This window comes from Lontra canadensis, unplaced genomic scaffold (genome assembly GCF_010015895.1).
Source record: "Lontra canadensis isolate GAN:19392208 unplaced genomic scaffold, GSC_riverotter_1.0 scaffold5, whole genome shotgun sequence".
Classification (NCBI taxonomy): Eukaryota; Metazoa; Chordata; class Mammalia; order Carnivora; family Mustelidae; genus Lontra; species Lontra canadensis.
This window is the reverse complement of record NW_022630999.1, coordinates 31,998,247-32,248,052: the sequence shown is the minus strand read 5'-3', so window position 1 is coordinate 32,248,052 and position 249,806 is coordinate 31,998,247. Positions and strand designations below refer to the sequence as shown.

Below are 249,806 nucleotides of genomic sequence, written 5' to 3'. Positions count from 1 at the left end.
AAAAAAAAAAAAAAAAAAAAAAAAAAAAAAAAATTAAAAAAAAAAGAGAGAAGAAAATCAACTGACAATAGATTATGGGTTTATTTTTGAACTCTAACTTCTATTCCATTAATCCAGGTCTTTCTTTAATGCCAGTTCCGTACTGTTTTGATTACTATCACTTTGAATTGTTTTGGAATTGGGAATTTTTAATCTTCCCATTTTGTTCTTCCTTTTCAAGATTTTTTTCTAATTGGGGTCTCCTGCAATTCCATATAAATTTTAGAATCAGTTTGTCAAGTTCTCCAGTCACCTGGGATTCTACTGAAAAGTACAGGTAGAATCTGTAGTTTAATGTGGGGAGTATTTCCATTTAACAACGTTAAGTCTTCCATTCTATGAACACGGAATGTCATTCCATCATTTAGGTTTTCTTTAATTTCTTTCAACTGGTTTTGTAGTTTTTAGTGCACACATCTTACACTTCCTTGGCTAAATGTATTTCTAAGTATTTTATTCCTTTTGATGCCATTATAAATGGAACTATTTTCTTAATTTCATTTTGTATTGTTCGTTCCAAGTATGTAGAAATGCAAGTAGTATTTTTTAAATTACACCTGAAGTTGTGGCAGCCATCTTGCTATCCGCTTGAGACTGAAGTCAGTGCTAAGAGATGGCAGAGAAGAGATATGGAAACAACCAGGGCTCCAGATGATACCACAGAGTTAATGAGTCAACTCAGTTTGCAACTGGACTTTGTTTCCTCATCACTTAAGCCAGTTTGTTTCCTCAAGTAAAAAAACTTGATGTGGAAAACACTGCTGACCAGCTGCCCAGTATTTCCCCCTTTATTTATTACTATGAGCTATTATGAGAGAATCTCATATGAGAGGTTCAATCCTCTCCTCCTCTGAGAGAGGGAAGGGCAATATGCCCAGCTAAAAACTGCTTCCTCTTCAGATCTTTTCAGCTAGGAATGGCCATATGACCCATGTAATAATTCCAGCAATTGAGAGACAAACATTTCAGAGTGGGGACACATGAAAAATCTTTTTAATGTGAATAAGTTTTTCCCCCCACCTTCTAAACTCTGTCATATTTGGGGTTATAGGTAATACTTGCTTAATTACGGAGTACTTCATCTAGGTATAAATTGTATATAACTTCCAGAATTTGAAGTATGGCTTTGTTGCCAACATTTAGTTTCAGAATGTATACAGTTTACATAATTTGAAGTTGTCTTTCTTGAGTTTTGTTTTTGGTCACAAATTACTAGATAATAGTAAACCAGTTGCTGGTGTTGTTAAGTAATGCACCATATTTATTTTCTATTTACCTTTGACTCCCTTCACCCATTTCTCCCACCCTCCACCATGTCTCTGGCAACCACCAATCTGTAACATGTGAGAGTTTTTTCATTTTTTAAAAATTCCACATGTAAAGGAGATCATATGGTATTTTTGTCTTTCTCTGACTTAACTTAGCATAATGCCCCTGAGATGCCTCCTGGTTGTTGCAAATGGCAAGATTTCATTTCTTATGATTGAATTAATGTAACAATTTAGTATCAATAGCATACAAAATCTTTGCTATGTCTGCTCTTCTTTGTTTTTGTCACAAATTACATCTTTATGCCCATAAACACAGATTTACAGTTACTATTTTATGCAGCTATCTTTTAAACAAGGAAAAAATTACCAAAAAATACATTAATTCTGCCTTTTTGCTTATCTATATAGTTACCTTTACTGGCATTGTGTGGATTTGCAATACTACCTAGTGTCCTTATATTTTAGTGTTTAGCATTTCTTGTAGGGAAGGTCTCCTTTTGACAAACTTTCAATTTCTGTTCATTAAGAATGTCTGTTTTGTCTTTATGGGGGGGCTATTTATTCATAGAAAATTTTAATTCCATTATAGTTAACATAGTATAGTATTAGTTTCAGGTGTACAGTAGTAATTCAACAATTCCATACATTACCCAGTGCTCATCATAACAAGAGCACTCCTTAACCCTATCACCTATTTCACCCATTCCCCACCCCCTCTGGTAACCATCAGTTTGTTCTCTATAGTTGAGTTGTTTCTTGGTTTGTGTTTTCCTTCTTCCTTGTATGTTTTGTTTCTTAAATTCCATGTAAGTGGAATCATATGGTATTTGTCTTTCTCTGACTTATTCTGCTTAACATTATATTCTCTAGGTCCATCCATGTTGTTGCAAATGGCAAGATTTCATTTTTTATGGCTAAATAATATTCCACTGTGTATCTTCATTTTTGAAGTAGTTTTTCCAGACACTGAAGTCATAGTTAACCGTTTTTTTTCTTTCACCTCTTTGAATATGCCATTCCATTGTCTTCTGGTCCCCATGGTTTCTATGGAGAAATTAGCTCTTATCCTGAGAATCAATTGCACATGATGAGGTTTCTCTTGTTTTCAAGATTCTCTGTCTTTCAACAGTTTGATCATGTGTCTAAGAATGGATCTGAATTTATCGAGCTTCTTAGAGTTCATCAAGTTTCTTGTATGTGTAGATTTGTGTTTTTCATCAAATCTAGGAAGCTTTTGGGAATGGCTGGGTGGCTTAGTTGGTTAAGCATCTGCCTTTGGCTCCGGTAGTGATCCTGGGATTGAGTCTCATGGTGGGCTCTTTGCCTCGCAGGCAACCTGCTCCCTCTGTCTGCCACTCCCCCTGCTTGTGTGCTCTCTCACAAATAAAATCTTTTTTTTTTTAAATTTAGGAAGTTTTCAGCTATTATTTCTTGAAATACTTTCTGCCTCTTTCTCTCATCTGGGACTCCTATTATACACATGCTGATGTTTTTGATGATGTCCTATACATCTCTTAGGCTCTGTTCCCTCTTAAAAAAAAAAAAAAAAAGTTACTTTGACTGGATAATTTCAGTTGGTTTATCTTCACTTGATCTTAGCCAAAAGGCCGAGAAGCAATCAGTTGGTTTATCTTCAAGTTCACCAGTTCTTCCTTCTATCTATTCAACTTTCCATTGGGCCCCTCTAGTGAATCTTTCATTCCAGTTATGCTTTTCAGCTCCCTAATTCTACTTGACTTCTTATTCCTATCTCTTCATTCCTAGTCTCTTTTTTGGAGAGATATTCTTATGGTTTCCTTTAACCCCTTAAATATATTTCAGGGGTGCCTGGGTGGCTCAGTGGGCTAAGCCTCTGCCTTTGGCTCAGGTCATGATCTCAGGGTCCTGGGATCAAGCCCCACATTGGGCTCTCTGCTCAGCGGGGAGCCTGCTTCCCCCGCCCACCCACTCTGCCTGCCTTTCTACTTGTGATCTCTGTCAAATAAATATTTAAAAAAATTAAAAAAAATATATATATATATATAATTTCAAATAGCTAATTAAGTCATTGTCCTGCACATCCAATGTCAGGGTTTCCTGGGGAACAATTTCTATTACTTCCTTAGCTATGGGCCGTATTTTGTTTTTTTACATGCCCCTGTAACATTTTGGTTGTTGACTACCGGACATTTTAAATATTTGAATGTAGTAACTCTGTAAATAAATCAGGTACTATCCTCCCCACCCCAGGGTTTGTTAGTGATGTTTGTTGTCATTGTTAAGTTTTCTCCACTAATTGCTCTGTGCATGCTGACACAACTTTCAACACTCAACCAGGAAGGTCACAATTCTGCCTCAGTATTTACTTCTTGCTTGCAGAGCCTTAAAAAACAGCTGGAGGTGGACCTTTTAAAGTTTTTGTTGAGTAGGTGCACAACCCTGGATATGAACATGGCTTTCTAGATACCCAGTAGTATGTCAGAGCTTTTCTAAGTCCTTATTCATCAAAGCAATCTCATTCCCCAGCCTCTTCCCAAGATCTTTGGTTATTCTATGCCCCACCCCCCAAACTGTTATTCATTCCCCAGTCAGCAACTAATACATTTGCCTATAAGTGTTTTTGATAAATGCCCCCTAGATAACTATTTCAGTACTGGAGAATTATGAGTTAGGTAAGACAAAGGCAAATCCTTTGAAATTGTACTCCAAGAAGCCACCAGACGGTTCAAAAGAAACAAGCACATTTTTTTTTTGCAAGTCAGTTCCATTATACTCACTGTGGTACTGGTATACTCACAGGGAATGTGGCTGTTATCTTCAAGGCCACTGCTAAGCTAGGGAGAGGGGGAATGAGACCACGCTAAGTTAAAATGCCACAAAGCTGTCTGCTCTTACCAAGATTCAGCTGTTTCTTCTTGATTACGTTGCCCTGGTCTGTAAACTTTTAGTTAGTTTCCACTTCTGAAAAAGTTGACTATGACAATTTTTGTCAGCTTTTCATTCCTTTTATGGAATGCACACTTATGAAGTTCCTTAATCCATTTTTGCAAACGTCTGGATATAAAAGATTTAAAGAACTATACAGGATAGTGTATCCAATAAACTGCAGACATCATATTCAGGTATATGCAGCGCACTTGTAAAAACTGAACAACTCCTGGGTTATAAAGCAAGCCTCAACAAATTTCAAATAATTGAAACAATGCGTTTTAGAATAGAAATGTGTTTTCCAACAATGATGGGATTAAAATAGAACTCAATGACAAAAAGACAGTTAGAACCTAGCAGCCAGTCAGTTGCTAAAGGATGGTTATAGAGACCATGACAACATGGTTTTCTGGGGCTCTGGTCATATGCATGTCAGATCAGCAGATGTCAGGGTTGAAATGCAGGAACATTAGACAGGTTCTAGTTTGATACCTCCCCTCCCCCTTCACTTTCCTAGGAGACAGAAAACCAAAGGTCACACAGAGAACTGTTGGCTAAGAAATAGTTCTGTATCCCAGGACTTTCAACACAATGCTCTGACACAGAGCTGCCTCAAACCTTCCTTCATCCAGAGGTCTGGACTACCAGTATTCACTTTCTCCCTCCACAATCTCATACCCTCACTGGGAATTGTTTCCTGACAGTCTTCCCATTTTCTCCCAAAGACTAGCACCTTAAAAATAGGCTAATTAGAGCTCTATTATTTCCTAAGGAAAACTATCTGTTATTACCTATTACCTGATGATATTTATAATTTCTGGTAAGACAATGTTTTAAAGATGAAGTAAGTACAAAGTTACCTTATCAGGAAGCAGAAGACTGACTTGTCAGTATACGAACTGATTATGACCTTTGGTTAATTTAACATGCACCTCAGTCTTCCATTAGTTCCTCCTATATCTCACTGAATCCCGTTTTTCCACCCATAAAACTCCTGGATCTCCTGACCAGTGGACTCAGTAGTAGATTCTCTCTTTGCAGTTATCAGCTAAAAGGATAATTGTTTAGCTTCAGTGTTTGCTAGAGAGTAATGATCTTGTGTGAACATTTCAACCTTTTATATACCCATTTGTTCGTCAATTGTAGCTACTGTTATAATTCATTAAGATCATCTCTTAGGTTCCTTTGGGCTTGGAGATGCTTAAAAACAGCATGGTACAACACAGTTCATGTTCATTTAAGCACTTGTTTTCCCAAGTATTGTTCTTTACATGAACTCTAATCTTATTTTTGTATTGGCAAATTACATTAACTACTAACCCAACAATCACCCCCTTCCCGGACCACCTTCACTGTCACCAGAAATCTCTACCTAGTCTTTCTGTAACTCCAATTTCTTGGAGTGAAAAAAATTCAACATGCCCATGAGATGAATCTTGACTGACCTAAGCTAATAATGGCAATTCTGTGTTTGTTTATTCAAGTTTTTCTAGCTTCCCTTGCAACTAAACTGGCACATGACCAATGACATGTAAAGAGTTAATCTATAGCTTCAGACAGCTTCTGTAGCTTTCTGAAAAAGTTCCAGTTTGTTAATTTTCTTGACCTTCCCCTGAATCCAGGTTTGTTATATTCCCAATGTCACCTTTTGCTAAAAAAGAAAGAGGTTAAATTGAGGAGTCAGACACACATACATATGAATCTTGGTCTTCTTTAAGAGCACTCTAGGGCAAGATACTTACCTCTGTGAAGCCTCAGTTTTGTCACTTGCCAAATAGGGGTAAGTGTTACAAAAGAACAATGGAATGAGGACTATATGGGACAATGAAGACATGTGAAGTTCCCTGGGTCTATAGTAGAGCTCCATAAATGGGACTCCTTATCAAGTTAAAATGAGCAAGAAAACATCCCAGCCAACCCAATAAAAACTCTCACTGAAGTATACAACAAACCTTCTTACTCCATGACCCCACTACGTAATTTTGGCTTAAATGGTCAGCAGAAATTAGCGTATTAGTGAAAGTAATGTTTTTCTTTCCAGAGGCCCGGTTGTTAGAAGAATAAACAAAACAAAACAAAAAACACATTACACAGATCGCTGACAAATGTCCTTTACTTATTTTTGTATCCGCATGATTGTAAAAAAGCAAATAGTGTTAAATGGCTATTTTTGGTAAAAACACACAGTGTTCAAAGAAGGATTACATTCTTTGGACAGGTTTTATTCCCAGGATATCAAACGCCTTGGCCATAACAGCAGCTACCGCTTCACAAAGCAGCATACGCCACATGTTTACCTTCAACACTTGTCCTGAGAACATAAAAAAAGAACGGGATTAATGTGTCTTTTAAAAAATTATTACTGAAGAGTCTTTGTTACTTCTATATTTTACTGAAAGATGAACAGCCTACTCCATCATGTTTTAGAGCTTTAACTAGAATTACCTCCATATTAAAAAATACAGATAGATAGGGGTGCCTGGGTGGCTCAGTGGGTTAAGCCTCTGCCTTTGGCTCAGGTCATAATCTCAAAGTCCTGGGATTAAGCCCCACATTGGGCTCTCTGCTCAGCAGGGAACCTGCTTCTCCTCCTCTCTCTGCCTGCCTCTTTGCCTACTCGTGATCTGTCAAATAAATAAATAAAATCTTAAAAAAAAATACAGAAAGACAATCCAAAAAAGAAAGTTGTTCCTGTTCAAGACATCTGTTTCTAACTGATAAGGGGAAACAAGATCTGCAATGATTTATCTTTCTTTTTAAACTCTTCAAGAGTTTTATCTTGGGCATCATGGTCTGATGTAACTATAAACCTTAATTCCAGGATTATAGATTATTTTTTAGTAATACAGTTTCAGTTCACAGGCATGACCCTCAAAAACACCTACTTACTCTATAACAAATTATTCAGTCTACTTCAGTAACTATGTAACCTTAAAGCCTAGATAAGAAAAGATGCCAATTTTCTCCCAAGGGCAGTTTCCATTACCAAGAACTCCCAAAGACTCATTCTGGGACCCTCAGTAATTCTGCTTCTGTTGGCAATGTCCTATTCCTAGTCCTCTTTCAACTGTTTTCTTTGGAGTCCTATGGTTCTATGCCATGTGCCTGAGGGTGGGAGAAACTACTCTGGGAATGAGAATTCCGTTTATGCTCTTATGAGATCTAGTTGAATTTTGTCTGTTATGTATGCTATGGACCAGTATATAACTGTTTGGGGGGGGGAGCAGTGGGGGGTAGGGTGGGATCCAGTAATAAAACAAGTTGAAAACCATCTACACCCAATTCAAAGAAATGCCTTGCTGATGCCCCACCCTCCAATATGACCACTGAATGAGACACTGACCAGTTTGCCGATCTTTTTCCACACAGTAACAGTTATCATAGAATTCTGTGAAAGTAGTTGCCAGCTCATAGATATAATCACAGAGCGTGTGGAGAAATAAGTCATCTAAAATCTTCTGGAGAATCTCAGGGAACCGCAAAATGCACCGGCCTAGTTTCCATTCCTTCTCATGGTCCAAAATGATCTTAGTCTCTTGAGCAGCCTTCTGGAGCATATCTTCATCAATATTGGCCAGACGGGCTATAGACCTAAGAAATCAGACAAGAGCCATCAATTTCTATGGTTAGGCACATTCTTCTCCACTTAAGAAACAACACAGTAAGAAATGACCGATATAACTGGAAATCCTATCAACTAATTCAAAATAAAACAACACTACAATTACCTGATTCTAGTGAAGGCATACAACAAGTAAGCAGCTGTGTTTCCTCTGTCATCCAGCATTTTGTCAAAGGAGAAGATGTAGTCATTCAACCGGTTGTGAGAAAGATCTGCATATTTGATACAACCATAAGCAACAGATGTCTGAGCAGCCTTTAATTCCTCTACGGTTAAGACCTTTAGGGAAAAAACAAATACTTTATAGTTTACTGACCACTGCCTTTGTCCTGGTGTCCTGGTGTCTCAGGCTCAAGACAGGGATTGGGAGCATCTAATGGTTTTCCTTTATCAGTAAACTAATAAATATTGACACTGAGGGAACATGGGCCAATGTACAAAGGAAAGAATAATTAAAATACAACTCATCAGCTCTGGATAACAAAGAATGTTTCTTTGAGAAACCTGATCTGTAAAATATGAAGTGCCGGCTTGAATACTTCCCCCAAAATGTATTCAGTAGAGATGAAACAGAAAACACCAATTATTAGAGAAAGACAAATACCGTATGATTTTGCTCATGTGGGACTTAAGAAACAAAACAAATGAACAGATTAAAAAAAAACCAAAAAACAGACCCACAAATACAGAGAACAAACTGGTGGTTACCAGAAGGGAGATGGGTTGGGGGATGTGTGAAATAGGTGAAGGGGATTAAGAGTACACTTATCTTGATGAGCACCGAGTATGTACAGAATTGCTCAATCACTATACTCTACCTGCAACTAATAACACTGTATGTTAATTACACTGGAACTTAAAAAACAAAACATGGTGTCAGAAGTAGAAGAACGAACTCATGCATTGTTTTGTCAATTTTGGCCATGTATTCTGAAGCACTGTCAGGCCACAAGTGAGTAAGGTGCTGTTCTGGACACGAGGGAGTAGCCTGTAGGATACTGACCCTTCCACCAAAGGCAGCTATTTGAAAGTTGGATAAATCATATGAAACAACCATATGAAGTCACCAGAGAACATCAACACAAGCTAAGTTTGAGGGGCCATGTATAGGGGAAACACAGAAGTTGACTGAGTTCCACATTTATGTGACCTTCCCCCCTAGGACACTGTCCAAATCACTATGTGGTGGGCAAACATGGAACAAAAGCCAGGCAGAAAGAAGTGGTCTTACTGGGGTTAAGAGGACAGAGTTGAGTTTGGAGCTGCCAAAGCAGTGAGGACAAAATCACCAAGTGGGAGCCACAGAGGAGTGAAAAACCACCCAATGGCTGGCATTAACAAGGCAGGACTCCCCACAAATCCAGCAGGAAAGAGCAAGTGGGTGGCTGAGGAACTGACCAGATTTCAGCAGGTGTGTGAGGCTAGGACATCCAGCAGGAGCAAGGGGAAGGGCACTAGTGAATACACTAGAAGGGCCCTATTTCACCAATAAGTACCTCACCCCAAGAGTAAAATTGAAATGCTTCATTCAGCCCTAAAAAGCTCAAGAACAAGACCGACAGAATTAAGATAGTAGCTGGTACGCTATCTGCCAGAGGAAGATTGAAATGATTGTTGGAAGATGACATTATAGAGAACGTTTATAATTTTTCATTCACAACACCTAGCATCTAGCTTAAAAAAAAAAAAGCAGCTTAATAAAGCTAATAGATGTGACTGAAAATCAAGAGGAAGGGGTTAGATCGGGGGAAGGTGGACATGAAAAGGAAACAAAAACAACAAAAGCAACTTTAAATCTGGAATTGCTTAGAATAAAGATATTGAGGGGCACCTGGATGGCTCAGTGGGTTAAAGCCTCTGCCTTTGGCTCCAGTCATGATCCCAGGGTCCTGGGATTGAGCCCCACATCAGGCTTTCTGCTTAGCAGGGAGCCTGCTTCTCCCTCCTCCCAGCTCCTTCCCTCTCTTGCTATCTCTCAAATAAATAAAATCTTTAAAAAAAAAGTGTGAGAGACATGGAGGATGCATCGTCAAAAATTCTAATACAGTACTCAGCATTTTAGAAAGAAGAGAATATGGCAAAGATGCAATAATTTAACAGCTATGGCTAAGAATTTTCCTAAACCGATGAAAGGTTACAACCTACAGATCAAGGAAGCCCAGCTACTTCCCAAGCAGGATGCGTTCACCCCCACCCCCCACCCACAAAAACCTCAAACCACACTTTGGTCTTTCTTAGTCAAAGTACTAAAACAAAGTCTAAGAAAAATAGTGAACGTAGTATCAGAAAAAGTCACAGTATCTTCAAAGGAGAAACAATGAGACAAGTGATATTCAAAAAAAGTACAGAAGCTAGAAGACAATGGAACGCCACCTTTAAAATGCTGAAAGAACAACTACTGGGCTAGAATCCTATGCCTGATAAAAATACTGTTCAAAACTAAAGGTGACAAACCATGAGAGACTATCGACTCTGAAAAACAATCTGAGGGTTTTGGAATGGCGGGGGGTTGGGGGTTGGGTGAGCCTGGTGATGGGTGTTAAGGAGGGCACGTAATGCATGGAGCACTGGGTGTGGTACATAAACAATGAATTCTGGAACACTGAAAAGAAATTTAAAAAATAAATAAAAATTAAAAAAAAAAACAAAACTAAAGGCAATACAAAGATGTTTTCAGAAAAACAAATGCCAACAGAATTTATCACCAGCAGACACCTGCACAACAACCAAAAAAAGTACTAAACGGAGATCTTCAGACTGAAGGACAATAATCTCTAATGGAAGCAAAACCACTTCAGGAAGGAAGTACACAGGAAAGGGTAAATACATAAATATAAATGAATATTGATGGTCTGCAACAAATAATGGTTAAAAGACTTGAAAAGATCCTTCATAAAAGACAAATAAACAGCCAATTAAGTATTAAAAAGTACAATCAACATCATGACCCATCAGGGAAATGCAATTTTTTGAGAGAGGGAGCAAACGAGCAAGCACGGATGTGTGCATATGGAGGGGAGGGGCAGAGGGAGAGAGAGAATCTTAATTAAGCAGGCTCCATGTGCTGCTCAGAGCCTGATCTCACGTTCCTGAGATCATGACCTGAGCTGAAATCAAGAGTCAGAGGCTTAACCAACTGAGGCACCTATGCACCCTGAAAAACGCAAATTTTAACCACAGTAAGATGCCACTGCCTTCACCAGAAGACTGACAAATCCAGTATTGGCAGACAGGGGCAACTGAAGTGGTCATATATTAGTGACAGGATTGCATACTGATTATAGTACTCTTCTTGGGGGCATGTATTGCATGGAGCACTGGGTGTGGTGCATAAACAATGAATCTTGGAACACTGAAAAAAAAATTAAATTAAAATAAAAATTAAAGAACACCCCCCCCCCCAAAACCCACAATACTCTCCTTGGCAATTTATAATGAAATTAAGCATAAGCCAACTCTAAACTTAAGTCCACCAATGATATTCCTAGATATATATCCCAAAGTAAAAGTGCATGTATCCATAAAAGGGCTATAACAATGTTGAAATTAACATTTTATTAATATCAACCAAGAAACGGAAACAACTCTAATGCCCATTGATAGAATGGATGAACAAAATCTGCTATATTCATACAACAGAACACCATTCATTAGCAATAAAAGGAAATGAACCTGATACACCTAGAAAACAGTACCGTATTTTATGAAGTCCTAGAACAAATAAAAGTGACCCATGCTGACATGAAATTTTCTGGGGTGATGGCTGGAGTTACCAGGCATATATATGTGTAAGAGATCATCATGTTTCACATTTTACTGTATGCAAATTGGTCAAATAAATAAAAGAGTCAAAGCAGTTTTTACCATCACTCAGAAAAAACAAATTGGTGAGATGACCAAAATTCCCACCTTTCATCTGATTGTGCTAGATATGCCAAAGCCAGGACTAAAAGGAAAAATTACTCAGGAGATACCAGCTGTGGAGGCTTGGCAACCACCTAGTAGAAGTAGAGAGAAAAGCTATTTTACATTTCATTTTGTTGGCAATGGAAAGGGAGCAGGTGGGGACAATGTAGTCTCGTGGTCTGCCTTCATCCTCTCTAGACTGTCCGTGATCTATCTGAACCAAACAAAAGGGCTTTCCCTCAAAGGACCTTCTTTTGTGTTTGGCTCTTTCATGTCTGTGTTTCACCCTTCTCTATTTCTCTTTCTGTAACTGTACTGCTTATAGTAGTTATGTTCATTCCAAAATATCACTTGACTTACTGAAGGGTAAGAGACACAAGACCCTTTTGAATCTCACTTTGACTTTCCTATCTTAAAAAATGTTTTCCTTGTCCAATTTTCTTCACTTTGCTTTAATCACTCAAATTACACACAAATCTAACCACAGTCCTTTTTAAGGGTGCTACGAAAGCCCACTACATTGTTGCTACTCTGATGGCTGACCAATGGCCTTGGGTGGTAGGTGTTGACTGCCAGGACTACTACTCTCCCAAGTGCTCCCAGAAAAAGGATCTCAGCAGATGTAGATCCTAGGGTAAGCTGGAGACTCTAACCTCTTAAATAGAAATAGTTTTGAATCATTACTTGAAAGTGGTGATAGGAAAACACCAACAAGAAGCAGAGATACTATGCCACATTAACACAGGAGGAAACAGAGTCTTTTTTTTTTTTAATATTTTATTTATTCATTTGAGAGGGAGAGCTAGAGAGAGTAGGAGCAAGAGGAGCAGCAGAGGCAGAGGCAGAGGCAGAGGCAGGGGCAGAGGGAGAGGGAGAGGCAGATTCCCTGCTGGGCGGGAAGCCTGACATGGGGCTCGATCTCAGGACCCTGAGATGGTGACCTGAGCCAAAGGTATACGTTTAACCATCTGAGCCACCCAGGTGCCCCAGGAAACATAGTCTTTTTAATAGCCATAAACTGAATTTTCAAACTAAATGCTCAGTAAGGGAACAAACTTACTGTGGAATAATTTCTGAGCAATATAAGCTTGTCCTAAGTGGATTTGGTCCTCATAATATTCCCCAGTTCTCTTGATAAAAACAAAAATGGAAAAATCACAACATAACACACAGTACAAACTATGCAAATAAGGCATTGGATTACCTTATCTCTTTCTTTCTCCTTCAATTTGTCCATGGATCGTTTTAGTCCTTCTTCTAGAAGGTCTATGAGGCGCACTGTTTCACCTGAACGCGTTTTAAACTTCTTCCTAAAAAAATTTCAGAGTCTCAATTATGTAGATTTTGAAACAGAACTTCTCACTTAGAAATCTTTGAAGATGAAGGTTTGACACTGCCTTGTTCCAGCTGGCAACCAGGTAAGATGCCAAAATAAAGAGTGGTACTTTGGGGAAGAAAGGGAAAAATGAAACAAGACGAAACCAGAGAGGGAGACAAACCATAAGAGACTCTTTAATCTCAGGAAACAAACTGAGTGTTGCCCGAGTGGAGCGGGATGGGAGGAATGGGGTGGGTGGCTGGGTGATGGACATTGGGGAGGGTCTGTGCTATGGTGAGCACTGTGAATTATGTAAAACTGATGAACACAGACCTGTACCCTTAAAACAAATAATACATTATATGTTAATTTAAAAAATAATAATAATTTAAAAAAAGAGTGGTACTTTTAAATTATCTTTCATCTATAGCCCTCAACTCAAAGCTTTCTATGTGTTAGGCTCCTAACAGCATTCTTTTTATGCTGACCTATAATACATTGCCCAAAAGGAAAACAAAGACATTTGTTAATTTGCTTGTTTTCATGAACAAAAAGCCTGGCTTATTTTGCCTTCTTTGAAAAGTTAATAAAATACATGTTTGCTCCTAGAATGGTTTAAGGACTATACAAATTCCTAACTGGAATCTCCTTTGCATTTCTCTAGATAATAGTCCCACCTGCTGACTGGCAGTCAACTCTGGATGCACAACAGAAATCAACTTAAAAGCTTAAGAAAAACAGGATGGGGGCACCTGGGTGGCTCAGTGGGTTGAGCCTCTGCCTTCAGCTCGGGTCATGATCCCAGGGTCCTGGGATTGAGCCCCACATGGGCTCTCTGCTCAGTGGACAGTCTGCTTCCCCCTTTCTCTCTGCCTGCCTCTCTGCCTACTTGTGATCTCTCTCTCTCTGTCAAATACATAAATAAAGTCTTAAAAAAAAAAAAGAAAAGAAAAAGAAAAAAGAAAAGCAGGATGCCAGGACTCCATTCATACCCACTGAAATCAATCTGAGGATGCGGCAAAAGCACTGATAAGCACTGTCCTGGGCAACATTATCATTAAAACTATTTCATGGGGGCGCCAGGATTAAGCCTCTGCCTTCAGCTTAGGTCATGATCCCGGGTTCCGGGATCAAGCCACACACTGGGCTCCCTGCTCGGTAGGGAGCCTGCTTCTCCCTTCCTCCCTGCTCATGCTCTTTCTCTCTCTCTCAAATAAACAAAATCTTAAAGTATTTCATAAACACTGGATTTTACTGCCCTGGCTGGCTCAATTGGTAGAGCATATGATTCTTTTTTTTTTAAAAGTTAATTTATTTATTATTTTTTAAGATTTTATTTATTTATTTAACAGGGGGAAAGAGAGCGAGCATGCACAAGCAGATGGAGTAGCAGGCAGAGGGAGAGAGAGCAGCAGGATCCCCATAGAACAAGGAGCCTGATGCAGGGTTGGATCCCAGGACTCTGGGATCATGATCTGAGCTGAAGGCTTAACCCACTGAGCCACTCAGGTGCCCTGAGCATATGATTCTTGATTTTGGGGTCAGGTGAGCATAGAGATTACTTTTTAAAATTGGATTTTACCTAGGGGCGCCTGGGTGGCTCAGTGGGTTAAAGCCTCTGCCTTCGGCTCAGGTCATGATCCCAGGGTCCTGGGATCGAGCCCCGCATCGGGCTCTCTGCTCAGCGGGGAGCCTGCTTCCTCCTCTCTCTCTGCCTGCCTCTCTGCCTATTATGATCTCCGTCTGTCAAATAGATAGATAAAAATCTTTAAAAAAAAAATTGGATTTTACCTATTAAACAGAAGTTTGCACAACACTGAGTTTATAACATTTTTTTTTAAGTTAAAAATTCTTTGGGGTGTCTGGCTAGCTCAGTCAGTAGTAGTGTGTGACTCTTCATCTAAGGGTTGTGAGTTCAAACCCTACACTGGGTACAGAGATTACTTAAAAATTTTTTAAAATTTTCAATGCAATAATGGTACAAATAAGCATGTTTTTCTATCCAACACAAAGCCTACGAAAATAATCAAGATACTTCCTATTAAAATAGTATTTTCAGAGTTACCTCAGGAAGGATCTTCTTGCCGTTTATCACAGAATTAAAATCCCTTTATTACCCATCCTCTGAATACATTAAATATTTCTGTGGCTTTCCTTATGACATCCCCTAAATAGTAGTGTTTAGCAACCTTCAAATCTTCTGCCTGATAAAATGTTATCCATCAAAAAACTAGCCAAAATGCTAAGGGAGGCCTTCCCTTAATGTCTCTATAATAATTGGTCTCTTCTGTTAGTCCTTATCTGCACCTGTCTTGAATTTTTCTGCATTTTTGGGGGTTTATTCCTCGGCTCTGGTTCTAATACGAGGGATCCATATCTGAATCCTGAAAGTTTTTTAAAAAAATACCTAACACCTATTTCAGAACCTAATATGTCAATAACTGCCCTGGTGGGGCCTGGCATGTATAGTTTAACAGTCTCCCCAGGAAATTGTTCCCCTTCATAAAATAGGTTCCTTCAAGGAAAAGGTCATGTTCTATTATCTCTCTGTATACACTGGAGCACCCAGCCAATGCCATGAACAGGTACTCAATAAATAGGGGTCAAAGGAATAAGAGGAAGATGATTAAAGGATTAAATACTGTAAAAAAAAAAACAAAAAAACAAAAAACACTTTAAAACAAAATTTCAGGACACCTGGGCAGCTCAGTCAGTTAAGTGTCTGACTCTTGATTTCAGCTCAGGTTATGATCTCAAGGTTATGGGACTAAGCTCTGTGTCAGGTTCCACACTCAGTGGAGAGTTCAAGATACTCTCCCTTTCCCCATGCCCCTCCCCGCACTCTCTCTCCCTAAATAGATAAATCTTTAAAAATAAATAAAACAAAATTTCACTAAGAAACAGCAGAATCTGACCATTTTAATGTACATATTTAAAATATGGTAAGCTGCCACTGGTTAGCTATCATTAAAATTCTTTTTCTTGGGCACCTGGGTGGCTCAGGGGGTTAAGTCTCTGCCTTCAGCTCAGGTCATGATCTTAGGGTTCTGGGATCGAGCCCCACATAGGGCTCTCTGCTCGGCAGGGAGCCTGCTTCCTCCTCTCTCTCTGCCTGCCTCTCTGCCTACTTGTGATCTCTGTCAAATAAATAAATAAATTCTTAAAAAAAAAAAAATTCTTTTTCTTCTTTATGGCCTAGGATGCCACAACATGATGCTGAGTGCATAAATATGAAACAGCAAATAAAGGGAAAAAATACCTTAGCATTATGTGACCAACAAGTTAAATGCCAAGATATGAATATTGGTGATTAATGTAGATATAAAAGTAAATTTGATAATTTCACCTAATTGTAAAAATAATCATCTAAACATTAGCCTAAAAAATGAACAGTTAAGAAACTAAGAAAATATAGGCCATACTCAACTCATTGGTTAGTTTTCAAGTACATTCTTTGGAGACCTTGGATACCAAAATAAAGACTTTGTGTCTTTTGATTCTAAAAAAGTGCAGCTCTATAGAGGAGTCCTACATTATAATATAGAAGTGTTTGATGTTGATTCCAACAAAGTCTGTGATCTCCACATAATCTGTATCTAAAATAATAATCTGACACACCTAGCCTGACTTTTACAATGCTTAATTAAGGCTTTTGTAACATTGGCTAACCAAGCATCTTGAGCAATTTCATACAGTTGTTGTTTTTTTTTTAGATTTTTTTTTTTTTAATTTGACAGACAGAGATCATAAGTAGGCAGAGAGGCAGGCAGAGAGAGAGGAGGAAGCAGGCTCCCTGATCAGCAGAGAGCCCTATGTGGGGCTCGATCCCAGAACCCGACACAGGGCTCAATCCCAAGACCCTGAGATCATGACCTGGGCCAAAGCAGAGGCTTTAACCCACTGAGCCACCCAGGAACCCCCTTTATGTGGTTTTTAAAACCATTACCACCTTTGTGTGATATTTGGGCTGTATCACTAACTCTAAAATACCACAGATTTTAAGAGACAAGATAAGTAGCTAAGTGACCCTACACTATCAAATGCAAGATGCTAAAAATTTTGTGCCTTTGAATTGATGAATACTATCTATATATTTCTGCTTGTATTAACCTTTTAGTTCATGAACACGGAACAGAATGCGGGGAGATGACTGGAAAATAGAAAAACTGGAAATATATTAACACGTAGGTCTCAGGGCACCTGGGTGGCTCAGTCAGTTAAATGACTGACCTTCGGCTCAGGTCATGATCTCGGGGTCCTGGGACTGAGCCCTACACCAGGCTTCCTGTAAATCTGTTAAATCTATTTTATTCAACTTTGTCCAAATCTCCCTAAAAGGCTACATTCTCTAGCAGTGATAAGATATAGGTACCAAAGCCTCAGCTGGATTCACCACTACCACACATACAGACTATAGAAAATTGTACACATTTTAATTCTGATATGGTATCAAATGAAATGTAGTCTCTTCCAAAGAAACCTGGGGGTCAGGTACATTACTAACACTCAAGACTCTCCAGACTTACTTGTCTTCTCCCAGCACCACACCAAATCCAGCATGAGACACTCGAGTTACTTTCGGGTCATACCAACCAGCCATCTGGGCAGCACCAAATACTGTCTGAAAGTGCACAGACTGCAAAGAAACAAACAGAAAGTGACGCACTCAGCTTTCTAATAACAAAAAAGTGACTTAAAACTTTGTGCTGAGGGATAAAGATTTATAAAGTTCACTCACAAATCTTAGAAGGCAAGTATAATTGTAAAAACTCTTCTTTATACCCAAGAAGTCAGAGTGTAAATATGAGAGAGTTAAGAGCAGAACTATTGTACTTTCTAAGTCCAGAGGTTTTTAAAGTGGCTGAATTAAGAATAGCTTCCTGTGCAATAATCTCAATTAAATTTTAGGTCCACAACCACCTTTTCAGATAGGAAGGGTCACTGATGTTTATGGAAATAAGCTGAAAAGCTGGGAAGTACTGGAGTATGACCAAATCCAAACCCTGTTTTTCATCTTATGTTCCACTGCAGTTCTGAATTTTAGTCTTTGGGAAGACTTATAGTCTTCCAGTGCTAAATGCCATAAACCCCACCACACTGTCTCAGCTCCAAACGGATGATGTAAGAACATAAATCTACAAACTCACTTGTCCACTGTCCACCACATAGATAACCATATCTGCTTTTTCCTCAAATAGTCTTTGTTTAAGAGCAGCCAGGTCAGATGTATCATAGGTGTAACCTCCATCTGATTTTACTATGGTTAATGGTATAGAACATCCTGGGACAAAAACAATCTTTCTGCCGTCATCCACTTGCACAAATCCTAGGAAAGAAATCTTTATTAATAATGTTAAAAGAACCCTGAAGGAATGTAAAAGATGGCCATTATAAGATATTTACTAGCGAGCTCAAGAAATCACATTTTCCCCCCACATTATAACCTATTAAGAGTTTTGGAAAATGGCTATTGTCAGGGTTGTATTGGCACCCGCAATGTTCCCAGGACACAGCTGAAATATGCTGGTAGTTTTCTGGAGTCACACTATACTTGGCTCCAAACACTTATAAAACACCTTACAGGGTGCCAGGTGGCTCAGTCAGTTGAGATTCTGACTCTTGGTTTCAGCTCATGTTATGATCTTGGGGTCTTAGGACTGAGCCGTGCATTGGGTTCTGCACTCAGTGCAGAGTCTGCTTGTCCCTCTCCCTCTGCTCCCCCCTCTGCACTCTCCCTCTCTCTCATAAATAAAAATAAATCTTAAAAACACCTACTGGAGCCCACCTACTCAAAGACACAGAAACAGGAATCCATGCTCTGTTTTCAAGTTAGAGCCATATACTTTCTCTGGGGAAAAGATGCAATTTCTACGACTGCCTCCTGAAATGTACTGAAAGGAAGTGAAAACTGTACCAGGGTCCAGGAAACAAACATGGCAGGGCTTAGCATTTGGAATCATTAGTGGAAAGAAAAAATAAAGTCATGTTCATATAATCATGTTGAAAAAGACAAAATTCTGGGGCGCCAGGGTGGCTCAGTGGTTTAAGCCTCTGCCTTCGGCTCAGGTCATGATCTCAGGGTCCTGGGATCGAGCCCCACATCGGGCTCTCTGCTCAGCAGGGAGCCTGCTTCCCTCCCTCCCCCGCCTGCCTCTCTGCCTGCTTGTGATCTCTGTCAAATAAATAAATAAAAATCTAAAAAAAAAAAAAAAAGGAAAGAAAAAGGCAAAATTCTTTGATGCAGTAAGGGACAAGAAAGAACATGATGACAATAACAAAGCTGTACTTGACTACTACTATGTAGTAATTTCATTAAGTCTGAAATTCAACCTTCACAATAACTCTATGTAGCACATATAGTATTAGTATTGATTTCTTACAGTTTAGGAATCTGAGGCTTGGTAAGGTAAAGGCAGTATAAAATTGTAGTTAAAAACAAGTTCTGAATGTGAAGAAAGGGGACCCTCTTGCACTGCTGGCGGGAATGTAACCTAGGGCAACCACGCTGGATAGTAGTACAGAGGTGCCTCAAAATGTTAAAAATACAGCGATTCTACAACCCAGCAACTGCATTACTAGGTATTTACCTAAAGAATAAAAAAACACAGATTCCAAGGAAAACATGCACCCAGATGCTTATAGCAGCATTATCAACAGCCCAACTATGGAGAGCCTAAATGTCCACTGAATGATAAATGGATAACAATGTGGCAAATAAACAGAATGGAATATTACTCAGCCATCGAAAAGAATCAAATCTTGCCATGTGCAAAAACGCAGATGGAACTAGAGGATATTATGCTAATGCTAAGTGAAATAAATCAGAGAAAGACAAATATCATATGATCTCGCTCATATGTAGACTTTTAATAAACAAAACAAATGAACATATGGGAAGGGGGGCAAGAAAAAAAGGAGAGTGGAAAATAAGCCATAAGAGACTCTTAGCAACAGAAAACAAACTGAGGGTTGAGGGAGGGAGGTAGGTGGTGAATGGGCTAGATGGGTGATAGGTATTAAGGAGGGCACTTATGATAAGCACTGGGTGTTGTATGTAAGTGATGAATCACTCAACTATACTCCAGAAACCAATACTGCACTGTGTTAACTACCAGAAATTAAAGAGAAAAAAAAAAAAAAAAGGCACTGAGGCTAGACTGCCGAGGTTTAATTCTCAGACTTATTAGCTACATGACCTTGGTAAGTTACTCAATTCTCTGTGCTTCCTTCTCGTCATTAAAAAAGTCCCTAAAATTTTACTGTCTTAAAAGTATAATCCCTCGGGGACGCCTGGGTGGCTCAGTTGGTTAAGCGGCTGCCTTCGGCTCGGGTCATGATCCCAGCGTCCTGGGATCGAGTCCCGCATCGGGCTCCTTGCTCAGCGGGGAGCCTGCTTCTCCCTCTGCCTCTGCCTACCACTCTGTCTGCCTGTGCTCATGCTCTCTCTCTCTAACTAATGAATAAATAAAATCTTTAAAAAAAAAAAAAAAAGTATAATCCCTCGGCCATAGATTGTGATTAATAAATATAAATTCCCATTCAAGGAACTAGGCTTTCTTGGAGATAACAGGTTAGCTGATTCTAGCTCTGAGGCAGGACATAAACAAAATAATCTTAGAATGTTGGGTACCTGAAAACAAAACAAGCAAACTAACAAAGACTAGAGACTATAGGGGTCAAGAAAAAGACAAAAAACAAGAAACCCAATTTGAGGAGGCTACCTTTAGCCAAAAATGGGACAGTCAGAATTAAAAAGGCAAATGATTAAAAAATATGAAATATATTAAATGCTGTTTATAATAATGCTAAAAACAACTCAGTTGAATCTAGAAGATGCTAAGAAACTAACTTATTATTCTGAAATGGATGAATCATGCATTTATACTGTTTGTCTTTTGTGAACTGTACTTCAGGATAACCCAAAATAATTATGTGGCAATGTTTGGCACAGGAGAATTCAAAGTAATAAAGGAGGAACAACAGAACACTACCATTTTCCAGCCTCCAATGAAATAATGGATCAAAGTCATGATCATCAATAGCTGCTAAAAACAACAGAGGAGGGTCTAACAGGAAAACCTGTGGACAGGAGATGCCTAGGTGGCTTAGGCACCTAGCTTAGCAGGTTAAGCTGCTACCTTCGGGGTCCTGGACCCTTCAGGTCCTGGGATCGAGTCCTGCATCAGACTCCTTGCTCGGTGGGGAGGCTGCTTCTCTCTCTGCCTGCTTGTGCTTGCTTTCTCTCTCTCTCTCTGACAAATAAATAAATAAAATCTTTAAAAAAAAAATCTGTGGACAGATCAGGCTGACACCCGAACCCACTAATCCATCTTAACATAAAGAAAGCCAACCAAACACTGTTGACTGTTTGTAAATAAACAAAAGACAAAAATAGAAAACACAAACCATAATTTAAATCAAGCCTCTTCAGAAGACAGAGATAGAGGAAATGTTAAATAATACCATGTGGGAAATTCGCTAAGACAAATGGCCCAGTTTCTTCAATAACAAAAGGGAAAAGCAGGGAGTAGGGAGGGACCCTAAGGATTTATCTAATTTTTAAGATGTATATTAAATGTAATGTATGTCTAGACTAAAAAAAAAAACCTAACGATTAAAGATCATAATATTCTCTCCACTTTTACCTGTTTGAAAATTTCCATAATGAAAAGCTTAAAAAAGAAAAAAACAAAAAGCAGAATGCCTACCTTTATCTTCGAATTCCTTTACAATATCATTCATCCTGTCTTGATAGAAGGACTCCCCCCTCTCTACTAAAGAGATGTCCAATGCGTCATAGATTTTATTAAACTCTAGGGAAAAAAGTCACCAAATTAAAAAAAAATGAGTAAGAATTTAAATAAATAGGAGACATGCATCTTACATTAAAAGAAATTTATTCTGGGGCACCTGGGTGGCTCAGTTGGTTGAGACTGCCTTTGGCTCAGGTCATGATCCTGGAGTTCTGGTTCAAGCCCTGCATCGGGCTCCCTGCTTAGTGCGGAGTCTGCTTCTCCCTCTGCCCTTCCCCCTCTTGTACTCTCTCTTTCTCAAATAAATAAATAAAATCTTAAAAAAGGATATATGTACAGAGACTTGTTTTTAAAAAAAGATTTTTTTTTTTTAAAGATTTTATTTATTTATTTGGCAGACAGAGACACAGCGAGAGAAGGCACACAAGCAGGGGGAGTGGCAGAGGGAGAAAGAGGTTTCCTGTTAAGCATGGAGCCCTATGTGGGGCTCGATCCCAGGACCCCGGGATCTTGACCTGAGCCGAAGGCAGATGCTTAATGAATGAGCCATCCAGGCGCCCCCAAGACATTTATTATTTAACTGCAACATTTCAGGGGCACCTGGGTGGCTCAGTCAGTTAAGTGTCTGCCTTCAGCTCAGGTCATAATCCCAGGGTCCTGTGATCAAGCCCCATACTGGGCTCCTTGCTCAGAGGGGAGCCTGCTTCTCCCACTCCCTCTGTACCTCCCTCTGCTTGTGCTACCAAATAAAATCTTAAAAAAACAAAACAAAACCCAATGCTGTAACATTTTAATTCATTTATTAAGTAAGCTTAAAATATGATGCACACTATATACATACTGCCATTTTGAAAATATGAAAATACAGGAAGACACCCATCAAAATATTAACAGTCAGTAAGACTATATTTTTTTCCCTGTCCATTATGTTTTTTCTACAAGCAACAGGTGCTTCTTGCGTAACTTTAGAAATGTTACCCTTAAAAAAATGTAAGTGAAAAGAAAAAATGAACAAGCTTCTCCCTCTCCCACTCCCCCTGCTTGTATTCCTTCTTTTGTGTCTCTCTCTGTCAAATAAATTAAAAACAAAACAAAACAAAACAAAAATCCCTTAAAAAATAAAAGATCATGTTTGAAAATCTGAAATTGTCTTATATCCTGCTGTCTATTTCTCTTCACTCTGGTCTGACACATTTCTAAACAAATTTATTCCAATGAGTATTATAGCTTTGGTCACTACTATGAATAGGATTTTCCCTCTTTCCTTTCCTAATTAAAAAAAAAAAATGTTTTTGGAATTGAATTTTTCCTAATTAACTTTTCCTGGTTTCTAAGAAAGTTAAAATTTGCACTTGATTATCTTAATAAACTTTCTTAATAGTTGTTTCAGTGTCAGAAAGTATTTTTTTTATATATATTTTAAAAAAATCTATTTGCCCATCTTTCAAAGTTTAACATGTCACTAAAGTACAACTGAGTAAAGACCCAAGGAAACTACACACAATGATATTTCTGGGATGAATAAATGAATTAAGCCTAGAAACTCACCTTGGCGGGAAACATCACAGATAAGCTTCCAACCTTTTGTAATATCTGGATTTTTACTTTGGAGCAGAACTACACACTGGTATGCCCGCTTCTTAAATTCCTCCTCAGTATCAAATCTCTTCTTGGATTCCTATGTTTGAGAAGAAAAAAATAAGTAATGTTTATTAAGAAAGAGCCAGCCTTTTATTTCTAGATCAAGAATTTATTCATTTCTAAAGCAAAAAGCAAACATACACATACAAAAACAAAAGTGAGGAAAGTGACAATTTACAACACCAGTACAAAAAAGAGAACAGATGCTTTATCACAATAGTCAACAATAGTTACGAATCAATGTGCCAAAGAATCCTATGACTTCTTCTGAAATCATTTTCTTGAAAATACAAATTCTCACCACAGTGCTACCTCCACTTTTCCAATTCACAAAAACCTTCTCCACCCCAATGGCTTAAGAGTATAGAAAGAATAACTAACAGGAAGGGTTGAATTTTCTGTGCTTCATCTTCCATTCTAGATATGGTCCTGGATGAATAATTAATTTTTTGTAATTAAAAATAAAACTGCTTTCATTGGTTCTATCTATTCTGAAAATAACACATGTTACTGCAAAACAGGAAAAAATATATAGTTAACCCTACCCCAACCTAACCATGCATAACATTTTGCTGCATTAATTCTAGACATTTCTTTGTGTTTTAACAAAAACTGGAATATATGGCTTTTCTTTTACTGCTTTTTAAATTTAGTAACGTATCATAAACCCTTTCTAGCAAACAGATCTACCTTATTATATTCAGAACACAGAACTCCAATAGATTATAACATTAGTTATATAACTGATAGTCCCACATTAGTCAACACATTGTTTTCAATTTTTTCATTAGAAAATACTTATAAGACAAACCCCAAAAAACAATAACAAGAAAAAAACCCACACAAATGTTTACTTTTTAATGCTGTAATCCTATTCTTGGGAAGCTGTCCATCAAAAGGAAATAATTTTAAGAATATAAAAAACTTGTATGTACAAAGTTGTTTACTGAATGGATAAATGCACTCCAAAAATTTGGGGGGGCGGGATAGGGATTAGTATGAACTTCAGTACACCAATCCAACAAAACAATGTGCAGTCAAACCATACAGGAACATGAAAGTTGATAATGAAATGTAACACAATACAAAAACTCTATTATAATCACAAACCATGTAATAAAGATTTGTATATGGATGTCACAAAGGGAAAGCTGACAGTGCTTAATTTAAAATATAGTACCTTTGTCTTTTAAAAACTATTCTTACATATAACATTTTCAACTCATATAAAAAAGAACATCAAAAAACTTTTTAAATACTAAAATCTTTTGATCAACAAACTCCTAAAAATTCACTTAATAATGGGTAACATGGTAAAGTTCAATTTTTAACATGCACTAATTAAAAATTCAAAGATGCTGTGTGAAAGGGCAGAGAGTTTAGTTTTAACCCCACCGTAGCTTCAAATACCATTCTGAACTCCCTAAAGAAAACTAATAATTATTATGAACGGTAAACACACAAATACTGTAACAATAAATGGTTTCTAACCTTATAAAAGGCCTGAAGATCCCCAATTGGAGGTGAAACTGTTAGGTAATCTGGAAATTTATCTTGCAGGTGCGCGATGAGCATGCCGAACTGGGTCCCCCAGTCTCCTACATGGTTTAATCTAATGCCAATCAAAAGAAAAAACCATTTAAATGACAAACATGCTTAAATTAGACAAACTATATTCCATTAGGAACCACTAACATTTAAGTGCCAGTACATCATGTTCAGTAACATCTTGTTTATTCAGCCGTCTCCTCAACCAGTCTGCAAGCTCCAGGAGAGGCAAGGACAGCATCTGTACATTTAGAAATATTTACCCACTGCGGTGCCTGGGTGGCTCAGTTAAGTATCTGCTCAGGTCATGATCCCAGAGTCCTGTGATTGAGCCTGACGTTGGCCAGCAGTCTGGTTCTCCCTCTGGTCCTCCCCCTACTTGTGTTTGCTCTCACTCACTCTCCACTCCCTCTCAAATAAATAAAATCTTAAAAGAAATTTTTTTTATGGGATGCCTGGGTGGCTCAGTCGGTTAAGCATCTGCCTTTGGCTTGGATCATGATCCTGGGCTCCCAGGATTGAGTCCCACATCAGGCTCCCTCATCAGCAGGGAGTCTGCTTCTCCCTCTGCCCCTCCCCCTGCTTGTGCTCACTGTTTCTTTCTCTCTCACACAAATAAATAAATTAAATCTTAAAAAAAAATTTTTTTGTTTAAATGTATACCCGCTGACAGAGTCTGCACATAATAGGCCTCCAGGATTTGTGGTCAATGAAGTTCCTATCAATGGACTGTGATTTGTTTATTGTATAGATAACTGAGACATAGGCAGGTGAACCAATGTTGATCTGATCATCACAACTTTATGAAAATTTTAACTTTTCAACCAATTATCTTAGTGTGATTTAAAAACTAACGTCAGTGGACAAAATTCTTCAAAATGTGTCAATCCAACCACTTTACACCCTTTACTGTTTTTAACTAATTTCAAACCACCAGATCATCTCTTAACTGGATTATTACAAGAGCTGTCTAACTTACGGTTCTGCCTTCTTTGCCTAGTTTCTTCACAGAAGCCAGACTAATCCTTAATCAGATTACACTGCTCCTCCTAATTAGGACTCTCCAATAGCTTCCCCTCACACTTAAGAATAAAATCCCAATTTCCTACCATGGCCTACAGGCCCAGCATAATCTCTTTCTTGCCTACCTTCCCCCTAATAGAATATAACCCCATGGATACAGGAAGCACTCAAAAAGTACTTGTGGAATGAATGGGGTAACTTTTCCCTGGTTGACCCACAGACAGTCTAAAAGGTATCAGTTCAGAGAAGCCCAGGACATAATTTATTTAAAAAGCCCACTGGGTGATCAGAAGCAGAACCATACTTACAAATCACTGATTAGTCAAAGATTCTTTCTCAAACAACTTTTTCCATTTTCTAAAGAAATTTCTAAAGGCAAGAGCACATACCTTAGCACATCATATCCTGCAAATTCAAAGAGGCGGCACATGCTCTCTCCTATGATAGTTGACCTGAGATGGCCTACATGCATCTCCTTAGCTATGTTGGGAGAGGAGAAGTCAACTACAACCTGAGACAGGAAGAGGAAAAAAGTTTTTTAGACAATATTGTACTTTAATTATTTAATGTGATAAATATAGGTACAAAGGCCAATTATGTTACAATATATAAATATATCAAAGTAACATCGTGTAAATCTTAAATTTGCACGTTATGTCAATACCTTCAATTAAAAAAAGTTTTTAAAGGGGTATAGACGTTTTATTCTGCTAACATTCATTAATAACATTTAAAAATAAACTCAGACTTAGATAACAGGTTAGGTTGTAATTCAACTGTTAGATTTCTGGTGAATCTACTTGCCCATTAATAATTGAAAAAGAATCAAACTTGTTTATACAAATTATCTATCCTGTTTCAGCCAAACCTCATAAATACCAGCAAACTGCTTCAAATGGCTTGTGGAATAAAGTGGAAAGAAAAGCCACATACAAGCAAGACCCAGGCAAAAGGCTATTTCAGTTATATTCATAATCTCGAATATTAATTAAATTTCAATATAAAAAGTGACCAATGGTTCCCTCCCAGCCCTTGTCATACAGTTCTAAGGTGTTAATATATCATTGCAAACTGTGCATATACCTTTTTATTCTCACCAAGGGCAGGGAGTTTAACACCATTCACCAGGAGATTGGTCAACTGTTGCGATACAAAGTCCTTTCTTAAGTGAACATTTATAAAACCTAATGAACAGTAAAGGAGAGAAAAGAAGTCAGATAGTTTCCTATCTTAGAAGACTGCTCACTTCCAAAGACTAAATTTCAATTATGCTGGTTCCAGAGCACTGATATGGCTCTGGCAAAACAAAGACTCCAACACCACCTGAGGCCCTCTCGTTAACTCCTTCTTTCAGTATCTATTTCAAATATTACCACTCTCTTGAAGCTTCCTACTTAATCGTGGGCCCCTTCACTCTCAGTATATGATTTGTTGGTGGCCCTTTTATCACAGACTTATCTGCAATTATCACCTTTTTGCTAATGAAAAACTGAGTCACAGGGAGGTGAAATAACTCATCCACGATTAGGCAGCTCAGACTAGACTAAAACATCAGTACTGTTAACTCTCAATCCAAGGTATTTCACCACCTTGTTTAGTATACTAGTTTAAACCTACATTTATATATTATATGGTTCTTTTTTATTTCAAAAAGGACCCAACATCAATACGACTACTTAAGAAGGGTAACGCTGTCATACCAGGGCCGGCAATTTCAACTTTTTCAATACACTCATTGTCTGGGAGGTGTTTGGTAATGTTTTCGGCAATTTCTCTTGGATTAACTTTCTGTTCCTTGGTTTTGAGGATCTATAACACAACGTAAAATGATTCATTACACAAGAGTCCAGGAAGTTACTCGAAAATACACAACTGATAAAGCATGAACTGCATCTGCCATTAAGACCCACCAAGAGGCAGAAGCAGAGAAGTCCAATGACCTTGTAGATGGACAGATCAGAGCAGCAAGCATCAACAGTGCCAAGAGGAATACAAAATACAAAAAATCTACACATTATCTATAACTCTTTCATGAAGATTTAAAATCTTTAGTTATGGGGCGCCTGGGTGGCTCAGATGGTTAAGCATCTGCCTTCAGCTTCGGTCATGATCTCCAGGTCCTTAGATTGAGCCCCAAGTCAGGCTCCCAGTTCAGCAGGGAGTCTGCTTCTTCCTCCCCCTCTCCATATGCTTGTGTTCTCTCTGCTACTCTCTCTCTCAAATGAATAAATCTTAAAAAAAATAAACAAAATAAAATCTTTAGTTATGATGCTGGTGAACAGGATATTCACATTTGGAATTTTCAAATCATCAAAGTGTGCAATATTCAGGCTTGGGTAACAAAAATAGTACCCTTATACCTTAACCACAAACATATTATACAATGCAGCTATTAAAACTGGGGAATTCTGGGGCACCTGGGTGGCTCAGTTGGTTGAGTGTTAGGCTTCAGGCTCAGTGAGCACGGAGTCTGCTTGTCCCTCTCCCTCCCCTGGCTCCCTCTCTCTTGAATAATTAAATAAAAATCTAAAAATGTGGGAATGGGGGAGCCTGGGTGGCTCAGTGTGTTAAAGCCTCTGTCTTCGGCTCAGGTCATGATTCCAGGGTCCTGGGATCGAGCCCCGCATTAGGCTCTCTGCTCAGCAGGGACCCTGCTTCCTCCTCTCTCTCTGCCTGCCTCTCTGCCTACTTGTGATCTTTGTCTGTCAAATAAATAAATAAAATCTTTAAAAAAAATTGTGGGAATGTTGTTGGCTTAGCCAATTAAGCATCTATCTTCTGCTCAGGTCATGATCCCAGAGTCCTGGGATCAAGTCCTGAATCAGGCTCCCTGCTCAGCAGGGGAGTCTGCTTCTCCCTCTGCTGCCTCCCAACTCATGCTCGCTCACCCACTGTCTCTCATAAAGAAAACTTTAAAATAAAAAATAAATTAAAAAATATAACTCAAGGGATGCCTGGGTGGCTCAGGTGTTAGGTGACTGCCTTCGGCTCAGGTCATGATCCCAGGGTCCTGGGACTGAGCCTCACAACAGGCTCCCTGCTCAGCAGGAAGCCTGTTTCTCCTTCTTCCACTCCCCCTGCTTGTGTTTCCTCTCTCGCTGTGTCTCTGTCTGTCAAATAAATAAAATCTTAAAAAAAAAAAATGTAACTCAAAATGGTTCTTATTTAAAAAAAGGAGCAGGGATTCCTCTAACTAAAAATGAAATACATAAGCCCACCTCAGATACCACAGTTGTATCACATACGTAATGGCAACACTGGTTGGTCAATGGCTAACCTGTAATCTCTCACCTTCTAATACTCATCAGTAACACCGAGCAATCCTGGACACAACAGGAGAGAAGGACCGAGAGTATCAACTACCACCCTTCAATACTGAAAATACATATAAAATATACACATAAAATTTGAATATTCAAACTTGTGTTTTAAAATTAAGAACATACTTCCCCTTTCCTTGAGTTTTTCAGAACTGTGGAAAATAGTTTGCTACTATTTACGATGTAAAAAAAGTAATGATGATGATTAATGTTTAAGAAAATCAAAACACCAAGAATACTTTATAATAATACAATCACCTGAGAGATACCCATAGCACTATTACACTGATAGTCCCCAAACTTGGGCTGTTGACTGGGTGTCACTATCAGAGGAGGATTTTCCAAATCCGGATATGCAGCCTTAATGGCACAACCAAAGACTTCTTGCAGTTGGCTATTGATGTTAATCATATTTTTAGTTGGTCTGGTTCTTTCTGCTTGAAGACTCTAAGGAAAGAAAGAAAATGTCAACAAAATATTAAATTATCATACAAAATATTCCCCAAAATTTTGAGAAACCTTTAAATGTCTTGAGAAAAATTAACATATGTTGTGCAATGCTCATATCTGGGACAAACGTAATAGGACAGCCACCCAGTAAGTGGTTATAAGTCAGAGCGTGTGACGAAAGTGACGCAGCGAAAGAAGTAGAGTGAATGAATGGGTGTCCCACACAGTATTTTATTCATCTATGACTTGTTTTCTGTTGTTTGTGTACCTTGTGTTTAGCTACTGTTTTTCAATAGAGCAAAGTATCTGTGAAAGAACCAATGAGCCGGCCCCCCATGACACTGACAGTATTCTATGTATAATGTGTAAGTGTACACATTAAAGCTGTTATGCATTATGGAAACGTGTATCAGAATACACTGTACTTGGGGCGCCTGGCTGGCCCAGTCAGTAGCACATGGGACTCTTGATCTTGGGGTTGTAAGTTTGAGACCCATGCTGGTGTAGAGACTACTTAAAATCTTAAAATAATAATAATAATAAACTGTACTTATTTTCTGTGTTTTTCCTCATACCTTCTACCACACCAGAGACATCTAATAATACTTCTGAATTAAAATAATTATAATACTTCTGAATTAAAATAAATACAGAAATGAATACAAATGAGTGCAGAATAAATGAGGTAATCAGAAAAGTGAGGTATCGGGGGAAGACTTCATGGAAAAGAAATGTTATTTTAAAAGACTCAAAGACAAAGTTATTTCAAACAGAAGAGATCCCAACTAGGTGATAAAAAGACTTCATGGGAGTGGGGTGGGCAGAGTCTGGATAAATGGAGTCAGCTTTGGAAAGAATTTAATGCCAGTGCAGCCTGGCTGAAAGTAGTCTACACACACTGCAGGACAATTATGGGGGTGAGGTCATCCTCCAGGATGTGTCATCAGCAGACTTGAAAGGCAGACCAAGACATTAAAACCTCCACTAAAACAAGATCAGTTTTTTGAAAAAACTGATTAACACTGTTAGATTATAAGGTTATTAAATAACAAATACAGCCCAAGATTCGTGGGGAAAAAAGTTCTGAAATACTAAGTGGAAAAAACCAAATACGACACCATAAAATATAAAATTATAGAATAACCAACTTAGGGCAGAGGACTCTGAGTATATTCTATATTATCTTCTTTTGAAAGAGGCAATTTATTTAAAATTCAAAAAATGGTCTTTTTAAAAAAGGGACTGGCATAAACTATTAAAAGAAATGTCTCAACCTTATTTGAAGCCTGCTTCAAGCTGCTCAGATTATTTGCATGATCAAACATTTCAAAGGGCCCTGGAAGGACAAGGCTATACCAACTTCTCCGTTACTTGAACCAACAACTCAATCCTAAGTAGCCTAAGACAGGGGAAGAGACAGGGTTTCTTTCTTCATGTCTCCATGTTCCTGAGTATACTTTCTGAATCGTGGGTAACAAAAGTTTTGTAAAAGATGCAATAATTCAAATCACAGAAGGAAGAACAACCTGGCGTACTTACCTTTCGAAGGATATTCAGTCGATACTTTAATTTTAAATTTTCTTCTCGCAACTGCTCCAAATTTGGAGAAACTTCTAAACAACCGCAATTTTTTAACTGATCAATTTCAGCGGTCAGAGACTTAATCTCTTTTTCCTAAGAAGGAAAAGGCACTTTGTTCAGTCCACAGTCCACGTACGATTGGTGACTTCTGTAATGGGAACGGTGCCATAAACTTATTCTTTTCCTCTCTCCCACAGGGCGTGGCAGAGGTGACGGGAATGAAGGACCTTCCCTTTGATAAGCCGTGATTTTTCCTCCTGGAGGCTTTTGATTACATCAGCATATTATCCTTTTGTATGAAAGAATTGAGTGTGTATGTTGGAGGAGAGGTATCAAGCACATAATGGGATAAGCTTTATGTCCTGTTTCTCTGGTCTTAGTAAACCAGTCTGCTTCAGGGAGAGTACCAGCCACGTTCAAAAACGACCAGCCTGACGGAACTACCAAATCTTAGAATCTGGGGCTGTTTTAAAAAGGAAATGCCTTTTGTCACATTTAATATACTTCAGGTGCCTTTTGCCCTTCCTTAGACAAAATGACTTCCCAATTTTCCCCTTAGTTTCCACTGTCTCAGGTCCTAGACCAAGTATTTCACTCTAATATCGAAAACTAAAGACATGCCAATTCATAAGAAAATAGTCTCCAACATAACAGAAGTGCTAAGGAGGAGATTCCTCGCTTGAAATCTGAGAATCTTTACAGGAGATAGTTACCGCAAGAACAGGCTGCCATAAATCAGCATACATGTGTGTGTGTGTATATATATATATTCCACGTACAGAGCTAAACCTTTTCCAGAAACTATCTCTATTATGATTCTTTATCACAACCCGATGAAGGCACTTATTCCCCGACCCTGACAAAGAACATATGGCTCCAAACCAGGAAGAACTTGCCATTTTACTTGACCCACTTGTTTGTCGTGATTGCTGATTTCATATAAACCAGTTCCCTTGATATATATGAGGTATATTAAACCACCTTCCTATTATTCCTCCCTACCTGAGCATAAAAGATAATGGAAATGTCCCATTGTATAAGCTGTGACTGTTCTTCCCCCAGGAACACGGACGGTGGAGGGCAAATGAACCGCTGTATGGGCTTGTTCCATTCCTCTTGCTCAGTATCAATGGAGAGGACCGCTGAGCTGCGAACCAGGACCCAGGGCTCCTGCTCTTATGCCACCTCCCTCTCTGCCTGACCCCCGCATCCCGAGAGGGCACGTGTGTGTGCGGGGAAGGAGGACCACAGTGGAGAAAGCCTGTACTGAACACGCCAAGCTCCAGCGCACCGAAGACCCTGATCTGGGGGGCTCTAGGAGGGCGAAGGCCTCTACACCGGGCATGCTGGTGTGGAAGGCTAAAGATCACTGTCACATGGGCCTTGTGAGGATGGGTTCTTCCTCTCCAACCCCGGAGGGGCATCCCTGGGAGGGTGTTCGCTTCCGAGGTAGCACAGGCCCGGATCTCTGGACAACGCTGCCCGCGCCTGGGGGCGGGGGGATCAGGACGGTCCCCGGCTCCCTGAAGCTGTCCCGATGCTGCTCGGGCGGGAGGCAGTTCCTAGTCCTTCCTCTCCCAGCCTTTTCACTGGTCCCATATGGCCCTACCTGCTGCAACAGCCTCGCGGAGCACTGAGACACTAAACCTTCCATCCTCCCGTCAGCGACTCACACTTCAAGTGTCCGGAAGCGGAAACGATCGGCCCCCTTCCGGAAGCGGAAACTTTCCTTCCCGCGCCGCCCGCTCCTGTCGACTCTGTGCCGCCACCTCTGCTGCCACCTGGCGGGATCCCGACGACACTGCGGAGAGAACCTCACCCCGGGAAATGTTGCGCGCTCCCTTTGGACTCTAATGGTGGGGGAGGGGCAGAGAAAGTGAGGGGAATCGGCCAAGAGATGCCCTGTGCTTGGTCTAACCTGGACAAAGACACTTACCTAGCGCTTGTCTCTCAAGGGCTTCAGTCGGCCCCTCTGTGAAATGATCACACAATTAACAAAATTCATTCATTTACCCAACTGGCATTTACTGTGTATGTATTCGTGGCGGACGCTCTTCTAGGCACTAGAACACGACCTCGAAACAAGACAGACAAGGTCCTCACGAGATATGCTAGACAAAAGAAGTAAATACTCTCAGGTAGTTTTAATTGCCAGGAAAGTGTTGAAAGACAAAAGTCAAGTACATCTGAAGATTTAATCGGCTTTATTAAGTTATTCGTGAATGAGGCTGCTTCCCATCTTGCAGTTGGAGGGAAGATCCAAAGGGCTACAAAAAAGATGGGATTTGTAGATAAGACAAAGAGTTAGTAAACAAAAAGGATTATTTAGAGTGCGGACGCTTTTCTTGGGAGACAAAATGGTTTTAGGTTGATTATGTTATCTGCCTCGGTGGGGGGAAGATGGAGAGGGCCCAAGTGACAGATTGATACCAATCTGGTGTCAGATAATACCAATTAGGTATTACTGGTTCTGACCAGACAGAACTTGTTTTTTTAAAGATTTTTTTTAGAGTAATCCCTACATCCAACTGAACTCACAACCCTGACATCAAGAGTCACCTGTTCCACTGGCAGAGCCAGCTAGGCATCCTTGACCAGAACATTTCTAACTGCCCAATTAAGACTACATCTCTGGGAGAGGCTGAAAGTGCAATTAGGTTAAGTGTTCAGCTGGGCTTGGTGATTTGTCCTAAGTGATGCCATTTGGGCCCTGTGGTTTTCTTCTTAAAAATAATGAGGTAGAGTGACAGGTCAGGGAAGACCTCTCATCTGACTTAAGATTTTAAACACCTTACTTGGAATTTAAGTTCTGAGAGGACAGGGATGTGAATGGTCTTTTTTCACTCTTCCCTATGGCCCCAGTGCTTAGAGCAGTGGTCTCTAAACTTTTTTGTTTCTGTGTCTTATAAAAGAATTTTAAAAATTTATACTCCAACAAAGATTTTTTTTTTAAGTTGAAACCCCAAAACTCGTCACTTTTTATTTTTTAAGATTTTTATTGTTTTTATTTTTCTAAAGAGAGAGCACAAGCAGGCAGAGTGGCAGGCAGGAGAATGAGAAGCAGGCTCCTTGCTGAGCAGGGAGCCAGATGACAGGAGGCTCCTGGGATCATGACCTGAACTGAGGGCAGACACTCAACTGACTGAGCCACCCAGGCGCCCCTAAGATTTTATATTATTTTATTTTTTAAAGATTTTATGTATTTATTTAATTTGTCAGAGGGAGAGAGAGCACACAAGCAGGCAGAGTGGCAGGCAGAGGCTGAGAGAGAAGCAGGCTCCCTGCCAGGCAAGGAGCCCGATGCGGGACTTGATCATAGGACCCTGTGATCATGACCTGAGCCGAAGGCAGCAGCTTAACCAACTGAGCCACCCAGGAGGCCCTAAGATTTTATTTTTAAAGTAATCTCTACACAACGTGGGGCTTAAACTCACAACCCTGAGATCAACAGTCGCATGCTCTACTGACTAAGCCAGCCAGGTGCTCCTGTCACAATTTTAAATAGTGGCAATGACCTATTTTCTGGCCTAATGTTTCTTTCTTTCTTTTTTTTAAGATTTTATTTATTTGTCAGAGAGAGAGAGAGAGAGAGAGTGCACAAGCAGGGGGAGCAGCAGGCAGAGAGAGAAGCAGGCTCCCCGCTGAGCAAGTAGCCCAATGCGGGACTCAATCCTGACCTGATCTGAAGGCAGATATTTTAACTGACTGAGCCACCCAGGACTCCCTGCAAGATGTTTCTTGTATAAGAATTTCTCAGTATATTTTCATCAAAACTGTAGAGCTGCGACAAATGAACGAAAACCTGTAGAGCTGCATATTCAACCCATCTGGAATGTTACCATTTTAATTAATTGGCAAAGCCAGTTCTCCTTGTCAAATCAAATCATTCAAATCATATTTACTTATTTTTTAACTTAAAAGTATATCTTTATTTTTTATATTTTAAACCAAGTAAAAGTGAGTATATGTTCCTGTGACACCTTCTTATTTCTAAATTCTTAGATAAAAATATAGATGTAGAGAAGGAGGGATGAGTTGGTGGATGGACAAAGCGATGGACAGGTAGATCTCCACCTTCAAGATAAGGCAGTAAGTAAGGGCCATCTTTTTACAAAGGATCTTTTGCTTGGTGCTCAAGGATTTGCTTTCAGGAGAAATTCATTCTTGGAGTGTACCTTATTCAGTTCCTGTTATTTTACACAGAGGGCAATGGGAGAGGTATTGTCTCTTCTTGTGGACGGAGGAGTGTAAAAAGAAAGTTGGGTAACTGCATTGCAGGCAAATCAATTTTAGAAAAAGGATACAAAAATTCAAGATCCGTGGAGGGATTTCCCTAATGTATCCAGATCCACAAACCTCTAGGAATGTCTTCTTATACCTCAAGGTATACACACACCACACACACACACACACACACACACACACACATACACATATGCCAGTTTGGAAGACACTTTACCCGGAGGGGTGCTTGTCATAAGACATTGCTCAAAAACTGCTTCCTACCTGAATGAACAGGAGGGTTCTAAGCAGAGAGGTATCCAAAGCAAATGACCTGAGGCAGGAGCTAAATTTATTTGCAAATAGAAAAGAGGTGGATTGGATATGAACCAAGTGGGGAAATTGGCAAAAGGGAAGCACAAAGGAATTTATAAATCAGAGCAGGGTTTTTAAATTTTATTCTAAGCACAATGGGAGCCATTAGAGGGTTTGGATGGGACAGTGGAGGAGTATAATCTTTTGTTTTCCAAAAGGGGTGCTTGGGGATTAATTGTATTCCTCCCAAATTCATGTCAAAGTCCTAAACTCTAGTACCTCAGAATGTGACTGCATTACTGGGATGTCTATCCCGATCAGATGGGGGCCCCCAAATGTGGGGCAACCATCTGGTGCAGACTGGTGGTGCAGGTGGAGAAAGGATTCAGCAAAGACAGAACAAAGGAGATAGAAGTTTATTGAATATACTGCAAGGGAGCTGCAGGAGGACAGCAAAGGAGAGACTGGCTGCAACACAGTAGAGTGAGCGGTTAGGGGTTTCTGAAGGTGGAAGATGAGGGGCGCCTGGGTGGCTCAGTCATGCATCTGCCTTCAGCTTGGGTCCTGATCCCAGGGGATCGAGCACCCCATCAGGCTCCCTGCTCAGTGGGAGGCCTGCTTCTCCCACTCCCCCTGCTTGTGTTCCCTCTCTGTCTCTCTCTGTCAAATAAATAAATAAAATCTTAAAAAGAAATAAAGGGGGCAGATGAGGAGGTATGGGGATGTATGGAATTTTCCCTGTTTTGGTAACGGTGCCTGGTTGTAAGTAGTCCATTGGTCCATTAGGGTCTATGGATATTTTGAGGTGGGTCTGCCTGATGGGCCTGTCTGTATTCAGCCCGGTGGGTCCTGTGGGGCCTTTCGCCTTGATCAAGGTCCATTGCTCAAGCCTGTTGTCTAAAAGTGGTCTCTACAGTTACCTATCAATCTGTCACAGCCACTAACTCAGGAAACAAAAAGGGAAGGCCCGGGAGCGCTGCCTCGGCCAATTCCTCAGTCCTAGAAACTCTCGAAGGAGGGGACAAATCAAAAGCACAGTTCAGTTCTTGGTTGGGTTTGCCCAACTTGTTGCTGAGTAAAACGCAGGTAATCTCGCTGCAAGAGAAGCCACTAACTCAAGGGATGCCGGTTTGGAAAAGAGAAAGGGAGAAATTGATTTTGGGTGCTGGCAGGCTCCAGCCTTACCAACCAACCTTTCCACCTGCAAGATGGATACCTCGAGTTGCTTTGCTATATAGCAAAGCTTATCATCACTTTGCTATAGCCTTTGTTACACAAAACAAGGCACACAAATGCTACACCTTAATTTAGCGGCATCCAGAAATGTTACTGCGTCTTGGCCGCAAGAGGATCCTGTAGGCACCGTCCCCGGTCCTCATAGAACCTGGCATGGAGGAAAAGATTGGACTTCTAAAGCTTCCTGTATCAGTTTGCTAGGGCGGCCATAACAAAGTAGTCCAGACCAGGAGCTGACACACCAGAAATTTATTTTCTTTTAGTTTTGAACACTGGAAGACTGAGATGGATGTGTCGGCAGGCAAGCTTGGTTATTTCTGAACCTTTTTTCCATGACTTGTAAATGGCATTCTTCTTCCTGTGTTTTCACATGATGTTTGGGGGAGGAGTGTCCTAATCTCCTTTTATAAGGACACAGATCAGATTAGATAAGGCCCTATCTTCTTGACTTCATTTTAGCCTAATTACCTCTTTTTAAAAAAAATTTTACTTTATTTATTTGACAGACAAAGCCAGAGAGCACACGAAAGGAAGGTAGCAGCAGAGGGAGAGGGAGAAGAAGGCTCCCCGCTGAGCAGGAAGCTGGACGTGGGGCTCCATCCCAGGACCCTGAGATCATCCCCTTAGCAGAAGGCAGACACTTAACTGACTGAGTCACCCAGGTGCCCCTAATTTAATTACCTCTTCAAGGACCTTCTCTCCACACACAGTTGTCAGCTAGCCCTCTTGCTCAACTTTAGATCCCCAACAGTTAAAACCAGAAATAGACAAGACTGCTTACCACATGCTTCAACTAAAACCCATTGTGCTTATTTCTTACCACACTTTCTTGAGGTATGGACAAAGATGTTTTACAATGACTGGAACATTCCAACCACCAGGCCAGAAAAGCTCTGATAGCAAGGGAATGCCTAAAAGACCACATTCCATCCCTTTCCTGGCCCAGGATCAGGCACTGAACACATACCAACCCCCACCCATGATCATGTGCTGCTTATCTGCTCTCCTGCATACACCCCCCGAACCTCACCCTGCCAACTCGAGGCCTCCATCTTGCAGGTGGAAAGGTTGGTTGGTAAGGCTGGAGCCTGCACCTCTTCTGGCTGCCAGCACCCAAAATCAATTTCTCCCTTTCTCTTTTCCAAACCGGCATCCCTTGAGTTAGTGGCTTCTCTTGCGGCGAGATTACCTGAGTTTTACTCAGCAACAAGTTGGGCAAACCCAACCAAGAACTGAACTGTGCTTTTGATTTGTCCCCTCCTTCGAGAGTTTCTAGGACTGAGGAATTGGCCGAGGAAGCGCTCCCGGGCCTTCCCTTTTTGTTTCCTGAGTTAGTGGCTGTGACAGATTGATAGGTAACTGTAGAGACCACTTTTAGACAGTGCCCCCACACCTTCTTTTCTAAGAACTATAGTCCCAGAAGTTGCAAATATCTAGTAAAATAGCAAAATCTTACTAAAATCAACCTAGAGTTATAATAGTCATTATGGGGAAATGGTCCAATTAGATAAGATCATCTATGCATTTGAAAGCAAGAGCTTCCCCAGGTGCCTGGGTGGCTCAGTTGGTTAAGTGGCTGACTTCCGCTCAGGTCATGACCCCGCAGTTCTGGGATCAAATCCCACATCAGGCTCCCTGTTCAGTAGGGAGTCTGCTACTCCCTCTGCCCCTCCCGGCTTGTGCCCACTTGCTCTCTCTTTAATAAATAAATAAATAAATCTTAAAAAAAAAAAAGGAAAGAAAGCAAGAGTTCCCAAGCTAAACACAATGGGAACTAACTGCATGCAGAAGCCTCTTAAAGGTTCCAAATCTGCAAAATAGTTTTACTGAGAGATTCCTTGCAAAAGAAATGAAGAATTAAGGAGAGGAAAGTTACCTACAACCGAAGACTTTGAGACAGATGTGTAACACTGACATAACTCCTCTTGCTCCCCTCTATCGTCCCATCCCCAAGTGCCCATTCTCGTAATCCTCCCTCTGAATTGCCTTTCTACTGGGAAGAGACTTATGAAAACGGTTGCCTTTTAACATAGGATGACCTGAGGCTACAGGCAATCCTTTTCAGGCTTCTTTCTTTCACTCCTTGGTCACGGCCAAGAGAATTTCTTAAATCCAGGGAAAATCCTCAAAAGTTTTGGTAAATAGATTACCTCCTGAGCCCAGCAGAGAGAGAGAGGAAAATAAAAATTCATGTTGTCCCTTCCTTTTCAAATCCAAACTAATTGGTTATTGATCCTTTCTCTCTCAGGGATAGCTGTTGCCTTCTTGCTTATCTCATGTCACATCCTAAGGATTTGCCTTAGCTTTCTGCCTGCCTGGTACATGCAAGTTGTAGGTCCTTTCTCTCACTATATTTGGGAGTGACTCTAGACCTGGCGAAGATAGTATCTTTTGCACCCTCTTTAAGGACACCTCTTGGGTCCATTAAGTCATTTAAAACTGCCAGAAATATTTACTGTTTGTCCCAGCTGAATCCTGATGAGATATTTGCAAGAATTTAATGACTCTAAGATCAGAAATCTGGCCAGATTGGAAGGGGTGTTCGGAGCCTGCTAGGAATTTCTTTAGGCATTCAGCTCTAAGCTAAATATACCCAGAGGGAAAGGAAGGTATCGTAACTGAGGTGAGTGGAGTGTCAGTCCTTGATATTATTTAGGTGGCAACCCAATTCTTTGAGGCATTAGAAACAGCTGTCCTTATTTTACAAGTCTAGTCTTTGCAGGACCAGAGGTATGGTTCCAGAAGCAATTCCAAGTTCACCAATCCTTTGTACTAATCCCCAAATTTCCCCTACTTATCTCAAATGACTTGTAGGTATTGTAAAAACTCTGGCCTTGATTGAACAAAAGTCCTAGGAGGAGCTTCCTTTTCCCCCCAACCCCCACCCATGCCTTTAGATATAATTAGTGCACCCAGAGTCTTTTCCAGAACTCTTATCTAAACCATTTCTTAGCTATGCCAACTTCAGGGGGAGTAATTCCTATCAAAAGAAAAAAAAGGGGGAGGTGAGGGAAGGAGGTCTTTTGGAACTTGACCTGTCAAGGACAAATAACATACCTTTAAGTGTCTTTTCCACAAATACTTTACAGAATTTTAGCCATCTAGACAGGTAAACTTAACCGATTCTATCTGCCAATAAACAAGCTTAACTCCAGTTTATAACTGGTAAGTTTTGTATTACCATATCTATTTTATGGCAGTAATTTAAAAACAGACTTGTGCCATCCTCATGTCTTTGTACCGCAGCAGCAGTCTGCTCCTGAATCAGAGAAATGAAGATGGGTAAACAGTGGCTGCCTATGAAACAGTTGGGGTTAAAGGGAATCCAAGACAGTCCTCCTGCTACCTGACAAACCCCATTTTTCAGTGTTTGCATTCCTTCACCTATCCCAGTACATTTAAGATGACTTGAATTATAAATAGATCTTGGCAGGGAGACTTCTGTAAAAGTATAAAAACAGAGAACCCACAATGTCTGATCTGCCAGGCCCATAATCCTGGAAAAACTATTTTTACTCCCAGAGGCCTCAGATCTCCTCCCTCTGGACCCTTTGAACATCTGTAGCCTGACTTCAGCTGTCACTTAGTATGCCTTATCAGTATGTTCTTGTATGGATGTTTTCTGGAACAGTGGGAGCCTTTAGAGTGGCAAAAAACTGTGAGAGAACATGTTTCCCACTCCCTCCATCATCTTCAGGGATCAAGGCAACCCCTTCACTGGACAAATCATATGACCTTAATGAAAATCCTGCAGACTTCCTGAAATTAACACTGTTTTATCATCCTCAGTCACCAGGCAAGGTTGAGAGAACTAGGGGTGTTACCAAAACCATCACAGCCACCAACTCAGGAAATGAACAAGAAAACCCCAGTGCTGCTACCAGCTGCCTTATCCCAGGGACCCTGAGGGGTCTGGACAAATCCAAAGCACAGCTCCTGGCTGCCTTTGCCTATGGGAGTTGCTGAGCAAACTCCCATAGACTCATTGCAAGAGAAGCCCATAACTCAAGAGATGAGGCTTTGTAAAAAGAAAGGGAGAAACTTATTTCAGGTGCTGGTAGCTGGGGAGGTAGCAAGTTCAAGCCTTAACGACTGACCTCTCTTGATAAGATGGACACCTACAGTTTCATAGGAAGAGGTTTGGGGCGGCATCGATAAATGCAAGAAAGTCAGTTGATGAGCATGTGATCATGGGTGGAGGTACGTAGGTGGTAAGCCTGTGACCATGTGGTCTTCTAGGCATTCCATTGCTATCAGGGCTTTTTTTCTGCTCTGGGGGTTGGGATGTTGTAGTCATTGTCAAAGCCTAACCAAAGTGCGATAAGGGATAATTATTGTGGTCCAGTGTTGAGCAACAGGACTCACTCACAATGGGATCCTCAAACGCAAAACTTCTGAACTTGCCAAAGCTACTGGACTTTCCTGACTCAATGTATTGCTTTTGGTCTTGCTGACAATCTGAAGTTCCCCATTCTGGTAACATAAACTCACGCTGCATGAGAGTCACTGGCAGACCAATGTCTGTTGGCATACAACCTTCTGCTGATCTCTTGTTGTCTCATGCTAGTATGACCAGCCACTGGAAGTCTCTAATGTCTTGTGCTCAAGCTCGTCATCAACAGATTTAAGAAGGTTTCTTGCATCCCAATTCAAAGGATACTGTTGGTCATGAGAAGACTTTACTTATATTTGACATCAAACTTTTTTTGTATCAAAAACTATTTTTTTACATTTAAATTCAATTAGTTAACTTGTAATGTATTATTGGTTTCAGAGGTTCAGATCTGTGACTCATCAGTCTTATATAATACCCACTGCTCATTACATCACATGCCCTTCTTAACGTCCATCACCCAGTTACTCCATCCTTCCACCCACCCTCCCATCCAGCAACCCTCACTTTGTTTCCTGAGATTAAGTCTCTTATGGTCTAGTTTCCTCTCTGGTTTCATCTTGTTTTGTTTTTTCCTCTGTTGATTCTCTGTTTTGTTTCTTAAATTCCACAGATCAGTGAGATCATATGATAATTGTCTTTTTGTAATTGACTTATTTCGTTTAGCATAATACCCTCTAGTTCCATCTACGTCATTGCAAATGGCAAGATTTCAAGTTTTGATGGCTGCAAAATATTCCCGTGTGTGTGTGTGTGTGTGTGTGTGTGTGCGCGCGCGCACGTGCTCACATCTTTATCCATTCATCAGGTTTTTTTTTTTTTTAAGATTTTATTTATTTGACAGAGAAAGACACAGTGAGACAGGGAACATAAGCAGGGGGAGTAGTGAGGGAGAAGCAGGCTTCCTGCCACCAAGCAGGGGTTTGGTCCCAGGACCCTGGGATCATGACCTGAGCCAAAGTCAGATGCTTAATGACTGAGCCACCCAGACACCCCTCCATTCATCTGTTGATGGACATCTGGGCTCTTTCCATAGCTTGGCTATTGTGGACATTGCTGCTATAAATATTGAGGTGCAGGTGCCCCTTCGGATCACTACATTTGTATCTTTGAGGTGAATACCCAGTAGTGCAATTGCTATTGACCTCAAATTTTCTAACTGAGTAAGTTCTTTCCAACCTATTTGTTAACTCAGGCGAAAGACCCTATAGGCAAAACATCCTGGGATGAGAACCAAAATTACCCCTCAAGCAATAAAGACTGCCCTGAGCCAGCAAGACTGTCTGTGATGGACTTGACCTTCGCTGCCCACCTGCACACACTCACCAACCTTTGTTCTACATTTTCTTTTATAAACCTAGGAGTATTTTCAGCACTTTGGAGACAGTCTTTAAACATTCCTAGCCCGCTGTCTTCTGGTGTTGGCTTCACTGAAATAAATTCTTTTTTATTTCACCACCACGTGTCTCTCTGCCTTTAGATTCTGTCAGCGGCAAGTGGCTGGACATGTTCTGTTTGGGACCCCTGAGCCAGGAGCTCTTGCACCACTTTGCCCCAGCTGCAGTCCTGGCCTTAAGCCTGGTGACTGGATATTCTGGAAATGTATAAGAGGAAGATGGCCCTGGAGCCGGTGGAAAGCTCCTTACCAAGTGCTCTGATCACGGACGTTGCTGGAGACCTCCACATCAACTTGATGAGAAAGAGAAGTAGCTGACATCGAGCTTGACTGCTCCCAGTTCACACTAAGTGAACATGAACACTTTCTCCTTTTCCTTTCCTTTCCTCGACATTCCCTTAGGAAAATAATGCTCTCACCTGTTATTTCCCATGACATCACTAAGGGTGGGAAGGGGGGTGGTGGTGGAGTGTGTAACCTGGGATTTAGAACAACCTTTCATTTCCAGCTAGAAGAAAATCTAACTGCCTCTAATTTTTCACAAGCAAAATAAGAGACCTCATTGGTTGACACCCGCCTGCCCCAAATTTACACTGTGGAGTTACAAAGGACCTGGCAGGAGGCTGTCGGGATTCAAGATTTTGGCAGGTCCCTATTTCCCTGGTTAGGGATAAAGACAATGAGGCTTTCTTCCAAAAAGTTAATTCTTGAAACCATTGCAGAATCTGCCACTAAAGCAATGGCTGCCCGATGAAGACTTTTAGCCTCTCTGGCCAGAGTTATTTTTGATAGGATAGCTCATGATTATCTTCTAGCTGAGCAAGGAGGCGTCTGTGCTGTGCCTAACACCACCTGCTGTATCTGGGTTAACACTTCTGGGTTAGCTGAAACTCAGTTACTTAAGATCACTGAGCAAGCCACTTGGCTTAAACAGCTGACTCCTGCAACGGGGTCTTTGATTGGTTTGGGTCTTAGGGACCATGTCTCCAAAGTACGCTCCAACTATTAGGAACTATCATTCTTATAATCTTCCTGGTGCTTTATACACTCTCAAAAGCTTTTTTTTTTTTTAAAGATTTTATTTATTTATTTGAAAGAGAGAAACACAGCGAGAGAGGGAACACAAGCAGGTGGAGTGGGAGAGGGAGAAGCAGGCTTCCCGCCAGCGAGCAGGGGCTCAGTCCCAGGACCTTGGGATCATGACCCAAGTTGACAGCAGAGAAGATCTTAAGCAGGCTCCACTCTCAGCCAGTGCAGAGCCCGAGGCGGGGCTCAATCTTCCTGAGACTGAAACATTGGAGAAGCAACGAGAACGAGTGATTTAGACTATAAGCCTGGAGTTGTGATCTGAGTGTGTCACAGGGTTAAGCCAAAAATGTCGTGAGCAGTGGATACCACACAAAGGGAGAAGAGAACCGGCAAGAGCTTCGGGGGTTGGTAACAGGCATTAGCACTTAATGCCTTAAATTTTGAGCACATCTCTCAGGCTGGGAGTCAAATCAAAGTGGGGGAAAGAAAACCACAGACCCTAGATGGTATCACTTAAGCCAAGTCACCAAGTCTAGACTGAATACCTAATCTAACTGCAGTTTCAACCTCTCCTAGAAATGTAGTCTTAACGGGTAGGTCTGGAATTTTTGGCCAGCATCAATGAGGTCATCTGCCACATGGAGCCTCTCTGCTCCAAAGGAGTAGGAGATAATGGGCACCATTGGACACCCTGCCTTCCCCAAAGGGAAGGTGATCATGCGGAAACAACCCTCTTCTTTTGTTAATAACTTCTTGCCCCACCCTCCTCCCCACAGAAACCTTGCATTTTGCACAACTCCTCGTAGCACACTGGTACTTGCTAGATAGGGTGCCACAGATTCATGAATCACTTAATAAGCTTATTAGATCCTCAAATTTATGCAGTTGCACTCTGCTTAACAAGGTCAGTTATTTAAAGTGGCAACTACTAGATTAGCTAGTATTAATTGTAAATTCCAGAGGATGAGGGTGATTTCCACATCTTATGTCCTGTGGTACCTGAGTTTTTGTTTTTTTTACCGTGTGCGCTCCTTACTTACATGATAATAGAAAACAAATTCTTTTTTTTTTTATAAACTTTTTAAAAAAAGATTTTATTTATTTATTTCACAGAGAGATAGAGAGCACAAGCAGGCAGAGTGGCAGGCAGAGGGAGAGAGAAAAGCAGGCTCCCCACCAAGCAAGGAGCCCGATGTGGGACTCCGTCCCAGGATCCTGGGATCATGACCTGAGCCAAAGGCAGCCGCCCATCCAACTGAGCCACCCAGGTCTCCCAGAAAACAAATTCTGAACTAAAAAAAAGTGGGTGCCACACTCGCATACTGAGACTCTAGAGGAGGGCAGGCCCCCCTTTCTTAGCCTGGTGGTCCTGAAAACTCCCTCACACAGAGTGACTTCTACAGAGAGGAGATGGGACTGAGGCAAGGCCCTAGCAGGAGGCACATCTTCCCCATCCCATCTGAAAGCCTCCACATCCCCTCCCTGCAACTGGAGAGGTGGTCCTGCCTTTCCTTCCCGCTGAGCTGTCCTGTGTCTGGTGCTGCCTCAGTTACAGGGGGGCAGCACTCTTGTCCCATGGAGTTGAAGAATGAATCTAGCAGACACAAAAGGGGGAAGTGACATGAAAGTTTATTAAGAGAAGGTGAGCACAGAAAGGAAAGAAAAAGCTCTCCAGAGTGAGCGGGGTCCTGAATGGGCTGCCACTGAGGCCTCTCACTGGCAGTCTTGGATTGAGAACTGCCCGGGAATCTTGTGGCCTTGAGATTTCTGGGCCATATTGGTTTATGCGTGGACTATCAGTGACATCCTTAATGGCTTACTTCTCTGAGGTCTGGCCATTTTCTGTGATTACAAAGTAGCTGTCAGCAAAATCTACTCCCTGACATCCTGGGCCAGGTGGCCTGGTTTGTTCCCTTATCTCTGGTTTTGTACACCTCAGCGCTTCTCCACATTTGGGATTTCTGTAAGCCCAGTCATACAGCCCCTGGGAGTGACTCCCGTCGTGGGAGTCAGGGGCCTCCTATCTCTCCCTGCCTGTACCTTAACTCTTTTCTTCCACAACACCAATGTTCACACTCACGTTGGAGGAAGACAGAGAAAGTTGGGGCGGATTGGACAGTGGCAGTTTCCTCATAACCTGCCCCAGCTTGGAAAATCACCCTCGGGACTCTGAGGGTTAAAGGGAAGAGGTGGGCATAGCTTGGCCCCGGACATCCATTCCTCCCTCCCTCCCCCCACTCCCGAGCCCTGTGCCCCAGAACCAAGAGTTCCAGCCAGGGAGATGCCCTGTTTCACCTGATAGGCCCTTGTGTGAGCCAGTTTGAGCTGGATCAGAGCTGAGGACCTATACAGGACTCCCGCACCCTCCCCCCTCCCTAAGTTACCTTAGCCCATTATAATACTAAGATCTCCTCCTATGGGCAGAGCGTTCTGCCATTTCTTGAACATACTATGTATGTACTAGCATGCTGACATGCTAGGTTTGTGCATATGAACCAGGGTGCTTATGCAAGTTCCCTTCCCTCAACCCCTAATACCCTGATTAAAAGCTTCCTGTACTAACTCCATGGGGAGACAGAGCTTTGAGTCTTATCTCCCTGCGTCCTTACATCACTAGGCCCCGTGGCTCAGAACTGGGCATTGGGGACACAGATGAATTATCGTCTGTACTCACAAGGCGCTGACAATGTAGTATATTGGGAGAGAATCACATAAACTACCCCCCCCCCTTTTTAAAGACTTATGTACTTACTTACTTATTTTAGAGGAAGAGAGGAGTGGGAGGAGGGGCAGAGGGAAAGAGAGAGAGAGAGAGAATGAATCTCAAGCAGATTCCCCGTTGAGCAGGGAGCCCAACATGGGGCTTGATCCCAGGGCCCTGAGATGATGACCTGAGCTGAAATGAAGAGTTGGCTGCCAAACCAACTGAGCCACCCTGGTGCCCCTCACATCTTTAAGAAAAGGAAAATGTGCGTGGGTTGTTGTGGTGGTGGTAGGGAGGCCTGGGTGATAGGTGTTAAGGAGGAATGGTTTCTAGAAGTGATATTTGGGCTGGGTATGGGATGAGCAAGGACATTCCAGTAGAAAGGAAGCTTGATGGTGGAGAGAGGCAGGTGGCACCTTACCCCCAAGGCCAAGTTGAAGGATAGGACTCGGGAGTCAACATTCTCTCTAGCCTTCTGGGTCTGCGCTTGGAGGGAAAGAGGACTGGGTTCTGGGGGATGGTGGAGGCAGGGTTACTGTCACTATTTCTGAAGCCTTGTGACAGATTCAGAGCAGTCATCTGTGTTCTCTCTCTCCTGTAGTAATGAGAGATGATCCAGACGTGGGGGCTGGCACCAACACAGAGGTTGGGACTTGAATGAGGAGGAGGGGATATCACTGCTGTGGCTGTTTTCTGCTGCCTCTTGCATTTTTAACTAGATCTTAACAGTATGGATGCGGCAAGGGTTTAGAATTTCTGGATGAGGGAGATGTATTAGAAAAAAGCATATGCCATATATTCCATATGGTGATTTTTATATTGGGAGGGGCACCATTGCTTTAATAATATAAATTAGAGCAGATATAAGCTTTTAAAAATAGGCAGAGTTGCCAAGAACTCAGTTTATTGCTGGTAAGGCATGGCTTCTGAGCCTACTTTGCTTATCTGTGAAATGGGAGATCATGCAAGGTGACCCTTTAGACCGATTCTAAATATATTAACTCAGTCTTTCCCAAATGTGTTTCCATCATCAGTGTTTTTGCCATTTCTTTGTGCCACTATATTATGTGATCTTTTCTTTAAATTGATTCATTTTTTAAAAAAAAGATTTTATTTATTTCAGAGAGAGAGAGAGAGGGAGCACAAGTGCAGGAGAGGGACAGAGGGAGAGGAAAAGCAGATTCCCTGTTGAGCAGGGAGCTTGACAATGCAGGGCTCCATCCCGGGACCCTGGGATTATGACTGGAGCAGAAGGCAGCCACCCAACCAACTGAGACACCCAGGCGCCCCTGTATTGATTCACTTTAACTTACATACTTATCCTCATCTGAAGCTGTAATATTTTCGAACTCATGGGTTTGATATGCATGTTAAAATTATAAACAACCCACGCACATTTTCCTTTTCTTAACATGCATATCAATACCTTTGATATGCATGTTAATATTATAAACAAAAATTAAGCTAGGTACCATCTAACATTTTATCTGATGCTTCCTTTTGGGAAACTGCATCAAGTCATTGTTACCAAGACAGCCTGTTGAGAGGGTCAAAAACCACTGGAAAATATTCATCCAGGTTTATGTTACTTAGTAGGGCTAGAATTAGAACTTTGGTCTTAGCCTAATTTATTCACCAAACAATTGCTTGATGGTGGGCCACCTGTCAGGGACTGCTCTGGCCTTAGGGATTTAAATAGTGAACAAGACATGAATAATACCTGCCCTTACACCTCCAACAGCCTCATGGGCAGACGGCCAAAACAAAACAAAACAAAACAAAACAAAATCAAATAGGTAAATGCAAGTGGTAAAAAATACTGTCAAGTTTATGTCTCCTTGTTACTTCCAATTGGTTTTGCTCTAAGCTAATGACTTACCATTGTCTCCTAAATAAACTTATTTAGTCCCAAGTGCCCTGGGGAGAAGAAGTCTTCCTGATGGTGTAGGACAGCTTTTAAATTTACTTTTCCCAAATAAAATCTTAACAAAAAAGAAGAAGAAAAGGGGCATCTGGGTGTCTCAGTGGGTTAAGTGTCTACCTTCAGCTCAGGTCATGATCCCAGGGTCCTGGGATCGAGCCGCACATTGGGCTCCCAGCTTAGCAGGGAGTCTGCTTGTCCCTCTCTCTCTCTGCTCATGCTTTCTCTCTCTCTGTCAAATGAATAAATAAAACTTTAAAAAAATAAATTTAATTATTCCCAGAAACATCTAGAATGTAACTAGAATATACTCCCCTGATAGAACATAACAACTTCCCTTGGGGAGCCTGGGTGGTTCAGTGGGTTAAAGCCTCTGCCTTCAGCTCAGGTCATGATCCCAGGGTCCTGAGATCAAGCCTCGCATGGGGCTCTCTGCTTGGCGGGAAGCCTGCCTCCTCCTCTCTCTCTGCCTGCCTCTCTGCCTACTTGTGATCTCTGTCTGTCAAATAAATAAATAAAATCTTCAAAAAAAAAAGCTCCAATTAAAAAAGAAAAGAAAAGAACATAACAACTTCCCTACCATTCATTAACAACTTGCATCTATCTGTTCAGGACCTAAATGGATTATTTCTACAAATCCTCAGGCCACTTAGTGAAGGTAGCAAACATGCTGAGAAGAAATGTCTGAGAGGCAGTTTACAGTTTCATGTGGTGCTCTGATCGTGCACTTCAAAACCATAGGCTGTCCTTAATCTACAGATACATTCATAGGCGTGTGAAAGGATGGAGGTCCAAAGACCAATCAGATGTTGTAAAAGCAAGAGATTGGCTACAACATGACTGTCCACCAGTTAATTTACGGTATACCGTTCAGTGGAATATTGCATCATTGCTAAAAAGAGTAAAAAGTTGTTTGGGGTGCCTGTGGGGCTCAGGACACGATCCTGGAGTCCCAGACTCGAGCCCCGCACCCAGCTCCCTGCTCAGCGGAGAGTATGCTTCTCCCTCTGTCCCTCCTGCTGCTCGTGTTCGCTCTCTCTCAAATAAATAAATAAAATCTTAAAAAAAAAAAAAAGCATGAAGTTGTTTACAAATACCTTCCTGAGAACAGTAAGGTACAGGACAGTACATTTAGTGTGCATTTTGAGGTGGAAAAAGGATACACATATAAGGGTCCCTGGTGCCCCCAGTGAGCGTCTTCAGAGCAGACACTGGGTTTAATATCGGTTCTACCACTTACTGTCTGTATGATGTTGGGTAAGTCACTCCTCTGAGCCAGTTCCCTCAATGCTAACATAGGAAGGATCCTAACAGTACGTACCTCATGGGCTTGGAATGAGGAGGAGTTAAAAATAAGTCAACGTTTAGAACAGTGCCTAGGCCCACAGTGAGTGGAAGGATGGGCTACTAAGGCTCCCGTGAACCCTTTGGATTTTGTGTGGTATCTGCGTCTTAGCTCTTAACATAACACGACTCATTGTTACAGGAGAGGAATGATTTCGAGGTAAATAACGTGACTTTTCCCTCAAACCAAGTAAACTTTGTGTGTGGGTGTTAACCATCCCAACCCCTTCTGCTTCTTTACTCCGTAGGGTGGCCTGCGCGTATCTGGGGGGGGGGCGCTGCCCCGAGCTGGATCAGAGGGGTGTCCACAACCCCACACCCCAAAGAACAGCCTTCGGCACTCTTGTTCCACCCCAACTCTTCCTCTGCTCTGGTCAGGAACGACAAAGAGGGGAGTACATACAGCTCTGGGGAAGACATTTGATCTCATTCGTTTGTTCCACAAATATTTACCGAGGACCCATTCTGCATTCGACTCAACGGAAAGCACAGCCAACAAGGTCCCTGCTCCGTGATCTCCCGTTTTTAGAGGGGAGAGACAGAGGAGGGAATGTGACCAGATGACTGCAGAGAACACTGCTCTGAACAAACTGGGTTGTTGTCTGAGAGAGGAACATGTGGGAGGGTAAGCTGGATAGAGTGGCCCAGGGTCAGAGGGAGAGGTCTCTCTGAGGGGTGAGGCTTGAACTGGGATCAAAATACTGATAACCAGAGAGCTGTGTGAAGACAGGAAGGAAGAGTGGACTGGGCAGAATGAATCGGAATTGTAAACACAGAATACAGAAAAGAAAGGTTGAGGTGGCTGGAGTCTGATTAGCAGGGGCACGGTTAACTGGATGAATCTTATTAGTCTTCTTGGATGTAGGAAGCACAAAGATCACCAATGCGTACATGGCAAAGGCTTTGCGGTCCAGGGTAACCCTTGGTTTTGTGAATGGGGCAGAGCTGGTCGGTCTTTTCTCAGGCTAGCGTGTCCTAGTCACACCACCTTTCTCAGATCCTCCCGCAGAGAAACCACAGGCTTTCACAACCTCACTCTTCAAAACCAAACGTTCAAATTCCATTTTTAAAAAACCAGATTTTATTTATTTACTTGAGAGAGAGTGAGCGAGAGAGAGAGAGAGAGAGAGAGAGAAAGAGCAAGGGGAATGGGAGAGGGAGAAGCAGACTCCCCACGGAGCAGGGAGCCCGATGTGGGACTCGACCCTGCGACTCCAGGATCATGACCCAAGCCTAAGGTAGACGCCCAACTGACGGAGCCACCCAGGTGCCCCTCAAATTCCCTTTGAGTAGGGCCCACATATGACCACAGTGCCATGAAACAGAAACCAGAGCTGAAACATAAAAGACATTTTGGAAGCGATAGACAGCGTTTGTGTCCTAGCTCTGGCCATTTGTTATCTGAGAGACCTAGAGCAGATCTTTCCACATTTCTGAAACTGTGTTTCCTGAAGATTCTGGAGAACACATGTGCAAGATTCTCAGTGAAACTTCTTTATCTATCCTTCAATTTCTCGCTGGGCAAGTGACAAGATGTATTTATTGCTGGTGTGCCAGTGAACTGCTTAGAATTCAATGGCACGGCGGACAGAAGGCTGCCGGCAAATGCTCTGCCAGCTGAAGCAACACTGAGACACACTGCTCGGGTAGGAGGATTTGCTCCACACAGCCTTTTCCACACACGAGGAGGACATTAGGAGCTCTGCTTCCCGGAAGCTGATGCTGTGGGTGTGTGAGGCGCTGAGACTTGCCGGAAGAGAGGACGGTGTAACTGAGTGAAAAAAATCCTACTGCATGACCGTCACGTTTTTATTAGCTCTCTCTGTTTAAAACATTTTATTTATTTATTTGAGACAGAGAGAGAGAGGCACAAACAGAGGGAGCAGTGGCAGGCAGAGGAAGAGGGAGAAGCAGACTCCCCACAGAGCAGGGGACCTGATATGGTGCTCAATCCCAGGACCCTGGGATCATGATCCCAGCCGCAGGGAGACGCTTAACCCACTGAGCCACCCAGGTGCCTTTTATCAGCTCTCTTGTCCTGGTTCACCAGAGAGACTACAACTAGAGAGAGGATAGAGGATTCAAACCTCTAGGTTCCCCACTTACATTTCCTTGTCTCTGAGGGACTGATCCCAGGAACACGAACTGTGGCTACAGACAGCTTTGGGAAGAACAAATCTAGGTAAAAGCTGATGGCCCATTGTCTGCCACAGCCCCTGCTGGGCAGTGGTTTTAAACTCAGTGAGCAAATGAGTGGTGGTGCCTGCAAGAGAGAAACCGTCCCCCTGGAGACCGGCGGGGAGGAAATGGTGAGAAAGGGGCAGGATAACACTGAGTGAGACACAGATGAAGTGAGGGGTGGGGGAAAAAAGAGAGTGAAAATTCGTTCAGAAAGGCCACTTTATTGATGGAGAAGAAACTGAAAGGAGCTCTCCACAGCCCTCCCTCACTCACTTCAGTGGCTTCACGGGGCATCTGAGACCGTTGTGGGCAGGCCTGTCGCCACACGGGCTGGGCCGCCGGGCCAGCTCCGTGCTGCCTGCCCACGTCAGGCGGCCACATACAAACACATCACAGCTCATGAAGACTTGCAAATGCACCTCAGAATTCCCCAAATGGTTCCAGACATTTTTTTTTTATATTGTACAAAATATGGTAAGTAGGAAAGGTCAGCTGTGCTGTTGACACCTGCGGGACGTCCTTTTAGGATTACCGTCCCTGAAACATTATTTTTTATTGCAGTGAAACCTCTAGAAGGTAGAGCTGTACAAAAAAAAAAAAAAAAAACCCAAAAAACAAAAAATCTAAACAATTTTAAGAAGAGCAGCAACTTAACACTGCTTTAGTTCATTTAAATTTTCTTTCTCAAAAATACATTCCTAAATATACAAACTATACAATCTTGTCATTTTAATGCTGGTTTTCGTGGTTTTTTTTTTGTTTTTGTTTTTGTTTTTTTAATAATAATAGAACCCAAACTAAAAAAAAAAAAAAAAAAGTCTGTTCGTCTTCCAACCAACGAGAGCGCTAGAGGGATTGTGACTCAGTACCTTCATATAACACCACATAAATAACTTTAGCCACAGTCTACGTTCACAGCGTGGTCAGTGGAACAAAGGGAATACTTTTCTGGCGACTAGACATCGTCTGCAGAGAGCGTTGGGATATTCATCCGAGGCTGAGTGAAAAACGCCATCTTCTCCCTGCAAAAGAGACCAGCCCTTCAGAGCAGAGTTTTCAACCTCATTTTATGGATATTAAAAAAAAAACAAACAAAAAAAACTTTATTTATTTGACAGACAGAGATCACAAGCAGGCAGAGAGGCAGGCAGAGAGAGAGGAAGGGAAGCAGGCTCCCTGCTGAGCAGAAAGCCCTAGGCGGGGGCTCAATCCCAGGACACTGAGACCATGACCTGAGCTGAAGGCTGAGGCTTAACCCACTGAGCCACCCGGGCGCCCCATCACTTTATGGATATCACAGGCAGGCTCTCTCTTAGCTTCGGGGGCTGTCCTGGGCATTGTAGGAGGTATAGCAGCATCCCTGGCCTCCAGCCACTTGGTGCCACTTGTGGCCTCCAGCCACAACCCCCCACCCCGCCCTGCCTTTCTCCAGTTGTGACAACAAAAAAAGGTCCCCAGACACTGCTAAATGTCCCTGTGGTGCCCAGTCACCCGTGGCTGAGAACCACTAGTTTAGGGACATTAGCAGGACCTGCCCTCTTAGTTCAAATCATGGGACTGAGTTTGAAAGGGCCCTCGGGCCACCTGCAGTTTCATTTGTTTGTTTTAGATTCCCAATTGGTTAAATATTAAGAGGTGTCCAAATACAGTTAAACAAATGACAGTATATTTTAAATGTTTCTATTCCAGAAAGGCACGTTTCCTTTTTTTTGGAGCACATACATAACCATGAGTGCCTTCTCTAGGAGGATATCATGAGTCTAAATGCAAGGGCTGCTGTGAATGGCAGACCCTGGCCAAATGGCATTTGGGGCCCTCTTGAGACGTGCCTAGATCTAGGCAGGCAGAGGCAGAGTCAGGGAGGCCCGGCCAAAGCACCTGTCACCCCCAGACTTATTTATTCTTCAGCCAATCCTCCGTAATTACCAGGGATGGGAACAATCAGAGGAAAGGCCGGAGCAGGTGGCTCTCGGGTTCAACAAGAGGGTCTAACCAATTAGCTCGAGCTGTGTGGGGACTGATAAAGACAGCTGAGGGAGAGCACCACGTGCTCCCAGATCGCCAGGGGCGGTGTGGCAGAGGGCGCACATCTGTTACAGGGAGCGCTAATGCTCTGCTGGTGGAGGGAGCATGAGCCGGGGCCAGGCAGACGGAGGCTGGGGAAGCTGCGTGTAAAAGGGCAAGGTGGGCAGGCCGGGGGCCCACCTGCTCACCTGAAAGACTGCACTTCCGGGGGCTCCTTACAGCTCTGGCCTCGAAGCCTGTGCACATCCTTGGCAGCTGCCCGCATCATCTTGTCTGTCTGGAGCTCACCCTTGTGCTCTCCTCGGTCCATCTGTAGGGCAAATCAAGTGGGGCTGTAAGGTGGTACGGAGTCCTCAGGGCCTCTAGAAAGGGGCGGGCCAATGACAACTTCCTAGCACGAATGAAGAGTCTACTGTAGTCAAAAAGAGGGTCACAGAATGGGCTCGCCCACTCCTTCCTGTTCCACGGCAGGATCTTCTGTTCAGAATGGTGAGGAGACACGATCCCACCGTCCGTCGGGGTGGACAGGTTTTTAGGGCCAGGGAACTGAATATCTGTGTGGTAAGGAGATGAGGGCTGCCTAGGGAGGTGTGTGCTACCTTTCTAATCCTCAGGGCCACCTAAAAAGGTACATTTTATAATTACTTCTATATTATAGATGGGGAAATGGAGGCTCAGGCAGGTTAAGAAATTTCTTTAATTTCAAACCACTAAGAAGTGGCAGAAATGCAATTCCAATCATTCAGCTGCACTCAAGGGCTTTAGGGACACTGCACCCCTTCCTTCTAATGCAAAACCCTATAAGCACTTTTGAGAATAAACCACAAAGAGCCCTAAAATACCCATGTACCACATACTTGAAAACACTGTAATGAAGATGGAATTTTGGTCAATGAAGCCATGATTTTTTTTTTTTAAAGATTTATTTATTTGAGAGATAGGAGAGAGAGAGAGAGAGAATCCCCAAGCAGGCTCCCCACTGAGCACGGAACCCGATGCGGGGCTCAATCCCAGGACCCCGAGATCACAACCTGAGCTGAAATCAGCTGCTCCAGTGAAGCCATCACTTAAATGGTTCTTTAATAGGAGGTCACTCTCCTCTCTCTCAAATAAATAAAATCTTAAAAAAAAAAGGAGGTCACTCTCAGACAGTCATGGATATACTATTCTTTTGCTATTTGAGAGATCAGGTTTCCTCCCTTTCCTCTCTCCCTCCCTCCCTTCCTTCCTCCCTTTCTTCCTCCCTCCCTGCTTCCCTTCCTCTTTCTTTTCTTTTTCTTTCTTTCTCTCTGACTTTACCTATTATAAGTATATGGGATATAAGTAATAAATTAGAAACAAATAAACATTTCTGGAACTCCTGAATTATCAGAGTCCATTTGAAGCCCCCAGGCTGGTCCAGACCTCAGGGGCCCACCACCACTTTCCTACACTAAGGCATTCTCACCTGCACCAAGAGCTGGGGCTTCAGCTACTGGCACTCTCAACAACCCAGGCAGGTGCTCTCTGTAAGGTACTTTGTTTGGCTGCAGAGAAAACTAGCAAGGGTCATTCCTGCCGTGGGGGACAGTCCAGGAGTGGCAAAGATCTTATACGGGAGTTGAAGATGGCCTCCGTGTATTGACCCTGTGTTGCTGCTTTTTCAGGACAGGTTGGGACCTGTCAGCTCACAAGCCCTCTGGTGCCAAAGTCAAATTTTTAAGGCTCTAAATATCCAATTGCTCTAAATATAGCTCAAAAAAGCCGATTTTTTTAAAAGCCATTTAGAAACTGCCAGCTTTGCAGACCCCATGAAGTTGTACCCATCATCCGCTAGCCATAGATAAGATAAACCTCAGGGCCATTAAGGACTGGAAGCTGCCCTCTGGAGCTCTCTGACCCAGACAGTCCTGTGCTGCTGAGGACCGGGGTCTAGACGCTAGACGCTCCCCATCCCCTGCCCTCCTCTCCTCTAGGTGGCGGCCCAGAGCCGTCGCCTTTGGGAGTTCTCGAGCGGGAGGGACCTCCTCCAGGTGCAAACGTGTTATCTTTGGAGATAGTACTCTGTGCAACCGCAGGAGCAGACGCTGGGCCAGGTCAGTGTTCGGTATCTACTCTATCCAGGTGTGTGCCCCATCGCAGATTAGGTCCCCAGGAAGTGTGACTAATAGGCCTTCCACAGACATGGAAATGCAGCAAGAGGACCTGCAGCCAGGTCGAGAGTTAAAAAAGGGATGCCTGGATCCCTCTGCTGATGGGAACGAGGGGCCCTGGGAACACTCTTTGGTGGGCCCTGGGTTTGGAGGCCCTGTTCGAAGCTCTGTCCTCCCTCCCCTGCAGCCCGGGGCTGCCCCCAGGGCAGACCGGGCTGCTCCCCCTTGCCTCTCCGAGGCTCTCACCCGCTTCTCCAGCATCCTCAGCAGCAGGCGGAAGCGCTCATCCTCACGCAACCACTGCGGCAACTCCTTCTCCCCGTGGCTCTTGGCTTGTTCGAGCTGCTCCTTGAGCTCCTTCAGCACTGAGATCTCCTGAGTCAGCTGACTGTGCCAAGTCCTGGTGGCCTGCAGGTCCAGCTCGAGGTCCAGCGACGTGCGGATCAGGCGCTCGGCGCGCAGGGATTTGACCGATGAAGGCTGTGGGGGGAGCGAGAGCTTTGACTGGTTATTAGAGGGCTGGATCCCATGAGCCCCAAAAACCTGCCCCCTTAAACCTCAAATACCTCCCCATTGTTCATCCGAAGGCTTCTATTCCCTCAGAAATGGGGTTCGCCCTCCCCCATAGCCTGCCTTGATTTCTCCCATGTCCACCGCTTATGTTTAGTGAGCATTTTTATGTCCCAAGCATGGGGTTGGTGGCAAAGCTGAGGTTGCAGCCCAGGCAGTTGGCCCCAGACTGCACCCACTCACTCCCCACACTGCCCAGTTTCCCGGCTCTCTGTGCCCTCAACGTTCACACTCAGTAAATGGGCTCTTGTCATGATCATGCTCTGAAGTTGCTTCTCAGTACAGATCTGCCCTCCCTTGAGGGGAGACGTCATGTCTTTCTGACTTTATGTTCCCCTAACGGACATCTGTTGTTTCTGCTTGTTCAGCACCCGCTCCCCTGGTCTGACAGTAACCACCACAGAGATCATCTTCCCTTGGGGATCCACTCTTCCATGCTCAACCCGCATGGTGGTTCTCAGGGAACTCCAGGGGCAGGAATGTGACCCGAACCTGGACAGTCAGAACCTCAGTGACCACTTCAGGGGTGAGTTTGTTGTCTAAACCCAGCCAATAACCTGCAATTCTGGCACCTTTGCTGAGCTCCTTGGAAAAAAAGAGTCTTTACACAGAGGTCGAGAAGCCAGCAAGATATAAACTGGAACTGATCATGGCCATCTTTCCCACCATCTGGGGTGAGCCTTTTTAAGAATTAAGCTATCTGCGGGGAGCAGTGCCATGAGATGGGGACTGAGGCTTGACGACCATCTCAACAAAGGCTCAGTTCATGCCTGAAGGTAGTCCAGCATCCTGGGGTTTCCCATTAAATGAGCCAGTGAATTCCCTCTTGCATTTTCAAGCTATATTTGAGTTCTTCAGTTATCTGGACGTAAATGATCCTGAGTAATGCAACCACTTATTCTCCTTCTCGATCAAAAAACAGTAATAACTAAATGATTGAGGGAGGCAGAATTCTAAGTTGGCCTGGAGTTTCCCAATCCCAACATTCATGCCCGTAGAATGCCCTCCTCTTCAGTGTTGGGGGGCAGGTGGTCTGTGAATATCATGGGATAGCACACCTGTGATTAAGTAACTCATCAGCTGACTCTGAGTTAATCAAAGGAGAGATGTTCCTGGGTGGGCCTGACCCAATCCAGGGAGCCCCGAAACGGTGAACTGGGCCCTTCTTGGAAACAGGTCTCCTGCTGGTCTTGAAGACACAATCTGTACTGTGGAAAGGACCACATGGCAAGAGCCTGAGAATGACCTCTGGGTCCTGTGAGCAGCCCCTGGCCTGAAGCTATCAAGAAAACACAAGTCGAGGGAGTCTACCAACCGAGGGAGGCTGGGAATGAATTCTTCCCTACTCACACTTACACAGGACGATGCAGTCAGTCAGCACCTAAATGTGAGGCCGCTGAGACCCTGAGCAGAGGCTCCAGCTAACCTGGGCCTGAACTCCTGACCTGTGGAAACTATAAGATACTGAATTTGTAGTATTTTAAGGTGCTAAGTTTGCTGTGACTTGTTATGCAGCAACAGAGAACAAACACAAGGGCTGATAGATGGATTTGGGAAATGGTACAGAAAACACTACAGTGAGAGCTCCCCTCAGTTAAGGCGGCCAGCACACTTGTGGGACCATGAAGCAACTCAGTGAGGAAGTTCTGTAATGCCCTTCCAGGGAGAGCCCTGTCTAGTCTGTGCTCGTAAGTGAGCACGGTCAGGAAACCCAGCTGAGGGATCTCTGCGACTCAAGTTCTCAGAGGAACAAATGAAGGTGCTTTGTTCTGACTGATGTCCACTCCCGGAAACTTGCCCGGACAGGTCGAAGCAGAGACCAAGCTCAGGCATGGAGTGGAAGAAGGACTTAGTGCCCAAGCACCCAGGCCCAGCCTCCGGATTCTCCTGTGTCTCAGATCACAGGGCCTGAAGGAAATGCAGGCTCAGATCCATCTGTCAAGGCTCCCTCTATCGAGTCTTCCCCTTGGCTAAGAGGAAGAAGAGGGGAAGAAGGGTGAACTGTGAGGGCCTGTCTTGACAGGGAGTTGTAGGCAATGGATGGGGAGCAAGCAGGTGCTTCCAGAGGCATTTCTCCTGGAGGGGATCATGAAACACCTGTTCTAGAATCTTCCAAGGGGCTTATTATAATGCAGTTTCCAGGACTCCACCCCTGCTGCCTGAATGAGACTGGGAGTGTGGCCTGGGAAATGCGCATTGTCAGTAACCTCCCCAGAAGACTCCCCGTGCTCTAGAGACTGCAGCACCAGTTACAGCAGACGGGGGTGGAAAAGGGGGACCCAGGCTGGCAGCGGGCCAGCCCCTACCATTGGAGGCCAGGTCCTATTCCTGGGCAGCCTGCCATGTGCACCCTCCTCTGGGTGGCTTCCTTTCTCCTGCGCTCTCTAGTTCCAGAGACTAGGGGGCACGGTGGTGACAAACAAAGGACCTACTCCTGGTTGGCAGGAGTCTGCTGTTGGCAGCCAGTCTGCGGGAGGTCTGTGGGAGGAGCCCTCCCCTGCCTGGGGCTGCTGGCACTCTCTCCCTGCGCCTTCTTTTTGTTTTGCTCTCTCTACTTTCTGACATTCCAACTCCTGTTTCTTCGAGTTCTGCAAACTCCCCAGAACTGCCGGGAAGTCTGTCTATGCTGACAGCCCAGAGTGGGAAGGGCCCATGTGCATCTCTGCAGCTCTGACTTGCAACCAAGCGTGCGTATCAGGAGTCAGTCCTTTGCCTAACACGGTCCCAGCCCGATCTCCGAGCCAAGACTCCATCAGGCAAGGGGAGATTTCTCTACAAAGGCAGCTTGTGGCCTCTTTCCAGTGCTTTTCCAGCTGGCCTGAGAAGCCCGTTTGCACCTCCCCGCTTCTGGCTTGGAGGTGTCCAGCTTCTCTGCCAGCAGGGTGGGCTGTCAGAACCTTTGCTCAGTCGGCTGCATGACACGCTGGGCAGAGTCGTGCAAGAGGCAGCTTCCACCAGACTGGGACACCCTGAGTTGGTTAGTTCTTTATGACTCTGATTTCTACTCTGGAAGACAAGGATAAGCATGCACACTCCGGACCTAACCTGTTCAGCATCACAGTAATGTGACATTTACCCTCTGACACCTCCCCAGGGCCTACACATGCCCCGGGTTCGTAAACACTGTCACGCTGGCAAAGGCAACCTTCTTCACACAGGGGCTGAGCAGAAACGGTCAGACACAGGGGCATGCGCTTGGGGAGATGACCAACGGCTCTGAGGGGACTGTCTCACCCGCTTCATCCGGACACTGCGCCGCTCCAGGGAGTTTCGAACAAAAGGTGGCTTCTTGGACAGCGTGGAGCTGTCACTGTCACTTCGGTTCAGCTGCAGGAGATAAGTTCTGGGAGGTTAATTAGAACTCGAGTACGTCTGGAAGGCACACTGCGGCCAGAAGGGTGGTGGGGTTGCCACGCAGTTAGCAGTGCTGTGGGGCTGTCACCACTTAGACTGACTCCAGGATCTCATGGCCCCTGGACCTAGCGCAGCAAGGCTGTTTGCATGGACTCTTCCCTGTCACCCACGGAGCCACTGGCAAGACACACGTGGCCGAAATGTCTAAGTCAGGATGGGCAGCCACAGGCTCTGTGAGCTCTCCCCTGCTCATGTCCTCTCCCCAGAGGGCCAACACTTGCCCTCCGTGGCCGGAGATCACGCTTTTGTACCAAGAGTGCCCCTGACCGAGGAGGACAGGAGAGGGAGGCTGCAGCGTCTGCACGTCCCAGGATACACACAGACCGGGGGTTTCTTTCTCGAATCACATCTGCAGGGCAGGGCGGTGTGATGGCCACGGCCTGAGGCAACAGAGCCCTCCGGAGAAGTTCTTTGTGCGTTACTTTTGTGGTTACTGATAATTATTAGTAATAATGTTATTTATCTGTATTATTAATAACTATATATAATTTATATATTTATGTATAATTAATATGAATTAGTAATATTAATAAATGTTACCAATCTGCAATGTTAATGGGCACAGGAACCCCAGGGATGTAACTGACAAAAGCTCCTGCAGGAGGCAGAATCTGGATCAGAATCAGGAATAGAATAATAGAAATAATCATAAGGATTGTGCCGTGTGCTTTATGGACAGTTACATCTAATCCTCACACAGTCCTAATGGAGAACATTGAGGCCCAGGGAGACTTAAGAATTTTTTTTTTTACAAACCACAAGGCTGGTGAGCATCAGAACAAGAGTTCCAAGTCTGGTCAGTCTGACTCTTGAGGCCAGGTCCTCTCCTAGCCCCCAGGATGCACGGAGGGCTCAAAGTTGAAACTACATACGGATGGAGGTGTGGACCATCTTGACTGGGATGGGTGTGTGGCTCGATACTCGTACCAGGAGGCGGCTTTATCCCACAGTACTCCCATCCCAAGGCGACCCTCGCAGACTGTGCCATACCAACTAGCCATACCCATCAAAACCATTGATCCTGAGGTTGTAGCTGCTCACGGGTCAATGGTGACGTTAGAGAAGAGTGACAAAAGCCACATTAGATCCTAAACTTCTCTCTTTCTCGTGTAAAGATGTTTTGCTGCATTCACTCTCAGCCATGATAGAGAATATTGTTGCTCTGTAATATTTCCATGTAATAACTAGGGAAACCAGCAGTGAAGATGTGAAATATTTGACAATCAGAGGCAGCTAGTTCAGGAAGGCGAGTCTTGGAAGAACTGTGTTCATCAGGTCAGGGTGAGCCGAGCATGTGACAGTACCGCTGAGAACTCTCTAAGTGTCAAATACACGAGGGCTGTGGAGAGCTGGAGGGAGTGTAATTAAATACACTGTCCCTACGCTCATGGACTTCAAGTTCAGCAGGGCGCCCGATCCAGGGAAACTAACCAAATGACACTGGCTGTGCTGAAGATCAAAGAAGGGAGAAGCCAGCAGAGGACACCTGGTATGCAAAAATGTGACACCAGGCCAGGAGAACAGACAAGGCTTAAATAGTCTGGGGGACAGCAAAGGAAGTCCTTTGGGCGGTGGCTCTGAGTGATAGGAAGACTGTGGGCTCTCCTGGCTTTGCACCTAATAAGCTGCATGACCCAGAGCAAAGTGTTCTGACTTTATGAGTCTCGATTTCCGCATCTGTGAAATGGGGTAAACACAATTTCCCTTTGCAGGCTTGTTTCTGAGATCAGAGGACACAGAAAACATGTGCTTTTTTGTGGGAAAGGTTGTTGCTTAGCATCCCAGACCCCATCCCATGCATGGGGAAAGCCCCAGCTTAGGACTCAAGGTGGGAGACAAAGCCCACCCTGCATTAAGGAGGCTGGCAGTGCCGGAGTGTGCCTTTCCCGGCCTCACTTGCAGCTACAGCAGGCACAGGACACGGCTTTGCCCATTGGACGCAACTGCCCCAGGCTCTGAATCACAACTTGGTTAGCTGGACCCAGTGCTCTGTGACTGGGCCTCTCAGACTGGATGAGCCCACCTGCTTCTGTTGCACAAGCAGGTCATATCTGTACCTCAGGGAGGTAAGGAGGGGTGACAGTAGCAGGCAGAGTGGCTCTGGCCTCCGTAGGGCAGGAGCCTCTGGGGGAGAGATCAGTGTCAAATCCAGTGGCAGCAGTGGGACCAGCTGAGCCAAGTTCGGCAGCAGCACTGGTTGTATCCTCACCTGACTGGCTCTGTGGGACATTTTGGCTGGGGTCTGGCCTGCCCTCTTCCCATTTGATTTCTGAGCCTGGTTCTGCAGTTTTCCCACCTTCCAGTGAATATGTGAGCTACTCGGTTTCTTTTCCAAAAGACTGTTTCCTGCAATAGCGTTCACAGTCTGCTTCTGTTGCTCTCATGAAGAACCTGACTGGCATAAGCCTTGATACAAGGAACTAGAGTGCCCTAAGTCCCAGACTGGGAAACATGGAGCTGGCTGTGTCCCAGAGGAGAGACTGGGGCCCAGACCCCAATCCCAATATTTCCTGTTGAGAATTTGGTAATACTCATTTTGTGGGTCCAAAATGGAGGGTTACATTGTTACCAGATTATATGCCGACAGAGTTTTAGGGGAAATGATAGGAAGAAATTCAGGCTATTGTACCACTGGCTTCTTCCTGCAGCCTTCAGTAAGATTTTACAAGAAAGAGATAACCTTGGGCAGAAGTGGGACAGTCAGAAAGCGAAAGAGGAAAAATACAGGTATGCCTGCTTTCTGGAAGTTCACGGGACGTCACTTTGCCTTTACAAAAGACCCATGTTAGGACCTGGTTTTGCTAGCTGAAAGAAATGTGAAGAGGATTTTCACTTTTATGAAAAAGACAAGAGACAGAACAAGGTTCAGTGTTGGATTTGCAGCGAGCCCTTAGGGAGGCAGCAGCACCCCGAGGATGATGGGGCATCCCCACTCTCCTTCCCCAGAACTACACTGAGCATCTCAGCAGCCAGCTCCCATAGCGCTCAACTGTGTCTGTGAGCATCTGTGCATTATCTTGATTTATGCTGTGCTATCTTTCAGTGAGATGTGTCCTAAGGTATCAGAAAAGCCTCATAGAGGTTACATTTTAGGTCTGGGGATGTTAAAAAATTTTCCGTAAATGTATGGTAACTGCTTCTCCACCTTTTGTCACTTTGGCTTCTGTGAGAAAGTCCCTTCTGCCTGTTTCATGGAACACACGCCACCTAGGGATTTCTTAATTTGCAGCCTTGCAGGGTTGGAAACTGGTCCAGATAATGAAACAGGGGAAGGGGCCCCTGTGGTGCTAGGTGTGTTACAGTTGCTTATTAAACAGCCTCAGAGCTCCTGGTTATTTGAAGATGCCAATCCTGGGAAAGGGCCACTTAACATGAATCCATCTAAACAGGGGACCAGGAATGCCAGGATGGCTCAGTCAGTTAAGTGTCTGATCCTGGGATCCGGGGATGGAGTCCTACATTGGGCTCCTTGCTCAGCAGGGAGCCTGCTTCTCACTCTGCCGGCCCTGCCTGGCGCTCCCCCTGCTTGTGTGCGCTCTTTGATAAATAAATAAATACGATCTCAAACAAACAAAACAAAACAGGGGACCAGAACCTTGTAGTAAATATTGGGGGTGAAAAACTTCGTGTCTTTAGTTGGAAAGCGGAAATACTTTAACAAAGTTATATCTTCTATGTTCCATTTGACAAAATTACAACTGCATTCTCTAATTCTGATGAAAAAGAATGAATCAAACACTAATTTCTTTCGGTGTGATTTTTCTGACAAGTGGTGTTCTTTACTTTATGTCTGAATTCCACTGCACAGTCATAAAGCCAGTAATTTTGCCCAAACCAGAGGATTTCATCCATTCATCCTAAGGGCTTTTCTAAATCCTTCAAATTATTCACATTTGCAACATGAGTTGGATTTTTCTCTTCTTCAGCTGTGAGTGGTTTAACTGCTGGATTCTCCACAAGTGATTCACGAATCCCCTGACGTCAACATTCCCTTCAGGGACTTTAGGAAATTCTGTACCTTTCCTGGGATATACAGCCAACGTGCACATGTTTACAAGCTCAATTAGCTAGAGGCGGGACACAGATGGGAGGGATTTATGTTATTTCTGGGAGGGACTAAGGGAATGTTTTTGTGGGAATAATTGATGTACCTTGTAAACTGGTGACACGACCATATTATAAAAAAATTAGCTTCTCTACTCAATCTTAGAATTTTGGCTGTGGATACTAAATGTCAGATATTGAAACGTCCCCTCAATATCCCCTGTTCCTCCCAAATTACAATGGACGGCTAAGTGTCAGGTTGACGACATAGGCTGGGTTGCATGGGCTTCTTCTTCTCTGATGACTTACTGGAACATTAGACAGGGAAGGTTCTGTCTTTGCTTCTAGTTAATGTTCACTGGTTCTCCATGGTAGAGGGTAAGGGAGGATGTTGACCCAGGACTCAGGGGAGGTGTGCCTGTGTTATATCTGTGCCATCTCTGAGGAAGGCTGGGACCCCCTCAGAGGTGGGAAGGGCTCAAACCCTCCATTTACAGTGGAATGAGAGGAGGAGGCAGGCCTGGGAAGGGGTAGCCTAATGAGATGGATACACAGGGAAAGGCACGAGGGAGCACGAGCCTACTGCAGGACTTCTTAACTCCAGTGCAGCCTGTAAGAGAAGGCTGGCAACTAAAACAGGTAAAGAGGGCCAGGGGGCCAGAGTGAACTTGCCAGCCCATCCCCTCCAACCATCTAAGGGCAGATGCCCCCACTGCGTAGCTCCAGCCCCCTGCTGCTGTGAGAAAATGTGCAGCTCACAGGGGCAGGCAGTTTCTTTTTTTTTTTTTTTTTCAAGAGAAACTTGAATTTTATGTGAAATCTCTTCATTTTTATTTTATTTTTAATCACCTTCCCTGACTTTTCAACGTTAGCGACAGGTTCAATGAAATCCAACCAACCAACCTGCAGCAACGTAGTATGGACATGTTGCCTTTTTGCAACCTCAGGCTGCATGCTAGGATCACCCTGGAAGTGGGGAAGGAATGCCCACTTGGGGACAGGGAGGGGTCAGTCTGATCTCAGCAAGTGGTCGTGTCGAAGGGAAGGGCAGGCTGTGAAGAAGGAGGGGAGAGTTGGTGGGAATGATAAAGGAAGCGTTGGCCTTGCAGGAATTACCAAGCTTTTCCCATAATTGCTCTAATTCAATTCCTGGAACAATCCTTTGAAGTCACTGTATTAACTCTGCATGCAGTAAGGTGTTAACTCGCCCAAGGACAGCTGACAAAGTAAGAGGCATCAGGATTTGCACCCAGAACTGTGTGAGGCCCCAGCCTCTCATGACTCCTTGGGAAGCAGGTGTTCTAGGAGGAGAGCAGTACCATGCATTTGCTTACCCGGCACACATACTGGCTTTGGGGTCCCGGGGAGAAGGTCTTAGAGCGGATGATGGTGCTCCCCCGAAGAAAGGGCCCTGGGGATGGTGCGCCCACCCGGCGGTCCTTGGGCCGCACCACTGTAGGAGAGGGGGCCGGGGTCTCTGTGTTGGTCTCTTTGTCCACCTGAAGAAGAAGTCAGAGCTTTGAGGCTACTCGTATCCACAGTGTCTTGGCCACCGAGCTGAGGCTCTTGGGGCAGACTCCCCAGCTGCTCCCCACTCCCATCATCTGGCCCTTGACCCACAGATACAGCTGGGGGCTTTGTGCCAGGACAGCGCCCAAGGCCCTGAGTGCTGGGCGGGCCCCTATTCCTCCATGTGTCTTGGAGCATATCCATTCCCCAAACAAGCTCACATGAGCAGTATGTGGACGGATGTCCTCGACTTCATGCCCTCAAGACGTCTATGCCAACTACATTTTGACAAAGCCACACCCAAGGCCTCCAGTGCTGCCACCAAGAACCGCAGATGCTTCCCTGGAATTACGGAGGCAACCCGCAAATCTCAGTCTTTCAACCCGGGGAGCAGGTTTTCTACTGTCCCTTTACAGGGGGCACCAGCAATAGACAAGCAAACAAGAACACCTGAATGCAGGGCCCTGTTGGCCTACAGTGCCTTTGCGTAATTTTGAGAAAGGCACCCCTTCAGACTGCAGAGGCTGTAAAAAGACTGTACTCCGAGCGTGGAGCAGCTGGAAGGCTGCCCGAGGTTCTTCTCCAGACCCTCCCGGCCAGGCACCTTTGTGCAGTGCGCAATTCGCAGCTCCACCCAGGTGCCCTGCTCGCCCACAACAGGGTGCTCTACTTCCTGCCGGAGCAGAAGACAGAGAGCTCTCTGTGGAGATTGACTCTGGTTATTGTGAGTAATCCTAGCACAGCAGGGAAGGAGGTGGTGAGGAGAACCCGACCGGACTCTTTTTTCCTACTGTACTTTGGGTAGATCCAAACAAAGAAACACATTCCTTTGAAACTTAAGAATGTGTCAGTGAGGTTGGTATTATTGTATCCATTTTAGAGATGAGGAAATGAAGGCTGGAAGGGACGAAGTCACCTGCCTAAGCCTGCACAGCGAGAGAGTAGCAGAGCCAGCACCTGAACTCAGACCCATCTGGCCACAAAGCTTGAGGTCAGCCCGGAGATATGGGAGCAGCAGAGGGCAGGAGAGAGGAGGGGAGAGCCAGCCTCTCCTCGTTTATGGTCACTGAGATGCCCTGCAGTACAGGCAGGGGCGCTGCTATACAACCTTCTGCAGGTCACCCCATTCCGAGAGCCCGTCCCCCAAGGCTGGAGGCGCCTTTTTGGAATGCCTGGACTCAGGCACCAAGGGCTGTTTCCCCAAGACAGACCTTCCGGTCTCTCTGGTCCTGCCTACCTTTAACGCTGGGCACTCGTCCCTATCAGGTGAGGCTTTCTCAGCGAAAACATCCTCTCCCTCTTCCTCATCTTCCTCCTCCTCCTCCTCCTCGGCCGCCGCTTCGTTCTCGCTGGTCTCCTCGTACCTCCTGTGATGACAAAGAGCTTTGGTTACCACTCTGATCTGCTCGCTTGCCTCTAAATGCACCTAGGGCAGGGCTTCCAAGCCTTTTCACAGTTGAGGACACATTTAAACAAACAAAAATTAGTGAGGTCTAACTGTTGTATAACACAATGCATTTTCATTGTATAGTTTCATTTGACCAGTGTATTCCCAGCCGATGTATTCCCCCGTGTAACTACTGCCACACTCGAGATACAGAACATTCCACGACTCCACATGGTTTCTTGTACCCTTTCCTACGTAACCTTTCCTACCCCCAGCCCACCACTGATCAGCTTTCTGTCCCTGCAGGTTGAGTTTTCTAGCATTTTGTAAACATGCAATCAGACAGTATGTGTTCTTTTGTCTCTGGCTTCATTCTCTCCATCTAAAGTCTCTAAGATTCAACTATGTTGGTGCCTGTATCGGCAGTCCACCCCTTTTCATTGCCGAGTGGCATTCTCAATGGCATGGATACATCACAATTCATACAGCTATTCATCTGTCTGGTGATGAACATTTGAAAGGCTTCCATTTCTTGGCAATTATAAATAAAGGTTCTTTTCTTAAAAAAAATTATTTATTTCAGACAAAGAGAGAGAGAGAGTACACATAAGCATGAGGGTGAGGAGAGGCAGAGGGAGAGGCAGACACCCTGCTAAGCAGCGAGTCTGATGTGGGGCTTGATCCCAGGATCTGGGATCTTGATCTGAGCTAAAGGTAGGCACTTTACTGACTAAGCCATCCCAGCACTCCACTCCTCTTTTTTTTTCCCTTCAGATTTTTAAATTTATTTACCTGGGAAAGAGCTAGAGCACAGAGGCAGAGGGAGAAGCAGGCTCGCCAGATGTGGGGCTTGATCCCAGGACCCTGGTATCATGACCTGAGCCAAAGGCAGCCGCTTAACTAACTGAGCCACCCAGGGGCCCCCTATTTTTTTCTATATGGATATCTGATGGTGTGCTGGCACCATGTGCCTAAGAGTTTATTTTTGGTGATACTTTTCATGATTATTCTTTCCCTTCGGACTTCAGGGTTGGGAGGAGTTGTGACAAGTAGACTGCATTTGTTAATTACTAATTTATCTTTAGTCCCATCTTCTCAAAGACATACATAATCACCAGTCTACTGATCAGCAGGAGACAGTGCTGCCGTACTGGGCTGAAGGAATTCCAGCCCAAAGCAGAGAATCGGACATCCAGTTAGCTGGCTCAGTGAGACTGTGGATAAGTACAAAATCTCCTTTGGGATTTTCCCGATGAGGAGAAAAGATCTTGGATCTCCAGCCTCATGACTAAAACCTCCCCTGCCCTTAGATGGGGACCAGTGCTAATGGACACCCCTTGCTCTCCCTCCCTTGCCCCCACAGCTTCTTGATCTACTCATAAAAGGACCATTAAATATGGGAACACACGATGAGCACCTCCCTAAGAATTTGGCAGATGCCACATCAACCAGCATTTACGGAAGGCTTAATAAGCACCAGGTGCCATGCTAAGGCCTTACAACAACACTGAAAGCAATTACTGTCTCCATTTTACAGATTTAAAAGCCAGGATCAGTGACTTTCCAGGTCCTATCCGGTGTCACACACCACGAAGGGGACAGCCAGGTTTTCCATCCAATCTGTCCAACCCCACTAAAAGCTTGACCACCAGGGAAGTCTTTTCTTTTTGACCATGAACCTGATCTAAATATTTCCAGAAAGGAGAACAAAAAAAATCTCAATTGTCACGAGAAACATGATTAAAGTCGACAACATCTTTTCACCCTGTAGAGTGGCAAAATATATAGAAGGCATGGGAAATGGAGTGTACGTCAGAGCAGCCAGTTTGCACAGTGAAGTCAGTGTAGCAGTATCCGCTGAAATAAAACATGGACGTATTCTTGATGAAGAACTGTAGTTAGATACATGGAGTATCAGAGAGGGTGTAGGGTTAAGGGTAGTCTTAATCACTGCTGGTGGGAGCATTTACTAGTACCATCTTATTTGAGAACTGTTGTGCAATGCCTATTAAAATGTAAAGCACACATGCCCTGGGACCTCACAATACCATTTCTCAACTTCTGCCCTAGACACACATACACACAAGTTCCCAAGGAGGCAAACACAGGATTTTCACCCTAGCATTGTGTGTAATTACAGTCTCTTATATTTTCTAATACTCTTAGAACTTCGTTTTGCTTGTGGATCTTAACAAAGTCCAGGCTTGTGATTGTGTGCACTAAAGAAAGCTAAACAAATACAAGGAGGGAGTAACTATGGCATCCTGGCCCTTGGGTGCTGAGAGAACAGAGTGGAAATTAGAACAGAGGGCCAGTCTTTGGGGGACCCCCGCATAGGACTCTGCAGCGGAGCGGGCACAACAGAGTTAGTTAACATTCCAGGCCAAAAGAAGCCTCCAGTCTTGGGGGGAGGGGGCCTGCAGATGGACTGACTCCAGCACAGCAGCTCTGGGATTCCCAGTCCTCTTTGTAAGTCAGTGTCTAGGGAAGTTTGAATGGCAGGAGTGGGGAGAGAGGGGGCTGAGAAGGGAGAGAGAACAGAAGGCAGTTGCTAGGGGATGGCTTGAAAAGTCTCACCATAAGCTTGGAATTTGGCAGAAACCACTGATCTTGTGCCAGGGTTTTGGAAGACAGGTCCTGGGCCTATTTCCGGCATCAGACCTTTGCACAGCCCAGCCCAGCCCAGCCCAGCCCAGCCCAGCGGTGTGCCACAGAGAGGGAGAGAGAGGGAGGAAGAAGGAAAGGGGAGGTAGGAAGCATTGGAAAGGGAGAGGAGAGACAGCGAAAGAAAGGGACATAGGGAGGGAGAAAGAGGGAAAGAGAGAAACTGAGACCATTTAGAGTGAGCCCTAAAACAAACAAATGAACATACGAAAACCCTGCCCTACCCTTTAATCGCATGGAGAAATAAGATGGTAAAAGAGAAGAGTAAAAGTGGGGTGAGGCGGTGAGCCAAATCTAGCCCATGGCCAATTTTGGAAAGCCCAAGCTGTGAGTGGTTTTTGTATTTTGAAATGGCTGAAAAAAATCAAAAAGAGAATGATATTTCATGACATGTGCAAATGTATATGAAATTCAAATTTCGGCGTTCGCAAGTGAAGCTTCAATGGCAGAGACGTGATGGTTGGTGCGTGTGCCACCGCGGGCTCCTTTCATAGCACAACCACAAAGGTGGGTAGACACACCAGAATCCGCACGGCCCACGAAGCAGACATTTACTCTCTGGCCCTTTCCAGAAAACCTCTGCTGACCCCTGGAGTGAAAGATATTACGGAAAGGCCCTTTCTGAGACCCAATGCATAACGAGGGGGAGTAACAATAATACAGAAGAGCTCCTGAGTGTTTCCCATGGGACAAAGTCTGTGCTAAGAGCTTATCATGCATAATTCTATTGAGTCGGCAGAATATCTCAGAGTTGTGGCCACTCTTTAAATCTGTTATTTCCTGGAGGCAGAAACAGAGGTTTAGAGCCACGGTTGAAAGCTGCACATTTGGGTCACTCAGGGAGCTTTTAAAATTCACTGATGCTCGGCCTCACCCAGACCTAGGACCCCCCAGCATGCGTCTGAGTCCCCAGCCCTCTGAGTTCTGAGCATGTGCACTGAAGCCTGAGCACGTGCACTGAAGCCTGACGATACTTCCTCCCAGAGGGCAAATTCACAGGCTCTGGTCATTTCTGAGATGGAATTTGCCTTCTGCCTTCCGAGCTGGTAGTTAGCAGCTCTCTTCTCATTTTCTGAGTGATCGTTTCTACCATCTACCGAGTGTCCACCATGAGCTTTGGGCTTCATCTTCATTACGGCGGCTTTCCCTTCAGCCCTACCACAGCAAGCCCCTGTAGCCGGTGTGACAGCCCAGTCCGCTTTTCCAGATGAGGCTCAGACGAGGTCAAAGTGACTTGCCTGACAACAGCTGCCCTGTGGAGGGCAGTGGCCTGGAGGAAGCCCACTATGGGCTCTGGAGAGTGGGTTATGCTCTGTTTCTAGATCTGGATGCTGGTTACATGGGTACTTTGGTTTCTGAAAATTCACAGAGCCGTACACTCAGGGGAACTTTTAGGTAAGTGTGTCATACCACACTTTGTTAAAGGTGACCAAAGCATAATGAAGCTAAGGTTTGAATTTTGGTCTATACCATTGTTTGCTATGTGTGAGGAGACCTCTCTTTTGGGATCCAAGAGACTAAGGAGCCTCGAAGCACACAGACAGAAAGCTGTCTCCAGCTCTCCTTTGGATACCGAGAAGTCTCTCTGGCAATGCATGTCTTTAATATTGCTGGAACACTGACTAATCTCCCTGTTTAGCAGTGAGAGAAGACCTCAGGCCCAGAGCCTTAGTGAGCAATATGTCTAGGCAGGTTTTAATACTCCTGCTTGATTTTCATGACATTTAACTTTCTATTACCTTCTGAGGCAGACTTGTCTCATGGCCTACCCAGGATCTACTTCCACTGTCTTCCTTGGTAAGACAACCCTGATTTTCGTACCCAGCTTCACAGACCTCATTTCCCAGCCTCCCTTGCAGTTAGGTAGGCCAGATGGCTATGCGTGCCCGATGAGAATCAAGCAGAAATTGCTGGGTGGGACTCTGAGGAATGCTCCGTGGTTAAAAGGCATACAAGCACATCTTTTCTCTTTCCTCTTTTCTGATGCCTGCCTGATGGCTGGGACTCAGCAGCCATTTTGAGCTATAAAGCAGTCTCGGTGATGGCAGTCACCCAGTAAGAAGAGCAAAGTGGAAGGAGAGGAGGAGCCTGGGTTCCCAGCAACACCATGGAGCTGACAGATGAGCCTGGGACTGCTTCCTCCCATTCTTCTTTGTAAGCAACAAAGAAATAAACGATCTTAATTTAAGCCTATTATTTCTGCTCTCTGTTTCTAGCAGTCAAATGCAATTGCTTATTGAAACATCTTCAATTTATGGCAGAATATACCTACTTCTGATATATAGTAATATATGTCTGTTTTTTACGAAAATAAATATAAGTGAGTAAACGCAGACACTAATATGTGAACTAGCACGAGTGAGTTATAGATCACAAAATGACCAATTGGGAAGAAATTCTGGGAACCACTGTATCAGGCTATATGCAATTGATCTTGGAATAACACGGGTTTGAACTGCACGGGTCCACATATATATGGATTTTTTTGATATACTACAGTGCTGTATATATATCTTCTCTTCCTTATGATTTTCTTAACATTTTTTTCCTAGGGGCACCTGGGTGGTTCGGTTGGTTAAGTATCTACCTTTGGCTCAGGTCATGATCTCCCTTTGCCTACAGCTCCCCCTACTTGTGCTCAATGACTCTCTCTCTCTCTCAAATAAATAAAACCTTTTTTAAAAAATTAAAAAATTTTTTTTCTAGCTTACGCTATTGTAACAACACAGTATCATCCATATAACATACAAAGTATGCATTAATGCACTGTTGATGTTATTGGAAAGACTTCTGGCCAATAACAGACTGTTAGTGAAGTTTTGGGGGAATCGAAAGTTCTATGTGGATTTTTCACTGTGCCGTGGCTTGGGGCCCCTAGCCCTTGCACTGTTCAAGGGTCAGCTGTACTGCCTTATTGCCTGTACAGAACCCGTGAGGAGAGAGGTTCTCCATTTTCGCAAAGGGAACACTTTTCTTGGTTGCCCTGGAGTTTGGGCATCTCATTACTGTATCCAGGTCCACACCAGATCAGTTCTGGAAGCCCAGGGGAATGCTCACTTACCAGCCGTCTTCCAGGGTCTGTGTGCTGCTCCTTCCCTCCTGCCTCTTCTCCAGCTCCACTGCTGTCTGTTCCAACAGAGCAGACACGGCATCCTGTGGAGACAAAGGCCCAGGCCTTCATGTGCATGCCACTGGAGCCACCTCACTGGGCAAGAATCAGAGCTCAGAGTGTGACCCTCCCCATGGACGGAGAATAAAACTGAAGAGCAGAGTGGGTGAGCATCCTGCCCCACGGTCACTTATAAACTGTAAGGACAGCGCTCAGTTCAGCTAACTGGCAGTTCTCCTGAGAATAACCCCGTCCGCTTGGACAGACTTTTGGAAGACAGTCAAGTTTAGTAGTTGAGTGAGGCAGAATTATAGGTCTCTGGCTATAAAGAGATTATAGTGTAGTTGGGAAGACCATCACATGAACTGTCAATAACAAAATAACATGATGTATAAGAACAAAGGAACAATGGCAAAGTCAGCTTTTGTATTCAGGGAAGACTTCCTGGAGGAAGAGCATCCATACTGAACAGGGTCTACAGTGAGGAAGCCTGTGTGACTTGAGGAAACTAACCTCTCTGAGACTCAGTTTCCTCTACAGTGGTTTCTAATACCTACTACAAAGGGCTGTTACGAAGATTAATTGAGAATATGTCCATAAGGTATATAGAAGAGTACCGAGCACATAATTAGCATTCAGTGAATGGCAGCTCATAGTAGAGCAAAAACTGCTCTTGTAGTTTTCTGAGCCCATAGTTAATCAGCAAATATCTTTGGTTGTGTGGGCCAGAGCCTGAAAACCCCCTGAAATTTTCTTTTGGGGAGGAGGGAACAGAAATCAGTTGAAGGCCTGGTATACGTCACGCACTGATAAACAGCTTACGTGTAGCATCTTATTTAATCTTTACAACTATTCTGATATGTAGAGCTTACAATTATTCCCTTGAGAAATGGGAACAAGGAAACGAATGTGTCTAAGGTTGAGGTGACTCACCAAAGGACATGCTCTAGAAAGCGGAGGATATTTTCAAGACCTTTGCCAGCTCACGGACCCCTTTTTAGAATGAGGGAGACCTAGCTTTGTTGCTTATTGGATGTATGTCCTTAGGTAACCTTTCTGAGCCTTGGTAATGGCACATAATAAACACAGAAGGAAGTGCAGAAAATGAGGAGGATGAAAAAGGAAGTGGGGGTGGTGGGGAGGAAAGAGATTTAATCCTTACCCTTATCCTTAACTGGATGACCTAGCCCATCCCCTCCACTGAAATTCTGGGCAATGACTATCCAGAGTAACCAAGTACAGACTGTTCTTTACATGTGCTTCTTCAAACCTTCCTAATAACCTTTTCGGACTTAGATTAGACATAAAAAAAAAACAACCCAAAAAACCCACAGAGGCTCAGGGAAGTGAAATGACTGACCTGTCACCCAACTAACAATCACCCAGTCCTCTGACTGTCCTTCCTGTGACTTTCTGTTGCCTCTTAGAGCAAGCCTCCACTACGGACCATGATGCTGATAGTGGCTTCTCAAGAAAGGTTAATGTTTTATCTTACACAGTTTCTCCTTCCTACTCCACTTCACTAAAAAAACCAAGATAAATTAAGGTTTTCATCAGCCAAGTTCTATTACGTCAAGCCAAGTGCAAAAGGGGAGAGAGCACAGATGTGGAAGATGTGCAAATGGGGGCTACCTGCCCCTTAGCAGAGTAGCTTGTCCTCCTCTCCCTCTCTGTTCCAATACCCTCGGCTGCTTCAACCACCTCTGACGCCCGCCCTCTCCAGTTCAGGGAGATGGTTTTCCATCCATCCATCCATCCAGGTGCTGCAGCCATAGGAGGGTGGGGCCAACCCGGGGCCCAGCTCACCGTGCTTTCAGGCCCTGGGGTGGAGACCTTGGCTCCCACTGGTTTGGGCTCCCTGCTCTGTTTCTTCAAGTATTTGTAGCTCAGGAGATTGTACCAGCGAGTCGACCTCTCCCCAGACCGACAGACCTCAGCCAGGCTGATCTGGGCGCCTCCCTGTTGAGGATGGGAAAAGGCAAGAGGATAAGCCAGGGCTTGACAAAGTATTCTGGGGAATTCGGCTCCTGAGGGAAGTAGGAAAAACACCCCCAGAGGGGATGGGAACTTCTGGGAAGAGGAAAGGATGAGCTGTGAATCATTTTCTACAACTCACTCATTCACTAACTTACTCATTCATTGGTTTACTCATTCGCCAAATCCTTGTTGAACACCCACTGCGTGTATTTTTTTTGTTAATTATGATAAAAAACATAAAATTTACCATCTCCTGTCCCCCAGTTTTACTGATATATAATTGATATATAACATTGTACTAGTTTAAGTTGTACAACATAAAGATTTGGGGGGTGCCTGGTTGGCTCAGTTGGTAGAGCATGTGGCTCTTGATCTCAGAGTCGTGAGTTCGAGCCTCAGGTGGGATGCAGTTTACTTAAAAAAATAAAGATTTGGAAGAGTATATATTGTGAAATGATTACCACAACAAGTTCAGTTAACATGCATCACCTCACGGTTATAATTTTTTTTTCTTACAGGAGAGCTTTAAGATCTATCCCAACAACTTTCAAATAAGTAATACAGTGTTGCTAACTAGTCCCCACCCTGTACATCACATGGCCACAACTTATTTATCTTATAACTAGATGTTTGTACCTTTTGAATACCTTTACCCATGTCCACTACCCACCCTCCACCCCCCATCTCTGGCAATGATCAGTCTGTTTCTAGGAGTTTGGATTTTCAGATTTCACATGTAAGTGAGATCACACAGTCTTTGTTTTTCTCTCTCTGGCTTATTGCACTTAATATGTTATCAAGGCCCATCCATGTTGTCATGTAAAATTTGCCCTCTTACTGTTAAGTGTATAGTTCAATAGTGTTTATATTTACATTATGCAACGGATCTCTAGTATGTTTTCATCCTGCAAATCGGAAACTCTATTCTCATTAAACAGCTTCCTTTTTCTCCTTTTTCTCTTCCCCCGGTCCCAAGTAAACACCACTTTCTGTTTCTATGAATTTGACTATTTCAGATACCTCATATAAGTGGAATCACTCACTTATTTGTCTTTCTGTGACTGGCTTTTTTCATTTACCATAATGTTTTCAAGGTTTATTTGTGTTGTAGCATGGGACAGGATTTTTTTCTTTTTAAGGCTGAATAATGTTCCATTATACACAGAGATCACTTTTTTTGGAGACAGAGTGTGTGTGCAAGCCAGGATGGGGGGTGTGGGAACAGAGGGCGATGGAGAGAATCCTAACTAGGTTCTGCGCCCAGCACGGGGCCCGACGTGGGGCTCAATCTCATGACCCTGAGACTGTGACCAGAGCCAAAATCAAGAGTCAGGACTCTTAACTGACTGAGCCACCCCAGTGCCCCAGAGACCACAATTTTTAATCCATTTATCTACGGACACACATTCGGGTTGCTTCTGTCTCTTGACTATCATGAATAATGTTGCTATGAACACAGTGTGCAAGTATCTCTTCAAGACCTTGTTTATGGGGGCACCTGGATGGGCCTTTGCCTTCAGCTCAGATCATGGTCTCAGGATCCTGGAATTGAGCCTCACATACGGCTCTCTGCTCGGCGGGGAACCTGCTTCCCCTTCTCTCTCTACCTGCCTCTCTGCCTACTTGTGATCTCTGTCAAATAAATTAATAAAATCTTAAGAAAAAAAGACCTTGTTTATATACCCAGATATGAGATTGTTAGATCACAATGCAATTCCATTTTTAATTTTTTGAGGAAACGCTTTTCCATAGCAGCCCTGCCTAATGACTTAGACCCCACCAACAGTGCACAAGTCTTTTTTTTTTTCCCACATCCTTGCGAACATCTGCTGTCTCTTGTCCCTCTGATAATAAGCATTCTAAGAAGGATGAGGCGCTTTCTCACTGTGATTTTCATTTGCATGTCCCTGATGATTAGTGATGGTGATCATCTTCTTATGTACCTGTTGGCCTTCTGTATGTCTTCTTCAGAAAAAATGATGATTTAAATCTTCTGCACGTTTTTAACTTGGATTGTTTGCTTTTTTACTGTGGAGTAGTACAAGTGCTTTGTACATTTTGGATATTAACCCTTTATCAGACACATGACTTGCAGACACTTTCTCCTATTTGGTAGATTGCCTATTCATTTTGTTGACGATTTCCTGTGCTGTGCAGATGCTTTTTTTAGTTTGATATAGTCCCACTTGCTTATTTTTGCTTTTGTTGCCTGACTCCTTTTTGAAGTCAGATCCAAAAACTCATCACTAAGACCAGTGTAGAAGATTTTGAACAACTCAAAGCTCCAGCAACAGGAGACTGCAGAAATAAACCATAATATACCTACCCGATGGGCTACTATATAGCTATATACAAAAAAATGAGGAAAATCTCTAGGTGCTGATGTGGAGAGACTTCCAGGCTGTACTGGTTTATTTATTTATTTATTTATTTATTTATTTATTTGAGAGAGAGAGAGAATGAGAGAGAGAGAGCAGGAGAGGAGAGAGGTCATCGGGAGAAGCAGACTCCCTGCAGAGTTGGGAGGCCAATGCGGGACTGGATCCCGGGACTCCAGGATCATGACCTGAGCCGAAGGCAGTCACCCAATGAACTGAGCCACCCAGGGGCCCTCCAGGCTGTACTGTTAAGGGGAACAACAACAACAAAAAAACACCCAGAACAGTGCAGAATGGAATATGCCATATGCTACATTTTGTTTAAGAAATGGAAAGGTGGGGCACCTGGGTGGCTCAGTTTGTTAAGCAACTGCCTTCAGCTAAGCTGGAGTCCCAGGATCGAGTCCCACATATGGCTCCCTGCTCAGCAGGGGGTGTGCTTCTCCCTCTGACCTTCCTCTATCTCATGCTCCCTCTCATTCACTCTCAAATTAAAAAAAAAAAAAATGGAAAAAGGGATGAGAATACATATATACTCTTTCTGTATATACATACATTTTGCCCGTTTTTGAGGTGCAAGGTGAATATATGTACAAAAAGAAATGCTGGAAAGATAAAGAAAACACTAATCAAAGCGCTTAGCCATCTAGGATAGGTGGGGGGACTGGGTGCAAGGGTCAGGGGGAACACGATTTCTCTTCAGTTAATCTTTCTATATAGTTTTTCTTTGAATCGTGTAAACAGATGTCTTAAGATGGAGTGAAATGACACCGTATCAACCTAATTGAATGTAACCTCCCAGGGAGAGGATTTATTTCCGATGACACACATCCTGTGGCAAAAATGATAAAATAATTCTCACCATTCCTCAGAGGCCTTATTGTTTCAACATGCCCTCTTTCAAAGAGCCTTGACCAGGTCCAGGGTTTGGCTGACTCACCATCCCCAAAACAACAGCGGCTGTGCCAACGGGGTAGCAGAAAACACCACGAGCCAGTTTGTGAAGTTGGCCAGTAGTCAAGCGGTGGCTTGAGTGGCCCCTGAGATGAGGAGGGGCCTCTCCAACCCACCTGGGATCCTTTCCCCCAGTTTTTCCTTCTGTCAGGATGGACCAGGCATGGTACGGACTGTGCAAACCCAACGTGTGGCTAACGGCTAATTTCTACAACAGCGGTGAGTAAGTGGGGAAAACGAGGTAAATAACTCCTACCCGCAGGTCTAGAGTCAGTTCAGGTATTAAATGGCCGGTGCATTTTAGGCACCTGTAAAACATTTACATATACACAAATGTGTGTGTATTACTCATTTATTCATTTAATAAATATCCTCTGAGCACTTCGCAGCAGACTTACACAGGAACATGTAAGACAAGGTTCTGCCCCCAAGGGGCTCAAAGACAGACAAATGCATCAGACATTATGGTTCAGAACATGCCAGGTCATGTTCAAGGGGTAGGGGGGGAATGAAAATAATGACAGCTTTGAGGTGTGACACTGCCATCAGATCACTAGTAATTCTAACAAGATACACCATGTATTTTGGGCTGGCTCATAGGTGAGAATATGGTCTACTTTGGTAAATGATTCGCTTTGAAGGCATTCATTTATTTATTCAACACACACACACACACACACGCGCTAAGTAGCCTCTACGTGCCAGACACTGTTTTGGGTGCTGGGGATACAGGAAGATTTAAGGCAGATAAAAATCTCTGCCCTCACGAGCTCACATTCCAGTCTGGGGGAATCAGATAAACAAATTGAAAGTAAATACTAGATTGTATTTCATGGGACTCTAAGATGCCATTAATTATACAATATACTATTTCATGCACTCTAAGAAAGAAAACTAGTTGCCAATTAAACTATGACCCGTCATCTAGTATAAAGTGCATCTTGATTTTTGAGATTCAATAAAATGTGAAAATCATGTATGCCCTAAAATCTGTGATATAAACAAAGGGGGAACGTGCCGCAGAGAAAAAGAATACAGAGAGAGGGGAGGGGGGGCGGATAAGAGAGGGGGGAAAGGGACGGTGATTTTAAATAGGGGGAAAGAAGACCTCACTAAGAAGGTTACTTTTGGGTCAAGCCCAGAATGAGGCAGGGGAGTGAGCCTTGCCCATCAGTATCTGGGAGAAGAGAATTCCAGTCAGAGGGGACAGCAAGTGCAAAGGCCTAGAGCGGGGAGCATGCTGATGTATTCAAGGGGCACGAGGAGGCTGGAAGAGTCATCCTGGGATGAAATCTGGGAGAGTAATAGGGGCAAATCCCCGAGGGCTTTAGGGGGCAGGCAAGGAGCCCAGGAGTTGACTCTAGGTGGGGACAGAAGCTACCCTAAGGTTTTAGGTTAAAGGAGTCTCACGCACTGATTTGCAATTTAACAGGCTCACTCTGGCTTCCATGTTAAGAGATGAAGGGAGGCAAGGACTGACACAGGGAGACCTGTAGAGCCGGCTGTAGGATCCAGGTGACAGATGGCAGTGGGGCAGTGGGCAGTGGTAAATGGCTGGGATTTTTTTTTTTTTTTTTGGGCAGAGGATTTTTAGTTTTGTTATTTTTAAACTTTATTATTTAGAGCTGTTTTAGGTTCACGGAAAAAAAAATTGAGTGGAAAGTACCAAGAGTTTCCATACACCCTCTGTCCCTCAACACACACAACCTCCCCCACTATCAACATCTAATGGCTGGGGTCTTTTGAAGATGGAGCTGCCAGAAGTTTCTAAAGGACTGGATGTGGGGTGGAGAGGAAGAAAGGGGTCAAAGATGACCCTGTGGTCCCCAGCCTGGGTAGTGGAAGGACAGGGTTGCTGTCAGCTGGGACAATGAAGACGCAAAAGGAAAGATCAGGGGTGTGCTTGTGGACAAGTTTGTCTGAGATGCTTCCTGAACAGGCAAGAGAAGATGCGGAAAAGACAGTGGGAGTGTAAGGCAGCTGCGTGTGCAGAGGCCCCAGCTGGAGCCAGACATCTGGCATGGTGGTGGACGCCAGAGAACGAGGCTCTCAATCACCGGGGCAGGGGATGCGAATGGAAAAGGAAGAAGGGCGAGACCTGAGCCCTGGTGCCCTGCAACACAGCAGTTGGGGAATCGAGAAGAATCAGCGGAGACAGAGAAGCCAGTGATGAGGGGAGGACGCTGAGACTGAGGTGTCCTGGAGGCTAAGTCAGGGCAAAGGATGCCGAGGAAGACTCGCCGAGCAGAGCGACTGAAAAAACACAGCTGACCGGCCAAGGGAGAGGAGGATAGAGTAGCGGCCCCCAATGACCTCAATGAGCACACTTCTAGTGGAATGGTGAGGATGGAATCCCATGTGAGCTGGTTTCCAGAGAGAACATGAACACCCTTTCCACATTTTACTATAAAGGAAAAAAACAAGGTAGTAGCTAGAGGGAGAAATGGGTAAAAAGCTTCTCTCTCTCTCTCTCTCTCTCCCTTTTTCTTTTTTTCTTTTTGGGTTTCTTTTTAAGAATTAGGGCATTCCCAGCATGTTGGTATACTGACAGGCCAGATCCAGTGGAGGAAGGACTGGAGAGAGGACAGAGCCCAAGTCACTAGTGCCATGGTATCCTTGAGAGAAGCCTGCTTCAGACGGGGAGTGGGGGAGGGCCGAGGGGAGAGCCAGGAGAAATGGCAAGAATGAGTGAGGCAAGGGCCTCAGCAAGGGGAGCCTGACCTGGAGAAGCTGCTGCTGGAAATGTGAGGACAGAGGGGCAGAGGAGGGACTCTCCGGCAGAGGCTTTAACCCACTGAGCCACCCAGGTGCTCCTCATTTTATGTTTTATTAACAAATAATGTATGATTGCCCCTGGGACAAGGGGAAGGCAATGGGCCTAGGGAGAGGCAGTATGGGTGCTGAGTAGCACTGAGTAAACCCTAATGAGGTTTATGACCTCAATTTTATTTTTTAAAAAGATTTATTTATTTATTTATTTATTTATTTATTTATTAAAGATTTTATTTATTTATTTGACAGACAGAGATCACAAGTAGGCAGAGAGGCAGGCAGAGAGAGAGAGAGGGGGAAGCAGGCTCCCTGCGGAGCAGAGAGCCCGATGTGGGGCTTGATCCCAGGACTCTGGGATCATGACCCGAGCTGAAGGCAGAGGCTTTAACCCACTGAGCCACCCAGGCGCCCCAAAGATTTATTTATTTATTTGAGAGAAAGGGAGAGCATGAGCACACATGCACACTTGTATTGGGCAGGAGGGGCAGAGGAGGGACTCTCCGGCAGACTCCATGCTGAGCGTGGAGCCTGACACAGGGCTCCTGGGGCTCTCGGGGCTCTTGACCTCATCATGACCCATAAGATGACCTGAACCGAAACCAAGAGCTGGATGCTTAACTGACTGAGCCACCCAGGCACCCCTATGACTACTACTTTATTTCATTTCTTTTTTTTTTTAAGATTTTATTTATTTATTTGAAGACTGAGATCACAAGTAGGCAGAGAGGCAGGCAGAGAGAGAGGAGGAAGCAGGCTCCCTGCTGAGCAGAGAGCCTGATGCAGGGCCCAATCCCAGGACCCTGGGATCATGACCAGAGCTGAAGGCAGAGGCTTTAACCCAATGAGCCACCCAGGTGCCCCTCATTTTATTTTTTATTAACAAATAATGTATGATTTGTTTTAGGGGTGCAGGTCTGGGATTCATGTCTTACACAATTCTCAGTGCTCACCACAGCACGTACCCTCCCCAGTGTCCATTACATGACTACCATTTTTAAAATGAGACCCCACGGCTTGGCTGTGTTTCCCTCCAAGTGCAGGGGTTCCAGGCAGGGAACTCTGGGGCAGGCAAACAGCGTTCTCATACTCACGGCGAGCAGGGGACGAGGAAGTGGGAAGCTCCTTTCTGAGCTCACCCCTGCACTTGGAGGGTGAGTTCACTTTGACAGGGCGGGGGTTTTCCCCAGTGGGGAAGGCAAGGTGAAACGGGGCAAGGGAGCCTCTTTGTTGTAATGGTTACCTGTGGGATAGGAGTGGGGCCTGGGAAATGGGCTTTCTTAACAGAACCTGTGCCAAGTGGCACTGAGCTTAGCAGCTGGGAGTGGACAACCAGGGCGTGAATAACCAGGGCCCAGCTGGAGAGCCTGTGACCCCTGTTATGCCATCCTCAAGCATTTGGTATAACTGTTACCTGAGATATTGGGGAAGGCAGGCCTCGTATTCATCCTAACCCATAACTCAGGTCTGGGGGCTGGGGGGGACACAGGAACCCCCTGAGAGGCAGGACAGTACAATGCCTGTGGGGAAGGAAGCTGCAAAGGAAACAGGCTTCTCCACCAACTTGATGGATGGCCTGGGCAGGCTACTTAGCATTCTGGGACCTTGATTTTTTTTTTTTTTTTTAAGATTTTATTTATTTATTTGACAGAGAGAGAGAGAGAGTGTGTGTGTGTGTATAAGCAGAGAGGAGAGGCAGACTCCCCACTGAACAGAGAACCTAATGCGGGGCTCTATCCCAGGACCCTAGGATCATGACCTGAGCTGAAGGCAGACACTTAACCCATTGAGCTACCTGGGCACCCCAGGGGCCTTGATCCTTTGTCTGTCACATGGAGGCAATTCTGACATCTCTTCCTCAGGCTGCTGGGAGGGTTGAGTGCGATGCTGCACACAGAGTTCTTAGCACAGACCTAGACATGGACACTGCTCAGGATGGGGACCACTGCCGCAGGCTGGCTGACGAGGCAGCTCCAAACAGATCAGGGATTCCCCAAACCCAGCACTGTAGGGAGACCGCGTGGGAGCACACAGCCTTTCTCCTCGAGTCCCACGTCCTCGCCTGCTCCTCTAACCACCAAAACATGGCAGCCCGACACTCCACATCCCCACAGGAAACAGGAAAGTAGGTTTCCCATTGGCCACAGACAGAGACAAGCCACAGTGGGATGAGCGCTTTGGCTGCTGCCATGGCAACCAGCAATGGCCAGACTTCAATTAGGAAGGAGGAATAAAAGACATCCAATTAGGAGAAGAGAATAGGATTCTCTTCTCATTGAGGAATTCCCAGGGCTGAGGAAGTGCTTCAGCAGAAGAGACTGGCTTTAGAAAACCTTTCTGCTCTAATATCCAGTGCCTCCCCTGCTCGCCAGTCTTCAATCAGTGTCCTAGCTGTGGGCTCCGGTGGGACTGACATGAGTGGGCGGTGCGAGGGGACCTGCTGTAGGTTCTAACCGCTCCAGCCACTGTGTAACCCTGCATCTGTGACCTCGCTGTTCCTCAGTTTCCTCACTGACGTAACAGTGCCTGTTCCATAAGATTGTAGTGAGGGTAGAGACACCACATGTATGCAGCTTAGCTCAGCACCCACCACAGCAGGTCCCTTCAGTCTAGGGGTGTTATCGCATTATTGCCAATAACAGTATCAACAACATAAACGGCGATGATGTTGTTCTGTACCCCAGCGGAGGAGGGGCAGGAGTGGGAAATGAGAGCCAGCAAGCATCTAGTCTGCACAGACACATCCCTGTTTTACTTGCTGTGGGGAGCAGCAGCCATCGGTAGCGCTTGGGAACTTAATAAAAATGCAGAAACTCCTGCTGTCCCCGCCTGCCCCCAGTCTTGCTGAATCAGAATCTGCATTTTTAACCAGAGCCCCAGGTAACCCGTGTGCATGTTCAAGTTCCAGAAACTCTGCTTTAATCCTCATTTAATCCTCAGAGAGCCATCTGTGAGGTAGGCAGTGTTAGCTAGACTTTGTAGATACGAGACAGAGAATTAAGAGTCGTAGGCAACACAGCCTCAGGCATAAGGGACGCGGCCTCAGTTGCGGGGCTCAGAAAGGAGCTTCCCACTTCCTCGTCCCCTGCTCGCCGTGAGTATGAGAATGCTGTTCGCCTGCCCCAGAGTTCCCTGCCTGGAACCCAGGATGAGCTTGCGTTTTCTCTAAGCCTCCTCCCTAAACTGCAAGGTGGGCCCATCCGCAGAAAGACAGAAGGCCAGACAGACACAGAGAGACAGACAGAGCCCTCACCAGGCACTCCTCCAGATGGCTCCTGTCGGTGGTACAGACATCGACTCTTAAGGTCTTCTGGTGAAGGGCTGGATAGGACATGGACACCCAGAACATTTCATTGAACACGAGGGTGTCTGAGGCATCCAGGGGCCGGGTCCGGAACAGGCAGGTGGTACTTTCGGAGCAGGGAAGGATAGCTACGCGAATGTTCCTAGAGGGAGACAGAGGAGAGCCCAGCTCAGCCCGGATCTGGGCTGATGTGTTGGGCTAAATGGTTGCTGCAAATCCCTCAGCAAACAGCAGTGGGGAGTCCAAGTTCTCAAGGAGTTGTGCAGGTATTCGTAAGGGAAGCAGAAAGGGCCCCCGGATAACACATCACTCTTCCTTCTTCTCAATCCCCCAATCCCCAGAACCTCAAAGTGGTTGGAGCCTGAGGCCGACAGTGTGCAAACTTCTGTGCGCAGAAGAATCAGCGAGTCTGCTTGCTAACACTCGGGAAGCCTTACACAACCGCTGGTAGGAAGGCAAAGTGCTACAGCCCCACAGAGGGGACAATCACAGAGGCGCTGACCCCGGGACCCATTCAGCTGGCATCTGGATATTCTCCCACAGATACCCCTGCACAAGAACCAATGAGAGACGGAGCAGGTCATTCATTCTGGCTCTGTTTGTAAGAGCGGAAGACTGAAAACGACTCTGCTGTCCCATCTTGTCGTCCTTCTGTTTGGCCGGCTTTCCTCCCGCCTTTCCCCTTCCCACACATCGCAGCCTCAGATGCTGGCTGGGTGCAGACGACGGAAATAGGAGTCCTGTTGCTGCCCCAACGCGCACCCTCTAGTCAAAGGAGAAACATGTAGGCAGAGGAAATGCAATGAAACGGAGAGCTGGTGGGCAGTGGGAAGAGCCAACAGGCAAACAGGGCAGTGTTCGCTGCATCATCCCCTGTAAGGTAAGAGTCATCACACCCTTCCGACAGAAGCGCAGCGACGGGCACTGACTCTTGAGAACGGCAGACCCATCTCCTTCTGTGTGGAATACTTGGGCTTAGAGCAGACAAAAGGGGCCATGACCACCTTCTTCATAAGGCTTCGAGTTCACAAGGGCAAGGATGTGCTCAGCACCCCATTCTTGTGCCGGCCCACGGCAGGTGCTCACAACGTACTTGGGAAGGAACTAAAGCCATGGAGAGTGCTTCCCTTTACAGTTAGTGAGTTCACCATCACGCCTGAATCCACACTCATGGCACGGACGTATTAAACACACACGCAGCCCACTGTCAGAGCAGGACAGAGGAGGAGAGCACCCCCAGGGAAAGCCACAGAGGCTGAGAGGGTGACAGACACCGTGTCAGCGATATACTCACACTTTCTGGTCCTGCTGCAGCGGCAGAGCAGAAAGGTTACTGAGCTGAATGATTAATATTGCAAATTGCTTATTCTTCTCATCATACCTGAAATGGAAAGGGGCATACGGAGCTCCTATGAGTGACACATTTCTCTCTCTCCTAATGATCACTGATGTGGCCGCTGGCTGCTCGGGGGGCTGTGGTGAGCTCGGGGGCAGAGGGCCCGGGCTTTGCTGCCATGCAGGGGTGTAGGTACAGAGCTGTCAGTCTCAATGTTTAAAGAGAAGCCAGAAGATTGCACTATCTGAAATTTCTTGATATTTAAATGTTGGCCATTAATTTCTACTGAAAATAATATCGAGGTCATCTTACACTGAGAGAAAACCACGAGAATAACAAATCTGCGCTGCAGCCCCCAGAGGGTGGAAACCTCAACGGGATGGTAAGACAAAAAGCCACAGCAACAGTGACCAAGCAGACCGACACGCTGGAGGTCTCAGTCAGGGTCTGGCGCTGTCATCGGCCAGCTCCGTGAGTTGGGGCAAGTTGCAAGGTCTTCAAGACCTCATTTTTTTTTTTTTAAGATTTTATTTATTTATTTGACAGAGATCACAAGTAGGCAGAGAGGCAGGCAGAGAGAGAGGTGGAAGCAGGCTCCCCACTGAGCAGAGAGCCCGATACGGGGCTCGATCCCAGGATCCTGGGATCATGACCTGAGCCGAAGGCAGAGGCTTTAACCCACTGAGCCACCCAGGTGCCCCCAAGACCTCATTTTTAAACTCTTTTGTAAAATGTGGAGCTGAGAAGGAGGGAGAGGGTTGGCCCCCTTTAGCTGGGAGCCCTCAGCTCCTGGCAGGTCCTGCTGGGTCTGCCTTCCTCCCCGGGGCAGCCATGAAGGTCAAGGCTGGGAGGATGCTGCCAACCACCCCCTCTGCATCCGCCCTCCCAGTCACTTACTTCAGGGCAATCTGAACCCGGGTTGTACCCGCTGCTTCTGATTCATCACTGTCAAAAGCAGCGGCTTCTGAAGCACCCAATCTGGAAGGCAATGTAGGGAAGAAGAGGGTCAGGCTTCCCTGCAGTTACCTAGGGCCAAAGCCATTTTCCAGACACGGGGTTCTCTCTGGCAGGGTGCGGCTGGGTCCTCCAGGAGGGAAGTCTGGGTCAGCTCAGACTCCCTGCAGACCCTTCCTTTCCATAGCTGCTCAGGATTCTTCTCTGGAAGGGGCTGTCCTTTCTCCAGTACTTGCCCCCTTAGCTACACGTTCCTTCGTGGCAATCACGGGACCAGCACTCCCGCAAAGGTGACGTGCCCCCAGCCCCAAGAGGCGCAGTGCTGTATACACCTTCAGCACATCCTAAACAGGGCTCCCGGCAGGGAAGGTGGGGTCACCTGGCCATGCCCTCCCACATACCACAGGGGGCCCGGGCTCTGCATTCTCAGACTTCCCAAAGAAAGCCAAGACTCAGGGACCCACCTCTGCACGGAAGCCTCATACACACCACTGTCCCCGGCCACGGATTCATCTGACACAGCAGCTGAGACACAGGCCACTTTCAGGCTGCACCCCTGGGCTGTATTCATAGCTGGAGGGGGAAGGGGGAAAAAGGAAGGATGGCAAGGTAGGATTCAGAAACCAGGACGCTGTCTTTGCAACATATACTTTTGATCTACTCTCTGTCCTAAGGCGGTCCTGCCAATACCACCTCTGAACTCAACAGCAAGGTCCTGCCTTGCTTTGGGGTGTAGGTTTCTGTCATTGAACATCCCGGACTTGGAAGCCCACGTGCCTGGGTGCACATCTCAGCTCCACCACTTACTGCTTCGCGATGCTGGGACATGGCCAGAGAGTCTCTGATTCTTTCTCTGTAAAACGGGAAAAGTAACACCTACCCTATGAGGCTGCTGGGAGGACCCAATGGGACATTCTAGTGAAGTCCTCAGTACAGAGTCTGATGCAGGAAAGCACTCGACGAAATTCAGTAACACTATCCTACTGCAACGCTCATTCCCACCTCTGTGCTGATGCCTTCTAGATCGATCCCTATGCATCTGGGGCAAAATAACAGCCCCTGGACCCTTGGGAGGGGCAAGAGGAAAACAAGGGAGGATTTTACCGCTCAGCTTGTTCCATCATTCCTAAGTCCACTCCTTAGCTCCCCTTCCCTTGACAGAGGCCCTCAAAAGTCTCCGACCCAGGGGTCCAAGCAGGCACTTGGCCCATGCTGCGCATTCCTTATTCCCCTAAGTCGCAAGCGCCGATGGTGGCCAGGCCCACTGCCAGGCTCTGAGCTATCAAGAGGGACAGGACAGTTCCTGAGCTCCATGCAGTGGGGAAGACTGGGTTCAGGCCCTTCAACCCCAGAGCCAGCATGCGGAGTGCCTGCTGGGTGCCAGGCACCGGGGCAGCCCGGAGAAGAGACGGGCCCAGGCTGAGTGAAGGGATGGGGACAGCGAGCCTGGGGGAAGCCAAGAGACCATCTGGGTGCAGCTTTCCCAGCCTGAGTCCCATGCCTGCTGCGGCCAGCGGAGAGCTCCCGCCTTTAGACCCACGCATCTCCACCCTCCACTAAGCCACTTAAGGAGATTAATTTGTCTGCTGACTGAACAGCGGCACTAATCGCATAACCTGCTTAGTGTCAGAGCTCAGCCTGGCATCGCTCACTGCGGGGATGGCGTTTGGAGACGGCGCGAAGGAAAACCCCGTCCTGAGACATGTGCGGCCCTCGGCCCACAAGTCCCAAGGACACTCAGGGAGGAGTGGGGTCGCTCCGGCACCTGGCTGGGCCCCTTACTTGGCTCGCCGCCAGCCTCTGACAGACTGTCAGGAGCTTTGGGAGCCTCCTTAGAGGTTCTGCCGGCACCCGCTCCTCTCCAGGGGGCAATTTTCTGAAGTTGGCCACCTGCTGTCGTAGGAAGCCTATTTTTATTCTTGTTTGAGAGCACTCAGCAAGACTCCCTTCCTGATGAGGGAGCCCCAGGGATCTCTCGGCTCCTCTTCTAAGGAAATGGCTGGCACTTACCCAGCGGAGCCTTTAATGAACCAGGAAATCTCATCTTCCCCCCACCTTGCTCCCACTGGCCCTTGCACTCAGACGGAAATTCTGGGCATCGTAGCAGCCATCCTGCCTAGTCCTGGAGCCTTAAGGCTGAGATGGGTCCAGCGTCTCCCACCTGGCCTCATGAGGAGCCAGGAGGAGGAGCCCTGCGTATACAAAGCCCGCACGTCTTAGTGTGGATCTGGGCAGGTGGTCCTGGAGCCAGTCCAATTCTACCACTTCCTAACTATGACACTGACCTTACTGGGCCCCACTTCCTTTGTATATGAGGATAAAAATCGCACCCATCTCACAGAGTTAAGAGGCTTAAATGAGTAAATACATAACAGTGACCGTATGCTGTATACCTGCATTTAATAACTGACACCAGGAAAGCCTGGGAACCGCAGGTGAGCTGCCTGGGCACCCAGCGCAGTTTTGACCTTTACACCAGATGGGCATGGTGGGGCCAGTAAGCACCAGAGTGTCTCAGGAGCAAACACACAGAGCCGCCTCACATCTAGAGAGGAGTGCCATGATCAAGAGGTTGGGTGCTCGGGCAGGAAAACCCAGGTTCCAATCCCTTCTTTCCCCACCTGCTGGCTGGGGGACCTAGAGCAAGCAATACCACCTTTCTGAACCCGCTTCCGCATCTGTGAAATGGGCATAATAGAAATAACCTATTTCACTGTATAAAGCACATTGCCCATCACATAATATACCCCAATAAATGATAACTATTGTAATTTAGTATGTAGTTGCTGCAAAACAAATGAAGAATTTCTCTCCTGACAAATCTTAGCTATACTGTCAGCATTTCTGTCTTGTAGATTCCAACTTGAATCTCAATCCATGGCAAAATGTTCTTTCCGACCCCATGCAGAATGGGAGCCAGATCATTATCATTCCCCGATTCAAACGATCCTCTGGGTCCCTGCTGCTATTAGGATAAAATCCTAACTCCCTAGCATGGCCCGCCGGGCCTCAAATGACCCAGACTCTGCCTGATTCTCTGGTTTGCTGGCGACCTCTAAACGCTGGCCTCAGAGGTTTTGCTCCTGCTTTCCCCAAGGCTGGCTCCTTCTTATTCTTCAACCATCCACTCAAATGTCGCCTTCCTTTATAGCCCAGTCTGAATGTGCAGCCCCACCCCAACTGGAATGGCCCCACCGCATCCCGTTTAATCTTCCTTCTAGGGCTTTCATTGGTCTGACAGACCAATGTGACTTTCTGTGCCTTCATTTCACATGAACTTCCTGGAGACAGGGACCTTGAGCTTGCCTACCCTTAACACTGTATTCTTGTGACTAATCCTGTGCCTGGCACATGGCCTATCTGTTGAACGAATGAAGGAACCTGCATACATCCATGCGCGCAAGCCCTGGCATTTAGTTTTAACAGATACTTAGTATCTGTTGAGTGAAGGAGTCCACCACAGAAAACCCCTTAGCCCAGGACCCAGAACACGGTAAGCACATAAAAAGTGTCTACTGAATGACTAAATTAATTGATAGAGATGTGAGGGCCGGGCACACAGAAAGCAGTCAGTGAATGACCACAATTATCCCTGGGATCTGTGCTCAGGCCTGAGTGCACATCCTACCCTCCTCCCTCCCTGTGGTCCCCCTTCTGGATGTGATGCTCTCTACCTTGGCCCAATGGTTTGCCTTCCGTTCCTGGTTCGTCCAGCGGGTACCTCTCCCGGGTGCTGCTGCTGAGGCTCAGTTCACAGAGAGCGGCACTCAGCTCTGGGTCTTCAAACTCCAGAGGGCTCAGGAAAGCGTCTCCAGCCAGAAGGGGGTCAGCAATGAGAGGGGAGCAGGGCGGGGATGGAGAGGAGAGGGAGGAGCGGGGGGACAGGGAGGTCATGGACTTCGGGGTGCCAGACAGGGAGCGCAGGGCCTGCAAGCGGCTGCCCCCCTCCACCTTCTGGGTCTTGGCCACCTCGTCCTCATGGATGGTGGTGATGCAGCCTGAGGGCCGGAAGCCCGTGGCCCCCTCCAGGATCAGAAACTCCACCTTGCTCTGCAGCTCTGAGTCCAGTGGCTCGAAGGGGTCATAGTAGAGGTCAGTGAAGCTGGCTGAGGTGGAGGAGTCCAGGCTGGAGGCGGCCAGGGAGCCCCGGCTGGACGTGAGGGACCCAGGGCTGCTGCCTGAGGACAGGGACTGCATGCTGCTTGAGAGGCTGGGGGCAGGGAGAGAAGAGAGGGTGAGTGACGCAGAATGGAGTGGGCCATCTGGAACCTCCTTCCTGGCTTGGAACAGCACTATGGCCACTTACAACACCATTTTTGTTAGACCCTCTTGACAGTCTCGAGGAGACCCTGCACCCCCATTTTACTAAAGAGGACACCCTCAGAAGCCCACATAATCAGAAAGTGCTAGAGCCAGGATTCAGACCCAAGTCAGCTGCCTTAGAAGTCCACCTTTTCTTGTCTCCCAAACCTCCACCGGCCCTAGTCCATTTTCACACTTTTTCCCTCTATGAATCCATCCCTATTTCTTGATAGTTTTCCTCAGATAAACTCGGTCATTACTCATCAATATGTTTATCTTAAAAGGAAACTTTATATCCTAAGTGTGATTGGAAAAGCAGTATCACTTACTGCAAATAGAAGGCGAGCATTACACATCTCTGATGGAACAAAATGTTACTAAATCCCAGCGATGCGCTGCTGCCCACCAAGGCCCAGGCCTGAGGCCTGTGCTCCGTGTGTCAGGAAAGCGGGTGGGCAGGTATTCGAGACGTCAGTGAGACACACAATGGGGGCCTGCTCCTTGGTGCTGGCAGAAGGACTGAGGGCGCCACAGGCCAGAGAGCTGGAGGACCCAGTCCCTGGCCACTCCGGGCCCAGCCCAAGCCCAAGCCCACCAGCCTGACCAGCTGCCTGTGGTGCTTCGAAATGCCCGCACTCAAGCCGTGGAGCACACTGGAAGGGCAGAGCCCAGCCGTGCGGCCACACTCACGGCCTGCCACTCACCTTTTCAGCTGGGAGTGCAGCGCTGCGACTTGTCGGGTGGCTTCCTCCAGCTCTCTCACCAGCTGGTTCCTCTTACTGTTCAACTTTAACCTGAAGGGACAGAGGGCATGAGTGGGGAACCCCAGGAGATCTAGCCTCCGTCCGCCTGAACAAGGAATCGTAGGCAGGTACTTGCAGAGATGTACACAGACCCACAGTCACATACACGAGAATCTTCCGGAAGCATTTTACCACGTTTGGGGAGATAGGGCCTCCACATACGACCCTCTAGTAATGGCTATACTCATCACCTACTACATGCCAGGAGCTGTGCTAGGAAACGTATAACGTAGCCTTAATCCATCTGCACAATAATCCTGCACAGCAAAAATGGCTTTACCACTTCACATATGAGGAAATTGAGGCTCTTAGAGTTAAATAATTTACTTCAAGCTAGAGAATTAGTGGCAGAATTGGAATTCTACCCAATCATCCCTCTCTCTCTTTCTCCCCCTTCCTTCCCATCCATTGGCCCCTAGCCACCCGCCAATATCTGCTGAGTGCCTGCCTCATACCAGAAACTGTCGTTGGCACTAGGGATAAAGATGTCGTTGGCACTAGGGATAAAGATGTGAGCGACACAGAATTAGTTTCTACTCTTACGGAGCTTACATTCTGCTGGAGGGTGGGGGGCAAATATGAAGAGAATACTCTGATCTCTAGTACCTAATTAACACGCTGTGTGTCAAGGTTTATGAGGAAGAGGTATAGAATGGCAGAAAAGAACGCAGGAGAGACCCAACTGAGACTGGCAGGTGGGCCTTTTTGAGCAGATGACTGTGTGGCTGGGCCCGTTGGTAGATCTCGGCTCTCCTCCGCTCCCTGGGCCCACAGCCGGACGCCTTCACAGCTTCCCCGGCAGCTGGGTGGGTGGAGCATGGGACAGGGTTTTGGACAACAGGATATGAGTGAGGAAGGCGCATCAGGCTGATGTGGTAAAGTTGGTGGATCTTTCCCGCAGCCGCCCGGAGGGCTCTAAGAGGGTAGGTGGGAAGAGCTTGGGTCCTGAAGGTCCTGAAAGACCAAAACACATGGAAGCCTGCCTGTCAGCCACGCATACTTGACTGGATGCTACGTAGGCAAGACACGAGCTTCTGCTGCGTTAAACCATAGAGATTTGGAGGTTGTTTCTTGCATCAGGTGACCTGCTGACTAGTAGAGACATTTAAGCTGATAGGAAGGATGGACAGGAGGTGGTTAGGAAAAGTGCAGGGGAAAGAACATTCCAAGCAGAGAATCACAGCAGGGAACTCTTTCATGTTAAGGTCACCATGGTTGCTGTGAGGAAAAAGGTGGATGTGGATGGGAGGCAGGGACAAGACGTTGGGGTGGCTACGATGGTGTGATTGAGAAGGCGTGGGCCAGGGTGACACTGGAGTGGACAGAGAAAGGTCACGGGCTGGATGAGGGAAAAGGCTGAGGGAGTTAAGAGGAAGACTGTGAGGTACCTGACACTAGCAACTGAACAGATCTGAGATGGCTCCTGCGGAGATGGGAAGGTGAGGCGCGGGGCAGCCCAGGGGAAGAGAAGAGTTCTCTTATGGATGTGTGGGCACGAACGCCGAACAGCTGGGCTGTTGTGAAGGTGGGGAGCCCCCAACACGTGGGTCACCATGCGGAAGAGAGCACCGTCTGCTATGGATTAGACTATGTCCCCCCACCCCAGAATTCATATCCTGAGGTCTTAATGACCCACTCCCTCAACATGGGATTGTATTTGGAGAAAAGAATTTCAAGGACTTAAGGTTAAAATGAGGTCATACTAACGGGCCCTAATCCAACACGACCCAGGTTCTTATAAGAGGAGATGAAGACACAGACTTTGCACACAGAGCAGACTAAGCGAAGACACAGCAGACGTTCATGTGTGGATGGCTGTCGTCAAGCTCAGGAGAGAAACTTCCAGAGAAATAACTCTGGCAGAACTTTGGTCTCGGACTTCAGGCTCCAGAACTCTGAGAGAACACATTTCTTCTATTGACGTCACCCGTTTTGTGGTACTCCGGTTTGACAGCCCTGACAAATGAATGCACCACCGTAGGGTAAAATATAATCAGGGAAAAGGAAGGGGCCAGCACTAAGCTCTGAGTATATACAGCACCGCACGGTCGAACAGACTGGCAATAGCAGGCAAAGGAGCCCGAGTGAGTGGGCTCAGAGAGCCCAGAGAAGGGGCAGGTGAGTGTGGTGCAGTGTCCTGGAACGTGGGAGCAAAGATCTGCACGGAGGAATGGCTGAAAGCGGGTACAAAAGACCTCCCCGGAAGCAAAATCCTTGCTTTTAGAAGAACCTGATGGATCCAGGCCCACAACTCTGCCCCCAGCCTCTCCTGAAATCCCACATGGAAGGCAGTTTGGGTGGGCTCTAGGGAGTGTGCTGGCCCCTGGAACGGCCCCCTCCAACCACTGGAGTGAGCCCCGCCCACGGTCCCAGCATCTGACCGGGGAGGGGCTCCATCAGGCAAGGTTGTGCCCTCACAAACTCAGGACGTGGGCTGCCCTCACGGAGCCACTATTTAGGGTTCTCAGTGTGTGGTCCGCAGACCTCCTAGAGTGGAAAGGGAGGTGTTCGAATTAAATGCTCCTTCTTGGGTCCTACTTTGATCAACTAAATCAGAAGGTCTGGGGCAGGGCCCATGCATCTGCATCTCTGAGGGCTCGTGGGTGGTTTTGGGCACACGGAGCTGCCGCACCAGCATGTCCTGCTCTTCCAGTCTCTTCCCGAGCTCCACGCAGTATTTGCTGCAAGGGCCACTTTCTCCCAGGGGAGGGAGGTGAAATTCCTTCTCTCTGCTGAAAGATCTGCCTGCTCTATCTCCCACAGACATACGTGCTCCACTGTGGGCCCATATCCCCTTATGCCACCTTGCTAGAGGGACTGACTGACCCAGTCTAGGCTAGGGCCTGGGAGAAAGAGTTCCTTCTCATGGAAAAACCCAACCATGCCGAGCCTCCACCAACACACCGAGACGTGCAACACGGGCTCTGCAACGAAGACCAGAACTTGCTCTGCACAACCCAGCAAGGTGGTGAGGGACTTGGCCTGGGTCTCGGCCACTTCCATCCCTGGTGCTGTTCTTCCAGAGTCCCGCCTGGGGCTGGCGGGGCAGGCGGCGGGCCAGCAGATGGAGCCCACAGTGCATAAAACCCTTGACCCAACAGAACAGAGAGGGCTGTGGAGTCTTCTGAGTCTCCTTCATAGCAGAGGCCGGGAAGGCTGTGGGGTTGCGGGGCCAACAAGCAGCTGGGGCTCACCATTTCCACCTTCACTTTCCTGTTCTTTGGGAGAAATGTCACAGAGATATGTTCTGGTAGAAAATACAGGTCCCATTGGAGCCCCGCCAGGATGCCAAGGGGACCGGGAATCAGGGGCCCTCAACTTCCTGAGCGTGGGGGAGTAGCCACCTGGAGCAATACACAGGTGCCGGGCCCTCCTCCAGGGGCGCTAGGCTTGGCAGGCCGTATGGCATTTGCGTGTGATGCCTGGCACATGCTGGGAAGCCACAAAGGCATCCAGCGTGGAAGTAGGGAGAGGATCCAGAAGGTGGAGCTGGAAACCCCACAAGCTGTAGCTCTGTACCTGGGGTCCTGGCTCACAATGCAAGGGCGTGGGCTGCATCTCAGACTGGGGAACTGGTCCCTGGGGACAGGCCAAGGGCGTCTGTGCTCTACCCAGCCCCCTGTGTGTGATGCAGAGCAGCTCTCAGAAGTGGTGCTGGGGGGCTCACGGAAAGGCAGGGTGGAAGCAGGGGGGTAGGACATGGGGTGCTGAGATGTCTGTGACTGAGGTCTGGCAGGCCTGTGGGGTGCTTCCTGGATGAGTCTATTCCTGTCCTCAAAGGCCCCTGGAGTGGAGCAGCTGATGTGTGAGAGTGAGGAGTATGACTCTCCCAGTCTGAGAGAGAGAGAGAGAGAGACAGACAGACAGACAGGAGAGAGGAACAGGAGAAACAACGGGAGAGAAAGAGACCTAGAGAGAGAACAACAGAGTCCGGGGGATGAACAGAGACAAACACGGGACCAGAAGTGAATGGCTGTAGACAGGGACAAAGGATGGCTGGGCTGGCGTTCTCCTCTCTCTTCTGTTGGCAGCCATCAGCACTGGGCTCTGACGTGCCTACTTCTAAGAGGCCGCGCAGAGGCCGCTCACCTCGATCAATCTGGCACCCTGTGATGTGCACCGGGGCTTATTCAGGGCTAGGGTAGGATCTCAAGTAGGGTGCTGTCGAGCTCAGAAGCCTCCCTGAAGGTATCTCAGGGCCCGTCACGAGGTGACGCAGAGAGCGTGCACCCAGGCACCTAGGAGGCCTGGCCTGCTTCCACAGGGGTGCAGGCCACTTCACCTGCTTTATTAACCGGGCTTCTGCCTCTCAACTCCTTTGCTCATCCCTGTCCCTAGACACACACACACACACACACACACACACACACACACACACGCGTTTGAAAATCACCTCCTTCACTTCAAAGCTCCTGAAGGGCAGGGACTTTGCTCAAAGTCTGCTGCCAAAACAAGTGAAAATAACCAGGATAGATTTTAAAGGCACTGGGACACGGATTGCCACGTAATAGTTTCTGAATTCTCCAAACTGCCTTGCACAGAGAACACGTGCATAATATTTCGCAAATAAATGAACCAATGATGGGCCGATGGAGAGAATGAATGAATGAATAAGACCCAAGGACTGCAGGGCCTACTCTCAACACAGGGCTGTGCTCTGTGCATTGTGGGTGTGGAGCTCGGGGGGACCCTGAAGGAAATAAAGTCTGTTATCCAGAGAACACAAACCAGTGGCTTTTGAGCTAAACCACACCCAAAGATGAAGGTGATTTGGCCTTCACAGTATTTTTAAAAGTTACTGGATTAGCTGCCGGGGGTTAAAAGTTAAAAATGCAAACAACTCTTTTCTTGAAGTATGGGGACCTCTGGCCACCCAAGGCCCGAATCCCCACCTGCTGGAGGTGGGAGTCGGCACCCACTTGAGGCAAGTGGGGTGTGCACATGCCAGCCTGACCCAGTCTGCCACCAGGAAGTCCTCCAGCATTGGTACTGCCTGCCTGGCCCCTAGAAGCATCTCACTTTGCATCCCCATCTAAACCAGTGTTTTGCAAAGTGCAAAGTGCAGCCCCTCAGCCTGAAGTGACATCAGCTTGGTGGGTCGTGACCGTCACGAGAAGAAACGCAATGAAAGAGAGACAGTCTCAGAGGCTACAACGCAGAGAAAGAGTACGCGCGGTTTCGTGAAACTTCTGCATCACTGAGTCGCCTGTCACAAAGTCGCCCAGTGACTGGTCTCCCCTACATAGGGTTATGCAGCTGACCTTAGTCACAACGTAACTTCTGAAAACCGGTACCTGAGCAGACACTTCGGTACTGGGATTCCCTGTGCGAACTCCCAGGGAGCTGGCATTCTAGACGGTGAATCATTTTCCCCAACTGGCTACTTCGGAGAGCTGTGGGATCTCTACACTGGGCGTTCCTAGGGCGGAGCCCTGGTGTCCCAGGTGTTCTCCCTCGCCCCTCCCCCTGCCTGGGCTGTAGGACAGACTGGCAGCGAGGGGACGGTCCCATGCCCGCTCCTGGCCCCATCCCAGCTGTACCTCTCTGTCAGGGCCTTGCTCTGCGTGTCCCGAGCTGCCTGCAGATCCTTCTCCAGCCGCTTCCGGGCCATCTCCAGCTGCTCTACCTCCCCCTGGGTCCACTTCCGGGGGCTGACGAAGCGCATCTCTTTCAGCAGTTCCTCCTTCTCGTTGATGAGGATCAGCCGGTCCCTTTCCGAGTCCAGCACTCCCGGCCAGGCCTCGCTGTCAAGCTTGGCCAGTTGGATCTTCAGGTTGGCGATCCTGTGGGCGGAGAAGCGAGCGTCACGGGTGTGCCCAGAGGCACTGCGGGAGCAGGGTCACAAGCTGTGTTCCCGAGGTTTTGTACGAGGAGCCGTGACAGCCTCAGAGCCATCTCTGGTGGTGACTGTCTTCACTGGACCAGCATGTCGTCTCAAGGAACCTATTTTTATCTAGCAAACACATGTGGTACCTCCCCTGTGCCAAAAATGAGTAGGCTCTGCAGGGGTGGGGAGGAGATGTCCATAAGGCAATGTCCTTGCCCTGAGGGACACGAGCCTGGTAGAACAGAGAGCTGGATTCATCACCAGGCGACAGGCTCCTACCGCCAGCTATGTGACCTTGGGCAAGTCGCTTCGTGTCTCTGAAGGGAATAACGCAAACTCCTTTGTCGTAGGGCTGTGGTGGGAGGCTTCAGACATATTCTAGGAACTCGCAAAGCCCAGTGTGTGGCACGGAGTAAGCACTCAAATGAATGCTTCTGTTGCTACCATTTTATTACCTGGTTTGACAACTTACTAGGCGTATAACGTCGGGCGAACTCCCTGAGCCTTGCTCTGAAAGTGAGCCACTAACATATCCAGAGGAGCCGGCACAGGACAGGTGCTCAGCCACCGGCCGTGGGGAGCCCACTGCAATGACAGCACACACTGCGGTTGCTCACTGGGTGTTCCCAGTCCAGAGACTGGGGTCAGAGGCCTTGAGCCGGAGAGTCTTAGATAATTGGTAATATGAGTTTCCAGCACATGGCCAGGGTATACCGCAGGCACTTATGAACGTTAAAAGGAAGGAGTTGGGAGCTCTATCCCTTAAGCTCTTTGAGATGCAGTCTCCTCACCTGTTAGGTGGGGTCAGTAATGGAACCCGCAAGGTGGGTTATGAGAACCGAATGAAAACTCACTACCCAGAGCTCTTTATACGTTGCCAAGTGCCGGACAGAAATAAAGTTATCTTTGGACCAAAATGAGATTCACAATGTAACTAAGATGAGTGCTACAAAGATCTCAAAGGGATCATGACCTAATCCTTTTGGATTCAGCCTTCGCAAAGGCTTTCGGCATCACACTGTTGCCCCACCCAACCCCTACAGTATGGGTAAGACCTGGCGGTGAGGCTGCGGGACAGAGGGCCACAGGGGACATGGCTCACCAAAGCCTGCACGGCATAAACACGGCTGGCACTTGATGTGTGCCCAGACCTCTGGACTCCCAGTTCGGTCTTACCTGCAGATGTGTGGCCCAACCAACCTTTCATTTATAGAAACGCTGCTGGGGACAAAATCTCCACACTGTGTCATGAAAATTCCAGACAGACAAACACATCTGAGTTTGCTCATTCCCAGCCAAGTGCATCAGAGGAATTCTTGGAATTGATTAATTTATATGCCACATTCACAAAGAGAGTAATCTGGGACAACTTTGTAGCTTTCGCCACTCTGAGGATGGAGTGGTCTGGGCAGGTTTGGCAGGGGCTCCACCAGGGGTGGTACACCGAAGGGGTGATGGATGCTTAATGCTTACATGTACTTTCTAGTGGAGCTTTCCCTTGTGCTCCTTCACCTTTGGGCCACCCACCTTTTGGTGGATCTGATGAAAAACACTAGACTCGCTCTGCAGAATGCACACATGACAAAACCTAGTGTGCAGACTTTTCATTACAGCCACCTGCCCTCGCTTCTTCAAGCCCTGCAGCCTCTGCTTTCCATCCAGTGGGCCGCTCTGTCCTTGACACTTAAACTACCTCTGGGTGAAAAGGGGGTTTGAAGCTGGGTAATGGCACATGAGCCAGGAAGCTCTGCGATGAGAAGTTTAATGGCTCAACCCCAGAGGGAAGACTGCAGTCCTTGGGTCTCTCCAGAACTGATCCTCTAAGATAGGCATTACTGTAGGCTGGAATGGATCCAGGGTTCAGAGTGGTCCCCTTCAGAGGGGACAAGGGGCCGTCCAAATGCAGAAGTCCTGCTGTTTTGCTGGGCCTCTAGGGGGAGCTGAAATAATGCACAGTGTATTTTCTCTACCTGACTAGGATCCAATTTCTCCTCCTCTGTTAACAATACTCCACATTTTCTTTGGGAAGTCACTCCTCCCATACTTAAGCCATTTGGTTCCCACAAAGCTGATCTCAATCCCCTTCCTAGAGTTAGGCACATGACCCATGCCAGGACCTTCAGAGAATTCTAATTCCTCCAACTCTGCAACAATGATTGGTTCACCAGGAAAAGCCAGGGAGCCTCAAACTCAAAACCCATCAAATCTGTTGGGAAAGGCAGGTCCTCCTTCTGCTGGGGTTGCTACCCTGAGAGTATATAATTCTAGAATTGCTGGGGGTCACCTTTACATTTTGTTAGGAAAGTCTGTCAACACAAAGGCAAGCAGGGTGGAGAGGGGAGAAACTGAGTCTACGTAACATGATTTGAATCCTTGGATCCAGCTGTGCCTGAAGCTGGTTTATCCTACGACTTTGGAATTCAATAAGCCAACAAATTCCCTTTTCTGCTTCTTCTAGTTTCTGTAGGATTTCCGTCACTGCTGTGAAGGGTTCTGCTGCTCACACAGAGTTGGCAGAGGGGCAGAGATGGGTGCTCCCGAACTCTGCGTGGCCTGGTGTCAAATGTCCGTGGGCCAGGTAGCATGTGGATGTGATATGCCTGGCTCCAATCACCCCCACACTCTGTGGGTTCCTTCCCAGGAAGGTTGGCTCTGTGCTTAAGAAGATTGTGGACTGGGAGCCAGATTCTTCAGAGTTCAGAATCTGACTCCATCATCTTGAGAAGTCCTAAAACATCTTAGACCTTACCTTTCTCCTCTCTACCATGGAGATAATACAAACCACGCTATAAGGTTGTTCTTAAAATTCAGTGAGATGATACACATAAAGATGCTTTACTACAATACCTGGTGCATAACAGATGCTCCAAAAATAACACCTTTGCTTATGGTCTTAATTTTATTTATGGCGGTAGATCCCAAGTGGGGTCTACACAGTTTGTGAGCACAGCTGGCTCCCCGTTGGGCAGGAGACACTGTAGTGCTCAGGATCCAGGGTTTCTTTCACCTTATCCCTAAAACCTCCACTGTGCTCCTTCAAACCAGGCTACTCATAGGATCACTAGAAAACCCTGATTACAGAAACCGAGCCGAGTAAGTGGAAAGAGAACAAGGCTCTGAGGTTTCACAGATCTGGGTTCAAAGCACAGTGCCACTTTTTACCTAGTTAAGTGTCTCTGGCTCAGTCATTTCTTCTCTGAGCTTCAGAGAAGGTTAAAATATAAAGATCGTAATCCTTATCATCATAATCGTGGAGGATTAAAGAGGAGGAGGTGTGTGAAAAGTCAGGCAAGGAGCAGACACTGTGCAATGGTGGTTGTCATCACTGGAGCCATCCCGTCCCCAGCCCCTAATTACCTTCTCTTAGCCTCTTCATATCGAAGGCGCAATCTGACCTTCTCTGCCAACTGATTGTTGCTGCTCGTGCCAAACTGGGGGAAAGAACAAAGTCGGGAATTATAGGGCCATTGTGGCCGGTGCGGAGTTGGATTTCAAGAGCTCATGAGAGACTTGACAGCTTGCGTGGGAAGTAACTAAGAATAGCCCCCAATTACTGAGTTGGCTGTGTGAAAGCAGGGAAGCTAGTCAGGCAGACACTTTCCTTCCTGCAGGCTGTGGGAAGACCCCCAAAATTCAGACATCCATCACTTCCAGTAGAGAAGCTGAGTGCCCAGAATATCATCTTGCAGCCCTGAATGGCTTGGAGCCCATTCAAGCCCCAGCAGCATGGAGGACAGCTGGTCAGAAGGAAACAGGGGCAACGAATATACAAGAAAGATATCCTGGGAGAGATGGTGAGGGCCCCAGCTGAAAACTCAGGGAGGCTGCAGGCAGGACTGAAACACTGAGTGACTGAGAAGAAGGTCCTGGAACTGGCAGGGAGGCCTACAGTGGCTTGGAGCTGAACACCTGGGCAGCTTGGTGAGGGAGGTCAGAACCCACTGGCCGCATCGTTCTGTCAAGAATGGCAGGAAGCTCCAGGGCTCACCCAAGCAGACATGGACAGAGCTTCTCCTCACAAGTGGGGACACAGTGGAAGTAACCAGAGAAGAACAGCATTTAGCCACGAGGCTGGGAGGTGGGTCTGCGCAATGTCACCTGCTCTAGGAAAACAACAGTTCTCCAAATGAGCCAGATGGCGATGGGTCAGTCCCGCTCTAAAACTTCCATGGAGTAAATCCAGAAGGCACTCACACTATTTACTACTGGGACCAGCCTGAGCTTTCGAAGAGAGCTGTCTGAAAGCCGCATGTAATGTTTCGGGACAAACAGAGGGAAGATATCACCTGCTTTATAGCTGGTGAAAGAAAAACAGGATGGTGATACAAATCTGTAAAAAGGGAGCCCGAGAGAGACCCTGGTCCTTCACACCTGCTTTCTGTGCAACATCTAGAGATGGAAGCACGTGGCCAGGCAACAACCAGGACCATAGAGTCGGCACTGGTTTTTCCTTACACTGTCACCTCATGTCATCCTGGGGCCAAGACGTCTGTAAGAGAACAGAGCTCCAGGAGGCTGAGTTAACAGCCAGGCCCACAGAGAGACACAGGTCCACACCTCAGGTGAGAAACAAGAAGGTGGCGGCCCTCTACAGCCGCCTCCCGGACGCACGGCCTACTCACACTTCCCGAGATGTCCGTCTGGGAGCTCACATCCAGGTACTGTTTTGGCAGCGGGAAACCCGAACTTTCCAGAGAGCTGCTGCTGGACCACAGGTCAGAGTGGGACCCTCTCTCCGTGCGGAAGCCATCCTTCAGCATGGCAAGGCTCTACAGAGGGGAGGGCAGGGTCAGCAACACAACTGCCCGGGAGGGAGCTCTGGTCTGTCCCCCCTCCCTATGCTCTCCTCTCCGCCTTGCGTCATTCAGTAGGAAGCCACGCTCGTTCCGGGAAATTAAGTAAAGAGCTAGCAGCAAGGGGGTAGTTGCTCGGTGCCAGGGCTTTTCCCTGGGAGAGACCGGTATGGACCCCGGCTCTGGAGCCACACGGCATGACTTGGAATCCCTGCACGGCTACCTCCCAGCTGGGTGACCTGAGCAAGATGATGAAGCACTCTGTGCCTCAGTTTCCTCTCCTGAAAAACAGGAAGAACCACAGGTCCGATGTCACAGGACTATCATGCTGATTTTAAGAGGTGACCAGGCCAAGGTGCTAGTACAGCTGATTCTCACTACCTGTCGGCTTTACCACCAGCTTACTGAATCCTGACATCAGTCGTGTGAGGAATGACGGAAGATTAGCCCCATTTTATTGATAAGGGAGTTTTTCCACGGAAGGGCTGGCAAATGACAGAGCACCATTTGGCCTGGTCTGTCTGACGGAAGACTCAGCACTCTTAATTGCTAATTACAATAGGAACACGGCTCCCTGTCAACCAGGGCCTGGATGTTTTCATGAGGCTGCCGCCCTGGGCAAGAGCTTCAAGATCATTCTCTGTCAGAGACTGTAAAGCTCCCTTCACGAAAAGGATAAAGCTTCACATAAAGCTTCCTTCACAATAAAGGAGCCTGACTCCTAATCTGCCAATGGGAACACAAACACACCCAGTATCTCAGAGGTCAGGGTGGCTCCTGTGAGGGGAGGTGGAGTGTCCAGGGATTAAAAGAACAGGCTTCTGAGTCCACCTTCATGGGTTCAAATCCTGGCTCTACCCTGATCTGAGCTGTACCGTTCGTTGTTAGCTGTGAGAAGGGGTGAACTTAGGGCTAGTGTAAGAGACGAGTGAGGCACAATGCGTGCAAAGTGCCCGGCATTGACCCTCATGTCTTCAGTCCTCAGCACAGACAACAGGTGATGAAATACTTAGGAAGATGTTACATTTTGATGTTGGGGCTATCAAAGTCGAAACCACCTCCCTATCTGGTCCTTTGAGAAAGAAGCCAGGTGGCCAGAGTGAGCAGCGAGGACATGACCTCTGGACTGGAGCAGCCAGCTCCTGTTACAACTCTGCCAGCACTGTGACCTTACACGAGTCACCTAATGCTTCTGAACCTCCTTTCCCTACTCTAGGCTACTGGAAGCGCAAGAAAACGAGCAGTGAGAACTCAGTGACTGCGCAGCATGCAGAAACACCGTGAGTCCTGGCACAGAGAGGTGCTCGGGAGAAACCCACCTGGGACCCCCCACCCCCACCCCACCCCGCCGCCGATCCCTGGAACTCTCGTACCTTAATGAGATCTTGCTTTTCTTTTTCTCCACAAGTGATGGCCTTTTTGATGGCTTTTGTTTCTCTCAAGACAGCCTGAGCTTCATCCAATTTGTAGCTGCCCTGAGCATCAGACATTTTCTTATCGATTCTAGGAAACAGTCAATGGGGAAGGTCAAACAAAGATAGGGTGAGGGATGGAGTCTGAGTCTCCCCAGGGGAAAAGCAGACGATGGACTTCAGTCCCGTAAGAAGTCTCCTCTCTGTCCTGCACACCCGCCCTCCCCAGGTCCTGCTTGTGGAATGAGGCATAGCAGGTACCTGTGAAATGTCTCATGGTGTGGGGCTGCAGAAGCGACACCACCCTTGAAATCAAGCACCAGCTCTTACAGGAAGCTTTCCCTGATTACCTCCCTGTCTCCTCCAGGTTGGGCTAGGAAATCCCCGAACACCGTGTGTAGCTATGACATGGCAACCATTACGTTGTGTTCTACTTAGTGCTACACATGGTGGTATCCTTGACTGATCACTGGCAGGCTTGGGACGGGGTGGGACTGAATAAACTTAGTATCTGGCACAGAACATGCCTTTAACTTGGGGTCTCTCAACCTCACATCTTGACATTTGAAGAGGATTCTCCTCTGGGGCGGGGGCTGTCCTGTGCACTGTCGGATGCTTGGAAGCATCCCTGGTCCCGCCCATGAGATACCAGGAGCATCCTGACCCCAAGCTGTGATGACCAAAAACACCTCCATACTTTGCCCAGTGCCCCTTGGGGTAGAGGAGCAAGATCATCCCCAGCTGAGACCCACCGGCTTTAATAAGCATGTGCGAGTCAACAGGCACAATAAAGGAAAGCTGGGAATGATGAAAAACTCCCAGCCCTGCGACTCTGTAGTGTGGCCTTGGGCATGGCCCTCAATGCATGGAGGCTTGGCTTGCTCCTCTGAGAAAACCTGGAAAAGGTCACCTGTCCAGCTCATGTTCACGAAAATGTTAGGAATGTCAAACAGGATAAAGGATGGATAGTCAGGTGGTGGACTAGGGTGTATGGACCAAACCAGCTTATTGAGGCACTCCATCTGGGTTCATTTTGGTGGTGGAAAAGAGTAAAAAAAAAAAAAAAAAAAAAAAGATTAAGGGTCTTGACGTTGCTTTCTGAAGATCAGACCAAACCAGAGACGGTGGAGGTCTGGGCCCCCTTGGGGAAGGAGGCTGTGGTGTGTAAGAGCTTCGGAGGAAAGAGATGAAGTTTTACTGCTTCATACTTTCCCCAAAGGCTAGGCCTGAGGTCTCAGTCCCCAGTGGAGAAAAGGAAGTCTTACAGTCTGAGGGAACACCACAAACCTATTATTTCAGGATGAGAAACTGCTCACAGGTATTCCTCTCTGGTTTCCTGCTAGAGGCCAAACTGTCCTGGGCTAAAAATAACCTGAGTGGGGAATCACTGATGGTGGCAGGAGCAGGTTTTCTCTGGGTCTGTGTGTGCCTCCAAGCAGGAGAGAGGGAGAGAACCCGGGTCTCAGCATGGCCCTCCCCCTGCCCGTCCGTTATGTCAGCCTCCGTGGAGAGAAAACAAAGCCCCATTTATGTGTCCCCACTAAAAATAGCCTGTCTATTCCTTTCGAGGACTTGGGCCTGAGCAAGCCTGCCAGGTTGGCTAAGACCGGTCTCGGATATAGTTTGAAAAATTAGTCTAAAGGGAGCTTTCTGTAGCAGAGGCCTGCCTGAGATGCTCTGAGGAGAGGAGGGTCCCCCAGGACCGGAGGTGGCCGTGCCCCAAGTCGGGGGGGGGGTGCAGGAGAGATGCCATTTGCTTGAGCAGGGCTGGGGGCTATGGGGAGGGGGCTGTGCCCTGCCGTCCTCTGCCAGCAGGGTGAGGAAGGCTCTGAATCCTCAGCAGGATGAGACAGAAGTGGTTTGTCTGCTGTGCCCTGGGCTCCTCAAACAGCCTCTACCTGATTTCTCTCAGGGGCCTTAGCAACCCAGGCTCTGGAATTTGGCTCCAGAGAGGAGCTCCAAGAGGGAACACTCTTGGGATTGAGGGGGAGGGGGAGAGGAACAAAGGGTCGCCATTATGTGCTCAGTGAATGAATCTCTCTCTTTTTTTTTATTTAAGGGAAAGAAAAGTTGTGTGTTTGCAGGGGAGGGGAGGGTGTAGTGGGCTGCGTGTGTTTTAGAATTTCCAAATCACGCAGTTGTCCAGAGTCACACACCCGCTAGCCACAGCACAGCCACAGAGAAGCAGGGCAAAGGCTCTGACAGCAGCCAACTCCTTTTGGTCTTGTCCAGACAACTCTCACCTGGGCAGGGAGGCTCTGGGGACATGGGAAAGACGCCTCATGGCCCTCCTCCCCAACGGAGGACATACCAAGTCTCAATTCTTTCCTATTTACAAGGGCTCGAGGCAGCTGATGGACCCAAGTCCCGAGCTTTCATCTCGATTTTCCTTTTTAGTCTCCATAGAGGTGTCCTTCAATTCTCACCAGCCTTTCCCTTTTTTAAAACTGGGGTTGCTGACCATGAACATGGTCATGACAGCTGGATGAGTTTCACCTTCTCCTGTGCTCTGTGAAAGGAAGAGGCTGAGAGGTAGAAGTGACGAGATCACCTCCCACCACTGGCCTCTGAAAAAGATCCCAAAGCACATGGAAAAAGGCCTCATGTTTTCTGGGTGTGAGGAGGGGGTTATTAAGGATAAAGCCAGAAAGGAAGGTATTAGCACATGAGTGGCAAAACACAACAGTCCTGGGTTCTAATCCTGCCTGGCTGCTTACTGGTGGGGTGGGGGTGGGGTGGCGGGCTATGGTCTGTGTTCAACCCCATCAGTGCCCTCATCTATAAAACAAGGCAGAACAAAAACTTCTCTTAAAGGGGAAGAGACAGTGAATTGAGGTGACTGATGCATAGTGTTTGCCCAGCATAGCCTTTCGCCTGGGGCAAACAGAGTTCCTCTGAGTTCCTCCCCAAATCTAAGCCAGCAAGTAGTTGGAGGTCATCCCCCCACATCCCTTGCTAGCCCTTACACTCACTGCCAGGCACTGTCACACACTTCTGTTTCATCTTCATAATCACTTACTTTTCAGATAAAGAAACCAAATTAACCAAGGGGGTTAAGTCATTTTTGCAAGGTCCCAGGGAACTGGGATTTGAACCCAGGCCATCTGCCTCTTGAAGCTACATTCTTAACCCTCTATGCCAAGGTGTGCAAGAAAGCAGATGCCTTCTCTCACGCCAAACACGGAGCCAGCTTTGGGTAAGGAGTGTGGGCGGTCAGGGCGGCTGTGCGTCTTATCTGGGCCTGATATCAAACATCAGTTGGGCGGAGGGAGGAGGAAAAAAAGGAGGCTTGTCTTTGGGGTTTCAGCGTCAGCTTACCAAAGAACAAGAATTTTCAATGCTGCTACAGGGTGACAAAGTGGTAAAACAGGTTTGTGGTGGCTCAGAGAATAATGGGAAATGTTCTAACCAGAAGCTTCTGAGGATTGCAGGAAGGTGGGGGAGGGCCCCTGCGGTAAGATGACATGGGAGTGAGTAACCTTTAAACTATGTGTTCAGAATCTGGAAGGCTCATGAGGTTATTTGCTTTATAGATCACAAACAGGACTTTCCTCAGCTCATATTCCTGCTCTTGTTGACTGTCAGTGGCATATGGATATAGATGTATATTAATAACGTATGTATCTATATAAGCACACATATATAAAACTGTATTTTATAATAATTTTATAGCACAAAAATGTATTATACACAATCTATACTTTCTTAGACCTTGTGTGTGGGGAAGTTCATGGTAGTTCCCCCGCCAGGCAGTGAGGGCTTGGGGGATAGGAAGATGGGAATAAGAACCAACCAAACCCTGAGAGTGGTCACAGTTCCCTCGATTCAAGAGCCTGGAGGCAGGCATCGCAAGGTTTGGAGCTGCGGTTACAGAGTGGTGGGGGTGCATCTGAGATTCAGAGGATGAGGAAAAGGTACAGGGAGAGAGGAAAAGGTACAGGTGACTAGAGAAGCAGTTGTGTGTAGGGATGTGGCCTCCCTGGGAATCTAAGTGAGATGTCCCTTACAATAGAGAAACGGACTGCATGCCCTCCCCGGGGCTTCCAAGAGGCCCCCAGACACCCTGCGATGACTGTACACCGAGTCTACCAGACGCACTGAACATGACTCAACGCACAAGTATTCGCTGCCTATGTGACTATTCACAGCAAGAAGCTAATGCTTACTGAGCACCTACTATGGAACTCGGTTTCCTACAAGAACATTCCTTACAGAGTAGCAATGAGGATGAAATGAGGTCACCCAGGCAGAAACACTGAAAGTGCTTCCTGGCAGAGAAACTGCTCAGCAAATCTTAGCTAGTGTAATAATGATAATAGCAATCAATGCACCTGCTCTAAGGAAACAACAGAGCTCTTTGCTGGTGGCAAGTCAGCTTCTCAACATTCCATTTGGTCAAAGTTACCCCGGCAACTCCGTAAGTCGCCCGCAGAGTACAGTGAGTGTGGCGCTGTACACACTTGTCTGGAGATCTGTGTTGTGGAAGAGAGACTTATTCCTTCAGCGGGGCACATGAGCTGCTCGTCTTTAGAGGCCAGGGGAAAGAAGAGTGTGTTTTGTTTGTGTGTGTACCAGATCCTACTGAATCTTCTGGAAGAGATGAGACAGGTGACCAGAAATGCCCAGCAAACTTGTTTCTGTGACTGCCTGGTAAAATTCAAGGGAACGGAATAGACTTTAGTGGCTTCAGGAATTCAGAGGACAATGAGAACTCTGGTTTGAAAGGATTTCCCTTGGGGCGCCTGGGTGGCTCAGTCAGTTAAGCATCTGCCTTCGGCTTAGGTCATGATCCCAGGGTCCTGTGACGGAGCCCGCATTAGGCTCCCTGCTTGGTGGGAGTCTGCTTCTCCCTCTGCCCCTCCCCCTATTCATGCTTGCATGCTTTCTCTCTCTGAAATAAAATCTTCCAAAAAAAAAAAAAAAAAGGAAAAAAAAAAAAAAGAAATGATTCCCCTTTTCTCTTCCCACACCTCAACCCTGGGAGACAGTATCTTCGGTAAATACCCGTGGACTACTGGAATCGAATGATTAGAGTGGCCTTACAGAGAGACAGACAGGGGCAGCCAGGGGAGGATGGGACCTTCCCACACTCTGCAGACACAATGGACTTACTTCTTCAGGGTCTGAAAGCCACGCTCTTTGAACTGCAGCTCTTGCTGGAGGTGAACCATCTCTCTCTTGAGCTTGTTGACCTGGATGGCAGCAGACCACAGATGGGGCTAGATCAGAGGTTGATATGGAATTGCGGGCTGCCTTCTCTTCCAAGGGGATCCCAGAGCCCCCCACAGCCCCTGCATAATGCCTCAGGTTGATATCCCTTGGGCCACATGCTCCTAACACCTTCCCCTCACTGATGTTGCCTTGGCCTCTGCAGCTGCTCGTGCGGTTGGCAGCCCAGCCTGGCTGTCCTGCAGGTCATTCCGGGTCAGCCCTCACTTGAGGGAAACAGGAAGTGGACAGTGCTCCCTGACCTGAGATAGAGCTTAGCCTTCTTACTGCCTAGCTGGGTGACCTCTCTCAAGCCACCTCGCCTCTCTGAGCCTCCCTTTCCCATTCAGACAGATGAGAAACATGGTCATTCATAGGGCTGTGCATTACTTAGAGCAGGTAACGGGTACAGGGGTGCTGGGCATGGAGGCGAGAGGCAAGACACAGCCCATGGAGCCAGACTGGACTGGCAGGAATGCTTTGTTTGGCTTGCAGTTATTTATTTATTTTTTTAGAGAGGGAACACAAGCAGGGGGAGTGGGAGAGGGAGAAGCAGGCTTCCCACTGGGCAGGGAGCCCGATGTGGGGCTAGATCCCAGGACTCTGGGACCATGACCTGAGCTGAAGGCAGATGCTTAACAACTAAGCTACCCAGACGCCCCTGGCTTGAAGTTATTAAATAAAAAAAGTCAACTGCTAATAATGAAATATTGAGAGATTTCCTATAACAAGCCTAAGTATAGTTGTTTTCTAAAATTAGAAGGTCTGCTGACTCTGAGCCCTCATTCCAGCGTGGCCCCAGTGGGGGAGGGCTGCAACTCAACTACACCTTTAGACAGGGCCCAGCTCTCTTGGTCACTCACTTCCCACCAGTCCCTCCTGCTCCACCCCAAACCCACTGCCCTCTGTCACGTTTTCTTGCAGGCTTGTGAATTTGGAGAACCTACTTGAAGTGTAACTGAACCACTGTTCAAAATACTGGCTTTCCCTTGAGCAAGTCCTTAACTGCCTGGGCTTTCGTTCCACATCAGGACAATGGGGATCCTATTAATCCCCAAGAAGTCAGGAAGTCATTATGGTGAGGCAATTAAATAAGACGATGGAGAGCATGCAACGACTAGGAAGACAGCACATGATGTGAAGCCCTGTGGAGGCAGCCTGAGTCCTTGTGACCCCGGGCGAGCTCCTCATCTCCCCTCAGCTTGTGTGTGCTCATCACTAAAGTGCAGACGCGGACAATAGCTGCTTCACGGGCTTGCTTCAAGAACACGAGACATAAAGCCCTGAGCCCTGTGCCGGGATGCAGTGAAATGGCAGCTGTGGTTACCGTCACAATTACTGTGACAACTGCCGCCCCCGCTATCATTCGGGATCCTGGCGGTCGGCACGGGCCACCACTGCCTGGTGGAAGCACCTGCTCCGATCTTGTGGGCGGGCAGGGTGAGGGGCCTGGGGCTGCCCCCGTGACCCCTGCTCCACAGTACAGGCAAAGGGGCCCTACCCGGGATTTCGCGGTGGCAATCTCAGCCTTCAGGATCTCAGGGTCGTACTTGGAGCTGGATGATGAACCTGACACCACTGCAAGGAGAAAGAGAAGAAAGTTCTGTAGAAGAAACACATTTTGGTAAAGACGGCTTGTTTGGCCATCTACATAAACCCAGAAAATAATGACTACAAGTGAACTACCTAAATGTCTAACAAGGAGGGAAATGTGCTGAGTAAACAGGGTGCATGCATAAACGAGGACAACACAACTTAACGTGATTTAAAGTCATGGCGCATGTTGGTTAAGCGTCTGCCTTCAGCTCAGGTCATGATCTCAGGGTCCTGGGATCCAGCCCTGTGTTGGGCGCACTGCGCAGCAGGAAGTCTGCTTCTCCCTCTGTCCTTCCCCCTTCCCTTCACTCTCTCTCTCAAATAAATAAGTAAAATCTTTAAACAAGTAAGGTAAAATGATGGTGCAGAGAAATCCCAAGCAAGGGAAAATGTTCAAAAACGTGCAGTTACCTGAAAACAATAGTGTACACAAAAAGCAATAAAGAGTTACTTAAATTTGGAAAATATACAGTTAACACATACACACACAGATGCATCTTAAAAAAAAAGCACAGAAAGAAATATACCAAAAGATAATATTGATATCTAGAGATGTAGATGATGAATATTTTCATTTTTGTATTTTTATTTTCTACATTTTCTAAGATGAACATACTTTTACAATCAGAAAAAATTACTAAAGATACTATTTATCATACTTTGCAGTATTAATAACATTTTTAAGGGAAAATAAATTACTCATTTCCTTTTTAAGGGAAAATAAATTACTACCATCACCCCAATACAATAATCTTTTCTCACAAGTTACTTTCCACTGCTTATCCACAATTCTTTATTTCCTTTTTTTTTTTTTAAGATTTTTAATTTTATTTATTTGAGACAGAGAGAGAGAACATGAGCAGGGGGAGAGGGGCAGAAAGAGAGGAAGTGTGAGAAGCAGGCTCCCTGCTGAGCAGGGAGCCCAATGTGGGACTCGATCCCAGGACCCTTGGATCATGACCTGAGCCAAAGCCAGACACTTAACCGACTGAGCCACCCAGGCGCCCTGCTTATCCACAGTTCTATTACGTAGTTGTATTCTTACTGAATTTTTAAAATTTTAAAATAGTATTTAGGTCTTGAAAAGATATCTTAAGACTTACAAAAATGAGCACAACAGAGTAAAATACATTTAAAGTAAGAGAAATGAGACAAAGGAAAAACAAGAATGAGGAAGTACACCCACGGGTGTGAGGTTAGTTAGGGCTCAGGCAAACAGGGAAGGTCCCATTTCCTCACCAGATGCCACAGCCTGGCTCTGAGCTTCCGAACTGGTGATGTGAAGAGGGAAAGGGGCCCGATGGAAGATTCATGGTGCCCTTAATGTAAACACAACCTCACTGTTCAGGACAAGGACAGGCATTCTTGGTATGGAGGCTGGGGAAGAGTTTCTCCTGTGGGGCCTTAATCCCACCATACTTGCAATCTCATCCTGCCCTTTTCCCCCACTATCACCACAACAGTGTATGCGCAATGAGATCACCTGCTGGGACCTAGCATTTTCTGAGGATAGGGACTGGTGGCAATGTCCAGGGTCCAGAGTAAGTGACAGTTGCGAAGGGGATACTGCTCTTTGGATCTGTTTAAAATACTGGAACAGATCTTCCGATCACACTGAAGGAAAGTTAAAATGTAACACTGAAAAGTTTGGCAGAAGGGAAATAAGAGTGTTCTGCATAACAGAAAAGATGTTTTGCACCAAAGGCAGTGTTGCATTCCTGCCCAGTTTATAGTGAGGAGGAGGAGGAGGTGAGGGCTGAGTTTTCCTACAAGAGATGGGTGGCAGGAACACCTGGGTTGAGTGGGGGAAACCTTGCGGTCCTCCTTGTGAGCGTGGAACAGAGATTTTAGATGCAGATTCTTGTTTCCAGCTAGAAGCGTTCATTTCCTGCATTCTAATTCCCTGGTGGCTGCTGGATTTAGGGATTTCAGGGCGGGACTTGGCTGGATACAGAGCTGGAGGGTGATTTAAGCCACATTTCCCAGACAGGCACTTTTCAACAAAATGTTAAGGTCATTGATATTTGTTACCCACTGATCAACTGTAAAAACACAGTGGAGAGAGTCACTGATGAGGAAGATGGGGCGAGCTCAAGAAGGCGGGTGTCTGTTCTGTGAGCGGCCCATGCTGCCAACCCCTCTGCTGTCCTGACGTGCTGCCGGACTGGGGTCGACAGACACTTCAGGGAACGGTAAAGGTGAGCATGGAAGCAGCCTGGGGAGCCCAGGAAAAATTGCAAGACCTCACCCCACCAGAGAGAGCATGGCTGTGGGGACCGGCAACACCACCCAGTGCTGACCTGCAGAACATGGAGTGGTCCTGGGGCATACTCAAAAATCCTGGAGGGAGAGGAACCCCCAAAAAAATAGACTCCCACCAACTGGGCCACTGGGGAGCTTGGATTCCTCTGATCTGGAGCACCACTGCTAAATGCACTATCTGTACCCCAAAGCTGCTGAATGGGATGCTGAATGGCTTGATACTATTTTTTAAGTAAACATTTTATCTTACTAAAAAATACATGTGGAAAGGTGCACAAGTCATGTGTGCAGCTGGATTAATTTTCACCAAAGAAATACACTTGAGCTCTTTCTGCCCATGGGTCCTGCAACTGTGCTTTAATAAAACCACCTTTTTGCACTGGGAGCAAAGGAAAAAAAAAAAAAGTCGAACACACTCACCTTATCAGCACTGTAATCAAGAAACAAATCTTCAACCTCCCTCCCCTTGGACCTCTGTCCCTTCACTACTCCTCCAGCCAAGGAATCTTATATTCAAACTGGACCATAAAGGCTGACTTTAAGTGCACACCTTTTTATCATTTTTAATTGTTAAGCTTTTATTCAAGTTATGTACAAACACCAATTTAACAGTCCCACACAGTACAAGGTTTTGCTCTAAAAGAACATTCCATCGGTACCTATCCCCTATCTCATTCCCCAAAAGGGAGCCATTTCAATATGTTCAGTTCATTTCTTGGTTATCAAAAAGCAGCGGGGTGCCTGGGTGGCTCAGTGGGTTAAAGCCTCTGCCTTTGGCTCAGGTCATGATCCCAGGGTCCTGGGATCGAGCCCCGCATAGGGCTCTCTGCTCAGCGGGAAGCCTGCTTCCCCTTCTCTCTCTGCCTGCCTCTCTGCCTACTTGTGATCAAATAAATAAATAAAATCTTAAAAAAAAAAGGCAGCAAGGTGTTTTTGGTTTAGGCATTATTTACTTACTTCTCTCTCTGGAGGCCAGGGATTTAGCTTCCCTCCCTTCCGCAGCCCTGTCCCAGCACCCGTGCCCCCTTCCCTGCCCCCCATCCTCACAGACAGCAGGCTCGGTGAAAGCCATCTTCAGTGTTTGTATTACTTTTACTTTGTAAACACTCCTTGGGCCAGAGGCATGCATCTGACTTTGCTTACTTTTCCTTTCCAGCACATTTTTGGGGGTTTATTTTTCCTAGAGTTAATAATTGTCATTTTTATGCTTGCTCACTTTCTACAAACTTCTTACAGATTCCACCTCACGCTCTGCCAGTTATCTGAGCCTCCCCTCCCAGGGTCTGGGCGGCTGGTCAGCTTCCCGCCTGGTCCCACTTTTGGCACTGCCTGGCCTGGGCACGTGAGCTGGTTGCTCTCTCTGCCCCACAGGAGCCCTGAGATATCCTCCTCACCTTGCTCCTTTTTCCTAAATACCATGTCTCCCCCTCCTACCAGCTCTTTCAGTAGAACGCTAGCAGCTGCCCAAGAAAAGAAGTCGCAAAGGAAAGAAACTTTTGAAATCGTGCCTGTCTAAAAATATCTTTGTTCTACCCTATAGTTGATTAAAGGTAGTTTTGCTGGATATAGAATTCTAGGTCGGAAGTGATTTTCCTTAAAAATTTGAAGGCATGGCTCCATTGTCTTCTAGGTTTCCAGTGTTACTGTTGAGCTATTCCGAGTTTCGGTAATTTTTGTGTGACCTGGTTTTTCTCTCTGAAAGCTTCCAGGATCTCGGATGGCTCCATGTTTGATGTTTCACCATGGGTATGTCTTGGTGTGAGCTGACTTTCATGCTTTGTGCTCACTGAGAGCCCTTTCAACCTAAAAACTCTCCTCCATCTGTTCCAGGAAATTTTTCTGAAATTATTTTACCCGACGCTCCTTCTCCTCTGTTTCCTCTGCTCTCTCTGGAACTTTTATTACTCTGATAGATTTCCTGGCCTGGTGCTCTATTTTTTTTTTTTTTTCTTCTTTCTCTCTCTCTCTCTCTCTCTCATTTTCCATCTCGTTCTATTTTTGCTCTGCTTTTTAGAAGATATCTTCAGTCTTACCTTCCAGTCTTCCTACGGATTTTAAATTTCTGCTATTGTATTTTAATTCCTAAAGGCTCTTTTGTGTTGTCCGAGTGTTCCTTCCTGTAAAATGTAGCACCCTCTTCTTGTTTCAGGGGTGTGTAGCTTCCCTTGAGGTTTTCTTCTTCATGTGGACTACCTGGTCCCTCCAAGCACACCCCCCCCATATCACTTGTTTTCTTTCTTTTTTTTTTTTTGAGTATTGAATCACATTTATTTTTCCCCCAGAGGGTAATGGCTATGATTTATTTTATAATTTATTATGTTATGTTGTCATCATATAGTACATCATTAGTTTTTTTTTAAGATTTTATTTATTTGACAGAGAGAGAGATCACAAGTAGGCAGAGAGAGAGAGGGAAGCAGGCTCCCCACTGAGCAGAGAGCCCGATGTGGGGCTCAATCCCAGGACCCTGAGACCATGACCTGAGCCGAAGGCAGAGGCTTAACCCACTGAGCCACCCAGGTGCCCCATACATCATTAGTTTTTGATGTAGTGTTCCATGGTTCATTGTTCACGTATAACACCCAGTCCTCCATGCAATACGTGCCCTCCCTAATACCTACACCAGGCTCACCCATCCCCTCCTCCCCGCTAAAACCCTCAGTTTGATTCCCAGAGTCCATAGTCTCTCATGGTTCATTTCCCACTCCGAATTCCCCCGCTTCATTTTTCCTTTCCTTCTCCTAATGTCCTCCATGCTATTCCTTATGTTCCACAAGTAAGTGAAACCATATGATAACTGTCTTTCTCTGTTTGACTTATTTCACTCAGCATAATCTCCTCCAGTCCCATCCATGTTGAGGCAAAAGTTGGGTATTCAACCTTTCTGATGGCTGAGTAATCCATTCTGTATATGGACCACATCTTCATCCATTTGTCTGTTGAAGGGCATCTTGGCTTCTTCCACAGTTTGGCGACTGTGGATATTGTTGCTATGAACATTGTTTTCGTCTCTACTTTTCATGCCAGAGGCTTTCCTCAGATTTGTAAAATCTTAGCTGTCTGCTCACACTTAAGAATGGGATCCCAAAAACAGACCGAGGTGGAGTTTGTTTACTGTGGGTTACGTGGTACATGCTTTGGCTAGATTGTTTCATTGTTTTTAAAGATTTTATTTATTTATTTGACAGAGAGACAGACGACAAGTAGGCAGAGAGGCAGGCAGAAAGAGAGAGGGAAGTAGGCTCCCCGCTGAGCAGAGAGCCCGATGCGGGACTCGATCCCAGGACCCTGGGATCACGACCTGAGCCGAAGGCAGAGGCTTTAAACCACGGAGCCACCCAGGTGCCCCAGGCTGGATTGTTTCATCCAAAAACTTCAACATCTTCACATCTCTTCTATCTGGTCAGATTCCCCAGCTTCTGCTCCTGTCCAGCCCAGGCAGGAAGAGCTTGGCACCATTCTGGGGAACCAAGTGGTGCATGTAAGCTGAAGTCTTAAATCCTGTGTGTCCATGTTCACTTCTCACTTTTCATTGTGGTTCACCCCAGCTTTGAACTTGCCTTATATCCCATAATCCAGAGAATATTTATTCCTTTGAGGAAGAAAAACAAAAAACAAAAAAAACCTCTCCAGTCTTTCGCCAGGTTGGGGATGGGCTGAACCAATTTGGGGAGGAGATCTGGTAGTCCTTCTTATAAAACAGCTTTCATCCAATCGTCTTTATTTCAGGCCTTCCTCTCCCCACGGCTTTTGCCAGTGATCTGCATGGACTAGAGCGCTGGTTTTCCTTGTGACTGGCTCGTATTCTCTTTTCTTGGGTCTATCAGACAGGCTGTCACCTGCTCATTTAATTTCCAGCTTCCACATCTTATTGTTGCTCTTTTTTTCTCCAGGTCTCTCTCTCCTTGTACATGTACTCTTCAAAAAAAAAAGATCTCTTATTTGATATTTCCTTTGTTTCAGGAGTGAGTGAGATTAGGTGGCTGGTTGAAATGGCATTTTTAACTGCTAGGTTCCCAATGATTTCTTTTTCACATGGGAGACCAAGGCCTAGAGAGAAGAAGGAATGTGATGAGGTCCCAAAGAACCCAGCTTTCCTGAGTTCCCATCTTTCAGAGGACAGGAAGACCCAAATGTAACATAAGAACCTTAGAATTTGACCGGTTGATTTGCATTAAGAGAAGTGTTTTTGAGGTCAGATACTCCTGGGTATGAAGGCTAGCTCTGCCACTTTTTACTGGTGTGACCTTGGAGCAGCTCCTTCCCCTCTCTGGGCCTCAGTTTTCTGATGTGTAAAATGGGAATGACAGTATTTTGTAGGATTGTTCAGAGAGGGAAGGTTACTTTAAATAACATATGTGGAATGCCCATCATATAGTCCTGTAGGAATATAACAGGTACACATTAAATGTTAGTGCTCTTCTCCTTCTCTGTGGAGCTAGAGACTGAATGAGAGTTGACAACAAAATCTCCCTCCCCAGGGCAGGGGCCCACCCGTGGCCAGGCCCCACTGCAACCAAGGCCAGGTGGGAAGACTCTCACAAGCCTGGGCAGGCCATCTGAGTTAGAAGCAAGGCATGTGATCTCACCAGTCCAGCAACATGGTGCAGAGTTTGACTTGGAAGGCAGACCTGGCTTATAAAGCCCAAAGAAAGTCATGAGACTTTAACTGGGATGCTTGGGCTGGAGACACCCCAACTCCTGGCTGGTTTGGATCTCGGAGCTAGTTACCTGAGATGACCCTAGTCACTTCCTATGGAAGTTCTTTAACATTCAAATCAGTGGTGCCTTTGGACTTGGTGGCGCTCTAGGGAGCATCCAAGAGTCAAATGATAGGACTGTATCATTACTTCCTACCACTGATCATGTATTTATTCTTATTGGCTAAAATAAGAATAAGTAGATCTATTAAAAATTTTTGTCATTTCAATGCCAATGAACTAATAATTATCATATTATTATTTATTGAGAGCTTAAGAATATAAGTACTATTCAAAGTACTTTATATGTGTTAATAAATTTAAGCCCCATAACACCTCAATGAAGGTGATACCATTATTATGTCAATTTTATAGATGAAGAATTTGAGGCAGAGCAAAGTGACATAACTTGGACAAGGTTACACGGCTGGTAAGTTGCATATCCTGGATTTGAGCCCAGGCAGTCCAGCTCCAGAGTCCACACTCTCAATATATTATGTGAAGTGTTTCCTGCTAAGAAGAATAATGAGCCATTAACATGTTCTAAAGGTATTGTTTTAACTATACCATTGGTTTTTGGCTGAGGTATTTCTGCACCCCCCTAGAATACATTTGGCAATGTCTGGAGATATCTTTTGTTGTTCCAACCTGGGGTGGAGGGCTCCTACCAGCATCTAGTGGGTAGGGACCAGATGTGCTGCTAAACATCCCACAATACACGGGGCAGCCCCTACAATGAAGATTTATCTGGCCCCAAATGTCAGCAGTACTGAGGCTGAGAAACTCTGACATGGGCCCACGAGACGAGGGGACTATTAACATTCCATATTTAAACAGAAGGAATCTCAAATGTAAAGAGATGTGAAGCATGTTCCCCAAGAGGACAGAGTAACCTTGGAATGGAGATTTGAACCCAGGCCCTCTGACTTCAGAGTCCAATAACTTCCTTTTCCCACCACAGGCTTCTCTGTGGGAATGCATTTTTCCTGCCCATTTGGCTCTTTTCCCCACCCTGAACTTTTATTTTGAAAACTATATGTACAGAGAATTTGAAAGAATAGTATAATGATGTCCTCCTTTACCTAGAGGTCCACCAATTTTTAACATTTTCCCACATTTGTTCTACCCATCCCTCGGTCCACTCCAACGAATGAATGATGATTAAAAATGGTGACCCCAAATGAAAGCCTACCCTATTCAAAGCCGCCAGTGTGTCATCAGCAGCTACTGATCAGCTCCCTTACACTGATGGCACCGTTGTTTCTTCCCGTTCCTGCTTTTTTGAAATGCAGCTGCAAACAGGATGCCCTGTGCATGTCTTCGGAACAAGGACATTCTCCTACGTAGTCGCAACGTGATGACCGAACTGAAGACAACCTTCCAAATGCCCGAGAATGTCTTCTATGGCTGCTTCCCACCCCCTACCCCAATCCAGGGTCTAATCAGTCTGCAGACATTTAATTTGGTTTATGCCTCCATAGCTTTTTTTTTTGTTTCAAGTCTAGAATAATTTCCCCTTTTTCTGGTTTTTCAGGTTTTTTTTTTTTTAACCCCCAAAGAGTCCAGGCTGATTATCCTGTAGGATAGTCCATGTAATGGGTCTGTCTGGCTGCGTCCTGATGATTTGATCGGTGGCAAGCATTTTTGTCAAGAACCCTCCATGCTGTTCTTACTGCCTCACATCAGACAGTGCGCGATACCAGCTTGTCTCCTGATGGTGAGGCTAATTTTACACCTGTGTAAGGGGGTGGCTGCAGCTCTCTCCCATGCAAAAATACAGTTTACTCTCTCAAATTATGAAGTGGTTTGTGGGGTGATCATTTGGGTCCATGTAAAAAGCATCCTGTCCCCCAAACTAGGAAGTTTTGTTTTTATACACACTTGTCACTTTTCAGACTGTAGGACTTCAGAGAGAAAAAAATGACCCTACCTCTTCAAACCCGAGTTTCACTGGGGACAACAGTATCTCCCTGCTAGGGCTGTGGCAAAGATAATGCTACAGACTGAATTCTGTCCCCCGCCCCCGTAATCCATATGTTGAAGCCCCAACCCCCAATGGGACAGTGTTTGAAGATGGGCCTTTGGGAGGGGATTCGGTTTAGATGAGGTCACCAGGGCGGGGCTTTCATGATGGGTTAGTGACTGTACAAGAAGAGACACGAGACAGCATGCTGTCTCTGTCTCTCTGCTAGGTGATGACACAGTGAGAAGACAGCCATCTGCCACCAGAACCAGACCATGCTGACACCCTGATCTTGGACAGCAAGTCTCCAGAACTATGGGAAAAAACACTTCTGTTGTTTAAGCCACCTCGTCGATGAGATTTTGTTACGGCAGCCTGAGCTGCCTAAAACAGATTAAGTGCTAAAATGCTCAGGATAGTCTCTCAGATATTACTCGACCTTGAAAAAGCTAATGTGTATAATGAAGTTCTCTTCCATAATCTGAGATGCTGGGGGTTTGCTCCAGTCACCAAGGAAAAGGGCAGAGCTGGGACAGGGAGTAACTGTGCAGGTTTTGTTCCCCCAGGTGCACTGAATTTCTCAGAGTGTGGACTTCACACAGGAGAAGTGTCCAGTGATCCAGCCAAGCCATGGCCACCCTACCAGCATGGCCTAATGCTGCCCGTGGCCCACAGTAAGAATGCTGGAGGGACAGAGGGGATGGGTTTACAACTTACCGCTGCCTTTCACCAGCTCTAAGACCCTGCGCTTGTCACAGACCCCTCCAACCTGTTTCATTATTTATGCAGGGGAGATTAACTGTGCTTGCCCACAAGGCTGTTGTGAGGATTCAGTGAAACAGCAAGTTCAGCCCGACAGGTATCCAGCACTCAATAAACGTGGGGAAGGAATGGTTATTAGAAATAGTGGTAAAAGACAAAAAAACTCCAACACAGAGCAAAAGGTGAGTGGGCTCCCATACAGATACTGATCTGGCAGTGCCCTGGGAATGAAGGATGGGGACCCCGCATGCCCGTTCTCCTGGAGATACCAGCATAAGCCCAGGAGACAGGAGCCTCGCCCCGACGGAGTGAATACGCCCACGGAGGTAACACAGACAGACATGTAAGCAGACGTCTCGTGACACACGCTATGAATAAACAGAGAGCCATTGCAGAGACTAACTCGGGGGAAGGGAGTCTGTGGAGGCAGTTGTCAGAAGCGAGCCTCTCAGAGCTGACAGGAAGGAGGAGACCAGCAGGGTGAAACCAGAAGGGTTAGAGGGAGCCAGCTGTGCAAATGGACAGATGGAAAAGCATTCTAGGCAGGGGGGCAGCAAGAGCAAAGGCCCTGAGGTGGAAAGATGCAGGGCAGGCTGGGGGAGCCAAGTGCGGGGCTCTGGAGCCTCATGAATGAGCCTGAGGTGCAGGGAGTGGCTTTGAGAGTTGAGGTGGGCGTGGCAGGCAGGGGCCTGATTGCTAAGGGCAGTGTAGGCCATGGAAGGAATGACAGGAAGCCACGGAAGGTTTTTTTTTTTTTTTTAATTGTGCTAAAATATGACAGAACATAAAATTCACCACTTTAATCATTTTTAAATGTCCCGTTCAGGGGCATTACGTACATTTATACGGCTGTGCAACCATCACCACTATCCATCTCCAGAACATTTTTATCTGCCCCACTTGAAACTACATCCATTAAGGATGAACTCCCTACTCCCCACAGCCCTTTCGGTGAGGAGCTCTGTCGCCCAACCAGCAGTTGGTATAGCTGGAGATGACTGCAGACAGATGAAAGCAATGGAATGACAAGGGCCCATGAATCACTGAAAGGCATAAGCAGGAGCAGGAAAGGCATCGGAGAGGGCAGTGGGAGAGGATGGTGGTTTGCAGCAGAAGCGGAGATGGCAAGAGACAGGAAGCAAAGGGAGGCAAGCCAGGCTGGACTGAGCACAGTCACTCCCATCTCTGGGCAGGGGTGCTGGTGGGGCGTGGGTGGGGGAGGTACTCACAGCTGACCTGGGAGCCCAGCTTGTGCTCCCAGACGGCATGCAGCTGCTGGTACTCCTGCTGAGCGAGCTCCAGGCGCTGCTGCTTCACCTGGTAGATCTCCTTCTGCGCACTCAAGGCCTCCTGGGCCACCACCAGGTAATCCTTCAGCATGTGCTCCTGCTCCCGCCGCCATTGTACCCGGGGGTCCTCGATCTGGGTGGTTTCTGGAACAGACCCCAGACACCCCAGATCAGCACCTCACAAATGTCTTGCTGGGTTGGTGGCCTGTGGAATCCACTCCCAGAAATCAAAAAACGCAGTAAATAGAAATCACGATAGAAAGCAGATGGGTTAAACTTATCTATTGAACAACAGTGACTCTCCACTTGGATTAAACAAGTAAACACAAAATAAACCAGAATCAATTTCCATACCCAAATTCAAGCCATCTCAGAGCAGCCAGGAGAAGGACAGTGTGAGATACAGCTTGTCTCCTGATGGTGAGGCTAATTTTACACCTGTGTAAACAGGTTTGCGTTCTAATCTAGACAGAGGCTCAAGAACATTAGAGAAGCTTAAGGTCAGCTGCTTTGGTGGAGTAAAGAAAAATAAGTAATATTTTAGAGACTGTGAAAAAATAGGGACCTCGTTCCCTGCTGGAAATGTAAATTAAAACGAACTTAGAAGAGGACTGACTATGCAAATTAAGAGCCTTAAAATGTGAACACCCTTAAATCAATAATTCCCCCATAGAATTTATTATTAAATATAATAAAGGAGTCAGGTAAAGATGCACTTGTACCAAATCAGGATAATAATAATAATAATAAGAAGAAGAAGAAGAAGAAGAAGAAGAAGAACTAGCACTAGCACTTATTTCACATTAATTGAATGCCAAGCACTGTTCTAACTACTTTATATCTCTTTACCCCCACTGGCCTTACACCAACCCTAAAGAGCAGATTCTGTTATAACCCCCACTATTCAAAAGAGAAAATCTAGACACAGCTCAAATAACTTGCTCAAGGTCACATGGAAAAGAACTGGCCAAATAGGTCTGCTGTATCTTACATAATCCACTGCTACAGCCACTAAAGTGTCTTCGAAGAAATATGGATGAAGTGGAAAGGAGCCTCTGACAGGTGAGTGAAGTGCAGGGGGTAAACTGTATAGAGAATTTCATGATTATTGGAAAAATACGTACATTCTCAAAAAGATTAGGAGAAAACTTAGTATGTTGTCGAGAGTAGAGATGTCTTGGTAGTAGGATATTTTTTCTTCATTCTTTAAAAAAAAAAATGATGTATAGAGTAAGTAGGTACAGCGATCATTTGGGAAAAAAGTCAAAACCCCAAAAGATAGACATTTTAAAAAAGGGACAGCTGGCAGCTGAGCAGACACAAAAGAGGTCACATCAATGTCAAAGAACCGGTGCCCATCACCTGCCAACCCTCCAGAGAGCTCCCAGTGGTGGGTGGGGCTCGGAGGGGCTGACACATGGGAAACGGTACCATCAGGACCATGTGGTGAATCCAGCCAGTACACAGGTGTTGCTTAACCCTAAGTGTTTCACTAATTGTGAGCTGGTAACTAGTAGGTAAAAATGGGGAGATCAACACATTAGAATCCTAGTGTCTGGTTTCTCAGAAGATCCAGCCACGCTGAGGCCACAGTTGGCCACTGACCCATGCCGTCCATCAGTCTGCTGGTCCGCTTCATTCATTTGTGTCAGGAATCTGACTCCTGGGGGACTTGAGTTTGTGCCACCTTTTGCAGGCCCTACAGCTCTCATTTCTCCCGAGCAGGCCCAAATGAGCATTTGCAATGAAAGCAAGAAGGGATAAGGAGAATGATTTCAGAAGTAGCAGGGCCAGGGTGCCTGGGGGGCTCAGTCAGTTAAATGCCTGACTCTTGATTTCAGCTCAGGTCTGATCTCTGGTTTTAAGATGGAGCCCCGCATTGGGCTCTGTGATCAGTGTGAGTTCGCTTGCGGTTCTCTCTCTCCCTCTCCGTCTGCCCTTCCTCATTGTTTGCACGCTCTCTCTCTCCCTCAAATAAATACATAAATAAAATCTTAAAAAAAAAAAAAAAAGCAGCAGGGTCAAGTTTTCATTCCTGCCAATAATTGCTGTGTTACAATGAGCAGGCTGCTTAACCTCTCCGAATCTACTTCTATAATTACTAAAAAGGCTAATGGGCCCTGCCTCCCTGCTTCCTAGGAAGCCGTACAGCTCTTCTGCCCAGGTAAAGTAAATAAACAATGGTTGAGAGTAAAGCTCAAACTATTTTCTGGGACCAGTTTTTTTTTTTAAAGAGCATGCTGGTATTTTTTCAAAAGATTTTATCCATTCACTTGACAGAGATCACAAGTAGGCAGAGAGGCAGGCAGAGAGAGAGGAAGGGAAGCAGGCTCCCTGCTGAGCAGAGATCCCAATGGGGGGCTCGATCCCAGGACCCTGAGATCATGACTTGAGCTGAAGGCAGAGGCTTTAACCCACTAAGCCACCCAGGCGCCCCGTGGGACCAGTTTTTAAACTGTCCACAAATAGCAATACCTTTAGCTCTTCCTCCTCCCTTTTTCTGGGAAAGAAACCAGGTCTGAAGGTTGCTGGCAGGAGCCACAAGATTGCTTTTCCTAAGAAAAACTTTGCAACCTTTCCACCAAGAACAGAGGAGGAACATCTGCAAGAAAAGATTAAGAAGGGAAGTATTTATAAAGCTGAGCCCTGGGGTGCCTAGGTGGCTCAGTCAGTTAAGCATCTGATTTGGTTTGGATCATGGTCCCGGAGTCTCAGGATCAAGCCCCACATCGGTTCTCTGCTCAGTGGGGAGAATGCTTCTCCCTCTCCCTCTGCCTGCCACTCTGCCTACTTGCGCTCTGTCAATTAAAGAAATAAAATCTTAAAAAAAAAAAAGCTGAGCCCCGTGTCCCATCAGTAGATGTGGACTCCCTCAGATTCAGCGGCTCCTGAGTGCCCCTCGAGCACTAGCCTCAGACCTCTAGCTGAGAAAAGACACAGAAAAGAAACAGCTGGTCATGGCCAGGCTGGAGATGTTTTCTAAAGTTGGTAACTTTTAAAAATCTATATTTTTGAGGAAAAATACTGAAAAACACAAAAAAGGAAAATCTCACAATTCTACCACGGCAAATTTATCAAGTAGGAAGTGAGAGTTTCCATGTCTCTAATCCTGATCCTGCTACTCGGAGGTAACTGCTGCTAGGAGTCTCACACACTAGAAGACACTGTCTTCTGATGATACATAAATCGGTTTATACATGTGTGTCTATATGCACTAATTTATTTTTAGTACAACATGGCCCCATGTCCCGTCTGCTAGTCTGTAATCTGCAAATGATATATCATGTCCATCTTTCCTTGTGGATACAGACGTAACTCAACTTTTTTGTTATTTATCATTTTAATTTTATTGCTGTTTTTATTTATTTAAAAAAATTTTTTTTAATCTACCTTGACCATTTAAATGGTTGCATAGTATTCTACGGTATGGCATTAGGCTTGACTTCTGGTAGGAGTTAGTGGTTTCCCAGACCACTATTGGGAAAACATCTGGATTGTTTTCAGTTCTTTTGCTACCACAATCAATACTGTAGTGACAATTGTTAAAAACATAATTTTATGAACTTGTGTGATAATTCTGCAGGATATATTTCTTATTAGAGGGAAGATACAACCAAATTACCTTCCAAAATGTTGTATTGATTTTTATTCTCATGAACAGCCTATGAAAGTGCCTTTTCCCCCAGATTCTCAGCAAAATTGCTTAAAAAAATGTTCATACTTCATCCAGTAATTTTGGGTCTTGACAGTGTAGTAGACTCAGCCGAGGAACTACAAAAACCCAAAACACAAAAAAGCCAGAACTCTGCCCTAGAACACTTACATGAGAATTTCTCGGAGTGGGAGCCAGGCACTGAGAGTTGGAAAAGCTTCCCCAGGTGACTCTGAAACGCAGACATGCCTGAGAAGCCCTGATTGGGACATGAGAATCATTCCGCGATATATTAACATTCCTGATGCCCAGGTTTTAGATCAGAATCTCTGGGGGGTGGGAATGAGTCAATGGCAATTTGCAAAGCTTGTCAAATAATTCCAATGTGTCACCAAAGGTGAAAACCACTCTCTAAGAGGTGCCAACACAGATGGGCTGAGTGGTCACTGAGGCCGGCAGGCAAGGCTGGCTGGTGTAATGCTGAGCTCCAGCGCAGATCACTCACCAGAGCGCTCGCTGAACCGCTGGGCCCTGGACAAACAGCTAGGGGCCCCCCAGATGAACCCTCGCTCCAGTGCCTGCCCTGTGGCCGAGGCTCTACTCCTTGGAATACAAACAGGAGAGCCTCCGCTGAAGGCTGGCTTGGCTACCATTTTTGGTGGCCCAGGCTCTCTTGCAGTAGAAACCAACACAGATAGATGAATGCACACACAGACAAACATCACACAACCCCACATCAGAATACTGGTTTCAACCTGGCTGCACACTGGGATTACCCCAGAGATTTCCATTTAATTGGTCTGCAGTATGAAGAAAGCATCAGTACACTGCTTCAATCGACTTCGCTAAGCCATAATTTAAATACAATGAAGTGCAGGCTTTTGAAGCGTATATAGTTCACTATGTTTTGACAAACGTGTACATCATAAACCACTGCTTGAATCAATATGTAAAACATTCCCTTTGCCCTAACAATCCCTGTACTCTTTTTCCCAGTAGCCCCCCCACCCACCTCCTCCCTCCGCTTCTGCCTGTTTATAACTTGGTATCAATGGACCCGTACAGCGTGTGCTCCCTGGGCCTTGCTTCTCATGCTCAGTCTAAGGCTTTTGAGACTCATTTATGGTTTTTTTTTTTTCAAGATTTTATTTTATTTTTTTTGACAGAGAGAGAGACAGCGAGAGAGGGAACACAAGCAAAGGGAATGTGAGAGGGAGAAGCTGGCATCATGCCAAGCAAGGAGCCGTGGGGCTCTGAGGACCCTGGGATCATGACCCAAGCCAAGGGCAGATGCCTAACGACGGAGCCACCCAAGTGCCCCTCATTTATGTTGTTTTTATTGCTGACCTGTTTCTTGGTATTGCTGAATAAATACATTTTTTAAAAATTTTATTTATTTGAGAGAGAGAGACAGAGATAGCGACAGAGAGCACAAGCAGGGAGGAGAGGGAGAAGCAGGCTCCCTGCTGAGCAGGAAGCCCTGATGTGGGGCTAGATCCCAAGACCCTGAGATCATGACCTGAAGGCAGATGCTTAACCGACTGAGCCACCCAGGTGCCTCACTGAATAATATTCTATTGTGTGAACTTACCATAATTCACTTTTTGATAAACTTTTAAGTTGTTTCTAGTTTGGAATTTTTATTTTTTATTTATTCTTTTTTTTTAAAGATTATTTATTTATTTAACAGAGAGAGAGAGAGAGAGAGAGAGAGAGATCACAAGCAGGCAGGCAGGGTGGGGGAGAAGCAGGCTCCCCGCTGAGCAGAGCGCCCGATGTGGGGCTTGAACCCAGGACCCCGGGATCGTGATCCGAGCTGAAGGCAGAGGCCCAACCCTCTGAGCCAGCCAGACCCCCCTCTAGTTTGGGATTTTTTAAAATAGATTTATTTATTTGAGAGAGAGAGAGAGAGAGAGAGAGAGAGACAGAGAGAAGGAAAGCACACACCCGAGCAGGAGGGGGCAGAAGGAGAGGGAGACAAAGAATTCTCAAGTAGACTCCCCACTGAACATGGGGCCTGATGCTCAGGGCTTGAGGCAGGGCTTGATCCCAGAGTCCTGAGTTCATGACCTGAGCCAAAATCAAGGGGCAGATGCTTAAATGACTGAGCCACCCAGGCACCCCTCTAGTTGTGGATTATTATGAATAGCTTTAATGAACATGCATGCACAAGTCTTTATATGGGCATCTGTTTGCATCTCCCCCAGGTAAAACTGTCCAGCAGTGGAACTGCTGGGATGTACGGCAAGCATATACTGAAATTTATAAGAAACCGGCAAATTAGTTCCCACAATGTTGGTTCTGACCAACATTCGCACCACTAATGTATTAGAGTTCCAGTTCCTCCACGCCCTCACCAACTACCAGCACTGCTCATCTTCATTCTAGCCATTACAGTGGGCATGAGGGGTACCTCCCTGTCGTCTTTGGTTTGCGTTGCCCTAAGGACTGATGCTGAAAGCATACTTTTATATGTTTATTTGTATGTCTTTAGTGAAGTGTCTTTTTAAAATCTCTGGCTTGTATTTTTAATCGGGCCGCTGGGCTTCTTACTATTGAGTTGTAAGATGTAAGAGTTCTTTATACATTCTTGATATGGGTCTTGTGTCAGATGTCAGTGTTGTAAATATTTTTTTCCTTATCTGTGGCTTGTATTTCCAGTTTCTTAATGGTGTCTTTTAACAATGCAGGTTTAAATTCGATGAAGCTCCATTTATAGTTAGTGTTTTTTGGGTCTTGTCCAAAAAAAAAAATCTTTGCTTACCTTCAAATCTTAAAAATTTTTCTCCTATGCTTTCTTTTAGCTCTTTTCTAGTTCTCCCTTTTATGTTTAGGTCTATGGTCATTTTGAGTTTATTTTTATGTATGGTGTGAGGTAGGGACAGAAATGGAGGTGTACTTTTTTCCATGTGGGCCAGTTGTACCAGCAACTGTTGAAAAAACTGTCCTTTAGAACACTGGGCTTTTCAAAAGCGCCCAGGGGGGTTCTATGGAATTGTGTTAACAGCTGTTAGTCCTAAATTAGTCCTGAATTAGTCTTACTCTGAGGGCGTCCTCCCAGGCCCAGCCTCTTCCACTCATACTCCCCTTCCCTAAGCCCATCACACCCAAACAGATACCTTTACACTCAGGCAGGATCTTTCATATCACCTTGTCTAGCTACTTTCCAGTTTTCCTTTTTATTAAAGCTATACATGGACACAGTTTAATCACTCAGCAGGTTACAAAGTTGGCTACATAAAACAGCATTCCCCATCCTCTTTCTCCCCAAAAGGCAGCTACTGCCAACAAACATTTAGCCAACTGACTGAAACCATGATCGAGAACCCCTTCTCTATCCTCTCTCATGCTCCCAACCTCAACCTACAAACACATTCCACACGTTCTCCACACTCCCAAACTCTGCATTCCACCCCCCACCTCCTCCACACACCACACACCCACTTTCTACACACACCACACACCCAACCATGGGGCTAACACTACTGTATTCTCCAAGGGCTTTAACAATCGTCTTAAAAACAGCTGAACATTTGGAGAATGCCCAGCCTTGTTACTATGCAAATGAAAAGCAGGGAAGTAACAGTTTCAACCTATGAAGAATTTATCAAAAAATAAAGAAATGAAAATAGCCCCATACTGATCAAGGTATGAGGAAAACAGTACCCTTGCTGCCTGTGGCAATAAAGACTGCTACAGTTTTCTGGAAATACTTATCAACCTAGGAATATGGACCAGAAGTCTCAAAAAATTTTCATGACCTTTCACTTAGTGACCCTATATTTGGAAATATAAAGGAAATTATCACAAAGGAGAGAAGCAGTATGAATAAGGATTCTCCCTTCGGTTTTATTTATTTATAACAAATAAATGGAAATAACACAAAAGGTCAGCAACGAGGGCAATTATGGTGCATTTGTTTTATGTGTTAACATGTATCACTCCATCTATTTGATGCATTAAAAATGACAAATATGGGGGCCCCTGCGTGGTGCAGTCCATTGAGCTTCCAACTCTTGGGTTTCAGCTAAGAGCAAGAATCATTGCCATTTTGCAACTCTTCATGTATCCCAAGTTGTGAGAACAGTGCCTGGAACATGACAGATGGTCAGTGAATATTTGCTGAATGAATGAATGTTGGATAGTAGATTTAACTTGTTCAATTCTATTGGGTCTATAACTCAAGAAGGTAATTTCCGTCCATGAACAATACACACATGGAGGACTGGTGGAAGTCCACGGCTCTGAATGCTTGGGCCTCCTGGAGGGTCACAGTCACACCACCTCCACCCCTGGCTCCTTCTGCAGAGGTGGTGTCCTCCCTCCAAGGAGAACAAGTTCAAAGCAAAAGGCACCTGCTAGCCTGAGAGCTGGTAAAACTCTCAGGCAGAATTCTTCTTATGGTGGCCCCCATTTACTCACCTGCCCATACACCCCATTTCTGCCCTCATCCTCTCAAGAATAAATTCTGCTGGTGCCTGCTACTCCTTCCTCCCTCCTATTTCTCCTGCAACTCCCAGAAGCACTGTAAAATCCCACTCTCGCCATCAGATTTTAACGAGGGGGATGAACTCAGCAATTAGACACAAGGAGAGAACTGGTTAGGGTCCCTGTACATCAGTGTTTAACCCAGCATACTGTGCAGCCTTCCAAACATTAACCTCATTCCCAGCACACACTCAATTAGGCATATTTACTTCTCATTATCCAGCATGCAATCATGAGCGCTAATAAAAACCTCTGCTACCCCCCAAAAAGCAATTAATGCCATTAGCTGTCCCTCAGAAACTCTTCAATGAAGTCAGCTCATTCATCCACTCAGTCATGAATTCATGCACGTATGCCCTTTGCTATTTAACAAAGGTCAAGTGCACACCTACTATGTGCCTTACCAAACACAGGCCTGGGAATGGAGCAATGAATGAGATACTGCCCTGCTTTATAAAAGGCAAAGGGTCATACCGCCGAGTGATGAGTGGCACCACAGAGCCCAGCTGGGTGCTAGTGGAAACCCGAGGAGGAAATGAATGGGGAAGCACAAATTGGCTCCCTGGTACCAGTTCAAATCCCAGCTGTACCGCATTTTCGCTCTGAGTGTTAAGCAGCCAGTTACGACTTCTAAGTTCTATGTCCAAGATGGGGATATTCCTCCCAACGTCCCCCAGGGGAGCTGGGAGGATGAAACGAGATGACGCCTATCTGGCACCTCGCTGCACGCAAGGCACCGGATGTATGTTCAGTGAACAGGGGCTATTAGCATTTCCTACCCTATTCTCAGCCTTCAGGCTTGGCCAGGCACATCCCATTTCAGCCCATTTTCCTCTGGCCTGAAAGGACAAAGGGAATCCTACACCTCAGAAGTTGAGAGTGAGACAGGCCTTGGACAAATGGGGCAGCAGATTTCAGAGGACACGATGAAGCCCAAATACACAACAACTCTCCCTGGCTGGGGGGACCGTGACCTGAGTTCCTCTACCTGCCAGACAATATGCCTGTCCCTTTCTTGTCCCTTTCTCAATCTATCCCTCCAGCACAGTCCCAGAGACAGAGACACTAGGAATGTGTACTCTGGATCAGGATACTTGGATCATGGGCACAAAGTGAGGGTGGGCTGAGCAGTTGATGGGCTGGAGACACACACTGATGCCCATCCACTACAGAGACAGGCGTGCGCATGCTGCTAGGGACATGCTGGGGCTCTGGTTCCACAATGGCCCGGCAATGACAATGACACATCTGCCTCACATGGAAAAAAAAATTGTAGGCACCAAAAATGGAGATATATTAAAAAAAGAAAAAAACAAAAGAATAGATGCATGTACACACAAACATACAATTGGAACATTTCTGGAATGATACACAAGAAATTATTAGCAGTGGCTGCTTCTGCAAAACTGGGGAGCTGGGTTGCAAGGGGGGGGGAGAGTTTTAGATTCTATTTAAAACCCTTCTAAATGGTTATTTTGTACGAGCATACATTATCTATCTATATCCACATCGACATCTCTATCTAACTCCATATAAAACAAAACACAATCTGGCTTTAAGAGCCTTTGCTGGCAGCTCTTTCAGACTCAGGGAGGGGGGTGGGTGTAGAGGTAGAGGGATGGGGTGCAGGAAGGGGAAGGGAGGCTGGCCAGGAACTTACTGGTATTGTGGTCTATGAAGTAATCTCCAACCTGCGGGTCATACGCCTCTTCCCATCCTAGTGGCAACTCATCACTAATGCAGTCAGCAAAGGTGAGCGGTTTGGTGTACCTGGCAAGGGAGAGGAGAAACAGACTCCATCAGCCCACGGTCCCCAAGGCCCTACAACTCACTGCTTCTGTCAGCCTCCCTGCTCCTCTGGGCTGGCCCGACAGAGCCACAGACTTCGCCCTGGTCCCAGCTCTGCTGTCCCCATGGCCCATGTTGTCCCAGGAAGGTAACTGGATTAGATCACCCAGGAGGGAGGAGGGTAATCTTCATTCTGGTCCCAGCTTTGCCACAAATTTGGAAATGATTTGACCAAGTCATCTTCCTTCTTTGGGCCTCTGTTGCTGGATCTCTGGAGGGTTTGAGGAAAAGGGTTCAAACGTCAAGTCTTGTTTCTGGACTCAGACTCTAGCCCTCTCTAGCTTCTTCATCTGCAACTCACCTGCCCACCCCATCCCCATTCTTCATTCAGGGTCTATCCCATGTTTGTCACGCCCACTCGCCCTCTGGAAAGCTGGCTTATAGCAGCATCTAGAATAGCAGATGTCCTATCCCTATGAATTCGGCCAAAAGAAGTATTTCTTTTCCTCCTGAGCAGGTTCCCAAATGCCTACACCCACCACTGTCCTTCCCTAAACAATCCAGGCCAAACTGATCTTTTTAGTAATAACCACCCTCTAAGACCCCATTTTGGTGGGCAGTGGTGGTAATCACCCACTTGGTGGCTAAGTGAGAAGACAAATCATCCAACCAAATGAATTAAGGTCTGTGAAGCCTGGAAAAGAGCACAAGCCATCAGTCAAACATTTCAGCCAGTGCAGGAAGCCACCAACCTAGACATACAGCCCATGGGACTAAGCAGCCCCTCCGGAAAGCCTTTGGTTTCTCCCATTGCAGACTCTGCTTAAAATACATATTCAGACTCCCTCTCCTGTGTGTTCCCACCCCCTCCCAATCCTGGAAGACTAGAAGGCTCTGTTTCATCACTCTTTGGATAGAGTGGCAAGCTGAGATATAACAGGAGAGGAAGAGAAAGAACTGGATGGGGTCTCAGAGTTCTGATGAAGACCTTCCCTCCAGGCCTCGGGAAACTACCCTCTCTCTTATGCTGTGCAATCTCCTTTTCTATACCCACTCCAAGTCAGACTTAAAGAAAAATATATGAGGAGAGAAAGAAACACGGAAAGGGCCCCCATGGACAGGAGGCGGTAAGTTCATGTGCCATCATATATCCAAGTCAGGTAGGCTGTGAAAAGTACCTCCTGAGTGAATAAATGAGAATCCAAAAGCTTCCATTAGTCAGTAATTCACTGTTGTATTGTGGGAGACGATGAGGATGAGGCCAGAGGGATCTAGGATATGCAACAGACTCCGCTCCATAGAGTAAGGATTCAGTAAGCATCCCTTAGGGTGGTGTGTGGGTTTGGCAACTTAATCTCTTTGAGCTTCAGTTTTTTATTTTTTATTTTTTTTAGAGAGGTTGGGGGGATGGGGCAGAGGAAAAGGGAGAGAGAGAACCTCAAGCAGGCTCCATGCTGAGTGCAGAGCCTGATGCGGGGCTTGATCTTATGACCCTGAGATCATGCATAAGCCAAAATCTAGAGTAGGATGCCTAACTGACTGAGCCATCCAGGTGCACCACAACTCCCCCCCCCCGTTTCTTTTTTAAAGATTTATTTATTTGGGGGAGAGAGAGAGAGCGAGACAGAATGTGACTGAGGTCGGGGGAGAGGGACAGAGGGAGAGAAAGAGAAGCAGACTCCCTGCTGAGTGTAGAGCCCCAAGCACAGTTTGATCTCATGACCATGACCTGAGCTAAAATCAAGAGTCAGACACTTAACCGAAGGAGCCACCCAGGTGCCCCTGAGTCTCAGTATCTTTATCTGAGAAGTGGGGATAATAGTAGCAACTGTCCAGGTTGCTGGTTAGGTTAAAGAATGTCATGTTTTAGGAACATGTAGCACAGATCCTAGTAGGAATGAGTGCTCAGAAAACACTACTGTTATCTCCATTTCCCAGAAGGGGAAACTGAGGCTGAAAAAGACAAAATAACATTCTCCAAGTCAGTGACAAATCTAGGACTTCAAATCGGTCTCCAGCGCTCCTGTTGTGAGCTACAGGTTTCTCTCGAAAGCTGACATTCTCAGTGTACCTCCCGAGTCCTGTGGAAAATCATAAGCCACTGTACAGTCAAAGGGGGAAAAATGGAGAAGACACACAGGGGATGAGGACCTCCCTCCGCGAAGAAGGCTCTTCATTCAGGCACACCTGTGCCAGTTTGGATAAAGTTCTTGCAAAGCTGTCTTCAGCCCACGCCACCACCCCCCATGCCCTGCACAGACTTCAGAAACTAAAGGCCACATGCCACAGTGCCAACCCGTCCTCAAACTTCACCAGGTGGTTTGTTTCCTCTTCCTTATGGAGAATGAAGATCAGTGACCACCAGGAATCTAATCTCCTCCAACATCATTTTATGCAGCAAATCTCTGAAAGAGTCTCTGAAAACTCCACACACAGGCATACCCTTCTACAGGGAGTCACTGTATTACTGAGGACAGAAAGATCTGGGAGGGAGCAGGAATGCACCAGTCAGACCTTCCTTTCTGGCTCATTCCTCTCCCTGCTCTCTGCCCTGAAACCTCTGGCTGCACAGATATGAATTCTCTCTCTCTCTTTCTTTTAAAAGATTTTATTTATTTATTTGACAGAGAGAGCACAAGCAGTGGGAGCAGCCAAGGGAGAGGGAGAAGCAGGCTCCCTGATAAGCAGGGAGACCAATGCAGGGCTCCATCCCAGGGATCACGACCTAAGCTGAAGGCAGGTACTTAACTGACTGAGCCACCCAGGCATCCCCACAGAGATATGAATCTTATTATATATACTGTCTGTAACCCAGAAAACCAAGAAGATACGCCCCGTCTGACAGATCCCCTGGATCAGCACCTTTCGTAATTCTTCCCTGGGGATCAGTTAAGTGGTATCATCCAATGGTGCATCTAAGCAAGAGATCCCTGGGTTCCCCACAACAGGTGCTCAATAAATATTTGTGGAATGGGTGACTATGATAATGAATATGTAGGAATGACAAATAATGATGTATTGTTCTATATGTTGCTAATATGGGAGGATGATCTCAATATATTATGAGAAAAACAACACTGTTGAAAGTGAAAATCTACAGGATACTGTTATCGTATATTTTGCCTGCAAATCTGTGTGTGTGTGCGTGTGTGTAGAAGAGAAACTGGGTGCTTGCTTCAGCAGCACATAAAGAAGGGAAACTGGAAAGATGTACATTAAAATGTCATCTCGGTACATGGTTTCTAATATAATTGTTTTTACTAATTTCTCTGTAATGTTCATATATCAGTATAATTAAAATATTTAATAATGGCTAAATGTAGGCCTAGAAAGCAAGTCATATATATCATGTTCTCTCTCTCCGGGTAGCAGGCACTCTTACTCCATTTTACAAATGAGAAAACGTGCCCAGTACCACACAGTTAGTAAACCCCAGAGGGATCACCTAAACCAGATTCCCAAACCAGATTCCCAAACCAGAGCTTTGCAAACAGGAATGAACAAGACCGAGTGAGTCTCACAGCAACCTGGAGCACAGAGTAAGCTATGCCACAGATACAGGTAACGACAGAGGCCAGTATGCAGGCAAAGGGCCCTGGAGCTTTTGCACATTTGCACCTTGGGTCATCGGTGTCTTGGTACAAAGATGATCAATACACTTGGATCATGCAAAGCTGCTTGACGAAAAGACAATCAAATGTTTCAAAGTCACCCAAGTCACCAATGCCAGTAATTCACTGAACTCTCTCAGTGGGGAGGGGGACTGGAGATGGGCAGGTCTGAAACACCAAAATGCATCACTTTTCCAGAAAACCCTGAATTCCGCTGATGGTTCCGGCCTTTGACACCGAGAAGTCAGAAGTGAGATGAACATTAGCTACAAGGTTCAGTAAAGTGACTGTCTTGAGACCACCCCACTGAGATGCCAACTTCCACATGCAGTGAACACAGACAGCGTGCCCATTGGCGTAGAGAAGAGTGAGTCAAGAGGACCTGGCGTTGGAAGGAGCGGGCCTGAGGAGGAGGGGGGCTCTGGTTTGATATTCCGGGTTCCCCTCTGATGCAACCTTGGGGGAAAAGCCAGAGGGCTGAGAGCCTAGCTCCCAGAGCTCTTCCATGGGAAAGAGAAAACGCTTCTATGGGAAGACTATGCAACTTACAAGAAATCTGGACAGCAAGATTCTCTCTGGAACAAATGCCAAGAGGGAGATGAATTATTCAGTGTGCAGCAATGTGTCATTCAGAGAATCAGGATGAAGAGAACTGTTTTTAGTTGCACAAAGATTTAAACACACACACTCTCTCTCTCTCTCTCTCTCTCTCTCACACACACACACACACACACACACACACACACGTATATATGCACGTGCAGACATTCACTCTTCCTGCCAGAGAGAACCGTCTGTTTAAACCAGTGCCCTCTGGGAAACGGTGGGTGCTTCTCTGGCCTACAATGTTTCCCCTTGGGCAAGTGCCAAGAATGTGGGCTGGGAAGAGATGTCCGCTTTCAGATGCGGCCCGGACTTGGGGGCTTGCCTGGAACTCCCAGCCCCCACCCTCCAGTGAAGCAATTCACCCCATTTCAAGCTTTGGAGTGGTCTCCAGCCTCCCTGTCCTGGGCTATCGAAAACCCCAATCATGAGATCAAAATGGCCCGAATGCTGGAGGGGTGAGAAGGAGGGAAGGAAGAGGGCCAAGAGGAAACTAGTTCTGCCTCTTCTTAATTACAAATCTCTGAAGGAACACAAACATTCCTGAATGTTTCACAATAGGCCCTCCTGGAGAAGTGGCCCGGATGTGTCACCTTGGAGACAGGTAGGCTCTGCCAGGAGCACCCTATGGGGAGCACACTACAGGGACCTCACCGGCCCACCTGTCCAGGAACACAGGCTCCCTGCCCTCCTGCCACGGCGTCATGTGGCAGAGGCTCCCAGATCGCCAGGGCCAGTATTGGGTATTCAGATGCTGCATCCTTTCTGAGCAAGGCAGCTCAGAGAAGGAACGGAAGACCTCTTGCCAAGTCTAACACTGGGTGGTGATTCCCTGGGGACTGAGGAACGAGTAACCTATCTTTCATGTTCCTACTGCTTCCCCAGCGATCCAAATGCTTCCCACAGCAACCTCTTTATCGCTGTCCAGCAGGATGCTGGCCCCGGGAGTGAGCTCTCTTCGAAGGACAGCTGGGCGGGATCACTTTCTAAAGGGCCCTCCAGGCTGCAAGCCAAGAACTGTCCAAACTTTCAGCTGAACCTCTCCTCCCGCCCAGGCACAAGAAGCCCGGGTGGCAGGCTCCTCCGCCTGGGGGTGTTTCCCATGCATAGTTCCCATAGCTTCCATTGCACAACTCCGACCCCCGCAGCCTCACCTCCAGGCTGCTGCAGAACAGGGCTGCATGTCCCCTTCACCTTTGGCACGCTGAAGGCTGGGGTGGGCATTGAGAAAGTGCCATATTGGAAGTCCTCCCTTCCTTTAAGTCAGTTCCGTTCAAACACCTTTATTCAGACATCTCTCACAACCGGGGGTGTGGGGGGGTGGGTGTGTGGAAAAAAATAACCATCTCAGAGTTTGTGAGGAGGACTGGGCACATCGAACCCAGGTGAACCTTTATCGACGCCAACGGCATAAGTGAACCAGATGGACAGGGACCTGCCCTGACACTCTGGTCGGGAGACACACCCCAACCAGGAAGCAAGCTGCCAAAGTCCCTCATGGCAGACATTCATGCTGTGCAGAAAAATGCCACAGGGGTGGTGGGATCAAGGGTCACGGGGGTGGGGAGAGGAAGGGAGGGAGTGTCAGAGGAAGCCTCTTGCAGAAGGTGATCTTTGAGCAGAGACCCCATGGGGGGAAGCAATGGCAAGGGCCAGTTGGGGTGGGATGATGTTGGTGAGTCTGAGGGGGAAAAAGCCACCTAACATATCTTTCTGTTTTAAGTGATGGGGTGGAGGCAAAGCAACGCAGAGGGCAGGCTTCCCTTGTAAGTGCCACCTCTAAACTAGGCTGCAGAAGCAGACCTAGAGAAGCTCCCTGCCTCACCCTCTGCTTTCCTTCGCTCTCCCCCACTTCCGGTAGTCCTCCAAGCAACAAACATTTACTGCAGGGACACAACAGCCTAGTCCCACACTAGACACCAGGGGGACTCTGACATTTGAATAAGCCTTATTTCTGCCTTTAAGAGCAGTGGGTCTGGCCAGGGAGCCAAGGTTCACCCTTAAAACAGGCAGTGACCCATCACCATGGCATCTGGTGACTGTGTATGAGGTGGCCATGCTACCCGGGGCTGTGGACCACAGGCAATTAATTGGAGGATGTAGGGATGGTTGATAAGCTGCTAGGTCAGCCGTTCAGACTTGAAAAGTCCCAGGGGTTGGAAGACCGGAGAGAATTAGGCAACAGGATAGTCAGGAAAGGCTGGAGGAGGAAGGAGCCCAGGCAAGAAGGAAGAAGATGGTGGTCGGCTTCACAGTTGCTGGGGAGGCAGACTAGCTGTTACCCACAAAGGCTCAGGATCCCATGCTGGGCCTCTTCCACAACCAGGGGCATGTTACATAACCTCTTTAGGAGGAGTGTCCTTCTCTGTGAAACTTGGAAGTCCCGATCTCCTAGGGTGTGGTGGGGATTAAAGGACATAACCCATATAGAGTGCTCCGCGCCACATCCTGGTGCAGACGGAGCCCTGAGTAGATGTGGATTGTTAACGGGATCCGTGGGGAGGCCTTGTGTTCTGTGCACCATGAGAATCATGCCCCTCTTCCGTCTCAGGGCATCAGACATGTCCGCAACCCTCAGCAGCGGCACCCTTCACTCCAACAGGCTCTAGAGTCAGCCCCCTGCAACCCCATGCAGACACAGTCACTTACTCTTTGGCCTTGGGCATGAACCCTAACCTGCCCCAATCTGCTTCTTTGTCCAAAAAGTGGGGATGTGCAAATCAGCTGTGCTGAGCGCATGGCACACAGGGCTAAACCAACATTAGCTGGTATTATGAGCTGGGTTTTCTATCCTTATTTCCATGATGGGGAAATGGAGGCAAAATAAGTGTCCAGGTTAAGCACCAATACACCCCACACTGTACTCCAGGGGCTGGGACTGCATACACACTCCCTTTTTGGAAATTAAACCAGGAGTTGGGAAATGGCAGCCGGAGTGGGTTTGGCTCTCAAAAATCTGCTCTCTGGAGGAGGTGTTTACACTAGGGACTTCTAAACTCTCATTCTTAAGAGAATACTTCCCTCCCTCCCTCCACTCTCAAAACACCGATCTCAAATCAACATCCTGGCGTTTTTACCCCCAGACCTATTTGCTTCCCTACTTTGGTCGAGCTGGATTATCCGGAAGCTTTCTTGGCCTGATCACTCCCACTCCTGGAATTCTTTTATGGGGAAAAGAAAAGGAGGGAGCAAACCAGAGGGAAGGTTCCAGACTGTTCTCCATGCTTCCCTCTCCTTTTTAGGCTGCCCCTTTCCCACACACACGGGTGGCTCACTTCCCCTCCTAAATCTTGTCTTTACTCTGCCCTCACTGAGTTCTTGGGCCAGGCCCCTCCTCTGCTTCCATTCCCAGGTCTCTGTGTCTATCCATTCTACAACTTCTTCCAGCTCATGGACGGGGTGAATCCGTGCTGCTACCCCTCTGCATATCACTTGCTGGGATTTAAGGTTACTGTTCTGAGAACCGGATTGTGCACTAGAGTAGGCATGGCCGACTGACTAGCGGAAGGCCAAATTCAGCCCACATTCTGCAATAGCCTGTTTGCCTATTACAGCTCTGTGTTTTGTTTTGTTTTTTAAGATTTTATTTATTTATTTGACAGAGATCACAAGTAGGCAGAGAGGCAGGCAGAGAGAGAGAGGAGGAAGGAGGCTCCCCGCCAAGCAGAGAGCCCGATGTGGGGTTCGATCCCAGGACCCTGAGATCATGACCTGAGCTGAAGGCAGAGGCTTTAACCCACTGAGCCACCCAGGTGCCCCAACAGCGCTGTGTTTAAAAGGAGAATTAGCATGCCTGTGGTGAGCCACACTCCTGTTTCACACAGTACCCTTGCTCTATAACATGTTACTCTAACTTTTGTCTTACCTAAAGGCAGCATAGAGGAGTAGTTAAGAACACAGGGTTCTGGAGCGAGACTCCTGGGTTTGCATCCAGGCTCTGCCATTTTTGAGCTGTGCGACCTTGGGCAAGTCATTTAAACTCTCTGTAGATCAGTTTTCAAATTTGAAAAACAGGGAAAAATTCCTTTATTAAATACTTACCACATGCCAAGAACTTTTCCAAGCACTTTGTGGATATTAACTTACTTGACCCTAGTAACAACCCTTTTAGGTAGGTACTTTTCAGACCTGCTTCACAGTGTTGTTTGAGAACTGGATGAGATAATGCACAAAACAGAACTTCAGAATACATGCTGTCCAAATGAGGCCTCTGATGCGGAGGTATTAAGAAATGATAAAACCGAGCAGGGGATTTGGAATCTGACAAATCAACGCCCTTGTTCTACTGCTAAGAAAACTGAGGCACAGAGAGATAAGACTTGCTCAGAGCCATGCAAGAATCCAGTGACAGGGCTGAGAATAAAGTCTGGAATCAACCCCAGGCTTGCATCACACTCATGACACCAAGAGATCAAGCCAACCTGGTGCCGAGTTCGGCTCTATAGGAAACACAGTGAGTATCTAAACATCCTGCAAGATATAGGTACTGATAGTATTTTCTGGGCTAACTGTCCTATGATACTGAAAGGAGAATGACCATTGGACAAGAACCTGAATGAAACTATGAAACTCCCACTCATGGAGCGACAAGGCTGAGAGAAGGGCCCTTCCTTTGGCCCATTTCCTCATCGGAGGGTAATCTCCTGAAAGCCCAACAGAACAGGGCACCTGGTATGCATGTTTGTCCTGCATCCAGCTCCACCCCACCTTCATCCTCATTCCTGAATTGAGAGCTAGGCTAAGGCAGTTCTGTGCCCTATAAAAGGGCCAGTTTCATCCTTCTTAGCTGTGTAATCTTAGTCCATTCTTTCCCCAGCTCTGAGCCCAAGTTTCCTCACAGGTATAAAGCAGTCAAGAAAATCTGCCTTGCAGGGTTCTTGCAGAGACTAAATGAATTAGTACATGGGAATGACTCAATATAACACCTGACATATAACACTGGGTACAAATGCAGAGCTCCCTTCTGTAGTCAGGATCTTGAGGGCACTCAACTCCTAGTTTTTACTCTTTCCAGTCCCAGGAGCTAGGTTGCCAAGGGGTCTTCCCAGGTGCTGGGCTGTCCAGGAACCTCCAGCTCGAAGAGCAGAGGCCACAGCCCACCCCTCCCTGGAATCTGACCATTTCTCTATTCCTTGACTCTGACCCTCACCCTAACCATGCAGGCCTGAGGAGCTGGTCCTCCTAGAAGGAACTAGCCATGAAGGCTTCTTTGGGATCCTTCATGACAGCACAGCTTAGAGCACTACAAGGGGAGTGAAGAGATCTGGGTTTGAATATTGATGTTGTCATTAGAATAGCCATGCCTGTGGGCTTCCTACCCTCTCTGGGCTTCCCATCTCCAAAACAAGGGAGCTGGAAATGGTATCTCTAAGGCCCCCTTTGCAGTTTTAGCCTTTATTAATCTACTACTGGGCTGCCCATCCCAAAGGTCAAGATCATGGGGAGGTTGCAAATGAAACAATAATGAAAATGTCTTTTGCTGAAGACCAATTAAGTATGGAGCTCTGGACCATATACTCTATGTAAGAGGAATCACTTCCTTTATCCCCACAACTTTTCTGTGTGTCAGGTACTGCCACCTTCATTTAACCAACAGAGAAACCAATACTGTTCAGCATTGGTTATCGTATGTTACAGTAATAACAGCAATAATAATAATAATAATAAACAATGCTAAACTTTGTTGAGGTTGTACAAAGTACCAGGTACGACTCAGGCTCCCTTCCACAGACTATCTTCCAATGATCCTAAGCAGCACATTTAAAAATATGGTTTAACATCCCTGAAGTGGGGCTGTGTGTCACCATGCTTACTGACATCTTACAACATTGTCAGCCAGCCTGCAATCCTGATGGAGATTTCCCTTCCTGTGTACAGACATCAAAGGTGTCCTGGCTTGGGATGAAATCCTAAAGACAACAGTGGAGCACTTTTAACCCCTAGGAGCCAAATGGTTGTGGGGAAGGGTGAGGAGGCAGTGAACCGACCTGTTTAGCAACATTCCCCAAGCAGGAGTGCAAAGTAAGTAGGCTAACTACCTGATTGCCACGCTGGCTTCTGAGCCCAGCACCAAAGCCTTTGAATTCCCTGTGGGTCCTTTTGCCAAGACTGTATCACCAACACTTTGAGGGCAACAAGGACGCTATTCAAAGCACAGACACCAATAATCCGGGGTTAAAAAGTAACTCCAAAGAATTGGATTCATGAAACTAATATAACACCATATGTTAACCATAATGCAATTTAAATAAAATAAATTAAAAAAAAAAAGGAACTGGGTTCTGAATAGGAAGATGTTTTAGGAACACTGGAGCTTTATTTTGTTTATCTAGTTGGGTTTTTTTCTTTTTTTATGTATAAAAGCAGTATGTGAGTTAAAAGAAATCTAAGTTCACAGATATACATATGTATGTTGAAACTCATCCAGTGACACTTGTTAAATACATATAATTTAGTGTGTTTTAATAATCAATTTCTCAATAAAAGTGGTCAAGAAAAAAATAAAAACCCCATATTTGATGTACCAGAATCTTAATTTGCTTAAAGTAATCTTATAAGTACTCTTATCAGCTCCATTTTCCACATGTGCAAACTGAGGCATAGAGAGGGGACCTGACACACCCAGGAACATTTGGCCAGTTGAGAGGTAAATCCAACTGGCCTCAATTCCCAGCTCTGCCACTGAGTGACTGTGGGTGGCCAAGTCCCTCTCCCATTCTGGGCCACTATTTCCCCATCCCCACCATGAAAAGATGACACAGTGATTCCTAAGGGACTTTTCAGTACTGAGCTTCCGAGACTGTCTCCAGTACTTGTCCAAGGTCACATGGCCACAATGGAGGGGATCCTCCCAGCCACCCAGATTTCCTGACCTGCCCCCTGTTTCCCATGCCCATATTCATTTATTCTATGAGAACCCTTCCTGGAATCTCATTATTGTACACAGCAGTGGTTCTCAACCTTGAGCTGCATCAGAATCCTCTGAGGGCTTGAGAACTCACAGACAGCCAGAACTCATCCCCATACTTTCTGATTCAATAGGTTTCTGATTCTGGGTGGGGCTGAGAATTTGCATTTGTAACAAGCTCCCTGGAGATGCTGATATTGCTGGTGCTGGCACCATGCCTAGGGCCCACTGGTGTATAATAGCATCCCTAACCTCATAACTGCAGGGACTCTAAAAAGTGGTAGCCAACCTTGTGTTCAAGAAATGCCTCTCCTTCTTGGGGCGCCTGGGTGGCTCAGTGGGTTGGGCCGCTGCCTTCGGTTTGGGTCATGATCCCAGGGTCTTGGGATCGAGTCCCGCATGGGGCTCTTTGCTCAGCGGGGAGCCTGCTTCCCTCTCTCTCTCTCTCTCTCTCTCTCTGCCTGCCTTTCTACTTGTGATCTCTCGCTCTGTCAAATAAATAAATAAAATCTTAAAAAAAAAAAAAAAAGAAATGCCTCTCCTTCTCTATCAAAGCTTTCAGCCTCCCCATCCTACTCTGCAGGTCCTGGTCATGGTGACTCAGCCTCTCCCTGAGCACAGCCCTATAGGTAGGCTGTATCAGCCCCTTGCTAGTGTTTGCTGAGCTCCTGTCCAGAACAGTGTCTTGTCTGAGGTCCCACAGCCAGTGAGCACAGAGCAAGCTTTTGGATCTGATCTGGGAACTCAGGTTCTCAACAATTTAGCTGCTGTGTATGTAGAAGGCCCTCAGTGAGGATCATTTTCTTTCTGGTTCATTTCACATTAAACAGTCCCCTTCCCTTTGCATCCATTTGCAGATGGAAGATCAAGCGGGTTGGGGCCTGGGGCAGGGGCAGGGGCAGTCGGCAGTCCCTGGACTACAGGCTCTACAGGACCTTGGTCCTGCAGGTGCAGGACTAGACCACAAAGCCCAGTGGCTCCATCTCTCCAACCATCAGGGCTCTTCTGGTGTCATTTGTGTCTTCAGATAGACACCTGTCAACTTGTGCTGTAACCCACACAACCTCCATCAGCCCAGGCCCTGCATATTTTGTTACCTCTTGCTGCCGCCGTATGCATTTATCAGGGGCTCCAAACACCTGGCTTCCAATCCTCCCTCTTCTCCAGGCCTTTCCACCAGAACCACTGGAAGAAGCCTCTTCAAAGCTGGGCCATGCATTTCACACTAGAGGTGACCTGCCAAAGCCCTGGAAGGACAGGACACTGTCCTCCCTCACTCCCCTCCGAGCACCACTATGGGCATCAGGGTCAGGGTGTTCCCTGGGTTGCCTAGGTGGGGAACCCAGGTAGGTAGGACCTTCCTGATATCTTTCCTTGACACTGCACCTGGCTGCTCTAGGAAAGCACGAGTCAGCACAACCCGGTGCGTCTTAGAATCTGAAATGCTGCAGACACCCAAGTGTTCACGAATTGCATCACAGGGCGCAGACTGATCTAGTCCAGAAGCTCACCTTATCTGCCCCTCTCACTGCTACTTCCTTATTTTCCAAGATCACTGAGGCCTAGAGTAACTGACTACAAAGGATCTCTGCACAGGAGTTGAAAAGGGAATGGTTTTCACCTCTGAGAAACAGGACTTTCTTTAAGGGCCTATTTTCCTCCCATCGTTTCTTTTTAAAGAAGAAAATAAATAGAATATGTCATTCCCTGAAGGGAAAGCCCTACCTGCAAGTCAATATTAAACACCAAAGTGTGCTGCGCTGAAGACAGCTGAATTAAAGTCAGCAGTGGAACAAGTAAGCAATTAAAACAGCTATTTCAGGAAGCCCTGGAAAGCAGCAGATACAATATGAATTATTCATTCATCCTGCCAGGATGACTTCTGGGCATTGTCTTCTGTGCTCTGCTCTCTTGCTCTCATGCATGCAGCCATTCAAGCACAGAGAGGGGACACAATACCCTAGCCCTGGGACACGGGTGCCTGCATGCACGCACACACACACCCCTCACAAGGAGGCCAGGTGGGCACTCCAGATGGTGAGCCACACGGAAAAGAAACCCACAGGTTGGCAGGCGCCTTCAGCTGCAGTGCCAGGGGAGAAGGTATGACTAGCCAACTGGCCCAAGAGGATTGTGGAGGGAGGAAGGGAGAGGGAGAGAGGTATCACGGAAGATTACCTGCACAGTGCAGAAGAGACTATGTATAGTGTTTTTAATATCCCACAAGCTTCCTACCTGCTCTGGGATTGATCTAGGAGCTTGAGAGGCAATGGGAGGGATCTGGGACATCAGCTGATCCCCACACTGGGCCTGCCTGAGCTCTGGACATCAAAGGGCGCATCCAGCAGGATTGGTGGAAGGGCTCCATCTGGATTCTGAAGTCACCAGTCCTCCTAGCCGCCTGACTGTGGGAGAAGCTTTGCTACATATCTTATATCCATCCAGGTGACCTCGGTCAAGACCCTTCCCCTCCTCGGGCCTCTGTTTCCCCATCAATGTAACAAAGAGGATGGACTCCATCTCAACTAACTCTTCCAGATCTGGCATTTCATGGTGCCATTTTGTCATGAAAATCTAGTGTGTGAAGGGTGCCTCGCATACTCCTCTGTAGGGACCCAGTGTCAAAACCCTCAGAGAATAATAATACCAGCACACGCACTGTTCCTTACATGTATGCCATGGCATTAAGTTCTCACAGCAAGCCATGTAAGCAGCTCCTATGTTCATCCCCTGGCATAAACCAGTGGAGCCTTTGAGAATGACACTGAGTTGCCCAAGGTTGCTCAGCTGATAAGAGGCAGATTAAGGATTTGAATTTAGATCTTAGCAACTATTCAAAAACTGAGTGGAAATTGCTGACTACACCATTGGGTGGCCAGAAGAGTGGATTTTTAAAATACCATGGAATTTAAAACTACTTCCTAGAGGTTTAAACCAGAAAGTCAGGGAAGAAGGGAAAACGGGGGTGGGGGTAGAATATTTTTATCCCCAGCTACAAACTGGACATTAGGGGTTTTATGGGAATATGGTGAGTAAGGCTGTGGGAGACAAGGAGGAAAAGAATTGCCCTAGATAAACTGAAAGAGATGCTCATCTTAGAGCCCCAGGAGCAGAAGTCAAGGCTGATGACTGATGAAACAGGAGTCAGAGAAGCACCCGATTCCTCAAAAACTTCATCACTTGTCTCACCACTGTTTTCAACCTACCCAAGTGGAAAGTTTCATACACTAAGATGTTCAATGCAGCATTATTTATCATATTAAAAAAATGGACACGGGGCACCTGGGTGGCTCAGTGGGTTAAAACCTCTGCCTTCAGCTCAGGTCATGATCCTAGGGTCCTGGGATGGAGCCCCACATTGGGCTCTCTGCTCAGCAGGAGCCTACTTCCCCCCACCCCTCTCTGCCTGCCTCTCTGCCTCCTTGTGATCTCTGTCAAATAAATAAATAAATCTTTAAAAAAAAATGGACACAGCCTCAGAATCAATAGGGACTAGGCAAACTATATAGGGACTGAATGGTTGGTAATAACCATTTGATGCAACTGTTTGAAATGTATGCTCACGAAGCCTTTCGATGAGAGCAAAGAGTGCTTGTATTACAAAATTTAAAAAGAAATAAAACAGCAGGATATAAAACTGTGTGTGCAGCACAATCTTACCTGCCTGCAAGAAAAAGGGAAAATGACTACAAGGAAAAAGGCCAAAATGTTGACCGTGTTTGCCTTTTGGTGGAGCGGGTAATGTTCAAGGATTCCGCTCCCCCCCCACACACACACTGCTTTTATAACCAGAAAAAAAGGCAGAAAAAAAAACCTAAAAATACCAAGTACATTTTCAACACAACTTCAGTTCTCCTATTTAGAACCTCTTACTACCCCTTCATTAAAATACAAAAAACAAAACAAAAAAACCCACCATTCCAAATGAACCCTAATTTTCTTCTTAGAGAAAAATGCAAAGTATAGAAAAATATTAACACATTGAAAGAAAACAAGCCTCAACATTCGTTACATGATCCTTGCTAAGAAGTGGAGCCACAATGCCCAGTAGAGGCTGGTGAGAGCCCCACAAGGCCCTGGGCTGGCTGCCAGGACAGGAACGCACCCAGCCCTCCTGGGTCCCCACCCCAGAGCAGACCCCAAAGGGACCTGACAATTATTTCTAGATCCTCCCCACAAAGGCTCTGGATAGACAAACAGAAAAATCTCAAACCATTATCCATCACCCAAATTACAACCAGTTAGGTTTCGCTGGAGGAGTGCTAGTGGAGGGTGGTAACTAGGGGGCAGCTTGGAATATTTTGTGTCAGACAGAATGTGGATGGGGATCAGACCAGCCTGTGACAACACAAACTGTGGTAAAAAGACTTGACAGAATCCTGGGCCATAGGAGCTGTTAAAACAACTCTGACCCATTCACATCCATGATCCCCTCAGCCCTGACAAGGTTCTGGCTCAGAAAAATGGCAGCCTCCTGCTGCTGTGGCTGTGGCCATGGCTTCAAGACCACCCCATGCATACTCCACGCTCTTTCACATGCTCCATGCCTTTCTCCTTGCTGTTCCTGCTGCCCAGAACATCTTTCCGTGGGCACCTGCTGATCTAAAGCAGGGGTTGAAGAGCTCTTTCTTTACCATCTGCATCTGCCACCTCCACGAGCTTTAAGAGGGCCTGAGCAGCGTCCTACCGAGCACTGCCACCTCAGCATCTCACAGGAGGGAGCGCTGAAGGAGATGCTCACTGAATGAACACACGACCTCACAAACGAACACATGAAGACAGAAATATTTCACTGGAATTCCCAGCAGGGTTCACAGCGAGGGCTTCTACCTTCCAAGTTTTGCTTGACCTAACAAAGGGAAAGTTGTAAATGAAGAAATCCTTCAGGGTCCTCAAAGTGCTTCCGCATGCTTGACCTTATGTGATTCGCAAATAAACATCAGGACGACGGCATTCTCACCGTCATCACGGCCCCCCCCATTTTACAGATGAGCAAACTGGGCACTCTGAGACTTTCCTAAACTGACAGGGCTCCCGGGGCCCCGGTTTGTGTCAGAGCTGGGCACAGGCCACCAGAGCCCTGGCCCACTGCTTGTTTCCCTCCACCACGAACTCTCTCAATAGGTCTCCCTCCTCATTCCCAGCTGGTAACCGGAGAAGTGTGGCAGCAGCCGGCTCTCCTTCCCTAGGAACTGCGTATCCCACTGGGTCCCCCCATGGAAGCCTCCGGCCCCTCCTCCTGTTCCATTCTCATGAGTACCATCAGCAGCATGCAGAAGGGAATCTCTCTCTGGCACAGGCATTCTGTGACCCTTGGACAGCCCTGAGGGAAGGAGTTGACACCCGAGGGCAGGAAGGATCCTTGTGCATTGTCTGTGGGTTTCTGTTACTAGGGAGCCATGGCTCTATCAGCACAAATGATCCCCAAACCAGGGCAGGGAGTGGGCCAGGGTCTCCCCAGCCCAGCTGACACGGAGGGCCCTCGCCTGACACTGATGTACTACTACTGCTCCCATTTCACAGACAGCAACACAGGGGAGCCCACCTAGGTCAGGGGAGCAGGCCAGGCCTTTGAGAGCACAGAGCGCTGGGTTCCCCTCTGCAGGCCCCATGCAGCAGGCACCCCAGCACGGAACAGGGCTTAATAGGGTGGACCCCTGTGCTTCCTTCTACTTCCCATCTCTGTATTTGCTTATTGACGGGCTGACTGTCTGTCTTGTCTTTCCCACGGAAATATAACCGGCCTGTCCAGCTCACTGCTGCTGTCTTACTACAACACAGCACAGGGGTAGTTCCTATCTGCTGAATGAATGAAAACACAGGACTTGTGAGTGTCTCCTCCTTTCCACGGGGAAAGGTTTTGAGTTGGTTAGGGGCTTTTGGGGGTCTTTTCCCCCCTTTCCCTCCCTCCCGAGGTAAAGTCACTGAGCCCAACACTTGAACAAAGCCAGCACCAGCCTCCTGCAGAGTCCCAGAGGGACAAAACACACAGCCCACTCCAGGGCCTGTTACAGGCTTACCCTTGAACTCAATGCCCTCCATAAACCCCAAAGCAAACCAGAAACTCCCCAAAGAACAGGACCTGGGAACCCTCCTTGTGAAGATTTTGAACTGACAGAACCAAAATAGGTCCACAGAGGAGAAACTCGCCAACAGAGGAGACTCTGTGGGCATCCAGCTACCTCCCTCTGCAGACGGCAGAGGTCAGACCCTGTACCTGGGTTCAGAGTGAACACCCCAGTGTCCTGGAACTTCAGGAATATTTATTTTGTACAAAGGACACTGCTAGTGCCTGGGTCATGCCTGGACCCAAAAAATGTAGAATGGAGGACAGAAAGGATAATTTTTTTAAAAAGTAAGCTAAAATATGGGGCGCCTGGGTGGCTCAGTCGTTTAACATCTGCCTTTGGCTCAGGTCACAACCCCAGGATCCTGGGATCAAGCCCTGCATTGGGTTCCCTCCTTAGCAGGAAGCCTGCTTCTCCCTCTTCCCCTGCTTGTGTTCCCTCTCACGCTGTGTCTCTCTCTGTCAAGTAAATGAATAAAATCTTAAAAAAATAAAAAAAAAAAGTAAGCTCAAATACATTTCAGAAATTTATTCGAATGCTTGAAATTTTCCTTTTCCCTAGAGAACCCAGAAACCAATGAGAAAGGACTTAACAATTAAACCTCTATCTGCTCAAGGGCATCAATCTTGAAAAACGTTCATTTTTGAAAGAGCTTAAGCTAATGATCAAATATCTTTTACACAACTACTATGCGCCTAGTGCCAAATTCTACATGAGCTTAAAATCCCTGGACATAAACATATTCATTCACACATGATAATATATATATGGAGGAATGAAAACAATGAAGACATTGTTCAAAAGGAAACTTTCATGAGAGGTGCCACAGGATTCCCAAAAAGGAGAGATCCCTGCATGTTGGGCTGTTCCCAGGAGGCTCCCGAAAGGAAGCAGGAAGCGGCCTGGGTCTCTAAAGGCAGTGATTGTTCAACCAAATAAATAACATTATATGTGTCCATCCTTCACAACCACGTACACGTCCAGGAGAGGAAACTAGACCTTGAGAGGGACTGTGCTTGGCCAATGGTACACACAGCTATGGAGGAACAGCCAGCCAGACCTAGGTGCAAAGGCAAAGGCGGTCCAGCTCTCCTGGGGGCTTAGGGAGGGGAAGGGCAACAACCCTCCTTCTTTGGGGTGGGAGATAAGAAAAACCTGGGCAACGGCAAAGCTGGCTGATGCCAGAAGCAGGGCCGTCCTCTGTTTGTACATTAGTAGCTTCTTGTCTCTTTACTTAAGAAGTTGACATGCAAAGGGCAAGAACCGCCTCAGGGTCTGGAAGAACAGCAAGGGACTGGAAGAAAATTCTGGAAGGAAGAGACAGACTGGTCATGGTGTAGCTCTAAGGAAGCTTGGGGGTTGGGGAGAGGGGGGAGGTAAGTGCCTCGTCTTAGGGAAGAAAGGAGGAGGTGAGCAAATCTGCGGAGGTGAGTCTGGGAGGCCCAGGGATGAGAGGCAGCATGGCAGGGGCTGTTCCCGGCCCCCTAGAAGGACCCAAAACATAGAGATGGGTTTCCAAGTGGGGAGAGAAGCCTGTTAGCAAAGTAGAAGGAACAGCTGGCCTTTGGAGCACATAGGTCTGGGTTCAAATCTAGGTTCAGTCCCGTCCCCGCTGAGTTCAACTCATTAGGTAATCATGGCAGCGACAGTTCTCATTTCCAGAAGATTACTATTTGGCAAGCATTGACTTAAGAGTTACACATACTAACCCAGTGTAATCCTCACAGCAATCCCATGAGAAGATTCTGCTTTGTGTAATTAAGGATTGTTATCTGCATTTTAGATGGAAACTGAGGCCTGGAGAGGCTAAGCCAGTCGCTCAGGGCCCTACAAATGGCAAGTGGCAGAGCCCGGATTTGAGCCTAGGCAAGCAGTTTCTGCGTTCTCATAACCACCCGGCACCATGCAATTAGTAAAACAGGGAATACAGATGTTAACCCTGTGCAAAGTTATTTTGACAGTCAGAAAAGACAAGAGTGGGAGGCCTTGGCACCAAGCTGGAACTCAATGAATGACACTAGAGCAATCAAGGGACAAGCCCAAAGCACCACCGAGGCCACTCGGGCACAGGAAATAGCTGTGGAGGGCCTACTGTACGGTTCTGGCTTTGTCAGTGTTACTGATCACCTGGCATGGACATCCCATTTTTCAGATGATGACACTTGGGCTCGAGAAGGTTACCCTGCTTGAAGTCACAGAGCTGGGAGGCAATGAGGACAGGAAGCCAACAATGTTTCAATTACTGGTTATACTCAGTTAAGCGTGCATGGGACATATTTTCCAAAATCGTATCTGTTTGTGTTTACTGAGCTCGTGCCATGCCAGGTTGTGTGCAAAGCACTCTCTGGGCCCTGGCTCTTCTTACACTCCCACCGTCCTTGAGGTGGGTACTCAAGATCACTGCCCGGTCTCCAGGAAGAGGGTCCTATGGCTGGGAAGGAGCAGCTCTGGGGTCTGCATCCCCATCGGCTGCTTCTCCTACCCCAGCTGCCACTCCAGGACCACAGGGCAGAGAATGCGGAGCAAACCAGGGTGGAGAGCATGCAGGGAAGGAGCAGGTCACTGCGCAGACATCCTGGTCTCAGTGCTGAATGGACATTCCACTCATCAACACTGTCAGGATCCAAGTAAATGCGACACGTGAGTGGGCGGAAACAGCACAGCCACGGGCAGGCCCCTGAAGCTCCTCCCCTCCCATCAAGGCCCCGCCCCCGTCACAGGTTGCCCAGGGAGCACCCTCTTCCAGTCTTCCAGCGCATGTCCTCTGGACCCTTCTTCCCTCACGACCTCCCTGACAGCACTTTCATTCGCGTTCTGCTGCTTCTCTCACCTACTAGAACGGAAGTCGCTTCGAGGCAAGCTGTTGTGTTGGATTCACTTGTGAACGTCATCAGTACTTTACATATCCCCGGTGCGCACTACACTTTTGGGTGGCACACAGGACAACTGCACCAGCACACATTCAAGGCAGGAGTAGGCACTGGCTCTCCCAGGGAGAAAATGGATACCCTTTTCAATTCCCTTTCAGCTTTTCAGATTCCACTGATAACAGAGTCTCAGTTGGGGACACCGAGTCTTTAATCTCCAACATCTGCTGGGCTCCCTTTTCATAAAGCAAGCTCAGCCCCCAGGCTCACAGCCTCCCTGTCAGCTAACAGCTAGGGATTGAGAACATCATTTTGCTTCATGGCTTTTGCCAACAACTGGGAAGAGGGTGCCCCAATGACTGAAGTTTGGAAAACTCTTAAACCCACTGTCTTCAAGGCCTTAGGTGTTAATGAGTACTTATTGAACAAAAAGCTGAATAATCCAATGAGAAGAATGAGTACATGATTGTGATAAGACCGGCTCTCCTCCATCCCCTCCCCCACCCCTCCCCATCCTGCCTTCGCCACATCCCATTCATCGCTGCGTGGAGAAAAAGAGAACCTTGCTTAAACGTAGAGGCCCAGGGTATGTGGAGAAGTTAGTCCACAAGAGGAGCTCTCCACTTCTGTCTAGGTACCCACCTGGCCCATGCGGGCAGCCTGCTGGACTGGCCCTGGGGACTAGCAGGGGAAGGTATGAAGGACAGCTTTTGGGACTTTGACACCAAACAACCATTTCTACCTCTTTGGGTGAGCACACTGCCAGTTCTCCAGGGCAATCATCTCTAGGATTCTTGGCCCTTGTGCTTTCTTTGGAAGGTGATTTCACCCCAGCTCTGGAGACGGACACTTGATACGGGCTGACCGACCCACTCTGTGCCTCTGAACCCTCAGCCCCAGGTCAGGGGCAGGCAAGTGACCCAGTATGGGCCAGTGACAGTTGACCCCCAGGGCTTCTGTCCTGAGCCACAAAGAAAAGAGACCTCTTTGTGCACCTGTCCTGAATCCTCGAAGCCCATCGTATGAAAACTGAATGAAACCAACACAGCAGCAGCGGGAGTCAGGAGATGAGAGAAGCTATGTCCAATGAGATCACTGAGGGAACAGCAACTTCTCCTGGACTTTTCCAGTGAGTGGTCTCTGGTTTCTGGTATTCAAGGTTCATGGGACCCTGAAGGAATAACCTGGAGGCAGAAGATGAAGCAGGTGTTTTAAGCAGCAGAAGTGGAAAATGGATCACCACCCTTTCTGCTCAGATGAGTACTGCTTTGAGGAAATCAAGGTTATTAGGAGACCTTGTACCTGTGCCTTCTGCAACCTACTGGTTACAAGGTTGGGGCTGTTGTAACTGCTGGTCCAGACCACCTCTTCTCAAAGCAGGAGGGTTTAGAAGACCCTGGCCCAATGGGCCAGAAGCAGTCAAGCCTACTCCCAGACCCATGCTGCTCCCTGTCTGCCAGCAGAAGCAAACTGGGAGCCAGTTTAACGAGGAGAAGGAAGAACAGCATTCTTTGAGGACCTACTATGTGCCCTATAGGAGACCACGCCGTAAGTCCCAGCTGGGAGTAGCCACTTGCCGACTGTGTGAACTTGGGCCAGTCCTGTGATGGGTGTGCAGTAAACAGCAGAGGGCTGGTAATGTCTGCCTGCAGGGCTGTCCTGAAGGCAAGGCTGCCTGGCCATGACTAGGCCCTACAGAGAGGGACAGGAAACAGAGAGCTTTGAGGAGGAAGAGAAAAAAGGGGTCTCTTGAGCCTAGACACAGAAGACATTTAAAACAAAAACCTCCCGTCCAATGGAAAAAAGACAGCCGCTTCAATAAATGGTGTTGGGAAAATTGGACAGCCACATGCAGAAAAATGAAATTGGATCATTTCCTTACACCACACACGAAAATAGACTCAAAATGGATGAAGGACCTCAATGTGAGAAAGGAATCCATCAACATCCTTGAGGAGAACACAGGCAGCAACCTCTTCGACCTCAGCCGCAGCAACATCTTCCTAGGAACATCGCCAAAGGCAAGGGAAGCAAGGGCAAAAATGAACTATTGGGATTTTATCAAGATCAAAAGCTTTTGCACAGCAAAGGAAACAGTTAACAAAACCAAAAGACAACTGACAGAATGGGAGAAGATATTTGCAAACGACATATCAGATAAAGGGCTAGTGTCCAGAATCTATAAAGAACTTAGCAAACTCAACACCCAAAGAACAAATAATCCCATCAAGAAATGGGCAGAAGACATGAACAGACATTTCTGCAAAGAAGACATCCAGATGGCCAACAGACACATGAAAAAGTGCTCCATATCACTCGGCATCAGGGAAATACAAATCAAAACCACAATGAGATACCACCTCACACCAGTCAGAATGGCTAAAATTAACAAGTCCGGAAATGACAGATGCTGGCGAGGATGCGGAGAAAGGGGAACCCTCCTACACTGTTGGTGGGAATGCAAGCTGGTGCAACCACTCTGGAAAACAGCATGGAGGTTCCTCAAAATGTTGAAAATAGAACTACCCTATGACCCAGCAATTGCACTGCTGGGTATTTACCCTAAAGATACAAACGTAGTGATCCGAAGGGGCATGTGCACCCGAATGTTTATAGCAGCAATGTCTACAATAGCCAAACTATGGAAAGAACCTAGATGTCCATCAACAGACGAATGGATAAAGAAGATGTGGTATATATATACAATGGAATACTATGCAGCCATCAAAAGAAATGAAATCTTGCCATTTGCGACAACATGGATGGAACTAGAGGGTATCATGCTTAGCGAAATAAGTCAATCGGAGAAAGACAACTATCATATGATCTCCCTGATATGAGGGAGAGGAGATGCAACATGGGGGGTTAATGTGGTAGGAGAAGAGTAAATGAAACAAGTTGGGATTGGGAGGGAGACAAACCATAAGTGACTCTTAATCTCACAAAACAAACTGAGGGTTGCTGGGCAGAGGGGGGTTGGGGGGGGTGTTATGGACATTGGGTAGGGTATGTGCTATGGTGAGTGCTGTGAAGTTTGTAAACGTGGAGATTCACAGACCTGTACCCCTGGGGGAAAAAAAATATATATATATATGTTTATAAAAAATAAAATTATAAAAAAAAAAAAACAAAAACAAAAAAAAAAAAACCCTCCCTACAGTCATAAGCTGGGGACTGCTATATGGGAAAGGAGATTTCAGGAGGCTTGCTCAGAAATGTGTATGCATGAGGAGAAGTGGACAGGTCTGTTAACAACCGAGGTGCCCCTCCGCGGCTGGGTGACCCTACAAGTCCCTGTGACACAATCATGGTGTCTCAGTACTGAGGACCTTGAAATAATTATGTCCATCCATCTCATTGTGGAGATGGGGACACTGAGGCCCAGGGAGGGGAAGTGACTTGGCCAGGGTCACTCAGTGGCAGAGTTAGGAGAATCCAGCTTGCTCCTCCATTTAAGCACTCTAGAACCTTGGGCATGCCAGTTAACCTCATCATGCCTCAGTTTTCTCCTCTGTAAAATGGGGGTAACAGTAGTCCCCACCTCACAGGACTCCTGGTTGGGGGGGGGTGCGGTTACAGAATACGTGTGTGTGACACCAGGTATCGTGTCTGGCATATGAAAAGCAGTCGAGTCTTGTTAGCTATTGTCATTCCCGGACTGCTCAGGAACTTCTCCACCAGGAGAGAAACCCCTTTCTTCCCACCTCGCCAAGAACCCAGACTGTGGTTCAGGGACCGGCGACCCCACCCCAAACCAAATTCTTGCTAGGTCACATTCAGGAACAGCCTTCTTAAGGCGCTTTCCTGGGCTGATCATTTCTACTTTCTTTGTGTTTCTCAGGCAGACCCTAACCAGCTGACTCCTCCATCCCCTGTGGCCCCAGCTTTCCGGAGGGAGCCTTTGTATTTCCTCTTTGGAGAAGCCCTTGTTTGTGATGGCCATCACTCCCGGCTGGCAAGTCAGTGGAGCGCCCCTCTGGCCCATCCAACACCGAGGTGGGATAAAGGCAGGCCTGTGTTCACGGCCAAGCTCCCACCCCACCCCGGAACTTGTTGAGAGGTGTGTTTCACGAAAGGGACAATGATGTGTAGCCCTTCCCTCTGCCAGCAGCGCCAGCAGCTCTTCCCATCCGGCCGTGGATTAAAGGAGCCTGGGTAAGTGCCCAGGCGGAATAAAGCCTGCAAACATCCTGGGGACGTGCCCCTCCTTGGCAGTAAGACAGAAGAGAGGGTGAGGGTAATAGCTTGGGTCTCCCTGAGCTGCACCCTACTGCAACTTCTGCACAGGCACACGTGTGACACACACACACACTGCAGTCACATCCCTGGAGCTCAGGGCCAGCTCTGCCACTTGGCAGCTGTGTGCCCTGCCTACATCGCTTCACGTCCCCATGTAGCATCCCACACCTGCCAAATGGGGCTGACAGTAACACTCACCTCATGGGGTAAAGGGGCCCTGCCATGCCAGGTGTTTGCATGATGCTTAGACAGAGAAGGTACTCGGTACTCTATACTCGGTGGTCTTTATCATGGCAGGTATGTCAAATAATTAAATTACCATCACAGGAACAATACTCCTCCTACCTTCCAGACCAGGTTAGATCCCAGCTTCACTTCGAATCACTTACAGTCTTGCCCTGTGGACAATGACCTTGACCAAAGGCAAGCATCAGCATTGCTCAGGTCACTGCAGTTTCCCCAGTGATCAGTGCCCAGAACAATGCTTATGATGATAATGAACCTATAGGGATTTGGGTTTTTTGGTCTGACTTTACCTGACAAGGACCCTATAAAAACACCTCCATCAGATTTCAGCCAGGCTAGTAAATGAAACAGATCCACATATGGCTTCCTCTTCATCTTGTTCAGACCCCTTGCCTGACACTTGATTTCAGGGTGTATGTGGGAAAATGAGGCCAGTGTCCAGATTGGACCATGGACTGACAGAATGGCAAAAATGGGGTTTTCGTTCTACCTTGGTGGGGGAACCACAAACAGGTCCCAAAAGAAAGAGCAAGATCTGCATAAGACCTCTTCCTCAACACCGGTATCTCAACAGAAGGTGCAAGGGGATCCTGGAGCAGCCCCTGGGATCTGCGGCATAGAATTCCAAACTCCCTCTCCTGGCAAGGCAAAGGTGAGCCCCAGGGAAGAAAGACTGGAATCCCGGAGGGAGCCCCTCCAACACAGTGGAATAGAAAACAGTCCCCACAGACGTGCTTCACTCTGGGGGTCTGTCCTAGAGTGGGGGTGGTGCAGACCAGTTACATCAAGAATTCCTGGCATCCTAGGCCCCAGGAAACAGCATTCACTCCACTGCTCCAAAGTCACTGCAGCTGACCTGGGGAGACCCCAGCCTTGACCTCTGAAGAGGACTTTTGTCACTCAGGGGCCAGTCCAGTGGGTTAAGGGTTCTTGCCAATGCCTGGGGGTGATTTCTGAGGACCCCATCAGGAAAGGAAGAAGGAACCTCGAGTAACAATCCCACTGTCACAGATTCAGAATGATTTTCTTAGGATTAGGAAACCATGGCTGCCTAAGACAGGAGCTACAGGTATATTTCTGGCTCTGCTCAGCTCCCTCTGCCCTTCATGGTCCCTGAGACGCCCAAGAGACCCTAAGAACATTTGTCCACGCCCCAATGTCAGACAGAAAGCAGGTGGGGAACCGACAGAGACACAGCGCCTGACTTAATCACAAGGCTCCCACTCAAATCATTGTACAAGGCCCGAAACATCCACTGTCTCATTAAAAAATAAGGCATGTCTGGCAATCATTTCTAAACCACCACCAATTTATGGAACAATCTCACTCAAAGAGCATTCCAAACCTGGGCCCTGGGAGGTCCTCAGCTTTTACTTTTTAACTAATTCTAAGTAGTCACACAAGTTTCTCAACAACAGCTCAGCTGAATTCCTTTGCTTACAGCAAAACAGGAGGTGTTCCAGCACATTCTGCAAGCATTTACTCTCTCAACAAGCATTCAGGCATGCCCGCTAAGTGCAAGATGTGTGCTATCTCTTTCAAGTGATTTTGCATCTCCAAAATACAGATTCCCAGCCTAACTCCAGATCTGCTGACACGAATCTGTTAAGAATCTGCCCTTCCCGTATCCTTTTCCTTTTTGCTGCTTCCATCAGACACAAGGCACCTAATTAATTTCAGGGAGCCCTAAGCTCCATACAGCTGGAAAGCAAGGGCTGGGGCATCCCAGGCCACAGCTCTTGAAGGTGTCTTCCTCTCTTGGCCATCTGGTTCTGTTATGAGATGGGATCTGTCATTTCTCCCTGACAAGGTGGTATAGGGTGGAGCCTTGCACACCACATAAAGTCCTTGGATGCTGGCAGTACTCTTGTTCCAGACTACTGCAGTCTCATTTATTTTAGACCTCGGTTTTGGAGGTAGAGTGTCACTGCCATTGTGAACAGCAGCTCCACAGAAAAACTGCGCCACGGATAAGCAAGATTCTAATGAAAACTATGAACAACAACACTTGGCAATAATAGAAATTAATACTTGCTGAGAATATAAGAAGTTCCAGAACTAAAGTAAGCTCTTCACAGCAACAATCTTATTTAATCCTCATAAGAACCTGATGAGTTAGTGATTAACACTGTCCCCTTCAAACATGTGGGAAAACCTAAGACTCTGATAACTTAATTATCTTGTCAAGGGTCACACAGATTGTACAAGTAGATGCTGGGATAGAAACCCAAGCGTCCTGACTTCAGAGCCCACACTCTCAGACATGGGAAACTCGATAACTGGATATTTACTATGTTGATCCCTGTACTTAGAAGATCATTAGCAGAAGCAAGAGTCATCACAATCTGAAAATTTAACCCAGGAACCAAGCACTTAAAAAATCAGTGCTTCAAATATTATTCTCCACTTAACCTCGGTGTCCACCCCAGCCCAGGCCATTAACATTTCAAGTCAACATCCTCATGGGTTAGCGGGATGTCTCAGTGATTGACAAAGCAGTGCAAGGAAAATGCACATCAACTGGAAGGAAAATAGCTAATATTCTAAATGATGCAGGGTGAAAGCATCCTCAAACCAGGCCCAAAGAGTGGCAGAGTTCCTCAGTTAACAAGTGAGGAGGAGATCCACTGGGATGAAGAAGAGACAAGAGGCTGCTCAAGAGAGAAGAACTTCAATGACAACAGGAATTAAATGAGGCCCTTGGGAACGGCTGAAGCTCTCTCCAGTATTTTGCAAAAATGACCTTACGAGTCTGCTGGGAAAGTCAAATGAGAAGAGAAAGCTCTTATTGCTATTGTTAATTGTGCCCAAATAATTATGCAAAAGGGAAATCAACACTTTGTTCATACTAAGCATTACGGCATAGTTGCACCTATAACTTTTGTTAAATATAACATAAAATACACTCGTCATGACTTTCAGTTTTGTTTTCCAAAGTCAAGTCCTAATAAAATGCCCCCCCCCAATATTTACTGTAAATGTCTGGCCTCTGTTTTAAGTGATTCCTCTTCTAAATGAACCCTTTCCTTGGAACAGGAATCCCCTGCACTGCTTTGTCAAGCCCCACTCCACCCTCCTCCTGCTATGGGAGGAGGGAGACAAGCTGCTAAGGCTTGAGCAGTAATACCATCGTCACAGAGACATAGAGAGGTTCTCCCCCCTCACAGTACGTTCCCATCTACTGCTTCATCAGGTGACTTCAAGAACCCCGGGAGCTAAGGCAACTGTGTACTGTTATCCCTCACATGTATCTCCACTTTGTCATTTGCAGAGCTCTTGTCACTTCTAGAATCTCACCCTGACCCAAAGGACAATTCTGCAAGGCAAAAGTAACACCCCCACGTTACAGTCAAGGAAGCAGATTGAGATCCGAAGAAATAAAGGTCCAAGGTGCCATGACTTATTGGTAGAAGCTTTAGGCCTGGCAGCTGGGTTTTAACAGCTTGTCTTTTCCCACGGGATACTGGACTCTCTCAAGCTTAGAAGGACACATGAAAATTCTGCAAGCAAGGGGCGCCTGGGTGACTCAATGGGTTAAGCCTCCGCCTTTGGCTCAAGTCATGATCTTGGGGTCCTGGGATCGAGACCCGCATCGGGCTCTCTGCTCAGCGGGGAGCCTGCTTCCCCCTCTCTCTCTGCCTGCCTCTCTGCCTACTTGTGATCTCTCTCTCTCTGTCAAATAAATAAAATATTTTCAAAATAAAATCAAATCAAAAGAAAATTCTGCAGGCAAGCTAGTGAACATTTTTTTAGGCCCATAACATTTCTTCAGAAACTATCTGCAAGGCTGCCTTAAAACACCCAAACACATTTTCTTTCCATTCACAGAAAGGGTCTGAGGTCTTTGAGTCCCAGAGTGATCATTGATACATTTCCACTGTCCTCTCCTGACTGTTGTAGGTGGAAAATAAGTATGAGAGGAGCTCTAGTTCAAATGCTCAGTACGGAGAGGACCTGCGAGCCTCTGCTGGAGTCTGCAGCTCGATGGCGTCTTGTCAGCTCCGCTTGGCTGTGGAGGTGCCCTCTCGTCCTGACAGAACCAAGGAAGAAGCACACGGGTTACCAAGAAATGCCATCAGTGGAGGACTGGGTCGGGGTGCTTGGAGGAACCTCTGAGAGGTCCAAACCCTAAGGACTAGGAAGAAACACCTGGAAGCAAGAGTTCAGCTTCGGAGGTGTAAGTCGGCAACATCTTTGCAACCAGGCCTTTGTGCTGCTGCTGACAAACAGCATGGGGTGGTGAAGCAGGGATGTTCTAGAATCGTGCCTATCTGAACCCTGTGACCTGGGGCAAGCTACTTCCTGTCTACGAGGATCGGTTTTCCTCATCCATACAGTGGGGATTTATCACTTACACCTGTTGGGAAAAGTATGCGAGAGAATGTGGACATACCATTAGCCCAGAGCCTGCTTCATAGTAAACACTCAAAACACCGGCTATTACGAATAAATCTTGTGCAAGGCTCATGACTGCACTCAAGACGTGTTAGGTCCTTCCATCCCAAGAAGGTACTTCTGTGTCCCCTAGTTGCTGGCAGCCCAGTTGTTCCTTGCAGGGTATAAACAGGAACGAGTTGCTTTACTTTGGAACTGAAAACGCCCTTTGCTCCCTACTTGGCACCCAGACACAGGAAGTTGGCAGTGGGCACGAGGCTAAGCCCACTGGGTCAGGGTGGGAATGCTCAGGAGCCCCCACCACAGTGTCCCCATGCTGGCATGACGTGATCTGTTCGCTGTGCTCTCCTCTCCTCAGGAATCTCCAAGGGCTCCCGTCACTTATAGGCTTCCTGGGCTAGGTCGAGGCTCTTCCTCATCTACGCTTTGGGAGTTCTCTGCCTTTCCACAAAATCTCTCGTCCATGCAGCATGGTCCTGTCCCTGGGTCCTGTCTCACTTCAATGTCTCAGCATGTGAGGTCTTCCATGACCCCTTGGGTCACCTCCAAACACATGAGTTCCTGCCCTTTCAAGAGCTACAAAACCTCAGGACCTTCATCAGGTCTCAGAGATCGACCTCTGCTTGAACCCCATCAGCTTGACTCCAACCCCACATCTCTTTCCTCTGCTTAAAACTTGTGTGCACACTTCAACGGCTGAACTGTGAACTCTGCGATTGACCCACAGCACCTAACACTGTGACCCAGACCCAGCTGAAGGCCTGCCTCATACCTGCCCGGGTGCCGAGGACCTCACCGTGCTCCGAGACTCTCCCCTCCGTGGTTCCTCCCCTGCTTCAGCTCCATCAGCCCCTGGAACCTACGACCCCGATCTGTGTTTTCCCTCTCCCTTCCTCTGCTCCGCACAATTCAGATAGAACCAGGTGCACTGGACTCGAGCTGTGTCTAACCTTCCCCACCTCTGAAAGTCTCTCAGTGGGTTCCCCATCCCTCCCCGCTGAGACAAACCCCTGAAGAGGCCCAGTCCCAGGGTCTGAGGAAGCACTTGGAACCAGGGCCTGCATGGCCAGGACAGTGAGACAGGCTGCACTCGGCTCCAGATCCTGCCGCCCGCTGGCACCAGGCAGGAAAGAGCAGCTCCTAAATGTGTGGGATGCTCCTAATTAGCTCACGACACCCACTCCCAGCCCACCTGGGGAAGTGGCAGGCTCAAATGCTAGCAAGAGATGACAAGGGCTTTCTCCTGCTGACCTTGCGTGAATCACCAGGTCCTCTGCACGGCTCACTTGAGAAGGGGTCAGGGGAGGACCTGGCTGGTCAAACCCCTGGCAGAAGCGCATCTGTGGATTGGTACCTTACTGTCCCTCAAATCCACTATTCATCAGCCAATGACACCTGTGCCTTTTTGAAGAGGAATGGATCTTCTTTTCCCTATTTGAAAGGCCTGTTACCTGGAGGGAAGAAGATAAAAACCACCACCCCAGGTTCAGATCTGAAGCATACCAACCTTTTGATGTTTCGGATGGGGACTGAAATCTGCACAACTGCCTGTCTCCCACCCCGCACCCCCCACGACTGAGACATCGGTATCATTTGACAGCAAGACATGTCCCTGCCTGGTGCTTGGGCTGGAGAGGTTTTCCTCAGTCAGCACTGTGCCTAGGACCTGTGATCTATGGAGCCCTGTGCCTACTAACTGCTGGATTAATGCCTGAACTCTGAAGGAGTCATACTCCCCTGACCCCACCCTGGAGGGCTTGCATGCGGCCAAGGCTGCTCTCCCCTTCCTTCCATCTCTGGTTAGCATCTCTGCATCTTGCAGACATAGTCTGAGCACCTCTCATGAGGGCAAGCCCCAGGACCCACCAACCCACCTGCCAGCACCTCGTCTAACTCCCTGCTGTGACAGCTGTCACACTAGCTGTTGTGTGTCTTTGTTTTGTTGAAGATTTTATTCATTTATTTGACAGACAGAATGAGAGAGTACAAGTAGGGGGAGTAGTAGAAGGAGAGGGAGAAGCAGACTCCTCACAGAACAAGGAGCCCTAGGCAGGACTCGATCCCAGGACCCTGGGATCATGACCTGAGCCAAAGGCAGACGCTTAACGGACGGAGACACCCAGGCGCCCCTTGCGTGAGTCTTTGATTATTACAGCATGTCTCCCAGTCAACTTCATAAGGGCAGGGATGTGCCAGCTTTGCCCTCCTGGTGTCTGGCCCCACGCACAGTAGCTTCTGCCTAGAACGCTCTCAGGAGGGCACAGACTCTGGAACCAGACTGCCTGAGTTCTAAGGGCTCTGTCACACACTAGCCGTGTGATACAGGCAAGTGACGTAACCATTTTGTGCCTCGCTCTCCTTCTTGCAAAATAAGGGTAAGAATGGTACCTACCAGATACCCAAGGAAACACAAACTGAGACACACGCAAAAGGTTTGTAAGTGAATTTCATGCCAGTATTATTCAAAATGGCCCAAAGTGGAAATAACCCAAATATCCACAAACTGATGGATGGCCCAGCAAACTGCAGTGTGTTCATTCAGTGGAATATTATTTGGCGATAGAAAGGTATGAAGTGCTGAAACCAGGCTACTGCATGGGGGAACCTTGAAAACATGATGTTAAGGGAAAGAAGCCAGACACAAAAAGCCACATATTACATGGCTCCATTTATGTGAAAGACCCAGAATCCATAAAGCTATGGAGACAGAAAGTAGATTAGTGGTTACCCAGGGCTGGGGGGAGGAGTGGGAGGAGGTTGAGGGGGTTATGGCTAAAGGGTATAGGGTATCCTTTGGGGGTGCTGAAAATGTCCTAAAAGTGATTGTGGTGATGGCTGCAAAACTTTGAATACTAAAAGCCATGTAATTTTATGTTTTACATGGTTACTTACAGGCCATGTGAATTAGATCTCAACAAAGTTCCTGAAAAAAATTGTAGTACCTATCTCACAGTATTGAAGTAAAGATTAAATAAAATGTATCACTTGTAAAAGTGTTTATCTAAACTAACTACGTAATAATGAATATTCACTAAACCTTGTTTATGCACTGGGAACTCTGCTAATAAGCCCTTTACAAAGAGAACCTCGTTTCAGTGGCATAGCCTGGTGAGGTAAGTACTTACCCATTTTATAGATGAGGAAGTTGAGGAACACAGAGCACAAGTAACTAACCTACAGTGAGTGACATAACAGGCAAGTGGCAGACGCAAACAAAACCCACACACCGAATCATCACATATAGAGAGAACAACATTCCCCAAACCCGGGGGCCCCTGGACTTGAAGTGGGAACCAGTTGGCAAGCACAGACCAACAACATGCTCCTTCACATCAAATGAGAGTGCCCCTGACAGGCCCACGACCTATCAGCTGGATTCTCTCCTCCTAAGCAACTAGCAGGGGGCAGCTCCCTCCCTCCCTCCCCCAAGTCTCGGGCCCTCCACCCCAATCCCTCAGCTCCTCAGAGCCCAGCTGGTACAGTTCTGCTTCTCTCCTCTCAAAGCCCCTTCCTTCACATAACTCTCCCACAGGTGGGGGGGCACGGCTCCCAATGATGGCCAGGATTGGCTTCTTTAGCACCTCTCAACATTTTGAACACAGGAAAAAAGTCCCTTTCAATTCACAGTTTTAACATCTTTTTTTAAAATAAAGGAGATCCTATCATATCCCTGTTAAAGGCTTTCCAGTGGCTTCTCACTGTGTTTAGAACAAAGCCCACGCTCTTGCCCAGACCTAAGTCTGACTCTTTAGCCTCCTCCAGCTCTGATCATTTTCCCCACAGCTCACTCTACTCCAGCCGCCCAGTACACTCAGACCCAAGCCAGGAATGCGCTCCCTCTCTCTCTGCATGGCTAGCTCCTGGGCTTTCAGATCCCAGTTTAACTGTCACCTTCCCAAAAAGGTCTCATCTGACTGAACCATCTTCATTAGGTCCCTCTTGCTTAATCTCCATCACGGCACCATTTTACTTTCTTCATTTTATTTCCTGAAGACACATGGCAATTTTATGTTCGTTTCTTTGTTTAATCATATCATCTCTATTCCCTACACCCCCTGCAGTGCACACTGGGCGACAAGGTCCACACAAGCAGGGGACCGCGTCTGTCTTGTTCATCACCAGGCCTATATGGTGGGTGCTCAACATGGCTTTCCAGGCGTCTCCATCTTGGTCTTCACCATGAGCTCTGGTTGATGTTTTGGGCCAGATGATTCTTTGTTGCAGGGGAACTGTCCTATGCATCATGGGGTGTTCAGTCACATCCCTCGTCTCTAACGATCAGATGCACCCTCTCTCCCAGTTTTGACAACAAAAACGTCTCCGGACATTGCCAAATGTTCTCTGTGCTGGGGGCGGATGGGGGAGGAGGTGTCAAAATCCTCCCCAGTTAAGAACCACTGATCTATCTGTTGAAAGACTGAGTAAGTCAAAAGTAAGGAAAAGAGGATTCATCCATAAGTGCCATATATAGTTTGAGAGTGGGGTGTCTGCACGCCGGGCAAGGCTGTTTGCCACCACGTAGAAGAGTGGAGGGAGAGGGGACAGCTATGATCCAGGTGTCTGCAAAACCCCAACAATTTTGGCCCATCCGTTGGTGTAGATGGCTGGGTGGCTTGTAAGGGAATACAGGGTGATGCTCCTTCTTCTTGGAATGTCACCTTCATCTTTATATAACCCAAGACCTCCCAGCTCAGTGCCTATTTCTAATTATGGTCATAGTACATAAGAAATGATGCATGCTTTGTAATCGCGATTATTAACGACTGATAATTTGTGGAGCATGTACACCCATCCCCCAGTTTAATACTAGAGTTTGGGCAACATCGCCTCCTCGACACCCAAAGAAACAAAAGTAGGTGGGTGCCTGGGTGGCTCAGCTGTTAAGCATCTGCTTTTGGCTCAGGTCATGATCTTAGGGTTCTGGGATCGAGTCCACGTCGGGCTCCCTGCTCAGCAGGAAGCCTGCTTCTCCCTCTCCCACTTCCCTTGCTTGTATTTCTTCTCTCACTGTCTCTCTCTCTGTCAAATAAATACATAAAATCTTAAAAAAAAAATAAAAGCAGGTTAGGTAGATAGGATAGGTTAGGTGACTTGCCCATGGGCACAAGCTTCAAGGTGAAGGTGCAGGGATTTCAACCCACTCAGGTTAATGCCTTGCAATAACTACTAATTTATATGGATTTCCTAGCAAGTCAGAACACCAACCACACAATGAACTTTATGTCTATGCCCTATAGTTAAGCCACTTTCTAAACACACAGGAAGTGTATTCTGGGACATATGCTCAGTATCTTTGGCTTGGAGTCCCAAGGAGATGTTAAACCAGAAGGTATTGCTTTTAAAAAATGAGAATGGGCCCTGGCTCTTCTATTAACTCCCAAATTACAGAAGCAGAGATGGCAGACTACACTGGAAAGGCCTTTGAAAGTTGCCTACAACTGAGATTCTCAGACTAGGTTCTGTTTGAGAATACATGGGATATAGGAGAACCCCATATCCAGGCAGGCTGGTGACATTGGGAAGCAAAGGGAGGGCTTCACATGCCAGGGTTCAAGGTAAGATTTCACTTGAAAAGGCTCCATTGCTTAAAAAAAGAAAAAAGTTTGGAAACGCCTGACATTGTCCACTGCCTTCATTTTACGGACGAGGAAACCGGGGACCAGAGAGGAAAAGTGACTCTCTCTAAGCCACACAAATGTGTCTGCTGAAGGTGCAGAAAAGCAAGGACTTTGCAGGTGGATGAAACCGTGTTTGAATCCTGCTTCTGCCATTTAACTAAGTTCTGTAAGCCTAAGCCTCAGTTTAGTTATTTGAGAAATGAGAGTCATCGTATCTCCCTTATCAAGTTTTGTAAACAAAAGAGCTAATGAAGTGGCAGGAAGACTCTTCTGTGTTCAGGTGCTGGTTGTCAGGGCAACCTGGAGCCAGCCCAGTGGTCAGAACAGGGGGTAGGAAGCCTCGAGATGGATCTACGTTCAAATCCTGGCATTTCCTCCCCCAGCTACGTGACTGGGCAGATCGTATCAATTCCCGAGCCCTGATTCCTCATCTGCTTAAGCGGCTTACTTCTTTGCTTACAGGTGTGGCGAGGCCCCCATCATGGGACACAGGAAAGAGGCTTATCCCAGTGTCTGGGACATAAGAGATGCTCAGTGAGCACCTGCTTCCTTCTGACATCTGTGGCACCTTGTTTGGGGGAACGGCTGCAGGAACCGTTCCCTCGAGTGCCCAGGGAGCATGCACCAGGGGACCTCACCTCCTCCACACTTGCAATGCCCAGGAATCTTGGGAGCCGCACTGGCACCAGCAGGAAGCAGGCCTGGATGATGAGTGAAGCGTGACTTAGAAGCCCCCACCTCACAGCTCCCTCATAAAGAATGCTCTGCATGACTGCACCTTTTATCTTGATTTTTTTGAGAGGGGGGTAAAAAATACAGGCAAGAACTTCAAGGTCAGGTTCACTTCCCTGCAGGCTCCTCCTGGGCCCAAGTAAAATTTCAAGAATGTAGCCTCTGGGCCCAGTTTACATTCCCACCCTCTCTGGTATCCAGGATACCAGAGGGACCTGTCGCATTCCATCCCACCAGTCAGCCTCCTCAGTCCCATCCTGCTGGGGGCAGGGTCCGCCACGGGTTCTTGGGAGAAGCATCACAGCCTTGTTAGCAGAAGGGTCATCCATCCATTCATTTGTGCAACATAGATGTTCAGAGCTTACTGGAGCCAGGCACAGGGGATACAGTTTTATGGAAAACAGCCCAAGTCCCTGGTCCTGGGGAGCTTTCAGGGCAGTGAAGAAGACAGCCAGAAATAAGGAGAGCAGTGCTATGAAGTGGCCGCACACAGAGGCACGAGACTGTGTACAAGGGGTCTGACATACTCAGCAATGTTAGAGGAGGCTTCCAGTTGAGCTCAGGGTTGAAGGGTGAGTAGGTATAAATAAGTGGAGAGAGGAGGGAAGAACATTCCAGGTAGAGGGACGAGAGTTTGCAAAGGCTCTGTAATGCCTTTGCAGACCTATCACCAGAGTATGGAAGGTGGAGGGTAGGGGACAGGATGGGGCTTGAGAAGCAAAATCAGGGTTGTACTTGTGTGAGCGTCCCAGGGGCCCTGTTAGAGCGTCAGAATGTTTCAGGTAAGGGGATGGCATTGATCAGGCTGCCTAAGAACTTTGTAATAAGATCATCTTGGAGACTGGAGTGGGAAGGGAGGGTAAGATGAAGACAGGACACAAGTTAGGGAATTTTAGGAGCATGTCCAAGTCCCCAGAATGATAGACCTGGGCAACTGGGCTGAACGGCAGGGGGATGGGGGGCGGAATATGATGCAGGTGGAGCTTGATTTGGCTGTCTTCTTTCCAGATGTCCGCCTCCTTCTGGAAGGCCCTGGCAGCCACCCCAGCACGGAGCTCAGTGTTTCCTGACTGACATTGCCTCAGAGGAGCCTCTCTGTGTTGCAGAGGAGCTGCCCATCATTAGTAACCTGATAAAACGCCACCTGGCCTCACATCAAGATTGCTACAAGGAGGGGTGCCTGGGTGGCTCAGTCATTAAGCGTCTGCCTTCAGCTCAGATCATGATCCCAGGGTCCTGAGATCGAGCTCCACATTGGGCTCTCTGCTCAGCGGGGAGCCCGCTTCTCCCTCTCAAACTCCCCCTGCTTCTGTTTCTCCTCTCACTGTGTCTCTGTCAAATAAATAAATAAAAGCTTAAAAAAAAAAAAAGATGGAGAAGCCATCTTCCCCGTAGTGAGGCTCACATCACCACGGCCACATTATCAGACTTAAAGGCTCTGAAGTGATGGTCAAGGATTGTAATGACATATGCATTTTTCAGGCACCTCTGCTGCAAAATGGACACCCCCTCCAGTTCTAGAAGGAGGGGGGGGGGGGTCCTATAGATGTTTGACATTATACACAAGAACATGCTCGAAAACATGAGGAAAGAAAGGAGACAGGGAGGGAAGAGGGCAGGAACATAGCTAAATGGCTGGTGAGTAGTTTCTTTGAACACCCAAGAGCCTCATGGAGTTCTTGGTCTCATGAACATGGAGATGCTGGCTGGCTTTCAGCCTGGGGAGATGGATAACCAAACCTGGCTACCCCACATCTGGGGTCCCACCCTCTGAGATCTCGAACTCAGACGGCCCAAGACAGGGTTGAGACTAAAAACCTTTAGTTTTTAAAGTATTTTTCTTTAAAGAAAAAAAAAAATTAGAGAAAATAACAATGAAAAAGAAAAACGAAAAACACAAAAGCTCCACAAACACAGGCAACAAAAACCTTTTCCCTCCTCACACACAGACATGAGCCCCTCAAGGAACACAAAAGTTAAGGTTTGCTGTGCGTCCTTCCAGAAACATCTTCCCAGTCATACCAGCATGGGTCTGTACCCAGCACGCGCGCGCACACACACACACACACACACACACACACGTGTGTACATGTAGGTTGATCGATCGTACATGCTCAAACTCCACGGAACTGAGAACACAAGCCTCGGTGACATAACCGTGTTCTTACTTATGAAACGAAGAAAAACATGCCAATAAACTATAGCCCCGTGCTTTCTTTACCTTAGAATATTTACTTTACATATACTGAAAAAGCTCTCACTTGGACTTAAGTAGACATGTACGTAATTTCACAGCTCCTTTCCATATATGGAAAAAAAAAACAGAAGCAAAATAAATGAGCTCAGGTTTTGATAAGACGGAACCCCTTCTCAGCGTTGCGTCATAGACACCTGTGCGCTGCTCACACTGGCGCTCTTTGTGCCACCGGGCGCTGGGGCAGCACCCACTCTGATAACGTCTCTGTGGTTTCCTTCCAAGCTCCTGAAAACTACTTTGAGTTTGGATCCTGGTCTCTACCTGGTTTTACCCAAAGATGCCAAAGAAAAGTTTTCTGAGGAAAGAACAAAGGTGTGTCCACAGTCGTCCTTAAGCGGTCTGTGGCCGAAGCTCAGTGGGAGGGACGGCAGCACCGGCTGCGTTAGCGGGAACGAGAGCGTCTGGGTGGGTTGTGGGCAAGGACCGGGGCCAAAAGCATTTCTGAGATGCAGCCCGGATGGGAAGACGTTAACACACAGAATGAAACAAAACAAAACGGAAGCCCACAAGTTAATCTTAAAACGGATGAATTATACTACAGTACATACATAATCTCCCTCACCTGACCCTCAGTTGACCTGGGGTTGCAAACTCAGGTCCCCACGCCAGCCAGGCAGGACGCTGAGTGAGGTGAGAAAAGTGGGGCTGTATGAACACAAAGTGGTTCTAAAGCTGTGATTCCCCAGGGGTGGTCCTGGACCAGCAGCTACTTAATGTTTCCATGGAGCAGAGAATTCCTTCAATCCCCTCCATGAGATTAACACATACGGATGTATACGTATTTTTAACCCCATTCTTTAAATACAGAACATACTATTCTGATTGCTATTTGTTTAATTATGTATCTTGGGGTTCTCTCCCTATCGGCACCTGTAGCTCGAGCTCACGCTTGTTAATTACTACGTGGCACTCCACTGCATCGATGGCCCTTAACTTTCCTCCGCGGCTTCCAGCGTGATAATGAGGCTGTTTTCTGGTTTTGCTGCTCACACTCAAGGTTACGTGAGGAAGTGGCAAGGCTGCAGTCTGAAGCATGACCCCGAGTGTGGGAGTGGAGGTAGTCTGGTGACCCCAAACCTGGGAAGGGCTGTGTAAGTCACCCACAAGGGACTGTCTTGAGGTCAGTTTGGGGCTCTGGGAAGGCAGGAAGGGATTGGTTGTGGAATATTCTGGACCCACCAGAGATTCAGCAGCTTGAGGGGTGAGGATGGTGAAGAGGGCCCAGCTCTTTCCACATCTTCCTCTTCCTAATCTGCAGAGCCCTGTATCTCCTAAACCCAGCCATGGTCTGCCCACAGTCCCAGACTCCCTCACTGCATGTTGCTCTATGTTCTAGATCCCCTTCTCCTGCCCGGCCAGCCCCACCCCTTCTAGATGAACAGAGATGAAAGAGCAAAGCAAAGGGGACCTCAAGGAATGAGTGCCTGTGGAAGTGGAGGTATGTCTTAGTTTCATTATCCCAGGATCCCCCCCACACCAGATGACCCCCCTCCAGCACATTCCATATATATATGTGGGCTCTGTAGGGGTAACAGTGATGGTTACTGAACACTACGCTGAGCACACACAATCTCAAGTCAACCTCACAACTGAGAAGGTACTGATTGTTAGCTCCATTTTATTGATAGGAAAACTGAGTCTTGGAGATGGTGAATGCCTTTGCTCAAGTTACACAACACATAAGTAGTCTCCTTGCACAGAATTCCCCAGTTTTTCAAGAGTTCCTTCCAAGGGGGTGTTTCTTGGGCAGCAAATTGAAACCCAGAAGTCTTTTTAGTGGCAGGCGCAGGTCCCCAGGTCAATCCCCAAGACCCTCCTGTTCAATGTATTATGTCCGTGGATGTGGTGAAGGGGACCCAGCTTGGCAGGGTAGGGGGCAGGGGGGGCAGGGGAGTGAAGACTTCTTTCAGTAATCATGGGAGGAACTCAAGAGTTTTAACTAAAACCACAATGTTTAATGAATGTTGCTTTACATCATTTTACTTTCCCCTTTGTTTATCTCTCTACCCTTTTAATTATTGTTTTGCCCTATTCCTCCCACTTTCATTCACCGACAGCCCCCCCCAACACCCCAACAGGGGTGGAAGCAAGGCAGGTCTTCCTAAGCTCTCTTCTCTTCCACTGTGCCATGGGCACAAGGTCCAGGAATTCCTACAATGTGGCAAAAAGGCAGTCTACTAATTCTAGGTTCATTAGCATGGCTCATTAATTATCAGTGCTCCCCTCCCCAGCCACCCTTCTCCCCAAAACACCCAAAACAGCAGATTAAGTTTTAACTTTTGCTGGCAGAACACCTGCTTCTGAAATTCCTCCTCCCTCCACCTCCTAGGATTTACAACACAAAAGTAAACATTTACACTGGTTAAGATTTACCAAAAGGAAGTGTGGCCTGGAATGAGTCTTTTGAAGTTCTGTCTCAAAAGAAGAAGGAGCCCTTTTTAAATAAGAAAATAAGAAACCTCAAAGCCTTCTAAGTGATGTTGGACTTGGGCTTAGGGATAACTGGGCCTTCTCAATTTTTCACTTGGGCCTTAATGCCAACATACATTATCCTAAGTATAACTCCAAACTACAGGTCTCTCTGCTCCAGGGTAAATGAGGTTATCAGTCCATAATGCAATCAAGTGGCTTCCTGGAAACTCTAGGGCAGAACTTTCTTCCTGAGATACTACCAAGGGGGGTAGAAAAGGGTACCCTGAGAGGGGAGCCAAAGGGCAAGGCCGACTTTACAGGCAGGAAAGATCCTGAGGCACACCTGTTCGTCCAGACAGAGGGGATTTTCTCAATGAGGCATGTCTGTTTTACTGGAGGTGGGAGAAATGGGAGCAGCCAGCCCAGGATTCATGTTGGTTAAGCAGACCGAGTATCAGATGCCCCAGGCAAAGAGTCACCAGACAGTGAGGTCATGCAGATACCTTTGGGGAAAAGGAAATGAGACAATTCCCCATCCATACCCCAAGATTGCTGGCGTAGACCAGTGGAAATGTTGGAATCAGAAAAGTAGGGATGGCTGCACCTAGATGTTTGCATCCAATCAGAACCTTCTATTTTAGTGATAGCACCCAAGATGCAACCAACCAGGAATCCTGAGCACCCGGGGCAAGTCCCAGGCAGTGGTTGTGTGCACCAAGTGAAGGCAGAGTAGATGAAGCAAGGATTCCTCAGGAAACAGCACTGTTAATAACTGACTTTGTCCTGGGTACCTGATGGCTGCTTTACCCAATGAGCTCACTAGTCTTCAGCACAGCCCAGGCAAGCACGTGTTCTTATCCCCACATGCAGATGAGATCGCTGAAGCTGAGCTAACTTGGTCAAGGTTGCAAGCGGTGCCTAAGCCCACCCTCTTCCCATTGTACTCCACAGCCTTCAAGTGGAAGATAGGTGTTACATGCTGACTGTACGATACGCCAGAAGAAGCAGTGACCCTGGATTCCTCAACGGTGGGAGGCCTGGCTCAGCTCTTAGCTGAGTGACCTGAGCAAGTCCTTTAGTCCTCTGCAGGTGTTTCTGCCCCCACTGCTGTCCCCGGCCTCAGCACTTCCGTGGGTTGCGCACTGGAGGAAGGAGTCCACACCCGCCCGCTTTGCTTCGACTTCCTGGCTGATCCGGCCAAGCGTTGAGAAGTTTTGTCAGCAGGAATGCAACATACTCTGACAAGGCTTTTTTCTTGCTCCTGGATTCCCTATAAAGAAAGAAGCATGCTCCGTCCAACGTGAGCTTATATTATCATCATCTATCCTTCCAGAGTTGGGAAAGGAGCCAATCTGATGCTATACTATGTCATTTAACACTTGGGCTTTTGTTAGGGACCATCGACAAGCACTAGCCTTTCATCGTTCTTCAATCAAATACAGCCCCAGCAAGGCCTCATCTTTACTTGGAGAGAGAGAAAGAGAGAGAGAGAGAGACAACCAGAGACCCTGAGCATTTAATCTTGCTGCCTCCAGCTTCCTAAGGTCTCACAAAGCCATAATGTCACCCAGAGCAACATCCTGGCTCTGATTCTGAATCTGACCCAAGGACCAACTACAAACCTATTTCTCTGCACTCGAAAGCTCCATTTCCCAACTTGTCAACTGGGTAAGAAAGGCTTTATCTCATAAGGTTGTCAGTGGAGAGCTCATGAGACCCCAGAAGGTAAAAAACTCTTTCAAAAAACATCTAGCATTAACTTTGTGCTGGGCCCTTTAACACACCATTTGAATGAGTCAATATTAGACACGCATGTCAGAAACAAATACAAAAATACAGGACACGGAGTGAACAAATGAACCAATCAATAAATGCAAAAGTGGAAGGAAGAAGAGGAGGACGGAGAGGAAGAAGGGCCTAGGAAGGCCGGTGGGGCCCTGAGTCAAGCTCAGAAATTTGGGGTATTGGAGAACCATGACAAGTTTCTGAGAAGAAGAGCAATTTATTCTGGAAACTATGGAAGGAAATTCCAACAGGACTTGCAACACGCTTTGCTGGAAAATCATCTTGTGGGTCTGGCTACTCTGTTAGGTAGGGGCCATTAAGGTGGCCAATGCCAGAAATGAGACCTTAACTCAGTGGATCACCACGGGGACACAAAGGACAAAGGATTGGCAGAGGAGTGGGGCAGACTTTAAAAGACCTCAACCACTGAAAAATCTTGACAGCTATTCCCTCAAAAATGCAGATTTATAAGGAAAACAATCTCAGAGGCGTGTTTTTGTCACGTCAGTGTCCTGAACCACTAACTTCTATCCCCACATCCACCTCATCACCTCAAAACAAAACAAAACAGGAAGGAATCACTGCTATACCCTCACAGTCACTGGAGCATTATTTGCAAGAGCCGAAAGGCAGAAGCAACCCTAGTGTCCACCAACAGATAGAGAAACAAGAGGTGGTGTGTCCTTACCATGGAATATTATTCTGCCTTTAAAAAGGACATTCTGGGGGCGCCTGGGTGGCTCAGTGGGTTAAGGCCCCTGCCTTCGGCTCAGGTTGTGATCCCAGGGTCCTGGGATCGAGCCCCGCATGGGACTCTCTGCTCAGCAAGGAGCTTGCCTCCTCCTCTCTCTCTGCCTGCCTCTCTGCCTACTTGTGATCTCTGTCAAATAAATAAAATCTTTAAAAAAAAAAAAAAAAGGACATTCCGACATGAGCTGCAACGTGGGTGAACCTGGAGGACATGATGCTAACTGAAATAAGCCAGTCACAGAAGACAAATGCCGTATAATTGCGCTTACATGGAATACCTATAGAAGTCAAATTCATAGAAAGTAGAATGGTGGTTGCCGGGGCTGAGGGAGGGGCGGATGAGGAGTTAGAGTTAAATGGGGACAGCGTTTGGGTTTTACAAGAAGGGAAGAGTTCTGGAGATCGATGGGGGTAACGGGTGCATGGCAATGTGAATGCGCTTGACACCACAGAACTGGACACTTAAAAATGCTTAGGATCGTTCATTTTGTTAAATGGATTTTACCAGAATTTTTTAAAAAGTTTGGTAAGGAAGGAAGCAAGTAAGCAAGCAAGCAATCGTTGCAGGAATTGTCAGAAAATGGGACAGCACGAAAACAATGCAGGTCTTTGCCAACCAGGCACACCCCAACCGAGAACCTCTTCCTCCTCCTCCCTCGTCCAGGCAACTTTTCCTCACTGCTTTAAGATTCCTTACCCCTGTCCTACCAGATGCTGACTCAGCCCCTTGTCACATCTGAATGGCAGGAGTCAGCCTCAGGATGGACGTGGCCACCTTATCCTGTGTCCTGGGACACCTAGAGTTCCCAGTGACCAACACTGACCATGCCCATCACTCCAAGACCCCAGCTCCCTCCAGCCTCAGGAACTATACCCCCATGCGCTGGCTGGCATTTCACGTGAGAGCGGCAGATTCCAGAAAATGCTCTGTGGCAAGAAGAGGTGGACTGCCTTGTGGGAGCTCCATATAAGGGCTCCTGTCACAGAGCCCCAGGGCCTGCCTTCTGAGAGGCACAGGAAGGACACCAGTGCTCACGACGCTGAGCACAGAATGAGACCAGGGAGTTCAGCTTGCTTCTGCCCACCTCTGTCCTCATCACTGACTCAAGAAAATCAGGCCTAGAATGAGGAACTGCCTCATCAATCCTTCCCCTTGCAAAAAGCTGGAAAACCAGCTCCACTGGATCCAGTCCCTCACTCACATAGTTTGAACTCTGCTATTAGGTGTACACACATTCAGGATTACTACATCTTTTTGAGGAACTGATTCATTATAAACAAGACCTCTGACTCTGTATCTGGTAATACTCCTGTTTTTGGTATATTTTGTGTTTTGTTATTACAGCCATTCATTTTCTATTGATTGGTATTTTTCCATCCTTTCTCATCCTTTTACTTTCAGCCTAGCTGTGTATTTATATTTAGGAATCTCTCAGAGGCAGCTTATACATGTGCCTTTTCCATCCCCAACCTGACAGTATCTACCCTTTTTTTTTTTTTTAAGATTTTATTTATTTATTTGATAGACGGAGATTGCAAGTAGGCAGAGAGGCAGGCAGGGAGAGAGGGGGAAGCAGGCTCCCCGCTGAGCAGACAGTCTGATGCGGGGCTTGATCCCAGGACCATGAGACCATGACCTGAGTCGAAGGCAGAGGCTTTAACCCACTGAGCCACCCAGGTGCCCCCAGTATCTACCTTTTAACTAAGTGTTAATCCATTTACTCTTAATAAATTATTAATATATCTGGATTAAAGTCTACAAACTTGCCAGTTGTTTTCCATTTGTCTCGTCTGTTTCTTTTTTCCTACTCTAGAGAAATCATCCACAATACACTATTATGTTTGCTTTAAACAATTATCTTTTAAAGAAATGAAGAAAAATGTTAAAGTCGTTTATATTTCCAGGGCTCTTAATTTCCCATGGAGATCCAAGTGTCCATCTGATATCATTTTCCTTCAGCCTGAAGAATTTCTTTTGACATTTCTTTTTGTGTAAGTCTGCTGGTGAGAATTTCTCTCAGCTTTTATCTGAAAATACCTTGATTTGACCCTCATCTTTAAAGGACTTTTTCCATTGGATATAGCATTGTAGACTGATGGTCCCCAGGCCCCTGGCTTAGCACTGTAGAGATATGATTCAATTTGGGGGGCTTTGTTTCTGATGAGAAGACAGTAACAGAGCTCATTGTTCTCCTGTACATTGTGCATATTTATGTGCTGCCTGATTTTCTCTTTTTTGTTAAGATTTTATTTATTTATTTGACAGACGGAGATCACAAGTAGGCAGAGAGGCAAGCAGAGGGGGGAGGGAAGCGCCTTGCTGAGCAGAGAGGCCCATGCAGGGCTCCATCCCAGGATGCTGAGATCATGACCAGAGACGAAGGCAGAGGCTTTAACCCACTGAGCCACCAGGCGCCCCAGGGTTTTCTCTTGTCTTTAGTTTTCAACAATTTGATTATGATGTGTCTAGGTGGGATTCTTCCCACGATTCTCCTGTGTGGGGGCTGAACTTCAATGATCTGTGGGTTAATTTCCATCGACCATGGAACTTTTCTGTCATTACGTCTTCCAATATATTTACTTCCTCAATTTCTGTCTCACTCTCTTTCCTTTGAAGAATCCAAATACACATTTCTTAGACTGCTGAATGAATGTCCCACAGATTGCTGAGTTTCTGACCTTCTCTCTCCCAGCTGTTCTCTCTGGGCCCCGTTTGCATAATTTCTATTGCCCTGACTTCATGTTCAGTGCCCCCGTTTTCCTACAACATCCAATCTACCATTAGATCCCCCTCCTGGATTTTTCACTTCAGACACTATAGTTTTCATCCAGAATTTTTATTTGGTTCCATTTCTCTACTGGTTTATTCTCCTTTGAATCCTAAACATACCTATGCTACTTTAAGGTCATTTTTCTGCTAATTCCATCATCTGCCATCTCTGAGTTTGTCTCTACTGTCTTTCCTCCTATGTCTAAGTACCTCTTCTAGTCTGTGCTGGACATGGGGAATACTGAGCTCCTGAGAATCTGGATTTTGTGTTCTTTCTTTAAAAATTTTGTTGTGGGGCGCCTGGCTCAGTCGGTTACGTGTCAGCTTTCAGCTTGGGTCGTGATCTCAGGTCCTGGGATCCAGGACCTGCTCAGTTGGGAAGCCTGCTTCCCTCTCTCCTCCCTGTTTGTGCTCTCTCTTTCAAAAAAAAAAAAAAATAAAATAAAATCTTTAAAAAAAAAAAAAAGCTTTGTCATGATGGCAGTTAATTTATTGGCAGATTAGCTTTATTCCCTTGAGCCTTCTTAAGCTTTGTTGGAGGCATGTGAGTATAACGATGGAAGGAACGTGCTAAGAATGGTGGAGCAGAGATGCTGAAGGAACCTGGGTCCCCGGTGACCATGTGGAGCTACTGCTCCAACCCTGACTGGCCTGTCTTGTGATTTTTTTTTAATATGATAAAGAAGTAAAGTTAAATCTTGAAGTTAAGGGGCACCTGGGTGGCTCAGTGGGTTAAGCCTCTGCCTTTGGCTCAGGTCATGATCTCAGGGTCCTGGGATCAAGCCCCGAATTGGGCTCTCTGCTCAATGGGGAGCCTGCTTACCCCCTTCTCTCGGCCTACTTGTGATCTCTCTCTCTCTCTGTCAAATAAATAAATAAAATCTTTAAAAAAAAAAAAAAAAAAAAAGAATCTGCCTTTGGCTCAGGTCATGATCCCGGGGTCCTGGGATCAGGCCCCGCATTGGGCTCCTTGCTCAGTGGGGAGCTGCTTCCCCCCTCCCTCTGCTGCTCTGCCTGCTTGTGCTCTCTCACTTTCTCTGTCAAATAAATGAATAAAATCTTAAAGAAAAAAAATTTTGAAGCTAAACCACTGTTCTTTATACATTCTGACTTGTGCTGCCAGCAGCTAAACTGTTGAAAGTACTGAATACCTACTAAGTAGACCAGGGGGTAGGTGCTGGGGATAAAGTAACTAACAAATTAGATGGGGTTCCTGACCTGTAGCTTATCGTCTGGAGCAGGGGATGGCAAACTACGGCCTGCAGGCCAAACGCATGCACCACCTGCTTCCATAAACATAGTTTTCAGTGGGACAAGCCATGCCTCTTTGTCTCCATATTATCTATGACAGCCTTTGTGCTCTAAATTTGAGTGGCTAGGACAGGTGGTATCATCCACAAAACCTAAAATATTTACCATCTACATCTTCATAGTAAGAGGTTACTGACTCATGATCAGGGTAGCAGTTCTCAAACCCGCTGATCTTAGGTCCCCTTCACTATCTTAAAACCTGAGGACACCAAAGAGGTTCTGTTTATGTGTGTTTTCTTTATCAATATTTACCATACTAAGAATCAAAACAGAAAAAATTTGAAAATATTTATTAATTTCTTTGAAAATAAAAACAGTAATCCCATCGCATGTTAACACACATGTTTATAATTAAATACAATTTCATATTTGTAAATTTAATATAAATTTAAAAACATTTTACTGTATAACAGATTTATAATTTAAGTGCTTTTATACTTAAATGTTTTTTTCTAAGTCCCCTCCAAAAAAATTGGTGAGAAGAGTCACATTACTTTATATTTTTGCAAAACTTTAATGTACGGCTTAACAGACAGCTGAGTCCTAAGAGATGTATTTGCATCAGCCTGTTGCAAAACCACATGTCATGTAGCCTCTAGAAACTCCACAGTCTTCTCGTGATAGACACAACATAAAAAAGGCAAATGACTTCTTGGTATTATCATGACGTTTTGACTTTGCAGACCCCCTCCGAGAATCTCCAGGACCGCCAGGGACCACACTTTGAGAACTGCTGTCTAGAAAAGTCCTAGGCTGACATTAAACAGAAAACACATGAGATCTAATTAGCTAATTATCATCAAACAACTGATTTAAAGGAAAAGAATACTGCTCTACGAGCGTATGTAAACACTGAACCTGGCCCCATCTGGGGAGTCAGGGAATGATTTCTTGAGGAAATGATGTTTCAAGCTGGGCTTGGAAAAGATGGTTAACCAGGTGAAGGCAGGAGAGGGGAAGCTCTCGCTTCCTTTAGTGAGTTTGCTCCTCTTGTTTGGCTAAGGAAATTGGCTTAGGCTTTAGGGAAGGATCAGGAATGGGGAGGACTTTGCCATGACATCTTCCCCTGAGGGTACCAAGTCAGAGATGTGCTCTGGGAAGCAGAGGGAAAGCTGTAACCCCAGGCTTCTCCTGGCATACCTGGAATTTACCTCAGGGAAAGCAAACCCTGATCTCTCTGGAACGAGGCTAATGCTTTACAGATGGGGCACTATATGGAGGCTCAGACACTGAGACACAGGGGACACAGGCAATGCGGGCCTGGAAACAGTTACCCAGGCCCTACGGTCACATGGGTAGCAACACAAACCCTTAGCTGTCTTCCTTTAAGGCATTAGGAGCCATTCCTCCTCCAGATGGTTACTTGCTGTAAAGCCTACTGGTTGAAGAACCACAGCAGCTTCCTTTCCACTAGATGGCCAGGCCTAGTCCCACTTCCCTACCAATTACCAGCACTGCAAACATTCACTCTCCAAACCAGATTCTGCCAAGTTTCAGGACGGTATCAGAGGCTGCCACGGTTCTTCTTCCCCCTGACATGCCCACCCTTGGGGTGTGAAAAGCCACCAGATTCTAGCCACCATCTCACCTCAAACACCCCTACTTGAAAAAGATTTGACAGAGAAGAATCCCTGGCTGATGGAAGGCAGCAGATTCAACTCTGTCCGCTAAGAGTAATGACGCAAAGCCACTGGCCCATCCGTAGCAAGTATTCTACAGAACATAACGGTATTAATGCCCTGAGTCTTCCCAGTAGCCTTGTGAGATCTGTTTACATATTATCCCATTTTACAGATGAGAAACTGAAGCACAGAGAGGTCTTGCAGTGGATCCAGGTAACAAAGTCAGTAAGGAGTGGGACTAGCAATAAACCCAGGCAGTGCGGCTTCTAGGACTCAGCTCCTTGAATATACATTTTACTGCCTCTCTATATTTGAAAGGACATGATGATTTTTTATTTTTTTTTAAAAGATTATATTTATTTGAGCAAGAGAAAGAGAGAGCATGAGAAGGGGGAGAGTCAGAGGGAGAAGCAGACTCCCCACTAGCCTGATGCAGCCACTATGGAAAAGAGTGCAGTGACTCCTCAAAAAACTGGAAGTGTGATTGCCATATGATCCAGAAATTCCACTTCTGGGAATCAAGCCAGAAGATTTAAAGGCAAGTGCGGGAACAGATATTCATACACCTGTGTGTGGAGCATCATTATTCATGACAGTCTAACGGGGAGTGCAACCCCGGGCCCGTGAATGGGAAGTGACAAACAAGACGTGGCGTGTACATACAAGGGAATACTAGTCAGCCTCAAAGAAGGAAAGAAATTCTGCCACAGGGGACACCATGGATGAACCTGGGGGGCGTCACGCTGAGTGAAACAGACCAGTCACAAGAAGACAAATACCGTGGGAGTCCATTCCTATGAGGGAGCCCAAGCAGTCAAACTGGTAGAAACAGCAAGTAGAATGGTGGCCACCATGGGCTACAGAGAGGCAAACAAGGAGCAGAGAGTTTAATGAGACACAGTTTGGGGCACCTGGGGGGGCTCAGTGGGTTAAGCATCCTCCTTCCGCTCAGGTCATGATCCCAGGGTCCTGGGATGGAGCCCCGCATCGGGCTCCCTGCTCTGCAGGGATGCCTGTCCTCCCTCTTCCCCTCCCTCTAATTGTGTTTCCTCTCTTGCTGTGTTAAAAAAAAAAATAAAATCTTAAAAAAAAAAAAAAGGACAGAGTTTCAGTTTTACAAGACGGGAAGAGTTCTGGAGATGGACAGTGGTAACAGTCGCATAGTAGAGTGAACGTGCTTAACACCACGGAACTGGATGCTTACTACGGTTCACACGGTAAATCTTATGTATATTTTACCCAATCAAAAATACATGGTTTTTTTTTTTAAGATTTTATTTATTTGAGAGAGAAGGGGGAGGGGCAGAGGAATAAGCAGACTCCACTGAGCAGGGAGCCTGACGCGGGGCTTGATCCGGGGACTCCAGGATCACAACCTGCGCCGAAGGCAGATACTAAATCAACCGAGCCACCCAGGCACCCCCAGAATACATGATTTAAAAAAAAGTAAACTAATGTTTCGAAAGTAAACTAAAAAGTAATACATCTCCGAATGTTTATTATTATAATTACAGGAGGAATGACCCTAAATAATTTTTTTAAGTGGGTAGGGGGGGCACGACGACTTTTCTGAACTTCTGGAACTGAGAGGGCCCTTGCAAACAGATTAAATGCTATGGCCTTTCCCTGGTTCACATGCCAAGCCAAAAGAGGTGATTAGCAGGCTTACACTACTGGTTTCTAATCAGAAAGTTAAAAAAAAAAAATCCTTTGTCAAAGAGAACAGGAACAAAGGGCCAACAGGCCCTGGGGTTATATAATGAAAGCTAAATCATGCTGTGTAGAAAGGCCTCTCCATCTCCTCATGGCCGTGTCCTCCTAACACCAGGATCTTCGTGCCGTCGGAAGGCTATGGTACCGTTCTGATAACACATCATTCAGTGAGGCGTGGCCCCTCACAAAGGCGGGCAGCACCCCTGCATGCAAGTTGGACATTTAGGAGACAAATTCCAGGAGTCATTAGCAATTGCATCTCAATGGATCCCATACACTTGCCTCTCCTTCCCACGCAATCCTGCTTCTGTCTGTCTCTCTCTCCAGTGAGTAAGGACACTGGGAATACTGGAGAACAAGACTCTTTCTGAAAAGACCTCTGTGTTCACTTTTCCAAACAGCTAAAGACTCTAAGAGGGCAGGGGCCAAAGAGGGAACTAGGAGAGGAGGCTGTGGCAAGGAGAGGGCCCGTGTGTGAGAGCTGACAGGGGGATCATGTGCCCCGTGGTCATCACGACCCCAGCCCCTCCACAATCTCCGTCCATGCTGCCCACCATCCGCTGGGCAACACCTCCCATCCTCACTGCCCTGCAGAGCAGGGTCTGTGGGATCTGGCTGCCCGTGGACTCTAGGAAGGAGGCAGGAACTTCCTCCAGCGCCTGGATTCCAGTCGCTGCACCCTGGAGAGTGCAAGAGCTTAACTAATTCTCAAAGCAGGACACATACACAAAACCCTCTGAGAAGTGGTGGAGAACTCAATGAGTGTTAGCAATGTTACATCAGCGCGAGCCAACAACCTCCAGGAGACCATGCGGCAGTGATGAGCACTGAGCCCTGGATGGAAACCCAACCTCGTGCCAACTTGCTGTGTGACGATGATTAAGTTCCCTGCTCTCTCTGGGACTCAGCGGCCTCATCCGGAAGGTGAGGACAAACGAAATAGTGAAAGCATGTACAATGGCTTGGTACATGGCGGCTCTGACAACCTCCAGGAAGTTTCACCAGCATCCAGTGGGATTTTTGAACTTTATTATCTTTGAATATAAAATCCTGACCAAATGATGGCACAGCACTGCCTTCCTCCTAGAAACAAATCAAGTGTAATCTGGGGAGATGAGAAAAGAAAGGGAATAGATTGAGAAATAATATCCTTATAAAAAATGCACAAAAGAAACTCAGTAATTACCTACGATCTTATAATACCTGATTCCCCCATGACATTATAGCAAACGCCTGAAGTTCTGACACAGCCCACATCAACGAGAACTGGATGCTTCCCTTTTACCAACTCAACTCAAGCCGCATTTGCTGAGGGCCTGCTGCATGCTGAGCCCTCAGTGGCTCGGCCCTGCCCCTCCAACTCAGCCACTCCTTTCTCTTCAAAGAACCAAGGAAGGTTCTGGCCCCACTTTGGATTGAGAGCAGACTGCCCTTACCCTGACCTGCATCAAGAGGTCAGCTGTCTCCTGTGCTGAGGTCCCCTGAGGTCACAGCAGTCTGGGCTAACCCTAGAGTCCCTCCAGGTGCCCCCACCTCCCTTCCCATGCCATGCACACAGATAAGCATGCAAGGTCAGAGGAGGGACCCTGGACTCCTAAAGCAGGTTTTATGGTACTCCAGTGAAGAGTAAGGAACTGCAGCTTGTTTTTCAGAGATGGGTGATGGGCAGCATTCTTAGACCACAGACAGCTGGCTCTCCCTTCACCGATGCAATGAAGACAGGCCATGGATTCCCGCTGGGTCAACAGTTACCAGTTTGGCAAACAGCAATACGGAGCCTTACGCAGAAAACCACGGTAGCAAACGCTGAGAAACTCTGGGGGAAAGGACTCATGGAAGTTCCATGGTGCAAAAGCTCTACTTTTTAATGCCTCATGACAAGGGGAAGGCTTGCACATTCTAGTGGCCCTGGGTGTAGGGTTGTGCCGGGACTGGCACACTGTCCTTGAGTCTTTTTCTCCACATTAGGAGACTTCCTGAACGGCAGACAGAGAGCTCGGCTCCCACAGGAGACGCCTCTGCCCCATACAGGTGGGCTGTGTCCCCAGACACTCAGAGCCCTGGGAGCTCTCTGGTCCAACACTAGCTCTCTGGGTCCAAAACCTGACCTAGGACTTCAGACTGACCAAGAGAGTCAGGACGTGACAAATTCTCACCAGGAAGCATCTATCATTATCATCCTTTATTCTGTGACTTTCCTGTCGCCTCTCAGGTGCCTTTGGAAGTATCCATCCACACGTTTGCTGGTACAGTTGTGTGCAAGAGGCAGTGCTGGGCCCAGACGGCTGATAGGACACTACCCCATTCAGTGGAGAACATGGACTTGAAAAGGAGGATGGCTCCTGGTGGATACATGGGGGAAAAGGTGCACAGCAGGGGCCCTTACTCAAGCCTGGACAGGGCAGGATCCCACAAGAGGAGGTCTTTAAGCCAGAGGAGGGGAGATGGGCAGCAGGGCTCAGAATCAGCAGGCAGGGCACACACTCGGTTCATGGAAAGCAAGGAGAGCGCTTCCTGGCACGGGGAGGAGAGGGTTTCAAGCTTAAGGCGTGTTAGAATTGTCTGGGTGGCATATTTAAGATTAGATTCCAATAAATCAAATCCAGTAAAGATGCAGCATCCTGGAAGCCCCAACTGAGGTTCGGATTCAGTGTATTTCAGGTGGGGGCCCAGGAATCTATTCTGTGGGATCCTTGGGGGAGTCTAAGGCAGGAGGTCTATGGACCACACTCTGAGAAACCCTGCTTTGAAGGAATGGAAAAAAAAAAAAAAAAAGGCCATTTGTGGCTTTGATGGAATATTGGTTTATTCTCCTGGAATGTTCCCAAAGGGACTTTGGACAGCTCACTAATGATTCGTTCTTCAGTCCTTTTACACAGAGAGACATGACCAACGTCAAACAAACCGAAAGCGAACCCCGGCAGGGTGTGAGGAACTCCACTCACATGGACGGCTGTCACTGTATTCCATGGGACGACGGAGGGCCTTATCTCAAGAAGGTGTCGGGGCAAGGTCCACACTTCAGCCAAAAGGCTGTCCACAGGTGAACCAGGGCCCAGCGAGCAGTGACGGGTAAGCCTTTTGGAATCTGGCCACACCTCCTTGCCAACCTCGTGTCGGGAAAGGCAAGGCAGTCTATGGACGTCTTACAGACCTTCTCTATTGCCCGTGACTGGCTCCCTGCCCCTCCGTCCTGGGTGCTCCATTGGGAGTCTGGTCTCTGTTACCCCAGTACCGCCCCCTAAAGGCTCCTCCTGGCTTGGACCCAGGGCTGCATGTGAGGACTCTGGCTCCACCAGCCTAAACCTTGGCCATCGGCACGGTTTCTGCTGGCACCCTCATGGCACTATTTTTCCCTACCCAGAGCTAGTTCCAGGGAGTCTGCCATTTATTTCACTGGCTCAAGCCCCTGCCTGGGAAGCTTATGGAGGGACCTTCCCAAGGACCCTACACCTCCTTGTCTTGCTCTTGCCACTGCTCCCCGAGGGCTGGAACCCTGCCTTTGTGATCTCTGCTCAGTGCCTGCAGGGCCACCTCCATATTATGTGTTAGAGTCATAGGCACTAGCCTCCCAAGACTTCCCACCTTCCAACAGCCCCATGTCCCCAAGGGCCATGTTCTGCCACCCTGGGGACTTCCCACACAGCCCCCCTCTGCTCTGGCCCAGCTGCTGAATATGCTAGTCTCCCGACCTGCCTTTTCTCGGCAGGTGTGATCTCCTTTGAACTGACCTTCACACCCCATCCAGCTTCACTCCCTTATTCCATGTGGAGCTCTGGGAGCGGGCTGAGAATCTCTTTTCCCCTGACGCTGTTTAGGACTGACTGTAATAATCCACTGTTTACTGCTATTACAACTACATGGTGTGCTCAACATCAGAGCTTAGTAAGAGGCAGTCAGCCACAGAACAAAAACAAAAAATTAAAACAAACAGAAAAACCAGGGCTGTGAAGTAGTAAGCCCTATTGAATGGTCTGGCCAGTGCTGCTCAAACATCAACATGCTTAAGGACCACCGGGATCTTGCTAAAATGCAGTCTCTGCCGCTCGCTTCAGCAGCACATACACTAAAATTGGAACGATCCAGAGATTAGCATGGCCTCTCGGCAAGGCAGATACACACATTTGTGAAGCATTCCACATGAAAAACAAAAAACCAAAACCAGTTTCTGATTCAGTGGGTCTGGGGTGGAGTCTGAGATCATGCATTCTTTTTTTTTTTTTTAAGATTTTATTTATTTATTTGACAGAGAGAAAGATCACAAGTAGGCAGAGAGGCAGGCAGAGAGAGGAGGGGAAGCAGGCTCCCTGCTGAACAGAGCCGAATGTGGGGCTCAATCCTAAGACCCTGAGATCATGACCTGAGCCGAAGGCAGAGGCTTAACCCACTGAGCCACCCAGGCGCCTGAGATCCTGCAGTCTTAAGAAGCGGGATCCCAGGCAGTGCTGCTGTGCTGGTCCACAGCCCACACTTCCAGCAGTGAGAGGGTAGGGATCACACTAATGAGTGGGAGTCTGCCACACGGGGATGAGGCCAGAGCAGGGCTCTGAATCGAGCATGTGCTCAGATACAGAACCACGGAGTCCTACTCACTGCCACAGAATCAGAACAATCGACTCAGAAGTTCTGAGAAAGAATGACCTAGGGATGGCCAACTGCCCACACTCTCTGGGCAGGCAGCTGCTGTGGTTGGTACCACATGATCCCTGACTCTGGTTTCCAGTACCAGGTGAGCCCAATTCAAGGTCAGCTCTGTAATTTGCCAAATCAGCACTAAATTTTTGGCCACTGAGTTAACTGTGGTTGCTGGGCTGGAGGGTTATGAGACAGGCTGGGGCCATGGAGGGGAAAAGGGTCACCTAGTGCTCTGATAATGTCTGAGCTGTTAGCATTTGTGAGTACTTAGTCTGAGTCCTGCTGTCTGCTAGGTGCCTTGCGTGGAAGCATTCATGCTGCAATTCTCCCAAGGACCCTTTGGAGTGGGTGGTCATTTAAGAGCGGGTGCTGAGACTGAATCCCAGCTTGGCCACCTCCTAGCCGTGTGACCTTGGGCAAATAACTTAGGTCCTCCATGCCCCCACTTCCTCCTCTGTAGATGGGGAGAGTTAGAGCACCTCCCTTAGACAGTTGGTTGAGTAAATATAAGACATTTAGTGCAGCACTTAGCACTCAATAAAATCCAGGCTATTCTTTTAGCCTTATTTGTATGAAGCAAGGACACGGAGGCTCGAAGAGATTAAGCAGCTTGCCCAAGTTTACACGGCAAGTTAGAGGCAGAACTGATTGCAAACAAAGTCTGTGAATTCATGAACACATTTTAGATCTGCTGTTTGTAGGTGTCGGGAGGTAGAAGAAACCTCTGGTGGCCTCCAGCTGCAGTCCCACCTGCCCAGCAGTGCGGGCTTCTATTCCCTTCCTTAGATTCCTGTGAAATCTAAGCTCACAGCAGCTTCTTCCTCCCAGAGTCATCTGATACGGGCTTTCCCTGCTTTGGACTAGAAGAGACTTGACTTAAAGTAGATCCCCTCCGGGAAGGAGCAGAGAGGGAGATGATGGATGAGGGAAGGCCTCGTGGAGCAGGCAGCATCCCTGTGGCCTGGGAGGGACGTGGGACTCCCACGGATACCGCTGGGGCTGGGAACCGGGCCCACACTGGGAGAATGGCAAAAGGCTCGGCCTGTTTCGGGACTGCCACAGACCCAGGTGGACCACACAGAGAACTGATGAAGAGAGCCTACAAACCGCAGCAATGGTGACTGGCACCTACAGGCTGCGGGGCACTCTGCAAAGTATTTAAATAGTTTAACATAAGCTTATTAAAACTGGATGTAGCATAGTTATGTAAGAGCATGTTTTGCTTCTTAGACACACATATACAGACAAACACGGACGTATTTAGTGGCAAAGAGACATGATGACCAACTTAAGAGTAATAACCAACTTAAAAAAAAAGTAATACCAGCTTTTTCTTTAAAGCAGGCTCTGGGGGCACCTGGGTGGCTCAGTGGGTTAAGCCTCTGCCTTCAGCTCAGGTCATGGTCCCAGGGTCCTGGGATCAAGCCCCGCATCGGGCTCCCTGCTTAGTGGGGAGCCTGCTTTCCCCCTCTCTCTGCCTGCCTCTCTGCCTAGTTGTGATCTCTCTCTGTCAAATAAATAAATAAATAAATAAATAAATAAATAAAGCAGGCTCTGTGCCCAGCATGGAGCCCAACATTGGGCTCAAGACCTGAGCTGAAATCAGGAGTTGGGAGCTTAACCAACTGAACCACCCAGGTGCCCCTATAACCAACTTACTCTTAAATGGTTTATATATGTCATGGTTTCACATAATTACATATGTTTGTATACATGTGCCCACATATCTAGACTCACATACTCACACACAAAATGAGAGACTTCAAGCTACATGGGCAACACGTAAAAATCGGTAAATCTGGGTAAAGGGTATATGGAAATTTCTTATATTTTTGTGATTTCCCTGTAAGTTTAAAATTATATGTCAAAATTTAAAAGATACCAAAAGATGCATGGGAAAGATTTTTTGTAAAAAATATCTTTAAAAATATTAGGAGGTCAATACTACTATTACCCACATCTTATTAATGAGGAAAGTGGGGCAAAGCATGAGAGACATAGAAAATGAGGCGGGACTAGCTTTGAGGAGCTTTGATGGTCAGGCTCAGAAGGTTGTCCCTCAGCAAACTTGGGGGTGGGGTCACTAGAGTGTGAGAGGGGCGGTCAGCACTGGATTATGCAAGACTGATCTGAAAGCAGGCCACAGCTTGGCTAGAAGGGAGAGGCCTCTAGTTTGGCCTCTATTTTCAAACAAGCCTCAGTAGGAATAAACAGAAAAGGAAGCAGGTGTCAGAGCCTGTAAAAGAAAGGGTGGCAGAACTTGGCAGCCAGACAGGGGCAAGGAGGAATCCAGAGGATGGAAGCAGGGGTGGCCTGTGTGTAGTGGGGGGAACTGGGCCCATGGGTACCGGGGTGAGGAATACCTACGTTTTGCTGCACACCTTTTGGATCTTTAGAAGTTGAACCAGGCATGTTTTAGCCATTATAGGGGGATCTTCTCATGGGAATGGCAGAAAAGGCAAAGCTATTTGAGCCCAGGACTGGATTCAGGTTTAATTCTGTAGTTGAGTACAGTGTTTGTCTGGACCCAAAAATGATGTCCAGCAGGAAACTAGAAATGGGCACTTCAGGTTTCGCTGGAGAGGAGGTAGCAGGAAGTATGGGGTCACGGGACACTACTAGGGAAGAGCAATGGGAGATAAGACCACAAAATGCTCTCCCTTTCCTGGAGCAGAGTGACTGCCAATAGAAGAGGGTCAACACCATCCATCACCAGATGCCCATCCACTGCTGGAGGGAATGTAAGCTGGTGCGGGCACTAGGAACAACAGTATGGGGGGCACCTGGGGGGCTCCGTTGGTTAAGCATCTGCCTGAGGCTCAGGTCATGGGATCCCAGAGTCCTGGGATCAAGGCCCACATCAGGCTCCTTGCTCTGCAGGTAGTCCGCTTCTCCCCCTGCTGCTCCCCCTGCTGGTATGCTCATGCTCGATTGCTCTCTCTTTCTCTGTCTGTATCAAATAAATAAAATCTTTCTTTTTTTAAGATTTTATTTATTTATTTGACAGAGAGAGAGAGAGGTCACAAGTAGGCAGAGAGGCAGGCGGTGGGGGGGAAGCAGGCTCCCCACTGAGCAGAGAGCCCGATGTGGGCATCGATCCCAGGACTCTTAAGATCATGACCTGAGCCAAAGGCAGAGGCTTAACCCACTGAGCCACCCAGGTACCCTCAAATAAATAAAATCTTGAAAAAACAAAAAACAGTATGTGGGTTCCTCAAAAAATTAAAAATAGAACTACCATATGACCTAGCAATCCCACTTCTGGGTAAAATTGAAGGAAATGAAAACACTGATTCAAAAATATATCTGCACCCCATGCTCACGGTGGCCTCATTTACAACAGCCAAGATAATGGAAACAGCCTAAGTGGCCGCTGATGAATGAATGGGTAAAGGGAATGTGGTGTATATAGATAATGGAATAGTCCTACCATTAAGAAGAATGAAATCTTATGTTAACATGGATGGACCTTGAGGGCATTATGCTAAGCGAAATAAGACAGAGAAAGACAAATACGGTATGATCTCATATGTGGAATCCAAAAATAAGACAAAACATGCTCACAGAGAGAGAACAGGCTGGTGGCTGCCAGAGGCAGGAGGTGTGGTGGGCCAAATGAGTGAAAGGGGACAAAAGGTACAAACTTCCAGTTACAAAATAAATTAAGTCCTGGAGATGTAGAAGTCCTGGAGACGGAATATACAACATGGTGACCATAGTTAACAATACTACATTGCATACTTGAAAACTGCTAACAGCAGACAGTATAAGTTCTTGTCACAAAAGAAAAAAAAACTCTAGGTATTGAGGGATATTAACTGGACTTACTGTGATGATCATTTTACAATATATACAAACACTGAATCATTAGCTGTACACCTAAAACTAAACTTACAAGTCAATTACATCTCTAAAAAATAAACAAAAATTAAACAAAGACACCAGGAAAGGAGGAGGGTCAGCCATGTTGTCAGGTGCTACAGGGAGGTCAGAGCTCACCGTGGGGCCTCCTGTGACCTTTCTGGAACTGTGGTCAGAGGATGAGGTGGGAGGAGGAGGAGGATGTCAGGATGTCAAGTGTTGGAGCATGAGTGGGGGCTGCGGAGGCAGTGGGTATGGAATTCCTCTGTGTTCCTCAGAGGGAGGGGCGTGAGGTGGGAGCACAAAGGCTGAACATTTATTCTTAGAGAGAGAATGCCAGGGCACACTGGAGAAAAATCCACAGAAGTCTGGAAGAAGGAAGAGATTTCCTTGATATGAGGTCCAAGAAGCAGGCCAGGTTGTGGCAGAAGCCGAAGGGATTCTAGTCCTGGTTGGGTTCAGGGGCTCTCAAACTTAAGAGGGCATCAAAATCACTTGAGGGTGCCTTTCACACACATGGGGGCTGGGTCCACATAATCCATGGGTTCTGATTATGCTGACGGGGGCTGAGCCTGGAAATATGCATTTGAGCCACTCACGCAGTCCGGATGTATGCAGTCAACAGATGATGCCAGACTCAGGGGAGTTTTCTCTCCTTGGCCCAAGGAGAGAAGAAACCCTGTTGGTTGCCACTACAGTGAGGACCACAATCTACTCACCAGAATTAAGAAGCCCTCTACGAAGAGGGAGACAAGCGTTCATTACAAATGCATCTTATTTAAATGCATCTTATTTAAAATGCATTACAAATGTATCTTATTTACAACTTTATGCCTTGACCTCTGGTGTCATTCACAAGGACTTATTTTCTAATACAGCATCTTCTTCATTTTCATGATCTGTAATTATTTTATGGTTTTATTATTTGGCTGTAAGTTCCACGAGGGGCGATGTTAGCCTTTATTCACTACGGGATCCCGTTCCTAGTACAGTTCCCACCAGGAACCAAATACACAAAGGTAATGACATTCTTTTGTTTCAGTTCTAACCAAGTGCAATGGAATTGGAAGGTAATTCATGTCCAGTTCGAGCCATTTTGGGCCTGAGATGACCCAAATGACTTCTAGCGACCCCAAAACAAACATCTTACAGGATGTTCTAGTTGGCAAGCAAGAGTGCTGCAGACCAAGCCCATACACTGGGCAGACACCAAGAGTCCAAGAGGAACTTGATTCTCGCTAAGTCTTTTGTGCCAAAGTAGTAAGAGATGGTGACTTCTTGAACCCAGCCCGTAAGGAGGGTAAAGCGGAGACGCTCATCACCACCATGGACCGAGTAATTTGGTTGAGGACGTCCATCCCTGGGTGGGTGGATTTTGAAAAAAACCTACTGTGCTCTGAAAAACAGCTCACTCACTCTGCTTCCTGAAAAGGGACATCTGCTAGAACGGGAGTAGAGCAAACACGAAAGTCTGGCCTCTCCAAACAGACCCCGAGCAACTGGAAAAAGTTGCCAGTGCAGGAATCACCATACCGAAAGGGGCTCTGGTCTGAATTACCAGGATGAAGTCAGTGTTGCTCTCCCTGACAGCCTTGCCTGACCTACCTGACGGTGAAGAACATGCATTTTGGGCATTTTGGGGGTGGGCAGACTGAATCTGAATCCCAGTTCTGCCACTTACTAGCTTACAATCGTGGGCAAGTTTTCAACCCCCTACGCATCACTTTCCCCATCAGCAGAATGGATATGGTATCGTTCTTACCTCATTGGGCTGCTAGGGGAATTACACTGGATAATGCATTCAAAGCCCACAGCCCAGATCTTGGAGCAGTCTAAGGTCTTAATAAATGTTAGCTATTATTAGTTCTTACCCACAGGCTATGATCTATATGGTGACAATGTCTGCATGCCCCACTCTCTTGGAGTTTCAAGGACACAGATGTGTGCATGAAATCCAGACGGGGTTCTGCTGAGGTCCGACAGAAGAAGCACTGGGGGCCCAACCCCCAGGCCTGCAACTCTGCAGTAGTTTAGACCAATTTGTTCAAAAGCATTACTGCTGTAATGGGAATTTAAAGATTTTCACATTAAAGTAAAGATGAGCTTAAATCTCTCTGATCCTTAATACTCCAAGAAAGAAATCACAAGGCAGGTACAGCAAGGTGACAAACATCTCCCAAAGATCTACTTCTCCCCTCCCACAACTGCTTTTTAAATATTTCCTAGATCATCTCAATTTTTCTATATAGAACTGTAGAAATCTTTATTTTAAAAACCTTCTAGGAGGTACTTTCATATAATCTCACTGAAACCTTGCAAGTGTTTATAAGACCATTATCTACCTACAGTCACAGTTCTCCAATCTGGCTTTACCCTGGAAGTCCCGTGCCCAGGCCATACCGCAGTCCAATTAAACCAGAATGTCTGGGAGTGGGCCAGACATGGGTATTTTTAGCACTCTCCTCCTGTGAGACCAATGTGCAACTGAACTTGAGAATCACTGACTGATCCTTTTGTCCCCCAAGTCCAAACACAACCTCCTATCCTCTGTTGCAGAAAGACCAAAGGTTATTATTCCCCCATGGTAGAGCAATGGAGACTATGGCTCAGGGAAGGCAAATGACTTGTTGCTCTGACCAGAAGCAGAATCTAAAACTCCCAACTGGGGAGCATTCATTCCCTGACTCAGTGCACTCCTACTGCGTGTCAGTCACCAGGCTACCCAACAACCCCGAATGGAAAACACGCAGGGAGGGGGTCATGCTGTTCTACTACAGTGTAAGGTGTCATGGGGCCCAGGCAAGGCACATGGGGAGGGCCTTTCTAACCTTCATTTGTGAGCTGAACCTCGACGTGAGATGTAAGCAATGGTCGGGTCTGGTGAAATAAGTGTGAAGGTCTATCTTACACAATACAAGTCTGAGGATGATACTAAAATAGTCATAAGCCAATGAAGACCATTTCAACTGGCCACACCTGCCAGGGCTCAGAAAGTTCTTTAAATCTGGTCAGTTTCTGCCTGTGCTCACTAACAAAATATCTTGGGTCATTCTGGCTGCAAACAATTGGCCAGCTGATCTGAGACTGAGGGGCAGTAGAGTCAAGTTTTGGATCCAGTAGGTGGAATGCGAGAATCTGCGTTTCTTTTTTCCACTTTTTTTTTCTTTTTAAGATTTTCTTTCTTTATGAGAGAGAGCGCGAGCGAGCAAGCAAGAGAGCACAGGCAAGGGGAGCTGCAGAGGAGAAGGAGAAGCAGACTCCCTGCTGAACGGGGAGCCCAATGTGGGGCTTCATCCCAGGACCCTGAGCCTGACCTGAGCCTAAGGCAGACACTTAACCGACTGAGCCACCCGGTTGCCCCAAGAATCTGTTTCTTTCTTTCTTTTTTTTTTTTGGAGAATCTGTGTTTCTAATGAGTTCCCAGGAGAAGCTGATATGCTAGTCTGGGACCACATTTTGAGAACTTGTGCTGGGTGACCAGGGAAGGAAGCTAAAAAAAATACCTGGGGTCTCCAATGCAGCTGGCAAATGTTTGTTTTATGTCAGTGATGGAAATAAGGCACTCAGGCTCATTTTGAAACTCCTTGAGCTGTTAAGATACCCTTCAGTAGTCCCCTCTAGCAAAGTCATTGTTTACTGGACGATGTTTATCACTGAAGTATGATCAGTTCTCCCAGAGAAACAGGAAGAATGTGGTTTATGCCCAAGAACTCTGGTACTCAAAATATATGAATTGAGCAGTAATTATATAGTGATTGATAAAGCTATAAAATGTACTAAGGAGGGGCATCTGGGTGGCTTAGCTTGTTAAATGTCTGCCTTTGGCTCATGATCTCAGAGTCGTGGGATTGAGTCCCACATCAGGCTCCCTGCTCAGTGGGGAGCCTACTTCTCCCTCTCACTCTTCCCCTCCTCTCTGCTTGTGCTCTCTCTGTCTCTCAAATAAATAAATAAAATTTATTTTAAAAAACATTTTATTTATTCATTTGAGAGACAGAGAGAGCACAAGCAGGGGAGAGGCAGAGGGAGAAACAGCCTCCTTGCTAAGCTGGGAACCTCACATGGGGCTCGATCCCAGGACCTGGAGATCATGACCTGAGCCGAAGGCAGATGCTCAACCATCTGAGCCACCCTGGTGCCCAAATAATAAAATAAAAAAATAATAATAATAAAATATACCAAGGAGGCCTTACTTGCTGCTTTTAGAACTACCCAGAGAATAGTTATAGTTATTTAAGTTTAGAACTTAAATATAATGAGACACCTCTAATTTGGTTTTGTGCAATCCTATGAGGTACGTTCTAACATATTCTCATTTGCCAGTGAAGACACGGAGACTCAGGAGGGTTTAAGTAACGTAACCAAGCTCATAGAACTAGCCAGTGACAAGGCTGGGATATAAAATCCAAACTGTGGTCAAGGGGACCAAGAATGGACACTGGCTTCCTCAAGGGTTTGTGAGGATTCAGCAAGAAGCCAGCGAGGGACTTGCCTCTTCCATGCACCTCCCCTGTACTCCCTAGAGATGGGGTCGGATGGGGACAGGAGGGTCTGAAAGTTCTAAGGGGCGAAGGACCCTGGCAATCCTTTCTCGGCAGAGCAGCTGGGCATGGATGTCCTGGCTCAGCGCCAGGAGAAACAGAGAGGAGGGCTCCCTCTGATCCTCTCCTGAGTACCGATACAGAGATCCTATACATTCCGATGTAAAGCCGGAATCCCCTCAGACTTCCTGCTTCCCTGTGCTTTCTTTCACAACAAAGGGGGAAACCCTACCAGATTTTGCCACTGCTGGGCTTCAGCGTAGCCAAAGAACTAGGACAAAGGTACGCTCACGCCATCACAGCCATGCAGGGACAGCGCTTGCTCCCGAAACCACTTTCTCTCGCTCTCTTGGCGTAAGAATGAGGGCCAGGTATCCTCAGCCGCTTTCCTCGGTTTCCCTGTCTGTGAAACAGGAATCATACAGTCCTCTTCCAGGCTACTGTGAGGATTCAATGAATCGACAGCCAGGAGCCGTGCCGGGCAAAGACCAGCAGCAACACCTGGGGACAGGTTCAACATGCAAATTTCCAGGCCCCACAGCAGCCCTACCGACACAAACTGGGGGCTGGTGGCAGAGAGTGGGAGTGGGATTTAACAAGCCCTCCAGGTGGTTCTGATGCTTCCCCAAGTTTGGCAACCTCTGCTCTAAAGTGTAAGCTCCACGAGGACAGGATTTCTGTTGGTCCTATCACTCCCCAAGTCCCCAGTGCTGGAATAACGCCTGGCATATTACAGACACCCTACCCACTTCCAGGCACTCAATAAATATTTTTGAATGATTAAATAAGTACAGATGAAACAGGGGAGGAATGAAAACCAACGTCCAGAGGGCCTGGCATTTCTAACTCTATTTGCATAGCTTGATGACTCTCTCACTCATTTGTAGTAAATATTACAAGTCGCAGACGGACTGTTGTGTCTCACCCTTGCATTCCCAATCCCTAGCGCACTGCCCAGTTCATCCTGACAGGCTCTTGGCAATACCCTGCCGAAGGCACAAATGTCTCCCAGGTCCAAATCTTAAGTTCACACCACAAATGCCAGCAGGTGCAGCAGATGGGTCTGTCCCTCCACCTTCCCAAGATGGGTAAAAGAATTCCAGAGAACACCAAGCCCCCCAGCTGTAATGCAACTTATCTGTTTCACTGTTTGCCCTTCTCCCTCACCCAAGGGTGCACCCTGCTGCTGCAGGGACTTTGCTCTGATCTCAGCCTTGGCGACGGAGCCTGAAGCCCAGTAGGCACTCAATAAATACCTGCTGGATGAGTGGCCCAGCCCCAACTGGGTGGGTCATGATAAGTACCAAGGCCCTTCTGCACCACCGCCGTGCTAAAATCAGCAGCTTGGGTCCTCAAACGGCTCTTGGGCAGTCCCGGAGGTGGGGGGTGGAGGGGCAGGAAGGACTTCTGGAGTGAGGAGACATGGTATCAAGGACTCACAGATGAATTCCAGATACCTCCAGTTTCTGCAGCAGCCTTTTCTGTTCTGCCATGACAACGGCGATTCATTACCCTTGCTTCACACTCAGCCCCGGTGCCAGCTCGCCCGCAAGAGTCACTCCACTCCAGAAATTCCAAAGAAGGGCTTGTCTCCGATAAGACCGGGGGTGGGGTGGGGGGTAGAATTTATTGACTTATTTATCTAACGAGTGCTGCCAAGGTGGTTTGCAAGCTCTGATTGTCAACGTGGCTCAGAATGAGCCCTGGCTTACCAGAAGACACTGGAGTTGCCAAGGAAGGAATGATCGTTCCAGTTCCCCTACCGATGTACAGGAGAGCAAATGCGCCTCACCAGGAACAGGTGCCATCAGAAAGACTGATGTGCACTCGGCACTGGGCTAAGACTTGCTGAGTCTGGTGTCATGTCATCCTTGGGCATAGGGAGGTCCTACTCTGAGGAAAAGAAACTTATTTGAGGTCACTGACTATGTGTAACGAGAGAGCCAGAACTTGGTCTGGTGCCCTGTGAAGATCTTTACGAAGACATTATCTACTGCAGGGAATAGTGTGGAATTGTTGGACCCCTATTTGGCTGCAAGCACACAATCGTGTTTCTCCACAGCGAACAATACACTAATAGGTGTGTTTCTGTTAATTCCTCTGTCGTTAAAAAGTTCCTTTTCCCTATGCTTCCCTCTCTCTCTTCCCTTCCTCTCTCTGAATTTGCTGAGAGTGCAGTCATGCCAAGAGTAAGGCTTTGAAACCAGATGGACCTTGATTCAGATTCCAACTCTGCCTCTCTACCTGCCTGACCTTGAGCTTGTCATTTGCCCATTCTTAGTCCCAGTTTCCCTATTTGCAAAATGCCAGAAAACTACAATGAGCAACAGAGCTTGCTGCACGGCAGGTACTGGATAGAGACAATTACATCGAACTATTATTATCTTCATTATCACCAACGTTAAAACCAGTTATTGTTTGCCTTGTTAGCAGTACAAAGACAAGCCATGCACTTGGAGGAAATTCCTGGAATACAAAGTGAAATGCTCACAGAGCCCTAACTATCTAAGAAAAGCCACAACAGATGCAAGATCAGAAGGCTGTCCCAAGGTCACCTCATCCTAGAAGCCACCTGATGCCTGTATCTTGATATTTCATCCTTCCACGTCAGGCACCAGTCAGTGGATTGGAGGGGCTGCCCCAGTGACCAATCAAACAAGCAACCGCCACTGGGCGGGGAGAAAGCCAGCGTGGGGACAGCTGGGCTGCCACAGAACCAGGCCCAGCAACAGCAGGCAGCCGGCTGGGGAAAGTCAGCAGCTGCCGTTGGCCTGGTGTCCCGGCTGCCAGAGAGTGATGAATGGAGCGGGGAAGAAAAAAGGCAACAAAGGTGTCCCTAATCTTGATGCAGCTAATTTTTTTTTTCCTGGCTGACCATTGAGCGAGAACTTAAGCCTGGGTCCTTTTTCTTTGGCAGACATTTGAAACTGAAAGATCCCATTTCTTCCCAACGGTGAGATGTCATGGGTAGAAGCATTGAGGAGGCAACTGCGGGGGGGGGGGGCGCTGGGAAGGGGGGAGGACTGGAGACTGTGACCCGCCACACTTGTCCATTTTTCCACTCCTCCCCACTCTCTCGATTCCACCAGCCCCCCCTCATCCAGCATCTTTAGAAAATGTTCAGTGTGCTCCCAACACGGCAACAGTGAACGCCTGTCCCCGCCTCAATCTCCCCCTATTATTTTGGCAAGAGGTTTTCTGCTCAGGAGCTGGAGGCTTAACGGCCTGCTGGTGAAGGTTGAATAACAAAACACCACTGTATCCAGTTTCTGAGTTTTCTCTTCTTTTATCTCACTCTCAAACAGGGATTCAAGGCAGCGGGAGAAGCTTGTCAGCAGCAAGCAGAGCTTCTCGCTGTTCTGCCGGAGGGTTTGCTACCGGCTGGCCCTGCCCGTGCTGGGAGACACAGGCCGTGTGAATTTTTCACACACGCTCAGCCCAGATCCAGCCCTCAGCCCTGCCCAAGTGGAAGCCCCAGGAGATGTCACCCCAGCCATTTCTCCAAGAGAAGTAGATTTTTCTTGTCCAGAGCCCTCCACGGCGTGCTGGGGGCTGCAGGTCCTCACTGCCTGGAGGCAGACATGGCCCGAGAGAGCTCCTGACAGTAAGCACGGACAGCCAACTGCCCCTCACTTGGCAACCCCTGGAAATGCCACCAAACGCTGACTAAGGCTTCTTCCAATTCAGGAAGGTCTGCAGCAACATGCCAGCCACCTTCCAACTCAGACGTATTTAAGCGCTGTTCTCTCCTTATGTGCACCTGAGCTTGGTGTTGCAACCCTCCCAGTAACTAAGGCAACCTGATTCTCTTCTCTTCAAAAGAGCAGTGTTTCACAGCTACCTGGGATCCCGGGGGATTGGAGAATCAGGTCAGTTTGGCTAGGCAAAAAGCAGGAGCAGGGTGGTGGGGGGAGGGGGTGATGACAGAGAGTAGCTGCCTTGGCTACTAATTCCCTGGCCACTGGGAACATTTACCCAAGCAACTTGGAAATGACTTTGAGCTCTCGACACACTCTGTATCCTTTAGAACTTCTTTGCCTCTGTTTCTGTGCTCTCTTTCCCAGAGCTCTGGTTAGCTGGCTGTTCCCAGAAGGTGGGGTTTTTGCCCAACAGCCTCCTGATCCGCTGAGGATCTCACAGGCACTGATCAGGCATCCTCGGCAACAATATCTCCCTGAGAGGCAGGTCGGCTTCAGCTCAGGAATACATGGAAGCTCCCAAGCCCACCTTATTGACGGGCTATCTGGAAGAGCTAGAAGTTCCAGATAGGAGTGTGGACTCAAGAGTCCCACTACCTGGGCTCCAATTCAAGGTGCATCACCTACTGGTGACCTTGAGCAACTTGCTTTACCTTTCTAAGTCTCAGTGTCCTCATCTGAACACGAAAATAATAACAGTACTTACTTCACAAGGTTGGCGAAAGGATGAAATGAGATCATAACAGAAAAGGCTCAGCCCAGTGAGTACCACAGAGTAAATTCAGTGTCTCAGTATTCTCAGGACACAATTCACAAACGGTTGGGATGGTATGAAAGCAAACTGCCGGTCTACACAGTCAGAAAGGATTATGGAAAATAACTCAGCCACAAGCCTAAAATATTCCCGAATTATTACAATGGGTGAGGAGAAACTGGATCTGATTTTTAGGGAAAGGTTTCTTTAAAAGAAAGAGGGAAGGAGACCATTCCTAGTGATTCAAGGTGTGACCCTGGGCAAGTCACTTGTCTCTGAGTCTTAGTCTCATCAGTGAAATGAGAGGGAAGGGTTACATGACCGGAAAGGTCCATCCCAGCTGCAAACTGCTACAGAGCAGGGCAGAGACTCAGTCCCCATTTGATGTAAGTGTTCCGTAGGCACTTCTGAGTAAAAGCCAGAAGGACTGGCATTCCCAAGCGCCTCCTGGGTATCGGGCTCTGTGCTAACTGCTCTACCTGACTTAGCTTATTTAACGTCTGTAACTACCCTTGACAACTATGTGTACCTCCCTATTGTAAAAAAGACAAAAGCCAAGGCTTGCAACTGGCCAAGGTCACTTGAGTAGCAAGTAGGACATCCAAGATGCCACAATTCAAAAGCTCACCCTCTTTCCACTGTCCACACTTGCTCTCTGATTAACTGTGGCCGGGCCACACCAGAATGGTTACAGGTAAGTGAAGTCAGGCCTGTCCCCACTCCATTCCCCAAGGCCAAATTCTTTAGGCAATGGAGCCCAGGCAGTGGAGCAGGGCAGGACGGCGGCCAGATGTGTGGGTTCTGGCATCAGTGCACTCAGCAATCACATCTCGCCTCCACAAAAGCTGGCTTTCACCAAACTCAGCCCCCCTGAGCCTTAGGTACCTCCGAGATCATAGTACCTATTCCCAGGCTTGTCAAAGGGAGGAAAGGAAATCACCCATATAAAGCTCTCAGCAGACTGCCTGGATACAATAAATGCTCAGTCGTCATTTCCTACCTCACTGAACAGGAGAGCATATGGGCCGTGGTGAGCAATTTCTAGAATAATCTATGGCAGGAGTATGAACCTGGGGTCCAAGAGCCCCCTGAAATTATGTTCCAAAACTGTATTTGCACTTTCCTTCCGGAGGCATCTTTAATGTTTATCAGATCCTCATAAGGATCCGTGGCCAGAAGGAGGTGAAGCTCTTTGGACGGTAGCCCCACTTCCTACAGTAGAAGTTACTTCTGAAAGAACAGGATTAGCACATGTTCCCCAAATCATGAGAGAGGTTGCAGAGTCCTCTCAACTTGGCCTCTTAGCCACGTGGGCCTCCAGGACTATTCACATAGCCCCGGAAACTGTGCCCACAGAGCTCCTGTGTGGTTCCTGGAAGAGCAGGAATCAGGCTTCAGGAACCTTCTCTGGCAGCGCCAGTTCAAACAATCCGTTCTTCCTCAGAGAACAATCAGCATATTTGTTTTTGCGTACCACTAAGTTAAATACACAAGGAGTGCTGGCCCTTTGTTGGGAGCTCCCAGAAGCACCCAGAGTTACTCCGCTGGAGGAACACTGCTCCAAGGGGCCGTGGAGGCCAGAGCACCTGGTTCTCCAGGCCAGCCTTGCCTCAGGAGGAGCCTGTGGTGCTGTGGGAGCCTTTGGCCCAGTAGGCAGGGCCCAAGCTGCCCCCTGGACCCTCTCCGGTTGTTGGGACAACCGTCCTCAGGAATTTCGGCCTCCCAGTCTTGCCCTGGGTGAGAAGGGAAGAGAGCTGGCAAGGCTGGCTGCCTGGCGGCTCTTCCAACCCGCTGGTGAAAGGGGAAGCGGAAAACTGGATTCCCTACCCCCAGCAGCCTCCATGGCGGAGAGCACACAAAACAGCTCAGCCCCAGAGGGAGGAATGTGCCAAGACATTCTTCAGGGTTGGTAACCCGAGACGCTATTTTGTTCTTCACCGCTAAGAAATCACTTTTCTGACTGAAGGACTGTTTGACTTCCTTCTTTCAAATTCAAGGGAATGGGTGGGCATCTCCTTGATTCAGGTAAGGAAAAAGCCAAGACAAATGCCCACACACACACACACACACACACACACACACACGCACACACATACATCAGCTTCAGGAGTAGAACTTTATTTTTTATGTGATCGTCTAAGACCATTAATTAGATGCAGAGATGTAAATACCTTGGTAGATTTTTATCTCCCCTACCCCACCACCCCAAGGTGTCTGGCTCTTTTAGACTTTGTCATTTTTTTTCCTCTTCCTTGTTACAATTCCCCCCCTCCTTCTGCCGCGGGGTCGGGAGGGGTAAGGTGAGGCCGAGAAGTCTGAAATCACATCTGAGACCTGGCAGGGTCCTGTGAACACCTCTCATCAACTATCTTCTCTCACCAATGGAGCACGTACTTGTACCTCAGAGAGGTCAAGTGATTTACCAGAGGCCACACAGGTAAGACTGTAAGACAGAAATCCCAAATGGGATGTACAGGAGAGAAATCCCAGAGAGCCATAAGTGGATGCCCTCCGCTTAGCCTTTTCCCCAAATTTTCAGTTAGCCCACCTTAACAGTGACCCCAGGATTGCGCTAGGAACACCTCAGCACCCCAAACTTCAGTACCCCCCAACTAACCTAGTATGGGTAGGATGACCAGGAAGTACAAAGATGCATTAAAACCAATGACTTGCAAGGTGAAAGTGAGTGGCTCAGTTAAATGCTATTATGTTTTTAATTCCTCTCCAATGCTTGCCAGTCTATCTAAAAACAAAGGCTGGGCGTGGGGTACCTGAGTGGTTCAGTCGATTAAGCATCTGCCTTCAGCTCAGGTCATGATCTCAGGGTCCTGGGATCAAGTCCCATGTTGGGCTCCCTGCCCGGTGAGAAGCCAGTTCCTGCCTCTCCTCCCTGCTTGTACTCGATCTCACTACCTCTGTCTCTCTCAAATAAATAAAATCTTATATAAAAAAACAAACCAAAACAAAAAAACCCCACAAAGGTTGGGCGTACCTATTGCTGGGATATGGGCAAGCTACAGTACAGAGCTAACATATAATGGCGCTGGGTTGTTACTTTACTCCTCCTCTACTATTTCTTTCAGGATCCTTTCTATTTATGACAACAGATATTACTAGTTTCCCCTCTGTAAACGTGGTTAAAAAATTTTCAAATCGAGTTGACTTAAATTCTAAATAAGCAATAGTACAAGTTCATTTAGCACAAAATCATGGTGGTGGTTCACATGATACTAAAATTTAAAAAATAATGCTCTAGCCAAGTCAGTTTTCCATTCACCCTTGTCCAGGGATGAAAAATTACTGTTGTTTGAGAAGCTTTCCATAGCTGTATTATCCTCCCAGAGGCCCCAGAGAAGTCCCTAGATTCGTGACTTAGGGTAAGTTAGCAGCGCTCGATGTGGGGCTGTCCCAGTCCTCCAACGTCCAGCCGCTGACAGCACACCAGCCTCAGTAAGCTGCTGGGACCAAAACTAGGCAGGAAATAGAAGACTGAACTCATGTCTGTTCTATAAGGAACAAGGGGCTGCCCCGTTCACCAACAGGGCAACAGCATCCCTGGGACAGATGACCCTGAGTGGGGCAGGGAAGGAAAGTGAGTCAGGACAAATTTGGAGGTCAGAACGTCAGAGCTGGTAAAGAATCTGGCATACGGGGAGTGACGGAAAGATCAAGATTTTCAAGCAAATCACACCTCAGGGCCTCAAATTTTTTCTTAGGTTTGAAAATAAGAACTGGGCGCTGATTATCTATGTCCCTTCCGACTTTCAGAATTCTTCTATTAGTCCTTCCGTTCCAAGCAAACAATTAATCTGACAAACGGAACCTGGGGCTCAGAGGTTAAAGCAGCTTGCTCATGGGATGCTTCCTTTAGCATAAAAAATTTCTCTTCCAAGGCCACCTGGCTGGCTCAATTGGTAGAGCCCACAAATCCCAATCTTGGGCTAGTGAGTTCAAGGCCCACACTGGGCACAGAGCTTTCTTTTTTTGATTTCTCTTCCAGGTTACATTAATGAGACATCCCCTATGGTACTGAGAATAAAGCACGCACCCAGTAAATGTTAAATGAATGAACTTAAAGTGCTCACAGAAACTACTTGGAATCTCAACTCAAATTTTCTTTCTGCCTCTTTTTTTAAAGCCTCACCTTGCTACACACCCCATCTTGGACTTCTGGGACCTCAATCCCAACCCCGCCAGATGAAGGGTCCAAAAAATTCACCTCTATTGCTCTACAGGCATCTGATACCCAAGGTCGCACTGACGAGGTGAAAATTCCATATTCCTGAAACAGTAGGACCACAGGACAAGGCAATCTCAGAGGGTGGTCCTCTCCACCCCTACCCCCAGGGGGCACCAGGATATACTTGGGGATGGTGTGTGTAAAGAAATGCCAAGCAATCAAAACCGGGAGAAAGTATGGAAGCTAAGAACCACAACAGTCATCTCATCTCAGACTCCACCTGTCTCAACACACACACACACACACACACACACACACACACACACATCCCGTGCTACAGTCAGCTTGGTGCCCACCAAGGTCACGACGCGCTGGTGCACGGCTGAGGAGCTCTGGCCCCCAGGGGAAGAAAGGGAGGAGAACGAGGTGATGGGCTGGGCTTTGCGGGAGGCCTCTCACCTCCATCTGTATCCTAAGAGCTTCCAAGTTGCTGTAAGATTCCTGGAGAACCAATCTTCCCCATCAGCCCTCCCCCGCTCCTTCCTTTCCTTCCCACTCCCGGCCTCCAGGCCCCCTGGCTGCTCTTATGCTCTTCTCAGAACCTCCCAGGCACCTGTCAAAAACCACACTCCGGGCTGCCTTCCCCTCTGCCTAGTGTCCTTCTTCCTCCAGCAGTTTCCCCCTGGATCCTGGGTCCCTACTACCCCCTCCAAACTAGATGCTTCCCCATCTCCCCCCATCTGCCCGGGAAAGACTCCCCCGGAAGCCCCAGAATCACTCAGCTAGGTTGCTCCCCCCGCCCCCGCCCGACCTCTTCCTAAAGGGGGCGGAGGAGGCGGGGCTAGAGCTTAAGGTCAAAACTCAGTGCAGGTGCCGGCTGGGGCCTAAGCCCTCCGTCCGGGTGGCGGTGGGACTGCGTGGGCCAACCTACTGGCCTTCCTCTCCTCCCAGCAGCCCACCGCAGCAGGAGCAGCGCCCCAGACGGCGGGGGGGTTGGGGAGGGGGCGGCAAACTGAAGACAGCGCAAGAGGCTCATAGAGTTCCCCTGCACCCCCGGCCCAGTCCCGGCTGGTGGTCCCCGGGGCAGGAGGGGGCCCAGGCCGGAACGCGAGGTGTACGGGCTCCCCGGGGTCCTACCTGTCCCGCGGATCGATCCAGCTGGTGGTGCGGCTCGTGTGATCTATGTAGTAGACCTTGCCGTCGAAGTCGCGCGCCTCCTCCCAGCCCTCCGGCAGGGGCAGCTCCGGCCGGGGCATCTTCCCGAGCGCGGCCCGCGCTCCCCCATGCAGCTCCCGGCCGCCGCGGGGGCCCCCGGCTCAGCGGCTCCGGCCGGCTGTACTCAGCCCGGGCGGCCGCCGAGGCACCATGATGGGGGTGGGGTGGCGCCCGCGGACTGGGGGCCCTAGTGGGGGCCGGCCGCGGTGGCGCCGCGGTCCATGCGGCCCTGAGGCTCCGACCCGGCGCTGCCCGCTGCTCCCGCCGCCGGCCTCTCACGCTGCCATGTGCGCCCGCAGCGGCGCGGTGCGGGCCCGGGGACGCGCCCGGCCGGCGGGACAGAGCGAGCCGAGCGCAGCTGCCGCCTGTCCTCCTCCGCCGCGCTGCGCGCTGCGCCCTCCACGCCGCCGCCTGCAACCACCGCCTCCTCCTCTTCCTCCCCCTTGGCCGGGCGCCGTCCCCACTCTCCGCTGCGGCGTTCTGCGCTCTCTCGCTTTGCGACTTCTGCCTCCGCCAGGTGCGGCTCGGGCGGTGCAGGTAACCGCGCTGCCCCGGAAACAGGAGGCGGAGCGCTGGGCGCCTGGGTTCCCGGGTCCCCTCCCCGCGCCCAGCGCTGCGAGGGCGGGTCCTAGGACCCAAGACGCGCCCCCTCGTGGGACAGTCCGAACCGCCGGCCGCCCCTAGGCCGCCCCTGCCAGGGGAAAGGGAGACCACCACTTACCTGGATCCCGGACGCGGACTGGATCCCCAGGTGACTGGAGCAAGAGCCGCTACGCCCCTGCTTCCCAACGCTCCTGGCTCTGCACCTCGCGTCTAGGTACAGGTGGCCCCAAATCTTACAACTCCCCACTTCTCTTTTATGTAGAATCACGAGTCAGGCAAGAAGTGGTTAAATGGAAACATTCTTGCGATTCAGGAACATAAGTTTTCCTGGATCTCTGATCCCTTCCCCCAACACACGCACCATCTGTCTCCCTCTCATTCCATTCTTCTCCCCATGTTGTTTCACCATCCCTCCCCCCCACCCCCGTGTTTGCTAATGTAGCTGGCTCTCCTCTGGGTCCCTAAAATTAGGAGTGCATACTATGAATCCCCTCCCCCACCCCGGGACGACTTCCAAGGGGTGTCAGGGGAAGCATTTTGTAAAGTAATAGTAATGATGGACTTGTTAGCTAAATGAAGTACTTAGCCCGTCCCAGGCTGTGGGCTACAGCTTCACAAGCGGTTCTGTCCTGTGATACTTTGAGGTAGGTATGTTATGGATTTGGGGGAAGAAGAAACAAAGCAAAATTACATTTTGAAAATAATTAGAAGAAATTTTAAAATCAGACAGCGTTTCTTGAGAAATTAAAAATACATAATTAAATATAAAAAGGTGGCATGACTAAAGCTAGCTCGTCGGTGTTTCCTGAATGTGTGTTTAACCACTTTTGCCTTGGATATGTGGCAGGAAGCTGGCTGGGAGGAATGGAGCCCAGTGCAGTGTATCCTCTTGTCTGAGACCCTCAGTCTCCCAGAGGAGCCAGCATCCTGTGCTGTATGGGCCAGAGTGTGCTGAGCAAGGGAAGGAATCCCATGTTTGTGGGCTCATTTTCTCTTAATAGATAAGACCCACTGTGCCAGTTCCTTACCTCCAAATGCCTTCTGCAAAGTCAGTTACTTCCCTGAGGCCTGACCTAGGGCTTAGTGTTTAGCCCTTCCTACCCACCTTCATTCCACAGATGCCATGCACAGGAGTTCAGAATCATGGGCTCAGACTGGCTCACAACACCCAGAAGTAGGAGTTCCCCACCCTTTTAAGGAGGATTCCCATAGCCTTCTTCACGTTCTCTGCTTGGGCCAAGCTTTCATAATATAAAACCCTATTATAGATTAGAGTAATAGCTCAAAAGCAAAGCCAGCATGGTGTTGGGTGCTTTACACACATGATCTTATATAATCCTCAAGGGAACCCTCTAGAGTAGGACACACTTATACCCATTTTACTGATGAGAAAACTGAGGCTCTAAGATGCTATATTATTGGCAAGGGATATAGAACCTATAAGTAGACTCAGGTCTGTTTGATTTCGGCACTTAACCACTAACCTATACTTTCTTTTCTTTTCTTTAAATTATGCTGCAGTTCCCAGACCTACCGTAGTCTGGATCTGGAATACTATGGATGGTGATGAATGCTTGTCTCTGTTGATGCTTGCTTCATAAGTATTCTGCTAAGAAGCAGGAGCTCTGGAATCTGTTTGGGGCCACATCTGCCCTGTTTTCTCCCAGTGTGACCGTGAGTAGCTTGCTTAACCAAAGTCTCAAGTCTTAGGTCTGAAACCATCCCATAGATTCCACAGGGCTTGCTTTAATGGCTCCAGGAGATGAGAAATATAGAGGGCTTGGCACTCAGTGGTAAGCCATCACCTCGGGGGCCTCATTGTGGTACATTAAGAGTGCCAAGCCTGGCGGCAAGCGTGCCCCTATGAAATAGGAATCAATGAAGTCTTTTCTGTTCCAAAGCATAAACCTGTGGTGTCCTTTGCCTCCTTGAAAATTGGGCGTGGTTGCTTGTGACAATCCTCCCAACTGCTGATTTTCTTTTTGTCGTCTCTTGCAACCCAGCCTTCTCACTGGTTGGTGTTGGTTATGAAGGGAAACATGTTGGAGACTGCTAAATTCAGCTTGCTTTTTAAGCCCAGGTGGCCAAGCCCTGGGATTTTCTCTTTTTCTTTGGGCTTTGAGACCTGAGCAGGGGAACAGGAAAGAGAGACCATAACAGGAACTAACTCCTTAAAGCCTTCATCTGTTTTTGAGTCCTTACTACCTCCATCAACCCCCCACCCTCACCCTCCAACAAAAGAATCCTAGGTTATCTCCCAGAAGCGGCAAGCAGGGTGAGGTAATAAAACAGATGACTGCTTGCCCCATGTGATGGCGGGTGAATCATCCCCAGGCATTCTCCAAGGCTGAGGACAAACGTGAAAGGGATTAAAGGTAAAACCAGCTCAGCCACGAGATAGGGCAAGCTGGACATTATTCTACAGGTGACTGAACTGCAGGAATGTGAACTGAAGACAAGAAGCCCAGCCTCTCCCAGCCTTCCTGTTGGGGCCGTGTCTGGCTGCCCGTGAGCTGAGCTGGAGGTATGGCCGGTACTGGAGCTGAGCAGAAGTGACCACAGGACAAGCCTTTCCTCATTCGCTTTCACCTCCAGGGGACCCATAAGAGACACCTGAGCCTGGCACAGGTCGCCTTGTTTTTTTTACAAGAGACGCCCACTTAAATCCTTTCCCCCACTGCATGAGCAAAGAAGAAAGGCCAGTTTGCACACATGTGTTTCAGAGCATTTCAGAGTGGCAAGGATCGATCCAGCTGGTGGTGCGGCTCGTGTGATCTATGTAGCAGACCTTGCCGTCTTCATTTCATGAAGATGTCAAGGAGGAGAAATTAAGCTTAAAAAAAAAAAAAAAAGGAACGGACATGTCAGCAGTAGTTTCTTGTTCGAGTCTACATTCTTCGAGGAAATGGAGGCTGTGAAGACTTCTGCTGAGATTTTTCTTCTGACTCCATGCACATACCTCCCTACCCCATGCTGTCCCTCCCACACATCTCAGACAAGGCACACAGTTCCATTGCCATGATTGAGTCCAGAATGTCCTTTTTCTATAGCCATGCATTATTTGAGGTTCATAATTGGGCCCATGGACTGTTCTTTTCAATGATGGGAAAACATGCCCTAAGCCAGAGAAAATTAAGATAGAAGAAACCTTGGCATTATGAGAGTCGAAGCAGAAGAGATGGCTTTTTAATCTACTTCTGGGTCCTCAGCGCTTAATATGGTGCTTGAAAATAAACTGATATAAGTCTGGCGCAGCCTCCTCACTTTACAGGTAGATGAAGTGTCTATGACTAATGACTCATTGCCCTAGTTCTTACTAGTCCCATTTTATAGATGTGTAAACTGAGACTCCAAGAAGTGAAGTGACTTTCTTACAGTGACATAGTAAATAATAGAGCCAAGATTCCCACTCAGCTCCTTCCAGTAAGTAGGTTTTGGCTTCTGAATTCACAGCTACACGGGCTCTAGAGTGCCAATGAAGGAGGAACTTCAAGACAGAGGAATATCCAGATTATCTGGAACTCCTGCTTTCGTTTGGATTGCTTATCTACTTGGCGTAGTTGGAGGTGGGAGGGGGCATGCTGAGGTCATAGCTGAGTTTACAATGAGAGGGCAGGGTTGAGGTGGGGGTTCTGACTTCTAAGCTGAATAGAGACCAAAGTGATTCTTGACCTCCACTAGTGCCATGGATGAGACCCACCTGGGGAGTTAGGTATCAGGGGGTTCAATAGGCTAAGCTTTCTCCATGGAACGAGGAGCACTTTTCTCCCTAGGCTGCTTGCCTCTCTCCCCACCGACCCCCGGACTTCCCCCCACCCCGCCCGCCCTTGTTTGTTCATTTATTAACTGAACTGGATTTCTTCTTGACAGGGGGCTACCACGGGGCTGGCAGGAGAGGCTTTGATTCTCCCATCCAAAGTCTTCTGGGTACTGGGGGCTGGGAACTGTTGAGTCTTTCACCCGGGGATGAGGAAATGAATTATGCACCGAAGGAGGAGGTGGAGAAGAAATCTCAGTTTCAGGGGTAGGGTGGGGATGTGGAGAGGAGAAAGAAAGTAAGTGTGAGCAGAGGGAGGGAGTTCCTGCTGAGCAGTGCTTTCTGCTACCCCCACCCCAGCAGCAGCAGAGGAGCCCTGGTGGGAAATGGGTGGGGGTGCCAGTGCCATACCCAGCGGGCTGGCTGAAAGGAGCCTCGGGTATTTATAGAGCTTGCATCACCATGGTACCCAGGCTCTGAAATAAAACTCCGGCCCAACTGCTTAGAGATGGGTGTAATGAAGGGCTCTTTACCTGTCCAGTGCTTGCCGTTTGATGCCTCATTCTCCAAATTTTAGATAAGCAATCTCCGTGAACTTTGTAAGATACTAGCAAGAAGAGTGTAAGGTTAGGGCTTAAACCCAGATAAGTTGCCTCAGCAGGGGGGCTGGGTGGTGCTGTGGGAAATACATTGGTGGGGGTAGGGATGAAGAAGCCCGTGCATGAAACTTTACATCTTGGTCAGTGTGTGACTTTCAGCATGAGACTCTGCCTCCTTGAACCTCAGTTTCCCCATTTGTAAAATGAGAGCAACAATACCCACCTCACTGTCAACATGTGACAACTAAATGAGATGCTATAGATGAAGCGCAAGCTCAGCGCCCTGGAACGTGGGGTGGGGGGTGGGGGTTTCTGTGTACCAGATCATGGGGGAAGCCCTCAGGACACAGGGTGGTTTTTGATCCCATGGAGCTTAAGTTTAGCAGTGGTGAGCTACACTATACAAGTCAGCAAATGAAATATTTGCACATTGTGGTCAATAACAAGAGGGGGGAAAATTGTGCAAGATAAAATTTAATAGGGCGGGGATTGGTAGAAAATCTACTTTTGGCAGGGACGGAGGAGAAAGCCCTTCTGAAGAAGTGACATTTATGCAGAAAGCTGAGGTAACCAGCAATGGGAAGAGGCAAGGAATGTGCATTCCAGGCTATGGGAGCAGCAGGAAGAAAGACCCTGAAGATTTAGTGTGTTCAACACACCAAGAGAACCCTGTTTCCATTCCACTAAAAACCACAGGAGGTTCTTTCCACAAGGTGAATCCAAGCTAGGAGGTGGTCACCCTGAAATCATGCAAGTTTCTCTGACCTCATGGCTTCCCACACTGCCATTGACACCTGATCCAGGCTGAACTGAGAGACCTTTCTCTCCAGCCCTGGTTACTCAGCTGCCATAAGTAGTAGCCATCAAAGGTCTGAGACAGCCTAGTAAAGCTTGGATACTTTGTTTACTGGGTCTTTAGTTTTCAGAAGCTGAATTTTGGGGGTATCTGGGTGGCTCAGTCAGGTAAGTGGCTGCCTTTGGCTCGGGTGGTGATCCCAGGGTCCTGGGATGAAGTCTTATGTCAGGATCCCTACTCAGCAAGGAATCTGCTTGTCTCTCTCCCTTTGACTCTCCTCCCTGCTTGTGCTCTCTCTCTCTGTCTCAAATAAATAAAACCTTTAAAAAAAAAAAAAACTTAATTGTGTGTCTTGGCATGGATTCCTTTGGGTTTATCTTGTTTGGGGTTCACTAAGCTTCTTGAATTTTCAGTTTGATGATTCCTGTCGAAGTCGGGAACTTTTCAGCCATTATTTCTGATTCTTTTTACAGTCCCACCTTTTCTCCTCTCTTTCTGGGACTCCCATCTTTTATTATATTTCCTCAGTTCTCGGGGGCTCTGTTCTCTCCCCACACTTCACCAGTCTATTTCCTCTCTGTTGTTCAGATTAGGCCATGTCTATTGTTCTCTTTTCCATATCACTGATTCTTTCCTTTGTCCCCTTCCTTCTCTTCTTGAACCCAGCCTCTGACCGTTTAATTTTAATTTTTTTTTTTTTAGGATTTTATTTGAGAGAGAGAGAGAGAGAGAGAGAGAGAGAGCATAAGCAGGAGGAGTGGCAGAGGAAGAAGGAGAAGTGGGCTCCCTGATGAGCTGGGAGCCTGATGTGGGGCCTGATGCAGAGTTTGATCCTAGGACCCTGGGACCTTGACCCAAACCCAGGGCACTTAACTGACTGAGCCACCCAGACACTCCCATTTTAATCATTAAAATTTTCATTTTAAACCTTTCCATTTGGTTCTCCTTTATGTCCTTTATTTCTTTGCTGAGGCTTTCTGTTTCTTTCATTTTGTGTCAACTGTATTTATCATTACTCATTGAAGCATTTTTATTGTTACTGCTTTAAAATTTTTGTCAGAAATTCTAACATCTGTGTCATTTTAGTGTTGGCATCTATTGATTGTCTTTTTTTCCATTCAGCTTGAAATCTCCCTAGTTCTTGGTATGATGAGTGATATGTATTTATTTATTTTTTAAGTAGACTCCATGCCCAGTTTAGGGCTTGAACTCACGACCCTGAGATTGAGAGTCACATGCTTTACTGACTGGGCCAGCCAGGCACCCCGATGAGTAATTTTTTTTGACCGATACCTGGGCATTTTTCTATTATACTCTGAGACTTGGATCTCATGTAAACTGGTTTTTGCTGGCTTTCTCTGATACTGTTCCAGCAGGGGTGGGGAATGGTTGCAGGTGGTGGGGAGATATGGCATCCTATTACTGCTGGGTAGAGGTGGGAGTCCAAATTCCCACTTGGTCTTATTGACACCAGGGGGATACACTTTGGCCTCGCTGACACAATCCTAGGAGGTTATTGGGGTTCCTCATGAAAGCCTCTCAAACATGGTTGTTTAGGGTTGCTACTTGGCCTTTGTTAGTATGACTGAAAGTAGGGCCACAGTTTTTCTCTGTGGCATTTAACTAGAGTAAGATGGCTATTGTCTAAAAGATTTCTGTGTGCTAGTCTGCCCCTTTTCTGGTCTTCCGGCTAACTTTTGTTGAACATTTTTTGTCTGGACCAACTGACATTTCTGAGTTTTTGGTTTCTCTAGCACTCAATCTGGGATGTGTGAGACAAAAAGAAAATCCAGGGAACTCATTTGTCATTCCTCAGGTCCTGAGGTCCTTAGCCATCTGCCTCCTTTTCTGCACTTTGGGTCTTCTTACATTTGTTTTCTGTATAGTGTCCAAAGATCTTGGTTTTTACTTAGTCTAAAGAAAAGGGAAAAGTATGCCTATTCTATTTTTTTTATAATTTTATTTTTTTATAAACATATAATGTGTTATCAGCCCCAGGGGTATAGGTCTGTGAATCGCCAGGTTTACACACTTCACAGCACTCCATAGCACATACCCTCCCCAATGTCCATAACCCCACCACCCTCTCCCTAGCCCTCTCCCCCCGCCACCCTCAGTTTGTTTTGTGACAGTAAGAATCTTTTATGGTTTGTCTCCCTCCCGATCCCATCTTGTTTCATTTATACTTTTCCTACCCCCCCCAAGCCCCCCCACGTTGCAACTCCACTTCCTCATATCAGGGAGATCATATGATAGTTGTCTTTCTCTGATTGACTTATTTTGCTAAGCATAATACCCTCGAATTCCATCCACATCATCTCAAATGGCAAGATTTCATTTCTTTTGATGGCTGCATAGTATTCCATTGTATATATATACCACTTCTTCTTTATCCATTCATCTGTTGATGGACATCTAGGTTCTTTTCATAGTTTGGCTATTGTGGACATTGCTGCTATAAACATTTGGGTGCAGGTGCCCCTTCGGATCACTACGTTTGTATCCTTAGGGTAAATACCCAGTAGTGCAATTGCTGGATCGTAGGGTAGCTCTACTTTCAACTTTTTGAGGAACCTCCATGCTGTTTCCAGAGTGGCTGCACCAGCTTGCATTCCCACCAACAGTGTAGGAGAGTTCTCCTTTCTCTGCATCCTCCCCCGCATCTGTCATTTCCTGACTTGTTCATTTTAGCCATTCTGACTGGTGTGAGGTGGTATCTCATTGTGGTTTTAATTTGTATTTCCCTGATGCCGAGTGATGTGGAGAACTTTTTCATGTGTCTGTTGGCCATCTGAATGTCTTCTTTGCAGAAATGTCTGTTCATGTCCTCTGCCCATTTCTTGATTGGATTATTTGTTCTTTGGGTGTTGAGTTTGCTAAGCTCTTTATAGATTTTGAACACTAGCGCTTTATCTGATATGCTTTATCTGATATGTCGTTTGCAAATATCTTCTCCCATTCTGTCAGTTGTCTTTTGATTTTGTTAACCGTTTCCTTTGGTGTGCAAAAGCTTTTGATCTTGATGAAGTCCCAATAGTTCATTTTTGCCCTTGCTTCCCTTGCCTTTGGCAATATTCCTAGGAAGAAGTTGCTGTGGCTGAGGTCGAAGAGGTTGCTGACTGTGTTCTCCTCAAGGATTTTGATGGATTCCTTTCTCACATTGAGGTCCTTCATCCATTTTGAGTCTATTTTCATGTGTGGTGTAAGGAAATGGTTCAATTTTATTTTCCTGCGTGTGGCTGTCCAATTTTCCCCACACCATTTGTTGAAGAGACTGTCTTTTTTCCATTGGACATTCTTTCCTGCTTTGTTGAAGATGAGTTGACCGTAGAGTTGAGGGTCTATTTCTGGGCTCTCTGTTCTGTTCCATTGGTCTATGTGTCTGTTTTTGTGCCAGTACCATGCTGTATTGATGATGACAGCTTTGTAGTAGAGCTTGAAGTCTGAAATTGTGATGCCACCAACTTTGGCTTTCTTTTTCAATATTCCTTTGGCTATTTGAGGTCTTTTCTGGTTCCATATAATTTTTAGGAGTAATTGTTCCATTTCTTTGAAAAAAATGGATGGGATTTTGATAGGGATTGCATTGAATGTGTAGATTGCTTTAGGTAGCGTAGACATTTTCACAATATTTGTTCTTCCAATCTATGAGCATGGAACATTTTTCCATTTTTTTGTGTCTTCCTCAATTTCTTTCATGAGTACTTGTTTTCTGAGTTGCCTATTCTATTTTTCTGGAAGCAGAAGTTGATGGGTTACTCAGAGCCAAGAAAATTCAGTGTGACTAATTCACCCCTTTTCCTCAAGTTTGTTTCTCCTCCTCTGTTCCTCCTCCCAGTTCCTCCTCCTCTCTTTCACGTCCCTATCCCCATTCATGTTGCCTACAGTTATCTGAGTAGGAAACTGAGGATTCTGCATTCATGGCCTTCCATACTTCCTTCTTCTTCTTCTTTTTTTTTTTTTGACCTAAGCCCTGGCTCAGGCCCTTTTGTCTGATTCTTGTTATTTGAATGGTGTCTTAACTGATCTCATGACTTGGATTCTCACCAATCTTTGCCCCTCCAGAATACTTCCTAGTCTTTCCAAAGTGAGTGTCCACAGGTGCATTCTTTTTTTTTTTTTTAAAGATTTTATTTATTTATTTGACAGAGAGAGATCACAAGCAGGCAGAGAGGCAGGCAGAGAGAGAGGAGGAAGCAGGCTCCCTGCTGAGCAGAGAGCCCGATGCGGGGCTCGATCCCAGGACTCTGAGATCATGACCTGAGCCGAAGGCAGCGGCTTAACCCACTGAGCCACCCAGGCGCCCCCCACAGGTGCATTCTTTAGATTAAACTGAATATAAGCAAATACATTTGGAAAATGTTGGCTTTAACAAAGAGACTTCTTCACTGTAGGACTTCTCAGGACTTTCAGTGTACCTATATCCACAGTGAGAAGCCAAGAAAATGGTGTAGAATTGCTCAACCTTATTTGACTAAAATATCATTTTTCTTCATGAGGCATCTCTGGGATACAGTGATCTACAGCAGAGGTTGGCAAGTGTTTTCTATACAGAACCAGATAATAAATATTTTCGGCTTTGCAAGCCATATGGTCTCTGTTGAAACTACTCACCTCTTCTATTATAGCAGGAAGCAGCCATGGACTATGTGTAAACAAGTGGCTGTGTGCCAATAAAACTTTATTTACAAAACAGACCTCTGGCCCACAGGCTTTAGTTTACCCACCCCTGTTCTAAAACATTTTTTAATTACAAAGAGCTCAGCATCATCCTAGACTTATCTCTTTTCTTTATTCCCTATGTACATTCTACCTTCAAGAGCCTTGGATCCTGTCTCCGAAGTATGTATCTGTTGCTGTCTCCATCTGCACTTGTGCTGCTTTTTCTTTCTTTCTTTTTTTTTTAAAGTAGGCTCCATGCTGGGTGTGACACCCAATGTGGGGCTTAAACTCACAACCCTGAGATCAAGGCTTGAGTTGCGATCAAGAGTTGGGTGCTTAGCCAACTGAGCCACCTGCCAGCCCCACCACTTGTGCTACTTTGGATGCAGGCCACCATTGCCAGCACCAAATACAGCCTTCTAGGTGGCCTTCCTCTGCCTGCTTATCTGATCATTCTGCGGAATGTGCCAGAACACCTTCTGTTAAACCCTCAGTGGCTTTTCACTTGTCTTAAGATAAAGTCCCAGCAACTTAGCGCATATTGTAAGGCCCAGCCTGGGCTGCCCCAGTGCATGCTTCCAGTCTTGGTTCCATGCCTCCTGTCCTTACACTGTGGGACTGAGCTTGCGTATGTGGCTCGCACACGTGTGCTCTTCAGCTGTTTCTCCTGTTCAGAATACTCTTCCTTTGTCTTCAGGGGGCAGATTCACCTTCAGCTGGCAGCTTAGATCTGCCTTCCTTCCTCACTGTCCAAGGTTGGGTTATATGCCCCTCCATTTACTTTATCCTTTAGAGATCTAGCCTCATTCTTTTCTTTCTGTCTCCTCTCCCCACCCACTCCCTTTCTCCTAGCTGGACCATAAACCCTGTGAGGACAGCGTTTGGGTTCCCCCCACCCCATTCCCAGTGCCTAAAATAGGTCCGGCACACACTGATACCAGCATGTGCTAGAAGACATACCTGATCAGGACCTAAGACTCCCTGACACCACTTTTTAACCATTCTTCCTCCTTGTAGGGAGCAGATGGCATTAATCTGTTGGAAGAATTAGGAGCCCATATGCCCCTGTAAGAAATAATTTGCCCATCTGTGGTGAGGAATGAGAATGCAGCATCCAAGGGTCCTTATGGAAGGTTTTTCTTTTTAGTTTGAGTCTGAAGGTTCTTTCTCAAAAGCCTTTATTTGAGAGCTCTCTGGTTTTATTTGCAGAGTTCTATATCCATCAAATCATGAGGAAGAAGCCAAATGATCCATGAGTGTATCCTGGAGTAATTAAAAAAAAAAAAAAAGCTACAGAGGGCATCCTTGCGACAATCGGGTAAATGTGAGCATAGACTATATTTTAGACAATATTACGTCAGCGTTAAGTACCTCATGAGTGGTCACAGTACTGTAGTTCTGTAGAAGGATAACCCTTGTTCTCCGGAGGCAGAGACACGGGAGCGTGTAGGGCGGAGTGTCGTGATGTCTACAACTTATGTTCAAACTATTTGGCAACCATTTGAGCATTTCAGAGGGAGGGAAGGAGAGAGAATGCAAATTTGGCAAAAATGTTCATAGGTAAACAATAATATCGAAGGTAGGGGGTTTATATTTTCTTCAACTCTCCTCTCAGCACAGCACCGGGCATGGAATACACCTGATAAGTGTTGGCTGAAGTGCAAGAACAGCTACTGGGCGGCCTACAAGTGTGCCCTGCGTTGCTTAAGATGATCTCTTGCCTTCCCAGCTACGGACTTCTGATCTTGGACCTTGAGCGGCTTTGGAACCGAAAACCAGCCAGCAGTCCTCTCTCTCCTGCTGAGCCAACTGGTCTGAGCTCCAAATGTATTTCATATAAATTAACATTTTTTATAGTAAGTCTTTATAAAGGACAACAAACAAAGATAGGGAAGAAACTTGCCCATTGTATTCCAAATTAGAGAAAAGAAATATGGGTTTACATGTGACTGTGGGTCACAGTTTCTGACCCAGAATAAGGATAGAGACACTCTTCAGCTCATCTTCTCGGCCAGCTCCCTGGATGTCCCTTTAAGAGCTCAGCAGCAGGTGCCACGCAGCCCCTCTGATGTCTACCCTCTGATCCAGCTCAGGGACTGAAATTGCGTGGAAAGCTGAAGACTTGCACCTGCATGGAATTAGCAGGGATCAGTGGGCAAGGGGAACCCCTTCTCTGGCCTCAGTCACTTGGTGTCTTCTGTTCGAGTTCATGGTGATCAAACATAAGGTCCAGCCCAGAAAGGGAAACCCATACATTTGGCAACCCTTAAGGCAAGGGGACAGGCCTTTAGAGACTGGCCTGCCTTGTGATATGGCCAAGGCCAGAGGATGGGATGAGAGCAGGCGAATGATGCTTCACTTCCAAAGTGGCTCATCTCTGTGACCAGGGGCTTCTCTGGGGGACAACAATGAGGCAATAATAGTGACAATTGTGGCCATTGACTGAGCGCTTACCCCGTTCCAGGTGCTGATGGCGCTTCCCATATCCAGTACTCATTCTGGCCTCAACATTTAAGTAATCCAGGATTCAGACCCAGGCCTGCCTGCCACGAAAATGGAGTGGTGTACATAAGCAATGCCCACCCGGGGAATGTCGAAGGGTCCCGTGGCACGTGGGATCTTGGTAAAGTTCTAGGTGAATGGCGAACGGTGCAGCTTCTACGGTGAGGGCGCATGAAGAAGAAACTCCTCCCTCCACAGGTTCTCGGGCTTCGCTCCAGCACCTCAGGAGAGAAACTCATTTCCAATCAGCAGGTTAATAAGTAACATGGTTGCCCCTAGGAGGGCCAAGGGTCAGTGCTATCAGTGAGCGCCTCGGTGGTTGGGCAGGCGGATTACTGAGGGGGGTGGGAGGCAAATTCTCCACTTGGAACCACTGGCTGCGTGGACACAGCCCTCGGCCTGGAGTGTGCTCGGTAGAGCCCTCCTGCCAGCAGGGAGGCCAGGAGTACCTGCTTCCAGGTGGTGGGGAAGCTCTCCATCTGTGTGTGCATCCTGTGCTGAAGATTGAGCTAGGTCTCGCATCACAAATGGGCCTTCCGGGCCAGGAAGCCAACAACCAGTAAGTCCCTCGGGCCTTCGAGGAATGAATGAATGAATGAATGTGTTTTGTGAACATCGGAGGATCATGCACAAGTGAGTGACACATGTTAGGGGCTAGGATTTGGCCAGGACCAGGAGTGGATCCCAAGCCTCATTCTTCAGCTTCACCTCTTGCATTGAAGGTGAGCGGGCCGACTTTGTCCCATTTCCCGACTCTGCTTGGCTCAAGAACCCACGCCTGGAATGCGGGCTGTGTGTTTTGTGCCTGGAGGGAGGGAGAGATTGCGTTTCTGCTAGCTCCGATCTCTGTGTAGCCAATAGAGCAGGTGGCTGTGGCTGCAGAGGTCCTCTTGTGTTGCTAAATCCAACAAACAGGTGACATTCTTTTGTCCCCTTGCTGTGCCCTTCAACAGAGATGCTGGCTTGGGAAACAAACAGTAACCCATGTGTACACAATTTCATCATGCTTCTCCCTCTACTCCCCCACCCTCCCATCACGAAGCGCTTAAAACTAGCCCCTGCAAAACACGTCATGTTGCACCTCTCCAGAGAGGCCAGAGCAGGTGGGGGGTGTCTTAGGTTGAGGGCCCCTGAGAAAGATTCCGAGCTGGAGATTTGCGTGCAGGTTGTTTCCTAGAGAGTGCGCCAGGAACACCTGGGAGGGAGTGAAGTCCCAGGACTGGGCACCGGAGGCAGAGATGAAAGTCAAGCTGTGATGGCCCAGTGGGGATGACCTCAGCCAATCAATCCCCTTTCCAGCTCTGGAGCTGGGATAGCTCTTCACGGCGGGGGGCGGGGCGGGGTGGTGGTGGTGTCATAGGGCGGGGCACAGCCAGCCTTTGCAGCCCCTGTATTGTCCTGATGCTGGGATGACCCCGCCCCTACCCCCCCCAGGGCATGCAACCGCCCTTCAGAGAGGGCAGGGGTGGGGGTGTTTTGAAGTGTCCGCAGGCCACATTCCAGGGCCTGGGGGGGTTGGGGGTGGGGTGGGAGGGAGGAATGAATGCCTGGGTCCCCAACAGAGGGATCTGTGCCCACTGCAGGGGGTGGTCCCAACTGTGGCCCAAACAATGTAATTGTGAGCTGGTTAAACACACCCTTAAAATTTGGAGGAATGTAGAAGACTTTCTCTTGCTGCTTCTGCTACAGTTATTTTTAATTTTATAATGGTGCCAGGCCTGAGCTCCTGACCTTTGAGTTTCAAAGTGCCCACATCCTTGAAGTCAACCGAAAAGCTTTTTTTCAGAACTGTAGTTGACACAATTTTATATTCGTTTCCGGTGTACAACTGAGAAAGCTTTTAACCCAAGGATCCCCTTTTTCTCCTCCTCTTTCCCAAGGCCTCTTGGACAATTTTGTTCTCTTTTGTTACCCCTCCCCACCACAACCCTACCCCCGTCTCCTGGAAATGGATTGCTTTCCACTATGTGGATATCCCCACTATGGCTCATTTCAAGCCACCAGGGGGATGTCACTGAACACAGGGCTGGGAAGAGACCCACATCGCAGTCTTGTGAGCAGTCTCTGCGCCTCCCAGCTTCAGGCTGTGTGGTAGGTACCTCAGGGAGAGGCAGGGTTTGAGGCCCGAGGCGGTAGGGTGAGGCGTGCGTGTGGTTGGTAGGGAAGGGCTGGCTGCCTTCTCTCTGTTCTTAGGAAACCCTCCGGGATCCATTGCAGGGGCTGTGTGGCCAGCAGCACAGAGGCAGAACGGGAAGGAGGAAATAAAACAGGACCCTGTCATCTCCAGTCCAAGCATCGTCCCCCAGGTGCCCGGGGAAGGTGCTCTGACATGCAATGCTCTGACCCTTGTCATGGTCACAGTCACACTCAGGCGTCTGCTTCTGGCTACAGACAGAGCCTGCTGCGGCTCTGTCTCAGGAACACTCAGGGTCTCTGCCTTCTTCTGAGCAGGGGCACCTCCTTGGGAAAGACTGACTGGTGGCAGGTCATGGTGGAGGGAGGGCCGGGGAGGGGAGGAGGAGAGCTACCAGTTTAGACTAGGCTCACGAACTCAGCTACCGAGTAACTCCGGGGTGGTGAGCCCTGAAGAGGAGAATCAGGGCAGAGCTTTCATCGAGTTCCAGAACCCCTGGCTTGGAGGTTGTTCCTGGGATGAACGTAGGCAAGTACTGGTAGATGTCTCTTCAGGGAGAATTAGCCTGCCTAACCAGAGAGCAGAGGCTTGTCCTTCCCAAAGGCTGGGGTTCTGGAGTCAGGAAAGAGTGAGGGCGGAGGGAGTAGAGGGAGAGTGAGCTAGTGCAGTGGTTCTCAACTGAGGGTGATTTTCCCTCCAAAAGACACCTGGCCACGTCTGGAGACATTCTGGGTTGTCACAGCCGAGCAGGGAGCTGCTACTGGCACCTAGTGGGTAGAAGCCAGAGCTGCTGCTAAACACCCCACATTGCACAAGCCCCACGCCAGCCCACATCCCAGGGCCACCTGGCTCCAACTGTAACTGATGCCCAGATTGAGGAAACCTGCACGTGAACTGGTCTGATGGACAGAACCTCTCTTTATGGAACATGGCTGACACTGAGGAGAAATCATGCTCCCCTTGTGCTGAAGGAGGGAGGGAGAAAGTGAAGAAGTGGGGGACATCCAGCCTCCTATACACAGTTCAGCCCAGGGAGAGGTTCTCCAGACTGGTGTTGGAAAGAGGCTTCCTGTCTTCCCAGGGAAAGGGAAAGGCCCATGGTAGGTGGGCAAGAACCTGGGTGGGAAGCCATGAGGGGCTGGATAAATTTTTCACTCTTAAGATCCAATCTCTATGTTCCCAGTGCACTACTTACACACACGTCCATGTCCTCCCTCCCAAATCCCCACCATGCTCAGTGCAGTTCTTTCCCTAGCACTTCCATGTTGTATCGCTATTATTTGCTTGTGTTCCTCACTAGATCCTGGGTGGCTGTGTTTTATTCATCCTTGTATCCCCAGCACCTGGCTTCGTCAGCCAAACACCCAAGATGTGTCTGACACTAATCGTTGATAGAATGGGCAGATGTGTAATTTTAGTTTCTGTCTAGACCGTTGTCTTCCTTGGGGGAACCACCCTTTCCCTCTCTTTATGGCCCTAATGGGATTGGGGCTCATTCAAGTTCTCTGTGAATTAGAGGGAGAGCCTCACTGCCATTTCCATGGACGATACAGGCATGGAGGTGAGAAGCTGCCAGCAGTCCTCTTTCCCACATGTGGAGAAAGCCCACCTGGGAAAAAAAAACCCCAAAGGAAGCAGAACAGGAGGTGGAGCAAACACATCTTTTGAGTCCCTGGATCCCACCATGTCTGAAGCCACCTTCTCTTTGAACTTCCCAGTTTTGGCTTTGAGTTGGGGTTCTGTCACTTCACATCTCTAGTTTCCAGATTAATCTAGTCATGCCACCTGGGGGCAGAGCCAGGCAGTGTTCATGGTCTCCAACTCCTCTAGCTCATGAGGTTGATTGACAGACACCGGGCAGACTTCTTCTGGCTAGGAGCCCTGTCTTTGAATAAAATCTGCCTGTATTTGTCTGAGATGACGTGAAAATAAGGGGCTGTTGGGGGGAGTGGCCTGGGAGTGGAACCAACTGGTGGTAGACTGGGAATAGGAGGAGCTCCAGCCCCCTGGAAGGGGCCTGTTTTATGGTGTAGTCTCTGGTCACTGCCTCTCTCCAAGCTTCTCACAGGTCTCTCGGGGTGGCGAAGTTCAAATACCATCCATTTGGGCAAAAGGGCTTATGAAGGCACCAGTGCAAGGAGATCGCTTTCACTGCCACTGGAGTTGGTTCAGTGGGAGAAGGAGACCAGGGTGGGGAGCTATTGAAAAAATACAGAGAAGCAAGGGGGAGGAGGAGAGGATGAAGGGGATGGTTTATGCAGGTGGCCCCCTCATGTAACACCAAAGACGGGGATGGGGGGATGGGCCAGAGGAGATTCCATTCTGTTCTCACCAGGCCTGGGGACCCTGGAGCCCTAGCGAGGGCTGTGGAACTGGCTTAGGTGCTAGGGGGATCACCTCCCATCACCCTTACCCTCGTAACTGAGACCCCAGAGAAAGGACCCAAGCCAAGCATTCCTAGCTCCTCTCTGGGAGGATGGCCACTGGGAAAGTCATTCCTGGGGGGTCGCGGGCCTCCCATCCTCAGGGCCTGCTAGAAGAGCAAGGCCCTTTTGCTTTATGTGGCTTATGGGGTAGGAGGATGGAGGGGGGCCCTGGAAACTTAACTCCTTTGCAGGTCAGGCTTCAGGATTGGATATGTATGCAGTTAGTCTTAGGGGGAGGGGGCCTACCTTCAGTCCTCACAGGCTGAGAATAGTAGTCACTGGTGGTAGGTCAGTAGCCATCCCCATGTGCTAGGTACTAGATTGAGTGTTCATCATAACAATCCTGAGAGATGGTATTGCCCCCATTTTACAGGGGAGGAAATGGAGTCTTCAGAAGTTAAGAGCCCAGGCTTAGCTGGAAAGGAGAGCAGTGGGCTTTAAAGTGGAGTTTGTTTTTTTTTGTTTCTGGCTCTAAAGACCATAATTCAAAAATGTTCCGTTATTTTCCTTCAATAGTAGCTTACCATTCAGTATGCACTTAAGTGCAAGGCACGGCAGTGCTTTGCAGGCGAAACAGCCTGGACGAGCCAGGCGCCGCTCTCGGAAGATTTTATGGGGACGGCCGCCATCTAGTGGCCAAACTGCGAGCCCAGCATTTACCAGCATTTACGAAGTGATCAGGGGAAGGAGGGGCTTTGGGAACCAGGTGAAGTCAGTGAGGAAGAGACCCCACCTGGAGCAGCCTTGCTTTGGGAGGGCTGCTGCAGAGCCAGACTGCCCGCTCTGGGCATCAGAGGAGGTTCAGGCTGCCTAGCTGCCTCAGGATGGAAGAGGGGACTTGGGTGTGGTAGACCAGAACTCTCCTGGAAAGTCCCACCTTGGGCCCCTCTGAGGATTCCTGAAGGTAAGCCTCAGCTAGACTTCCACTTGAACCCTTCTCCTGAGGTGTTGTGTCCTTTTACCGGAGTGAGGCAGGGAGCAGGGACGTTGGTATATCTGAGGCGTCCCCTGCAGAGCAGCCCCAGGTTTCCAGCCCTTGGTGTTCTACCTTGTACACACCCTGCTCCCACCTCTGAGGGAGTTCTACAACCTTGTCCTCATTTCTGGAATAGTATCCTGAGGAGACCTCCTTCTGCTCTCACCCTCTCACCCCAGTTCAGGCCCTCAGCTGGGCGGGTACAATCGGGCTGTGGCAATCTCCCAGCCTCTGCTCTGTTGGCCTCCCCCTTTTCTCCCCACTTTGCTATCAAAGGATTTCCTAGTTGTGGAGGACCCCACATCAGCCCCCTCATGGCCTGCAGGACAATGTCCAGTTTCCTGGCCTGATTTTCATTCCTGCCTCATTCTCTCCGACATGCCCCATCCCAGGCCACGCATCTCCTGTTGGGCTCTGACCCACGTGCTTCTTAGTCCTGGCTGAACATTCTAAACACCTGGGGGAGCTTCGAAGCCCACACTTGCCCAGAACCCAGGATGTGGAGCTCATGGATGGGTTTGGAAAGCCCCCAGGTGATTCAATATGTAGCGGGGGTGGGGGTGGGGTGGGGCTCAGGTGTAGCCATTGTTCCAGCCTTTCTGAACTTCTCCCCAGCCGATCTGTGTATTTTTCCATCCTCCCACGTGCAGCACACACTGTCTTCCCATCCACAAAGCCTTCTTCCAGCTTTTCTAACTGGCGTTCTCTCACCTGGGAAGGCTCAGCACAAATGCTCCTGGAGAGAACTTGGAGTCCTCTCCTCTGCGCTTCCTATTTGTGCATCACTTCTATGGACCTTTGAACCTGCTGTGTCCCATTGCTCAGCTTGTTCTCCTCACACCTTGGACTGTGAGCTCTTGACCGTGATGGACTTGTATGCCCAGTTTCTGACAGGGCCAGGGACAAAACTGCGCTTGGTGATGGAATGTTGATGGATGTCCCAATGGGTGTCCTGCTCAGAGAGCCAGTCTTCATGTAGCTGAGACCTTCAACCTTCCAAATGCTGACCTTTCTGAAGAGCCCTGGAGGCTGTGAGGCAGGGTCTCACACGGGGTGTACATGCTCATGCTCCCCAGGCCTGGGAGAGGGGAGGTGGCCACGCGGAGTGGGATTTGAGGGAAGGGCCTTCTCCCTCCTCCCAACCCCTGCATAAAAATCTCTCCTATATGATGGAAGGCTCAGTCCTCAGTTCCCATGCTTTGAAAACCTGTGCTTGAAGCAAAGATTTAAAAGTAACAAAAACCACCATTTCCTGATGACTCAGCTTACATCAGTGATACATGCAATATCCCATTCAATCATCATTGCCATCTTGTGTTCACCTGTCCTCACGGGCGGGTGAGGAAACAGAGGCTCTTGGATATTGATTTATATACCAGAGACTGCTTGGGCTCACCGATACCTAGTCTCCTCCTCCTCTGAGGATCGTAGATGATATTTTTCTGGTCTCCTTTGCAGTAGGTGGTCCATGGATATAGGAGGGTGGAGGCAGGGGGCTCGGCCCTTCTTCAGGTTGTGGTCCATTAAAAATAAAATAGTCACGGGGTGCCTGGGTGGCTCAGTGGGTTAAAGCCTCTGCCTTCAGCTCAGGTTGTGGTCTCAGGGTCCTGGGATCGAGCCCCACATCGGGCTCTCTGCTTGGTGGGGAGCCTGCTTCCTTTTCTCTCTCTGCCTGCCTCTCTGCCTACTTGTGATCTCTGTCAAATGAATAAATAAAATCTTAAAAAATAAAATAAAAAAAATAAAATAGTCATTCACAGGGTCTTGGATCTTTCTCCCTCAACCAGCTCAGTGGAGAGGATGTCAAAGATTCTGAGGATCTAGAAGAGCAAGCTGCAGGATGAAAGGAGGCTGGGGCTCTGAGGGACAGCGTGAAACAGAGCCATTTCCATCCCTGACCCACAGCGGATGGCTATATGAGTAAGAACTCAAGGTTTCTGCGTTAACTTATGTTGGGTTTATCTCTTGCAGCAGCTACTGTTGTGGACCCCACTGATCCATATAACCATCTCCAGCTCCCACATTCAGTGAGGGGTCCAGTGAGAATTTGTTTCCAGGCAGGCTGACTTCAGAGTGCACAACTCTATCCCCTGCACTGCCTTTCCAGAATTCAGTAACAAGGGGCAGATACCTTGAGAGAGGTCAGGCATTCCGTCCTATCATTCTGGGACTAGCCTGAGGACAGGCAAGGAGCGGATTCTTACCCAAGGCTGTCTCCCCCTCCCATGTTATGGGTCTGTGTGTATTATGAGGGGTTGGACTGGGCTGGGTGTAGTAGGAAACTCATGAATAATTCAGAGATGGTTGGCATACAAGGGGAGAGTTTCAGGCTCTCGTGCATTTCTGGTGACATGGGATTCCCTGAGTGCCATACTATGTGTCCGTAGTCTATCTTCTACCTAGGGGTCTGGTTGGGGCAGAGGAGCTCTGGGTTGAGGGAGCTCCCCACTGGTTTCTTGCTTGTGATGAACTCTGTCGTGGGTGGTCCCACTGGCTGCTTCTCCCCAGGGAGACACAACGCAGTGGTTAACCCCTTTGTAGCACCCACCCAACCAAGATTCAGGCTGGCGCCGTGACCAGCGGGAGGCTGGTCTGCGAGTGCAGGTGCAAGTGGTCCTGACGCCCATGGGATTAAACAAGGCAGGTGGCGGAACACACAGGAGCAGCGGTCTCCCGCCCCCCCGCTGAGGGGAAATGGACCAGGCTCACTTGGCAAAGATGTTTGTATGTGCTTCTGAGAGGGAAGTTGTCTGAGACATTTTTGTCCTCCTGTTTGCTTTACTAAATCATAGCTTTTGCTGGGCCGATGATGCTAACAGGGCCCATGAGACCTGACACCTGGTGTAAAGCAGGCTAACCTGGCCTTTCTCCCCCCCATCCTCCCACCTGGGGAAGTGACCCCTGGCCTGGCTGCATGACTGGGAAGGGGGCAGCGGCTCTCCGAGTGCTGGAGGGGGTCTCAATGCTGTGCTAACTAGACTTCCTGGGGAGTGTCTGAAATCAGCCATGACTGGGCTTGAATCTGACTCCACCACTTACCAGCTCTGAGGTGGCAGGGTGGGGTGGGGTGTGGTGGGATGTGGGGGGGTGTAACTAGCTTCAGTCTCCTCATCGGCAAAGTGAATGCAATCTACCCCCTCAATTCACTTCTACTCCCTGCTATAGTCCCAAATGCCTCCATCTCAGGCCAGTGGTCACCAGCCTTCTCTGTTGTCTTATGCAGATGACCACATCTGCTCCCCAACCTGTTCTCCAACACTATATCCAAAGCATTGGTTTATGAGATTAAAACAGACTCCCTCTTGTTTTTAATTAAAACAACAACAAGAGCAAAAAAGAAAAAAAAAAAACAACCCAGTCTTTAATCTGTACATCTTCTGATTCCTGCCAAGCGCTTCTGTGTTCTCGCCTGGCTCACCACTGGCCCTTTGCTCAGGCCAGTGCCCTGGGTCCGGAATGCATTCCTTTCTCTTCATCTGGTCAATGCTTACTTTCAGATTGCAGCAACTTCTGGGCCATTCTCACTCTAGGTTACCTTTCCAGTTATGTGCTTCCATGACTTTATACATCTTTATTAAAAAAAAATTTAATTTTCAGTTAAAAAAATTTTTTTTCCCATAGCTTTATACACCCTCTTGGTGCTTAACATCCCGCCATTTTCATTACTTAGGGTAATGCTTTGATTATCATTTGTCTACAAGAGGTGAGGACCCACATGGATGTCTACCCACCTTCTTTAGCCCCTGAGCACAGGACCTGGCGTGGGACCAACTCTCTATAGAATGCTGCCGAATGAATGAAAGATGAGGACTAAATGAAAATACTGTGTGCAGAGTACTTAGCACTATTCTTGGCATTAGTAAGCATCAACAAATACTAGCTGTTGATAATATTACTCTGTGGGCTTGATGGAAAGAAAAAAAAAAACTCGTCTAAATCTTAAGTGTTCTTCTTACTTGGGTTGCCCCCGCTGTGCCAGTTTGGGGATAAATGAATCTGGAAGAAACTACAGACACACACAGATACTCACATGCCTCCTAGCGTGGCAAGAGTGTTTGTCCTCACCTCCTGCCAGCATTTCTCACAAGGAGAACGTGGTCTCGGGGAGAAGCCTGGCTTTCCCTTTAGGGCTGGAGGGACCCATCCATGGGTGGGTGGGTGTGAGGTTCCTCCGGACCCGGGTCCAGACCTTCCTCTCACCCCTGTTCCACAGAGAGGGGCTGCAGGCATAGGCAGAGATCACTTGAGCATTCAGAGCAGTTTGGGGAGCACTGCGCTGCCTCTAACACAATCTCCTCCCTAAGTCCCAAAATACCAGCTCACCCTGTGCGTGGCAGCAGCCCCCCCTTTCCTCTGGTAGCCTCGACCTTTTCCTCATCGCCCCCCAAGCATTCGTCACAGAAGACCAGTGTCCACAGGAGTTTTAGAGACTTTATTTATGTATAAACAATTTAAACACTTTGCCATAAATTATCTTTGCCTGTCCCTAGTCTTTGCTTAGCAGCAAATTAAAATTAATATAAAAACTCGATGAACAATTCATACATGTATATTACAAAAAAGTTCCTGTACCAAAGGTCTTATTAGACTTTTTTTTCGTTTTGTTTTGTTTTTCTGATTTTTTTGTTTGTTTTTGTGTTTTGTTTTTTTTTTAATTTTTTTTTATTTTTCTCTCTTCGTGGTGACTGTCATGTGATTGTCTCAGTTTCTGGACCAAACAAACACACTAAGAATTTTAAATCTGAAACAGTGATTGTGCCTTGAGGCTTATGTATGTACAGGGTGATCAGAAGTGGTGCCCGTTAGCAAAAGAGTGTCACAACACCACACCTCTACCGCAACTGAGACCCACGAACTACGGAATCTATACAGACTACACCCTGTAACTGCGTATTACTGTCCACAATGGAATCTTCAAAGACAAAAGAGTATGAGATTTATCTGGAGTGATTATAGCCACCATTTTGAATTAAATTGTACACTCTGCGCTCAAATAAATTAGCTCGGGCCCCACTAAGTTGGGACCTGAGAGTTAAGTGCTGAACGGTATTATTTCGCTTTGATTTTTTGATATTAATTTCCTTTTTTGTGTATGTGTTTTTAGTTTTTTTTTATTTTCTTTAAAAATTATTTCCAGTGTTCACTCTTTCACTTTTATTTCCCCCCCCCTCCCTGGTCGCTACACACAAATCACCCCCAAAGTCGTGTTTTAAATGCACCTGTATTTGTTTAAACGAAAATGTCTGTAGGATTTGTCCGACAAGCAGTCTGACTGGGTTTCCTCAGCTGGTCTGTGACGCCGGCCCTGCTGGATGTCTCTGTGTCGCTCACGTGTGGATGAGTGAGGTAATAGAGTATGAGGCCTTCTTGTCTTCACGTCTTTGTGTTTCGGTCAATGTGTATGTTTTGCTTTTTGTTCTTTGTGTTCTTATTTTGTTGTGTTTTCCTGTTCTTTTGTTCCTTTTAGACATTTTGCGTCTTTTTCCTTTTTTTTTTTTTCCTGTTGTTGCTATTGTTTCTTTCTCTATGTAGACCCAGAACAAGTGGGCCATATTTTAGGGGAACTTGGAACATTTTGTGTGTGTGTGTGTGTGTGTGTGTGTTTCATTCATTCGTTTGTTTTGTTTTCCTCAGGATTTTCAGCCAGGCTTTAGTCTACTTCAGGATGTGGGACTTCTTGCTTGGACAGTAGCATTTGAACTCAAAAAATGTGAGCTTTCTTGCCACTTGGTATCCTAAAGCAGCCCGGCCTCAGTGCCCCTGTTAGGTCTTCATCTCCTTAGGAGAGGAGATAACAGTTACTCCCGCTGAGCCATCCAGACAAGGAATGGCAGCAGATTATTTTGTTACCTCTTTCCCATCTCATTCTGTCTTAAAAACTGGATGTTGCTGCTACTGTCTGCAAGCTCTGGGTATTGCTCCACGGGAAGCACGTAATATCCCTCATAACCTTGCACGCGTCCCGTGCTCAGAAGCTGCTGCTTCTCACCCTCAGTCCACAGGCGGCTCCCCTCTCTCCCGTCCCTGGCTTTCTGCTGCTCCTTGGCCCAGGCGGTGCCCAGGGCCCTCTGCCTCGCCTGGTCCAGGACGCGGGCCTTCTCTTCATCCAGGGTGTCGGGGGTGAGGCCGTAGCGGATGCTGAGCAGCAGCGTGGAGCACTGGAACTCAATGTTGGTGAACCTTCGCGTCCTGCCGTTGACCAGCAGCGTGGGCTGCGACACGGTCACGTTCACCCCGCTCTCCAGCACCTTGCGGCCGATCGTGGTGCCCAGCGTGACCAGGTCGCCATCGGCCGAGCCGATCTTCACGAAGTAGTGGGTGTCCTTGCCCTCGATGCTGTAGTGCATCTTGTCCAGGTAGTAGGCATTGTTGAGCACGGAAGCCACCTTGCGGCTGTCCTCGCTGGCGATGCTGGACACGCCGGTGCTCACCTGCCCTTCTTTGATGGCGAACATGATGCCTTTGCCGATGATGGGTGTGGTGGTGGCAAACCAGTGGCCTGCTTTCTCTCGGATGTTGGCGTGGAGCTTTTTGGAGATGACCTGCCCTTCCAGAGCCATGAAGGCCTGATTATGCCTCTCTGTTGTCTGCTGGACGCCTGTAATGAGCTGTGGGCAGAAGGAAACACAGAAGGCTGAGATGATGGTCTGGACAGCTCTTTGCATAGGCCGAGAAGCTCATTGGAAAAGGGTCAGTAAGGGAAATGCTTGGACTCCCTGCAAGAACTAGTCTTCCATCTGTAATGATACGAGTTCATATAGTCCTATCTTTTGAAGCTAGCCCAGGCTGGCTGGTTCCCAGTGCTCTGATGGTGTGGCCTGTCTGCCTTGTAACTGTGACCAACTAAAAAGAGGTTTGCCGCCTTGCTAACATCTGTACCCAGGCCTATCCACTTGCCATGTCTCTCTGTTATTGGAGAAAAGAGAGTCGCTCTGCTCTCAGATGGTTTGGCAGCTGCCTTGCACACTTCAGACCCAGGAATATCCTGACCTGAAGGGCAGGGGGTTCTTTTGAGAAGCTATGAGCCCTGCTGCTGTGACCTAGATTGTTTTCAAGGCCAGTGCCCTCGGTGTTCATTAACTTCCTTGGGTTAAGGCCTTGCTACGCAAAGCACAGCTAGCAGCAGGGGATTTGTGGGGACCTGCCTTGTTAGAAAAGCAGAATCTCAGGCCTCACTCTAGACCTACTGAGTCCGAAGCTGCGTCTTAACAGGACACACCCTGCGTGGTTTGTGTGCTATTGTTTGAGAAGCACTGGACTAAGAGGTTCTGGCATCCTGGGCCAGAGGGAGTATCCCCAGGCTTTATTCATTTGCTTTGGATCTTCGTCCTCGTTCTGCAGAGGGACGAAATCGCCATTATCTCCTTGGCCTTGAGCTCTCTACTCACAAATTACAACTCATCTCAATTGGTGGTTGGGGGACAGACTGGGATAATGGAAGAGGCTGTGTTTGGGAGGTAACGGCACTTAGATAAATGGGAGGAATGATGGCTCTTCATCCACTGAGTGGTCCCCACAGGGCACAACTGAGAGAACGTTGTTCTCAATTACCCACCAGCTCCTCCTCATCTCTCTCGAGTTACACAGTGTGGATGATTATTCAGAGCAGCTGAGACCTTCCAGACTTTTACGTGGCCGGGTGTTGTCCTGTAACAGGAGTTATCTGAACACCGATGCCCACGCCTCCTGTCTGACTGGGCTGGAGGTCTCAGCAGCACCCAAATGGAAAGTGACCACTTCTTGGTCATCGCTGAAAGACCTGAGCACAAATTATGTTCTGAAAACTTAATCTGTATACATTTGGGCCATAAAGCGCTGAGGCTTTATGTCAGGCATAAAAATGTTCTTTAATGGGATAGAAACTGCAAACCACAGTTATATGACATCCCATAAAAGCCAAAAGGGTTATGATCTTATAGGCAGTGCAGATGGTGGGTTGCTGCTAGATTTCTCTGTGCTGTTGTTAATCAAGGAGAGACTCAAGGGTATATACTGAACAGATAATGATACCACAATTAAGGTAATAATTGAGGTTGGGCAGAAATATGTGCTGTGCCAGACAGGTGACAGCACTGACATTCGCTTTCCTGGGAAGTCACAATGTTTCATGCACCTTTTTATACCCAGCTCTGATGTTTGCCTCCTCTACTGACATGCCCTTGGCTCCCGTGCAGTTCTGTTTGCAAAAGGGAATGAGGACAATCATTCAGATTCTTGGCAGTAACCTCCGCTTACCTGTCCATTCTCACTGGCTTGACTCTCTGACAATTCATAGGGAGGAGGCACGAAATACATTTTGGCTCTTGGGAAGCCAGGAATTATGTTGCTAAGCTGAAATCCAAACATCACAAGCCAGCTTTTCACATCTGTGGTGGAAACAAAAATAAAGATTTCTGAATCATGATGGATGGAAAGCAGTTGAGGATCTTAGAGAGAGAACAAAACAAAATGCATGGTTGGGTGTGGAGTCCAGCAAGGGAGAAAGGTGAGCACTTGTGAGAGTCTCCTGGTCCAGACTCAGAGCCACTTTACGTGGATCCTGGGAAGGATGTTCTTCCAACCTTGGTCACTTGAGTTACCATGGGGTGACTGAGGGGGCCAGTGCTGGAGTAAGATCTAGTTTCGACTCCTCTTACTGTGTGACCTTGAGTAAGTTCCTGCCTCTCTCTAAGCTTGGGGTTCCTCAGACGTGAATTGGGATGATAGCTGTACCAATGTTGTTGGGTTGTTGTGAAAGTGGAGGAGAAATCCTTGTCACCAGGCCTGGCACATAGATTGCTCAGTAGATAGGAATGCCTTCATTGGGGCATCTGTTATAGGCCAGTTGATGTGTTTGGAAGCTAGAGGTACAATGATCAACTAGAGGGTAAGGGGTGATTATGAACACTGTGCAGACATTGGCAGGGGTGGGGGACTGCACTGCAGCTGGCTCATTATGGAGAGGGGGTTCCAAAAGTATGTGGAAGGCACAAATTCTTTTGGCATCTGAGACCCTTTTCACAGATGCCCACTCTTCAAAGAGAGGCCAGAGAGTGCTCTTGTGTGTTTAGAGTAAGACTTCCCTTCCCCTGCCAGGGTCATGGCTGAGTCCCTTGCTTTGGGAATTATACCCCTTTCCCCACAGGTCCTGCTCTCAGAGTAAGACTGCAGCTCCCAGGCTGCCTTGCCTCCTTCCACAGTGATCAGTAGAGAGCCCTGGACATCCATCCCTTGCAGCACTCACAGCCCCACCCATGTCATCTGCCCACAGTCCAGCACGAATCCCCTTTTTAGGCTCCTTATCCCTGTTTATAATGGGCACCCAAACATCGTGTCCTATATCTCCCCACCTCTTTTCCTACCATTGCTGGCTGGGCCTGGAGATACACGGGCTCCTTGTTGTAGTCATTACTGATTCCCAGGCCACTCACCTGCATTTCTTGGTGCTTTTCTGCTTCACTGTCCTTCTCTCCACCTCTCTCCCTAAATTCATTCACAGTGATTCCATTATAAAAGCACTTGACTCTTCTAACGTCCTGGCCTCTTCGTTCCTTTGATGACCAGCCCCAACCCTTGTTCATCCTCTGGACCCTGTCATCACCAGTAATTCTGATCCCCATTATCTTAATTTCTTACACATCAGCCTCTGACCACCGTGTGAACTCTTTGCAATTTACTCCTTTTTGTAACCTGACACCCATGCTCCTTGATCCTTTCCCTTCCTCCCTAGGATCTTCAATCCATCCTAAACTTCTTGTTCCTATTCGTCAACATTCTGGTCTCTTTTCTTACCTAGCACATGTCCATGGCCAATCATGAGACTCATTCCTTATATATATTCTTAGTTCCTGTGTCCCTTTCTTGCTTTAGCACACTTGCTTGGCAAAATAACAATTTTGGTTAAATCCACACGTTCGCCTATTTCTTATTTCTACCTGTGCAGCTGAATGTGGCTGGAGAAACAAATGTAACTACACTGACTGGTGTCACTTTAAATTCCTGACTGTGAACCCCAGTTGTGCCTTCCTGCTGCCTGACTTTACTCCCTTCCTTCATCAGTCATTCTCCTATTCTGCTGGGGGATGTTACGTCTTCTCCTCTCCGCTAAAACCATCAACATCTGCTTTCCCTTCTCACTAGAGCAGCTGACCTTGTTTTCTTTTCAGAAAACACCCAGGGCAGCCAGAGGGGAATTCCCCTAAACTCTCATCATCACATTTACTGGCCTTCCAGCATCTGTATCCATATTTCCTGCCTTCTTCTTGTTACTCTAGTGGAGCTGCTGAAGTCAGCCCTCCCTGTGTGCAGTAGGTAGCGTCTTCTGTTGTGCCCGCAAGGACATCACTCCAGCAACTCTCTCTCTCCCCATGGCATCGCATTACTCCTCTTTTCAATGGATCAACCATGTCAGCATTTGACATGCTACCAAATGCCCACTTTAAAAGAAATTCCTTTCTTGTCCCTTCTTCTCCCGTTTGCTACCATCCATTTCTCTCACCCTCCTTGACAAAAACGTCTCAGGATGAAAACAATTCTCTGTACTACTTGTCTCCCATTCTCCTTTGAATCAGGCTTTGTCTCTAACTACTCCACTGAAGCAACTCTTGTCAAGGTTGTGAATGACCACCATGTTGCTAAGCCTGACATTAATATGGGTCCTCATCTTTTTTTGACTTATCAGAAGCACTTGACAAAAGCTCCTGCCTTTATTTTTTTCTTGGCCCTCTGGACAATATAGTTCACTTGTTAGTCCTCCTCCTACCTTAGTGGCCATTCCTTATCCTATTTTGGTTCCTCCTCATCTGCCTCCTGATCTCTTCAATGTTGGAATGCCCGTGACTCAGTCTGTGAACCTCTCTACTCTCTATGTACTCTCACAAACATGGGGCTCTGACCCACCCTTAGGACCAGTATGTACCATCAACATACTGTTGCTGACTCCAAAATTTATATCTCCATCCTGGACCTCTCTGTGAATTCCAAACTACTATATCTAATTGTGTTTCAAACTTTTGTCCAAAACTGGACTCCTGATCTTCATCCCCAAACCTGCCCCATCCATAGACTTCTCCATCCCACATAATGGCGACTCCATCCTTTCAGCCACCATCCTTGTTCCCTTTCTTTTCCTTACTCCCCATATCTAAATCCATTGGCAAATGCTTTTTTTTAAATTAAAGTAAAATTCACATAATATAAAATTCATCATTTGAAACATTTTAAAGTGCACAATTCAGTGGCTTCTAGTACATTTACAATGTTGTACAACCATCATTGCTATTTAATTCCAGAACATTTTCATTACCCCAAAAGAGGCCTCACACCTACTGGCAGTCATTCTGCATTCTCCTTTCTCAGTCCCTGATAACCACTAAACTGCTTTCCATCTCTATGGGTTTGCCTATTCTGGACATTTCTTATAAATGCAGTCATACAATTGTGGCCTTCTGTGTCTGGTCTCTTTCACTTAGCATAATGTATTCAAGGCTCATCCATATTGTAGCACATAGCAATAGAGTTCATTTCTTTTCATGGCCAAATAGTATTCCATTGTTTGGGTATACCACATTTTGTTTAACCATTCATCAGTTAATGGGTGTCTGGGCTGTATATCTGTATGTATGTTTTTATTTACTATTATGAATAATGCTTCTATGAATATTTGTGTACAGATTTTTGTTTGAAAACCTGTTTTCATTTCTCTTGCTTATATACATACCTGCCTGTGAAATTGCTGGGTCATATGGTTCAATCCTTTACTATTACTTTTAAGATTGATCCCAAATTTGTGTCCACTTGTCATCACTTTGCCATCTCGATCCTGGCCCATCGTCCCTCACCTGGACTTCTATCTGGCTCCCTGCTTCCACCTTTCTGCCCCACATACCTTATCAGGCTAGCAGCCAGAATGAGTTTTTAAACCTGGAGAAGACCATGCCATTCCTCTGCTCAGAACACCTGGGGAACCCACATTTTTCTCAGTGAAGAAGCCAGAGTCTTCCGACTAGTCCATAAGGACACTCGCCCGTTACTGTCTGACCTCATGTTCTCTTGCCCTCTCCCTTGCTCCCACAGCTCCAGCTTTGATGCTATTTCTTGAACATGCCAGGCACAAACTCATCTTGGGCCTTTGCACTGACAAGCACCTCTGCCCAGAGTGTACTTCCCTAAAAGTATTTTTTGGCTCTCTCACCTCTTTCAAGTCTTGTTCAGATACTGCCTCTTGGATAAGGCAAACCCAACCACCACATTTAAAATCCGCTCCCCCTCTCCACCTCCAGCAATCCCAAGTCCCCTTATTTTGTTCATCCTCCAGCCCCTGCCCCCAAATCAATCCCATTCTAACATGCTGTATCATTTGTGTGTTTATTGTTTACTGTCTGCCTCCCTCACTGAGAATGTGAGCTTCATTAGGGAAGGGAGTTAAAATTTTTGTTTTATCTGCTGCTGTTCTCCCAGATCCTCTGATAATGCCTGGCATGAAATAGGTGCCAGACAGTATACATGGAACGAGTGAATGAAAGAACACCGAATATATGTGGCGAAAGCCACTCTGAGAGGTGTAACAAGAGGAACTAATGGTGCCCGAGAGAAGGCTTCTGCAGGGGTTAAGCAAGGTATTACCACCTCCTGTACTGGGACTGTTGGGAGGAGTTTAATGTTGACTTTGCTTCTAAACACGGAGGCATAAAAGAAACTTCTGATGGGAGGGAATCTGGGATCCACAGTCCATCAATCGCCGTTGGCCACAGACCGGTTCCTTGAATAACTTGGACTATGACTAATATGTGTAGTCACCATGGAAGGCTCATTTAAGAATACAGGTTTACAACTGCCTTGTGTCTGCATCTAGCAGGCAGCAGCATGGCTCTAGTCCAGCAATGGTCACATATTTACAGAGCACCTGTTCTGTGCAAGGTGGGTGCTGGCTGCTGTAGAGGATGGATCTCCCAACTGTGGACATTCACGGTCACTCATCTCGATTGATTTGCCATCTCCAGGTGTCTCCTGTAGTAGTATTGACTTACTGATTAAAAAAGATAAATTTGCCTGTTTCGCTTAAGTCCATTTTTAAAAAAGAAACTTCATGTTACTACCATAAATGGGAGAGCAGACTCCCTTGATGCAAACAGAAAACAACTGTAAAATTAAAAACAAAGAAAACATAGCAATGCGATTAAATTAGAGCATGATTTTTGTTACCTGCTACTGAGGAGTCTCAGACCTACTCTCTTTGTTAAAAGGGGAGACTGGAAGTGTTAATGGGTTGTGAAGTACATACCAGCATTAGGTGGAGACTTTCTCCTTGACTGAGTTGGAAGAATAAAAAGAGCACTGAAGAGGCAAACTTTCCCCATTTGTGTTTCCATGTTATCTAATACCTTATATGTAGACTATCTCCAATCATCCCATCTTTCATCAGGGATATGTAGGATATGTGTGGAATCCCAAGAAAGGCAAGTGAGGTCTTGCCCCCAAGACTCTCCCCATCCTGATCTTTTCATTGCTGGGATCCCTCCCTAGTACTTGGGAGGTGATGCTGAGAACCTCCTGCTTTGAGACTGGACATTTTAATGGCCGCTTCCATGAAGGCCAATAGCGCATGTCATCTACCTTCTTTTCTTTTCCTTAAAGTTTCTAACATGGCTTAGTTTCTGAGTCTAAACCTATCCTGAAATATTTATTCAAGTAGCTCATCTCTTCCACTCTGCAGAAAACACTTCTGGCACCACACAAATACCCCTCTTCCTTTTTGAGGTAATTAGTGTTATCTAGTGACAGGCTCCCTACACAGTCTGTAGAGAGGGAGCCTTTGGGGCAGGAGCTGATGAGGGGGCCCCTCCTAATGGCTCATTACTATTCGACTCTCATGTTCTTGAGGGCATGTGATGACTTTGTGGCCACCAAGCATACCCTCCGCCTCCAGAAACGCTGTCAGAAAAGTATCTTAGGTGTTAAGTGTAGATCTAAGACGAGGGTTAATGTGAGAAGGAGGTTGTGACTTCCTCCTCACTCAGGGAAATTCGACTCCATAAAATCCCACTATGCTCACATGTGCCTGGAGTTTGTAAGCCCCAAAGACCTGCCAGGGAGCAGGGGTGGGGAGAAAATACAAGTCATTGCGGATGATTTCTAGGACGATTGCTTAACTCACATTTGTCTGGGGTGTCAGGTTTGCCAAAGCAGTGCCACTTGGGCCAGAATTTGGATCAATTTCAGGGTGGATCTGGAGGGGGGTGGTCTCCAGATGTGCTGTTTCCTCAGAAAACGACACAGAGGTGGTATCTCCACTCTTCATCTATGAACTCCTCATGTCCAAGTCCATGGCTGCTTATAAGTAACAAATGCGTCCCTACCATTCATTAGCCTTAGCACTGCGCTAGGCACCTTATGCAGCAGGCCTCATTTACTTTTTACAGCCCCATGGCGTGAACGTTATGATTACCACCATTTTGGCGGGGAAGAAATGAAGCCTCAGAAAGTTTGAGCTATCATCCAAGTGACACAGCAAGTGATTAGCAATGCCAACACTTGGGTCTTGAGATGGACTCAGGTTCTAACATCAGGACAAATGGGCTTGAATTACAGGCCAGGCTTGGGGGCGGGAATGGGTCTCCCATTTGTTGGGGACTGAGGAGTTTCCTGCCATGCCAGAACTGGAAAAGACTGAGGCCCTGGAGGTTGTCAGGGAGGGAATTTGTCTCCCAGTCTGTTTTTCTACATCCTTTGCTCTACTATCTGGTTATCACAGATGTATCAATTGTCAATATATCACCTTAAAAAATACCGGTTGGGAATGATTCTAGCAGCAATGTCCACAATAGCCAAACTATGGAAAGAACCTAGATGTCCATCAACAGATGAATGGATAAAGAAGATGTGGTGTATATATACAATGGAATACTATGCAGCCATCAAAAGAAATGAAATCTTGCCATTTGCGATGACGTGGATGGAACTAGAGGGTATGATGCTTAGTGAAATAAGTCAACCAGAGAAAGACAACTATCATATGATCTCCCTGATATGAGGAAGTGGAGTTGCAACGTGGGGGGCTTGGGGGGGTAGGAAAAGTATAAATGAAACAAGATGGGATCGGGAGGGAGACAAACCATAAAAGATTCTTACTGTCACAAAACAAATTGAGGGTGGCCGGGGGTAGGGGGATAGGGAGAGGGTGGTGGGGTTATGGACATTGGGGAGGGTATGTGCTATGGTGAGTGCTGTGAAGTGTGTAAACCTGGCGATTCACAGACCTGTACCCCTGGGGCTAATAATACATTATATGTTTATAAAAAAAAAATACCGGTTGGGCAGGGTGCTGCTGTGGAGGCTGTGAGTGGGAAAGGAAGCCCTTCTGGCCCTCCTTCACCCTGTCCTGGTGGCTACAGCTCTGCTGTAACCCTGGGGGGCCTCTGAGCTCACAGGGACTCTATGCTGTTTTCCTTTGTGCTTGCAGTCTCAGGAGGAAGCAGAACATCCTCCAGCCTCAGCAGCTGCCTCCTGCATTCAGAAAGCTCTGTTTCCAAAACATCAATGATTTTTTTTTGAGCACCAGCGAGAGAAGGTTCTGTTCTCTGCGTTCCTCCTGACTACATCTTAATTACTTCTTCTGCTTAAATTGTGAGCGGCAAGTTCAACCACTCTGCTCGTCTCCTAAGTGGCAAATTAAGACTAATTTAGACGGGGTTTACAGATTAGCCAACATTCAAACAGTAGAGAATGATTTGGTGTTCTCTGCTAGGATCCTCTCTCCAGGGGGCAGCTCATCTTGAACGGGCAGCAGGTGTGGGCTTGTGCCTGGTCTAACACTCTGCTCTGCCTGGGCCCTCCTTTCCCCAGCTTTGACTGCTCACATCAGCTCTGTGCACGTGCTTCTCTAACACTACCTTTTATTTTAGATGCTTTTGAATGGTTTCTGGATTCAATTTTGTTGGACTTAGTTCAACTTGATTTGATTCCCATTTATTGAGTCTCTGTGAGGCTCTGAATGAGGAAAGTCATATTGCTATTCAGAAAATTCTGATAATTTCTTTTTTCCTTTGCAGGAGAACTAGGGAACTCGTTGAGGGGATTTGTGAGTTTGACTGCTCTGTGAATGATTTTGTTTGGACCTTGGCAGATCTAGCGTCCATTCTGAGGGCTTTCTTTTTATTTGACTCTGGCTGACTCATCCCTAAGTTATCTAATGCCAAGCTGTGTTTTGGGAAGCACATTCTGGAGGGGGAGGGAATTCTTCTCCCAAGGCTAAGATAGGCATGGTCTGCCTTCCCATTCACACTGTTTCATACATCTAGAACACTCTTCCTCTCCCTTCCCCACTTCATAAAGGTCTCTGCTCAAAAGCCACCTCTTCAGAAAGTCCTCTGTGAGCACCCTAAATATGGGAGATGCTTCCCATCATGATCTGTCTAACCCCAATCCCATTTTATCTACATAGCACATATTGTTACCTGAAACTATGTATGTACCTATGTGTGTGTATGTTTTCCTGAGAGGTCCTTTAATTTGAAAGTGCAGTCAACTGGAAGATAACAGTCATGCTATGCCATGGGAATGAGATACCATGGCAGAGTACCATGGGCAGGGCCTCTTGATAAGGTATGGTGGGGAGAACAGGAGGGAACTAGCTTGGTCATAGCTCCTGGGCTCAAAAGGTTCCAGCTGCTATGGTTGTAGGGGGATGCTGGGTTCAACTTCAAAGGCTCTGGAATGTAAGGATGAGATACGGCTTGGCCATAAGTTGATCTTTAAGGTCATCCTTCTGTAGCCTGGGACATTGAGGGCAGCCCTGTGCTTGGCTAGCTGCTGCTTCCTTTCTTGAGGGTGTACAAGTGAGTTCTGGACACCTGAGCGTAGGGTCCCTTTGAGTTTGATGTTTCCTTGGCTCATGACCAAGAGCTGTGAGGTTCTTGGACCCTGGGGGGTGCTTGGAGTTGGGGTCCCTATTGTTGCTCCTCAACAATGCATGGACAGACAGGGTGACTCAGGCTTCCTTGCTGAAAGTTGGTCTCTCTATCCATCCATCCATCCATCCATCCTGATTTCCTTATTTCCCTGAGGATAAGGACTTTATCTTGCTGTCCACTGCATCTCTCATACCCAGTATATGTTAGATATTATGAAAATATTTGTCAAATAGGTGAATGGATGGATAGATGGATGGAGATATATGGATGGTATAAGAGATAGGGACCCTTATTTTACCAATTTCTCATTTATCATGAGGCAGGAGATTATTTGCCCTCCTTAGCCCCTCAATCCATACCCTTCTCCAAGCTTCCCATGTCCTTTTGACTCATAGTCTTTCTTTGGCCTTGAGCTCATTTCTGCCAACCAAGATTCCCTTCAATCTTCAGGCCCAGTTTGACATGGGACACTTCTGTACTATGTCACAATTTCCAAACTTAAAGTCATCCACACACACACATGCACACGCACACACACATACACAGCCCCCTTTGAGAGAAGGGTGTTTGTCTTATTCATCATTTCCATCCCCAGAATCTAGCCTAATGTCACTCTATAAATGCTTACTGAATAAATAACTGAACACACACCTATATGGTAGCACAAACCTAATCCGGCTCTGCGTTATTATTGGCTCTTTGTATCTTGCCAGCCTGCTTGTGAGGTAGGGAACTGGGTCTTAGTCATGCCATACCTATACTAACTCAATGCTTCATTTGTAATGATAATGGTAATAGCATGAGCAGATACTCTTTTGTAAGCACCCACTGTCTAAGTGCTAGGCACTAAGCTTTACCTACATAAGTTCATTTACTTCTCACAATCACTCTGTGGGTTGGTTTTATTAGTACCTTTTCACAGAGAAGGAAGCTACAGCTCAGAGAGATTAGAAGCCTAGGCCAAAGTCTTTTGGCTTATAAGTAGGAAAGAGAATCTGACATCAGAGTCCCATTATTTCCCCCTTCATGAGGCTGCTTTCCTCTCTTGGGGTAGGGAGGGCTCTTATAAAAGTTATTTCAACTAAATGGGCTTGAAAATGGCTAGGACATCTTCAAGCAGATCTGAAGACTGCTCTGTAGCTGTTATCCGACTGTTCTAGAGCCTGTACAGACCAGTGTTTATAGGTCTCCAGGACTGCCCTATCATCAGAAGTAAGACCTTCTTTTGAAGTTCCCAACAGTCTGGCAGGACAACCACCCCACAGGGAGTCGCTGACCAGCTGAGATGGTAGAGTCCTCACCTGTCACGTAGTTCTTCAAATCCAGCTCATTGCTGAGAGGATTGTTGCTCTTGAACATATACAGGTTAAAGGGGGCTGGCTCCTTGCCCACATTTTTCCACATGGTATAGTCTGGAGAGGTCCATCGTCCTGCTAGCACATCATAATCACGCTGAGTGAAGTGGACCAGTTTGGTCAGGGGATCATAGAGTCCACCATGGAAGCCAATGACCATCTGGAAGTCAGGGTTGGAGTCATAATAGATCTCCCCATAGGCCGTATACTGCAGTTGTTTGATCATGAGACCGTTGATGCTGAACACAGCCAGAGGAGTGCCTGTGTTATCTGAGGCAACATAGTACTCCTCCCCACTGCTGCTCTCCATGGCAAAGAGGTGACCTTGGAGGTCATAGTAGAGTGAGGTTATCTCTGAGTTGGAATGATTATAGACATGGGTGATGCGGGTCGGGTTGTGGAGGTCAGAGTAGAAATATTGCAGGTGATGGCCCAGGTTGGTCTTGTAGGAAGCCCGCCGCCCCACACCGTCATAGCGGTACTGGACACTCCACCCACTGGCCTTGTTGTAGGCTCTTGTTAGGAGGCCCTTGGAGTTATACTCAAAGATGTCAGCCCCTCGCTGGCACAGATAGCCATCATCATCAATTTTGTACTGCACATCACCAAGTCTGGTTATCCGATCCCGGAGATCATAGCGCAAGGGCATAAGGCGTATACTATTTCCTGGGTTCAGCAAGTGGAGGTTCCCATTGAGGTCATAGCTGTAGCGCCAGGTTGGGCGGTCATTGACCGCTACACTCTGGAGCTGCCCATCTCCATCATAGTCATAGGTGTATTTAGTGGTATTAGCATAAGGCCCCAGTTTCAGCTCCCTCTTAATAACCCTTCCCATACTGTCATATTGCACGGTCATCCAGTACATGAGGGACCGAAACATCTCATACTGGACTTCCTTGATCCGCCCGTGGGTGTCAAAGTGTTTGCTGAGGGTCATTACAGCGGTGGTGATGATCTGGTTAATATCATAATAGATGACTCCGAACTTGCCAAAGTGTTCCACCTTGCCAGAGATCTCATCATAACGGTAGAGGTCCACAGGAAGGGGAGTCTCACTTATGACGGGCTTGATGCTTGCAATCCGGAAGCTGTTGTCATGATAGGTGTAGTCAAACCTGGCATTGACCATGCCTTCCTCAGAGAACCTGTAGATCTGCTTGTCCACAAGTGGGCCTATCTTTCGGTACCTGATTGTGCAGGAGAAACCCCCACTTTGGAGACTGACCATTTTTAAAACGCCGGTGGTCTCATCATATCCAAAAGTGACAGCAGTACTGTCATAGACAATCTCTGATAACTTGGAGAGTTTCCCATACTTGTAGAATACCTGGCGCCCTGTGCCTAAAAAGGACGTCTTGAGGATGCGGCCATCATCACTGTAGTCAAAAATGACTGATGCGTTGCTTTCAGGGGGATTATAAATGTTGCGGATGTAGCCAATGGAGGTATGGGTGGACATGCTGTGCCGGGCAACACTGGGCATGGTGACGGCGTGGAGACGGTCGGAGGAGTCATACTCAAATATGTACTGACGCTGACTCTGAAGCAGGAGGACCATAGACTGGAGGAAGGAAATGGGGAAGAAATGCAAGAGTCAGTTCTTTAAGACCAAGTGCTCAAATAGACAGAATCTATTCCTTTTCCCAAAATGGCAATTCAAAAATCATGAAGGATTGGGAAGTTTAGACCAGAGATTATGAGTAGACTGATTTCATTGGGCAAGCTAATTCTGATGGATTATGGTGGCTACTTGGACCAGTGCTTCCTGAACTTTACTGTGCATGTGAAACACCCAGGGATCTTGTTAAAAGGCAGATTCTGATTCAGTAGTTTGGTGGGAGGATGAGGGATGAAGGGGGAGGTGGCCCGAGAATCTGCTTTTGTAACAAGCTTCTGGTTGGTCCTGATGTTGCTTGGACCATACTTTGAGTAGAGAGGGCTTGAAGGACTGAGGTGAGAGGCACTGAGTTTGCCTCTCAGGCTTGATAACCAGAAATCCTAAGATTGTTTAGAAATGACTGCCACTGGCCCAGTATGGGACACCCATACTATGTTTTGGCCACCCCTGATTACATCTTAAGAGAAAGTGTATCTTCCATTTATAAACTACTGAAAAGATGAATCCAGAATCATTAATTTTGGGGGCCAAAAATGGTCTCAAACCTGAGGCAATTGGGAAATTTTTGCCTCCCCTGGTCAACCATTCTAGTATTTTATGGCATAATGAGAACAGGATTCAGGGATGACCAAAGGGACATCAGCCCCACTCTTACGGAGGAGGTCACTACTCTGTCTGCAAGTGACTGTTGTAAGGGAGAGGCAAGAAAGGAAGAACTGGAGCTAGAACCTGTGTCGAGGTGCATATAGGGGAGAGGCCCAAGCTGAGCAAATACCCATCTAATGACTTAGAGGACAAGGACAGCCTTCAAAAGTCTTGACTTGTGCCCCAAAGGACCTCTGTTCACTGCTGCTCTAACCTGACCCTTTCTGACCTGAATTTGGCACTTTCAGACACAGGGAATTATGTAGAAGGAATCCATTGGCCACTTCGGCCAACAGGCCAAGTAGGAGGATGTTGCTTTGTGTGCTTGAATTTTAGGCAAAATTCCCTACCTGGATAGCTTAATTTCAGGCAAGGCAGAATCAAATCATTGCATTTCCAATACATAAATAATGATTAGTTGTGATGCCAGTGGGATGATTCTGTCTGCTGTCTGCTTCAACAGCACTTTTTCTTTCTTTCTTTTATTTTTTTTGAATAAAATCAGACAATCCATTCTTTTTGTCATTACCAAGTGTCTAACACTTTTTTCCCCTCCTTTTAATGGTAATAGAGATGAGCTATGAAACTTTCCTCCCTCCCAGTGAGGATGGGAGCATGAAGGGAGACCTTGTAGTCAGAGGAAAGATGTTAAATGTCTTGTGGCAGAGCATATCAGGTCAGCTTAAAAAGAGTGGTGTGAATAAGGGAAAGCCCCAGCAGAGTGAGGACAGCACATTCACCTACCTTGTCAAGGTAGGAGTAGCTCCACACTTTTCCATCAGCAAACATGCGGGACACAATTCGGCCTTGCTTGTCGATGTCTGTCCTCTCACTCATGGCCCCACGCTGAAGGCCAGCCAGGCGCCCGTTGAAGAAGTATGAGACGTTGACTGCTGCCAGCCCACTGCTAGGGAGCCAGAGGAACGGGCGGCCCACCTGGTCATAAATAATCCTCAGGGTGAACTTCCGGTGATCATCATAGATCTTTTCTGTCCGAATATTCCGGTCATAGTCAATGGACAAGAGATTTCTTCCATGGACCTAGGAAAACACAAGGGCTTGGTTTGAGAGCTATCACCTGGGTATGTTAGCTTCTATGGAGGATATGGCTAACATGGCCAGGGAACAAGTGTTCACTGGAGGAAGAACTAACCTTGAAGTTATTTCGAGTAGTGTTTTCTAAACTTCTTGAAAGGGGTAATATTTGTAAGGTGCGCTAAGATGCAGAAATGAGGCTGCTTATGGTCAGAGATGACTAATCTGGGCATGGCTGCAGTGAGCAGTTACATAGACCATGCACTGCCCAATTATAAGGAGTGTCATCTGGTCATAGAAAGTGTGAACAGTGAAAATCGTGCACTGTACAAATTAGCCATATACAGTAGCCCTGGACACTGGGGTTCTGAATGCCCTGCTCAGCCTCCTTGGAGGGCAAAATAATTTGTATATTTGAACACTTTCAACCCCTCTCTGGCACATCACTGGCTGAGTAGCTAATGATCTTAAGAGTAGGTGCCAAGATTTTTTTAAGGTACCCAGGAGGGTGGGGACGATGACTTAGAAATCTGTATTTTGCAAAGATCTGGGAATAGGAAAACTTATTGCTATGTGAACTTCTTCACTTCTGTCTAGAGAAAAATTTTGCCACTGTCAAGGATGCAAGACATCAGTGGGGAGGCCTCAACAATGCTAGGGAATTCCAACAAAGGAACTGATTTACTCAGATTTGAAAGAAATAGTGGAACACATCTAGACACAATTTAATATTTATTTAGAAGCTGATCTGATCAGAGAAGAGAGCCTGTCCCAGAAGGCAGAGCTGGGTGACTAGACTCTGGTTAGGGGCAAAGGAGAGGGACTCTTGAGATTTGGCTAGTCCTGAGTGGATAGCTGGAAGTGAATAAAATGAGGCCAACTGAGCCTGGGCTCTTTCGGGATAATAGACTGCAAATCCAGATGTCCCTGGGGTGACCACTGAAGGCAAGGAAAGATGTAAACAGGCAAAAGGAAGAGAAGTGAGAGACATGTGGTATCTCCTTACCTTATCTAATAATTCAATAGCATCTAATAATAACAGTGATGATGGTGATGTTGATGATGGTGATAATAACTTTAACACATGTTGGGGTTAGTGTTCATAGGCATTGTGTTAGGCAGTTTGCATCTCTGTCTGAGCTGGAGTTTGACAAATAAGGAAACTGAATCCAAAGCAGATAGGTTATGTACTTGCCCAAGGTCACATAACAATGAAGTGGTGGGGTTGGTCTGGAACTTAGGTCTTCCCACTTGAACCAGGTAACCACTTAGACATTTAACCAGCTTTACTGATTCCTGCATTATATATGCATTGAGTGCCCTGACTTGTCAAATGACGAAGGAACTGTGAAGCATTGCCCCAGCCCCTGGGGGCTCCATATTATAGCTTGATGGGGAGACACGGAATAATTCTGATACCACAGACATCTGTATTCTAGGGAGCAGCATTGTACCCAGGTAAAGAACTACATTTCACAGCTTTCGCCAGAGACAGAGGTGGCTAATGTGCTGTAAGTGCTGGCTGTCAGCTGGGTCTCCTGGGAACCTTAAAGGAAACTGACTGTGCTGAGAAATAGGCACCCATTGGATCTTTCACTTTCCTCCTTTTCTTGGGTAGAAGGTGGCTGTGATCCTGGAGCTCCAGCATTCACCTTGTAAATATGCGGTGACTTTGAGGATGGAAGCCTCAAAGATGGTGGCTCATCCAGAGAAAGTCTAGATCCTTGTTGACCTACATGTCTTCTAATGGTCATCCATACTAGCCATGAATGGCTTCCCTCTAGACTCCTCTTAGGTCATAACAAATAATAAAGCCACATCTTATTTAAGCCATTGTTATTTTTAATCTCTGGTATTAGCAGTTGAAACTAATCTAAACTGATATAAGGCCCTCATGCGTTGACAGGTACTGTGCTAGGTACTTTACATGCCTTATCCCAGTTTAATTCTCACAACACAGGCAGAAATTGTTTTATATATGGGCAGTTGAGCTAAGAGGGGGTCATAAATCTAGACAAGTGGTGGAGGCTGGATTTGAATCCAGGACTACTTGATTCCTCAAAATATTGCTATTTCCATGGAGTCATCTCAGAAAGAAGGGGATAAATCACTCGAGAGAGAACATTTCAGAAAGAAAAAGCATCAAAAGATGGAGATAGGATAAAGGTGGTGGGTTCTTGGGATTACAGGGGACCCAACTCCAAATGGAAGATTCATGTAATCAAACAGGCAGCCAGGGGAAGAATAGTCAAGAAAGCAAAGGGGGAGTGGTAGGATTTTTAAAAAACAGGTCCAGGGATACCTCAGTGGCTTAGTCGGTTAAGCCTCTGCCTTTGGCTCAGGTCATGATCCCAGGGTCCTGGGACTGAGTCCTGCATCAGGCTCCTTGCTCAGCAGGAAGCCTGCTTCTCCCACTGCCTGCTGCTGCCCCTGCTTGTGCGCGCGCTCTCTTTCTCTCTCTGACAAATGAATAAATAAAATCTTAAAAAAAAAAAACACAAACCAAACAGGTCCAAAAGTTAATGCTGTCAGAATTATTGAGGATCTTGAGCCCAGATTAGAGTCACCATATTTAAAGCAAACCATAAGCTGGGGTCAGAATGATCACTTCCTCTGGAAATAGAAGTTTGGCCATGTTGGGTTGCTTCATTTGGGACAAATGCAGAAGGCTATCAAGACTTTTAATCCTGTGAGTCTGAAAATTTCAGTTCAGGCCTTGCCAACATTTTATTAGGCAGAATGAATAATGTGGCAACAATGAAGAAGGATTTTCAGGGTTTCTTGAGCCGGCTGCTGATGACTCCTTATCATGCTTGTGTACTTCCTATCTCCTTCGTCATCTTTCTATCCCCCTTCCCTTTCCTTACTAATTTCTCTCTTTGCTTCTCATTGTTAATATCATACAGCTCCTTCTGCATTTATTATTTATTGAGAATTAAATCTCTGCTGGTGTCAGGCTTGGTGCCTACTCTGGAATGCAGGGATGAACAACACCAACAAAGCAGTGTGTCCTGAGAATTTATGATGGGCTTAGTGTGTTCTCGAGCTACCCTTGTTTTATCTTATTTAATCCTCACAACACTCCCAGGCAAGCACTATTATCCCCACTTTACACACAAGGTACAGACAGGTTTAAGTGCCCTGTTCAAGTTTATACAAATAATAAGTGCTAGAGCCAGGATCCTAGTCCAGAACTCAGTGTCTTCCCCGCTAGGCTGTACCACCTCTCTGACCAGCTGCTCTCCACTGGGCATGCGGTTGTACACCGCCTGGGATGCTCTCTCAAAGCACTGCTGTGGGGCTGATTCCACAGCTGCTGAATTAGCCCCCCTAGGGAATAAAGGCTGGGTGATTCTGATGTATACTCTTGGTGAAAATACAGTTGGAGTGATATAAATCCCTATCTTCAGTTACCTGAGAGAGGCTAACAGGCAAATCATATATATAACCATATATATAATCATGTGCATATCTATCTGTGCATATATATGAATATTTACTGTAATATGTAACCATGAGAAAGAACATGCAAATCATATATTATAGACATGAGCATCATTATAACAGTTATATTCATAGGTAAGCATGCTAAGATTACAGAAGAAACTGAATAATGGGCAAAACCAGAAGAGGAGTCCCCAACCTCTGACTGCTAACATTTGGGTTTACTGCTACTATGTAGAGTTGACAAGGCCTTTGACCCCTGGCCTGGGTGTACCAACAATAAGGTAGTAGTAAGTGCTAATCATTAGCCATTGATAATTTAAGATGGGATTTTATTCCCCAATTTACCACATCTTTGGGAAAGGGATTTTGTTATAGCATTTGTTCAAATTAACATACTCCCCCTAACTTTCTTAAGATATAGTTGATACACATCAATGTATAGATTAAATTATACAGCATAAAAAACTTTTGGGTGTAATGAAATGAAATCCTTAAGAAGTTTAGTTAATACCTGTCATCTCATATAGATGTTTTTTTTTCTTTTAAAAAAATTTTCACTTTGTGATGAGAACTATTAGGATTTTATTCTCTTAATGACTTTCCTATATAACATACAGCAGTGCTAACTACAATCACCCATAAGTATATCCCTAGTGCTTATTTATTTTATAACTGGAAATATGGACATTTTGACCACTTTCTTCCAATTCCCTTTCCACCTATCCTCTACCTCTGGTAACTATCTGATCTCTTTCTCTGTGAGTTTTCATTTGTATTTATTTTTTAAGATTCCACACATAAATGAGATCATACAGTATTTGTCTTTTTCTGACTTATTTCACTTAGTGTAATATTGTCAAGAGTCATTCAGGTCGTTGCAAATGGCAGGATTTTCTCATTTTTTATGACCGAATAATATTCCATTATAAATACATAAACAGCTTTTTATCCCTTCATCTGTTGAGGAACACACAGGTCATTTCCATGTCTTGGCTATTGTAAATAATGATGCAATGGACGTGGGAGGGCAGATAGATCTTTGACAGACTCTTTATTTCTTTTCAATATATTCACAGAAGTAGAATTGCTGGATTTTGTATTATTTGTTTTTAAAAATTTGAGGGTCCTCCACACTGTTTTCCACAGTGCCTGCACCAATTTACAGTCCTACCAACAGTGCACAAGAGTCCTCTTTTCTTCACATCCTTGCTGGCATTTACTCTTGTCTTTTTGATGGCCATCCTAACACATGTGAGGTGTTACTGTGGTTTTGATTTGCAATGCCCTCACAATTAGTGATGCTGAGCATCTTCTCATGTATCTTTTGGCTGTTTATATGCCAAAATGGTCCTTTGTCCATTTTTATTATGTATGTATGTATGTATGTATGTATGTATTCATTCATTCATTCATTCTAGTAATCTCTATGCCCATATGGGGCTCCAGCTGATGACGCTGACATCAAAAGTCATGCTCTACCAACTGAGCCAGCCGGGTGCCTCCCTTTACCTATTTTTAATTTGCATTATTTTTTAATTTTAATTTTTAAATTTTTAATTAACATATAATGTATTATTAGCCCCAGGGGTACAGGTCTGTGAATCACCAGATTTACACTTCACAGCACTCACCATAGCACATACCTTCCCCAATGTCCATAACCCAACTACCCTTTCCCTACCCCTCTCCCCCACCCCTCCCCCTGGGCAATCCTCAGTTTGTTTTGTGAGATTAAGAGTCTCAGATGGTTTGTCTCCCTCCTGATCTCATCTTGTTTGATTTATTCCTTTCCTATCCCCCAAACCCCCCCACATTGCCTCTCAACTTCCTCATATCAGGGAGCTCATATGATAATTGTCTTTCTCTGATTGACTTATTGCCCTAAGTATAATTCCATCCATGTTGTCACAAATGGCAAGATTTCATTTCTTTTGATGGCAATTTGCATTATTTTAATGTTACCATTGAGTTGTATGAGTTCTTTTGTTTTTTGTTTTTAAAGATATTTATTTATATATTTGAGAGAGAGAGAGAGAGAGAGAGAGAGAAAGAGCACCAGTGAGAGAAGGCACAAGCAGGGGC

At 46.8% G+C, this 249,806-nt stretch overlaps 4 protein-coding genes and 1 pseudogene across 23 annotated transcripts in view; 2 read left to right on the top strand and 3 right to left on the bottom strand.

The window, feature by feature from the left end:
- Positions 1 to 6,309: 6,309 nt before the first annotated feature.
- RARS1 (arginyl-tRNA synthetase 1) lies at positions 6,310 to 33,073 on the bottom strand. Its single transcript, XM_032851765.1, has 15 exons — positions 32,989 to 33,073; positions 31,338 to 31,472; positions 29,607 to 29,795; positions 27,729 to 27,837; positions 27,112 to 27,212; positions 26,418 to 26,539; positions 24,949 to 25,069; positions 23,365 to 23,494; positions 21,772 to 21,876; positions 18,211 to 18,389; positions 17,590 to 17,699; positions 12,950 to 13,055; positions 7,946 to 8,118; positions 7,561 to 7,808; positions 6,310 to 6,528 (listed from the first exon to the last, which is right to left on the bottom strand). Exons 1-15 carry the CDS (start codon positions 33,031 to 33,033, stop codon positions 6,419 to 6,421), a joined length of 1,983 nt encoding a protein of 660 aa, XP_032707656.1. The 5' UTR covers positions 33,034 to 33,073; the 3' UTR covers positions 6,310 to 6,418.
- Positions 33,074 to 52,320: 19,247 nt separating this feature from the next.
- WWC1 (WW and C2 domain containing 1) lies at positions 52,321 to 204,467 on the bottom strand. 2 transcript variants are annotated; one of them, XM_032851761.1, is made up of 23 exons: positions 204,203 to 204,467; positions 131,363 to 131,472; positions 121,503 to 121,706; positions 110,492 to 110,568; positions 108,895 to 108,974; positions 103,744 to 103,873; positions 102,200 to 102,346; positions 100,935 to 101,008; positions 97,291 to 97,533; positions 91,652 to 91,741; positions 90,320 to 90,855; positions 87,110 to 87,218; positions 86,589 to 86,669; positions 85,650 to 85,736; positions 84,305 to 84,497; positions 74,780 to 74,932; positions 72,926 to 73,017; positions 67,051 to 67,180; positions 65,639 to 65,803; positions 60,081 to 60,173; positions 56,523 to 56,774; positions 54,333 to 54,454; positions 52,321 to 53,141 (listed from the first exon to the last, which is right to left on the bottom strand). In XM_032851761.1, the coding sequence occupies exons 1-23, from the start codon at positions 204,319 to 204,321 to the stop codon at positions 53,075 to 53,077; spliced, it is 3,354 nt and encodes a 1,117-aa protein (XP_032707652.1). In that variant the 5' UTR covers positions 204,322 to 204,467; the 3' UTR covers positions 52,321 to 53,074. The 2 variants fall into 2 exon arrangements, with proteins under 2 accessions (XP_032707652.1, XP_032707653.1); XM_032851762.1 differs by having other exon boundaries at positions 56,523 to 56,756.
- On the top strand, positions 185,443 to 185,542 carry LOC116864467 (annotated as a pseudogene).
- LOC116864287 (basic proline-rich protein-like) lies at positions 204,434 to 207,472 on the top strand. 2 transcript variants are annotated; one of them, XM_032851764.1, is made up of 3 exons: positions 204,434 to 205,031; positions 206,405 to 206,557; positions 207,309 to 207,472. In XM_032851764.1, the coding sequence occupies exon 1, from the start codon at positions 204,434 to 204,436 to the stop codon at positions 204,962 to 204,964; it is 531 nt and encodes a 176-aa protein (XP_032707655.1). In that variant the 3' UTR covers positions 204,965 to 205,031; positions 206,405 to 206,557; positions 207,309 to 207,472. The 2 variants fall into 2 exon arrangements, with proteins under 2 accessions (XP_032707655.1, XP_032707654.1); XM_032851763.1 differs by having other exon boundaries at positions 204,434 to 205,103.
- Positions 207,473 to 227,378: 19,906 nt separating this feature from the next.
- TENM2 (teneurin transmembrane protein 2) overlaps positions 227,379 to 249,806 on the bottom strand; it is a 1,216,596-nt gene continuing 1,194,168 nt past the window's right edge. For all 18 annotated transcript variants that reach the window (XM_032851741.1, XM_032851742.1, XM_032851743.1 and 15 more), the window contains 4 exons: positions 243,987 to 244,283; positions 240,926 to 242,540; positions 230,971 to 231,101; positions 227,379 to 229,343 (listed from right to left, as the gene is read on the bottom strand). In XM_032851741.1, coding sequence (XP_032707632.1) covers positions 228,582 to 229,343; positions 230,971 to 231,101; positions 240,926 to 242,540; positions 243,987 to 244,283 — 2,805 coding nt within the window. In that variant the 3' untranslated portion in view covers positions 227,379 to 228,581. The remainder of the gene's footprint in view (positions 229,344 to 230,970; positions 231,102 to 240,925; positions 242,541 to 243,986; positions 244,284 to 249,806) is intronic.

What these genes read in the sequence shown, in the direction of transcription:
- RARS1 (XM_032851765.1), bottom strand. Translation starts at nt 33,033, where the DNA reads ATGGAAGGTTTAGTGTCTCAGTGCTCCGCGAGGCTGTTGCAGCAG. An exon ending in GCAGGATATGATGTGCTAAG is followed by an intron (nt 25,070 to 26,417) that starts GTATGTGCTCTT and finishes GATTGGCATTAG; the next exon opens with ATTAAACCATGTAGGAGACT. An exon ending in AAAGGAATTCGAAGATAAAG is followed by an intron (nt 18,390 to 21,771) that starts GTAGGCATTCTG and finishes TTTCTTTCCTAG; the next exon opens with GATTTGTGCAAGTGGATGAC.
- WWC1 (XM_032851761.1), bottom strand. Translation starts at nt 204,321, where the DNA reads ATGCCCCGGCCGGAGCTGCCCCTGCCGGAGGGCTGGGAGGAGGCGCGC. An exon ending in AGACGGACATCTCGGGAAGT is followed by an intron (nt 101,009 to 102,199) that starts GTGAGTAGGCCG and finishes TCTTTCCCCCAG; the next exon opens with TTTGGCACGAGCAGCAACAA. An exon ending in CTGCACTCCCAGCTGAAAAG is followed by an intron (nt 90,856 to 91,651) that starts GTGAGTGGCAGG and finishes CCCTGCCCCCAG; the next exon opens with CCTCTCAAGCAGCATGCAGT.
- LOC116864287 (XM_032851764.1), top strand. Translation starts at nt 204,434, where the DNA reads ATGGGGGTGGGGTGGCGCCCGCGGACTGGGGGCCCTAGTGGGGGCCGG.